This window comes from Pogona vitticeps, chromosome 4, assembly GCF_051106095.1.
Source record: "Pogona vitticeps strain Pit_001003342236 chromosome 4, PviZW2.1, whole genome shotgun sequence".
Lineage (NCBI taxonomy): Eukaryota > Metazoa > Chordata > Lepidosauria > Squamata > Agamidae > Pogona > Pogona vitticeps.
The window spans coordinates 14,957,957-15,210,000 of NC_135786.1; the positions used below are offsets into that span (position 1 = coordinate 14,957,957).

The 252,044-nt window shown below is 41.0% G+C and overlaps 6 protein-coding genes and 1 long non-coding RNA gene across 13 annotated transcripts in view; 4 read left to right on the forward strand and 3 right to left on the reverse strand.

Annotated features, from left to right (window-relative positions):
* Positions 1-628: 628 nt before the first annotated feature.
* On the forward strand, positions 629-41,565 carry APCDD1L (APC down-regulated 1 like). The gene is made up of 4 exons (XM_020815117.3): positions 629-881; positions 28,825-28,999; positions 30,297-30,855; positions 38,577-41,565. Exons 1-4 carry the CDS (start codon positions 845-847, stop codon positions 39,357-39,359), a joined length of 1,554 nt encoding a protein of 517 aa, XP_020670776.3. The 5' UTR covers positions 629-844; the 3' UTR covers positions 39,360-41,565.
* A 4,356-nt stretch (positions 41,566-45,921) lies between these two features.
* Positions 45,922-122,508, reverse strand: VAPB (VAMP associated protein B and C). 2 transcript variants are annotated; one of them, XM_072996812.2, is made up of 6 exons: positions 122,062-122,508; positions 71,548-71,700; positions 57,256-57,359; positions 51,564-51,644; positions 49,644-49,820; positions 45,922-48,470 (listed from the first exon to the last, which is right to left on the reverse strand). In XM_072996812.2, exons 1-6 carry the CDS (start codon positions 122,117-122,119, stop codon positions 48,312-48,314), a joined length of 732 nt encoding a protein of 243 aa, XP_072852913.2. In that variant the 5' UTR covers positions 122,120-122,508; the 3' UTR covers positions 45,922-48,311. The 2 variants fall into 2 exon arrangements, with proteins under 2 accessions (XP_072852913.2, XP_078248276.1); XM_078392150.1 differs by lacking the exon at positions 122,062-122,508 and adding an exon at positions 121,776-121,814.
* LOC144588763 (uncharacterized) lies at positions 52,828-55,723 on the forward strand. Its single transcript, XR_013544452.1, has 2 exons — positions 52,828-52,957; positions 55,546-55,723. It is a non-coding gene; the product is annotated as an uncharacterized LOC144588763 (long non-coding RNA).
* Positions 122,509-141,851: 19,343 nt separating the features above from the next.
* Positions 141,852-168,589, reverse strand: RAB22A (RAB22A, member RAS oncogene family). Its single transcript, XM_078392151.1, has 8 exons — positions 168,421-168,589; positions 168,197-168,301; positions 164,368-164,447; positions 152,451-152,532; positions 145,871-145,942; positions 145,678-145,784; positions 144,205-144,314; positions 141,852-142,271 (listed from the first exon to the last, which is right to left on the reverse strand). Exons 2-8 carry the CDS (start codon positions 168,230-168,232, stop codon positions 142,174-142,176), a joined length of 585 nt encoding a protein of 194 aa, XP_078248277.1. The 5' UTR covers positions 168,233-168,301; positions 168,421-168,589; the 3' UTR covers positions 141,852-142,173.
* Positions 168,590-168,614: 25 nt separating this feature from the next.
* LOC110081093 (serine/threonine-protein phosphatase 4 regulatory subunit 1) lies at positions 168,615-220,604 on the forward strand. Of its 5 annotated transcripts, XM_078392148.1 has the most exons (21): positions 168,979-169,024; positions 169,375-169,419; positions 178,778-178,947; positions 181,365-181,497; positions 187,614-187,720; positions 189,210-189,352; positions 190,257-190,403; positions 192,297-192,404; positions 193,714-193,779; positions 196,085-196,243; positions 196,920-197,074; positions 199,715-200,163; positions 201,620-201,837; positions 203,963-204,058; positions 205,310-205,495; positions 206,321-206,482; positions 209,982-210,082; positions 214,589-214,709; positions 215,157-215,291; positions 216,354-216,495; positions 216,936-220,604. In XM_078392148.1, exons 4-21 carry the CDS (start codon positions 181,400-181,402, stop codon positions 217,088-217,090), a joined length of 2,748 nt encoding a protein of 915 aa, XP_078248274.1. In that variant the 5' UTR covers positions 168,979-169,024; positions 169,375-169,419; positions 178,778-178,947; positions 181,365-181,399; the 3' UTR covers positions 217,091-220,604. The 5 variants fall into 5 exon arrangements, with proteins under 5 accessions (XP_020653163.3, XP_020653165.3, XP_020653168.3 ...); XM_020797504.3 differs by lacking the exon at positions 178,778-178,947 and having other exon boundaries at positions 168,615-169,024; XM_020797506.3 differs by lacking the exons at positions 169,375-169,419; positions 178,778-178,947 and having other exon boundaries at positions 168,888-169,024.
* A 1,960-nt stretch (positions 220,605-222,564) lies between these two features.
* ANKRD60 (ankyrin repeat domain 60) lies at positions 222,565-233,932 on the forward strand. Its single transcript, XM_020797513.3, has 4 exons — positions 222,565-222,844; positions 230,928-231,058; positions 231,858-232,023; positions 233,358-233,932. Exons 1-4 carry the CDS (start codon positions 222,565-222,567, stop codon positions 233,615-233,617), a joined length of 837 nt encoding a protein of 278 aa, XP_020653172.3. The 3' UTR covers positions 233,618-233,932.
* A 16,773-nt stretch (positions 233,933-250,705) lies between these two features.
* Positions 250,706-252,044, reverse strand: part of CIMIP1 (ciliary microtubule inner protein 1) — a 30,332-nt gene continuing 28,993 nt past the window's right edge. For both annotated transcript variants that reach the window (XM_078392152.1, XM_072996815.2), the window contains exon 5: positions 250,706-250,765. In XM_078392152.1, coding sequence (XP_078248278.1) covers positions 250,755-250,765 — 11 coding nt within the window. In that variant the 3' untranslated portion in view covers positions 250,706-250,754. The remainder of the gene's footprint in view (positions 250,766-252,044) is intronic.

Below are 252,044 nucleotides of genomic sequence, written 5' to 3' on the forward strand. Positions count from 1 at the left end.
AGCTTGATTGCATCTTCACGCAAGGACCACGTCCTTTTATATGTTTTAATCTGCTTTCATCGTGGCGTGAGCCGCCTAGTGTGTGTGTGTGTGTGTGTGTGTGTGTGTGTGAGTGTGTGTGTGTGTGTGTGTGTGTGTGTGTGTGAGAGAGAGAGAGAGAGAGAGAGAGGAAAGCAACGGAACGAATAACTAAGGCGAGGCGTCGTCCTATCCGTCCCGGCCTCGGGTAGCCGAAAAGCTGGGGTCGGCGCGAGCCGCTCGGAAAGGGACACAGGCCAGGAAAGCAATCCGTGAACTCGGGGGTTGAGTGGGAAACGTGCTTTTAGCGCGGGGTGGGGTGGGTAGGGGGGAGAGAGCGTCCCGTCGCGAGCCCCGGAGTCTCCACCTCTTTTGGCCGCGGAACCTGCCCGCGGCCAAGCAGCTCCATTAAAACGATCAGCCGCGAGTCGCTCGCGCGTCGGGAACACGCCGTGCCGGACCATTATCGCCGCGGAGAGGCTTGCGCTGCTCGCGCCCTCTCCGCCCAGCCCGCCCGGCCTTCGGTCCCCCTGGACTCGGTCCTTTCGTCCCGTCCGCGGATCTCTCTAGCCCCCCCCCCCAATTTGGAGCGGCGACGACGGCGGCACATGGATCCCGGGCCGTTTCCTTGCCGACGCAACGCGCGCCAAAGCTGAACCTCCTTTTGATATTTCCCCCGCCTCCGCATCTTCTTTCGCTCTTCTTCTTCTTCTCCTTCCTCTCGCCAGCAGCACGTTTGCAACGCGTTGGCTGGTTTTTTTTTTTCCCCCCGGCGGGTGACCCGTTTGCAAAGATCTCCTCCGCACGCGGGGGCCGGACGTTGGCGATGCTCCGATCTTGTTGGCTCGTTGGGCTCCTGATAGGTAAGAGTCACGCAAGGGTTGTTTTTTTTTTACTTTTTCTTTTGGCGGGAGAGTGGAAGGATAGACCCGAGGTTGCTTGGCAATGGTAAGCGGGCAAGAGTTGCGGTTCAGATGACTGTCAGGGCTGCATCTGTTCTGGAAGGCTGAGGAGTTATTAATTCATTCGTATCAGTGGCTTCTTTCTGTAAGGCCACCTGATCGTGGAAAGGTTTCTTAAAACTACTCCGAGTACTACCTGCTGGATGCCTTCGCCCACTAGAAGTGTCGGGAGTTGTAGCGGAACAGAACACGCCATGGGCAGGTACACACGTGCAGAAGGAAAGCTTGGTTCCAGATCACGTCTGAAGAGGTCCTGGGAGGGAAACGCTGGTTACTCCCAGGAAGACATCCTCCAGACCATACTTAACATGGAGTGCTTAGTCGTCGGAATGATTAATAGCACAGCTGTAGGTATGGCTACTGAAAAGGGTGGAAAGGATGGTAGCCGAAGGCCTTGGCGATCAAGGACACTTAGTTCTGAGTAGGCGTATAAAGGGTTGCGCAGTAGCAATATTCCCCCCCCCCCCCCTTTCCCTTCAATGTGTTTTTGAGGCTAAAGAGGGATCCATGTTAATGAGGATGCGGTTTACTTGGAAAGTGGAAGTAATTCCAGATTCCTTTGAATTATACAATTGTGTGCCCGTGTGTGTCTTGTTTGTCTGTGCACGCACCCTTTTTTAGAGGTGCACTGAGAATGAAGAATAATCTTATGTTCCGAGATTACAAAACAGTGAGAAAACTGTGTTCGCATTATATATAAAGGCTGGCAAGATTGAACTCTGTTGATTCATCTCAAATAAACGCTATACAGTATGTATTTTTGGTAATTTTCACCATCTGTATTCCCAAACCTGTACCCTCATAAAAGAGAAAAGGGGAATGGTTCAGTCTTTTAATACACTTCAACATTGAGGTTTTGAAGAGGGCAATGAAATCCGTGAAAAGTTTATATCAAAATAAAACTTTTTAAAGTTTTTTTTTTCTATCTTAGTATTGCAATCAGCCAGCAGGAAATTACCAAGTTAGAACTACAATCAGTTGATTTGGTGTGTGCTTTTTTTTTTAAAAAAGCAGCCCTTCTCTAAAATACAGTACTTTCTCTTCTGTGTGCTTTGTCCTTCACTCTCCTTGAGCTTTGTCAAGATTTTTTCTTTCTTACTTACTTACTTTTTTCTTTCTTTCTTTATTCTTCTTTATTTTGAAAGGATGCATTGTTGCAATATTGCACCCTTGGGAATGTGGGAAGTCATCTACTAAGTAGCAGATTGTGCAGGATGAAATTCATCTACAGTATCTCCAGATTAGATCAAGCCGCCTGAACAGGCGAGAGAAGCAGGAGGGTTTGTATGTCTCTGACCCTTCTCTGGCTGCTTTCTCAAAGTTCCATGTAGACATGCTGCCTAAAAGCATGTCTACATGAGCTTTGAGAAAAATCTCTAAAATTTTGCCTTGAACACCAGATGTTATGGGAATGGAGATGAAATGCTTAAGGAGAAGACACTAAGCTACACAGAAAGCCACTGCTACTTTTTTCCCACATTTTAGGAATAAAGGTGAATTCTGCATCAAAGCCTGGATGAACTCTGGCAAAGTTTTAAGCCTTGACTTCACCCAGGATGCATTAACCTGTTGTAGCTTACACAACAAAGGGTCCTTAAAAATTTGCTGCTTTATTGTGGCATGAGTTGTTTTAGGGAAGAGTCTGCTTCGTCTTGACCCAGTTAATTTTTCCAAAGGTGGAGGAGATAAATACACACACATGCCTTATCTTTCTGGAGAAAATATATTTGGGCATTGCTTTTTTTGCCTTTGGAAGTCCCAAGTCGCTGATCACTCTGATGACAGATATTTTTCTGGAACAAAAGGATTACGGTGCACTCATGCACATGTGTTAGGGATCTGCTTCTATTTGCCATGGCGGGGAGTTTACGTGGAGGAGCCAGCACCAGTCTCTTAACAGCTAATAAAAGATCACAGTTAATAACTGAGGAAGAGCTGGCTGCTGGCTTTAGCCAGGCTCCTGAAGTCAGTGCCGATCTCAGCGGAAGGAGACTGGAAGGAGGGCTTTTTCTTGGCTTTACCAACCTCTCTGCTCCCCGACTCACTGGCCAATATTGGTCAAATTTAACCAGCAGGGCAGTCATCTTCATGAACTGGAACCTTCCCATTGCTTTGATTTGGGGATTAGTCCTCTCTCCCCCCCCTTCAACTCCTGCTCACTTGCCATGTTTGCAAGGGCTGTTTGTAGCTTTTGAACCTGTGCATGCAGATTCATTTATGGCATTTTTCAAATGGCCTAATAACCAAGGGTTCTCTTGGCAGGGTACAGGTTAAAAAAACATCAAGTACAAACTATCAATAAAGGAAATCAGATGAAAAAACAAGATGAAGCTAGCAGCAGCAAGGATTTTAAAAAAGCAGTACAGGTGAAAGAAAGGTAAACACCAGCGGCAAGAATTTAAAAGGTTGCAGAGAGCGAAAAGCGCTAAAAGAGGTGTACACAGAGTCTGGCCCGTTTTAAATGAATATATTAAAGAGTGTAGTGTATAGGTAAAGGGAGGGCAGTCCGCAAATTGGATGTTAACACTGAAAAGGCCACTGATGGATCTGCCCGACATGCCTTGTTTGATTGTACTGTAGCAGTTTTGACACTGGAACAAAGAGTGAGCCTTGTTTGAAGCCCTTAAGATTTTTTAAAAGGTATTTGCCTTGTTAGGTCAATATAGAAGGATATGTTACTTGGGAAACCTGGCCCCAAGCTATTGAGGGCTTTAAAGGTGAAGTTACGGCTCTGCCATTAACATTCTCAAAAGTTTTATGTCCCCATGAAAACAGCTTCCATTTTTCTGCCACATTCTAAAGGTCCTCCAGAAATTCATTTGTTTGTACTTCTGAACTTAAGAGTAATATTACAAGGCAGCTGAGTGTGATGCCTTTGTTTCTTTCTTCTTTCTGTTACACTTCTTCCCATCTCTCTGCAGCTTCCCTAGCTGCCCACCCTTACGAATCCAAAAAAAGTCCTATGCCAGAGACTATTTTCTAGTGTAATGGAAGTGTGGAAAAATGGGGAGGTGTATGTGACAAAATGTGCATCGTACTCTTTCCTTTTTCCTTGGCACCCTCACTTTCTGTGTGCGAGAATAACTTTTCAATGACTTAGTAATTCAGAACGCGAAGATTGCAGATATAGCTTTACCCTCTGTTTGAAAACTAGGCCTTGTTTTTGAGTGTCATTTAGTGATGCGCTTAGGGGCATCGCTTATCTCTACAAATATGTCTCAGACACTTCAGCTGCCATATTGGATCCTTTGTGTTGTGTGCACCGCCATCCTGATTCAGTCTAAACTCCAGACTAGCAGTTTAAAGTTATATTTTAGAAAGGCTGATGTTTGTAGCTTTGTTTTCATTTCGTCTTTGGTGCACAGTGAGAACAAGTGTCTTGGGGGCTGTAAATGCCTGACTGTAGATGAGGCATTTGTTACAGGACATTTTAAGTGCAGTCTGTGCTGTTCAGTTCTCATGGGGTTGGGAAGCAACACCTGGCTGTTGCCCAGACACAGCAGATATCCAGCTGTTGTTGCTGAATTTGTACAGTTGTGATTTCAGCTCTATCATATCAAGATAAGAGTGGTCTTTGTTTGCTTTAATGTTCTGAAAAAGGAGGGCAAGATCAAGAGTCCAGATGGAAGACTTCGTTGCCTCCAGATGTGGTTAACTTTTAATCCCACCTTAGCCCCTGGTGGCATAGCAGTGATGAAGGAGGATGGGAGTTGTAGTGCTTTGGAAACCTAAACATACATGCTGCTAGGACACTGATTACTGTAATAGAGACTACATCCATATAAGTTATTTTTTTAAAAAAAAATCTGATCAAGCATGAAATGTGATCAAGTAATTTATGCAAAGGAGGAAAATGCACTGAAATTATAAACCTGACTCATTATGTTTTCAGCAGCTGGTCTGTTTCATCAAGGATGAAAAACCTTAAACTGGTGGTGGTAAACCAATCTAACAACAGCAGTAACAACAATAACAGTGTGCTTCAAGGTGCTTCCAACTTATAGCAACCCTTAGAATACTCAGAAGTGGTTTACCATTCTCTTTATCTAGAGGGCACTCTGAGACTGTGCCATTAGCCCATGGTTACACAGGTTGGTTTTTCTCCTGGGAAGTACAGTGAGGAATCAGAATCCCAGCCTCTGGCAGATACCGTAGTGAGCTATGTAGCCAACCTTACGCCACGATGGATAGATTTCAAGCAGTTAGGAGGGTGATTTAGAATATGGAGGCTAAGAGCAAGGCTCAGTTCATTCCTTTGCATCTTGCCTGTACAACATAATTGCTCATTCATATGTAGCAATGCATTTGGGAATGCTCAGGGAAAATCCTGAGTGGGCTGTCTGAATGTGCTATGAATGTGGTGTATGCAAACATGCCCTGAGTCACATAAAATACTCTGTGTACAGCTGGTCATCTGTGAGTCTGAGACTCTCCCCCCACCCCAATCCATCATCATTACAATTATTTTTATGTGTTTCACAAAGTAGTATATTTTAAAAGTGCTCATTTCATAGAGTTTACTATCCAAAATTTTCCAGGAGGGATGATAGATAGAATAGGGTAAGAGGGTAGTGTGGCTAACTGCAGGGAGAGGGTACGTTCATTTCAGTGGCATCTACATAGGGTTAATTTTAGTAGATTCGTGTTTCCTAGCCTGGCACTCTCCAGAGGTTGGATTCTAACTCCTGTCTTTGGGGGTGATGGGAACGGCATATGACATTGAGAGTACCTGATGCTAGAGTAGTTGTACTGAAGGTGCCCTAGAAGAGGTGGATTGTAAGGAAAGCTTTGAAGGAAGAGAGAACCAGCAGCATCTAAGGGGCTGATTACATGGGCTTGGAATGCTGCAGGGACAGGCAGGTGCGCTGTTAAAGACAGCTATCAGACAATATCTTCTCAGAGATTTGCTACCTGCACCTTTCTGGCCCCTCTCAAGGGCCTTCTGTTTTTCTGGTGTACATAGGATGACTCTGGTTTGGATCCGTTCCAGTGTGGGTAATCACTAGAACCAATCAATCTAAAGCAAGCCTTCCGGTTTCAGTTTGTCAGTATCATGAAATGGCTTAATAAGCAAGCCACTTCAGGATATCAGCAAATTAATCACCTACCTTGTCAGGAAAAGTGACATATATATTGTGTGTGTGTACACACACACACACACACACACACAGAGAGAGAGAGAGAGAGAGAGAGAGAGAGAGAGAGAGAGAGAGAACCCTCTTTTTTTGGCCTCACCTTAAAGGGCCAGTTGAGAAGCCAACTGGCAGTGGCTTCAGCTGCAGGCAATTTCTCAACCAGTCCTTTAAGAAGAAGGCAAAGAAAAGGTGGGTTTTTTGTTGTTATTGTTGCTTTGCCAATATCGTGAAGTGGCTCTCTTATTAAGCCACTTCTCAGTATTGACAGGAGCCATTTCCACGTGAACACTCAGATTTGATTAGATCGTTCTAAGCAAGCCTTACTGCTCCCACAGTAGCTCACTCCCTGTTACTAATGTACTCTAAGCCAGGGATAACCAACATCTGGGAATCAGCGGGAGGTACATTGCTATCCCCACATCCATGGTGACCGGACGCAAGGCCTGCCTTGAGAGCACCAGTGAAGCTGGAGTCACAAAGACCATAGGTGAGGCTTTATCAAGATATGAAATAAGAGAAAGAACCATAAATCCTTCTCAGGCTGGGCTGTAAATGGAGATGGAATTGCAGACTTTGTAGTGCTGGTACTGAATATTATTAAAGAGATGTTGTGATGGCTTAGATCGACATGTTTAGATTTATGATCCTCTTGCCCTTAAAGTTCAAGCACTTAAAGAATTTTTATTCATTGGGGTGTTTTGTTGATGTTTTCTTTGTTTTTGATAGCATGTAGACATGACCACTGGAGTGTGGTGGCAGATGACTTAAAAATAATAAGGCTTAGAAGAGCAGGCAGAAGAAGTTCCCAAGCTTCGCAAGGTGACATTTAAAGGCTGTTGACCACATTCAGAGAGAAATGAGTGTGGATGCAAGATCAAAGATAGTACTATGTGAAGCCAAATGCAGCCATCCAAGAAGATAGTTGGTGGCTGGACTTCGTTGCCTCACACTTCGTTTTGAGCGTTAGATCTCTATTGGAGAATTTAAACAAAAACATAATCAGAGAGTGGCAACTTATGGACAAGATAAGATGTTATGCTTGAAGTGGGCATCCTTGGAAGGCTTGTTCTGAGGTTACCTTTCTTGGCCTGTATGAAACGTAACCTTTTTCATCTTAGGGGAATGATTTTTATCTTCCTTGCAGAGTAGGGATTATTGTTCTCCCTTCCAGCTTTCTGTAATGCTGTGGAGTCTGTGTTGATTCCCTCTCTCCCTCATCTTGCACAGAAATTACAGGCCAGTATTGTTGATGGAGCAGAAAGAGGATAGGTCTCAACTATATTGGGAGGAAGGCAAAGAGTAGTTTGTAGTCTACCACAACCTGAGTCCCTCCTGAAGTTTTTGTACTACACTCCCATTTGCCTTACCTACCGTAGCCAATTGTAAGATATGATGAGGGCTGTAAAACACAACAAAAGGGGTGGGAAGAAAACCCTCTGTATGTAAGTAGATGGGCACAAACTGGATTCGGTGGCTCGTCCTGGTTCCTCTTTGGCGCTTCCAAGCCCCACCTCTTCGGAGTCAGCAGCCGGAGGAGGCGTGCCCATCTCTAGTACACCGTTCTAATGTAACCTTTCTGTTGAAAAGCTAGTGTTCTGCAAGGAGAGAACAGTGTGACAGAATTGCAAGATGCTTCTTGTGTTCCAAAGTGGCATAGTCCCTAGATTTATCTTGTGTATGTGTGAGTGAGTGAGTGAGCGAGTGAGCGAGTGAGTGATTGAAAGAGAGAGAATGTGTATAATTTTTGTTTACGTCTCCCTAGGTTCATTAGAACTTACCTCTCCTTAGGACTGGAACTTGGGATGTGCTGTTCAGGTTTAAAAACAAAACAAAGTAAAACAAACTTTAAATCCCAGAATTCTCCATTCTAGAGGTTATACTTGCCAGACCCATACCTACATTGTATTCTGCTGGAGAAAGGTGGGGCTGGAAGGTTTCATGGCCCAGGAGAGGCTGAACTCTGGTCTAGCTGCCTGTTAGAAAAGAACGTTGTCCTGGTTATTGTTGAGAGTTGCTTGATTGCAACAATAATCTTTACTTAAACAAATGAGAAATAAGACCTGCAACAAAATGTTACAGCATGGAGTAGCAGTGGTGGTGCCATACCCCTCTCTAGTAGGATGGCCAGAGGCAGAAGAGGACACAGCTTCTGCACTTCTTAATGGTTGTGAAAAGGAGAGCGTTCCAGCAGAACACATTCCATGATGAGTAACACCTCATTTCCCTCCATTCTTGTCTGTTAATAGTGCAGAAACATTGCCGTCTTTTGCATTTGGCCACCCCACACTCTTTCCCGTCTTGTTCAGTTCTTTCTACTGTGGGCAGGTAGTATTCTCTCCTTGGTGAGCTTGCTGAGGTCTTATTGAGCATTTTCAGGGTCTTATGCACTTGAAAGTCTTCCCCCCCCCCCTATTAATGCATTTAAAATCATCATCACTAACCTGACTGCTGGTACCGCATGGATGGGTCATTTGGACTGCATGGCAGCAGTCTAGACACTTGAAGAATGAGCTCAGTAGGTATGATATCAACTCTGCTTCGGAGGAAATTGGAAAAAATCCTTGTAAGCAAAGCTGGCTTCCAAACTTTGTTCTGCCAGATGCAGCCTCCCAAAGAGCAGTGTTCCAGCACTGGATTTCTTCCTAACAATTTCTGGCTTTTGGAAATCTCCTTACTCATCAGTCTGCGCTTGTGGAGAAAATATAGAAACCACAATATATTTGTATCGACCCCAGTCTATTTTATCTGAATCCTGTTTTTATCTGTATCCCTATATTTTGTACAATCCATGAGCTATCATTAAAGAGCTGTTTCACGTCATAGGATCCATAAGGAGTACATTAATCTTTGGCATTTTTTTTCCTACTTCAGATATGTTTTCAAAAAGTACAGAATAGATGATTTTAAAAAAGGTACGGTCCAAATTAAACATCAATACCAGCTGGAGAGTATACCATTTGCTTATTAAATGTGAACTGTTCAGGATTGTTTTGTTACACCCTTTGCCACATAAAATAATTATGCACAATGGTTAATATTAACCCAGGTTGGCTAAGCTGCTTTCAGACATAAACCCCAAAGCATCAGGCAGCCCTATCAGTTCCTTCATGTTGAGGCAGTCTGGATTGCATCAAAGAATATTGATGCAGTACACTGGAATTTCAATGCTTTAATGAAAGGTTAGGTTGAATTTTGACCACATTTCTGGTGACATTTCCAAGAAATTGTGGTTGCTCAATAACCAAGAGACCAAGAATCGACAAGCGGTAACTTAGTATTCAGAGAAATGAGATTTGTTATTATTATTATGTAGTGTGTGTGTGTGTGTAGGTTTTCCATCCATCATCACAGAAATATGGTACAACTCCGTCATTCTTTACTGGACTCCCTTGTGAGACTTGAAATTTGTCAATGATAGATGAGTATTTGGATTTCAAGGAGATGTAGAACAGATATATATATTCAGCTCCCACAGAAGTTAATGGCTTGAGATTAGCAGTGCCTAATTTCAAAATTCCAGGTTGTTTTCTGTGGGTCTGGTGTCTCCCTGCAGGATTGCAGCGTTCAAAATGGGTTAGAAGCTGCCAGCTTGTTTTGGCGAGAGGGGGGATTTTGAATCAGAATATAATTTTTCTCCCAGGAGATTTCATGGACAGAGCATGACCTCATTTGTTTTGTTTTGTTTAAATCATTTGTTTATCGCTTTTCGACTCGGCAGGACACGCAGAAGGATTGACCAATAGATTAAAATTATTAGCAGCAGATTTAGAAAACAAACAGTTGAGCAGATATAAAACATTCATTAAAACCAGATCTATGCATTCTGTAAAAACCACTTTTAAAAAAGTAAGTCATTTGTACAACCAAAGGCCCTTTTGGAACAACAGTTAGCTGAGTAGCAATCAAACTAAAGAGGAATCTTGGCTGTTTATTGGGTTTATATTAGTAATGTAAGCTTTCGTGGATCACAGATTCTTTCTGTAGATTCAGTGAGAAAAAATGTTCCTCTTTTTTGTGTGCTCCCTAAATTTGGCCACCGTAACTACGCTAATTGGGGAAGCTGGAGTGAGGATGGTGTTGAATGAGTGTGTTTAATCTATTTACTAGGATGCTGCGCCAGCTACGGCCTAGTCTGGGAAGTCGGGCCTTGCCTCACTTATCCCACCTCCAGTGACACCTGGGGTGGATTACAGGCTGTAAACTCAGTTTTACATCCACCTGGATGTGGGTGGGGCAAGGTGGTCTAATCATGTGACACCTGTCCTGCATCAGCTGCGCTGGTTACTCATCCATTTCCAGTCTCAGTTCAAATAGCTTCTTTTTTCTTTTAAGCTTTACGTCACTTGGGTCTAAGTTGTTTGAAGGACCAGTTCTGCCTTTACCAGCTTGTGCACATATTAAGATCAGGAACAGAGAGATTTTATCCTTGCTCTCCTTTAAAGTGGGTAAGCAGAGGAAGGTATATGAGAGAGGGCCTTTTCTGCAATGGCCCCACATTGCTGAAACGGACTGCTTTCTGCCAGATTCCATCATGCTAAGCTCTTCAGGAAAAGCGTAATTGTTTTCACTGGCATTTCCTTATGTTTTCCTAGAGGACTCTTGAAGTTTTAGCCTTGATTGTGTTTTAGATTCGGGTGTTTTAATTGCAGGTGTTTGCTGATTTTATTAATTGTTGCTGTTTTATTATTGGATAAGATTTTGTTGTCTTGTTGTTTAAATCACGTGGGCTGCTTTGGGGGAGGTTTTGCCCACCAAGCCTAGAAAGAACAACCACATTGTCAGCCTGCAGAAGTTACAGTTGGTCTCTCTCCACACACAGAATATTGTAGCAGTAACCATATAGGGTGGTGCTGTCAATTTTTTAGTGGTAGCATTGCAAAGTAGCATTGCAAGGTTGACTCAGCCTTCCATCCTTCCGAGGTCGGTAAAATGAGTACCCAGCTTGCTGGGGGGGCAATGTGTAGCCTGTATAATTAAAAAAAATTGTAAACCGCCCGGAGAGTGCTTGTAGCGCTATGGGGCGGTATATAAGTCCAATAAATAAATAATAAATAATAAAGTAATTTTTAAAAAATCTTAGAGGTTTCTTCAAAACAAAAACTATTCAAAGCAGTATGGGCAGGGCTGGATTAAAACAACTGGAAGCCCTAATTTACGAAATTCAAGTGGCTTCATAACATTATGCAAAACAATGGTCGTGATGAAAAAAATGTGCAGCAGCAAGATTGCCTGTAACATCAGCTTTAAAAAGAAGAAAAAGATGCTCCTTGAGCATATAGCGCCTTTTAATTGTGTGTGATGACGTACTTTTTTATTTCAGTGGCTTTTAGATGATTATTTTCAGTGCTTTTTAAAATGTGATCATTTATTTAACATTGGTTTAATAGAGTAATTTGTTATTGTTGTTCTTTGTAGCTGTATTTGCTTTTAAAATTCATGTTGTATGCTGTCATGAGTCCCTTATTTATTTTATTGTATGAATGAAAGAAAAGCGGCCTTGGATTCCCTCGCCACCGCACCGGCGAGGCACCTGGGAAGGATAACATCCCTGCTGAAGTGCTGTAAAGAGATCATCACCACCGAGCTATATGAAATCTTTTGTCTTTGCTGGGGGGAAGGTGGAGTACCACAGGACATGAAGGATGCAAACATTGTCACATTGTATAAGAACAAAGTAGACAGGGGTGACTGCAATAACTACTGTGGCATCTCTCTTCTCAGTGTTGTAGGGAAGCTGCTTGCCCGTGTTGTGCTGAAGAGGCTCCAGGTGCTTGCAGACAGAGTCTATCACAGTGTGGATTTCAAGTTAATAGATCCACAAATGACATAGTATTTTCCCTCAGACTGTTGCAGGAGAAATGCAGGGAACAACAACAGCTACTCTTTGTGGCTTTTATAGATCTCAATAAGGCCTTTGATTTGGTTAGCAGGGACGGCCTTTTTAAAATACTTCCCAAGATTGGATGTCCACCTCAACTCCTTAACATCATCAGGTCCTTTTATAAGGAAATGAAGGGCACTGTAGTTTTTGATGGCTCAACATCAAATCTGAAGTGGAGTGAAACAGGACTCTGTCCTCACACCGACCCTGTTTGGGATCTTTTTTTGCTGTCATGCTGAAGCATGCCTTTTGGAACAGCAACAGAAGGTGTCTATCTCTGGAATAGATCAGATGGAAAGTTCTTTAATCTCTCTGAGAGCGAAGACCAAAGTCCAGCTGAAATGCATGCGGGACTTCCTCTTCGCCGATGATGCAGCTGTTGTTGCCCATTCTGCTGAATACCTCCAACAACTCATGAATCATTTTAGCAAGGACTGCCAAGACTAACAATCAGCCTGAAGAAAACATAAGTCATGGGCCAGGGCATGGACTCACCTCCCTCTATTACCATCTCCATGCAAGAACTGGAGGTTGTTTATGACTTTGTGTCAATGATCTCTGACACTTTCTCCCTAGATGTCGAGGTGCACCAACCAACACCTTGGCAAACCAGCTACCGTGTTCTCTAGACTCAAAAAGAGAGTATGGCTTAATAAGAAGCTGATGGCATATATAGCAAGATCCAAGTCTATAGAGCCTGTGTCCTGTGTCCCTCCTGTACTGCAGTGAGTCCTGAATACTTGGTGCCCGGCAGGAGAGGAAGCTGAACACCTTCCATATGCGTTGTCTCCAACACATTTTTGGTATCACCTGGCAGGACAAAGTTCCAAATCGAGTAGTCCTAGAACGAGCTGGAATTGTTATCATGTATACATTACTGAAACAGCGACGTCTACGTTGGCTCGGGCATGTCATGAGAACAGCTGATGGTTGGATTCAAAAAGATCTCCTGTATGAAGAATTAGTGCAGGGAAATCACCCCAGAGGGAGACCCCAGCTGCAATACAACGATACCTGCAAGCGGGATCTGAGGACCTTAGGAATGGACCTCAACAGATGGGAAACCTTGACATCTGAGCATTCAGCCTGGAGGCAGGCGGTGCAGCATGGTCTCTCCCATTTTGAAGAGACACTTGTCCGGCAGGCTGAGGCAAAGACGCAGTCCTAAAACCAACAAAACCAGGGAGCTGGACAGGGGACAGATTGTATTTGTCTTCAGTGTGGAAGGGATTGTCACTCTCGAATTGGCCTTCTGAGCCACACTAGACACTATTCCAACTATTCAGAGCATGTTACCATAGTCTCTTGAGACTGAAGGATGTCTAATCCTAATGAATGAAATCAAACAGTAAACAAACAGTAGGTTTGTTTCCACTAAACAAATTAAAACAAAAACGAACAAAGACCATAAAACTATGAAAACTGAAGAGCCAGGCTAGCTGGAGGAGATGGTTGATATAGTCAACACAGCTTGAGGGCACCAAGCTGAAGAAGGCTTAGGGCTACTGAGATGGATCAAGCAGTGGCTCACTATAGGGCATTTTTATGCCCTGCGCTTTTAAGCCTCATGGCTGTGCTTAGCTGCTTGACTGCTTAGAGTAGGACTGATGGTGGAAGTTCTTTGCATCTGATTTTTCCCATCAGGGAAATAGCTGTATGGGATAAGATTTATGTGGCCAGCCCAACCATGTGATTTAGGAAATGTACACTAGTGATCTAGTGTACAGAGATCTACACACAGTACAATACATTGTTATGGGATCACTCATGGGAAAATGTCTCTAGCACCAGGAGGTTAAGCCTACCTCTTGTTGGAAGAATATTTAGCACTTTCTTTTAATGGGGAAGGGTCTTAGTGCATAGTCAGTGTGTTTGGTGTGCATAAACTTCCAGTCTTAATTCCTTGCATCTCCCAGGCAGATTTTTCACTGAACCCCTCAAGAATCATTGGCATTCAGGGTAAACTTTGTGGTGAATGTCCTGCAGCTCTCCAATCAATTTTTGCACCATTCCCTAGCATCTCCCAGAAAATTTAATATTAAAAAATTGCAGCCAAAAGCAAGCTGCAGATTGGCAACATGGCTTCCTTTCTGTGACTCTATGTTGTATTTTTCTTCTGATGTTAAACATTATTTTAAGTGAATGCTAACGTAGGAAGTGCAAGGAGCTAGCATCTGTTACTAGGCTGCTTTATATGTTCTACTAAGTAGAACCTGGAACCATGAATGCATAAAAAAATGCTCCAGTCCTTCTACGGTAGGATTAATGTTTTACGTAAATAATGGCTGAAATCCAGTACTAAGTCACAACTAAAGTAGGCCCATTGAGTCAGTGGAACTTATGGACTAGTTGACTCACCAAATCTCCACTGATTCCGTGAGTCTGCTCTAGTTGCAGCCTCCTACTGGATTTCAGCCTTGTGTGTTTTTGTAACATCAAATACTAGGGTGAGTGGCAGGTAGCTGTTTCTTTTAACAGGAGAATGCCTTGAAATTCATAAGCTCTGCAACAAAACAGACAGAAATTTGAAGCTATACACTCCAATGGGCTATGATTTTTTTTCTTCTTCTGTGTGCATGAAGTGGAATGCTTGATGTGGAATGCTGGCAAGCTTGTTATGATTGTTTATTCTTCATTCTGCTATTTTGCTCAATATGAAATGGACTTTTTATTTTTCTGTTCCCGAATGAAGCTTGGCTTCTTTCTTCTTGCTGCTCTGCGGGGGGTGGTGGTGGTGGTGGTGGTGGAATCAGGCCACCTGGATAAGACAAATTAAAAATCTAAATGACAGCTTGTATTTGTGGTGAGGAAGTCCTAAACATTGTTATAATTTGAAGGACCAGAAGCTCTGTTATTAGATTATGCGGAGGGCAGGTTGAACGTCAGCTTTAATTTGGGCGTCTGTCGGTGGCATTCGGGGGAACTGGAATGCATCAAACGCTGATCTGGGCTGGCAGGCAAAACAGTAGGTTGAAATTTCAAGCTATCTAAAAAAGAAACCACACCCTAACAAACATTCCCAAAAGAAATTTGCAAAAGAAAAAGCCCCAGCCTATTGAGTCAAAGCCAGATCTGTGCTTTGACTGAACAAGCATCCCCCAATTCCGTCACAGCTAGTTGAGAATCAACATTACACATGCCACCCTTTCTCCTTTATTTTGGTTCATGTCTCTCGGGCTGTGGCATGTGTCAGTTAAATAGCTTTCCAAGCACATTTTTCCTTCTAAGATGTCTTCTGTCATGGACTGCGCAAAATGCCCTTTCTGTGTTGATTAAGTCTCTCTTAGCTTGGCATCCTCCATGAAAGGGACCTGATGACAACAAAATATCTTTTATCTCAGATCCCAACTGCTATCAATCGGAGTAAACAAACCAGGCTAGATGGACTGGTGGTTTGACCTGGTTTCGTTGGTTCCATCTACCATAGCTTCACCACTGTGGGAAGCTATGAGTCTGATGTACATGTGGGCATGCTTCAGCCACAAGCTTAAAACATTCAAGTCCCTTTTGGGAAACATCTTACTGGGAAGCAAATGTTCAGTGGGAATTACTTACAACAATGGATGTAAATAAGAAAATGCTGCCTTGGCATAACCAATCCATCAATATGGCCTATAGCACTGAACATCTTGTTCTAACCTATTGAGACAGGTATATGCCCTCTGAAATGTTTTGTGCAGCTGTACATTTTGGTCCAAACTGTACCAAAGGAACAGAGTCCACTCAAGACCTTGCTTGGCAGTCTAGCAGAATGGATGTGCCGGACATTCAGCCCACTACTCAGTCCTACCTTTTGTTATTCCATCTCTCTGGAACCAACACTTTCCCATATAACATTTCCCACTCTTGGGATGATCATAGCCTTTGCATATTTATTGGTCTCTATCATTTCCATACCACACACTTGTCAGGCAGCCAAACTTTGCGTACTGGGCTGCTTTTATCTTGCTTCCTAGCAAAAACCTCTCCTAACCCTCTAATAATTCCTCTTGCTGTGCCTTTAACTTCGGCCAGCATCCCTGTTTTGTGTCAGCTGGGCAAAGGGCCTTATTTATTTTACTATTATATGGTAGGTGGTCCTTTTGCTTCTGAGATCAGAACTAATTATTTAGACATTACAAATACTTTTGACAATCTGATTTAGTAGATGCATTTTTCACAAAGCTTCAGAAGAGGAAGAAAAAAGGGCTTATGTACTGCAGTTTTAAGAGACCACAATAGCCACTAATGTATAGCCTTCCACTTGGGATATGCCAGTATGACATATATCTTCCATAGGCTTGAAAGGAAAGTAGACATAATTTAACTTTAGACTGGACGGTCTTGCTTACTTTAAAAGCTCCATTTGGAGCAACGGTTATAATTATAGGGGCATAAGCTGGTGAAGGCAGGGCCGTCATGTCTCTGCTTCAGCCTTTGCAATTTGTAGCTTATTCCTTCAATGGTATTTGCAATTTTGTTGGATTTTTACCTTGAGTGGCTATTGTTCCAAGCCTCAGCCCTCAATAAGTGTGCCAAAACTGTAGCGTTTTGCTTGAAAACTTTACAGAGGAGAATATGTGACTGCAGATGGTAATGATGGCAATTTTTCTGCAAAAGGGAAGGACAGTTGCATTTCTTGCCTGAGTACTATCTTACCCTCATCTTCTCAGCAGTAAACGTAACTGAGGTGAATGGAACTTACTACAGTGGTGCCTTGCTAAACAGTTACCTCGCATGACAGTTTTTTCACTAGACATTGGCTTTTTGCGATCGCTATAGCGATTCGCAAAACAGTGATTCCTATGGGGGAATTTTGCTGGACAATGTTTGGTCCCTGCTTCGCAAACCGATTTCCACTAGATGACGATTTTTGACAGCTCCCTCTGTGCTCGCAAACAGGTGTTTTCGGGACCTAAGCTTCGCAAGACAGCGATTTAAACAGCTGATCGGCGATTCGCAAAGCGGCTTTCCTATGGCCGATCTTCGCTAGACAACGATGATTCTTCCCCATTGGATCACATTAAACAGGTTTTCAATGCATTCCAATGGGGAAATGCTTTTCGCTAGACAATGATTTCACTAAACAGCGATTTCAGTGGAACGGATTGTCATTGTCTAGTGAGGCACCACTGTAAATGTATTTAGTGAATACACAAGAGTAGGGAACATGTGGCCCTTCAGTGGTTTAGTGCTGTTTCCATCATCCAGGTTGGTGTGGTTGGTAGGAAAGATACAGTAGTCAATAGGGGTAGCCACTGATTCCCAACCCTGTTCTAAACATTAACCTGCATGTAATTTTCATTTAACTCAGAGGGATTGGCTCCCAAGTAGATATGCATAAAATTGCACTGCAAGCAAGATAAGTTTTTGTGAAACCCAAGACATGGCTTCTGTGTGAACACACCCTGTTCCTACTATACTGCCATTTGTCTGTTGCTACCTTGCTGCCAGACATTTTAAGACATGCTTACCCACATCAGGTCTGAATATCTTATATATTGTGGTTTCCTCGTATGGCTTATTTTTAATTTGGAGAGATTGTGGCTAGTATTTTCCCATCCAGTTTTAAGTTGCACAGTTAATGCGCAGGTCTGTACAAATAACACTGAATTCCTGCTTCCTGACACCCCGAAAATGAGCCATTTCAGAAGGCTTTCTATATACAGTGGTGCCTCGCAAGACGAATGCCTTGCGGAACGAAAAACCCGCAAGACGAATGATTTTTGCAGTCGCTGTGGTGCCTCGCAAGATGGTTTCTTCTATGGCTGTGCTTCACAAGATGATTTTTTCCCAAGACTGATGCCTCGCAAGACAAAAAAATTCTATGCAATGCATTTCTATGGAAAACCGCTTTTCCCAAGATGAATTTTTCACAAGACAGTGCTACTCGTAGAATGAATTACATTCGTCTTGCAAGGCACCACTGTATTTTCATCACACTAACTTTGCCATACTTGTCTGCTGTGGGGCGCCCATCCTGGCCATCCTGTGGAGTCCAGACTGGTGAAAGCACAATATCATTAGCTAAGTAAATAAACAACACTAATGCCAATAGCCAGAGATGTTGCACTTAACTATAGACCATTTTTCCTGGTGTGCAAAGATTTGTGGGCTATTCCAGGGCCCAAGTGTGTTTTAACTGAGAGCCTGATTGAAGCTTTTTTATATTTCAGGAAGAGGCTGCTTTGGTAGGGGGCATTTTGGTAGGGGGCATTTTGGAGCAGAGGGGCAACAAGTTTAACCAATTTGCTGTGTTTTGCCTTGTCGCCTAAGACAGTACTTTGCTTAGCTTTTTCTTTCCAAGGGATCCCATGCACAGCTTGGGAAGGTTACATTTTTTGACAACTACTTGTAGCATCTCCAAGCCAATGTATCTAGTGGCCATGGTGTCTCAGGAAAATTCTGGGATATGTAGTCTTTAAAATACAGTGATGCCTTGCTTTACGACGTTAATTCATTCCGTTGTAATGCAAAAATAAAAAGCCCATTGAAACCCATTCAATGCATTCCAGTGGGCTGGAAACTCACCGTCCAGTGAAGATCCTCCATAGGGCGGCCATTTTCAATGGCTGTCTTGTGAGGAATCCGTCCCAGAAAACAGCGGGGAGCCATTTTATTTACCCGGTGGTCATTTTGAAACCACCGATCAGCTGTCTCAAAATCATCGTTTTGTGAAGAATTGGTTCCTAAAGCAGGGAACCAACCACAAAGTGTAAAACCCCTATTCAGACCATCGTTTTGCGATTGCAGTTGCGATCGCAAAAAGATCATTGTAATGTGGTTTCGTCGTAATGCGGGGCAATCGTAACGTGAGGCGCCACTGTACACCATTCCCTATCTCTGGTTCCATGCTTGTGTTTCTGTTTCTGGAGTATTTATTTATGTATTTATTTATTTCTGCTGTTTTAAGTATTTTATTCATTTAAATATTTATTCATAGAAACAATTATGTATCTCATTCATTCATTCATTCATTCATTCATTCATTCAAAGCAGCTATTCTCAACCTCTTTTTTTTTCTTGGCCACAGCTTTAAACATGATATGAAATAAATAGAGGATGATTCAGAATTGTGCAAGTTGTATAACAAATCAGTACAAGATGGTGTATGAAGAATTGTTTCCAGTCCGTGGCCCCCTTCAAATGCACCAGGGACCTCCAGGGGACCGTAGAGAACGGGTGCTTTAAAGGATTATCTATATGCTGCTCTTCAGCCTCTTTAAGGGCCCCAAAAGTGGATCATGATGACAAAATGATCCAAACACAGTAGAAATAAGAACAGTAAGACCAGTGTGAAGACTAAAGACCATAAAGTTAACAGACAGTTAAAATCCATTGCAAACCTGTCAAAATGAAAAACGTCTTGCCTGTCTGCCAGAAAGCATGAACAAAGGAGCAGTGAGATCTCTTCTGGCACACATTCCCACAACCAGGCTTCTGACCTAGGTTCTGTTTACAGCCGGCCATACCTGTTAGTGGTGGAATACACAAAACAAGGATTGACCAGACAGAGGCAGTCCTTCAGATATCTTGGTCCCAACCTGTTTAGGACTTAAGTAACAGTCAAGATGTTTCTTATGTATGGCAAGCCTGTTGGGTTTTCTAGGTATACAGTATGCAGAAGTGGTCCATCAAGCTTCTGGTGATGTTCTGAGCCATGTATTAGTGAAATGCGGTCCACCACTTGTGCAGATGTGGGTGCTCTCATGCGCATGCACAAACAGCGGCACTGCTGTTCAGACATGTGCATGAGTGCATGCACCTGCACAAGTGCTGCATCACCATTCGCGCATGCACACAAGTGTGTGTGCATGCAAGCATGTGCATTCACGCATGCGCACAAGCGCGGGAGGTGCCCCGCCTTCCCCAGCCAATCTGTGGACCGAAAAGCGTTGGGGCCCCGCTGAATTAGTGGATACTGATCCTGTGGATAAGAGGATCCTACTGTACTTAAACCACTGAGTTATCCATTACACCCCAATTTCTCCCCTTTAACCCCTTTTACTGTGTATCAAAAGTGCCAAACCAGGGTTGTGAGTGGTTAGAGTATGGAACGTGGAACGTCTGGGTTCAAACTGCCATTTGGCCACCAAGTTCACTGGGTTACCTGGTGTCACTCATAGTCCTGACCTACCTCAAGGAGGAAATGTGGCACATGAATGTTGCAACTAAGTATATGATATTAGAGAGAAATAGAGAGATATTAAAGAGAAACACCAGGGCACGGCCTTCATATTATTGATCACTCAGATATTGGGCAGATATTCCATATTTATTTTTGCAACAGTCATCTCCTTCTAAAAAAACAAAAGTGCAGAAGCCGTGGGATAAGGTGGCATGTTTTCAAATGGAAGATGATGGCCGCCTGGACCCACTGCAAAATTCCGTGAATGAGACAGGACAATTTTGTTGTAAAAACCGTCATCTGGACTCCCACACCCACAGTCTTAAAACGTTTGTGTTTTTGAGAATGAATGCTTCTTGTTGTAAAATACCATTTTGTAAGCCTGCTTTTTGTTTCACACATTAACAAAACAAAACAAAAAAGATTTTTAGGAAAAGCTGAATATTTTAAATGCAGTCGAGAAGGAAATCTGCTGTGTACTGTTTTTAGGGGCTTGTTCTTTTAATGTTTTGCAGGCTGGCAAAACTTTAGAGCTTTGGGGTTGCATATGCAGAATCCTAGCAAAGACTCAAGTTGGCTCCAGAAAGAACAGAAAGGAAGAATTCTTCAAAAACTCAACAGTGAAAGGACTTCAAATTATGGGCTCTCTATTGTGCTGTTTTTAGACTCTGTTTTTTAAAAGTTAACATCGCTGTAGCCTTTGCAGATCGTTCTTGACTGGATTTTCATCTAAATCTGCCCCCATGTGGTGAAGTCTAGAAGTATCATTTTAATAATTTTTAAAAGTATTTCATATTGAACGAGTGGATTTTTCTTCACAATGAGGACTTATTAAGAGAATTTTTAGGAAAAACTTTGGCTTTTTCCCAAGTATTTGACAAAATCTACACAGACCTAGCCTAGGAAAAAAAGTCTAGGATGTCTCTACCATTACCATTCTCGTCTACTAATTTCCTTCAACAAAGCTTTTACATTGTGAATATTAAGATCTAGGAGCCTCCAACTGGCTAGAATTCTTCCTAAATTGACAGTGGTAATTTTTGGCCAGCTTGGACAAGGGGTAAAAAGGGTACCAGCTAATTGCTTCATACTTGGCAATTTAGACTATGAAGGAATTTTCAAGCTCTGAAAGAGAGAGAAAAGGAGTGCTATTTTTTAATCTCCTCAGACTCTCCGTAATTTACACAAACTGTAAAGTGTGAAGACAGATAACAAGCAGAGAATGGCTGGCTAGTTGTTGAAGATATATAAGCTCTTTTAATGCTTTTGTTCCTGAAAGCTATGTGCAACTTGGTGAGAAATCAGCCGCTGTTATTTCCCACCAACTTTAGTATTTTGCCTTAAAGCATTATTTATGTTACTTGCAGAATATTGCTCAGTTTGTGTAAGAACTTATTCTTGTTCTCTTTTTAAGTGTGCCATGTTATATGAAGAAAATGCTTTAGTCCTGCCACTTCTTTATCTTGCACATCTAGTTCCACTCATTAGATCAAATCCAGCACCTTGGCTTCTCAGCCCATTTTAAAAGTCACAACACACTTCCTTCGGTTCAACCTCTCCTGATTTTTTTAATGGTTCAGTATGAAGCCACTTTCTCATTTAAAGCTTCAGACTAGTATATTTCTCAAAAATGTTTCTATAAAAAAATAACACGGAAAGGTACTTTACAGTCTAAGAAGAAAAAGCAGCAGAAGTTTAAACTGTAATTTTGCAAAATACATCATAATTCACACATCAGAATTCCTTTAAAGGGTTCCCATCTGTTATTTTCCCCCTTATTTTGTAGTAACACATGCAGGAATTACCTCATTTCTGGTCACATACGATTTTGAATTACTGGCTTGATGAACTTGTAAAATCCACTTTCAGATCTGTCAGTTAAGTAATTAACACCACTAAGGTTTTGTTTCACAGCTTTCCGACATGATTTGAAGCTTACTGTGACAGGATTCAGGACTAACAACCAATCCCCCATATTAAAATCGCAGTGGTTTGCTTTTGAATGTCCACCCCACCCCTGGGCCTGTATATCATGCCCCAACTGCTTACATCATTGAAACACCACCTACAGATACACCCTCCTGTCTTTATAGGAATGCATCACAACTAGCCACATGGGGAAAAGCCCATTCGAATCATTCCATTTTGAAAGATTAGAAGAACTGCAAAAGCAGAGACCAAAAAAAGCCACTCTGGGCTCTGGGATAAAAAGCGCTGGACCAATTCAAATCAACCATGATTTGACCATTTAATTGCACTCTTAGAGAGAGAGAAAAAAGCTTCCTGCTATCCACTATGTCTCTTAGGCGTCTTTCAGTCTAGAGAGACTATGGTAATGTGTGCTGTATGAGTGTCTTTTCCAGAGCATGAAGCCTGGGTAAAATAATATGGATAGGCTGTTACCCAAGCAGAAGTCTCACCTCTCCACGTCGCTGAAATAGTCCAATGGAAAGGCAAGAGCCAATACAACTGGTTCCAGCGACATCGCAGGAGTTGCCAGAACGACACGAACTGCCTCCAGGACTCTGGCTCCGGATTTTGCCTTGAAGCCTTTTCCATCAGTGGATATGGCCACAAGGCAGCGGAGGTTTGAAATTGGAGTTTTCTAGTTTCACTTCCCACAGTGCATCTGGCACAACCTCCTGCCTGAGTGTGGTGGGAAATGCCTTGAGGAGGCCCTGAGAGTACAATGTTTAAATGGATGTACCCAAAGCCATGTTTGCATGGCTGGCATTTGTCACCATGAGGGAAGGAAGCCTTTGCTTCTCTTGTCTTGTCTTCACCCAGGTGAGTGGAGAATGTTCACCTCTTCTTCACGAGAAAATGTGGGTGGGACTATCGTGGCATATGAAAGGTTTTGCACAACATTTGCTGACTTTCCACAAAATTTGCTTGGTTTTATACAAAGCTTGCCTTACATTACAATGACGGCAGCTTTGTTTTAATAATTTGAAACATCACTTGGGTGGTCCTTTTAACACACATTGCATTGCCTTTGAAGGACAAATAAAAACTCCTTGTCTTGCTCTTGTCCGAAGTGTGTGACGAATCTTGTTGTTGGTTCAAGCTGAGGAACCTCACTGGACTTTTTAATTCTAGGCTGAGGTATCTCATTGTGTCATAAAGGGGCAAGAACGTAGAGTTTAGTAAGTCCACCCCATCCCTTGTCACTGCATTGAGCTGGAAAGAGGAAATACTGGTCAAAACGATGTGCTGATTTGTAATGCCTTCCAGGTAGGGCCCCCAACATGATAGCCTTTTGATACTCTTGACTCTTGTCAGTCTTGTGGGGAGAGGAGGTTTTCCACAGTGGCTGGGGGTGATGGAGACTATAGCCCTGGCCATCAGGAGGGCTCCAGACTAGTAAAGATGCAGAATTCCAAGGTCACAGGTGTTGTGTGGTAGAGGGAGATTAGAAGTGGGGATTTCCAGAATAATAACTATTATTCTCATTTTGGGGTTATTGAAGCTTATAGAAAATGACTTGTGTCCTATGGCTGGACCACCCTTGAAGTTTTATAAGCTTGAAGGGACATAGATGTCACTTTCTCCAACCCAAACCCACTGTTGTCCATTACACCACAGTGATTCTCATGTGGAGAGTTTGTGTTTTTTATTTTTAAAAAAATCAGGAGCAGGAAGTGAGCTGCAATGGCTGAAAAACATGAGTAGAAACCTACCAGATTTCTTAAAAAGAGGTGTTGAAATTAAGGTGTTTGAAACCAAGGTTATTGCTTTTCCATTGGTAAAACACTCCATTGACTTGGGGTCAAAATTGGAAACTTGAGTTCTCCTAAGAAACTCTGTTTAAAAAAACCCTTGAGTTGGCTGCCTCTTCTCCCATTGCCTAAGCCTATAACATCTGTGGGAAATGAGGTAAGTGACAAGATTACTGTCCTTGTAAAAGGGCAACAGCAGACCTTTAGTGTTCCCATGTGTGGCAATTTTTCTGTTTTGCCTGTTGTTGCCCCTCCGCAGTAAATTGAGGAGAGCTAGTCTGAGGTAGATTTGGGAGAGCTGCGGTAGAGCTGGGAAATGGGGCAATCTGGTATTCTTGTAAAATGAAACAGATTGTTTATTGGACAATTCGAAGTTAAATGTTTGTACATCCACTGAGACGGTTATTCTGCTTGACGAAGGGGTTTTGTGTCTAATAAACCAAATCTTTTTTTTTATTCCTTTATGGAACTTTTATGCCTCTTTATATAGTGAAATTTCTAAGCCATTGTATTGACATGTAAAGGTACAAAAAGTAGAAAACGTTTCGAAACAGTTTTGGAACATAATGCTTTAAAAGAATAATGCACAAAAAGAACGGTTGTACAGTGGGGTCTTGACTTGAGAACTTAATCCGTATTGGAAGGCGGTTCTCAAGTCAAAAAGTCTGTAGGTCAAGTCTCCATTGACCTACAGTGCATTGAAAACCGATTAATCCCGTAACAGGCCGTTTTTGTTCCATTTTGGTTTTTTTCTGGTCTGTAAGTCAATTCTCAGGCTGCAAGTCAAACCTAAATTTTGCGGCCAGAGAAGTCTGTAACTCAAAAAGTCTGTAAGTCAAGCCATCTGTAAGTCAAGGGTCCACTGTAATCAGCTGGTGGAGGCCTACAGAAAGAAGGATGTTTTCAGCAAGAATTTAAATTGGAACACTTAAAAGTATGATGAACAAATAATGGAGTTACCTGAAGCTAGTTACTTTTTGGAACAGCAAAGGCACAGTGAAGTAATAATCCAGACTCACTACAATTAGGAGACAAGTAACTTCACCAACACAAGTAGCATTTTTAGCTGTTTTCAAAGTTACTTTGACAGACACCCCTCCCTAGTTTTAAGTCTTAACTATTTTAAGTGTCTTCCATATTTGTATTTTCAAGTGCAAACTCATAATTGTCCACTAGAACTTGTTTGCTTGTATTTTTCTGGTGTGTCTGTACTAACAGCACAGTGTGTTAAAAATGAAGAGCTAGTAATGTGACATTTTAAAATGAACTTGTCACATTTGCTAATTCTTACCCACAGATTGTTGTGACTGTTAACATTGCTCCAATTGCAGAAGTAGTTTGTTGCCTTTGTTTGCTGCAGCTGGTGCTAATGATCACAATCATCTGACTGGCTCAGATATACCTGATGAGATTGGAGTAAGAAGTAATGCCGTGAATTTCTTTCTTAAAGGGATGTCCCAATGCTCTGTTCTTGGACCACTTGGGAGAGCATGTTCCAAGGCATGGGGCTACCATGACGAGTGCCTGCCTCTGCGATGTTCCATTCGCCATAGAGCCTGAGGTCTCCACTGAGGATCTCAGGGTTGGTTTCCCACTTGCAGGGAAGGTGGTCATCAGCTAGATGTCATGTTTCAGGGCTGTGTCTTTTGACGAACATGGAACAAGACATGGACCAAATAGACAGCCCGTAGTTGGTCTGTATCAGTAAGCCTGAGAGTTCTGCTTCCCTTCCTAACAATGGAACAAGGGCTTGATGAAAACGGAGTGGCATTTGGAGAGAAGGAAAAGCAAGCAGGCAAGAACGCCAGATAGACTTCTCACCTTACACAGAGACAGGCAGACACATACAGAGCATTCTGAATATTTTGCATTACAACTCCCAGCCCTTCCTAACCATTGTCATACTTGCTGGAACTTGATGGGAGCTATTCAAAAAATCTGGAGAGTGCCACGTGGGCAGCAGTTGGCTTTTTAAAACCCCAGAGGGGGAGGGCATGGCTGTTGGTCAGGCTGGAAACCTGAACAGAAGCGCTTCTGTTAGAGGGGAAGATGCACACTGTAACATTTTGTTGCACTCTCATTCATATACATAGCAAGGCCTGTTCTATGGGGTTGCCGACAGTGGAGAGAAAGAAATTATTTCAGGGCCACTTGTTAGCTCCTTAGACTTTCTTTGCCAGCCTTTCGGGTGAGTTTGACATTTAACCAGTCGAATTGTTGGGACCAATATTTTTAACTGTCTAGCAAACTGCTATATTTATCCAAGCCATAATAAAGAAAGGCCAGATTTGTAATCTGGGTGCTTCTGTTGGGACATATTTTGCTATTGTTGTTAAAAGATTACCTTGAAGTTCCTTGCTCAACACTTGAATATCATCAGCTGTAATTTTTTTTAATGTTTTTACCCTGTTGTCCTCCTTAAAAAAGGACCGAAGGTGGCTTACATCATTAAAAGACAATATTTAAAGCAAAGAACAATGAATATATAAAGGTTGCTTTCATAATTAAAAGATGATACTTTCAGCTAAAAACAATGAGTATTCAAAGACGACTTGCATCATTAAAAGACAATATTTAAAGCTAAAGACAGTATGTATGCAAATACAGTGGTGCCTCGCATAGCGATGTTAATTGGTTCCAAAAAAAACATCGCTATGTGAAACCATCGCTATGCGAAACACCATTTCCCATAGGAATGCATTGGAAACCTGTTAATCCGTTCCAATTGGAACGGATTGCCGTCGTTAAGCGAAAAAACCCATAGGAAACATCGCTAAGCGAAACAATGTATCCTCCATTGGAATGTATTGAAGCTGACTCAATACATTTTAATGGCTTTGCGAAGTCAATTTTTGCAATTTTAAATGTGTCATACAAGGGTCAAAAATGGTTTTAAATGCTTGGATTAGCTTCTGCACCCTCTAAAACGGATGCAAAAGTTAATTTGGCTTTGATCTGACTTTTCATTAATTTATGGTGAATTTTTCCCCCCCAACTTTTGAAAGCTGTCAAAATCTGACAGCTCCATTATTTCCTATGGGGGAAGAAAAAATTCACAAAAAATTAATGAAGACTCAGCAACTGTTCTAAATTCTTGGGTTCGTTAGAGGACCCCCTAAGTTGTGTGCAAACCTGATTTGGCTTTGATCTGAACTTTCGTTAATTTTTTGTAAATTGTTTTCTCCCCCATAGGAAAGCATGGAGCTGTCAGATTTTGACAGGTCCATTGGTTCCTATGGGCCAAAAAAAAAAAATTCACAAAAAATTAACGAAAAGTCAGATCAAAGCCAAATCAGGTTTGCACATGACTTAAGGGGTCCTCTAACGAATCCAAGCATTTAGAACCGTTTTTGACCCTTCTAAGACACTTTTTTAATTGGAAAAAAAAACATCGTTAAGTGAAGGCGGGGACCTAAAATCGCATTCGTTATGCAAAGCATGGTCCCAAACTTCGCTAAATGAAAATCGCCCATAGGAAACATCGTTATGCGATGCATATTATTTTCTAAAAAAACACATCGTTATGCGAATTCATCGCTAAACGAGGCAATCGTTAAGCGAGGCACCACTGTATTTAAAAGGTTCAAACAAATGCCAGGATAAAAACCAATGATTTTTTTTAAAAAAAAATATTGATTTAAATCACGATTTAAATCACAATTTAAATTTTTAAAAAAGATTTTTTAAAAATTTAAATTCTAAAAAAATCAGATTTTTAATCTTTACATTGTGATTTAAATCATGACTTTAATCAATGTTATTTAAATCAAATCTACCCTGAACAGAACTACCTTGTTTGAAAGGACTAGCAGATTGAATTGAAAATCACTTGGCTTCAACATCCAAAGAGAAGGAAACTAACCAACCAACCCAGAAGCTGTTGATTGTAGCTTGGTGGTTAGAATGTGCTGGTTTGGATAAATCTTTTCATTAAGATGATTGCCATTCACTTTTCGGTTTGGATAAATCTTTTCATTAAGATGATTGCCATTCACTTTTCAGTTTGGTGAGGTTTCAAAGCAGCTTGTGTATAAACTAGTTTATAGGCATCAAACACACACACAAAAATCTCCCCTAGAAATTGAGCTTGCCACCATGTGACTGGCTAAGATAAAGGAGTCTTGGCCAATTAATTAATTAATTTAATTGAAATCTGTGTATGAATAGAAAGAGTGGTTTTGAAGTAAACAGAAGCATAATTCCTTTTGTTCTTACATTAGCCTTCATCAGCCTGCTGCCTTAGAAGTGTTTTGGAGTCTGTATCCTATCCACTCCAAACACCATTGCCATTGTTTAGAGAAAATGGGTTTTGAAATCCCAAGGACACCAGCTTTGGGAGGTTAATCCTGCAATCTATCATCGCAGGTTAGCATCTTAGCACCAATCATCTCTGTGACAGAGGACCTAGCACTTAACATCACAGTTTTGCAAATTCTTAAAGGTCTTGAATTGGGGCACCTTTTTTTAAATAATTAACTAAGCATTAGATACCTAATATATTTTGTAGGCAGGCTTCTGGTTCTTAATCTCTTTTTGTCCATCTGTAAAATGGGCATAATGCTGTAGCAAGAACGATTTCTATGATACATCAATTTTTTTCTTCTTCAGCCTATGTTTGAATTTATAAGTGGTTTTGGACACGTTTATGAGTAATCTGGTGAGAAAGGCCAGATTAAACATGTTTAAACGTGCTTCTGGGTTCAGATATAGATTTCACAGAAAGTGTGAAATGTTGTAGAAATCTTGCCCCTACTGATACGTATTACAATTTTTCCTTCACTGCAAGATAAAAGCACATCTGAGAATTTGAAAACTTATAAAGTAGTCATCACAAGGCATGGATCTGTAAGTTTGTAAAGTATTTGGCACATTAAAAAATTGTATAAAAACTGACTGTTAGTAAATGCTAGAGAAACAGGGTGCTTGCTTTCTTTTAGCCAACCTGCTGGATTTGAGAGCCTCTTGACATCTATGCCTAAAACATCTGATTTTTCTTTTAAAGCTTACACATCTGGAAAAAAGCTATGGGATGTCCCCATATCTCACACAGACCAGCTCAGCCCTGGAAAACTGCGGTGGGAGCCACAGTGCCAATATCAACTGCGCCACCTTCAGGATGGTGCTAGAATTTCTGCTCTTCAGCCTCCTCAGTTGGAAGGCCATTGGATTTCAACAGGGTAAGAAGAGTGAAGCGGTGCAGAGGCAATCTTGTAAAGGTGCCAAATGCAGCAGAGACACATTGCCAGTCTTGCTGCAGACTGTGTTTATGTGCAGGTGTGGGTTTTGAGTATTAGTTGGGATAGTGTATTTCTCTTCTGTTGTTTATTCCAGTTTCAAAGTCAGCTGCTGAAATTCTGTTCCTGTAACTATGGCTGCAGAGGACTGGTAACATCATCAGCATGGGATGATTTTTGGAAAGGAAACATTTCCACAATCCTTTTCATTGGGAGCCCTGGGATGGGAGGAGATAGTTTTTCATTACTGAAAATCACAACCTGCAGTAATATCAACCCAACAGTGATTTTTGGTTATTAAAGACTTCTTCCTCTTGTCCCACAGCTCCCTGACAATGAATGGGAGAAACATTCTGCTTTTATTTAAAGAAAAGTTGATTAAACATAGTGGAGATCCAATCATCACAATGTCTCTATCCCTTTTTAAAATTCTGCTTTCAGAACAATTTTTTTTAGTAATGTGACCATTCATTTCACTACTCATCCTGAAGAAGCTACTTGGATGAGTAGTGAAACATTTCAACCTAACAAGAAAGAAGTCCAGTTGCCATGACTCAACTTCCAGATAACCTCACCTGGATGCCTGAGAATCTTCACAGATATCTTCCTTCTCCTAATTCAATCATTCATTGTTGTTGCTCATTACATGATTCATACCAGATCACTTTCATTGTATCAAAATCAGTGTAGTGTCTTGAGTTTAATTTTGCACAAATATTTGGAGAAAACTTTGACTTTGCTGCAGGATGCTAATGTGGTTACCCATGGCATTTTTCACAGTGAGTCAAAATGATACAAATGTTGACATTCTGCCAAACGTTTTTCAGGTCTCACATTTCCCCCCAATAACCAACAGGAACACAACAAAATTCCTGTTTGAATTAATTTGCACCTCTCGCACAACCAAAGATAAAATTCCTGTTTGAATTAATTTGCACCTCTCGCACAAGCAAAGATACAATAGTGTTCCCATATCCATGAAGGATTGGTTCCAAGCCCACTCACAGATGCTGAAAACTATGGATAATAGTGAACATTAAATATCGCATGGTAAAAGAAAAAACTGGATTTTTTTTTTTCATGTTGTGTTACCAGAACTGGCCACTAGAAGGAACTAGAATCCTTACTATGTATTCACCAACAAGTAGGGGTCCTACTGTATACACAGTGTAGGTGCAACGAAAACTGATATTATTAATAAGAGCCCTGGTTGTAACTAAAACATCCTACTTGCTTTCAGGTGTGAAGTGAGGCCAGGACCTGAATATCTCACCCGTTCATATATGTTCTTCCCCAACCGCCTCTTCAAAGCCTATCAATTCTATTACCGAGACCCTGGCTGCCGGGACCCCACCTACTCCCTGGTCATCAAAGGCAAAATCAGGCTTCGCCAGGCCTCCTGGATCACCCGAGGGGCAACTGAAGCAGATTACCACCTTCATAAAGTTGGCATCGTCTTCCACAGTCAGAAGGCTATGCGGGAAACTGTGGCTCGCATCAATCAGACTTCGGGAGAACACTGTCGTGGGTTCTTACCAGCTGGACGAGCATGGGCTCCCGGTGCCATTTATGAGCTTCTGAGCACCAAAGGAGAGCAAGACTGCACTGCAGGCCTCGGCTTTGCCATGCACGAACTGAGCCTTGTGCGGGTGGAAAAATACCAGCAGCCATTGTTTTTGCATCAGAACCAGGGAGACCAGGAAGTGGAGGAACTGTACCTGGGGGACATCCACACTGATTGGTCAGAAAGGCTGCATTATCGACCAACAGGATACCAGCGTCCCCTCCAGAATGCAATGGTAAGTCTACAACTTATCACGAGATGTCGTCAGTCTAGCCTAAGAGTGAGCCCCTTTTTATTGTTTCCACCAAAAAAAGATTTGCCCATTTGCACATAATAGGTCAGGGAAACCCTCCATTTTCTCAATGCTCCAAATCAAAACAAGATTTGGATGGCTCATCACCCAACATTCTGGGCATTTGGCAGCCTTGTGTGACCTCTGTAGGTGTTGTTGACCTATATTTGCCCTTGTTTCACCCCAGCCCTCTGAAGTAGCTCAGTCAGACCTACTAGCTTGCTCTGGTTTATAGCCAACAAAAATAGCATTGGACCTGGAAGTTTTATTCTTTCTCATTTCACAAGTCCCAAGGAGTGATCAACAGTGGGAGAATAGTCATTCCCTGCAGGTTATGTGGCTCTCCTTCTTAGAATGCAGTGAACCCTTGCATTTTTTGAGACATGTAGAATATCCCTTTCTGTAGAAAACTAGCACAAGAAATATTTGCTGTTTTTTCCTTCTTCTCCTGCTTTATTTTTTTGTATTTTTTTTCTTAAACTACAACATAAACGTTAAAATACATAAACCAAAAATACAAATCAACTGTGTTCCCAACCACCCAAGTCAGGACCACTTGCGGTAACCCTCCTCTTCCTCTGTCTTTATTATTATTCTTTCTTTATTATCCTCTTCTCCAGAACTGCATTGATTCTTGATTTGGAGCTTTCCCTTTTCCTCTTGTTAGCACATATTCAAGAAATCTGCCACATATATCATACAAGTTATTCTTTTTCATCTTTCCTTTCTTAACCTTTAAGTTACAAGTTAACTTATCATTTATAGCAATGTTCCATATTTCATTATACCATTCTTCCATTCGAAATTCAAACTTCTATTTCCAGTTCTTAGCTATTATTAATCTGGCTGCTGTTAATAAATTGGTAATCAATTCTCTAGTCATCTTATCATATTCTGCATTCTCAAGTATTGATGACAGAGCTATCTCAGGATTAAATTCTATATCTTTTTCGCATATGTCATTTAGTTCTTTAAAGATGAGTTTCCAAAATCTTTCTACTTTTTCGCATTCCCACCACATATGAAAGTATGTACCAGAGTGCTGTCCTCTGAAGATGCCGGCCACAGAGACTGGCGAAACATTAGGAAGAACAACCTTCAGAACATGGCCAAAGAGCCCAAAAAACCCACAACAACCATTATGTACCAATTTCCTTCTCACATTTCCAACAGACATTCAGATAACTAGTGTTAATTTTATTCGATTTTGTCGGTGTCAAAGATTTCCTGTTTTCCAGCTAAGAGTAAGTGAAACTCTGCTCTCTGTAGGCTGGAATGCTATAGACCCAGCCAAGTGCAATCATAGATTGTTCTGAATGAATCAATAAGGAAAAAGGAAAGGAAGCGATTGCTAAGAGAGTATTACATTTTGAAGCCAACAGTGTATTTGGATGGAAAAGTGCGAAAGATGGATCAAACTTTTTGGTAGGTACATCCTGTAGAGCAGTGGTCCCCAACCTTTTCCCAACCGCAGGCTGGTTGGGTGTGGGGGGGGCAGGGCACACTCGCGGGGGTGTGGTGCGCCCACAGGGGGGTGGAGTGCATGCATGTGGAGGCACTTGCGGGGGGCACTTGTGTGCATGCATGCTCGCAAGTAGTGGAGCACTCTAGTGTGCATGCACGTGACGGCGCTTGTGGGGGGCAGGAGATCTGTATCCACGGACCTGCCTAGGCTGCAGACCGACTGCTGCCTGGTTGTGGACTGGGGGTTGGGGACCCCTGCTGTAGAGCAAGGTTGGGAAGCATGCTGCCTGTAGGCCAGTATGGCTATTTTCATGTGCCTCCCAGCAGCTCTTTGCCATAGTTATGCCAGATCCATGGCTCAGAGGGAGTAGAAAAAGACAAGGGAGTTCACTGTTGTATTTTGGGACCAAAGGATGTCTCTATTTTGAATGCATCAAGAATTAAGCTATGACTGTACCATGCGTTTATTCTAAATAAATATACAGTATGGGTTCTTCCTCCAGACCAGACTTCTCCGGAGGTTCTTAAAGACTCTCTCTCTCTCTCTCTCTCTCTCTCTCTCTCTCTCTCTCTCTCTCTCTCTCTCTCTCTCTCTCTCTCTCTCTCTCTCTCTCTCTCTCTCACACACACACACACACACACACACACACACACACACACACACACACACACACACACACACACACACACACACACACACACACACACACACACACACACACACACACACACACACACACACACACACACACAGGAAATAGCATTGAATCTAATTATCGGCAGCAGGTCTGGGATATACAGAAACTGAACTTTCAGTGCAGCTTAAATGTGACTACACAGCCAGCCCTCATTTCTGTTTAACTTCTCCCGCCTCCCAGCCCTTGGTCAGGAGCTCAGTTTCTTTCCCAGAGTGTATTTTTTTAAATCAAAATCATAACTAATCAGTTTACAAATGTGATTGCACTGAGAGATTGGGACAACAGAGAACAGGAGAAAAATGCTCAGGACTGTTACCAGACAGGAACAGAATGAAATGGAGACGTTGAGAGGAGAGAAAACAGGTTTTTTCCACCCAGGGTATATTGCAATCATTGGGATTCTAGAAAGGGAAAGAATGAACAGAAAAATAGCCACCTCCAGGAAATAGGCTCAGATTGGCATTCAAGCTCTCTTGTGCCAAAACCATGCATGTTTGAGCTAAACCAGATGGTAAATATGAATGCTGGCTAAAATTAATTTAAAAGCAAGCTGAGGTGTTCGGAAATACGGTGACTTCACTGCAATGTTGCAATTCATCAGCTAACAGTTCCATGGGGCTTGTTACTGGGGGTGATGTAACTGCTTGGGGAGAATTAGACACTGTCATCTGGAGCCTTCAAAAGAGCTTCACGCAGGTGAAAAAGAGAGAGATTTTTTGACTATGAGGTCTATAAAGTTTGGCTGGGTTTCATAACCGGCCATCCTTTTGGGTTGCCAGCAGCCTTTGGGGGTGGGCAATGGCGGAGTGGCACAGCTCATCCTTTTCATGGCAGGTTTGATTTGCAGCACCTGGGAAATACTACAGTGGTGCCTCGCTTAACGATGTTAATTGGTTCCAGCGAAATCGCTGTAGAGCGGAAACGTTGTAAAGCGAAATAAAAAGCCCATTGAAATGCATTGAAACCAGTTCAGTGCGTTCCAGTGGGCTGAAAACTCACCATCCAGCGAAGATCCTCCATAGGGGCTGCCATTTTCGGTGCCTGTAGAGCGAGGAATCCATCCAAAAACACAGCGGGGAGCCATTTTGCGCACCCGGCGGCCATTTTGAAAACCCGACGATCAGCTGTTTTGATCGTCATAATGCGAAGAATCGGTTCCTGAAGCAGGGAACCAACTGATCTTCACAAAGCAAAAAAAAAACAACAAAAAACATTTAAAACATTGTTTTGCGATCGCAATTGCGATCGCAGAAACATCGTCGTGAAGCATATTCGTCGTTATACGGGGTAATCGTTAAGTGGGACACGACTGTAGTTTATTGTTACAAGAGCTTGAAAGATAGTCTGTTCGCCATAGCACTGGCTTGCTTACAATCCCCGTCGTGTGAATGAATGATTCTTTGGAGCACTTTCTTTCTCTTTAAAGTAACTGGTTTTTCCCTGATGATCTTGTTCATTTTCCTGCCATCCATATGACATTCGACACGTCTCAATAATTTAAAGGACAAAATCTGCTGTAGCACATTTACAAGCAGCATGCTTTATGTGTGCCCTCCTAAAAGCATGATTTATTTAGGGGCTTTTTTTTTTTTCCAGGGGTGGAGGTGTTGAATTTAGTGCTCTGGCACTTCTTACTTATTTCTCTGGTTTCCAGGGTCCTCCTCAGAAGTGTTCAGTGTGCAAGTATTTATTTTGGGGCCTACAACTCACATTGGCTGTATCTGGCATAACTAACAGTACTAGGTTAACAGGAAAGGTTGCATGCTTTTCTCTGCAAACAACGGCAATTTCAGCCTCTGGTTTCTAGTTTTAAAAAAACCTATTTTGGATAATATAGTCTGCAAAAGGTATGCTTCTGTGGTACATAGTATGAAGGCATGAAAGAGGCTGAAAAAGAACCTTTAAAACACGAATGATTCACGCTTATGAAAGATACAAAAGGTGTTTTTTGAAAATTAAAAACACCTTTTGTGTCTTTCATAAACCCAAATCATTTAAAAAATTTTTAAAAATGATTTTTGCTGCCTAGGCCTGGCCTGCTTCTGCTTCTAGATGGTGGGGGGGGGATGGGGGGGAAGGGAAGGCATTAAGTCGTCTCCTGGGGAGAACCTTCCTATATTCTAGTGTTTTCGATTTGGGGAAGCTTTCCTTTCTTTTTGCCTTTGCTTGCTTTCCTTGTGTTTTGGAAGAACGAGCTGTATGTGTTTTGTTTATTTTGCTATTTTTCTGTGTGTGTGTGTGTGCGTGCATGTGCGTGTGTGTTTTGTGTGCGTGCGTGTGTATGTGTGTGCTTTCCCTGTTTGATTGATTTTTAATTTTTTTGATTAATTACTATGTATTTACTCTGTTAAAGATGTATATTTTGGTAGATTTTGTATGGACCGTTTTGGTTGCCTTTTGGGGGATGTTGTGGGCTGCGTGATGGATTTTATGATTATGTCAGTGTGTTGCTAGAGTGTGTAGGTGATGGTGGTTTGTTGGGCACAGTTTAAGGTGTTTTTTCTTGTTATTCTTATTTTTGTGTTGCTTTTGTTTGTTTTTTTTTCGTATGTGTGTAGGTGTCTTTGTGTGCTGCCGTGCCACCCCAAGCCCCAGATAAACCCCTTCTGTTGAAAAGAATGTCTTCGATTTCCCCTCAAATCTGTATCTCTTTTAAAAGAAAAAAAACCCTTGGAAAATTATCTCCCATTATTAAAATGTTTCCTGCTTTAGAAGAATGAACATCTATAAGCAACTTCTGGGAATATTCAGCTAGAATGCACTGTGCACCATCAACACTCCTTAGAGTGACAGTTGTGGTAAGGTCAGCTGAAAATTGTTGAATTACCGCAGACTTCAGTCAACATGCATGTAAATTGCCCTCAGTATTTCAATCTGGTCCCCGTGTAAACACCACTGGCATCTCTCAAAACTCAACCCGCTGTCAAAGCCTAACTTATGAAAACAGATCCAGTTCACTGTAAATTATATATTGCTCATTTATATAATTAGTAAAGCAATAGCCTAATGCTGACAAGAAACATTTTAGTTGACTTACTCAAATAAAGAATCAAGGTGTATGTCTCCTGTTTTGCATGTCATTTGATAATATGCACATTTCTTTTCCATGAAGTGGACCTAGCTCCTCATAGTGGAGTAGAAAGGAAATTGCTACTACAGGGTGGTTTCCAGATACCACTAGACAAAGAAATGATGGATAAATGTGCATTTCTTTGCATTGTAAAACAACAATGCATCGTTTAGGGACCATAAATCTATGAGCTGAAAATTACTTGTCCATCTTTCTGTCTTTTCCTGCTGCATTCAACCCAGTCTCGCTCCCATCCAGGGTGGATAAAAATCAATTTTTTAAAAAATGATTTAAATCACAATTTAAATTTTAAAAAGTAATGATCAAAAATCCAATTTTTAAAACTTAAATTGTGATTTAAATCAAATCTATCCTGCTTCTAACTATTCAAGCTTTCATACTTCGTAAATTCAACATATACCAGTAAAAGCAGCTGGAATGTATCTTTGGGCAGAGAATTGAATACTTCTTTTGTACTACAGTATTTCCATTTTGTTTTTTCAGTCTGAGAATATACTGCAGTCATGGGTTTTTGAAATCCTGAGTATCTCATTCCCCTGTCCTCAGTTTCCCATGCATTATTTGAGGGCTAGGTGGGTGGGTGGGTGGAGCAAAGGGCGAGAATCCAATCTTAGAACCGTAGAAAGCAGATTTTATGCCACTCTGAACTCATGCCTGGACTCGATAATGGACTGGATGAAGGTCAATAAACGGAGGATCAATCCAGACTAGTCGGAAGTGCTGCTGGTAGGTGCTCCGCGTGATTGGTTAAAGGGCCATTTCCCTGCCTTAGACAGGGTTACACTCCCCCTAAAGGACAGAGTCCGTAGCTTGGGGCTGCTCCTTGACCTGGGTCTGACCTTGAAAGCCCAGGTGGACTCAGTGTCCAGGGGTGCCTTCTTATAGCTGCGGAGAATATATCAACTTTACCCTTACCTGGATGAGCGGAGCCTGGTACATTGGTAACAACCAGACTGGACTGCTGTAATGCACTATACGTAGGGCAGCCTTTGAAGACGGTCCGGCGACTGCAGCTGGCACAGAAACGGGCTGCGCGGCTGGTAAGTGGTCCCGCCGCGTGGACTCATATCACACCGGTTCTGAAAAATTTACACTGGCTGCCGGTTGCTGCTCGGGCCCAATTCAAAGTGCTTACTTTGACATATAAAGCCCTAAACTGCTTATGACCTGGTTACCTGGTTTTTAAGAGTCATTTAAAAACTTGTCTCTTCAGGCAGGCTTTCCCTCCTGTCAGTTTTTGAATTCTATCTTTTTGTTCTTTTATTCCCCATCTTAATCACACTATATTATTGTTCAAATGTTTTTATGATTATGAATGTTGTTTATTTTTTATTGTGATGTTTTTATTGTTATTTAATGATATTTTATGATTTTGTAAGCCGCGCCGAGTAGACGCTGTCTAGGGGGGCAGGGTATAAATCGAATGAATGAATGAATAAATAAAAATACCTAAAGGACCGCCTTCTTCCATACGAGCCTGCCCATCCTCTAAGATCAGGCCAGGAGGTCCTTCTGAAGGTGCCATCCTTGAAAGAGGTGAGGGGGGTGGCATGCCAAAATAAGGCCTTCTCTGCTGTTGCCGCCCCACTTTGGAATGCGTTCCCTATAGAGATCTGCCTGGCTCCGACACTTTTGGCTTTTCGGTGCCAGGCAAAGACCTTTCTGTTTAGGCAGCATTTTAATTAAATATTATCCTTTAGCTGGCCATATGAGCAGCAGAATTTATTAATATTAATGTTTTAATGATTGTTTTAAATATAGGGTATTATTATAATATTACATATTTTTAATGGTGTTAATGTTTTTAAAGTTTTAATATTGTTGTACGCCGCTCAGAGACCATTGGTAATGGTGCAGCTAACTTGTAGATAAATAAATAAATAAATTTGTAGAACTGGGGGAGAAACCCCCGTCTTGATCTTTACAGGTCTTTTAGTCTCTACTCTCCAGTCTTTATCATTCTAGCTTAGCATTTTAGATTTTTCATCTCTAGCAAGGTAAGTTCTTTGCACTACAGAAACTTACTCCTCACAAAAAAATACGGTGTGTAGACAATACATAAAATGTTACCAAACAACTATTATTATCTTTACATTAACTTGATTTATATCCCACCATTCCTCTTGAGCACCCAGGGTGGCTAACTATTCACATCAAAGTTAAAATCGTAATGTCTAAAATCACAAATTGTACACATTCAGAATCACTCCATGTAAGACCCCGGATGAGAAATAGTAAAATTGCAATGAAAGCAATATAAGCGAGAAGCACCAGCTTGCATATTCCTGGAAGGCTTCCCCAAATAAATAAGATTTGTAACTGGAGCTCGAAAGACAGAAGTGTTGGGGAAAACTGGATTTCTAGGAGAAGGGAGTTTCATAACGATTTTACCTTTTTTTTGCTTCCAACAGCACTACATTCATCCTTGTCCTGCCTGTGGAGTTATCTACAGAGCTGATGAGCATCATCCACCAATCTTACCAGTCAGACCTGAACTCCCAATGGTGCTACACGGCCGCTGGGCCAGCTCTCGGTGTGAGGTACGGCCGGCAGTGCTTTTCCTCACAAGGTACTTCATTTTCCACGAGACCAGTCGCAGTTGGGAAGGGTACTACCACCACTACTCTGACCCTCTCTGTAAGCAGCCTACGTTCACCGTGTACGCCTCTGGCCACTACACACAGGGTGCACCATCCCTCATTGTGAAAGGAGGCACTGACCTGGTTTTCACCGTGACCCATGCTCGGGTGACACCAATGGACCAGATTACCTTGATGATGCTGAACTCTTCTGTCTCCGGGAGCTGCGGAGAGGCTAGCTCGTGGAGCATAGGGCGGGAACTAGATGTGACCCACACAAATGGGTGTGCAGCTCTGGGGATTAGGCTCCCCCACACAGAGTATGAACTCTTCCGAATTGAACAGGATGCCAGAGACCGCAGTTTGCTCTTCATAGGCGAGAGACCGACCGATGGATCAAGCCCTAGCATCCCAAGCAAACGGCCAACCTCCTACCAGGCCCCTCTCCTCCAGTGTGGGGGACCATCAGCAGCCTTGGCAAGACACAGAAAGTCAAATTCCCTGGGAAGAGTAGCTGATGATAGTAGGAGTGGAGCCTCGCAGACTGTCCTTCACATGTTACCCTGGGTATCAGCGCTGGCAGTTCTTGCCATGCAGCTGGTCAGGTGGAACTGAAAGTTGAGACTCCTTGGACTCTGCAGAATCCCAGCAGCCTTACTGTTAATGCGTTCCTGTATCCACACTACAAATGAGCACATCTGGACATTTTGTTTTGTTTGATACCTTAAGTACGCTATGTTTTCTTAAGGGCTGTCACCTGATGGATGAACATTCATGCATATCTAAGTGGCTTTGTGCCCATTCAAATCTGACATTCGAGACTGCCGACACAGCCCTTGACAGCTTTTTATGGGGTGACTTTAGGTGGCACTCATCTTGCACTCTGCCCCAATTCTAGAGGGCTGGGATGTTTCTGAAACCTTTTTCTTCTACCACTCCCCCATCCCAGCCAAAAATTTTGGGTGTATAATAGAGAAGCAAAAACCTGCTTTCACAGGATAAAATTTACTCTCTCAGAGTCATTCTGGGTTGATCTTACAGATGCACATTGTTTATTAATTGTTTATGCAATATATAGCTATCCCTTAAAAAAGGAAATTTGGGGATTAAGAGAACCTGGCATCTAGCTTTCATGTAATATGTCATTTGTTGGAAAATGTGCCTGTAGCTGGAGAGCGGGAGGGGTGGGGCCAGTGCAGTGACAGTGGACTCACTGGTCTGCTCCACTTAAGGGGAAAACAGTTTTGTTCTGTTCATAGCAACTACAAGGGGCTTATTTTTAGAATTCTAAGGATCCCAGGTTTGGCCGTAAGACTCTAGTCCTCAGGGATAAGGTTGAAAGGCAATAGGAGAACAGTGCTGAAGACAACCGGTTAATGTGTTGCCAATTAAGCGGAGGCTAACAAGGAGTGCAACTAATTAGTTGTGCAACCACAAAGATTCAAGGCATCTGGGGTTTATTTGTGGGGGGTGTTAGGTGTTTTGCTGGGGGAGGGTTGCCTTGTTTTTGAATTTCTGCATTAAACAGATGGCATTTTGAAAGTGGGCAGGGGTTGCATGTTTGATGAAGCCTAAGGTCTACCTGTAAATGTGCAGAAACACCTAGAGTTTTGGTAATGGTGGAAGAAGGAAGCACCGTTTGGGGTGAAGGGAGAGTTGCTCCTTTCTTTTCTCATCACCACACTCCCAACAGTACTGCAAGTGGTACAAGGGTGGAAAAAAAGACGAAGCTTCTGCTTGCGTGAGCAGGAACTTGTGTTCTGCTGCTGGGATATGAAGTCCTTAACCCTCTCTATCATGGACCAAACAGTTCTGATACAAATTGCAGATGCCTTGCTGAGTGTTAATTGTTGCAATGATTCGTTTAATGCAGTTGTTGCCTACCTTGTTGCTGGACCACATCTCTTGTAATCTGTCACCATTGGTTATGCTGGCTAGAGATGATGAGAGTGATAGGCAAAAAACTGCAACCTATGGAGGGCCACAATTGCCCAGCTGGCACTCAATAACTAGTAGTTTGGCGCTGCTACCTCCCCTCTCCCCCAGTGATCTATAAAGGAGGCTCTTATTATTAAACAGGGAAAATACTCAAGAGGGGCATTTGATTGCACCATCTTTCAGCTGTCTCCCAAGACACTGTGAAAAAGACCCACTGCTAGTTTGTTTGCACCATTTGTCTTTTTTTAACAAGTCAACAAAACAACTTTGAATTAACCTGAGATACACAGCTTCTGGCAGGAGCCAAGAAAACTTCTGCAGTTGTCTGATCAAAATTTCCATTGGACAGCTAGTTCTTAGGGTTGCAGAGTTACAGTGCAACTGGAAGCAACTGCACTCTGCAATATGCCCCCCCCCCTTTTGCAATAAAGTGCATATCAGAAATGTTAAGGGAGAAAGAATGGTCCGGATAATCAACAGTATCTTGGGGTAATTTACAGTACCGCAACTTCCTTTGTAACTGTGTAGGAACACTTTCCTCTATTCTGACATCAGTAGTCTCCACGGAAAGTGTCTGCTTGAAACTGTTCAGACTAATATTTTTTTTAAAAGGCTATGCAAACTGCCACAATGATATGGTGTATTTTTGCGGCTAAAACATGGATGTATTGATGGGATTCTGTAGTTCTGGTGGGCGATCTCAGATGCAGTGCTTAATGTATAGTTCCTAAAATGCAGCAAATGTATTGCAGCAAGCTACATTTTTTAAAACAGGATTTATTTGGGAAAAAATAATATACATGATACAGGAGTTCATCTTCTGGAAATGTCTATCTTCTGTTACAGATACTTGTGTGATGATGAAAAGAGTGGTATTTTAAAATATTCTGCAGCATCTCATTATTTGGCATGGAACTTGGTTCCCATTTTTATCACAGCTTGGAAAAATATGGTTGGAGTAAATGAAGTGTGTGATAAGGGGGAAACAGAAGTCTCAGCTCAGTGGTTGAGTGGATGTACATTATGTATGGAAGTTTACAGTTTAGTTTTTTGTCTTTTGTTAAATGAAGTGAAACAGCACAGCTGGAAAGGTACAGCAGGCAGATCTGGGCCATGCCGCGATTCACTGCAATGTTAACTTTTACCTTGTCAGAATTGTATTTTGCAAGCACTTTTCTGTATGCTCTCTTGTTTTAGATAGCACACATTTTTCGGTAAGTGGTGGTTCTCCACAACCCAAGAGATTGCAGAGACAGCATGGAGAAATGTAGGAAGTAAAGGTGGTGGTGCCCAGCCTGTAAGAAGAACTCTCCTGGATTAAACCAAGACTCTTGTCAACTCCAGCATTCTGTTTACAAGATGATCCAACTGGCTGCCTATGAGGAACCTACCAGCAAGAACTGGTTGATCGCTCAGTGGTTTAGGCATCTAGCTGCAGAGCCAAAGGCTGATGGGAGAGTTCAATTTCCCACTGTGCCTTGTTGACAGGGCCTGACTCGATGATCCATAGGGTTCCATCCAGTTCTGTGGTTCTAAGACAAGAAAACAACAGCACCTTGTTGCTCGTGCCATTAGAGGTTCCCAATTTTGGGTCCTCCAGGTGTTCTTGGGACTATAACTCCCAGAAATCCTGGCCTGCACAGCTAGTGATGAAGGCTTCTGGGAGTTTTAGTCCAAGAACATCTGGGGACCCAAGGTTGGGAACCATTGGAATAGGAGAAGCAGCTCTTCTTGAGTTGGAGTTAACTGGCTACCATCTCAAGGACAGCCCCCCCCGGCTGTTTTCAGACCCCAGACCCAGCCATTAACTATGGGTTGTAACAGGTCACACACACCACTTTTACTTGACTAATGTGCTGGGCTCCTGTATTTCAAAAAGCTGTTCAGAAGATGACACATTCTCCTCCATGACAGGGTACAGCCTATCAGAGAGGAGTGAGAAAAGCTTACCTAGCTGAACTTTTGAAGAACTCTCTTGCGTGTCTGGTCAAGTGATTTAACAAAAAGAATAATAATAATAAGCCCTTGTGCATCTCTAGTCTGGTTGAGTCATTTGTACGCTTTGCTGATTAGCAGCCTTGCCGTTTCTATCACATGCTTTGCTGACCATCTAAGATGCTGCAGTTTTCCTCTTGCCTTTACTTCTCTTCCTAGATTGGGCCCTGGGTCAATATAGGAAGAGGCCCAGTACATGTTACTATCAAGATTACATTAGGAAGTTCCTTTTGCACAATAAGCGCTAATATTTTAAATTAGGGGTAGGAAAACAGGCTTGCATAAATTACCTCAGTTTCTCCTTTCAGCCTCAAGACCCACCGCAATAGAGGGAACCCAAAATGTGTTTTTAGAATGGCAAAACTGGATTTATATTTCTGCCCTCCCCCCTCGCCCTTTATCAAATGAGGGTTCACAGTTCTCACACAAAACTCCCCTGCCCGTTTTTCATTGTAATAACCTCACTGCAGGGAAGCAGGGAACCGTTTTGCTGCTATTAAAGTGAGAATTAGAAATGTTTGCTGATTTGTCACAAATCATCTAGAGATCTGACTAAACCATCCTTAAATCATGTAGGCTTCAGGAGTCATGAGACTAAAGCCAGCCCGTGTGGCCTTGGGTAGGCTGCACAGTTCCAGAAGACGGGAGTGGAAAACCACTATTGAGTACTCTTGTCTCTTTAAAAACAAAAAGCCCTGGAAAGGGTTGCCATAGGTCAGAATTGACTTAACAAGACCTATTTTTAAATTATTAATAGAAATCAAGGAGCCAAATATCATGAGGCAGAAAAAATCCCCACAGACTGCATGTCCTTTTTCCCCCCTTTCCATTTTGATTAAAGTTTAATAAGGCAAAGCAGTTTCATGAAATAACATGCTGATTAGATTTTAGTTTCTACCTTTTTTTGTAGAGAATATGTAGTTTTAAACAAAAATTACTTCCTAAACAAAAATTAGCTTTTCTCTCTCCACCTATTTCAGCTGTATTGTAGTTTTTAATCATTTACAAGCCTGGGGTTTTTAGCAGGTTTCTCTTGGGGTAAGCTACTCTGTTTCATCACTAAGAAGTAAGAAACGTGTACAGCATTTTCTTTGGAACACATATTCTACAGATCTAGTTTTTTAAGAAGAAAAATCTCAAACTTTATGCTTTAAACTGCTGTACACGTATATGACCTACTACTATTTCTGAAAGGAAAATGAAAGAAGCTAAAAGGAATGTGCAGATTTATTTTAGACGGAATAAATAGCATGAGCTAATTACATGCATCTGGTGTCTGTTTACAGATGCAACACACTGGTGTTCTTCTTGTGGTGTACAAATTCTTCTTGCCCTTGCAGACATCCTCATGAGGCCTAACTACTGTGAACAGAGAGGTCAGGATTTGCGAGTTCATGGCTGTATCATACTCCTGGATTTGAACCCAAGAATGTTTCTGTAGGAATTAAAGCCAAAATTAAACTCTTTCTCTTAAAATGCCTGCACCAGCAGTAGAAACTTAGCCAAGGTGGCTCTGCAGTCAGGTTTGCAGACCATATGAGGATGGTCAGGGAATCATTCGTGTACAGAGGAACGGATTGGTTTTGCTACATTGCGTCTTTGGTCTCAGTGGCTATAATGCAGGTACCTGCCCTAAACTTTGCAACATGGGAGTCACAACAGGATGGGGGAAATGCTTCTCACCAGCACCACCACTTCGCCAGGTTTGGAATTGCACTGTAATGTCAGAAATAAAACATACAAGGCTGGTGCTTTATCGAACATTAGCCAGCCTTCCTTTAAAGCTTCAAATGTATGTTGCCAACGCTGAGTTTTATCCCTATCCTGATGTCACTGTACTTGGAACAGATCCACTTATGCTGCACGATGGAAGATTCAGAAGATATGGAAGTATTTCCTTCTTGTATTTCCAGTACCCTAGTGGGACTAGAATTGGCTACCCGGTAGTAATGACAGTTGATTTTGTATGGCTGTAAAAAGGGACTGAACATATGCATGACACATAGACGAATACCTGTATCAACGGCCATTAGTCATGATGGATATATTTGCTCCATTAGCAAAATCAAGAAGCAAAAGTAACTACCTTTTATAAGTTCCATGTTGTCAAGTCGAAACTGACTTATAGCTATCCTAATTGGACTTTCAAGGTAACTGAGATATCTAAGGAGTGGTTTTACCAGTTCAATTCTCCTAGTTTCCATGGCCAGGTGGGTTTTGAGTCCTGTTCTCCAGAATCCTCTATCCACTACACCATGCTGGGTAGGCAGTAGAGTCTTAAGCCATTAAAACATCCAAAACCATTTCATCTGGCTAGATGTTGTAGAGTTAGAGAGAACAGCAGAGTCAGAAAACTTGAAAAATACTCCTTACTGGATGTTTCAGGCTTCAGGATCTGCATTCTTTTACTCTGATCATCTCCAGTTAGGGCAAAATGCTTCCCAAATGTGCCCAACCTGCCTCATCCCAGATGTAGTGAGGAGCCTTTTCAAGTGTGTATGCATGTGTTTTAATTGTGTTTTTTTTTCTAAGCAATCCTTCCAAGATTGACCCCCCCAGAACTTCTGCAAGTGTTGTAGAAGGCCCATGCTTTATGCACTGAAATGGTGTAACTGCTTTCCATGTTATCAGAAGCAGTGTGGCTGCCACCTGTCTTGCTTACTGCTTCCAAATAATGGGATAACAGCTGCTCTTATTAATTAATTAGAGGTGCTCTGTGCATTAATTAATTAATCAGAGGTGCTCTGTGCATAGTGATTTCCTCGAGGTTCATCTCCCAGCTTCATACACCCCCACTGTCTTGTTCCTAGCCTGGTGAGAAGAACTCATGAAAAACTGCCTCCTAAAAAGGTTACTACCATGTCTAAATGGCATTATAGGTAGATCAGATTACCTGGCTAAATGCAAACACAAAGACAATGGGTAAGGCGGCAGCAGACTCTGTATGAACCAACAAGCTGAAACATGCACAGGTGGATAAACTCCCAAGTCACAATTCCATTACCCAGACACATGTAATGACAATTTCTTAATGGTCATTTAAAGGAAAATTTCAGTACACAGCACACACCTATGACAACATGAATATTTAAGCAGCTGCATCACGTTATGGAATGGAAAACATCACAACTTCAAGAAAATTGCTATGAAAGCAATACAACTAAATGTCTTGCTCTTTTTTATTTTTTATTTATTTATTTTTTGCAAGGCTGCAGCACAGAAGAAAATTAAACAAAAACAAGGCTTGTTAATTTGGGGGTAGATTTATTTCATTTTTTTAAAGATGCTACATAGTCAAACAGGATTGGTCTTTTTTTTTTAAACAGCATAGAACTAATTCCTACTATTTTTCCCCTACATAGACTTATTTTATATACAAAACCGTTTCCTGACCACAGTTTCCCCCAATGTTTAGATGACTGAAACCGAGAATTATGTAGTGCCCAAAGTATTAGGAGGCAGAATAATCCATCATTACTACAGCAATAAAAAGAAAAAGTGTAGTTTTCCTCCCCAGTTTTTAACAGGTGCCCTTTTCCCTTTTCTTTTTAACCATTAATAGCAGTAGTCAGATTTCCAGGACCACAAGGAAAACATGAGATGAAGTTCATTAAATAAGTTAAATACGCTTTAAATGCCTGGACAGAAGAGTTTAACTTAGCAACATGAACTGACAGCAATGTAGCTTGGTCCCATTTTAGAAGAACAAGACACTGACTCTCATTCCATACAACCTGACGCAAAGACCACTGGGTAGTGGTACTTTCATGTACTGTAATGGAGGGGCTACATTCCTTTCAAACTTTTTCATTTTTCGCACATCCTGGAATCACTTACTCTGAAGACAAGGTGAGACCTCCTGAAGCTGTGTGTGAAAACCCTACCCTTCCATAAAACAGGACAAGGTGGCCTAGAATGAGAGAGGTCACCACACAAATTCCTACAAACGCCCCTCCAACAACGTCTCTCAAGACAGGTATCACCTGAAAGTCAGCACTAAACCGTTGATGGCTAAAGAGGATGCATAAGACTCCCCCTCCACTCCATGAAAAGAAGAGCTGGCCTGTTGTGAGAAGAGATGGGAAACGAAGCAGAGGCGGTACTAAGCATCTACAAGGAGGACACACACACACACACACACACACACACAAGACAAGCCCTTGTTCCCTCTCAGGCTGAAAAGACACACTCCCTGATTGCCTTTTATCTGGTTCAGGACAGAACCCGGATCGGCAAAAGCTGCAAGACATTAACAACTTAAAAATGGGAAAACAAGGTTTTGTAAAATACACACACACAAAAGAGGAACACACAGAGAGAGAGACCATGTGCGACTAGGCCTGTGATAGTTTGTTGTGGATACAAGTATACAAGTGTTGGGGGCAAAATGATATCTGGAAGACATGACAAGTAGGGGCTACAAAAAAAAAAAAAAACCTGCAAGAGGATAACATGGCTAGAGGCAGCACATGGTCCCGTTAACGCAATGGCAGCTTGACTGGAACACAAGACAGGACAAAAGCAAGCCATCTGACCAGACATGTGGCAGGGGAGGACCAAGGTACTCAGGGCAGTGGCCCACTGGGATGCTCTTCTTAAATCTAGCCTACATTGTGATTGGACCTCTGCTTCACCCTGGGAGCACTACAGGACAGCAAGCTGACTAACCAAGGCTAGGAAATTTGGCTTTGTGTGTTTCCAACCCATCATGGGCTGCCAGGGTTTCCCTCACTGCTAACCTGTGACAAGAGGAATAAAGCATGGAACTGACCTTCCTCCTATTTCTCTTGCTTCCTACCCTGCCACAAAGCAGTTCCCAAGTTCTGAAAGCATTTGTTTACACACCAGTCTTGTAAACAACCTGGCTGGGACCAACTGCGGAAATACCATGTGTTCAGAGAAGGCCTGGTGTTGCTGGCTCATGCTGAGAGCATGAACCTGCTCGGATTCCTTCTTTCCTTCCACTTTCCTCCCAAAGTTCCACCTTCAAAGGTCCACAGTTAGGGGCTCTCCACTCCGGTGGCTGTTGCAGAACCTAAAGAGGCTGGCCTGCGCTTGCTTAAGAATGAAATCGACAGCTTGGGGGGGGGGGGGGGTAACTCAACCACAGGGATTGTGATTTCTGAGTCACAGCCCCTTTACAAGACTCTATAGGTTTATGAAGAGGAATGATGAGTCAGTATATTTTACAGAAAGCCCTTCAACTCGCCTGCCTAAACCAAGCTCTAAATGAACAGAAGGATCTGTTTCTTCGGCGAAGCAACTTTTTTTCCCTCCATAGAAGTCCCAATAATGAGTACCAAGGCCCAAAAAACGTTGAAAGTTACTTTTTGAAGAGAAAAAAACAAAACAAACCACAATGCACCATTATAGTATTAAATACATGATTCCTCCCTCATTGCTCATATTCAAGATAATTCCCCTCTTCTCTCCTGCTTGCTCCTTGTACCTTGTACGTTTTTAAAACTTCCTAGAAGATTACGTTATGTTAATGTTATATTTGTGCAGGGGTAAAAATTTAAAAGGCAAGACCTGTGAGATGTCATACATTTTTTAACATTTGTTATGAATAAATTTAATCCAATGATATGGCAGATCCATCAATCCAATTTACAATCCTCAGCATGCTGCCCTCTACAAGGCGATTTTCCCTATAATTACGCCAACAATAAAGAGCAAAACCACCAGCGCAAGTAGTCTAGTGCTGAGCCCCTCCTCCTTCACAGCAGCTGCTGAAGCAAAGGTTGGGTGGTTTGTCTGGGGTGCCTTCCTCATCCGCAGCCCATCTTCTTCCTGCAGGAAGGATTATTGGAAGTTTTAAAGTCAAGTGCAGAGAGTCAAGGCATTTGTTAGAGTCTTAGCCTGGTCTGAGCTGGTGCAGGGACTTATTAGTGACTTCAAGAGTTCTTTTTCATCACAGAAGACTCCACTACACAGTACTTGGATGCAACCAGGCTCCCTGCTAACCCTTAGGTCCAAAACGAGGTTGGTTTCAGATGCCCGGATTAAGCAGGATGCTGGTTATTCCACGGGGGGGGGGGGGGGCTCATTCTCTTTTTTCAGAAAAGCAAATTGTGATGGTGGTGAGGTTTTTAGAGGATCCATGGACCACTGTCATTACATGGGGGAGCACAAGCACAAGCAACCAGTGGGCTGCCTGTTTTACAGACTGGATGCTAAGACGGTGACTCCTGTATTCTTCAACAATTTTATCCTGTTTTTTAGCCAAAAGGCTCTTGGAAAGACTAACAATGATGTAAATGTGAACCGGAGAAGAATATTGTGGAATAGCCAAAATCAACTGGTTGGGCAGGCCAGAATTTGATCGGGTAACCTCCCTGATAGACAGTGGGAATGCTGCAGACATTGTATATCTTGATTTCAGCAAAACTTTTGACACAGTGCCCCATGATATACTGATTAGCAAGCTAAGTAGGTGCAGGCTGGATAGAACAGCTGTCAGGTGGATACACAGTTAGCTACAGAATCGTATTCAGAGGGTGATGATTAATGGCTCCATTTCAAATTGGGTGGAAGTAACAAGTGGGGTACCCCAGGGCTCAGCCCTGGGTCCAGTGTTCTTCAACATCATGATTCTATGAAAAACACATCACAACAACAGCAAGATCTAAACAGATCAGGGAATTAAAAAGATTTTCAGATAGCCCCTGTCTCAAAAACAGGGAATGAATGACCAGATGAGTCTCTTGATGAGGTGAACCTTCTGAAGCCAACAATCTCTTCACTTAAAAAGGCCTCTGAACAATTGTTTCTATATCATGCTAATGTTAAAAATAATCTGCCTCTAATTAAGTGCTGAACTAAAACACAACTGTATTTATGTATTTATGCTTGATGTAATAACATGTGTTAAGCAGGTAAAATGCATACATAATAAAAACCTGAAATATAACTATTTATCATTTAAAAAATTAAGACCCATCTTTCCCCCTCCCCAAATGTTACCTTAAATTGTTTATTCTCCTCTCGTAACCTCTGAACTTCTAACTGAAGCCTCTTACATTCCTCCATTACTTTCTTAACTTCACTGTCATCCAAAGAAGAACTTAACGATTTTGACATTACAGAAGATTCTGTCTTTGTTGCAGCTGTCGATATAATTTTATTTATTTCTACATCATGCTGTGGGGAAAGAAGAGAAAGAAAATGTTTATTTATGGATGTTTAAAACCTGCTCTTTCAGCATCTTTACAGCACGTGGAGTAGTCTACAACAATTTGAAGTCATAAAAATTTAATCCCACATAGAGAAAAGCAAAAAGGATACACATATAGCAAGTAAACACATTAAGGAAGAGACTTTTCTAAGCAACAAAAAGGGAGACGAGAGGGCAGAAAGCACCTCCCAAGGAAGAGAATTCCTTAATTTAGACAGAACTAATAAGAAATATTTTTTTGCATCCCAGGGACTCGTACCCACAGCTTAGAAAAGTTAACTTTTGGGGATTCTACAGCTTGTGCAATTCTGGGACCCAAGAAAACAGGTGTTAGTTGTACCTTGGCCCCAGGGGGACAATGAAATGTGATGCCCTAAAAGACAATAAAGATGGGGAATGCTTTTATGGGAAAAAGGTTCCTTATATATATTCTTGAGCCGATCTAGTTAGAAGTTTGGGAAGTGATTACCAATGCTTTTAATTGTACCCAGCAACATACTAGAAGACATGCTGTTGTTGCAAAAAAGAATACACTATTTAGTCAGGTACCACTTTGTTAATCTAAACCAATTAACAAAAGGTTATCTTCGTACTGGAACTCTCAGGGGAACTCTGAAGGTTTAAAATATAAATTCCTACTTTTTCAGCAACTAGACAAGATCTAAAATAAAATGTGAATGCTACCAGAGCTCTAAGATGGCTGGGGATGATGGGAGCTGATGTCCTATTCATGTGGAGAGCACCGGGTTAAGGAAAGATGGACAAAAGAATACTGCTGCCTTTCGACTGTAATATTGGCACAAGCCAACTGTAATTACCACTTCCGAGTCTCAAGAGCGCAGCAAAGAACAAGGGACATGTGCTCCACATCAATTTAAGTACATCCAGCTAGTCCTCTCTAATTGCAATAATTCCACCTCCGTTAAATTTCTGGAGATGTTCTAACACCCTTTTGCTATTTACACACACAATTGCAGAATTGTGTCCTGCATAATCTTAACTATAGTTTCGGATGTGGGCTTACAACATGAAGCAGTGTGACTTCCAAACAAAACGTAATACCAAAAAGAAAAAAGAAAAAACACCGAGCAAAGTTGTACTAGGAGTGCCTCAGAGATTCATAATAATCAGCAATCCTGTGCCTCCTGATGTTCTGGACTGCAAAACCCATAATCTCTTACTACTGGCCAAGGTGTCTTGAGGTAATGGTAACTGTAGTCCATGACCTCTGGAGGATATCTGTTTGTCTACCCTTATTTTCTAGGTAAGGGAACCAAGTTTAACCAATTAGATCAGTTAAAACATATCAATTGACTAGTGTGGAACACTTACTCTCTCTTTTTTTTAAAAAAAAAATTGGTTCAAATTCCTGCTCAGTCATGAAAACTCACTGGGCTGGAAAAACCCATTTTAAAAATATCTCACTTGCCCTGAAAGCTCTATCAGGGTTGCTATAAATCAGTTTCAACTTGATGCGCATAACAGACAGACAGACAGACAGACAGACAGACAGACAGACAGACAGAAAGAAAGAAAGAAAGAAAGAAAGAAAGAAAGAAAAACTCTCCATCTTTCATTGATATTGTGTTGATCTAAACTACAGACTTATACCTTGGCTATGGAATATCCAGTGAATTTAAAGGGACCTGAGATTTCAGGTACAGACTCTCCCTTCATCCCAACAAGGCAATAAAGAAAACTGCACTCACAGGTTTATCATTTTCTGCTGGAAGCTCGAACACACATCTTAGTTTTGAATCCATGAGTTCTTCTGGTTTTGCTTCTTTCCACTAAAAACAGAAATGTAGGATAAGCAACTGTAAAGCTGAAGCACAGGTCTCTCTTCTTATGAACTACAAAATTTGCTTCCCCATTTAAAAATGAAGTTGTCACCAACATCCTAAGTATCTTCAGGAGACAATGTAAAAACCTCTCAAATTGACATACTGCATCTCAGTCTTGGAATACTTCATCTGTTGTTTACTTGCTTTGTTTGTCTGAAAAGGCAAAGGAGTGAGCTCCCATTGCTTGTCCCACCTCCTGACAAACTAGCGGTTTGAAAGCATTCAAAATGCAAAATGTGAGTAGATAAATAGGTACCACTTTGGTGGGAAGGTAACGGCGTTCCGTGTCTAGTCACGCTGGCCATGTGACCACAGAAGATTGTCTTTGGACAAAACACTAGCTCTATGGGTTGGAAACAGAGATAAGCACCACCACCTAGAGTCAGACACGACTGGACAAATTGTCAAGGGGAACGTTTACCTTTACATGTTTCCTAGCATTCTGAAAACACTTTTGATGTTTAAGGAGAAGCCAAGAAGAGAATTCTGAAAATCTTGATCACCCTGGTGAGTCTGGTGTGATGCTACTCACTGAATTTCCAGGTTTTTTCCCAGTGTTGAAGCTGTAGATGTGGGAAGTTGTCATATGAGCAGTTGCCCAGCAACCTCTGCAGTCTGTACATATCTCTCCAGCTCCAAAGTTGGGATGAAAGGCTGGGGACTATTTGGGCACTGTGCCTTAGCTGTACAATCACTAAATAGCTAATTCCTAATGTCTCAACAGAAACTGTTCCAAAACAGGAAAGTGAGTGGGTAAGTTGCTACCTGAAACTACTACCTGAAACTGCTCAGAACACCTTCAAGCAGTAGCGCTCACTAATGCATACTCTCTGCTGATTCTTCCATTTGGAAATGCCAGCAGAGGAGACTGGCTTGGGTTTGGCGCTGCATGGAGAGGAAAAAATGGTGGACTTGCAACAACTATTTTTGGCATGGACACTAAAATATCACAGGTATGTGATCCCCAAATGGTACCTATTTGGAAGCAGTTAAGATTCCAGTGGCACATTTACACAGCTGCACGCCATGTAGGACAAGTTGCTCTGGTTACACAATATTTTTGTGTGCCATATAGCAAAAATGCAGTGGGACTGCTCTTAGACAAACCAGCTTGTTCTGCCAATCATGCTCAGTCGTGGGTTGTGTGCAATGCGCCCCAGCAGCAGTTTAGACACTATAAACAGTAGAGCTGGTTGAGCCAGCAAAGACTGAAACATTTCACACATGCAAGCTAGTGGCATCAACAGTATTCCACAGGAGCAGCGTATGTGTGTGTGTGTGTTTAGTCGTTTAGTCGTGTCCGACTCTTCGTGACCCCATGGACCAGAGCACGCCAGGCCCTCCTGTCTTCTACTGCCTCCCGGAGTTGTGTCAGGTTCATGTTGGTTGCTTCGCAGACACTGTCCAGCCATCTCATCCTCGGTCGTCCCCTTCTCTTGCCGTCACACTTTCCTAACATCAAGGTCTTTTCCAAGGAGTCTTCTCTTCTCATGAGATGGCCAAAGTATTGGAGCCTCAGCTTCAGGATCTGTCCTTCCAGTGAGCACTCAGGGTTGATTTCCTTTAGAACTGATAGGTTTGTTCTCCTTGCAGTCCAGGGGATTCTCAAGAGCCTCCTCCAGCACCACAATTCAAAGGCATCAATTCTTCAGCGGTCTGCTTTCTTTATGGTCCAGCTCTCACTTCCATACATCACAACAGGAAAAACCATAGCTTTGACTATTCGGACTTTTGTTGGCAAGGTGATGTCTCTGCTTTTCAAGATGCTGTCAAGATTTGTCATCGCTTTCCTCCCAAGAAGAAGGCGCCTTTTAATTTCAGGGCTGCTGTCTCCATCTGCAGTGATCATGGAGCCCAGGAAGATAAAATTTGACACTGCCTCCATATCTTCCCCTTCTATTTCCCAGGAGGTGATGGGACCAGTGGCCATGATCTTAGTTTTTTTGATGTTGAGTTTCAGAGCGTTTTTTGCACTCTCCTCTTTCACTCTCATTACAAGGTTCTTTAATTCCTCCTCACTTTCTGCCATCAGAGTGGTATCATCTGCATATCGGAGGTTGTTGATATTTCTTCCGGCAATCTTAATTCCGGCTTGGGTTTCTTCCAGTCCAGCCTTCCGCATGATGTATTCTGCATATAAGTTAAATAAGCTGGGGGACAATATACAGCCTTGCCGTACTCCTTTCCCAATTTTGAACCACTCAGTTGTTCCATGACCAGTTCTAACTGTTGCTTCCTGTCCCACATATAGGTTTCTCAGGAGACAGATAAAGTGGTCAGGCACTCCCATTTCTTTAAGAACTTGCCATAGTTTGCTGTGGTCCACACAGTCAAAGGCTTTCGCATAGTCAATGAAGCAGAAGTAGATATTTTTCTGGAACTCTCTGGCTTTCTCCATAATCCAGCGCAAGTTAGCAATTTGGTCTCGAGTTCCTCTGCCTCTTCGGAATCCAGCTTGTACTTCTGGGAGTTCTCGGTCCACATACTGCTGAAGCCTACCTTGTAGGATTTTGAGCATAACCTTGCTAGCGTGTGAAATGAGTGCAATTGTACGGTAGTTGGAGCATTCTTTGGCACTGCCTTTCTTTGGGATTGGGATGTAGACTGATCTTTTCCAATCCTCTGGCCACTGTTGAGTTTTCCAAACTTGCTGGCATATTGAATGTAGCACCTTAACAGCATCATCTTTCAAGATTTTAAATAGTTCAACTGGAATGCCATCACCTCCACTGGCCTTGTTGTTAGCCAGGCTTTCTAAGGCCCACTTGACTTCGCTCTCCAGGATGTCTGGCTCAAGGTCAGCAACTACATTGTCTGGGTTGTCCGGGATATCCACATCTTTCTGATATAATTCCTCTGTGTATTCTTGCCACCTCTTCTTGACGTCTTCTGCTTCTGTTAGGTCCCTCCCATTTTTGTCTTTTATCATGTTCATCTTTGCGCAAAATGTTCCTCTAATATGTCCAATTTTCCTGAACAGATCTCTGGTCTTTCCTTTTCTGTTATCTTCCTCTATTTCTTTGCATTGTTCATTTAAGAAGGCCCTCTTGTCTCTCCTTGCTATTCTTTGGAAGTCTGAATTCAATTTTCTGTAACTTTCCCTATCTCCCTTGCATTTTGCTTCCCTTCTCCTCTCTGCTATTTCTAAGGCCTCGTTGGACAGCCACTTTGCTTTCTTGCATTTCCTTTTCTTTGGGATGGTTTTCGTTGCTGCCTCCTGGACAATGTTACGAGCCTCTATCCAAAGTTCTTCAGGCACTCTGTCCACCAAATCTAGTTCCTTAAATCTGTTCTTTACTTCCACTGTGTATTCATAAGGGATTTGGTTTAGATTATACCTGAGTGGCCCAGTGGTTTTTCCTAATCTCTTCAGTCTAAGCTTGAATTTTGCTATGAGAAGCTGATGATCAGAACCGCAGTCAGCTCCAGGTCTTGTTTTTGCTGACTGTATAGAGCTTCTCCATCTTTGGCTGCAGAGAATATAATCAATCTGATTTCGATATTGCCCATCTGGTGATTTCCATGTATAGAGTCGCCTCTTGTGTTGTTGGAAAAGAGTGTTTGTGATGACCAGCTTATTCTCTTGACAAAACTCTATTAGCCTTTGTCCTGCTTCGTTCTGAACTCCAAGGCCAAACTTCCTTGTTGTTCCTTTTATCTCTTGGCTGCCTTGTCGTGGCGAAGGGGCTTGAGTAACTCAGAGAAACTATGGGCTATGCCGTGCAGGGACACCCAAGACGGACAGGACATAGTGGAGAGTTCCGACTAAACGCAATCCACCTGGAGTAGGAAATGGCAAGCCACTCCAGTATCTTTGCCAAGAACGCCCCATGATCAGAAACAAAAGGCAGCGTATGTACCTCCCCTAGATGACAAGTGTGCTCTTAGGAACAAGTATCAATGACATTTTTGGCTCTTAAAAATGAGTGTGGAGTATTAACAAGCAGAAGCAAGAGTCTCACAGACTGACAGCAAATTTATAGAAAATTCCACTTAATTATAAAAAATATCCAATCACTCTGCAGATTAGGGCATTATGAAAGCAACTGTATATTATTATTATTATTATTATTATTATTATTATTATTATTATTATTATTATTATTATTATTATTATTATTATCATCATCATCATCATCATCATCATCATCATCATCATCATCATCATCATCATCATCATCATCATCAACTTCTTACATCTTTAAGAGTACAGCATTTTTCACTCCTACACAATCAGGCCAAACAGGAATGTTATTATACAATTATGATTTTGGTAGCTTTCACACTTTGGACTTTATTGCTAGATGACTTTAAATTTGAGCTTCCCCAGCAGGAACACCTGACATTGTTGTAACTTCTCATGCTCCAGAAAAGGAATGAAACTCCAGTCATCCGGTGCAAAATTCACAGATGTTGTTTATGTGCAAATATAAGACAAGCACACCCTTGTATTTCCAAAGTGGCACAGCGAACATTTGCCTTCCTCGGCTGGGGAGGATATGTAGCCACATCATTGCAAAATTATGGTGCAAGAGTATTCTAGGGTGGGACAATGTTTAATATTTATGGAGGTGGGCAAATGTATCCCACCTCAAACTAAGCAGGAAAAGCGAAACAGTAAACCAATGTGATATAATGTTAGTCCTGGACCCAAGAGATTGATTTCAAACCTTTGTTCAGCCCTGGAATTTCACTGGGGGAAGGAAAAAATAAACCACTTTTTGGACATCTCACACACCTCTAAAACCCCACCAGAGTCACTATAAGCATGACACAATAAATGACAATATGATCAAAACATCTCATTTGCCTAACACTTTTCATAAGGGAGTAAAGCAAACTCCCATCTTTTTAGAGAACAGATGGCTACAGCTCCTGTAAAGTCTGCACTCTCATCAGGGGTGCTAGTCCAGAGACACTGGGGGTGTTTGTCTCAATGCTCAGGTTTCTGGGAATTATGTGTCACTTCTATTCTAATGCCTGACCTTTCATAATAACGTGTTCCCCATTTCACCATACTGACAGAACACATACAGTGGTGCCTCGCTTAACGATTGCCTCATTAAACGACGAAACCGCTTTACAATGAAGTTTTTGCGACTGCTTTTGCAATCGCAAAACAATGTTCCTATGGGGAAAATTCGCTTAACAATCGGTTCCCTGCTTCGGGAACCGATTTTTCGCTAAACAATGATTCAGAAACAGCTGATTAGCGGTTCTAAAATGGCCACCTGCTGTGCAAAATGGCTCCCCGTATGTTTTCAGGACGGAGTCCCCACTTTATAGGCAGCGAAAATGGCTGCCCCTATGGAGGACCTTCGCTGGACGGCGAGTTTCCAGCCCACTGGAACGCACTGAACCGGTTTCAATGCATTTCAATTGGCTTTTTCGTTTCACAATACGATGTTTTCGTAAGACAGTGATTTCAACGGAATGAATTAACATTGTCTTGCGAGGCACCACTGTACATTCAAACAATTTGCTGCTCTTTTTAAAAAGAGGACTGTTCATACAGAAGAAAAGCACATTAACATGGTAAGCCATTTTCAATACTCACTACTGCTTCCATATCTGAAGTATCAGGGGGTGCGAACATCGACTGAACCATGAACTTGTGTTTACTTTTCTCATTAGGGTCATAATCAAAAGGCTGTAGCATCACTGAAAAGAGAAATTATTGCTCTATTAGAACACTAGCATTTGACGGCATATAGGCTCATAGAGTCGTTGTAGGGTTGGAAGGGACCTTAGAGGTCTTCTAGTCCAACCCCCTGCCTAAGACAGGAGACCTCATATCATCCCGGACAGGTGGCTGTCCAATCTTTTCTTGAAAACCTCCCACAACATTGGGAGGCAAACTGTTCCAGTCCGCTGGCTCTTCAGTCTGCTTGCCCCATTGTAACTCCCCAAAGCACTAACAGCTATAAAAGAAGCTGGAAACACCACGGCAAGTTCTTTGTGCAGCATGATCTGAACTTGGCAAACTGAAAATGTGCTTGAACTTCCTACATCCACAAAAGTAAACAGCTAAGAAGACTTCTGCAACACAGGAGGAGTTTTGATATGATGACCAACTGTGATAAGAAAATGTATTTCAAAATACAATGATTTATATATGAATGAATTTCATGGGTATTCTGAGCAAACAGCACCAAATGTAACACAAGTATGTTCCAACACTTGATATTTACTGAAATCAAAAATACACATTCTCTAACCTGTGGGATTCTGTGCTAAAGAAATCCTCTACAGATCCTGATGATAATGCTCTGGAACCATTCCAAAATTGGTAACTGGGCCAATGTCAGGAGAAGCTGAATATACTATATCAAATGTGTATATGGCATAGCTAGATCATGTGAACAATAAATACTTCACAGAAAAAAACAGTGGATCTAATGGTGCTGGATTTAGGCATGGCAGATTGATCTCACAACCTAAACAGATTCTGCCTATTAGGACAATCATCTGTGTAGGGGAAAAAATCTCCCTACATATATGATAATTAGTTTAAACTGATATAAGGAAACTGCTATTAACATACAAGCAAAGTATGATGGACTCATTCCAAACATTTTGTACAAGATACTACTGTAGCCACAATATCCAAACAAATGAGAACCCATTTTTGGGGGAACCAGATGATTTCAGGAGTGTCTACTGTGCATTTTTCTAGAATATTTTCCAGTTTTGTCGAAGACTGTTCTGAGAAGCTTGTAAAAAGCACAGATTATTGAAGCCAAATCATTCCCCTGGACAAGTAACCCTGGAGTGCAGAGGTCTATCCGCAGCTTTTTAAAAAGATAATCAATGAGTTGGGAGTGCTTTCCTGAATCATACTGCTGTCCGTCTCAACTTGCAATGCACTTGGGTGAGATCAACAATGTATTCTCAGTTCTAGCAGGGCAAGATGACTGTACAAAATATACACACATCCTAGAACATGCCCCAAACACTTTGCAATTTGTAGAGGAAGCCATGCAGGGGTTTCACAGTGAATTGTCTTCTGGCTCGTTAATTAAAATACTGTTCAACCTGTTTTCCAAACTAGGACAAAATGGAAAACTAGCGAGGGCTGGACGAAGAGTTATGCAAACTGCTAACGAAAGTTTCAGATCCCCCCACACCCTTGTGAACAGGAAGTGTGGAACCCTGAGGGTTGTTGCTGCAATGCTAGCTCATCAGTTTGTTACAGTGAGATACAAACAAAACTGACACGTTCAATGCATGTGCAAACTCTGACGAGGGAATGGCACAGACATGCATCCTGATTTCATCAGTTGACATGTTCTACAAAAAACAATCCTGTTTACACTTGAATTTAAATGGTTAGAACAGTAACCAAAACCAAACTCTAACTTCCAATAGCAATAGCTGAATTATCCCCTACCGAAACCCTCTTTAGATAGCTCGCTATGTGGATGAACTGCTTTTACAGCAAGGATGCTGACCTCAGATTTATTCTACATTTATTCCCAAACTTGGGTTGCCAGATGTTCTTGAACTAAAACTCTCAGAAGCCTTCACCACTAGTTCTGCTGGCCAGGATTTCTGGGAGTTGCAGTCCCATCTGGAGGGAAACCCAAGGTTGGGAGCCACTGCTATAGACAAAGGGTGGGATATTATATAGCCTTTTAGTTGTTACTGGACTACAATCTCCCCAATTCCTTACCAGAGCTGATGGGAAACAAAGTCTAAAGAGGACCACCACTGCCTTCCTTTCCTATAGTTTAATAGTAAAGTCATTTTAAAAAGCCACCACTGTACATATTTATGTACAGTATCTGAAACAGCATTCATTCATCTACTAGAGGCTTGAGAAACCCCAAGGTCTTCATAAACGAAGAAAACTGGGGTTATTGGGTAGTGATGCAATGGAATATCCAGGAAATGGCGTGGCTGGCTGATACCCGGGAGAGGCGTACTCCACACTATAGCATTTTCCTGTTGGTCCTCAAGTGCATTCATCTTTTTCTACTTTCCGTTGCAGGAGGCAGACGATCCCACCTGCCCCCTTCCCTTATTGCCACCTTGTGCCTGATAAAACACTATTCTTCCAACATGACAGTTTTGCCCGATACGTCTAAGTTGTTTAAAGACCTCATTCTTCCCCACCACTGCATTAGAGGAACATGCAAGGAGATAATTATAGCAAGAACAGCACCATGAAACATTGAAAAGGGCTGAGTCAAGCAAATCTGTGACAAATCACAAGAACCAGCAGGGATGTGCTGAGAGTGCTGTAACACATACACCCACTATTTCTTAAGAACCTAATGTGCAGGCTGGTGATAAACTCTAGCAGCTCCAACGTCCAACGATTTGTGCGTGAATTAATAACAGCTTCAGCAGAGGTGATAAAAGAAAGCTATGAGCAAAATGCATTTTAGCCTATCATCCAAATTTATTGCATCATTCTGTTGTTGTTAATTATGGCAGCATACTAGGGAACACAAGTATGCAACAGCTTGACTTGAACTCAAAAGATCAGCTTCCTCCAACTGCGCTTCAAATAAAGTGAATTACAAGTCTAATTTGCCACAGCTAGAATGACCAAAGTTCTGGAATGGCTGCACTTCCAAAACAGTTGGAAGGTACCAAGATGGGGAGGAACTACACAGACCATGTAAACTAGATCTCACAGGAGACAAACTATGAAGCAAGTGCAGTGGATTGAGACGTCACTGAGACACATGTAAAGAAAAGGAAAGTCTTTGACATAATGCTGGAGTCATCGGGTATGGCATTAGGTTTGCTAGCTGCGTAAGAGATGCACATCCTGTCACCTTTGCACCAAGACAAATTCCTGTTTCAATAAGTAAACACATTTGTATTTCCCAACGTATTAAAACACTTTAAAAACGGAAACAAATCCTAGGACAGTGATGGCGAACCTATGGCATACGTATCACAGCTGGCATGTAGAAACCTCTCTGTGGGCACACGAGCCATAAATTGCCATCGAAAAATGCTTACCTGTCCTCTGATCCAGATTTTGGGAAGAACTCTTAGGAATGGAGGCAGAGCCAAGATGGCAATGGCCACCACCACCACAAACACACGTACACACCCAGTGTTAGCCACCACTAAACTACCAGTTGCAAAAGAGCTGCATTAAATAGGAATCTCAAACTGTAAGTGCATCTCTTGGTAAATCAATTCTGTTGTTGTTTAGTCATTAAGTCGTGTCCGACGCTTCATGACCCCATGGACCAGAGCACGCCAGGCTCTCCTGTCTTCCACTGTCTCCCGGACTTGGGTCAAATTCACGTTGGTAGCTTCGGTGACACTGTCCAACCATCTCGCCCTCTGTCATCCCCTTCTCCTCTTGCCTTCACATTTTCCCGACATCAGGGTCTTTTCCAGGGAGTCTTCTCATGGGATGGTCAAAGTATTGGAGACTCAAATTCAGGATCTGTCCTCCCAGTGAGCACTCAGGGTAGATTTCCTTCAAAATGGACAGGTTTGTTCTCTTTGCAGTCCAGGGGACTCTCAAGAGCCTCCTCCAGCACCACAATTCAAAAGCATCAATTCTTCGGTGATCAGCCTTCTTTATGGTCCAGCTCTCACTTCCATAAATCACTACTGGAAAAACCATAGCTTTGACTATGCGGACCTTTGTTGGCAAGGTGATGTCTCTGCTTTTCAAGATGCTGTCTAGTTTTGTCATTGCTTTCCTCCCAAGAAACAGGTGTCTTTTGATTTTGCGGCTGCTGTCACCATCTGCAGTGATCATGGAGCCCAAAAAAGTAAAATCTGTCACTGCCTCCATATCTTCCCCTTCTATTTGCCAGGTGATGGGATCAGTGGCCATGATCTTAGCTTTTCTGATGCTGAGGTTCAGACTATTTTTTGCGCTCTCCTCTTTCACCCTCATTAAGAGGTTCTTTAAGTCCTCCTCACTTTCTGCCATCAGAGTGATATCCTCTGCATATCGGAGGTTGCTGATATTTCTTCTGGCAATCCTAATTCCGGTTTGGGATTCATCTAGTCTTGCCTTTCGCATGATGTATTCTGCATATCAGTTAAATAAGCAGAGAGACAATATACAGCCTTCTCGTACTCCTTTCCCAATTTTGAACCAATCAGTTGTTCCATATCCAGTTCTAACTGTTGCTTCCTGTCCCACAAATAGATTTCTCAGGAGATAGATAAGGTGGTCAGGCACTCCCATTTCTTTAAGAACTTGCCATAGTTTGTTGTGGTCCACACAGTCAAAGGCTGTTGCGTAGTCAATGAAGCAGACGTATATATTTTTCTGAAACTCTTTGGCTTTCTCCATAATCCAGTGCATGTTAGCAATTTGGTCTCTAGTTCCTTTGCCCCTTCGAAATCCAGCTTGAGCTTCTGGGAGTTCTTGGTCCACATACTGCTGAAGTCTGCCTTGTAGGATTTTGAGCATAGCCTTGCTAGTGTGTGAAATGAGTGCAATTGTATGGTAGTTGGAGCATTCTTTGGCACTGCCTTTCTTTGGGATTGGGATATAGACTGATCTTTTCCAATCCTCTGGGCACTGCTGAGTTTTCCAAACTTGCTGGCATATTGAATGTAGCACCTTAACAGCATCATCTTTTAAGATTTTAAATAGTTCAATTGGAATGCCATCACCTTCACTGGCCTTGTTGTTAGCCAGGCTTTCTAAGGCTCACTTGACTTTGTTCTCAAGAAATTTTAGAAAACTTTTCTGGCTCAAGGTCAGCAACCACACTATGTGGGTTGTCCGAGATATCCAGATCTTTCTGGTAGAATTCCTCTGTGTATTCTTGCCACCTTCTTAATGTATTCTGCTTCTGTTGAGTCCCTACCATTTTTGTCCTTTATCATGTCCATCTTTGCACAAAATGTTCTTTTAATATCTCAGTTTTTCTTGAACAAGTCTCTGTTTTTTCCCTTTCTATTATTTTCCTCTATATCTTTGCACTGTTCATTTAAGAAGGCCCTCTTGTCTCTCCTTGCTATTCTTTGGAAGTCAGCATTCAATTTTCTGTAACTTTCCCTATCTCCCTTGCATTTTGTTTCCCTTCTCTTCTCTGCTATTTGTAAGCCTCGTTGGACAGCCACTTTGCTTTCTTGCATTTCTTTTTCTTTGGGAAGGTTTTTGTTGCTGCCTCCTGTACAATGTTACAAGCCTCCATCCATAGTTCCAGGCACTCTGTCCACCAAATCTAGTTCCTTAAATCTTGTTCCTTCACTTCCACTGTGTATTCATAAGGGATTTGGTTTAGATTATACCTGACTAGCCCAGTGGTTTTTCCTACTTTCTTCATTTTAAGCTTGAGGTTTGCTATAAGAATCTGATGATCAGAACCATAATTAGCTCCAGGTCTTGTTTTGCTGACTGTATAGAGCTTCCCCATCTTTGGCTGCAGAGAACATAATCAATCTGATTTCAGTATTGCCCATCTGGTGATGTCCATTTGTAGAGTTGCCTCTTGTGTTGTTAGAAAAGAGCGTTTGTGATGATCATCTTTCTTTGGTGTGAGTTCTAGAAGGTGTTGTAAATCTTCATAGAATTGTTCAATTTCAGTCTCCTCAGCAATGCTGGTTGGTGCATCAACTTGGATTACTGTGATGTTGAAAGGTCTGCCTTGGATTTGTATTGACATAATTCTGTCATTTTTGAGATTATATCCCATTACAGCTTTCCCCACTCTTTTGTTAACTATGAGGGCTACTCCATTTCTTCTATGGGATTCTTGCCAGCAATTGTAGATATGATAATTGTCTGAATTGAATTTGCCCATTCCTGTCCATTTTAGTTTACTGACGCCGAGGATGACAATGTTTATTCTTGCCATCTCCTGTTTGACCACATCCAGCTTCCCAAAGTTCATAGATCTAACATTCTGAGTCCCTATGCAGTATTTTTCTTTGCATCATCGGACTTTCCTTTCACTTCCAGGCATGTCCACAACTGAGCGTCCTTTTGGCTTTGGCCCAACAACTTCATTAGCTCTGTAGCTACTTGTACTTGTCCTCCGCTCTTCTTCAGTAACATGTTGGACGTCATATCTTTTAGCCTTTTTTTTTTGTCCATGGAGTTTTCTTGGCAAAAATACTGGAGTGGCTTCACTATGACCTGTCCATCCTGCACAGCATAGCCCATAGTTTCTGTGAATTACTCAAGCCCCTTCGCCACGACAAGGCATCAATCCATGAAGGGGGGTAGATCACTAGAACTTGATAAAAGAAGAGAACTTTTAAAACAAATAGTCTTTACCAATATTTATGGACATGTATGTACATATATGTTTGTGTACGTGGACAAAACCTTTTGTATGTTGTAACATAATCACCGTACTACTGACAGCATCATTTCTGTCCTAATCTATGTGATGAGGGAAAGCACCATGGCATGGTCAGTAGCTGCTCCAGTTATGGAATTCCCTTCTCTTGAAATCTTGCCAAAGCCACTTCCTATGGTGCTGGGGGAAAAAAAATCTCCTTCTGGCTGGCTCCTAGTGGCTGCACTCCAGATGAGAGACAGGGAGCGGACATTAGCTAGAACTGGCATCCAGAGAAGTTTTATTTAGAAGCTTTGTCATTTCAAATTTCTTTGATAGTTTTAGCCATGAGCCCTTATGGGCTATGTGCTGCATGAAATGAACACCACATGCTTATAAGGAGGTTAGAAATAAGCTGATTGAAGACAGAACACAGGAAGGATACATGGAAGCTATGAATTGGTACTAAAATCACTGAATACCAGCGGATGCAAATGGTCAGGCTACACTGAAGCTGTGCAGCTATCCTTCGCGTGCTTTAAAATGCACTGAGTGACATTACATTCAGCGGGGTGGTCCTCCATGTGGCTCCTTGGGCGCCATCCAAGGATTCAGGAGACTCTTCACAGCGCAGATTATCCCACAGCATCGATGATGGATCCATCCTCCCGCATCTGGACCTTCAGGCAGAGATGCTGTGGCGCTCTCCCTAGCTCTTATTAACTCAACCTCCCTTGGGGCCACAATCACATCCCACTCCCGGACAGTTATTCGGTGGGGTATCCCTTGAGGATCAGGAGGATTAGGCAGTAAACTGCCTACTTTTAGATTCGGAAAGTCTCTCACCAACCCTTGAAATCTAACTTTCTTGAATGCTCTCCTTCTTTCCTCTTTTTTCCTTTCCTCATATGCTTTTACCACTGAACTGAACCACACAACTCCTTCATCCTTGTACTCCTCTCCAACTGTCACTTCTGATTCCTCCCACTCTCCTTCTGCCAAGCATACCTCTACCTTCCCTTCCCCCTCTCCTTCTATTAACTCTTTCTTGTCTTCTTCGCCACTTTTACTGTTAACCTGTTGTTTCCTTCCGTTGTCCTTGTCTTTTATTTTTATTTCTGCAGACGGCTCACTTCTACCTTCTAACCCTTCACATAGAGTCATGCTGCTGGGCCTCTCACCTCTCAAACGCACTGATGCCTAAAAAGCCGGTTAATTATAACAGCTTTCTTAAAGAGACATTTTACAAAAAAAGAGGCTGCAGAGACAGCACACAATATTCTATAGAACGTTCCCACACAGCCATCACCAGCTTGCTTTTTTAAAAAACACTTTCTGGTCGAATATGGAAAGACTGTGCACAGTTTGATGGTTGTCATCAGTACTATTAGCCAAGTTCTCCTCCTCTAGGTATCTTTCCCAGGAAAGAAAGAATAAACTTACCGTATTTTTCGCTCCATAAGATGCACCTTTCTACAAGACGCACCACATTTTTAGGAGAAGAAAACAGGAAAAAAATAATTTGTTTTCTTCTCCTAAAAATTGGTGAGCCTTATGGAGAGGTCCATCTTATGGAACACATCCCAGGACCCTTTGGAGGCTCGCCCTGCCCCCCCGGGGGTCAGAGGGGACAAAATCGCCAGCTTCTGGGACTTGAGGCTTGGGACACTTCAGAAGAGTCCCAGAAGCTGGCGATTTCCCCCCCTCTGGCCCAGCAGAGGGGGGGGGCAGGGTGAGCCTCCAAAGGGTCCTAGGGTGTGTTCCAGGACGCTTTAGAGACTCACCCTGCCCCCCTCAGGGGTCAGAGGGGGCAAAATCGCCACCTTCTGGGACTCTTCAGAGGCTTCCCAAGCCTTGAAAGATTCCCAGAAACTGGCGATTTTGCCGGTGATGGCCCTGTGCAGGGGGGGCGGTGGCGGCGTGGCAAGGGTCCTGGGAGGCTCCCCCAGACCCTTGCCACGCTCCCCCCACGGGGTCAGGGGGGTAAAATCACCAGCTTCTGAGACTGTTTTGAGGCTTGGAAGCCTCAAAACACTCCCAGAAACTGGCGATTTTGCCAGTGCTGGCCCGTGCGGGGGGGGGGGGGAGCGTGGCAAGTGTCCTGGGAGGCTCCCTTGCACCTTTGCCACACTCCCCCACCCCCCCACGGGGCCAGGGGGGGTGAAATCGCCAGCTTCTGGGAGTGTTTTGAGGCTTGGCGATTTTGCCGGTGCTGGCCCGTGCGGTGGTGAGAAGAGCGTCGCAAGGGTATGAGTGAGCTTCCAGGACCCTTGCGACATTTCCCTCACCTGGAAGCTGCCGATTTCGCTGGAGCTGGCCCTGTGGGGGTGGGGGGGTGGGGGAGCCTCGCAAGGGTCCTGGAAGGCTCACCCGGACCCTTGCGACACTCCCCCCCATGGGGCCAGCGGCGACGAAATTGCTGCCTTCGGTCCATAAGACGCACGGACATTCCTCCCCACATTTTGGAGGGGAAAAAGTGTGTCTTATGGAGAAAAAAATACGGTAGCTCTATATTGGGCTGGAGAACCTTTGACTTTCCAGAGACTGCTGAACTATTAAGCTGGGACTGATGGAATGGCTGCCACTAAGGAGGTAAAAATTATATTTCACTAACGGCACTGATGGGAACTGAACACAGACAACATCTGAAGAGCCACAGTAGATTTTACAGTCCTGTTTTATGGGACCAAGGTATAGACAAGGGGCATTTATAGGCATGGGGATTTCAAAGCATAAATTTTTTTGTGCCATTCCAGAGTACTACTCATAACTGTTCAGAGACTTCTGTACTTTAAACCTAGACATGAAAAAGCAAAATGTACAACAAAACATGTATCTCAGCCAAATTTCTGGAACCTGAAAGGAGAAGCCAACTGTAATAAAGGCAAAAAAATGTGTATATGGGAATATGAATTATTGCAGCCTACTTAAATTATGAGAGAAGAAATACAGAAGAACAACAAAGGCTTCTAAGCCTAGAAGAAAGGTTCAAAAGTTAAGAGGGAACAAGAGGCCTATAAATATATGATCCATTTCCATGTCGCCCCTTACAGAGGTCAGTGAAGATGCAGTGGGACAAGAACCATGGGTTCGTGTTTTGCATGGTATGAACGGAAAGCAAATCCACTTCAGCAGGATGAAAGCCGAATGTCAGCTGGGAACGACAACTAATTAGTCACAGTTTGGTCCTCTGGGGCCATGTATATTCAATATGTACAACTTGTTTACTTAGATTAATATTAATATTAAAAATTTCCCTTGTGTGGTGTCAATTTGTGCATAGGTGAATAGAAGAGAGTATCCAGTGTAGACCATCTTGACTGCTGCCACTGGTGCTGTCAACATTCAGGTTGCCCTTTGCTATGGCATCCTCTTTCTTGATGGCAACATGGACGCGATACAGTTTCATTCAACACATCTGACAGACATTTAATATATTTCTTACCAGGGGACAGTTCCCTCTGTACTTCTGAAAAGGAGGCTTATTTTGTTTTTGCATCACTTGTAGGGAGGAAAGTTTTTGCTGATGACAAACTGACTCTTCAAGTTGAGTAAAACTTTTGGCATGGTAATTCTGGCTGTCTTTATTTGATGTATTTGGCTATTTTTATTATCTCTCTGTGTGTTTCTTTTTGTAATGGCTACACAAATAAACTTCTTGTATGTGTACTGGGGGAAGGAACTTGCTGTGTTGTGTATGTACTTTGGATATTCGTAAATATTGAGATTTGCAATTTCAAAGGCAGATTTCACAGCAGCATTCTACAGTAGTAACACAACTGCTGAGATACTCTGAAACTGTACTTTTAAACCCATACTCGAACAAGTAAGATATACAGCTATGTGCATTTCAGATAGCTTTGTTGGACCCTAAAAGGATAATAAATTGTAATGAAGTCTTTCAACAACTCTGAACAACTAAAGAATGTGTGGCTGAACACTATCTCTCACAAAGATGGTTGTATCATTAAAGCAGCCTTTAACAAAAATGATTAAATATTATTTCCATTATCCAATTAAATATTAAGATGGCTGTCCAGTAACACTGACAGAAGTGCTACAAGGTCACCATTGCTACCATTTTACAAATATGAGGCTGCCCTCAAAATCAAAAATTATTCAAAGATGAAACAAGGCCATATTAAATCCAGCCAAAATTATTCACTTTTAAAATATAATCAAAACCAGTGGGGATGGATTTCAGCCCATGCTTAATTCTCTCCTTCGTATAAATGTTGTGCTGCAAATCCCACGGCTTTTGCAAAATACCTAGAAGGATGCCTGTGGACAGAAGTAAAATCCCCCTGCCCACCACATCCCCGAGAAAGGGATGTGGTTTTTTACCCCTCCATGTCACAGTTGTGTTTTCCTTGTAACAGGAACAGATTCCCCATCCCAGAAATCTGAAAATATATATATAATGTAACCAATTCCAAGGAAAAATAAGGACAGTGTCATCCAAGGGGTAGAGGACAGCTTTCTCTTGATCTGTGTGCCTTTATTCAGGCACAGTCTAGGTCTGGTAGCCTGTGCACAACCCTAACATCAACTTTTATAATGCGTTAATAATTTGTAAAAAGCTATAGCATGCTTTTACTCAAAGCAACTAAAAGTGAAAGTCAAAACCTCTTGATGTAATATTTATTTTTATTGTTTCATTCATGTTTTAAAGAACTAACCATATTGCTCTGGCCTCAGCAACAGACTTGTTCGAAGCTTTTAAAACCATCTGTTTTTCTCCCTCTCTCAGAAATTATTTTTTGCTAAAAATGCTATAATGTAAATATCATACAACTACCAGTAAGAAGTAAAACTGAAAAATGCTGAAAATAACAATGATGACAGAAGAAACATATGCCACAACTGTTGGTTAAGTGAATGCCTTTCAGGTCAGACTGATGGTACTTCTTTAGGGTTTCAGGCAGAGATCAACTTTCAACTTGATCCTTTTAACTTGAGGTGCAAGGGACTAAACTTGGCATCAGGTTGAAAGATAAGTGCCCTACCACTTCTTTACAAAGTTCTCCACAGGAGCTTAGTATTGATCCAAGTACTTTAAGAAATGATGCTGAACAGCACAAGACACCCTGGATTTTGCCACTGCCTGAGCATTTTCACTTCAAATATTTTAACACTTCAATGATAAGGCCTAGAGAGTGATAGTTGTGATGATGAACAGGGGTGAGGTCATGTGTGATCCTCCACCAGGTATTCCCTATTTCTGATACAGAACATGAAGGAAGTCAGACCAACTGTGAGTTGAAAGTGCCTACCCACTTTTAATACCACTTCCTTCACCAAAACGTGAATTGATTATTTTGGAACCACACATGAAGGTCAGTTGTTCTGCTGCTTTCACGCTGCAGACAACATCCTGGCCACTTGCCTTTCTTATCTTCTTAAGAAACACACAGGAAATGCCACACTTCAGATCAAAATAGAGTGTGATCCAAGACTGCTGACTGGTGGTTTGAGGACTGCTCTTATGTGCAATATTTGCAGATTTTGAGGTCTGAGGAAAGTTATCACTAGGGCTTGAAAAATGCACTCGTCCACTCGTCTGTGACGAGTGAAAAATGCTGCTCAACGAGCCTCTTTCTCTCTCTCTCTCTCTCTCTAATGCTGCAGTCCTCCCCCCCCTTCCCATTACAAAAGGAAAACTACCCTCTTCTCACGAGAAGAGAGTTCAAGCGGCACACAGAGATATGGTTCTGCAGGAGAATGTAGAGTAGTCCGATGCTGGAGAATATAGAGATTCCTTTCTCCCAATTTCAACTGAATGAGGACACAACCTGGGTGGGGGGGAACCGTGGCTCCTTAAGACGCTGGGCGCTTTCAGTTTTATTTTTGCCGGAGACATTCAAAAGAAAGGCATTCAAAATACAAGCTTCATGACCCCACAGGCATGCAGGTAATAAAGCTAACCAGGTCTGAGGGTACAAATCAGTGATTTCCGTGTACAGTGGTGCCTCGCTTAGCGATGTTAATTGGTTTAAAAAAACATTGCTACGGGAAAACATTGCTAAGTGAAACACCATTTCCCATAGGAATGCGTTGAAAACTGGATAATCAGTTCCAATAGGAACGGATTACCGTCCTTAAGCGAAAATCCCCATAGGAAACATTGCTAAGCGAAACGCGGTTCCCCCATTGGAATGCATTGAATAGGTTTCAATGCATTTCAATGGTTTTGACAGGTCCTTTTTCTCTATTTTTAAAGTGTCTTAAAATGTTCAAAAACTGTTTAAAATGCTTAGAATCGTTAGTGCACCCTGTAAAACCTTTGCAAACTTAATTTGGCTTTTTTCTGAGTCTTCGTTAATTTTTGGTGAATTTTCCCCCCATTGGAATGCATTGACAGCTGCCAAACCTACAGTTCAATGCATTCCAATGGGGGTGAAAATTCACCAAAAATTAACGAAGACTCAAAACAAAGCCAAATTAAGTTTGCAAAGGTTTTACAGGGTGCACTAATGATTCCAAGCATTTTAAAGTTTTTGAACATTTTAAGACACTTTAAAAATAGTGAAAACAGACATCGCTAAGCGAAACAGGGGGACCTAAACTGTCATCGCAAAGTGAGGCAAGGTCCTGAACATTGCTATGCGAAATTTCCCCATTGGAAACATCGCTAAACAGAGCGCAAGATCACTCCAAAAACCTCATCGCTAAGCAAATACATCGTTAAACGAGGCAATCGCTAAGCGAGGCACCTCTGTACATAATACAATTTATTTTGGGTTTGTATGCATTGTTATGTAGAAATAAAAGTGGACAAGTGCCTAGTTTAAATTTGGTAACATAAATTGCAAGACTATAATCTGGTCATGCTGACTGGTGAGATTTTTGACTGACTGGAGAGACATTCTAAAATTTTTCAAGCCTTGGTTATCACAGCAGTTTTTTATCAATGGCTTTTGATGTGTTAGTGTTCATTTTGACTAAAAAATGGAATAAAACCAGGGGAGTTACTTTAACTTTGAACATTATGGCCTGTCTAACTTGTTAGTGATTGGGACAGAGATGGCATCAAATCAAAATACATTAGAAAATAAAGGAAAACTTAATATTTCATAGTCTTGGCACCACAGCCCCAGCGGACAGACAACATGACATCATCTGTTCAGTCTGGCATACTTTGTCCCTTGCGTTCAAAGAACAGCATCTTGGAAACCAATTTTTAGCCCTATATACATTAACAGAGACACACAAAACACACGTTTTGTTGATTTGCACACACACACTCCCTGCTGCCAAAATTTGGTTGTTCAATAGCAAAAATGGTTCATAACATGTATTTCTTTCAAGCAAGGCTAATGTTCCCAATGCATCTTGTTTTACAATTAAACAGAGTTTTGGATAATGGTGATGCCTCTTAACCCCAAAGATGAGTACCCCAGTTTGATTTAACATCCCTTTTTTCTCTATTTAACTTCATACTAATTTTCAAACTAAAGGTACTGTAAGAAAGAGGTGGAGTTCTTAACACAGAATCACAGAATAGTGAAGTTGGAAGGTGCCTATAAGACCATTAAATCCAATCTCTTGCTTGATGCAGGAATACAGATAGAGGGCTCTACATCTCTCTGCAGCACTGCCTTGTTGAAAATCTTAAAATAACTCACCAGAGACATTAATTGACGTTCCTGCATCTATAATCCCACTGTTGGGTCTTACGCAGTATCTACGTGGTGCTGTAGTCTTCACTTTGAAACAGACATTTCTGTCCGTAGGGTTGCCAAGTTTCAGGTTTGTGGTAACAACATCTGTGAAGGGGCCTGCAAAACAGAATGAAGGCAACTTCAGAATAGTTTCCATGCCATCGAGACAATATCTTAAGATTCCTTGTCACAAAAAGGGATGCAACAACAAGACAGCAAAATATTTCTGCTACCTGGAAAGACATTTTAGGCTTCTTAATCCTCCTCCTCCTCCATCTTTTATGTCAATGCCTCATGACAGTGTATGTGGCTTCCATCCAGCCCCCATTTCAGTTTACTCTCAGATTCAGTGACCAATTAAAGCAAGTTTCATGGCTTTGAAATCTGAACTCTTTATCTCCACGGTCTACATAATGCATCAACTTTTCTGAGACACTGAGTTTTCAACATCCTGCAGCATGATGCAGTACATGGCTTAAGAAATCTGTGCTATATATTTTTGCGGAATGTATATATCAACTCTTGAAAGCATGCACACCAACCATGTTGGTTCTGCAGGGATTGGAATTTTTTTAAAGGGTCATCACAAAAAGACTCCTTGATTTATTACTGCCACTATCCTCATGCTATTTCCAATGGCTACCAACATCCCATTTCTGCTACATTCTATTGCAATACTGACATAAAGGAACACAAAGCCAAGAAACCAGCTGTTAGAAGAATCGCCACATGTATATAAAATATTTATGAACATGTTTCCAAGAAATATGATGGTGCTAACAAAAAGCCACCAGAATATATTTGGAAATATTGGAGCCGAGGGAGCTAGGGATGCAACAGTCCTCCTGTCACCCAGAGATCACCTATTACAGTCTTCCTCCAGCTGTGTTCTCTACATCCCACATTTTATGACCCTGAAGAGTTTTCAAATAGATGACATTTGTCAACTATGTCATAGGCTGCACTGACAACACATGCTTCTGTTGTGAATATGCTGGGCTGGTCAATTCACTTTGCAATTCAAGATGGCCCTAGCATTGTTTCTGCATCTTAAATGCTCATCAGTGAAGTAACAAGATTAGACTGAAAACCAGTCTACCAAAAGAAGACAGGCAAGTGTCCAGCTTCTTTCAGCACCCCATGTAAGCGCTATTTCAGATATTCAGTAACAACTACAAACTGTTTATGGAGTATGCACTGAAAATGAACCTGCTGAAAGTTACTACTTTTCAACAAAATTTTCTGTAGAAAGCACATGGATGCAGACACCTCCTTATTGCATTCATACAGTTAACTTTCAGTACACAGAACAGAATATCCATCCACTTTTGCGTGACTGAATTCTAAGTTATTCACTTTTGAAGAAAAGTGGAGATGAGAGTGGTAGGGTAACCACGCCTGGCATCTCTTTCTTCAAACTGAACAAAAGAAATGTTAAAAAGGAATAATGTGTGTCAACTCAACACGCTTAAGCTACTTCACGTACACTACAGTATCTGATCTGCATGGAACAGAACAAGGTGGCAGATAAACACATTTAGAGCGCCACTTATGTTCAACAACTCCTTACAAGTAGAAAAATAGGATGGCAAAAAGCAGACTTGGCTTAACTTAGCAGATATGTCATTAGCTAGGATTGCTAAGAAGCTTATTATGGGTCATGAACAACGTTTCCTCTAAACTGTGTGGGTGTGCGGCCACCCAGTGCTGCATTGGTGCCAGATCATGGCCGGAACCCTGCATATATAGGGGGGATCCCCTGGCCAGCACTAGCGGAAAACTAGAGGGAACAATGGTCATGTTGATGAGAAGATCAGAGTACCAAGGAACTTCTGCTAAAAGATAGCTAACATTGTTCCTAGTCTTATCACCCACAGTAAGCAATTGCAAGGAGAACAGCGCTAGTTATAAGTTGGAACGTCTCTTTTATCAGAACAGTGGAACCAAACAGGTCTAACCATGTGATCGTGCCAGTTTCTGATACAGAATATGCCCCAGATTCCTCTGCAATGCACTGGGATACCATTGCAGTTTCTGGCTGGATGGCTCACTGAACTGGAGCTCCCAACTGTAGGACAAGATATCAAGACTGCACCTACCCCCAATGTGCCTTGCAGGAGAAGAGTCAGCCTACGCATTGCTGGGTAATCTACAGGGTCCCAACATGCCATGAGAAAAGCACTTCCAAGTACTTTATACTTTGGAGACCCTGAGAAGCATCACTGTAACTCAGAATGGACTTGACTGCATACTACTCTTACCATGGCAGACACATGGATACTTCTCAAGAGACAATCTGAGCTGAATTCACTGGACTTCTGATGTTCACTGGTAAATGCTATTGCTTAGTCAAATCAGCACAAGAAGTAGGCCTTTGGGACAAAATCCAATGACCAAAACTCAAAAAGGAAGAAGGATCTAAAAGTTTATTAACGATTGACTGTGCTAAGTAAGCACAGGAAGCTGGTACTCCTGGGTACTGATGCATGGAAAATCAGCCAGGGATAAATTGAATGCAATGGTAGGAACATGAACAGAACATTGCTCTGCAACCTTTTGTTGCAGGTCCATTCTGTGATCCTCATATTACAGATCAGGGGACTCAATACTGTGCCAATGAATTCACAGCAAAGGTGACTTTTGAACCCACTAACTTCGTAGCCCACAGCTAATGCCTTCTACTGTAGAAGACCAGTGGTTTATTGCACTTGTGTAGCATGCCAGCAAATGTTTTTCAGTACAGTGTTAGGCATATTAAGTTTCCAACTTTAAATAGTAGGGTACGCAAGGGCTTATTAGCATCAGTTATAAATAACTCCTTAGCAAACTATATTATAACCCAGCTAGCAAATTCTGGACCTTCTAAATGGGATGTTGCTATTATGGGAAGAAATGAAAGGTCAAGAGTTAACTACTACTTCAGTAAACAGATACAGGTGCTAAAATTTAAGATGTGGATTGTGAGTTCAGTTTGTTCCCTTCTCTTCAACAACTATTTTAATATGCACTTAATGTTTTTAAATATGCTTTTTCAGGAATTAAAACCACAGAACCAATATAACCACAGGATCTTGAAGCTCTGAGCCAAGCCAGATCTCACCCAATTCATACACATCTGTGCACAGGCAGCAAACAAATCCATCTATCTACCCATATCCTTGGTTCAATTTCAATCCAAATGGAGACTGAAACCAAAAAATCAGAAAAATACCAAATGGTTGTTCTGGGTTTTTCGGGCTCTTTGGCCGTGTTCTGAAGGTTGTTCTTCCTGACATTTCGCCGGTCTCTGTGGCCGGCATCTTCAGAGGACAGCAAATCTTGGAAGGACAGCAATGAAGGAATTAGAATAGATCATCAAGTGTAAGAATGTGTCCCTGGAGACCAAGATTAAGATCTTTCACACTCTTGCATTCCTGATCACCATATTACAGGTGTGGAAGCTGGGGAGGGGAGTGTACATGAAAGAATATTATGTGTATTAAAAAGCCTCTTAGTCAGAGTTTAAGTGTAGTTGAAGGGCAAGGCAAGCAGCTTGAAAAGAACAAAATGAACCAATAGTAATGAGGAATGTTGAGTACATACAATATATCATTGTTTCAGAGAAAACCTAATAATCAGCCAGCCTGTTGTCAAGATGAAAAAAAGATAAGAGTTAGAAAAATATAATTCACATCCAGACACAAATAGAAATACACGCAACTACAATCTTCTGAAGGATTTATCATACTACTGCAACAGACGCTTTGCAGTCCAGAAATCAAGGAAGAACTTTAAAAAAGGACAGACTGCTCAGTTGTTTCCAACAATTAGAACAATTCATTTTGAATTTAATATACCAATACATCAGTCCAGGCAAGGCATGCCACTTTCTACAGAGCTGTGGAAGAAGCTTGGGTAGACCTTGGCCTAGCAAAACCTTGGTCATTTGTATGGTCAGCAGAGCTCCCAGAATGGAGAATTAGTATTTGTAGGCCAGAAAATCCAAAAACGCCATCCTAAGGGCAACAATTGTGTCTGCCACCTGAGATTCTGTTCAGCTGACAGACCTTATGGATGTGGAAACACACAGGGTACCACCACTTTACCTGCTTCTTGCAGCTGGTCAAACCTGCCAGGGTAGGACTGGTTTAGGGCAATGATAAATACTTCTTTACAGGAAGCTGCTTTTCCTTCCCATCTAAATGAAGCTATTACAAAACTTTTGTTTTAAAACAACAACAACCCTGTCCTTGATTAGACATTATCTATTCCTGGCAAGGGAGGTTGAAAGGTCCTATAGCTTCTAACAATCCTGATGGATACTCTCTGGACCCATTTCAACTTGACTTTTGGCCATTCTAAGGGACTGAAACTGCTTTGGTCACCTTGGCAGATGGCCAACACTGGGGACTAGATAATGGGAGTGCAATTTTGTTAATCATCCTATACCTCTTGGCAATTCTCGATATCACTGATCTCAGTATCTTGTTGGACCATCTGGCCTAGTTAGGTACTGGGGACAGTGAACTGTTTCATATCCGTGTTTTTTAAAAAAAGCACAGTGTAACCATTTATAATTCTTATAATGGGGTGAAGTCCAAAGTGTCTAAAGTATTGCAAACAAGCCAGAATTTGTGTAAGCCAAAAACAAACCATGGTTTCTACCTGTGGTTTGCAGCTGGTTAACAAACCATAGCTTATTATGAGCAAGATGTTCCACAAACTGCATCATGGTTTATTCTGATATGACAATATGATAAATATTTCATATTCAATAGGATCTTCAACAAATGAAGGGCCCAAACTTTGTCTGGACTTTACTACTGGTGTTATGGTACACCTGCTCTGTAACAGGGAACTTAAGACTGAACTACTGTATATTATACAGAAGGAAATGGTAAAATTCTGGACTATATCAACCACTCCAGAATATAAATGCAGGAGTAGAATTTCTGCATGCAACCCTCCACCTCCATAAAACATATTCAATTATTTTAAGTTTACTACATGGAGAACCAAATTTACATCTAGATTTATACTGCAGGCTGAAACAAAAGAGGCCAGGGTTTTTCCACCTCTATCTACCGCACTATTTTTGTAGAATGGTTCCCATACAGCCATGACTATACAGGTGCCATGTGCCAAGTATGACCTATTCTTTTTTTAAAAAAAAATTCCTAGAATAAAACAAGTTTAGGTACAAACTAAGATCATGCATCCCCACTGGAGTCCCACAGATCATTGTCCAATGGAGCAGAAACAAGTTGCCCAAGCTCCATACTGGAGCTAGAGAAACCCCAAAAGACCACAGAAAAATAGCTTTCATAGACAATGTGTAAGTGCGAACTTGTCATCAAAACTACCAGGCTGGGATGTGGCAGAGAAGAGAGATATAATTTCACACCACACATCAGGAACATGGTGTTACATAACAGCACTGATGTTACCTGTCTGTCATGGGTTTGGAGGGAAAGTTCCATCCTATGGAGAGTGGAAGGCGGGACATCAGGAGGAGGGGCTGTACTGTATAAATATGTGATGCCTGTGTGGTGAGAGAGATGCTGAGAGACACTGGGTTGTGACGAAGCAGCAGCTGGGAAGAAGAAGCTGTTGTGGGAGTCTGTGTGTCAGACAGGGTACTACTGTGTGTCAGAGTACCAACCTGATAGGTTCAGGTGTCTGTGGGTTAGCCAGAACTGATAGGTTCAGGGTCTGTGCTTTAAGTTAAGGTTCTGGGTGAACCAAACTGTGTGTATGTATGAGTGAAATAAGCCACGTTACTTTATCTATTCACCTGATTGTTTTATTTACCCTGTTTGTATTTAAAATAAACCTTATTCTTTTTATTGTTTAAAAATCCATCCCTGGTCTGTGTGACTTCTTAAAGGGAATGGTTGGTGGCAGCTTAGTGTAAACTGTGTGGCAGATCCCAGTAGGTCTGGGTTTGTCACATTGATTGGTGTCCAGCGTGTGGGATACGACTGGTCCAGTTGTCCAGCGGTCCAGCAAAGCCTTGGCAAGTGTGCCCAGAGCAAGGGGGGTCTAGTCAGGGACAGTCTGAGGCGCGTAGGTAATCTTCTAGGTGTACCTCACGGGGAGGTGCGCTAGTAGAAGAACGTGCCAACTGGGGAGACTTAGATTAAGGTGCTCTGAGGCAGCCTGGTTTTGGCGGGAAAAAGCTGAGGCAAAACTGCGTAGTAACAGTGAGCTAGCTGGCCAGCTGAGAGGCCCAGCAGAGGGGGGTAGGCTCTGATTCGCAACTGTTGCAAGTTAGTGCTGAAAGGACAGCAGCAATCTCTAGGGAAAGCTGGTTCTGAGGCAAGAAGGAAAAAAGTGGTCGTTTTATTTTGAGGCTTGACTTTTTAAAGCAGCCTGTTCTGAGGGGGGATTATGCCCTTGACTCGAAGCCAGATGGCAGAAATGAGTGGAGTGAAAGACCCCCAGATTGACCAAGGTTCTGAGGATGAATTTGGCTCAGTGCAAGGTGACAGCACAGGAGAGCAGGACCCAGAACTCAGAAAAATACTCCTAGCCCAACAGCATGAACTGAGGGTGAGGGAAATGGAGGAAAGATTAGAGAGAGAAAGAAGGCAATTTGAAATAGAGAGATTGGAAAGAGAAGAAAGATTAGAGAGAGAGAAAATGGCGTTTGAATTAAGAAAACTGGAACTGATGAACCAGAACAATAATAACAATAGGGATTCTGAGGGAGGCCAATTGTCTAAGGCTGACCTGAAGAAATTCCCTGTGTACCACAAGGGAGATTGTCCCGAGGTGTTCTTTTCCTTAGTGGAAAGAGCGTTTGTGGACTTCTCAGTGAGGGAAACTGAGAAGATGACCATCATGCGATCTTTAATCAGTGGTAGCCTGGCTGAGGTTTATGCCGAGATGCCTGAGGAACTGCTGAAAGATTTTGCAGAGTTTAAAAAACTGGTGTTTGCCAGACATGGGATAAATGCGGAGCAGCTGAGACAAAGATTCAGGTCCCTCACCAAAAAACCAGAACAGACTTTTACCCAAGTGGGGGCCCAATTGGTGAGGCTGCTTGAGAAATGGCTATCGCAGGAGGGAACAGAGACCTATGAGCAGCTTAAAGACTTGATAGCCCTGGAACAGTTCTATTCAGTCCTGCATGGGGAATTGAAATTCCAGGTGAGGGAAAGGAAACCGAAATCTGTGGCAGCAGCCGCAGAGATCGCAGATTTTATTTCCCAAATAAGAAAGCCCTTGGGTGAGGGGAAATCTGTAGGTAAACCCAAAGAAACTTACAGCAAGTACTCTCAGGGACCAGGGAAAAGCCAGCAAGGGGGAGGGGCCCATGGGGAAGGGAAGCCCTCAGACATGAAACTAAGACCTCAGATTTTGGAGGGAAAACCAAAACAAGATGAGAGAGAATCAAAATACACCAGAAAATGTTATTTCTGTCAGGGAAAGGGTCATCTAATCTCAGAGTGTGAGAAATTAAAGCAGCTAAAAGGAATGGTGCCTCAGAATTCTAGTGGGACCAAGCCAAAAGCTGTGTTCTGTGTCCAGAAAGAGCAAGGCTCAGTGTCACAGAGGGAGCCTGTTGCCATGGCTACTCAGTCTGGAACAGCTACCGCTGCTGATCAGGCTGAGGGAAATGGTCCTCTTGTGGAGGTAAAGCGCTGCTTGCTGATAAAAACAGATTCTCAGTTGTTTGAGACAGCCGGGGTGGACGTAGGAATACTTGACCGTCAGTATAGGGGGCTGCGGGACACTTGTTCCCAGGTAACCCTGTGCCATCCAGATATTATTCCTAGGGAGTTTATAATCCCAAATGAGAGCATGAAGGTGGCAGGGATTGAGGGGCAGGTAATCTCTCTGCCAGTAGCAGAGGTACCTGTCAACTTTCAAGGCTGGAGGGGAGATTGGCGGCTAGCGATTTCATCGACTCTGCCAGCAGCCGTGCTCGTGGGAAATGACCTGGCTGAACATGTGAAACGGGTGCTAGTGATTACACGCTCACAAGCCACCACGGGGACAGTTCAGGGGGGTAATGATGAGCCAGAGACGGAAGCAGAGGGGAGTTCAGAAGCTGTGGTGGAAACCTTAACCACAGACAGCAGATTTGGACAGGAGCAAAAGGCAGACGCCACTCTCCAGAAGTGTTTTGAACAGGTGACTGACGCCCAGCTAACACCTGAAACCCCAGTGAGATTTCTGGAGAAAAAGGGGATTTTATATAGAGAGACCCTGAGGAATATCTCAAAAGGGGGAGATGGGATCAGAAGTCAGCTGGTGGTACCTGAAAAGTATCGCCCCATGATCTTACAAAGGGGGCACTCTGACATGTTTGCTGCGCACTTAGGGGTGAACAAAACACAGCAGAGAATCACACAGAATTTCTACTGGCCTGACATAGGGAAGCAGATCAGGGAGTTCTGTAAGCAATGTGATGTGTGTCAAAGGCAGGGGAATAACCGCGACAGGACCAAAGCAAAGTTGTGCCCTTTGCCTGTGATTGACACTCCGTTCAAATGCATAGGGGTGGATATTGTGGGACCTTTGCCCAAGGCCACAAAGAGGGGGAACAGGTTCATTCTAACAATTGTGGACCATGCCACAAGATATCCTGAAGCCATACCCTTGACTAACATTGAAACTAACACAGTGGCCGATGCTTTGGTGGGGTATATGTCCAGGATGGGATTTGCCTCAGAGATAATCACAGATTTGGGCGCATCGTTCACATCAAAGCTCATGAAACGCTTATGGCAAATCTGTGGAATTAAGCACAAGGAAACCACCGCCTATCATCCTGAAAGTAATGGATTAACTGAGAAGTTCAATGGGACTCTAATGCGCATGATTAGGGCTTACTTGGCAGAGAATCCAAACAATTGGGACCAGAAGCTGCAATCCCTTTTGTTTGCTTATCGATCAGTGCCACAAGCCAGTACCGGGTTCAGTCCATTTGAACTTTTATTTGGGAGAAGGGTGAAAGGGCCCCTTGATTTGATCAAACAAAATTGGGAGCAGATCACCCAGGATGACCCACAAGACGTAGTGACATACATAGACACCTTGATGAATGACCTAAGGAGAAATCTAGAGCTGGCAGCAGAAAACCTGCAAGCTCAGAAGGTCAGACAGAAAACATGGTATGACCACAAAGCTAGAGAGAGGCACTTTGACCCAGGGGAGGAAGTGCTTTGGCTTAGGCCCTGCAGAGAGAATAAACTGCAGCTCAAATGGGCAGGACCATATAGGGTCATTTCCAAGATGTCAGACCTGAACTACCTAATAGAGCAGGAGGAGAACCAAGCAAGGAGGGTGGTTCATGTGAATGCCCTAAAACCCTACTACAGAGGGGAACAGAGGGTTTTATTCGCGATAAAAGCAGCTGAGAGTGAGGAAGCTGAATTACCCTTCTGGGAGGGTAGAGGGGAAGTAAAATACAACCCAGAGGAGGTAAAGATCAGTCCTGCACTCACCCAAGACCAGCAGCAAGAACTAAAAAAGCTGCTTAGTAAATATCAACAGGTGTTTTCCAACAAGCCGGGGATAGTGAAGGGAGTGATGCATCGGATCCACACAGGGGATGCACCCCCGCAGGCAGTATCCCCATACCGAGTAACGGGACCCTATAGGGACAAGGTGCGGAAGGAGCTGGACGAAATGCTTAGGGAGAACATAATCGTCCCCTCTTCTAGTCCTTGGTCCTCTCCGATAGTCCTTGTGGACAAGCCTGATGGGAGCATTAGGTTTTGTGTCGATTACAGGAAATTAAACCGTGTAACCACTCCTGATGCCTACCCAATGCCCAGGCTAGACAACCTGATTGAAACCATAGGGGGTTGTCGGTTCATCTCATCATTGGACCTGGTAAAGGGATATTGGCAATTAAGAATTGATCCCAGGGATCAAGAAAAGACTGCCTTTTGCAGCCCTTTTGGTCTCTATGAGTTTCGAGTCCTGAGCTTTGGTCTCAGAAATGCACCAGCCACATTCCAAAGGCTGATGGACCAGACCTTGGCAGGGCTCAGTGACTTTACAGTGGCCTACATTGACGACATAGGGATCTTCAGTAATACCTGGGAAGATCACCTGATACACCTGGAGGTAGTGCTGCAGAGGTTAAGTGCAGCAGGGCTAACAGTAAAGGCCAGCAAGTGTCAGCTGGGTAGCCCAGAAATAAAATACTTGGGTCACATGGTAGGGGGAGGAATGATAAAACCCCTGGAGGCCAAAATAGAAGCTGTTCGTGATTGGCCCAGACCCAACACCAAGAAAAAAGTCAAATCATTTCTTGGGTTGGTGGGCTACTACAGAAAGTTCATCCCGAGGTTTAGCGAGATTGCGGCTCCGCTGACCGATCTGACGAGGAAGACGGCTGATGACCGCATCCCGTGGACCAGCGACTGTGAGGCGGCGTTCCAGAGGTTGAAGGAGGCGTTAATCAACTATCCTGTCCTGCGTGCTCCAGACTTCGACCGGGAGTTCATCATCTACACCGATGCGTCTAACAGCGGGGTAGGAGCAGTTCTGTGCCAGGAGGATGAGAATGGTGACCAACATCCAGTGTCCTACCTGAGTAGGAAACTTCAAAAAGGTGAGAGACATTTGGCAACCGTGGAGAAGGAGTGTTTGGCCATAGTCTACGCGATCCAGAAGGCCAAGCCTTACATCTGGGGAAGACATTTTATTCTGTGTACTGACCATTCACCATTGCAATGGTTAAAGACAATGAAAACCCACAATAGCAAACTTATGAGGTGGGCTTTAAACCTACAGGACTATGACTTTGAAGTGAAGGTGGTCAGAGGGTCAGTGAACTGTGTTGCTGACGCCTTATCAAGAAGACCTGAAGAATGAAGACGGCGAAAGAACATGGACTATGTGTATATAATGATGACAAAAAGTTAAATGTACCTATTTTCTGAATTTGGTTTGTATGAATAAAGGTAAATTGATGTAATGTATATGATAAATGGTTAAATGCCTAATTGCTATGGTTAACTTAGAATGTAAGTATAAGTAAGTATAATATGGTATGTATAACTGTTGTTGTATGTTTTATTCAGGTTGTTTTTTTGGTGAAAAGCACGTTAGCTTTCCCCCTACAAAACAACTTATAAAGAGGGGAGGTGTTACATAACAGCACTGATGTTACCTGTCTGTCATGGGTTTGGAGGGAAAGTTCCATCCTATGGAGAGTGGAAGGCGGGACATCAGGAGGAGGGGCTGTACTGTATAAATATGTGATGCCTGTGTGGTGAGAGAGATGCTGAGAGACACTGGGTTGTGACGAAGCAGCAGCTGGGAAGAAGAAGCTGTTGTGGGAGTCTGTGTGTCAGACAGGGTACTACTGTGTGTCAGAGTACCAACCTGATAGGTTCAGGTGTCTGTGGGTTAGCCAGAACTGATAGGTTCAGGGTCTGTGCTTTAAGTTAAGGTTCTGGGTGAACCAAACTGTGTGTATGTATGAGTGAAATAAGCCACGTTACTTTATCTATTCACCTGATTGTTTTATTTACCCTGTTTGTATTTAAAATAAACCTTATTCTTTTTATTGTTTAAAAATCCATCCCTGGTCTGTGTGACTTCTTAAAGGGAATGGTTGGTGGCAGCTTAGTGTAAACTGTGTGGCAGATCCCAGTAGGTCTGGGTTTGTCACATATGGCAGTTTCTGAAGGAATCCAGTCATATCCAAATTCTGACAACTGCACATTAAATAATTCCTATTCCAATTTGTTTTAGATTGTCTATCCAACAGTGAGATACATTGGGTGTAGCTATTTATAAACATCTGGAGGAATAGCATTTCCTCTGCTATAATAAGATATCCCCAAAACGTTTACCTCATTTAGGAGAGCTGTTGATTGTTAATAATTACATGGCTGTCAAGTCACATCCAATTTATAATAACCCTTTCTAGGGCTTTCTATGCGGTACTTAGAAGTAGTTTACCATTCCCTTCTGAGGGCACTACAGCTGTTCAAAGCCACACAGTCTGGCTCTTCTCCCAGGAGGCACAGTAGGTGATCAAACAATCAACCTCTGGCCAAAGGCTTAATTCACGGAGCTATACTAGTAACAACAATTCTGCAGATTTGTGACATTAGTGTGCCAGTGGCTATACTGCCTGGGAAACTCTAGTTGTCATCTAAACCCAGACATTGGTACATCTGTACCAATAATAATGTTCAACAATGTACTGTAGAAAAAAACATAGTTATCTATGTTGGCAGTCTCACTGTATGGACATTTTTCAAACTCTGCAGCTCTTTGTACTGCATGCTGTTCTTGCTCCTACAGTTTAAAGAGATTTTAGTGGTATTTACGTGGTGATTGACCTACCCCTCATGGGGTTTTGCATCTGTAGCTTTTAAAAACAGAATTAAATAGCTATAAGGAGGGCAACAGTCAACTGCAACCATAATGAGCAATATTGCTATGATCACTGTTTCTAAAGCTCTCCGTGACAAGTTTGAGCATGAGCTTGCATCTCTCTGGAGATGCTTTTAATTAAGCAGGAATCAGCATCTTTTCATCCTAAAAATGTTTAGAAGTGATAAGTCAGAAGAAAAATGCAAAATAAGTTTATTTCTGAAACGCTTTGCTGAAAATGGTTCTTTGAAATAAAAAAGTTAAGATTTCACAGAGAAATCCTTGGTACAATTATATGACTCTTGCTTAAGCTTTGCATTGTTAGCACAGTAGTTCACTGCACCCCTCAAAACTTTTATTCATTCAAAAACTATTCAACAGTTCTGTTGTTACTTTTTCACCTTTATTATATCATACAGCTGTGCCATAACATGTAAATCTTCTACTCTCATGGTCTATGTGAGTCACATAGGACAACACGACAAGTACATGAAAGAGATCTTTTCAAACACAGTCTGGAATTCATGTCATGTAGTCGTATTACAAAACCAAATGAATATCATCCAACATGCACTTAGAATGTATATGAACTGTGTGGCGAAGGCTACTTTTTAGACAAAGAGTGGGGGAGAAGGGAGGGAGAGAATTGCTTCTGATCAACAAGCAAATGGCACAGAACAGAATCTTAATTAAAAACTCAAGTTATAATTTCTATATTATAGCAGGAAAGGGAAACAAAAGATGTTCAACATGATCAAAAGCATGGAAAAGGTGTGCCCAACTTGAAATGTTCTCTATTGTTCTATGGCTTATTTACTTTGGAGGGATTAATTCTGTTCCACTCCAATTTACTAGCTACCCACCACTGTCTTACTTCCTCTTTAGGCTCTTCCCTGGAAGTGTGTAATATAATGTTGTGCAGTAGAGCAAATCAACATTGTAGAAGGCAAATCTAAAAATGAGGGCAGCCCAAAAAACCCCTGTAACTTTGAAACTGCAAAAGCAAATTCAATGCAGCTCTAGCAAATAATCTTTTGTATTCTCGAGGGCTTTCACTGCCACGATCCAATGAATGTTGCAGGTTTTTCTGGCTGTTTGGCCATGTTCTGGAGGTTTTTCTTCCTAACATTTTGCCAGTCTGTGTGGCTGGCATCTTCAGAGGACAGGAGTTAGAACTCTGTGTTCTGGTGTGGTGTGTGGGATAGTTGAGCATTTGTAGCTGTGGGATCAGCTTTTTGTCCTTTTCAGGAGATTAGGTGATTATGGTGATCAGGGTGTTTTTTTGTTATGGGTGTATTGTTGTGATAAGGGGGGAGATGATCTGTCACTGTGATTGATAGGTGTCATTAGCTAGCCTTTTGTGTGCAGTGATCACCGGTCCATGTGGCTGGGTCGAGTTCATTGTCCTTTTTGCAGGCTGTATTTTTCAGTGTTGAGAGCCAGGCTTTGTTGAGTTTTAGACTTCTTTTTTGTTGAAGCTGTGCTGATGTTTTGTGGATTTCAATGGCTTCCCTGTGTAGTCTAACATAATGATTGCTGGTGTTGTCCAGTACTTCTGTATTTTGAAATAGGATTTAATGTCCAGCTTGTTTCCTTTATTTTATTTATTTATTTATTAGATTTCTATCCCGTCCTTTTAGACAGAGTCTACTCAGGATGGGTTCCATTAAACATTATAAACTAAAAGCAGTAGCTGAACATGCTCTGAAACATGGCATAAACTAAACATACCATGTTTCAGGGCATGTTCAGCTACTGCCGATTTTTCCCGGCTGTTTTAGTCTGCAGTGTCTTTCATGTTCACACTTGCAGTTGTAGCCAGGTATATATTGGGACCACAAAATGCAGCATCCACACCAGAATCAAAGAACATGAAAGACACTGAAGACTAAAACAACTGGAAAAATTGCTAAGTTTTAAAGTGGAAATCAGCTCCATGTCTGAGGTAATATGAACTTCTGACCCCATCACAAGGTAAAACGAAATCAATGATCATTAAAAATCAATTTGATTTAAGTCATAATTTAAATTACAAAATTGATTTTTTATTTACATAATCAAAAAACTTATTTTTTTAAAAATAAATACATCATGATTTAACTCAAATACACTCTGCCCTGTCAATTGGGACCCAATTAGCTGACTCAGGGCTCATCTACACCGGTCATGTTGGAGCAGGGTGGTGTGGGCTAAATAAGGTTGCTTGGGGTCAGGTGCGATATATCATTTCTGCCATCCTCACATCCAAAAGGCATACTGAAGCTCAAGTGACCTTAATTGATTTGGCTCTGATCAAATTCTGAATTTCCATTATTGTGAAGTGGCTTAATAAGTGAGCCACTTCAGAATACTGGCAAATTAAACATTTCCACTGCTCCTCAGCAGACATGCAAGGGAAATGATTTTTTTAAAAAACTCAGGTAGACCAACACTGATGTGCTGCATTACTTATATGTATATTTTAAAAAGTTACATTTTCTTTGCCTTTTCTGCAGAGTCAGTTGAGAAGCTGCCATAGTTTCTCAACTGGTCCTTTAAGAAAGACCAAAGATTTTTTAAAAAAATTACTTAAGTGATGTAGCATATCGGTGATGGACTACAAGAGTCTAATTTCTTCTCCACTTCCCCTGCACCTTTGCCAAGGAGCAGCGGGAGTGTTCAATTTGTCAAAATCCTGAAGTGACTAGTTTATTAAGGCACTTCACAGTATTGAAAATTCAAAGCAGAAGTAGCTTTTGCAGCCAGAAGGCTTGCTTTTGGTTCATTCCCAGAGATTAAGTATGCTGGAAGTGGACCAGATCAGAATACCCCTACCACACTAAAAAAGTAGAAGCTCCTCACAGAGGTTCAGAAGGCTAGAGATGCTTGGGAATGATTTGGTTCTCTCCAGCGATTGCATTGTGTGATAACTGAAAAAAGGAGTGAACCAACCCATCCCCACAGTGAACTGAACAGTAGACTAAGATATATATATTATTTCACTGTTCAGTTCACTGTGGGGATGGGTTGGTTCACTCCTTTGAACCATTCCAAGATGAATGGGATGGTTGAAACTAGGCACCAGAGCTCTGCTAATGCCAAGTAATACCACACCCAGCCACAAAGCAAAAAACATAATTATTCAGGAGAACAAATATTGAACAAATATTGTTCTATCTATCTATCTATCTATCTATCTATCTATCTATCTATCTATCTATCTATCTATCTATCTATCTATCTATCTATCTATCTATCTACCTACCTACCTACCTACCTACCTACCTACCTACCTACCTACCTACCTACCTACCTACCTACCTACCTACCTACCTACCTACCTACCTACATTCAGGAGCTCATTTGTTTAAGCTGTGGAATTATGCTTTTTGCATTGTGGCTGGGTGTGGTATTACTGGTACTTGGCATTAGCACAGCTCTGGTGCCTAGTTTCAACCATTCCATTTATCTTGTCACTATACAACTGCTTGGTAATTTTAAAACAACAACAACAACAACAACAAATGATGTGCCATCAAGTTCATCTTCTGGGATCTGCAGTTGGAATTTGTGTGTAGTGTATTTAAACTTGCATTTTAAAAAGCCAAGGAAGTCAATTCTTCAAAAAAACAAAAACAAAACACAACACAATATGGTTTTTGAATGTCATATAGAGTCATAGAGGTAGAAGAAACCACTGAGGCCATCCAGTCCAACCCCCTACCATGCAAGAACAACAATGTGGGGTGTTGTCCACAATTCAAAATGCCAGGAAATGGCCTGATATTGCTGCACAAATTTGTGCCTGCACTGCCAGCAAGAAAAAAACAATGCTATGTTATGTATCTTTACATAACAAAGAACAGCCTGAGTGTTGACAACAACAATGTCTGCAGTTAAGATACTTTAGGGATGCCCTCTTATGTGTTTACTACCAGTTAAAAAGAGATACCAAGAGGGGGAAATGGCAGAAACTGACTCCTGTTTTGATCAGTTAGCCACTTCTCATCAAAACACAAAGCAACTGTCAGGGCTGTTTTTACTTATTATCTGGTTGAGGGACCAACACAGAGACTTAATAAAGGCCTCCAACAACATCAAACCTTATAGAAAAATAACTCATAAGTATGAGTCAGGATGCTGCACTTTTATTTGAGACTCAGATTCAACAGTGCCTGCATTGTTTTCCAAATTAGATTTAACATTTTAAAAAATGGGTTTCCCAAGTGGATTTTCCCAAATGTGCAACAGACACACGGTGCCTTCCACATTGGAACTGTGCATATGCATAAAAAATTAATCAGAATTAGGTATAATAATGCATTCATGAAGAAGCAGAAATTCCAAAGCAGCCATTCATTGACTATTGTTCTACTTGGAGAAGAATGCAGGAAGAGAAAGCAATAGTATATTTCAGGGGGAAAAAACAGCTCTAGAGCATTTACATGAAGGGATCTGGTAGACAAAGAGCAAACTTTGTTATGAAACATTACAACTTGGAAGATATTACCATATTTTTCCGTGTATAAAATGACACTTTTTTTCTTAAATAATTTGAGGGGAAAAAATGAGGGTCGTTTTATACATGGAAGGCAGCTCTTTACCACTGCCTTTTGTGAAGGCACAGGGCTTTAGCAAAAAGGAAGGAGAGCCGTTTTGCTAAACTCTGTGCCTTCTCAAAAGGTGAGGAAAAGGCATGGGACTTAGCAAAAAGGGAGCCCTTTGATCCCTGCTTTTTCTAATTTGGGGTTAGAAAAGGGGGGGGTCGTCTTATATTTGAGTCGTCTTGTACAGTAAACGGAAAAATACAGTATGTTGTAACTCCAAAGATCATTCAGCCAAATTTTGGGACTGCCAATACATCAGTTAAGGCATTACTATGTTTTAACTGGAAAGGTTGGAAGCTCAATATTGCTTCTGAATAACAAAAGGCTTCTGAATAACAAAAAAAGTAAGCGTGAGCTCAAATAAAGACCTGAAATCACCTAAGGTATAACACCATATGCTGCAGCAGGTTCCACATGTTTTAAAATACAGGATTAGATTCCATTTCATTCATCCCGTCTCCTCGCTTTTAAAGTAAAAGAGATGTCTGGCCCCAGAAAAGATATGCAAGGTGCTCCTATTCATAGCCATACAACCTTGCAAATACTGTACATACAACCTTGCAAATACTGTACGTCAACACTGGTGTTGGGCAATGTGCAATCTCAATAGCCCTCCCTCATGTCATCAAATTTTGGACACAAACAACCCCCCCCCCACTCAAAACCCAGCACTCCCTGCTCAATTTAAAGAAGTATCCCCTGGTATGTTGATGAACTTTGGTGGTACAGTTACTGAGTACAAGTGACAGCTTCTGGGATAAGAACATTGGCCCCTGGAGCTGCCGAAGGTACGTACTGCTGATTTCAAATCAGTAAACATGGCCAAGTTTTAGACTTATGAGGAAAAGCATAGCCATCCTTCAGACTCACTTGCTTCCTTCTTCTGGGCAACTGTGAGAAAGGGGATCACAAAATTCTCCTCTGGTGCTTCACCAAAACCTCAAACTGTGGTTAATTGTAACAACAGCCAGTAAAACAAAGTCATCATAAATCATGGTCTAAGAATTTGTCCAAAGGGGCAGCACTGAAAGCCACAGTCGGGGGGGGGGGGGAGAGGAAGCAACAGCATCATGACTGTGCTGAAAAGCTGGCGGATGGATACAAACTCCCCATCCAGAGCTTCCAAATGCACTGGAATGACAACTCCTAGAATCATGCAACAACTGTGTCATGCAGGCTGGAGAACTCTGGGAACAGTCTAAAAAAATTAACTCTCAAAATCTTCACCCTTCCTCCCACACTCTTTCTCCCAGTCCATCATTGATGCACTTCAGTATTTTATATATACATACACACAGAGAGAAGTGACTACCAAGGTCAAGTAAAAAAAATTGTCCACCCACAGCCAGAAGACCAATGCTTAAAATATTTGCTGTTTCCTCTTTACTAGGAACTAAAGACAACACTTCCTCAATTCTAAAAATGTTGCACTTATATACCTGTTAAAATCCCACCCAACCGAAGGTACAGAAAACAGCTTACAAAGCAGAAGGGAAGAGAATGAGCAGAAAACACAAGGACAGTTGCAGGCATGTACTGTACTATTTTCCTCACATAAGAAGGGCATTGTTCAGGACAATAATTTTAACCGTTCTGGTTTGCTCACAACTTTTATCTGACACAAGCACTCAAAGGCAGCCCTGTGCAGAGGCAGGAAAAAAGCAAAGAGAAGGAGCATTCTGTTGTACTAACTGCTAGCAACTCTCTGTGCTTATTAGCTGTTCCCAGCACAAAGGCGAAATGGTAACCAGCCATCCAAATGCAAGGGTGTCATCCATGAAGGAAATCAAGAAGGTATCTTTTGATCCTGACGAAAATCTTCAGAAATGCAAACTGCTGAAGGGAACAAAGTACTGTATGAAGTATTTGACTGACCTGAAATCTGCCCTTTTTCATTTAAAAAAACAGAGGAAGGAAAATTATATGTGATGTATGGAAGCAGCTTCTTAGCTATGGGACTGAACACATTCATAAACAGTAACTGCAAAGATTTCTTGTTTTCATGATTTTCCTTTTATCCACTTTTATTGTTTGCTTTCAACACTTTACTATTTAACATTTTGACACAGAATTTAACATTTCGGTCATGACTTCACAAATTGTACATTTTTAGAGCATATAATTTATTTTTTTGCTTATATAAAAATACAGTACATATATGTTTGGAACTGTTCTAGAGCACTGCCATTTGGGTAGGCTATAAACTAAATGAAACAAAACAAGGAATCAAGATTGGGTTTCAGATTGGCATATCTTATCCCCCTCTCAAAAGGCTCCTTTAAGGGTGAGAGGCCCTTAAACAAATGGGTGTTTATCTGGATCCACACGGCATTAGGTGCTGTAGAACTCAGATGCAACAAAAATGAAACAAAAACAAAAGCTTTGCAGATGAACATAATTCCAAATAAATGAGCTATGATTAGATCGTTCTCCTTCCTCTCCTACCAGAGGTCAGAAATTGTCACGGTGAATCTTATTTTGTATGTAGCAGCTTGAAACAAAAGATCTTGCATGACATCCAAACAGGGATATCATATATCAGTGTGAGCTTCTTCAGACATATCTATATGCATTCTATACACACATTCATAGAGTAGAACACCCGGTGAATGAAATGGCAGATTCTGTAATTTTACGAAACTCTGCAATTTTAAATGTCTGAAGTAGTACATGTATTCATGAAAGCTCACAATGAAATACAAGTTAGTCTTTATGGTGACACAACATTTTTGATTTATTGTTTTTATTCCTGTCTCGATGTCATGGCCTATCTATGCTGTTAAGAGGTTTCTGCCAAGAAACAGTTGTTTTTGTGGTGGATGCTTTAAAGCAGAGGTCCCCAAACCCCCGGTCCATGGCCTGAGCTGGACTAGGCCATGGAGACAGACCTCCCCCTTGCCTGCACAGCCTGTTTGCGCACAAGCACTGTGCTGCCCTCTGCGCATGCGCATGAGCCCGTATGAGCACCTCCGTTCCTTTGTGCATGCGCAAGCGTGCTCCTTCATGCATGCACGCACACACAGGGGGTGCCCCACCTTTCTCAGCCGGTTAAAAAGGTTGGGGACCGTTGCCTTAAAGCCTACTTGGAGTTGAGATTCTTGAAAAAGTGCACTTTATCATAAACAAGTGTCCATTCTCAGAATGAATGTACTTTTATTAAAAATGTATATACTGACAGAGGTGCTGCGTTACCAGACTACGCCAGGGGCGTAATGGTGAAGTGAACTGCCCAGAGATTAAACCAAACAGACACTGTTGTGGTGTTGAATATATTATTTACATTAAAGTCCATATATACAGGGGTAAATACAGCTTCTCTTGGTCTTTATACAGTCCTGGTCATTCACAGTAGTTCTTCAGTTAGTAATGGTAAATTACAGTTTTCAGTAACCAAAGATTGTTACCAATGTAAATAGTCCAGCATCCACGAAGTCTTCTCCTCTTACCACGGAGATAGTCTTCTCCCAGGATCTTCTCCTTGCAATATGGCAAGTCTTCATCCAGTGATGCAGTAAATACAGTTCTCAGCAACACGATCACCAGCAACAGTACAGTACAACCACCCAAACTATCCAACAGCCCAACTACCCAAACTACCCAACAATTTGTCTCTGTAAGCTTGGCTAGCTTTATTCTTAGTTTCTCCAATCAAATTGGTTGTCCCACAGCTGCCTCAATTAACTCAGCTGTGCTCCTTTGTTACATGTTGCTTACTAAATCTGATCCTGTAACAACTTATCCACTGAATTGCAATGAACAATTCCCTAGGTTGACTTTGAGACCTGTCAATCTCCTCCAATTGTTTATAGCAATTCTGTTACATACATTGTACATTGCCTTGAACATATACAGAGTTCTTTTTTACATTCACATACATACTTTATATCATTCCCAACATTTCACATGCTTTGTTATGTTTAGTTGGCCCCAATACTTTTGTTAAACAATCAGCTTTGTTATTTTCTATTCCACAGTATACCAGTTCAATTAAACCATTTTCTATACTTTGCTTTACATTTTGGTACCTGATATCTGTGTGTTTAGATCTGTTTTTTACATTTGGTGAGTTTGCCATTTGTATGGCAGCTTGATTATCTTCAAAAACCTTTATTTGTGATTTTATATTCACACCCAGATCTTGTGCCAATTGTTTATAGAATACTAGATCTGTACACAATTCAGATAATGCTGCATACTCAGATTCGGCAGAAGACAACGATATAAATTTCTGTCTAGCTGTCTTCCAGCTTATCAAACTTTCTCCCAAATGCACAGTCATGCCTGATGTTGATCGTCTGGTTGTTAAATCACTACCATAATTTGCATCGGCATAAGCAGTAACAGACAGTTCTCCCACTGGTTCTAAATTTAGCCTTTTATTTTGTGCCTCTTTTAAATACCTAAGTACTCTTTTTGCTGATTGCATGTGCCTTTCATTCGGCTTGCTCACGTTCCTAGATAGCAGGTTTACAGCTATAGAGATGTCTGGCCTTGACCATCTGCTCAAATATAGTAAGCTGCCTACCAGTGATCTATATACATCAATATCACAATCTGGGCCACTAATATCTTCTTTCTCGAACTCTATGTTCATTGGAGTTGCTGCACCTTTACAATCCTCCATCTTATACTGTTTTAGGAGTTTTAATATTTTGCTCTTTTGGGCTATTTTAAATCCTTTCTTACTTCTTTCTATTTCTACTCCTAAGTAGTTACTTATTTCTCCTAAATCTCTCAATTTGTAATGTTTCTTTAACATTTGGATTATTTCTTCAGCCTCTTTCTTATCTTTGGTAAATATGGCTAGATCATCCACAAATACTAATATTATAGCTTGTGTTCTCTCATTTATGAATAAACAAGGGTCAGCCTTTCCTTGCACAAAACCATTATCTTTTAAAGTTTTAGTTAAATGTTGGTTCCATTCATGGCCACTTTGTCTGAGACCATATAGACTTTTTTTCAATATCCAGCATTTACCTTCACTTTCTATTCCTGGTGGAACTTCCATATAAATTATGTGTTTCAGGTCAGCATATAAATAGGCTGTTTCTATATCAACATGCCTGGTCATGAGATTATGCTTGGCTGCACAGGTTAAAGCAAATCTCAATGTCTCTGGTCTTAGAGCCGGTGCAAAAACTTGATCATAGTCGTTTGAAGTTTGTGCATATCCTTTTGCCACTAACCTTGCTCTATACCTCACATTACCATCGGCATCCACCTTCCTTTTAAATACCCATCTGGAACCAATTACTTTCGATTTTTCAGGCAGTTTCACCTCCTCATAAACTTTCAGTTGTTTTAATGAATTTAACTCCTTCTCCATTGCCTCTTTCCATTTTATTTGTTCTTTCTCAGGCATATTACATATGTCATCATATGTCTCTGGTTCAGCCACATTGAGACAGTAATAGGTCTCAGGCTTGTACCTGTCTGGAGTTTTTCTCTCTCTGCTAGACCTCCTAGGTAATTCTCTGTCCTCCTCTAGAGTTTCCCTCCTTTCTGAGTTGGATGGAATTTCTTTATCTGATTGCATTTCCTCAGGTTCTACCTCTCCTTTAATTTCTTGCTCTGTTTGTGAGTCACTTTCATCTGCACTATCTTCACTACTTTCATTCCTTTCATGCAATTTAATTATTGTTTCTGGGGGTTTACATATTTTGTCCCAGTTACTGTGCTCATTAAAAGAAGCACTGCTACTTATGACAAGTTTGTTGGTATTTGGCAACCCAAACCTAAATGCTCTCCTATTTTGCTGATATCCAAGGAAATACATCAACCTGGCTTTCTTCTCTCCCTTTCTCCTTATTTCTTTTGGGATGTGAACCCATGCAGGAGATCCAAATACGTGTAAAAATTTTAAATTTGGTTTTCTCCCAGTCCAAACTGTGTAGGGTATGTTGTTTATTCCACTGTGCCAAAGAATATTAATATAAAAATTCGCACAAAGTGTAGCTTCACCCCAATATTTCTCTGATAGATTACTCCCCCTAATCATTGCCTCAGCCATGTTCTGCAGAGTTTGGCCCCTTCTTTCAATAAAGGCATTCTGAGTAGGTGTATAGGGAGCGGCTCTCCTGTGAGTAATGCCATTTTTCTTTAATATTGCTTGAAATTTGGCATTTGTAAACTCTGTTCCATTATCAGTTTGTACCACCTTAACCTTTTTCCCTGTTTTACGCTCTACAAATTTGAGCCATTTTTCAAACTCTACATGTACTGCACTTTTATCTTTCATAAGATAACAGTATCCAAACCTGGACTTTTGGTCTTGGATAGAGAGAATGTATCTAGCTCCTCCTAATGATGCACTTTTGGGTCCAATTACATCAATTGACACCAAATCTAATATATTTTTCACTTGTACATCACTATGTTTCATTATAGGAGCTTTCTTACTCTTGGCTAATTGGCATGCTTGACAATTCACATATTCATTACATTGTTTTAGATTAACTCCTACTGAGTTTTCAATTGTTTTTCTAAGTGTTTTGTAGTTTGCATGTCCAAGTCTTTGATGCCATAAATGAATACAATCTTTGTGTATACATTTGTTCTCATAGACATTGTTAGCCTTAGTACAGTTTAGTCTATATAAATTATTTCTAGCATAGCAATTCAATTTTTCATTGTTCTTGCTAGTTATTATACATTTACTCTCATAGAAAGTGCTAACAAACCCATTCTTTGCTAATGAACTCACAGAAAGTAAATTATGCTTCAAATTTGGAACATGTAAAACATCTATTGGTCTAGCAATATAAGGTAATTTCACTTTACCTTTTCCCAGTACCTTAGCACTAACACCATTTGCTAAGCATACTTGTTGGTTGGATACAGGTTGGTAGTTAAATATTAGCTGTTTACTCTTACACATGCTGGCAGTTGCTCCTGAGTCGACAATCCACTCTTCACCCTGTTCAGAGTTATAAATTTCCTCAGTCAGGCTTAGTGTTTCTCTCTTGCGTCTGGTTTGTTTTTCTTTTCCTTTCTTAAATTTACAGTCTTTCATCAGATGTTTTCTTGAGCCACAGGAAAAACAGCGTTTTCCAGAATGAATGCTTGCAGCTGTGTCCCCCTCCTCCTCACTTTCTTTCAGCTTATCACGTTGATTAGTGAGTTTGGAGTCTCGGAGCTGTTTGTTATCTTTTCTCTTTTGTTCCTCTTCCAACAGTTTGCTCGTTATATTAATTACTGTTAGCTCTGCTTGAGGAAGAATTTCTAAATTGGTCACCAGCTGATCATATGACTCATCTAATGAAGACAGGATAATAAATGCTTCTTGTATTTCTGTAAATGTGATGTTCTTTTCCCGTAAGTCCATCAACATTGACTTCATTGCCTCTAAATGTTGAAGCATACACCCTCCAGCTTTCAGTCTAGTTCGAAAAAGTTTCCTGGCAATTTGAATCTGGCTTCCAACGTTATCTCTTACGAAGAGTCTCCTTAAATCCTCCCATGCCTTCTTTGCTGAGTTTTGGCCTCTCAGGTGGATAAGAAGACGGTCTTCTAGAGTTAACCCAATAATAGCCAGAGCTTTAAAATTTAGTGCTCTTTTTTCTTCATCTAGGACTGCTGGGGGATTTTCTACAATGTCCCATAATGCTTCCTTTTGCAATAGCAACTGAACCTTCTGCTGCCAAGTTGCATAATTTTCCCCATTCAACTTTTTTATGCAGAGTCCAGCCATAGACATTTCGTTGGCCATTTTCACCACAGACTGTAGCCCACACTACTTGGCTCTCTCTGTTCAGCAGTTTCTTCAATAACTTCTTAAATTTATACCTGGATGCAGTCTGGTGCGCTGTCTGGGCCCATAACCAATTGACAGAGGTGCTGCGTTACCAGACTACGCCAGGGGCGTAATGGTGAAGTGAACTGCCCAGAGATTAAACCAAACAGACACTGTTGTGGTGTTGAATATATTATTTACATTAAAGTCCATATATACAGGGGTAAATACAGCTTCTCTTGGTCTTTATACAGTCCTGGTCATTCACAGTAGTTCTTCAGTTAGTAATGGTAAATTACAGTTTTCAGTAACCAAAGATTGTTACCAATGTAAATAGTCCAGCATCCACGAAGTCTTCTCCTCTTACCACGGAGATAGTCTTCTCCCAGGATCTTCTCCTTGCAATATGGCAAGTCTTCATCCAGTGATGCAGTAAATACAGTTCTCAGCAACACGATCACCAGCAACAGTACAGTACAACCACCCAAACTATCCAACAGCCCAACTACCCAAACTACCCAACAATTTGTCTCTGTAAGCTTGGCTAGCTTTATTCTTAGTTTCTCCAATCAAATTGGTTGTCCCACAGCTGCCTCAATTAACTCAGCTGTGCTCCTTTGTTACATGTTGCTTACTAAATCTGATCCTGTAACAACTTATCCACTGAATTGCAATGAACAATTCCCTAGGTTGACTTTGAGACCTGTCATATACCTTCAGGCTAACATCCAAGGTTATTTAGTTAATTATGCCTTAATTGCTAAATATGCGTTCTTATTTTGCATTACTGCACACAAGCTGGGGAACTGCCCCCCCCCCGGTATTATATACAGAACATTTTGACTTTTACATTGCAGGGAAGCATACCTAAGTATTTAAACAAACAAACAAACAAACAAATATAATAACTGAAACTGCACATGTTCTCCATGTACATTCATAGACTAAAATTTGCTACCAATGAAACAAAATCTCCATTAGTAAAATGGGGGACTCTGCAGATATATAAAACTATGCAATTTCAAAATATATTTAACAAAGAACACAGTTATTTGCAGGATTAGGGAAATGTAGTTTGGGTTCTCATGCTCTATAAACATAATAAGAAACCCTATTTCAGTCTGTTTAGGTCAGAAATATGTCACCAGGCATTGTCCAGAAACCTGCATAATAGTAACCATACTGACAGAGTTAGCGGAATTTTACCAGGTTTTTCCCAGGTGGTGATAACCAGCAGAGTTCCCAGTGAAGTGCAGACACAGTCAGCAAACACTCTTGTAGCAGAAATACTTGGTATATATGTAGAATATTTACAGATATTTACAGCTTCGGTCCTTGTTCTATACACGGCAGTTTCACAGTCACAGAGCCTTAAATCAGTGTCACAGTCCAGTAAAATAGTCATATACCATACAGTGGTGCATCGCATAGCGAGGTTAATACGTTCCGGATTAACCTTCGCTATGCTGAAGCATTGTTGAACGGATCAAAAAAACCCAAATGGGCCAAATACTCACCGTTCAGCGAAGCTTCGTAATGGCCGGCAGCCATTTTCGCGCTCTCGCCTCGCTTAACGAGGGCGCGAAAACGCTGCGTGCGGCCATTTTGGGCCATTTCCAGGCTTCCGGCGGCCATTTTGGCCGCCGAACAGCTGATCGTCGGGCTTCGTTTTGCGAAGATCGGTAAGCGAAACGCTTACCGGTCTTCGCAAAGCGAATTTAGCCCTATTCAAAAAACGTTAAGCGATCGCATTAGCAATCCAAAAAACCGGATCGCTATGCGATTTCATCGTTATGCGGTGCGCTCGTTAAGCGAGGCACCACTGTATAGTCAGTCCATTCAGCCAGAGTTCCACTCTCCAAGCACGTAGGTACGACTTCCTCTGAATTCTCAGGCTTGGCTGCACGGCTACAGCACTTCACGATAACACAGCAACAACAACCCAACAGCAACCCACCATATTGTGTTCTAGTTCTCTAGCTATATACTAGAGTCAGCCAACCATATTCACCCTTCTGGCACATTCTAACACAGCTGTTTTTACTCATGCTTGGGTTTCCTTTGCAGTGCTGGTCCTTGTAAATACTTACTGCTGGTACAAACTGCATTTTACATTTTCAGGTTTATCCAAACCCTGTCAATCTCCTCCAAATTGTTAAATGCTTATATATGTACTTTAAATTGTTTTACATTGTTACACTGTTACATATTAGTTACAGTACACTTTACACATTTTACATCACTTCATACATTTCATTGCATATTCATTTCATTCTCAGAATTGTACATGCCTTTTCATACACTTTGAGCTTTTTCTGAGAATTTTTCTCCTTCTCCAATGCTTTGTTACATTTATCCTGCCCAGACTTAGGCAACTTACATTTATTTTTATTTTTCACAGGCTCTTCTATATTCACACAGTTAAATGTTTGTGATTGATACCTTTCAGGTTGTCTGTGTTCCCTTGCAGATCTCCTCGGTAGTACTCTCTCCTCCTCAGGAGTTTCCTTTTTCTCAGGTGTAGATGGGGCTTCACTATCTGACTGCAGCTCAATAGGTTCAACTTTTTCTTTTATTCCCTGTTCTGGGTGTGAGCTCTCCTCCTCACTATCTTCACTCTCATGCATGTTACGTGTGTGGCTGATTGTTTCAGGTGGCAAACTTATTTTACCCCAGTAGGCATGCTCATTAAATGTTGCACTTCTGCTGATTACAATTTTATTAGTGTTGGGTACAGCAAACCTAAATGCTTTTCTGTTCTGCTGGTACCCTAGAAAATACATTAATTTTGCCTTCCTCTCACCCTTTCTCCTGGTCTCCTTGGGTATGTGCACCCATGCGGGTGACCCAAACACATGCAAGAATTTTAAATTTGGCTTCCTTCCCGTCCAGATAGTGTAAGGTATGTTGTTAATGCCACTATGCCAAAGTATATTTAAATAAAATTTTGTGCATAGAATCGCTTCACCCCAGTAGTGGTCTGGTAACTTACTCCCTCTCAGCATGGCCTCTGCCATATTTTGGAGTGCTTGGCCTCTCCTCTCTATGAAGGCATTCTGTGTAGGAGTATAAGGTGCAGTTTTCCTGTGACTTATTCCATGCTGTTTCAATATTCCCTGAAACTTAGCATTGGTGAATTCTGTACCATTATCAGTTTGAATCTGCTTCACCTTCTTGCCTGTTTTTCTCTCCACAAATTTCAACCATCTCTCAAATTCTATGTGTGTTTGCCCTTTGTCCTTCATTAAATAACAGAATTCAAACCTTGACTTTTGGTACTGAATTGAGAGAATGTATTTTGCTCCTCCCAAAGATGCTCTTTTGGGGCCTATAACATCTATTGACACTAAATCTAGAATGTTGCCAACTTCTATGTTACTATGCTTCTTTACAGGAGCACATTTACTTTTTGCTTCTTGACAGGCTTGGCAATTAATATATTTCTCACATTGCCTTAAATTCACTCCATTTGCATTCTCAATTGTTTTTCTTACTGCCTTATAATTTGCATGTCCCAATCTCAAATGCCACAAATGTATGCATTCATTATGAGGTTTTACATTCTCATACACATTGTTTGCCTTAGCACTACTTAGCCTGTATAAATTGTTTCTTACATAACGTGTTAGCTTCTCATTCTTTTCACCAGTTATAACACACTTATTTCTATAGACTGTGCTAACATAACCCTCTTTTGCTAACTGGCTAACTGACAATAATTTGTGTTTTAACTTTGGCACATATAACACCTCTATTGGCATCTTTAAACATGGTAATTTTACTTTACCTTTACCCATGACTTTTGCACTCACTCCATCAGCCAACATTACTTGCTGATCAAACACAGCCTTAAAATTGGATATCAGCTTTTTATCTCTGCACATGTTAGCTGTTGCCCCTGAGTCTACTACCCATTCAGCTTCTTCGTGGTGGTTGTTGTAAATAGTCTCTGTTAGGTTTGTTGCTACTTTCTCACGTTGTGGCTGTTTTCTTTCCTTCTTTTTAAATTTGCATTCTTTGATAAGATGCTGCCTGGACCCACAGGAAAAACATCTCCTCCCAGGTTGGATATTTGCAGCTGTGACTTCCTCCTCCCCAACCATACTTGGCTTGTTTCTCACAGAGGTTTTAGAGTCACGCAGTTCCTGGTTGTCTTTCCTTTTCTGTTCCTCCTCCAGAAGTTTACTGGTCACATTTAGCACTGTTAGTTCAGCTTGTGGTAGAACCTCCATGTTCGCTACAAGCTGGTCATATGACTCATCAAGTGAAGAGAGAATTATAAATGCTTCCTGAATTTCAGTAAATGTGATATTTTTCTCTCTCAAGTCCATAAGCATTGCCTTCATGTGCTCTAAATGTTGCATGCTCGCACCAGGTTGCAATCTGGTACGGAATAGCCTTCTTGCAATTTGTATCTGGCTACCCACGCTGACTCATACAAAGAGTCCCCTCAGGTCCTCCCATGCCTTTCTTGCTGAAGTCTGGCCTCTTATGTGGACTAGGAGACGATCTTCTAGAGTCAGACCGATGATTGCAAGTGCTTTGTCATTTTGTACCTTCTCTTCATCATCTAGCACAGCTGGTGCATTCACTACAATGTCCCATAGTGCTTCCTTCTGGAGTAATAACTGGACTCTCTGCTGCCAGGTGGAGTAGTTATCTCCATTCAACTTACTGACAGACAGTCCTGACATTAGCAGCTCACTTGCCATTTTTTCACACAGTGCAGGACAAAGCTGTTCTACTCACTTTCTGCTACTTGGACACCTCTGGGCACTTCCTTCTGGATATTTCTGGTCAGTTCAGCTTACTGATACCTTCCTGGGCGTGTCCTTTGGCGTACCGCTGGGCCCATAACCATTGACAGAGTTAGCGGAATTTTACCAGATTTTTCCCAGGTGGTGATAACCGGCAGAGTTCCCAGTGAAGTGCAGACACAGTCAGCAAACACTCTTGTAGCAGAAATACTTGGTTTATATGTAGAATATTTACAGATATTTACAGCTTCAGTCCTTGTTCTATACACAGCAGTTTCACAGTCACAGAGCCTTAAATCAGTGTCACAGTCCAGTAAAATAGGCACATACCATATAGTCAGTCCGTTCAGCCAGAGTTCCACTCTCCAAGCACGTAGGTACGGCTTCCTCTGAACTCTCAGGCTTGGCTCCACGGCTACAGCACTTCACAACAACACAGCAACAACCCACCATGTTGTGTTCTAGTTCTCAAGCTATATACTAGAGTTAGCCATTCATATTCACCCTTCTGGCACATTCTAACACAGCTGTTTTTACTCATGCTTGGGTTTCTTTTGCAGTGCTGGTCCTTGTAAATACTTACTGCTGGTACAAACTGCATTTTACAATTTCAGGTTTATCCAAACCCTGTCACATACCAACTAAGCACTTCTTTCTGTCTTTGCACTCGCAAGATTCTCCCTAAGTCGTGATCGCATGACACCTCCCTCTGCGCAACTCTTTTCCACACAGCGATTGCGTTCATCCCCTTCGGTTCCAGTCACAACAGAACTCTGCACATGGTGTGTGTGTGTGTGGCGTTGCATGCATACGCAGGGGTGAAGTCGCGTGCGAGACAGGCGGAGCTTTGTCAAGCGGGGCTGAAAACTAGAGGGCACATTGTGCACTTGTATAATACAACCACAGAAATACAGAATTCACACAGAAGATGGCACAACACTCTACACATACATCTGGGGAAGTTAGAACCTTAAAAACTTACCCACTAATTGAGAGTGAAGTCACAGGTGTATCAACGGGCAGGGGGGACAAGAACTATTTAGCATCACTGTCATTCCCCTGGCCAAGGAATCTGAACAAATTCAAAAGCAGATGGCACATAACTCTTCTCTCAATTACTGCATTTTCTGTCCCAAATTAAAAGCAAAAAACAAATAAACTTCTATCTACCAAACACAAGTCCAGGCCTTGGAGAGTGGAGTCTGACCATCACAGGCCTGCCATGAAGAGTTTCTTCTCTTCGATATGAGTCAGAAAAAACAGGAAGATGCTAAAGTGAAAACCTGCATAGGCCACCCAGCTTTCTCCTGCACCTCTAGTCTACTTCTAACCACGTAAAAATTACAGTTCTTTCCACCATAAACCCTTCTTTGAAAGGCATTTAAAATGTTACCATAAAAGTCTCCTGAGCTCAGAACCCTGGAATGTTCAAAATTTAACCTCCAGAGAAAGTGGAAATTATGAAGAATGTTTTTATGGCACCAACTATTCAGCCTTTCCACTCACACCCCCTCCTTCATAATAAAACTAATCTGTTATCAGGAACTCAGTGTTAATGGACTAAGGGTCAACAACTTCGGGGTAATTATTTCCAGGAAGTTTAAAGTGAGTCTCACTGATGGCATTTTGACAAATTATTACACAACACATATGTGTTCCATCCAGATACTCCACATCTTGCACAGAGGTTCCAAAAAGGCTTGTCTCATCCTTTTCGCTTGACATGGTGTTAATGTCCTATGACCATGCCTGCCACAAACGTGGTGCACCATCCAATGCTAAATGAAGAGTGCCTGCCTTGCCTTGCTGTCTGCATTATCCAGCTCCTGAAGCAAGAAAATGGACGTAGCGGACAAAAAAATCCAGTCCATATTCTTGCAGAGACCTAAAAAAATTGGGATGTCCTTGGGAAATATGCATGCTTCCCAGGTACCTTTAGTCAAATGTGTACAATATTCCTGCTTTATCTGCCTCTCTTGCTCTGAAATATGAAAGTGAAGCAGGTGTGTGAGAGAGCATGTGCTACATTGGCCCTTTTAGCTTTGGTTGAGCAAATGCCAAACAAGCCACAGCCGCCCCTTTGGAGCTGGGATGCTAACAGGGGTCATTCCTTAACTAGTTGAACAACTTTTGCATACTGCTCTAACTTCTAGCTGCTGGCTAGGCCTGCCAGACTGGGTCCTTTGTCTTCTCATTACATTCCCAAGAATGCTATGATCTGCTAATATGTTTGAGCTTTCTAGTTTGCATTACAAAGGTTTGTAACAAAGTGTTCAAAAATGACAGGAGTGTGAGAAGGGACAGCAATGTTTTCCAATCTGACAAAGAGAATCCACAGGAAGTATTTGCTAGCCCTAGCCTTTGTACAAGAGTCTATGCAATAGACAGGCCAAAGGCTCACCAAGATAAATAAGGAATAGGTGGCGATGCCATCTGTCAACCTTGTATCTTGTAACAGCACTATGGGAAGTCTGCCAGATGGTTTTAGAGAAAGCAGTCAGCACTCATAGGCAATTGCACCATTTTACCCAAAGATATACAGTAGAGAGTTGGTAGATGGTTTGCAAAATACAGGCAAGTGCTTCCAAAGCCCAATTCTGTAACAAGTAGTAACAAAAACATCCCCAATCAAAATTAGGTTGCTAAAATTTATGATGCATAGCAACTCGGATGTAGACATTCATTTGCAAATACAGATCATCCCAACGGAATGCCCTAAGTATTCACCTCTGGTCCCCGAGCTAACACTTTGTCTCTGGCTCCATTCCCAGTGCCATTAGCTTGCACCCAGCTAAAGCTAGTGGACTTTGTGGCACTATTAAAAACCAAACAAGCAAATAAAAAAGAAAACAAAGGCAAAAATGATGTTTCTGCAGACCTCATGGAGCCAAACACAGAATTAATGCAACAGTACTAGTTACCAAAGATGTCGGGTAGCAAGTACAGTACCGATTCTCCCTTCTGATACAGTATCATACACAGGAATATTACATTGTGATGGACTGAAATTAGGCTTATGGAATTTACTTTTGCATTTTACAAGATGCTACATTGGGTTTGATTTCAGAAGCAAAGCAAGGTTCGGTCTGATCAGTACTCAGTGGGGGAGGCCACCAGGGAGCCACAGATGCAGCTAGTAAAGAATCTTGTCTGAAGAGGATGAACAGAGTTACTCAGCATCAGGCAGCTTCCTATGCTGGCTTCTTTTATGTTGTTATAGTTTAGCATTATTCTTCAGGAGAGGAACAGAGTATGTGCAGTCCTTAAATCCTGCCAGACTACAACTCTCATCATCCTTCATTATCAACTTTGCTGGCCACAGCAGATGGGAAATGAAGTCCAATAATATCCATATATCCTCCAGCTATGATTTAGGGCGCATAGGAGCTGAAACTGTTAAATGACTAGAGGTAGGAATCTTTGTAAATATACTATAAACTATAAACCATCCAAATATTGATCAGCTGTTCTAGGCCTACCTCTCACCAATGTGCCTTTATATAAACATGTTATGCCTGCAAGTGTCTAGCTTATGAAGCTACAGCCCTCTGAAGAATCAAAAGGATCCCCAATGACATTTAAAAATGCCAAGTATTAAAGCCAAACTAGCATTAAGTAAGCTGATCAAAACGTAAAGAGAATCACAGACCAAACCAAATGATAACCAGGCTGTCATCTGGTGCAGCACTGTATCCAAACCATTTAGAAACTTGCTTCCTCTCTACACATAAGATGCTGCTTTGTCAATTATTTTCAGTCTGAAAATATGAACAGGAACTCTCTCTGGGTGTGACTGATTCTTTGGTTCTTCAAGCCCTAATCATGTTGGCCAAACTTAAAGCAGAGTCAAATGGAAAAGTGGAAGTGAGCCCCAAAATTAGTTATACAATATCATATGCGTATTTTTCATTTTTACAAAGACTCCAGTTATACTCCAGCTTGGGAAGAATCTAATTTCTTACACAGTGGTGCCTCGACTTACAAACGTCCCGACATACAACCATTTCGATTTACAACCAGCTCCGGCCGCAAAATTGTGCTTCAACTTGCAGCCGGAGCTTCAAGTTGCAAACAGAAAAGAGGCAGGGGAAAAAGGCGGGGAATTCAAATTAGAGGGCTAACCGTTAGTCGACGAAGAGCTTCTTTGTAGCTCTTTCGCCCCAACGATTAGTGTACCCACGGTTTCAGAGATGCTTCAGACTGCCTGGTGTTGCTTTCGCTTCTGGGTGAGTACATTTACAGTACAGGGTTTTGCAAGGTGGTTTTGGGGGGGGGTTATGTTTCTATGCTGTAATTTTTTTTGTTTTTTGGTTTGTGTTTTTCCCCAGCCCCATCGTGTTCTGATGGAGCTGGCTGTGGGCTGTGTGTGGTTTTTTTATTTTTTTCCCCAGTCCCATGGCGTTCCGATGGAGCTGGCTGTGGGGGTGTTTGATTTTTTTCCCCAGCCCCATGGTGTTTAGATGGGACTTGGAGTGTTTTTCTTTCTTTTTTTTGTGATTTTTTAAAATCTGGAATGGATTAATCGCGTTCCAATGCATTTCTATGGGAAATGGTGCTTTGACTTACGACCATTTCAGGTTATGTCCATCTTCTAAAACAGATTATGGTCGTAAGTCGAGGCACCATTGTAGTTCTTAGGACCAAAAAAGAGCTACCTGACTTCCTATTTGGCAAAACAGCTATATGAGTAAAATATGATTACTGATAAAGCTTAACAGTTGGGATGTGAAGGCTCAAATCAAGGAGTACAGAACGTATCCTGAACACTCTCACTTACAATTACGGAGTGAAATCTTGTTGTTCAGCACAGCAAATCACAACTGGAGGAGGCCCACTGAACCAAAGGAGGAATGGACTCATCAAAATCCCCAATGTTTCAACAGGCCAACTTTAGACTGAGATTTACTACACTAAGCAACAAGATTCCAGCCAGTGCGGTGCAGAGATGGTTTGAAGCTAGCATTGGAATATCAGCTATGCTGAAATTCCACAGATCATGATACCTGCCAGGTGACGTTCACCAAGTCACTCTTTCCTGTCCTGACCTTCCTCCCTGTTTATGCCACCTTGACCCTGAAAAGGGTGGATTTGACTTAAATCAAATCAATTTAAATCATAGTTTACTTTAAAAATGATTTTTGTGACCATTAAATTTTTTAAATCATGATTTCAATCAGTCTTTTTCCAAAAAGTCGTTGACTTTTACCCGCCCTGATTATGACTAACATAATCTCCCTAAGTTTTCATGAGGAGAGACATCAGGAATGAGTCTTAGTTCTGCTTGACAAGAAATGAAGAAAGACCACAAACCTCCCTGAAAGTAAGAGGTATGATGCAGACTCTCCCCAAAGAGAATCCAGTAGGTGTTCATCGCTGGAGAAGCCTCATACTGTACTTAAGTTATACTATAAGTCAGAACCAAAGACGGCCAAAGTCACTTTGTTGGAATATAATGTCCAGCATATTCTAGGAGTTCTAGTCCAAAAAATAAATAAATACAATTTCCCCCAGAACATATGTTACACATTCACTACAGGCACAGAGAGTAGGATGTGCTACTGTAACTCAAAACCCTCAACACAGATCCAATGGTCCAGATGTGCTTTCCCTCAAACAATGGCAAGCTGCACAGCTTCATTCTGAAGAACAGATGTTAGCTCAGCTCTAACCACTATATGGGCTCTGTGATATAGTAATGTGGCCACATACAGTCCAGACCACCCAAACTTCATTTGATTTATATCTTATGATTTTCTCAAAAGTGGGACTCAAGATTGCTCACAAGGAAATGAAAAAGAGTACTAAGTAAAAAAACACAAGGTACTCCAATATTAAAATACAATTAAACAGAGTAAAAAGGCATATATTTATTGGTGGACAGCTGGGAGATGAACAACCTTCTCTCTCCTGGAAGGGAATTTCACAGTTTAGGGGGAAATACCAAGAAGTCCTCTTACAAAGAATTGCCTTTCTGTTTTTCCAAGGGTTTTTATATAAAGAATTTCTTTACCCAGAGTGTTATTAGTCTGTGCAACTCCTTGCCACAGGATGTGGTGATGGCATCTGGCTTAGATGCCTTTAAAAGGGGACTGGACAAATTTCTGGAGGAAAAGTTCATTGCAAATTACAAGCCATGATGGGGATGTATAATCTCCAGGCTTAAAAGGAAGGTACTTTGAAATGTCAGATGCAAGGGAGAGGTATCAGGAGACAGGTATCTAGCTGTGTCATGTGCTCCCAGAGGCATCTGGTGGGGCCACTGTGAGATACAGGAAGCTGGACTAGATGGGCCCTTGGCCTGATCCAGCAGGACTCTTCTTATCTTTTATTCATAAGCAGAAATCCTGTTAGTTCAAATATGCCGACAAAAGTCTCATGACATCAGCAGCAGGAGGTAATCTTTGGAAATTAAACATTTTCTACTTTTGTCCCTTGACTCCTATTGCAAACCCTTACAGTATGTTCAAGCTTCAGGATGAGAGGAGTCTTTAATAACCAAAAATAACCATTACTGAGACAACATTCACAATCCATATGATTTCTGGCACAGACTTCCTCCTTTCAACCCACAGCTCTGACAGGTTTCACATAGTGAAAAGGATTAGACAGGAACTATGGTGGAGATTTTATTGTTACATGCCATCATTTTACCTCCAAATTATGAAGACCCTATGAATGAGTGACCTCCAAAATGTCCAGTCATCAATATCCCTGCTAAACTCTTGTAAACTCAAGGCTGTGGCTTCATTTCAATCCATCTTGTATTTGGTCTTCTTGTAGGAATTGTCTGATTTATGCCAATGGGATCAACTTCAGAAAGAACTGAAAATTAAAAAGTGTCTATTATTGTTGTGTGCCATCAATTCATGTACAACTTATGAAGACTCCAATACGGTTTTCAAGGCCTTTTAAGGTGCTCAAAGAGAGGTTTACAATTGCCAGACCTCTGTGAATTCTCATGGCCAAACAGGCAGTTATATGCCGGTCTCCCAAGACCTAGCCAGATATACACTACCCCTCACTGGCTCTCCTAAAAAGTGATCAGTCATGTTCAGTCTGCAAGTTTCATAACCCTAGCATGTGCACTAATAATAATAAGTAATACTCAGCATTTTATGAATACATTTTTGCTTCCATTAGTGCCTTTCTTGTGCTCTTTGATTTGCCTCTATCGTAGACACAAACAAAATGTATGTGAACTGGCATCTAAAAACTAGCAGACACAGCAGGTTGCACTGTACTACTTTCTGGAGTTTGTGGTTAGAACAGAAGGGAAGGGAAATACAGTACATATGGAAGTATGTTATTGTCTGCCTAGTCTATAGAGTATTAGTACTATATTTCATCCCCACATCTCAAAGTAAGCAAATTCTGTTTACTACATGTATAAAGATAGAGCCAGGCTCAACTTACCAATTATTTGGTTTTAGCAATAACTTTAATCTCCAATGTTTAGATCATTATAAAGCTAAGACGGAAGTGCTGTTAGTGGGTGCTTCACTGGACAGGTTGGAGGGCCATTTCCCTGCCCTGAATGGGGTTACACTCCCCCTAAGGGACAGGGTCTGCAGCCTGGGGGTGTTCCTGGACCCCAGTCTAACTCTGGAAGCCCAGGTGGACTCGGTGGCCAGGGGCACCTTCCTTGATCTACTGAAATTATACCAGCTACGGCCCTACCTGGATGAGCGAAGTCTCATGACAGTTACACACACACTGGTAACATCTCGCATAGATTATTGCAATGCGCTCTACGTGGGGCTGCCTTTGAAGACGGTCCGGCAACTGCAACTGGTCCAGAATCAAGATGCGCGGCTGGTGAGTGGTGGGGCCACTAGAAAACACATCAAGCCAATTCTGTTTAAGTTACATTGGTTACCAGTTGCTGCGCGGGCCCAATTCAAAGTGCTTGCTTTGACATATAAAGCCCTAAACGGCTTGCGCCCTGGATACCTGAAGGACCGCCTCCTTCCATATGAGCCTACTCGGCAGTTAAGATCTAGCCAGGGGGCCCTTTTGAAAAAGCCGTCCCTTAAGGAGGTAAGAGGGATGGCTTGTAGACAAAGGGCCTTTTCAGCAGCTGCCCCCAGACTATGGAATGCCCTCCCGACTGAGATTCGTCTGGCACCGACACTGATGACATTTCGGCGCCAGGTCAAAACCTTCCTGTTCCAGAAGGCTTTTAATTGAAATAACATCAACTGTGGGTCCTGATGGCAATTTTTAGATTGTATTTTAATTGTGTTTTAATTTTTTTATCTTTTATTGTATTTTAATTGTTTTCATTTGTGAGCCGCCCAGAGACCTTTGGGTAGAGTGGGTGGCATATAAGCTGAATGAATGAATGAATGAATAAATAAGAAAGATATAGACAATTTCTCTAGACGTGAACATTTCACTCAACAATGATCATGGTTCTACAGATAGGCTTAAAACTGCATGCTGCATATGGTTTAAGGCAAGATGAGTGAAGTACTTTTCTCCAAATGCTGCTGGACTACAACTTCCATCCTAGCTGGTATAAGCAATCACAAAGAATGCTAGGAGTTGCAGTTCAGCAACATTTGGAGGGTTGCACTTTGTCCAACATTAACCTACAGTAAGATATAGTATGACAGTAAAAGTATCTATACACTTGGGAGTGACACCAATCATTAGCTTTACTGTGGCTTTGCATGACAGCCAGGTCAAGAAGCCAACTGCAGTCACTGTTCTGTCTCTACTGATCAGTATGCTTACAGATGGGAAGGCTTATTACAGGAAGAGAAGAAACAAGCAAACAACAAAAATAGTATACACCAGCAATTCTGCGCCTTGGGTCCCTAGATTTTCTGAGGACCCAAGAAAACTGAAGTTTTGGGACTTCAATTTTCAGAAGCCTTCATCACTAACTGTGCTGGCTAGGATTTCTGAGGGTTGTAGTTCCAAGAACATCTGGGGACCCAAGGTTCCGAACCGCTGGTCTATACCTTTGGAAAATCAATCCAAGCTTTAGTATAACATCTTCATTTTACTAGCACTGTTACAATGTTTTAGAACATATAAAATGCAAACGGCATCTGTACACTTCAGAAAATTAACATCCTCTCTCTCATCAGCAATCAGCTTCCTAATTAAAATGAAATGTTTACTGATGAGACATCTAACAAATACAGTGCTATTCTGAACTATTCAAATGGAAATGGGGTGGGTTGGGGGGACAACAGCTACCAAGTTGTGCAAAAAGAAAACTTTTGGCCCAGACACCAAGCTACTATCTTCAATGTCATCCCATTCATATACTTTATCTGTGTGTAACCCTCCAGCAATGACCTAAAATCCAGACACATGTAGCCTTGAAAGACTTGAACACAAACAATTTCAACTAGAAATGAGAAATAAACTGCAAAAACTGTATGGTAATTGGTAAATATCTGAATTGGCACAATGTGATACACCTCTAGTGCAACCCTTTCCAAATTTAACCAGAAGTGAACATTCAGTGAGATTTAATCCCTAGTAAGTACGCCTGGTAAGCATCCCCTTCACGGATTGCTGCCCTGACATGGCGAAGGGGCCTGAGTAATTCAGAAAAGCTATGGATTATGCCATGCAGGGACACCCAAGACTAAACGCGATCCACCTGGAGCAGAAACTGGCAAGCCACTCTAGTATCTTTGCCAAGAAAACTTTATGGACAGAATAAAAAGTCTAAAAGATATGGCGCTGGAGGAGCAGCCCCTCAGATCAGAAGGTGTCCAACATGCTACTGAGGCAAAGCGAAGTACAAGTAGCTCCAGAGCTAATGAAGTGGTTGGACCAAAGCCGAAACAACACTCAGCTGTGGACGTGCCTGGAAGTGGAAGGAAAGTATGATATTGCAATGAAAAATACTGCATAGGAACCCGGAATGTAAGATCTATGAACTTTGGGAAGCTGGAGGTGGTCGAACAGGAGATGGCAAGAATAAACATTGACATCCTGAGCATCAGTGAACTAAAATGGACAGGAATGGGCAAATTCAATTCAGACAATTATCATATCTACTATTGCTGGCAAGAATCCCATAGAAGAAATGGAGTAGCCCTCATGGTCAACAAAAGAGATGGAAAAGCTGTACTGGGACACAATCTCAAAAATGACAGAATGATTTCAATACGAATCCAAGGGAGACCTTTCAAGTTTATGCACCAACCACCAATGCTGAAGACCGCCTAGAGTGGTCTTAACCGACCAGATAGGCGGGATATAAATGTTCTTCTCATTATAGAGGATTAGAATTCTAAAATAGGGAGTCAAGAGATAAAAGGAACAACAGGTAACTTTGGCCTTGGAGTTCAAAAGGAAGCAGGGCAAAGGCTAATAGAGTTTTGTCAAGAGAACAAGCTGGGCATCACAAACACTCTTTTCTAACAACACAAGAGGCAACTCTACAGATTCATTATGTTCTCTGCAGCCAAAGATGGAGAAGCTCTATACAGTCAGCAAAACAAGACCTGGAGCTGATTATGGTTCATCAGCTTCTTATAGCAAAACTCAAGCTTGAACTGAAGAAAGTAGGAAAAAACCACTGGCCTAATCAGGTATAATCTAAACCAAATCCCTTATTAATAAACAGTGGGAGTGAATAACAGATTTAAGGAATTAGATTTGGTGGACAGAGTGACTGAAGAACTATGGATGGAGGCTCATAGCACTGTACAGAAGGCAGCAACAAAAACCATCCCAAAGAAAAGGAAATGCAAGAAAGCAAAGTGGCTGTCCAACAATGCCTTACAAATGGCATATAAGAGAAGGGAAACAAAATGCAAGGGAGATAGGGGAAGTTACAGAAAACTGAAGGCTGACTTCCAAAGAATACCAAGGAGAGACAAGAGGGCCTTCTTAAATAAACAGTGCAAATAAAATAGAGGAAAATAATAGAAAGGGAAAAACCAGAGATCTGTTCAAGAAAATTGGAGATATTAAAGGAATATTTTGTGCAAAGATGGACATGATAAAGTACAAAAGTGGTAGGGTCCTAACAGAAGCAGAAGACATGAAGAAGAGCTGGCAAGAACACACAGAGGAATCATACCAGAAAGATTTGGATATCCTGGACAACCCAGATAATGTTGCCTCATGGCGCAGTGGTTAAAACGCTGTACTGCAGCTAAAACTGTGCTCACGACCTGGGGTTCAAATCCCAGGTAGCCGGCTCAAGGTTGACTCAGCCTTCTATCCTTCCGAGGTCGGTAAAATGAGTACCCAGCTTGCTGGGGGGGCAATGTGTAACCTGTATAATTAAATTGTAAACCGCCCGGAGAGTGCTTGTAGCGCTATGGGGCGGTATATAAGTCCAAAAAAAAAAAAAAAAAAAAAAAGTGGCTGCTCATCTGAGCCAGACATCTGGGGAGTGAAGTGGTCCTTAGAAAGCATGGCCAACAAGACCAGTGGAGGTGATTTAAAATCTTAAAAGATGATGCTGTTAAGGTGCTACATTCAGTATGCCAGTAAATTTGGAAAACTCAGCAGTGGCCAGAGAACCGGAAAAGATCCGTCTCCATCCCAATCCCAAAGAGGGGCAGTGCCAAAGAATGCTCCAACTACCGTACAATTGCACTGATTTCCCATGCCAGCAAGATTATGCTCAAAATCCTACAACATAGGTTTCAGCAGTATGTGGACCGAGAACTCCCAGAAGTGCAAGCTGGATTTCGAAGGGGCAGAGGAACTAGAGACCAAATTGCTAACATACACTGGATTATGGAGAAAGCCAGAGAGTTCCAGAAAAAAATCTACTTCTGCTTCACTGATTATGCAAAAACCTTCGAATGTGTGGACCACAGCAAATTATAGCAGGTTCTTAAAGAAATGGGAGAGCCTGACCACCTTATCTATCTCCTGAGAAATCTATACGTGGGACAGGAAGCAACAGTTAGAACTGGATATGGAACAATTGATTGGTTCAAAATTGGGAATGGAGTACGAGAAGGCTGTATATTGTCTCTCTGCTTATTTAACTTATATGCAGAATACATCATGTGAAAGTCTGGACTGGATAAATCCCAAACCAGAATTAAGATTACCGGAAGAAATATCAACAACCTCAGATAGAAAGTGAGGAGGAATTAAAGAACCTCTTAATGAGGGTGAAAGAGGAGAGTGCAAAAAACGGTCTGAAGCTGAACATCAAAAAAACTAAGATCATGGCCACTGGCCCCATCACCTCCTGGCAAATAGAAAGGGACAATATGGAGGCAGTGAGAGATTTTACCTTCTTGGGCTCCCTGATCACTGCAGATGGTGACAGCAGCCACTAAATTAAAAGACGCTTGCTTCTTGGGAGGAAAACAATGACAAACCTAGATAGCATCTTAAAAAGCAGAGACATCACCTTTCCAACAAAGGTCTGCATAGTCAAAGTGATGGTTTTTCCAGGAGCGATGTATGGAAGTGAGAGCTGGACCATAAAGAAGGCTGACCACCAAAGAATCGATGCTTTTGAATTGTGGTGCTGGAAGAGACTCTTGAGAGTCCCCTGGACTGCAAAGAGAACAAACCTGTCCATTTTGAAGGAAATCTACCCTGAATGCTCACTTTAAGGAGAGATTTTGAAGCTGAGGGTCCATTACTTTGGCCATCTCATGAGAAGAGAACACTCCCTGGAAAAGACCCTGATGTTGGGAAAGTGTGAAGGCAAGAGGAGAAGGGGATGACAGAGGATGAGATGGCTGGACAGTGTCATCGAAGCGACTGACATGAATCTGACCAAACTCTGGGAGGCAGTGGAAGACAGGAGGGCCTGGCATGCTGTGGTCCATGGGGTCACGAAGAGTTGGACATGACTTAACAACTAAACAACAACAAACATTATAATTCACTTATGAACATTATGAACGTATGGGTGATGTCATCCAAAATAATGGCTCTCCAAACAATGTACAGTTTTCCTGCATTGTTCATATTACAACTCGTAGGCTAAGTGTTAAGAGATTCCACCTTCCACATTTTAAGATGGGCCACATACAGAGCTCTATTTTCTCTGCACAATAGCAGATGATGAAATTAATTTTTTCAATGCAAGGATGGAAGCTGTTACAGCATCTTCACTGGCTGATGACTTCCAGGCACAATTTAAAGTGCTGGTTCTAACCGTAGGTCCAAGCTATCTAAAGGATTGGCTTCCCTTTATGAGTTTACTTGGGTATTAGGATCAACAGGAAAACCTTCTCTCTCAGTCCCACCACCTTCACAGGTGTGTTTGGTGGGGTCACAGGACAGGACCTTCTCTGTTGCTGCTCCCACACTTTGGAACTCCTTCCCACAGGAGGCTGGCCCCATCTCTGCTGTCCTTCCACAAGCAGATGAAGACCCTTCTCTTCAGACAACCTGTCCCTTAACAACTGGCTGCCCGAGTGTGTTTTTAATTGTTGTGCTTTACTACTTGTTGTGCTTTACTACTTTGAATGTAATTTTGAAGTTGTTTTTGTTTAGTCTTTTATTGTGTTTTTAGTTTTAAATATTGTCCTTTAATTGTGTAAGCCACCTTGTGTCCTTTTCAGGGAGAAAAGCAAGGTAAAAACATTTTTTAAAAAACAAACGAACAAATAAACACAGCCCATCTACCCCTCTTTAGGCAAACAATCTATATAAATATGTTTCTCTGACTAAAATCCCCATCATCCTGCATGACTGGCTTTCCCGATAGGGGGCAATGGGAGCTGCACTCCCAACATTATCTAGGCAGAGGTGATGGGGAAAACACAGAACCTACTGACACTGTTACGTTACAACCAGAGCTGATATATACATATTCGTCTATGAATATCCAAGACCCAGGTGGCTGGGAAGCCCAGTCCCACCTCCCTGAACCAACCTGTCCACTTATGGTTCACCACACGCTGTGAGTCATTGGTGTCCTGCTTGTTGCACCAATCTCAGAAGAAGCCTGGCTGGTCCTGCTCTGTCTTCTTGCTCTTCTGGCCACTAAGAAGCTAAGCGGGGAGACTTATCATCCCGCCTCCTGGCTGGAGTGGCCAGAGACCTTCTAGCCAGACTAAGTTTTCAGACTGGCGTGATGAGCAGGATGCTGACCACATGCATTCCATGATTTGGGGAGGTGGGACGAGGCTTCCTGGCCACAAATATCCCCTCTCTAGTCACAACCCCCATCAAGCCCAGTCGGCATAATCACTGATGAGGGATGCTGGGAGTTACACACCATCAACATTCTGAGGCTGCATTTGTCTAACACTGATCAAGCAAGTTATATGATAACTATATTTGCTTTAGAGGCTCACACAATTAAATAAAGGGGAAAGAAATCTCACTCAGAGCTGTATGAAAATATTTATACAGGTTTCATTTTGCTGGGAAGAAATAATAGCTCCATATACATGTATTTCAACTAGGCTTTGGACCTACTTAGGTTCAGGGAAAAGGAGGTTAAAATATCTTTAAATGCGTGCTTACTGCCTGTCCAGTTCCATTTAGAGTGTCCCATCAATAAGCGTAAGAGGAGGATCACAAGTCCTCCTGTAATACTGTAGGTGAATATCAAAGTTAGCTGCCAAGCACGGTTCCAGTTCTCCTCAGTTCTCAATGAATCCTTCCTCTATCATATGCACCATGAAGCTACCAGTCCCAAGGTTAAACAGTTACCTTGGTGGAGCAGAAGGCATTTGACTCCAAATTCAACAGAAAGAAGAGAAGGATGCACTCTGCTTCCCGGCCATCACTCCTTCTGCCTTTTCTTCTTAGCAAAAATTATGTTAAAGAGGAACAGCTCCACAATGCCTTTCAATTTGATAGCAAGAACAGCTGTTTGTACGGAACACCAGAGGAGGCTGTGCCCCACAATAAGGGTTAGTGAGAACTCCTCCTCCTTTCTCATCTTCCCTGCCATAGCCAGTTTCCAATCAGTTCAAAGCAATTCACTTATTAGCTGCATTCACAATAAGCTGACAGAATGTAGCTACCTGGTTGTGGAGTTTTGGTTTTGGTAAACTGGTACAGTATGTCTAGCTAATTAAAGATGTGGTCATTTCCAACATGGAGGTCGATTCGCCTTAATTAAGATGCATCTTTGAACAGACTGTGGATGTGGCCAATGTCTGCTCATTTTCAGGACAGCTGGAAAGCCAGAAAATCTGGAACTGGTACACCATGCTTTTGTCTTTAATATTTTACTTAATGCACACTGCATGTAAGACAAAGGTAGCACAGAATTTTAAGATGTACTTTTATTTCACTGACTGGAAAAACAACAACACAATAACACTTGGAAAACCGCAAGAAAAGAGGAAGACCAAATATGAGATGGATGGACTCCATAAAGAAAGTCACAGTCTTGAATTTGCAAGCATTGAGGAGGGCTGTAATATGGCAGGACCTTCTGAAGGTCACATATTCATAGGGTTGCTGTTAAGTCAAAGGTGACCTGATGGTACATAACAACAACAGTAATAACAAGAACATTTATATTCCTCATATATAGCAAAAATAAAAACAAAAGAGTTATGGCAACTTTTATTTCCCAGTGAACCCGAAGGCAAGTAAGACTCTACATACCACCACTAGTGGTGATAGCTATGCCTTCAATTAAGAGTCCCAAAATGCAAGCTGCAAAATATGCTATCTACTCCACTTAAGAGTCCAAAAATGTCTTAATGCATATTAATAAAGGAATTCTAGCAGTCTGCATCTCTACCACAAACATGTATTTTGTAAAACAAATGATTTATGGCTGTCCTTTCAAGGCCAAGGTACCCCCAAATATTTTATAATATGATGAGGAAATTTCAAAACAGCTAACAGATACTGGGGATACCAGCTCAAATCTTGATTAAACAACAAATACAGTTAATACACTCTGCCCAAGTTAGGAGAATTTCAAGCTAGCTATGTGAACCCACCTGCATTGACAATCCTGGGTCTTACCATCTTTGCAACTACAACTAAAGAGAGCCAAGAGGCGGCTTAACAGCCTGCTGTCATACACCAATGGCTGCATACCAGTTTGTGGGAAATTAACAGCCTCTTAGGAAGCCCATTTTCCAGTTTACAAAAACAAAACAGAACTTTTAAAAAAGCAGCTACTGATTGCTAAGCATTAAAATGCAAACAGCTGTTTGCAATCTTGTGACATACACAAGTAGGGCGTCAACAAAGAAATCCATCCTGCTGTTTTTCATTTAACTGTGTAACTCAAGGACAAAGCAAGAGACCCTAACCTTCCCAGAAGATGCTCTCCTTCAGTAACTTCAACTTTTAGTGTAAATAAGCTAGAATTTCACGAGAGCTTAGCTTCTGGAATGCTTTTGTTCCAGTTTAACTCTCAGCATGAAAAAAGGCACCCACATTATTACTTAAACATAATGCAATACCTCTTATTGGGATTGCAAAAGTATTTAAAGCTGGAAGGAAAAGAATTATTAAAAAGGCAACAGATCCTACATCTGACTCTGACCAACTGGTTTGGGGTGTCAAATGATGCAGGAGGCACAACGGCCTATTTAAGAGTTGCACTACCACTCCCAAATGCTTCAAGGAGCAAGAGTTCATCAGCCCTTTTGGAAGAGGAAAACGGGGATTCCATGGAGGACTGAGATGCCGCAAAAACAGCTGTGGAAACTGTTCCTTGCTCACTCCTCATCTAGGAAGCTGGTCTCCTAGTTACTTATACATGCAAGAAAGATGGAAGCATTTCTCCTGATTTTATTGGTTTGAATTCTAAATGTGTCCTTCCTCTTTATTCCCTTCATGCAACTATTTTGTATTTAGGACAAAAATAGCAAAATAAAGCATGCTGCTTATGTACCACCCCATAGCACTTAAAGCACTCTCTGGGTGGTTTAGAAATTAATTATGCAAGCTACACATTGCCTACTCCCCCAGCGAGCTGGGTATTCATTTTACTGACCTTGGAAGGCTGAGAGAACCTTGGGTCGGCTACCTGGGACTGAACCCCATGTCGTGAGCACAGTTTTGGCTGCAGTACAGCAGCTGAACCACTGCGCCATGAGGCTCCTTACAGAGTATTGTCAAAATATATTGTATCCAAAATTTTGTTTAGAGCAGCATCAATAACATTAAGGACAGATATGCCTGTTTCAGCCTGGAATAAACTATGTACAGCATTCCACCCTTATTTCGATTACTGCTAAACAGAACACCTCTGTGCAAATTTAACTAAGAATGTCTGGCATTCATGGGTGAATTTAACAATTTTTCCTTATCCTGGTCAGAAACAGAATTCAGCACATTTGCTTGTTTTTACTTTAACAAATAGTTCATTGTTTCCAACCGCAAACACATTCTACACATTGCTGAACTATATTAGGAGTTGCCAGTTTACTCTTTATACTTCCCAGAACTTAAAAAAAGTTCTTAAATTAAATGTTTTTTAAAGGCTCTCAATACATTAAAAAACACAGGCACTTGTTCGCTTCTCAGCTTCAGTCATGTGTGAATTGCTCTATATAGCATGAACCTGGATGTATAAAAGCTAAAACCCATAGTTTACCTAACTTCAAAATTATTGGAATTACTCTGGAGACTAAATACTACAACAAACATGTGTTGTTGTTGTTTTAAAAAATATATTTATCTCAGTAGAAAGTACTTTTATAACACCATAGGTCTTTGTTGTTATCAGTGTACTACTTCAGAACCTCTCCTTACTTTTACCTTTAGTACTTTTCATTGTATATGTCATTGATCACCAAAATAACACAGGACAAACACAGCAAGTCTCTACGAAAGAACACATATCAGTACTAGAAATGACAAAACAGGGGGAAAAACACTGTAGGTTAATGCTTCAATATCCCAAGAAATTCACATTTCTGACATGATATAGTAAAAACAACAAATGCTTAAGAGGGCTGCTGGTTCTACTCAGCTTAATCAAGGCTTAATGGCAATTTGGGGTGATTCTCTTAGTAAAAGTAATACAATAGTAATCTCACATGTGCTGTCATTCCAGCCAAATCCCAAATCCCATCCAGACTACTTGGGTGTGTCTAGATCCCTTGGGATTGAATCTTATTTACTTCCTATTGACTGACTGAGGAGTCATGTATACATCACATCTCCAATTTCAGTATGTGTTCATTTATTTTTAATCTCACCTTATTCCAAGCTTCTCCAGTGACTAGAGTTGTTTGTGCACATGCACAAACATAAACACACACATACACAAGTACATGTATACACTACATCTGCTGAAGCAGTTTTCTAGTTTAGATCTTTCCTGTCCCATATCATCCCATTTTCAACCCTTGCCCACTCTAGCCTTGTCCACTAAAACCACGGTCACTCTTGAAATATATATTTTAATGCATGCAGCCTCCCATGGACAAGGTTGTTTCGTTCACATGTTTATAACAGAAAATGGCTCAATGAAGGAAAACCAAAAATTATTCTCCTGTAAAAAAAAAAAACAAGTTTGTTGTATGAAGCATAGGCCTAAGCAGTGACAGAAAACAATCTATTCTATTTCTAGGCACCATTTACAACACAGTTTTATCCACATTTTATTCTCCCGGAAGGAGAAGACACAAAACCGGGCCTTCTCGGCGGTGGCTCCTCGCCTCTAGAACAATCTCCATCCGGCGATTCGCACAGCCCCCACGCTGGGCACCTTTAAAACCCAATTAAAAACATGGATGTTTATTCAGGCCTTCCCTCCAGCTAACTCTTGATTTTTTCTTACTTTTCCTTTTTATTTTTACTGCTGTTCTTGTTTGATTATTATTTATTTGTCTATGTTTTATTATTTGATTTGATATTTGGAAGCCGCCTAGAGTGGTCCGGCGGGCCAGATAGGCGGGGTATAAATTAAATAAATAAATAAATAAAAACACATGCCATTATATTCAGTTAGACTTACTTTCAAATAAACATGCAGACTACTTGAAACCAATGATCAACTTTGCTAGCACAGTACACCTGTAACATCACAGAGAGCAAAACTGTTGCTAACACATAAATACCAGTAAGCCTGTGGACTGCTGCTGTCTAGTCACACAATATTACTACAGTATACCCGAAGTCCTGCACATCTGATTTCTACAATACAGGCCTAATATGAAAGTTTAATATTGAATCCATTCAATGGATTAGGAAGTCTTTTCTTTAGTTACAATTCTAATAGTAGCTGTTTCTACCTTATCCTGCAAAAAAAAGAAAGGGCCCAAAAAAAAAAAAAAAAACAGGCAGAGAAGAAGGAGCAAAATAATCAAGGTTTCTACAGCAAGGTCTTTGGGGAAAAAAAACAAGTGAGAGACCATGAAGAAGGTGGATAAAATTACACATTGTGTACAGAAAGGGGACTGAGAGATATTTTCTCTGACCTTTTCATAACAGCACAACTCGGGACCATCCAATGAAGCTGAATGGTAAGAAATTCAAGATTATAGGTGAGCTATTAGTCATAATGGTGATATAATACTTCCAGTATCGAAGGCAGTGTACCTTTAAAAACAACTGCTGGGGAACACAAGTGGGTTTGCTCTCATGACAGTGGGCTGTCCAGATATGTGGGTGGTCACTGTAGGAAATTAGATAGTTTTGCTTGGACTAGATAGCTGGTCTGAACTAGCACATGCATTCTTTAGAAAAGACACCACAGCCAGTGGTGTACTGTTACATACTGGGCCAAAGGTCCCAAAATCCACTGCAACACAAATCTACAAATTCTGCATATTTCAGTACAGTATGTGTAGGCATATTCTGATAATCTATATATGTAAATCCTGACTGTTTTCAGACAGCTATGGGGTTTCTGCACAACACAGCAAGGCAAAATACCAAGAAATATCCTTTCAACTGAACTAGTTCTGTCCTCCTGCTTGGACAATCAACTGTTAAGGGGGGGGGGCACAATACCATGCCGATTTTGATGGACATTGTAGGACCTATGAGTAAATACACAGAGGACTGTTGGGTCAACACAGTTTCTGTACAATTAATTTCTGAGGCACTGAGACATCCTGCCAGGATATAAAAACCAGTAATGGCTTACTTGGCTCATCTTGCCTCTCTTCTTTGACAAACACTCAAAATGCTGCAATCCTATGCAGACTTTTTAATAAGAGAGCCTTATGGAAGTCAGTAAAGGCTTACAAACCGGCATGTGACAGATCAAATCACCCACAGCTACATACAACCACCACAACAACGTAGAATATTGGGTGTGTGGGATGTGCATCCTATTTTCCCCCCCCCAAAAGATCTTTAATATGATGGACGGAATGGCAAATCAAATGCTTACGTGGGTGTAAACCTCAATGGCTTACTCCACCAACACATGGTTGTGCAACGGCATAATGAGATTTACTAGGGTCGCGCTTTTTTTGTTCTTTAAAACATAAAGACACCCTAAATTTTAGGAGATGTTTTTATATTCCATACTGAAGCCACGGAACCCATCCTAGTCTCCAACCTCCACACCTTTCCTCAACCTCCATGTTAAGGAATCTGAGCCGCCCCGATCCCTCACACGGAGCTCCCACCAGCTAACTACTCCCACACGTGGACTGAATCCGAGGGTCATCCGCCCCCGCCTCAGAAAATTTGTCCTCCTCGCTCCCTCAGGGAAAAAAAAGCGCCGGGGCCCGAAAAGGCCAGGGGAGAAAACAGGGCGCAAATACAAATATATAATAAAATACACCCAATAATTTAAACACATCGTTCGCCTCCTTGACGCCGGAGGAATAAAGCCATCAGAAGGGAGGCTCCTTCCCCCCCCCCATCATCCTTATCTCGTCCACCACCACCACCACCTTAACCTGGGGAAGATTACGCAGCAGCAACCAGAAGGACCTTTAAGCAAGCCTCCTTCCCTCCTTCCCTCCCCGCGGCGGCCCAACCCCGGCGGGGCCCGGAAAATGGCTGCCGCTGGAGCCGAGCCCTTTTTGGCAAAAGCGGCTGCGGAGACGGAAGAGCGCGCCGGCTCGTCCTCCTCGTTCCCTATTCGAGAAAAATATATATATGTATATCTGGATTTAACGAAGGGCGGAGAAGGGGAACGGGCCGGCGCCCCTGAACCACCCGCGAACGCACGGGGTGTGTGTGTGGGGGGTCGCGCCTCGCCCCCTCCTCAGGTTACCTTTGAATTTGAGCTCGTGTTGCGGTTCCAGAGACAGGACCTGCTCGGCTTTCGCCATGTTTCTGTTTCACCTCTTCCTCCTCCTCCTCCTCCTCGTCGGCGGCGGCAGCGGCACCAGGCAGGGTCGGGAGAGCGGGAGAAAAGGCGCTCCAAACGGACAAATCCTACCCCAGCGCGCGCGTGCGCGCACACACACACCGGCACACAAACACACACACTCCGCCGCCGACGGTTTAAATTCCACCTCCTTTCTTTACACCAAGCAAAAGCCTAAACCAAGAGAGGAGGGGGGGGAACAAAATTGGTGAGAAGGTTGGAAGACGAGGCGGCGGCTCCGGTTTCAAGGCGCAAAAACGTCCGGCCCGTCGGCGGTTGCGCGACCAGGGACTAAGCCGGCGCGCACCCAAGACGCACCGCCGCCCTCCCTCGCAAGGAGGCGGGGAGGACGATGCAGCAACGGAGTCGGAAGGGGGTGGACGGACGGAGGCAGGCAGGGAGAAGGCAAAGCGGCCGGTGGGCGGGCAAGCGAGGAGGCGAACAGCGAGGCTGCAACCTGACGTCTCCAGCCGGCACGGGAGGGGCCGCCGCCGCCGCCCCGCCTCCCGTTAAGGCGGCAGAAACTGCGCGCGTAAATGCTGGGCAGGGTTTATGGAACCGAAGCAGATGCGGAGCCAGGGAGAGGGAAAAGCGGAGAGGCGCCGCTTTGCGCCCCGGTGGGAGAAGGCGAGGGGGCGCGGGAAGCGGGAGGGGAGGAAGGTGGAGGAAGCGTCCAGCCAAGCGCTGCAATCCAGTTGCCAAGGGCGTAGTATTTCCAAGAAGGGCGCATGGCCCAAAAGGGCTCTGAGACGAAGGATGATGAATAGGCGAGGCTGGCCGGGAAGGACACTCGTCCCTGAGCAAAGTTGAAGGCAGTGGGAAAAGAGGAAGACGTGGCACGAGGTGGATTGATTCAGTGAAGGAAACCAAGGCCCGGAGTTTGCAGGGTTTGAGCAGGGCTTTTGAAAGAAGGACCTTTTGGAGGTCATCGATTCGTAAGGTCACCACAAGTCATAAAAAGGCCTGATGGCGCATAAGAACAGCAGCGACACCGAGAACGATTTGACATGGAGGGTGACCTTTCCCAGTCAGGATGCATCCGACGACTCTGAAAGAATTTAATAATCTCAGAGCCTCCAAGGCTGGAGAATTCTTGGAAGACAGGCGGAACAGCTGAACACTGGAAGCTCCTTCTTCAGCATCTAACCAGATCACCTGGTTGGTCCTTAATTTGTCATATTACTCACATGCCAGTCACAGGTTTCTCCTCAGCCTCTCCCTGTGGGAAGAAGACTAAGGGATGCTCAAAGAAGGAAAGTGGGGATTATGGGTCTTAAAATGACAGCAAATGTTAGACTGACGTGTCTCAGACCCAAATGTCTTGAATTAAAATAAAAATAGTGTAAGGACATAGTATTCATGGAAGAATATTCCCATTACCTGGCTGGCTATGATCTTTGCTCCTTCAACTCACACAGTCACATTTTATTGTGTGTTGCCTACATACACCTTGCTTTCCCAAGGAGAAGGGCCTTTCAGAATTAATAGTGCAAATAATTACAGAAATAATTTTGTCCTCAAACCCTGGCAGAAGACACAAGTTGATTTGAACTGAATACCCCTCAGGAAGATATTTGAAACTCAGTGAGCTTAACATATATGAATGTGTTTGTTCCCTTGTGTGCTTGGGACTCTTCCGGAAGAGCTATCCTGGTGCCACCTCTCCCTTCAGACTTTTCTTTAAAACTACTGTATTCTAAGGCTGCAGTATGTACACCTATACTTAAGCAGTATGTCCAGTTCAGTTGCTTCTTAGATTATAAGACTATGTATTTAAACACATGATAGGGAAAGCATCGCTAAGCACAGGAGACCTGAGCAATTACTGTATTTATTTATTGCATTTATGTTTATTTATTTATTCATTACTTATTTATTTATTTAACTTCTATGCCGCCCACTCTACCCAAAGGTCTCTTATATCCCACTTTTCCTTCAGTGAGCTCAGTCTGGCATACATGGCGCTCCCTCCCCTGCGGCTGTGTGACTGGCATGTACATTCAGGGCCAAGTGAGGGATTTGAACACAGGTCTTCAGACTTCCAGCTACCACAATCCATTCCTTTTGCTCACTTATCCCTTCTCACACTTTTCTCTTGCTTTTATTCTCTTCTTTCCCTTTTCTTGTTTTTCTGTCTCTCAGAGGTTCATTTGTAAGTACCTTGGGGCAGGGAGCAGTCATTCATTGGTTATACAGTATTACTCTATAAAATGCTAGGATAACAATAAAAGCATGCCTGCCTTAAAAGTTGTGGAGCTGTCTCTCTCTGGGAAAATGTAATGACTCTTGGCTGGTACATCCCTTTATGAAGTGGAGCTTTAAATCATGTTATACTAAATGAAATAGGAAAAGCCGTTTACAAGAAGGCATCATGCTTCTAAGTCTATTCAGCAAGAAAACAATATATTTTCTCTGTTCCATTTCATGGCAGCTTTATCACACCCATTTATTTTCCTGCCTGGTTGTGTAAAGAAATGGTAGCAAAACCAGATTTTTAGAATGACTTGGTTTACCTTGCTTTAGTATGATAAACGATCACTATTGTAGTTAATTGCAGTGTCTCTTCTACATTTCCTCTTAATTACAAATGCAGGAATTCAGGTGCTTATCACTTTGGAAGTAAAATTGGTTACAAAAAATACCCTCCCCATTAAATGAGGAAAAAACAAGGCAGTCATTTCTACCCTTGGCAAGGGATTCCTTAATTGGCAGAAATAGATATGTTTATAATGAAAATTGAAAACAAAGTTTAAAAACCTGTGACAGAGCATTTTGGGAAGCTGTGAGTTTCTAAACTTAATTTCTGGGGGGCCGATGTAGAGTGCTGTGGGGAAAGTGTAGGCAGACTGTCCCAAATTTGGATCCTCAGAAGTTGGAATACAACTCCCATCATCCCCATCTCGTCTGAGTTTTTGAAAAGTATAGCATTTATACTTTATGATCATTGTATTAAAAAAAATCAATCAATCAGTCATGGAATCCATAGCTGAGAAAGGATGGAACCAGAGGTTTCTAAGAGAGAATATTTGAGGCATAGAATTTAGGGGTGACAATTTAAAATAGAAAAAGGAGTATTATAAACCCAGTTGACCCTTTTTGGGGGTAAGTACAGTATTGCCAAAACCATTTCTGATTTACATAGCAATTTCAAAAAAAGAGTAGCTGTGCTAGCCTGTCTCAGCTTATTAGCAAAAGAAGGGTTGTGGTGGAAATACTGTAGCAGGTAAATGACTTACAGTTTTATTTCAGTGTGAGCTTTTGTGGATCAAAATCCGGGTTGTGGCTGTTCTACAAAAGCTCACACTGAAATAAAATATTAAATAACATTTTGCCGTTTTTTTTCCTTTGCTTTTGCCAGCATTCTGACTCATGGTATCCTAACAGGTTTTTCCAAGTCATTTGAGGATGTTCGTGGAGTGGTTTATGAGTGCCACCCCCACACAGTTACTATATCTGAGAAGGGATTTAACCCAAAGTCTCTGGCGTCTAAGTTCGATGCTCCATTCAGTACACATTGGCTACATTGGCTCTTCCATGTAATGATGTGTGCTGCAAGGTCACTTCTGACTTATGGCAAGCTCTTTTCAGGTTTTCTAGCTTGTCTTAACAGATTTGTCCCAGTAACATGCATTCACAACAGTTCTTTTCTTTCAGGGAGGTTTTATTAGACAAAAAAAAAAAAAAGAATGATAAATACATACACAATTATTACCGGTTTTTAGGGAATAGCTTGTTTACAGCCTGTTCTTTAAACAGCCTGTCAACAACGATGTGCATCACTATGTATACAGCACTTGCCTTCCAATAATGATGATAAGAAGAAAAATACATTGGTATCACCATTTTAAAAAACACCCCTCTCACATTACATTCTTAAGTTTTCCTAGAAGTCTTGCATTACAAATCTCACTCCCCTCCTTTACAGTAATTTCCTCACACCCTGTTTATATTGGTTTCTGGACTTTGAAACACATTTCTGTTACATTATCAGTTGGCAACTGGGATGGGCACAAATTAAGTTGTCCCTGTCCCAGGTGAATCGTTGCGCCCACAAAGGTGGTGTGCCCCCACCTCCTCTTCACACCTGTCCATTCCTCGGGCAATGCGCGCTTCCCTTCCTGCCTCCCCAGTGCGACTGGTCGCTCATCTTTGGCAGCGTGCTCTTCCATCTTACGCCTTTTCCATCCGTCGGCCACACAAAGGCAACGGCCCATCTTTAGGTGGCAAACATTCTCTAGGGACACTAGGTTAAGATGACATAAAAACTATAGAAGACAAGTCTGATGGCATTCTTTATAAAAATGAGAGAGTTTATTTAGTTGTTGTCACAAAGACTGAAAGTGTGTCATCAGGTAGATTCTGGAAATTTCACACTTGAGATGAATGCTTTTTAGAATCAGAGTATGAGCTTGGCTACATGACCTGGCTGGAGCAGACTGGTACAGGCTAAATAGGATTGCTTAAGGTTGGGTACAGATCTTGTATGCAATATGGTGAGAACTGTGTATTCATGCTACGTAGTGACCCTATTTGTCTGCTGTATTTTTTAGAGGAAATAAAGTTGAAGGCTTCCTCTTGGAAGTGGGAAGAGGCAGGAGGAGGCAAGGTGGGTGATATATTCATTTTATTTGGATTTGGGGAAGCCAGTTTGCTTTGTCAGGGACAGAAAAGTTGCAAAGAATTTTTTTTTAAAAAATCCCCTCCTTGCTCCCTGCCATTTCTGGGAGAAGGACCTCAAATTTGCTATTTTCTCTAAAAGGTAAGCGCTGCCCTAATTAGCTAATTAGCTGCTGCTGCTGCTGCTGCTGCTGCTGCTGCTGCTGCTGCTGCTGCTGCTGCTTCTTCTTCTTCTTCTTCTTCTTCTTCTTCTTCTTCTTCTTCTTCTTCTTCTTCTTCTTCCATGAAGAGAGAGAGGGAGTTTTTAATTTCCCAATTACCTCATGTCATTAAGTGGTTAAACCATCTGTTTAAACCATTAATAATATGGAGAAATTGAAACCAGCTTCTTGGCCCACTTTTGTTCATTTCCAATGATCACGCATGTTGGAAATGAACCAAAATGCAGTGATCCTACCCACACACAAAAAACCCTATAAATCTAATAGGCACCAGAAAGGTGCAGGCAAGAACACTCTGGAAATGTGCAGGTTTGCCCCAGTGATTGCAACATGTGATTGACAGAAAAACCTCACCCTTGCAGTGGACTAAGCAGCAAGCTAAATGTCTATGTAATCGCCCCTAAATAAACAAAACATTCCTAGGTGTGAGATTTTAAGTGGTAAAGAAGTTGCTGCAGGTGGGTGTGGGCAGCAGCTAGTTCTTTCTTCAACTTGTTAATAAAAGCATCTGGAGAAATCACACTTATATAGACTCTCTTCATAGATGGTATATGGTGAATAGTTATGTGACAGTGGACAAATAGGAGGGGGGGTAGAAAAGAGGATTTGTTGATGGTTCCCAAGGAGACATGCAAGGGAAGTAGGAGTTAGGTCAGCTAGGGTGGGCAAATGAGAAGTGGGGAGGAAGGAAGGGTATCAGAAAAATAGCTGCAACTTTAAAGTTGCTTAAAGCCTTAAAGTACATTTGCCCAGTTGTTATACTGGCTTATCCCTATAGCTTTTATTCACTATAAATAATTTGCTTCTATTGTTAGTAAAATAAAATCTCTTCCTGCTTTTGAAATAAATCTACAAGTGCACTGATTTTTATATAGAACCACATTTTCCAAGAGATATTTTAATTTTACAGCTTAAAAGAAACAGTCCTAGGGAAGAATGAAGCTCCTTGTAAGGGTCTACGTGTTCAGCCTTTTCTAGGAAAGAGAACATTGAGGAGGTGCTCGGTGTGATGAGACCGTTAACCTGTCTATAGAAAATGAAGTAGTACCTGATTAGACAGATACTAGAATTCATTATCTGGAAAACCTGTATTAGATAAAGCAAATTTGTGGGCAAGTTTTTGAAATCTGCAGATCAGTTAATCAGGTAAGATGTGACCAAAAATAGAGGGTGGGGTGGGAGGAAGAGAATGAGAAATATAGACAACTCGATGTCAAACTCTTTAAGTCCACAGTGCCGTTATTTGCAGATGGCAAGGAGGAGATGCAGACTGAAATGGATTCAGTCCTTCATAATGTTGGTCTGCTACTAGCAGAATCCTATACCATTGGCTATGCTAATTAGAGCTAATATAGGAGACACATCAACAGACTTCTGGAGGGCTGGGCCACAAGTACTGTAATAATTACCAATTCCTGGATGAAGACTTACTAGCAATCATCTAGGTACTGAGTTACACTTAGGGTTGTTGGAACAGACAGACATATAATGGCTGAAATCTAGTAGTAAGTCACAACTACTGTAGGCCATTGAATCTCTGGGGATTTAGTGAGTCAACACCTCTGTGAGTTCTATTGATTCAATGGGTCTGCTCTAGTTGTGATTTTCTATTGGATTTTAGCCAATAGCCGATATCTCTATCTGTGGAAATATTACATTGAGCTGTTTACTCAGATTTATCTCTTCACTTAGGCTGAACACTTAAGTTTCGCTAGAGAACAAAACTTAAGTTGAGGTATGATGGGTTAAAAAAAAGGTCAGTAAGAGCAACATGATAGGATGCTATGGGTGTTGTTTTTAAAGAATCACATTGTCTCTTCAAGTGGTGCATTCTACTTTCAGATGTAGAATACCACTCAAATTAAGTGTTTTCCCTACAATACACAAGGCAAAGTAATTGTGGGGGATTCACCAACACAGAATTATTGTGTTTAGTGCAAGGCTTGCTGCTTTGTTCTGTGTGGTGTATTTCCTCAAACGACAATAATAGACTTCGGTACCATAAAAAGATATCTTGCAACAAATCAAGGTTTTATGCCGTTCTTTATCATTTCAGAACTATTTCCACCCTTGGCCTTTGCTTCTTACTGGTCCATCTCTACATTTATTAGTATTATTGTGTACTCTCCATTTTGCTGAGCAGAAAGAAATTCTAGCAAAGGTCTACCTAATCCTGCATTTCTTCTAGAGAGCAGTGGCGTTTTAACAATATTCATTTATAAAAATATAGGTAGAGTACTGTAGTAGCAGAAGCAAGTGGTATGAGATTGTTTACTTTCTATGACTCCAGGTTCACCACAGAGTAGACACCGAAACAACTAGTTGCAAATAATAATCAGTTCCTTTCCCCCAATATCTAAGGCATAATTAAATCACAATACAATTTTAATTAGAAGAAAAGGTATTGCTTTTACTTTCTTATTTCTTGTACTGCAACTGCCATATTTTGCCAGGAATTCCCACAGGCAGGATTCTGGGAGCTACAGCTAAGACATTGAAATCTAGAGGAGTTTTTCAACATTCACAGGCAAACCTTGGTAATCTTCAAGATAAAAGCATTTGCCTCTGAAGAACAAAATGGCTAGGAGTGGGGGAGCTCCAGAGGCAATGCAAGGGATTATGGGACTGGTAGTCTTTCTGCTTATGAGTCTCTCAATAAAGGTGCCACTTAAAAAAACCACCCGTCCTGTTATTCCTTGCTGCACACTCCACCCTCATGGAGTTTAGCCAATCCCAGGCATTTTCTTCTTCTTCAAAGGCAAGTGGTTGCTCTGGAAGCTTATTGAAAGGACATATAAATGCTAAAAGATTCTTCTGTGCATTTCTATATGATATTGGTGATTATATCGTGCTAGTTCATGTAGCCTTCATTTTACACATAAGGGAAAAGAAGCATTTGTGAAAGCATCAGTTTTGAAAATAGAAACTTTCTTCACACATTCAGTATGACGGAAAACACTGAACTCAACTAGCTTACGTTACAAATAGCGTTTGTTTTATTAAATCATTTACACCTTTATTTTGCACAGTACATCCAACTTGTGATTTTAACATATTGTTATGCTGTAAGAATACATGGTTAAAGCTAACATGAGGCTGTTCAATATCTTAAATCAAGGATTCTGTAACAAAATGAGAACTACAGAAAGGGAGAGCAAAAAACAAACATTAAAAATGTACAAATGGCATGAGGTCAACAGTTTAGAAATCCCCCATTCCCTACAACACCAGCTTTTACAAACTAACAATACAAACACAGTCTTAACATGTCTTAGGACCAGCCCAAGAACATTTGGAAAAATAAAATCAAGCCTTGAGACTTGCATACACTTGGAAAAAATAATAAGTCATGTTTTACCACTGCTATATAAGGTACTGTTAATGCAAAGTAAGGACAGGTACAATGCTTTGCAACATTACCTGTGCAAGCTTCACCGAAATTAATCTGGAGTTTAACACACCAATTTTCAATTTCTAACACCCTTTGCACTAAGCGCTTTTCATATTTACAGCCTAACATTGCTAATTAGTATTCCCAGACAAGGTTCTCTTTAACTTTCTTTGTACCCTTATTGATTTCAGTAGAACTTGGAGAGGCAAACAGTTCAGGAGTGTTAACGTTACCTTTGTTGCATCCATATTTTCCCTTTTTATTGTACAGCAAGAACTTTGCAATCTTCTGGATTCTGACCTGCTCAAATCAAAAGGTTAACGTAGGACAGGGAATGGAGTGGACTTAGACAGCAACCTAACTTAAAGTTATAGAAGACTATACCTGCCATAACTTTGCCAATGCCACTGTTCAAAGAAATACCTGCCAATATTATATTTCTGCAGGGTCCCACTCTAGTCAGTGTGATTGCTGGACTTCCTTTATAGCACAGAAATGTATTTCAAACAGGACTGCTTTTCTATCCATTTCACAATCTTCATCTCTGATTACTGGAGAGAAGTATGTAAAGGATAACAAGCTACTGCACAGAGTCAGTATCTGCTTCACAACCTAGGAAACTATTGTAGTAGGACTTATTATTGAGTAGACATACGTAGCTGCGCTTTGCAAGGTTTATGAGAAAAAGACCAGTTTGGTTAAGAACTAGTTGGAAATGGTCAAATTAGTTAAGAATGCTTTTTGGCTCTCCCACCTTTGTTTTTCTCTGCCTGTGTCTTTGTCATATCTGTTGCAGCAATGCAGCCCTTAAATCTAAATTGGAACTGAGGTTCCAAATCTAAATTCCCCTTCCCCCCCTTCTGTGTCTAATATTGTGTGTGGCCATCAACAGATTTTCAGAAGGGATACAGAAAATGCTGAACGCTATCCTATGGTTTAGCATCACAGCAGCCTCCTTATCTGCTTCTCCTGATTTGTATTGTGATTTGTTTCACACCTCAGCAAACATGAACTAAAAGGCAGCTGAAGGCAGGGGACTGCATACATGCTATAGCATGTATCCGAAAGGCACTGTCTCATACTTTGCTTTTCTGGAAAGTTTAAACATCATTGCTTCTTGCATTTTCTCTCCTGATGTCTTTTAAAGTCCACATTGCCAATTTATCCTTTCCAAAATATTCACTCCTTTAGGTACACATAGCATCTTACGTTTTAAAAGCCTTAGTCTTTTTAATTCTCTTCAGAAATACTTCCCTAACATGCTAACGTTCAGTACTCAAACCACAACATTGAACTTCAAATAAGATCAGATATAATGTCAAATAAATCCAATCAAGTACTTTCTGATCATCCCTTGAAGAATTCTTTTTAACACACCTTAAAATGCAACTTTTGCTTCATGCTATATTGCATCACACTGAGAACTTATATTTTATGTTCCATACAAACCTGTAACCTAATTTTGAAATGTTCCCTACAAAATTATCCCCCAATTTATATCTGTAGTATAATGCAGGTATTACTGCAGGTATTACTGAATGCAGGTATTACTGAGAATTTAGGGTTGTTTATTGGATTTGTACAGATCCCAAATCCTGAACCAAACTGGCCTGATTTGGATAAGATGGAAATGCCAGATTTGGTTCTGAGGCAAAGCAAAGTGAAGTTATGCATTGATTTGTGTCCAGAGCATAAATCCAACCGGATGGAGCACAAATCATGTTGGGTTCCTCCCTTACCCATTTCTTTTTTAAAAAGTGTAATTTAAAGGTATAGCAGACTCCAAATGTTTATAATCTGGCAACTTTGTCTCTTTAGATTCTGCCTTACGTCCAGCTTTCCTACATACTGTTACTGTTTATTGGTTTTTCAGTGCATGTCAATGGGTGGCCTACAGATTGATTCGGCTCCAGAATGCAAACTAAGTTGGATTGATTAGAGACACAGCCTGATTTCATACTGACCAAGATTCCAGTTGGGAGCACATTTTGAAGTTCTGGTACCTCCTGTATGTAATGGGCCATACCTCCATTTTTGTATCAATGTGCTATTTCTTCACCCACATGAAGATTTTGAAATCCTCATATTTATTTCTAGTTAAGTGCTGATCTCTTTGCTAATTGGAATTTCCTTCTGGATGTCAATTAACATTTCATGATGGCATGTACTGAGCAAGAGCGCATTACTGCCCGTAGACATAGATCAGCCCTGGTACAAAACACCAGCTTCAGAGGAGGGATTTTCTGTAGCCAGAGTAAAGGGTTAAATCCCTCTTTCCATTGATCCCTACTCTGTCTTCCACCTTCTCTCACACACTGCAGGTAGGCTTTTTTTAATGCAAAGAACTCATGAAAGGTCAGATTTTGTTAGGCGAGTCTTGCAAGTTGGGATCTTGTATCTGCCATCCTGTTAATGGAGATTTGAATTTATTTTGAGTTGATGTGATGTAGAAAGGCAAGGCTTTGTGTTCAATCTTTACTGCTAAAATGTATTACTATACTTACTTTATTTACAATTATGCTTCTGCCACATCGTGTGCTTCAACTGCAGAGGAGACCTACACATTGTGCCACTACTGCTTTCAGTGAAGTGAAAGAGAAAGATCCAATCTTTAAGGCTGTACCCAAATAGCAGATTTCCCCATATTGTTCAGCATGGTGCTAAACTGGTATTGCAGCAAACGGGGCCAGAAAAGTGAGACACAGTTGGACAAGTTTTTTTACTCTTCCATCCAGTCGCCCTTACAATGTGATTCATATCGCTTCCCACTAATCTCCTGAGTTGTCATTTGGACCAGTGATTCAGCATTCCTGTCACTTGTAAACCCTTCTGTTTTGGAAATGCCCTTGCTTCACTAGTCAAGCCACTGTCTTATAGAAAACAATACATTAAACACTGTCACTTCTGTCTCCTAGAATGAAAAACAAGCCAACACATTTACTTTACAGTAGGGCTGGGTTAATTTCATGCAGCTTTCAGTGTAATTTTGAAAGCTCTCCACAAGTGATCTGTCTAGATCTCTTGCAAGAGGAATCTGTTCCTGTGCGTGCAACTTTATGGATAGAAATAAAAAGGGAGAGACAGAGAGAGAATGGGTAGCTCCACCCATTGCTGGTTTCAGTGACATCCACAGCCAGCATGCAGACAACTTATTACCTTGGAGGAATTCCACTCGTGTGTGTGTGTGTGTGTGTGTGTGTGTTAAGGGGTGGCGGAATGTTAATTACAGGTCTTATACACCATTATGACTAAGTTTCATTTGTTGAAGCTGGTTTTCATCTTGGCCAAAAGGCATCTGTGCATTCAAAGCAGTGCAACAAAAATAAAGTACAGTGGTGCCCCACTTAACGATTACCCCACTTGATGACGAATCTGCTTCACAACGAACGATGTTTTTGCGATCGCAATTGCAATCGAAAAAGATGTTTTAATGGGCTTTTTTCACTTCCCGACGATTGGTTCCCTGCTTTGGGAACCGATTCTTCGCATTACGACGATCAAAACAGCTGATCGTTGGGTTTTCAAAATGGCCGCCGGCTGCTCAAAATGGCTCCCCGCTGTTTTTAGGAGGCATTTTTCGCTGCACAGGCACCCGAAAATGGCCGCCTTATGGAGGATCTTCGCTGGACGAGCAGGTATTTCGCCCATTGGAACGCACTGAACGGTTCCACTGTATCAGATCAACAGTTTGGCATGAGCGAGAGAAGACATGGCAGTCATATAATAATAGGAAACTGACTTGTACTAGGATATATTATTTGTCCTTCTAGTTCTAGTCAATGTGGTATCTGTTCAAGATCTCCAGCAGAAATCTGGTCATCTGCTGTTACCAAACACTTTGTCAAACGGAGATGCCAGGAAATGAACCTCAGGGTCTTCTGTGTGCCATGTGCTGTCCCTTAACCATATTCTAGTCCCTGAATGCCCCCCATAGACTTAGAAGCAATATGTTTCAAGTAATGTTACCTCCCAAGTCTTACATTTCAGGCAACGATGTTTAAAATGCCATTCTTTTTAAAAAGGAAAGTTATATACATTTTTGAGGGTAACAAGCATTATTTACCTCTTATTCCTAAAACATTGTCTTTTGGGGTCATTCTGAGGCATTCAGGGCAGTTTACTTTAAAAAGTAAATTAAAAAGCAACGAGCAAGACAACCACTTCCTCAGCAATGAGCAATGTCTGTAAGTTACTCCCCCACAGGCACACAAAAGATACAGGGAAGGGAAGAAAGAAAAACAAGAGAGGTATCAGGCAATAAACTGATATTTAAATATAACAGAGCAGCCCATCTGTAAGTCTTTGTAAAAGCCACGCCTCTGTAAAATTATTATTTTTGGCAGTCTGTGGCCCATTCCGGTGTTCAAATATGTGCTAATGAAGAGGGTGACATGACAACCTCACCCTTTTCCATTATCACTTCTGTTGCCTTTCTATGCATGGAGGGTGGCAAGTTTGAACAGGAGACTCTCTCCAGTCTGTGGGAACCCTCCTTTTGAATTGGAACGCTGATTTTCTAGGGGTCCACTTGAGTGCAAAGCCATAGTGGATCATGGAGAATCTTCTAGTTTTTGGGCCCCCACATGCAGGAAGATGTCTACAAAGGGGCCATGTAATCCTTCTCCTTGTGTGGCTGAACACACACAGCTGAACAGGATCATGTGAGGGCTTTATGGCTTTTCATACATGGAACTTCTGCAGAGGAGTTCAGTTTCCTCCCTACCAAACTATCCCTCAGGTTAAAAAGTACTGCTGTTACATAGCCAGAACACAGGCAGTTAGCTATGAGATGTGAACATCAATAGCATTATCTTTTGTTCAGAGTTTTTTATGCTGAGCTATTAAGTACTGTGGTTCCGGATGTATAAGTCTCATAGCATAAGAAATTGAATGTAGTTATATATGGATCCAGGAAGAGACTGAAGGATATTTTATTGATGATTTCAAATGAAGAGAAAAATCAATTGGAGGCATTTATTTAGTGCTCATCTCTGTGACTCCCAAGCAAGAAAATGAATTATGGCCAATTTTTAGAAGAACAAGCAAGGGGACATTGACTTTACACAGCAACGTCTGCTTGGGGAAGGCACCTTTTTTATTTTTAAACAACTGAATAAAATCTGGCTCCTTTTTATATTTGCTAGGTCAATTCTTAATTTTGTTTAGTTCTTCTTGCTGCTATTTATAAAGTGAAACTGCAGACAAGGAGTGGCAGGTTACACAGTTTAAATGGCAACATGCCACTGCAAATCAGCAGTTCCCCAGAGATAATCTAGAGGAAGACCTGCTGACACAAGATGTTAAAAATGTCTCCTTGTCAATAAATGCTACACAGAGAGATAGCATGCTCCCAGAAAACAATATCCATTAAAATGCCATTTTCAACATTATAAACAATATGACACACTTGATTCAGTGTAGGGAAAGGCATACTATGCCCCGGACCTAAAAACCCCAGGTGGTTCTGGCTAATTACTTGCAAGGGCTAACTTGCTCTTAGCTTATTATCTCTCAATCACTCCAGAAAATAGGGGGAAGCCACACAGCTCAGAGGCAAAAACCCTCATTCTTTAGCATTTCTAGGGAAGTCACAGGATGGTCCCTTCCGAAACTCCAGAAACTCTTCTAATCAGTGTAGACCAGTGTAGTTCTGATCATGATAGAACCCAGTGTGGAAGGGAATTGCTCATGTGTGTGTGAGAGAGACAAAGCCCTACCCAGCGGGGCTGAAAATTAGAAGGCACAGTGCCCACAACAAAACAAAGCAACACAACGCCAAAACAAAACAAGATGAATCTTTGGGGTCCCTTCCCCATTTCAATTTGCTATCATTTTGATCAAAAAAAGAGGGCCTTCTGCTTCTGAAAGCTTTCAAAATCACCAGTTTTGCAGCCAGATTCTGCCAAGCCCTGCACTCTCCGAATTGTCTTGCCAATCATTTTGTTTTCATTCCTCCTCCAATTTTAGGGCATTTTCCATGATGGCTCATGGTGCCTCCTGGGGGGTAGACATTGGTCCATGGCCTCCCTGATCCTGACCATTCCTGTGTACTCAATCCAAGGTAGTGACTGAGTGTAGCCCAGTTTCTTCTATTTTCACCTATGTTTTTAGTATTGCTGGTAGGAATAAACATACAGTAGTATGGTATCTTCAAAATGCTACTTCACAATTTCTTAGAAGGTAAGAATTAAGAAAATGAGAGTACAGGGAAGTTACACTTAAGCCTATTTTTAATTTATACTTTTATGCCTTTTTAGAAATTTTGTTATGGTGAAATAGCTAACATGCCTACTTCTGCAAAAACTATAAATCCTTAGGTGCTGTCCCTGAGGACAGGCAGCAGGCTTATCAAAAATTCTGTGTTTCGCCTGAGCAGCTACTGTATTAGAACAGTCTCTCCATCATCTCTCCATAACTAATAGCACTAATCATTCTAAAAACACTAACTCAGAAATATACAATGCTCATTTCCAGTAAATGAGTATAGAATTGCTGTCTAAAATGTTTAGATTTTAAATTGAAAGCAGAAAAATCATGAAAAGATATTTGACAGAGCAGCCTTCCACAGTCCTGCAACAATAATCCATGGAAAATCGGGAATTTCTAAATGTTCTAAACAACCCACGGGTTCTGCACTTGGATTTTAGATATATTTATATTTAATCTATACGACTTATAGGAAAACATCTTGTATGTCCCAAATTAGGCTCTTCCAAAGACCATCAAAGAATAGTGATTTCTACAAGCCTGGTCAACCTTAGTTTTTGTGCCATTATTTTTACAAATAAGTCTCATCTCCTCTCCCTTCACTTTTGTTTTACTACCCTATATCACAACATGTGACCTTTAAAATTAACAAATAGAAATGGCTAGCCAAAGTAACATTTTTAATGAAAAAAATGCAAATACTCTTTTGTACTTACACTAGAGGCTGTGCTTTGTTCATTCACAGAAAATCTAAAGGCTTGCTGTCCAACTGCCTTCATATCAAGGCTGCAATCCTACACACCCATTACAGAGAAACACATTTCATTTGAAGTCAATGGGAATGTTTCTCTGGTGACATGCAAAGTGCTTCACTGTTCAAAGTGATCACAATGCATATTTTTAAAACACTCGTAGCATCACTCTCCCACTTTTATTTACACATTATTTTTTCCCTTTGACTGTGGATCTTAAATTATGTTGAGGTAAATGGACTGTCCTATAGGATGGATAGTAGAGCAAAAATGTCACTCTGCTAGATGCTATTTTATGTTTAAACTCTTATGTACCATTACGCAAGGATACACTGTAACATGCAATAAACAAGACTATAAATCACACAAGTCCAGGTAGGACAATGGATATGGCACAGACAAGGAAGTAATGAAATTTTTTTTTGCTACAGATTTCATTATACAACCAACTGGACTGGTATAATTTGAATGGCTTTCACTCAGATACTGTTTTAAGCACAATAATTGGGTGGCTAAAAAGATTTCTTAGTGTTTACAAAGCTGATGTTGAAGCTTAACAGTCTAGTAATTTGATATATGCAGACAGCAATGACGCACTGCAGACAAGGCCTTTTGTCCAGAAATTTGCTAGGAATTAGAATTATCACAAATATTTAATGAAATAGGTCCAGTGAACTCTAAGACAGGTTAATACAAAGACAATGTACCTGATAGTTTAAATAGGGTGAGAAGCTTTTGAAATGGTGCCAAGACCGACAGCTTGTAGATAGAAGTGTTACGTTGCAAAACAATGTGATAACAGAAGACAAGGATATAGTAACAGTTTTAACAGATACTACTGGGTGTGTGCAAAGATACTCTTTTTGCAGAGGAGGAGGTGAAATAAAAAAAATCCTAATTATACATAATTGAAAGAAAGGAGCTAATTGGCATCATAATGACACCACTGAACTGTGAAAGCCACACTGCAGGCTGAAGGCACGACACTGCTACTGTGCAAAGATAAAGCTGGTTGCTATGCATGTACACAATATTACAAAAGACAGCTCACTTCTTGATGTTCCCTTCTGTACATAATCCCAAATATTTCTGAAACTGTCTTTGACTAATCACAGACAGGTGCTTAAGTACAAACAAGGTTTTTTAATTAATCTATTTGCCAATTAGGGCACTGGGGAGAAAAAGGCCATTGGGATAAGAATAGATAAAGCTTTAATAACAATCCATATTCATAGACATATCTACAGCTAGGCACTAGCTGTCTGTTGTTGTTTAGTTGTTGTTCCAACTCTTCATGACTGCATGGACCAGAGCATGCCATGCCCTCCTGTCTTCTACTGCCTCTCAGAGTTTGGTCAGATTCATTCTGGTAGTTTCAATGACACTATCCCACCATCTCGTCCTCTGTCGTCCCCTTCTCCTCTTGCCTTCACACTTTCCCAACATCAGGGTCTTTTCCAGGGTGCCTTCTCTTCTCATGAGATGGCCAAAGTATTGGAGCCTCAGCTTCAGGCTGTGAACATTCATGACTGATTGCCTTCAGAATGGATAGGTTTGTTCTTGCAGTCCCGGGGACTCTCAAGAGTCTCCTCTAGCACCACAATTCAAAAGCATCTGGCAGTCAGCCTTTTTTATGGTCCAGCTCTCACTTCCATACATCGCTAGTGGAAAAACCATAGCTTTGACTATGTGGACCTTTGTCGGCAGGGTGATATAGTTGTCTAGTAGCTAGTCTAATATAGCTGTCTAGCAGCTACTCTATATTAGACTAGCGGTCTACAGCTAATCTAATATAGAATAGACTAGCTGTCTATATTTATACATAGCTGTATCAGGATAGAATGGGTTTATAATGTATCTACAGATGGAACCTGCTAATCACTTGCAATGTCATCACATAATTTTCTAAAATTAGATTAACTGAGATCCAGAGATGCAATAAGCACTCAAGGAAGGGCCTGGAGGAATAAATCAGAAATTTTTGGTCTCCAATCTCCAGCACCATCCTATTGCAATAAATTCAAGGAAATCTGTCCAAGATTTCAAAGGTAGTTTGGCAAGCAGTACAAGATAGGTTGCTGTCATTAGCAAGTTGTTGGTAAGTGGCATAATAGTTTTGGAGGTATGTGAATTATTTAAGGAATACTTTTACTACTGACGTCCCTCCATGGTTTCTACTGCTGAGTGAGATTTGAACCCAGGTTTATTGAGTCCTAGTCTGTCATTTTGTTGATTACACTCCACTGGCGTTCATATTCCTAAACCATCATCTGAAAAAGGGAGTGCTGAAGTTTGTGCTGTGGTCCTTAGTGTTGTTTTTTAAAGGCCATGATTGTTTTAAAAATTTGACTAAGTATTCCACTGTTTAAACTCCCTTGAAAACAGATAGCAGACTGGTTTGTCAACCATGCATCCTGCCACACTTCATCTCAGACCAATTCATGGTACACAATGTGGCTTGCACATACAATGCTATACTGGCAACAGTGTTCTTGCTGAATCACAGATTAATCCAGACTACTGTGCTAGCAAGACATCCTGGATCAGTTTGTGACGGCATTCTGCCTAAAACACAAAGCTAAAACAAGGGCCACTGTTGTCATGTTCAGTTCTAAACAGCTCTTTCACATAACTCTGCACTGGGTTACAGTCAGTTCTTGAAATGGAAACAGAGCAGATTGATGCTATAAAAATAAGAGGTATGGAATGCATTATGAATGTCAATAGCAAGATATGTATTATCATTGTCCATTAAGAGTGAATATCATGCTCAATTTACTGTGAACAAGCACTTTGCATGAGAGCTTGGCACTGGCTGAAATTCTGTTGTGCAGTTACGTAAATGGTGTTATTTTCAGAAGTGAACTGCTGTAAGTTAAGAAATCGCTATAGATATCTGTTGCATGTGGAGTCACATGACTGCCAGTAACAGACAATATCTACAGAAATTTCTTAACTTACAGCAATTGACTTTCAAGCATGTAGCTTATGCAACAGGATTCCAGCAATTATTGTGCAAATTACTGTTTGGTAACACTGTGCATAAAGCTGTTCATATAGTACAGTACAAGCTTAGATCTTTGAACTGTTCACAAATTCCACATGAAATTTTTCAAAACAGAAGAAGCCTGTATATTCTGACAGAATAATACTAATCACATTGGTTACCTATAGTAGCTCAGTTGTGTTAAGGATTGCTCAGAATAATACATCTAGTATTTTGAAGCACAAGCTGTTTAATTTCTGAATTTTCCTCCTCAGCTGAAAACACTTACTTAACATGGTCAAATGCCAAGCAACAATTTGGGAGTGAGCCACTGCACACGTTTCTGTGAACATGAAATATCAAAGCGTTAGCATTTATTTTCTATACTGTGAGTTTTTAAGTGGTTATATCTTATGGACACAGACACACATATAGACCTACCATACATATGCACTACCAGGTTGCAACAAAAATAAATAATGAGAAATAGTATAATAGGGGGAGATTAATTTATAGTTTAATATAAAATGAAAACACAATACAAAGCCAAGAACTAGTCTGCTTAAAAACAAGATTTAAAAAGTACTAATCTTCAGGATAGGCCCAAGGGCAAGGAGGCAACGATCCACGCTGCCCACGCAACTTGGCTTTGGATCCTGGTTTCTATTTTCTCATGCAGAGGTGATTTCTTCCAAAAGCCAGCGCCAAGCTACACTAACAGCGACCTCAACTGGGCAGAGAAGGGAGTGTCTTCCAACAGTACACTAACTAGAACATGCCAGAAATGCAAGGCTCATGCTAACAGGCTGTGTCCACAGTAATCCTGACTTCGGGATTCCCTTCCATCCCTGCCACCCAGAGGTAAGAGACAGAGAGATGAATGGAAACAGACTTTTCTATATATAGCACTTATATATTTTATAATACTTTAGGCATTGGTCTCATAAATAAAGAGTATAAAAATTGCTCATGCGAAGCAATTCAAAATGTTCCCCATCCAACATGCTTATTCCAAAATTACTGACAACAACTGAAGCCTGCCAGTGGTCAGGTTCATTTTGGTCAGGTTCATCTAGAATTGTTACTATTGTTTTAATGAAAAGGATACTAAGGGATTTCTTTAAAATGTGCCTGTTTTTCTCTAAAATAATTATGTTTAAAATGTAAGATTGTCTAAGGCTTAGTTTGCTCCTCTTTTTTCAAAAAAGAACATCTTATTTGTTTTTCTAAATATATCAACAGTAAATAATAAAAGTGCAATTAAAATTGGGAACTAGATAGGTTGATTTGGTCTCCCCCCCCATTTCATTATTTTTGCAACCATCTACAAATCAGCTCTTCATTCCATAATTTGAAGAAGCAACAATGAATGCAGTAAGGCTTATAGCAACAATGATGAGGAGTGTAGAAATGAATTAAGAGTTTACATTTCTATCCACAGGACTTGCCCGCTCCTACAAGAATTCTTGAAAGTGCTAGTTTTCCTCCCTCCCACCCTCCCTTTACAAAAAATGGCAAAATTTTGTTTACAAAAACTATGAAATATCAAGTCTTACAATTTGTATACTGAAGTCTCTTTTGCACATGGCTAATGCAGAAATTAAAGATGATTCCCTCTGAGTACAAGAGTAAATCTGTATGTTGTACACAAGGAAACAGGTTTGACAGCAAGACCACGGTTGTCTCCTTAGCATCTGTAAATATGTCAGAGCTGGTCCATTTTGGGGTCTATGAACATCAGGCAGACAGGAATCCAATATCATTAAGATATACTTAAAACAAACCCTTAACTTCCAAGGCCAAATACTTTGTAAAAGGTAGTCTGATATATTATAATATCAGTCAACAGCAGCTGCGTTTTGTCACTGAAGGCTGTCTTCTAAGTTTGAAGCCCTTACCGCTAGAAGGAGGGCTGGTATCTGTTGATGGAATCCTACGACCTACGAGAGCAAAAAAAGCAAGTTTTAAGAAAATAATCCAGAAAGTCTTTTGCCTAGTATTGCCTTTTTTGCCAGAAAGGTTAGTATTATGAGGAAGTACTATGCACTTGATACTTTCTTAAATACTACTGGCATAAAAGCAATCAGTTTCAAAACCTTATGCAATATTTAGTTTCTTCTAAATGCTGGAATAAAAACAGTCTATTCAGAGGCATTCCATAAGGTAGAAGGATAGCTACACAAAAGTAGGCAACCCTCATAGTGCTGTAGGTGCCCTCCCAAAGGCAACACTCTTGTAAATACTCAGGTTATATATTTTCTGGGTAACAATTATTTAAATTGTGTGAAATGCATCTTATAAGCAACATTATTTAAGGGATAATGACTCAAATTTGAAAACAAATCCAACTATCTTTTCACAGATGATTTAACTATGATTTGTTTTACAGCAGTATGATGAAGAATAGGGGTGGAAAGCCCTGGAAAAAACTGGAAACATTTGAGCTTCAATAACCCCCCCCCCCCCCCCCCCAAATTTCATCCTGGAAAAAATTCAATTTTTCTACTGGAAAAAAAAATGAAACTTTGGGGAAATAAAGGGGGGGAGCAAAGTGTGCTGCTTATATACCGCTCCACAGCACTTAAAGCACTCTTTGGGTGGTTTACAAATTAATTATGCAGGCTACAATTCCCCCCCCCCCCCAGAGCTGGGTACTCATTTTATGGACCTTGAAAGGATAGTAGGCTAAGTCAACTTTGAGCTGGCTGCCTGGGATTGAACCCCAGGTCGTGAAACAGTTTTGGCTGCAGTACAGCAGTATTTTACAGAGCCTTTCTCCAGAAGGCTCTGTAAAATACAGTGAAATAAAGTTCACTGAAATAAAGTTCAATGTACTGTCCTCTCTTCCAGAATATGCAAAATACTTCTAAAGATTTTACTTATTCAAAATGCCAGACACTACATACTATGCCAATTGGTATTTAAGATTGCCTAGAGAATTACAGAATGAAAATTCCTGTGCATATTGTAGCCATGTACACACTACACTCAAATCCAATCAATATACATTCCTGATCTATATACATTCCTGATCTAGTGTGTTGCCACCTTCAAGAGTGGAATATAAAGATCAAGGTGGGGCTTCACTGCATATTGATGCTGCTTCTAGTGACCTCTGTTCTATTTCAGTAGATGTAGTCAGAGTACAAAGAATCATTATTTGAATTTAAAAGTTAAGGTTTGTTTTCATTTTCCTCCTGCTTTTCAGCGTTGCAAAAACTAAACTAACAGTCACCTTACTTATATAGCCCAGAATGCAGCAGTATGCAGCTCTCTTTAGTACAGAATATATGCATAATTCTGCTTGCACAGAACCAGAATTTTTATATTTCAGCTTCATATATTCACCAAACAGTGCAATTTTTACACAGTGGACTCTTGACTTACAAAGGCCCCTGCTTATGGAAATTTCGAGGTATGAAAAGCTCCGACCCCAAAATTGTAGTTCAACTTGCAGCCGGAGCTTCAACCTGCGAAAGGCAGGGGGAAAGGGCAGGAGATTCAAAGCAGCCCCTGCTGCCCTCTTGTCTCCTGACTTACAAGCCGAAAGCCGCTCCACACCCGCTGCCAGCTTTTGGCTTTCAGGGCTTAGAAAGCTGCACCCACTGCCCTCTTGTCTCCTGTCCCCGGTGCCCTCTGCTGGTGATAGGTGACATGAGATCGCCTGTCCCCGGCAGATGGCACCAGGGATCTTTATCAAATGATTACAAATAAGAAAAATGAAGTATAAATAAATATGAAATATGAATGAAATATGTACAACTAGTAGAAACAAAAATTCAAGCTAAAATAAGTCTTAAGTTTTTTTCTGCTATCTTTAAATGGGTATGAGTGAAGACAAATCACATTGATTTATTGATACTTAATACTTACTAATTTCTATAAAGAGCTCATTTATGTTTATTGCATTTTTTGCACTTGTCTCTACAAATACTGCATGGATGGAGTCTGCATAGTCCTTAGCATCCTTTTCCATGACTTCTCTACAGGAATTGCCAGGGGTGAGTTGAGGGAGAGACAGAAAGGGAGGAGGAGGAGGGAGAGAGAAAGTAAGTAAGCATTCATTAAATAAAGCACACTGGTTTATTCCAATTTTAGAAACAAAAAAAGCAGTTACCATTCAAGGCAGCACTAGAATCTATTTCAGCATCTAATCAAAAACTTGCCAAAAGTGATATGTAAATACAACAAAAGGCATAAGGGAAGGTAACAGCGTTCCGTGTCTAAGCCGCACTGGCCATGTGACCACGGAAAGATTGTCTTCGGACAAACGCCGGCTCTATGGCTTGGAAACGGGGATGAGCACCAGCCCCTAGAGTCGAACACGACTGGACAAAAATTGTCAAGGAGAACCTTTACCTTTTACCTTAATAGTATAAATATTTGTACTAAATTCTTGTGCAGCAAAACGCTGCTCACATGTAAGTGGTCAAGTGGCAAAGATGGCGGGCCCAATAACAGGTAATTGTCACAATGGACACCAAAAGTTCCTCATGGGTGAGCCAACAGGAACTATATGAAGGTGGAATTCTCCTCCCATACCGCACCCTTCAGTCACTTTAGACTCAGAAGCACAAAGCAATGATCACTACAGATGAGACAGAAGAGAGTTCTAGTAGTACAACCGAACAGATGTAATATCTCTTCTCACAAACCAAACAACCAGCCACTTGGGTAAACATCCTACAATTAATAAAAGCCAGGCCTCTAAATCTGGAAACTAAATACAGTGGTGCCTCACTTAACGATTTTAATTGGTTCCCAAAAAAAAAAATTGCTATGTGAAAACATTGTTAAGCGAAACATCATTTCCCATAGAGATGCATTGAAAACCGGATAATCCGTTCCAATTGGAACGGATTACCATCCTTAAGTGAAAATCCCCATAGGAAAAAACGTTAAGCGAAACCCATTGAAATGCATTGAAGCCTATTTCAATGTGGGGAAAAAAATTCACAAAAATTCAAAAAGACTCAGAACAAAGCCAAATTAAGTTAACGAAGGTTTTATTAGGTGCACTAACGATTCCAAGCATTTTAAACATTTTTTAAACATTTTAGAATATTTTAAAAATAGCAAAAACGGGGCTGTAAAAAAAAACGTTAAGCGAAACAAGGGGACCTAAAACTGTCATCGTTAAGTGAAGCATGGTCCCGAAATCGTTAAGCGAAAATTGACCATAGGGAAAATCGTTAAGTGAAGCACAAGATCTCTCCGAAAAAGCCATCGTTAAGTGAATTTTTCGTTGTAAGAAGCAATCGTTAAGCGAGGCACCACTGTATAGACAGTGATAGTCAGGATAGAGTTTTACCCCACACTGATTCTCAGAGGGCTAAAGCAGTTTACCTCACATCATTAAGATCACACTTATTTCCAGCAATAGCTACAACAATATTGGGAGGTCCGTGCTGGCGAAGTTCTTTCACCCAGTTCTTTAATGTTGAAAATGTTTCCTAAAATGGAAGAGACAAGAGTCCATTTTGTGTAAGGCCAAAAATATGGCAAATGCACACTTTTTTTTCAAATATCTCTCACATACCTCTTTTGTGATGTCATACACAATAATAGCTGCTGCAGACCCTCGGTAGTACATTGGTGCAAGAGCACGAAACTGTAAAGAAAAAGACCATGTAAAAATGGCTTCTGAGCCATTTTGAAATCATACATGGAGGAGGAGGAAGAGATAGAAAGTATAAGCTATAATATTGTCATGGGATAAAAAATATGTGTGCCTTTTAGTGAATCTGAAGGTGCAATCAGGTCATGGGAAGGGAAGACATGTGATCACACCAGAAAGGGTTGCTTTGGAGGGAGTGATTTCCCTCCAAGTGACCCTTTCATCTCTCAGGGAATCTCTCTAGTCTCTCTCCCTGCCCCCAATAGCAGCTCTAGAGCTGGACCAAAAAGGTCCAATTTGATCAGGGTCAGGCTGGAAATAGATTTTTTCCAGACTACTCCACAAGTAGTCCAAAAAAATGTGATCACACTTTTAGTTAACAATCAGTACATTTTTACTTTCCAAGATCTTTAAGGGGATGCACATGGCCATTCATTCATTCATTTGATTTATATATTGCCCCTTTAGTATGAGCATTACTCTTGGCAGTTTACAGATTAAAACTTAAAACCCCACAAGACCCCACATGACAATGCATTCAACAATATGGCAATTCATAGATATAGATCTAAAATTCATTCAAAAAGAAAAAATAATGTTTTGAAAATTAATATTAATAGGATCTTGGGGATCAGTTATTGAAGTCAGTGTTGTATAATTCTGTTTTCACCAGTTTCCTGAACATCAGGAGGAAAGGAATATGGCGTATCTCGGTTGGTAGTTTATTCCAAAGGCTCAGGGCCACCACTGAAAAGGCTCAATTGCTTGTTGTTGGCTTTTTTGGCCTCCTTCAGTGTGGCCACTTTTAGAAACATGCATTCTCTATATACAGTACTTGATTGTAGCATATGAATCTGCCCAGCATTTGTAAGTCTGCAGACAACTTCTGTCCCATTCTAACTATACAACAACCTTGTCAATTAATTTAGATACAGAAAAGGTGATAAGCTCAAAGTTGCCCAGGTTTCACTGATAAACAAGTTTCTGAACCAAAGTCTCCCTTGGTAAATACAAAGGGAGAAAAGAATTGATCATTCTCTCTTGATATTCTCTCAAAGGACAAATTTAAGCCACATCTGTAGATGTGCAATGACAATAAGTAACATCACTGGCTTGGCTAATTAATTAGCTTTAAAAGCTGCTGATCTGTGGTGCTATTTTGAGGAAACATCCTCCCCCCCATTTCCAATCACATGATTATTTTACAGGATTTCTGATTGTTTTTGAAGTACAAAAAGGAATTGAAACAAATGCTATCTATAGTCTTTTTTTTCTTTTCTTGGAATTTGCACTTGAAGTATCTAAGAGTGCATCAATAAACCTCACCTATGGTTCTCCTTCTGTGAAACACCCTTGGGTACTTTTTTCAGATGATCAAAATATGATTTAAGTCACACAGATTTGCCAGGTACCTGAAGTGTATAAACTGCTTTGCAATGAACAAGTTATGGATCAGTTGAAACACTCTCAGCTGAGACAGAATAATTATGAGCAAACTGGTGCATTCACCAGAACTGTATAAATATCTGCTTTTTTCCTTACAAATTCTGTGTAAACATTCTAACACTGAATATCCTACATTAAAACACAGACACTATTTGGGTATATTAAAAATTAATTTATCATGGCAGACACATTAGTCAGTGAGAACATTCCATATAGCGCATGAGACACAGCTAAGCTTACTGCGATCTCAGCAAATTGCTGGATGCAAGAGCCGCCTTGGATCCTCTCGAGGAGAAAGGCGAGGTAAATATATTTTAAATGAATAAAATAAAGACTAAATAAAGGGGTTACAGCTCAGTGGAAAAGCTCGTGTTTTGTGTGCAGCAGGCCCCCCAGTTCAATTCCTGGCATGTCTGAAACCTTAGTGATACACTGTCGGGGTGTGTTTGTAACATTGTGCTGTATGCACAAATAGTCTGTCTGGTTTAATATAAGACAGCTTTCTGTGACTCTAAAATAACACAGAAGGACTTAGTGAAAACAAAGCTAAGGAGACATTTTCTTGCAGCCAGCCCTAGGCCAATGCCTGCCCCTGGCGTTCAGTATAAAATTCATCACCTCAAATACTGAATTCCCACTCAGCCATGGAAATTCACTGGGGATGTGCAACTCGTAAAATCACTCCTTAAATATTTCACTTACCTTGAAAGCCCTATTAAGGTCACTATAAATTAGCTCCAACTTGATGGCACATAACAATAAATCATCAGTTTTCATAAGCAATCCAATCCAATAGTAAAGACATAATGGCTGAAATCCTCTTCCATAGCTACATATGCATGACTCAACATTATGCACGGAGTTGCTTCAATTATGCCAAAGTAGAAGTGCTATTCACAAAGTACTTCTGCAGGTGCATTGTAATAGATCACAATGGAAAATTTATTCAGGGGTAATGTTATATTACACCTAAACAAACAGGAGTCCATCCAATGCTGCATGTTTAGATACAGCCATGGATAAAACATGTTTATTCAATTAATTATTGAATTTATACTCCACACCATCTGGCAACCAGGCCACTCTGGGCGGCTAGCAACAATATTAAATCACAATAAAAAAATAAATGTTCTTCTCAGCTTAATCCATTTCCAACCTAAGCACATATAGAGGTACCGTAACTGTGGCTGTTCTAGACATAAAACCCAGAAAATATTGTCTAAATGAAGTCAAATGCACACAAATCATTAGAATTAGAGGAATGGCATATCACATTAATTGGGGTATGAAGAAATTAGTTTGCATTTCCCTTTGTGTTCTGGTAAATTTAAACTCAAGAAAAATGAGCTCTAAAATGCATTATTTAAATGGATGCTGCACTGAGGGGAAGGAGAAAGATTTTGTAAGTAAGTGCGAATTCAAAACTATGCAAGTTTAGGGAGTAACGGAAGCAGCTAACTGATGTTACTGGTTGCTTACAACAACAAGTGGGGAGGTTGTTCCTTAAATCACTAGCTTATTGGCAACACTTCGTTGTAGGTGAAAAACAATATAAACAATTTGTCAAATGACTTTAGCCAAAACACAACTGTTTTATAACAGTCTTACAGAAAGCAGTAGGGATGGGATTTTTGTGTTAACACATAAATGGGAAAAAACATGGAAGGCTCTCATTTTCATGTCTTTTTTGTTCACTTGTGATAACAGCCTCTGTAAGCAGAAAGGATTCGTGTTAATGAAAGATAGGAATACAAACATTTCTTGTTCTTTTCTGTTTGTCTTTTTTGTTTTGCCTTTCATTAATGTCTCACTGTCTGTCAAATTGTTTCCTGCTCTTTCAAGCAGGTGGTGAAGGTGGAGAGAAGAATAATTAAGGTTTTGAAATTCAAGCCATCTCCACCTTGCTACTTTTCTGTCCTTCATTGATAGATGCTTTGTTTGTTTGCACCTTAACTATCCCGGAGTATTCAAACACAATCCCTCCCCAATATGGGCAGTCTTGAGGGTGAAGAAACTAATGAGTTGCCTTCTTCTTCATCATCATCTTAGAACTGCAGAGCTGGAAGGGATCCTATGGCTCATTGAGCCCAGCCCCTATCAAGGAGGCACAGTGGGAAATCTAACTCCCAACCTTTGGCTCGGGAGGCAGAGACCTAAACCACTGAGCGATCCAGCAGTTCAATTGGCCTGGTTCTCCCTTGTAGTCCCTTGGACGTCACTGCTTTTTGTGCCTTTCGGGGAGGGGCTGGGGGTGGCAATCTAGTAATTCAAACTTTTGTCATAGTCAAATTATCTCTGGTGTGTGTGTGTGTCTTTCCAAACATTTAAATAATTCACCTACAAAATGGGAAAATGCTGATTGATTTTGAAGTGCTACCCCAGAGAAAAACATGTAACCCTGACAGGGACAGAGCCTCCATAGCTTGGTTTTAAGTGCTGGGGAAGAAAATTATATTCAACCCACGGGGGGGGGGGGGAGGCTGCTGAGAACTCTAGAAACTTCTGAGATATCCTGTGCAGGTGCAGAACCACCCATTTGTGTGCATTCACAGAGGCCACGAAGAAGAACCAAAAGACACACCCCAGAAATAAATCAGTCTAAAAAAATATTTTTCCCATGTACATTTCTGAACCCAGTATATCTGAACTACGTGTGATATTCATCTTATTTAATGCATGTTCATTTCTTTTTCCTATGCAGTACTGCATTATTTTATGCTTCACATCTTTTTCACTACACTGCTTGGAGAAGACTGCAATGTTTATTGAGCTAGCAGTATTTCATAGCAGGACAAATCACACGCATATAAAACGGGAATGCAGTGAGTACAAAATATGTCAGTTATAGTTATTTTGAAAATAACCTTACTATAGTCAGTAAGGGTAAGGGAATACAAACTAATTGGAAAAAGAAAAAGATGGAGGAATAAATGAAAAAACTACAACAAAATTAAGCAAGATTTCTTTTATAAAAGCACCTGAAACATTTGTATTTAAATGGAAAATTGGGACTATGATGGACTTTAGAAAAACAGAGAAATACAGAAATAATGTTTTAGTTTTGTGCATTTAATTGTTTCATTTATAGGACACCTTTCACCAGTAAGGGGACGCAAGGTGGCTTCACAGTAAAAGCACAATAAATTACAAAATTTAAAAAAAAGTTAAACATAAAATAATTAAAATCAATTCATTGTTGTTTTATTAATTCAAACCCATTTAGAAAGTTTAAAAACAGATACAAAAGAACAAAAACACAGCATCCAAAGACTGAACCATCATTATTTAAAAGTCTGCCTGAAGAGGCAGGTCTTTAACTCTCAGCAAAAAAGATGAAAGGGAGAGGAGCAACCTAATCTATTTTCAGTGACTTCCCCCTTTGCCTCCATGGCTGGAATCATACTTGGCCATGGCTTTTATCCCCAGCTTCTAGCCTCATATACGTTTCCTTATATTTTTGGTTATGCTATGCTTGTCATAAAAATGATCCCTGAATACTGTACTTGCTAGACAGAGGAGGAAAGCAGCAATGCTGAGTCAGAGTGCTGACAAGTACAGTGCTATTTCCATTGTAAAAGCTTAGAAGAACAAAAATTTTTACTTCAAGAGTAAAAATAGAAAAGAGGATCCAATATTTTTCCTTCCTGAAAATACTGCAGAATCAGTTGCACAGAGATGGGCTTTACATATAAGGATTCCAAAGCTTATGTTCCTTCAACTGGCTAAAGAGATTAAAGATGAAACTAAAGACTGTTTCAGCATTAAATGAAAATCCTGTACCAACTAGCTACGTGCTTTATACAGTATATATTTTGGGGGAAGGGGGAGGAAGAATACATGATTAAAATTTCCCAACACTAACAACAAAGAAGAAAGCACACTCTTGATCTCTGGATAAGGCATCTATTTAGTGCTTAAGAGGAACAAAATTCTGAACAGTACCCACTCCAACAAGCATCCACCCAGTGAGTAAGAAATGTACTTTGTGAATAAGCTGCAGACTTATTCACTCTCATGCTATATTTCTTGAAGAAGATATGGATTGCCATGTGAGAGTAGGGCATCTGTGTGACAACAGAAACTGGACACTTTCTCTGTGTGAATTGGGTCAAGAAGAGATTGAGACTTTAGCTTTTTACTGCAATACTGATCACAAAGTGAACCTTCAAAAAAGCCAAGAACATACTAGATATGTAGAACAACTAGAAAAATAAGAAAATGTAATTACCTCTGCATACTTAAAAAAAAGCAACAGAAGAATATGCATCATAACAGCACATCATGTACAGGGAAGGACAGATGTGTAATTGGAAACAGAATGGACAGAGAAAGGAATGACTGTTCTCTTGTTTTCTTGAACAGCAAGTTCACAAATGGCAATGCTTCAAATGCAGATAACACAAATTCTTCTTGTGTACACAAAGTATACCTACCGTATCATTGTCAAGATTTCAAAGCCACATGACATTCATACATCCATAGCTATTTAAACCTGAAGGCTAAGAGATGCTACTTACTAAACCTATACAATGTGCAGCCACACCATCATAGATACACAAATCATATCTTTGTCATTACTGTATATTGAAGGGCTCTATTTCTTATCTGTATATCGCAGCATACATTTGAGATTGCTCTCAGGTTCATAATTTTGGTTTTTCATATCTGGGGAACTAGCATTATAAACTGTGCATTATGAAAACAATAGTTTAATTCATATATACACTTGAATGAATTATCTTAAAATTACAGTTAAAAAGGGGTGAATTTAACCAATATATCCATACAGATCTTTTACCCCAATACATTCCTACATAGTCTTAGTAATCAAAGAAACAAAAATAAAGATGCTCTACTTCTGAATTCCTTATTGATAATTTAAATAGTGGCCATGTGTTGGTGGCTACAGCACAATAAGGAAAGTTTTAGCAAAGTATAAACTCGCAATATTTGTAACTAGCAGAAAAAAACATGGTTCTCTATTTTTATCATACACTTACACAAAGGTTTGGTCACTCTCCCTTGTAAAAAAGAAGCCAGTGGCTTATGTACTTACTCGCTCTTGTCCAGCTGTATCCCATATTAGGAACTTATGTAACTCATTCTGATACTGTACAGTCTTGGTCATAAAAGATGCTCTGAAACATATTTAATGCATCAATGTATCAAAAAACAAACAGATAATCACGGTAAACAAGAGTTCTCCCCAAAAATACTGAGAATAAGGAAGATTTTATTTTATAGACACTACAACATGCAGACACGCACAAACAACTCTTATACATCAGGCTACATATCTATAAATGACACTAGTTTAACAATGCAAGTTGAAGGGGTTTTTTTACATCATGTTTTCTGTCTCTGCTAGTAGAGAAAGAGCACAGCAAGGCAGGAAAAGTATTTCAGCAATGGTCCTCCTTACCTCTGGCATTGTCTCCTGCAGCTACTTTTAGAAGTCTACGTGTAGCATGATTTGGCTACAATTAGAGATGTCAAGAATTGTGATTTGACTTTTTTCTCAATTCAAGCACTGTACTTTGTGTACAAGATTATAAAAGCATTTCAGTATCTTTGGTCTAGCAACAGGAAAACAGTTCTCTTACCCAATTACAAATAAGGTTAAAATAAGCCATAACTATGTGGCAAGTTGACATTTATGAGACCAGTGTAGTACATTTAATTGTTTCTGCTGCCATTTTGCTATTTATGCTATATTGTAAATGAATCAATAAATAATTTAAAAAGAGATACATAAGCAATACTTGTGGCAGCAAATTTTAAGTATAAAATTTATCACCTGTCTGGGTTAATTTTATTATATCTAAAATATCTCATTTGTATGAAAAAAGGTAGACAGTTATCATAAAGAGGTCAATAACAATCACATAACCTGTGACATAATAACTGGTTTCAGGCTTATAGAGAAACTTGTGATATGTACTACTACACAAAAATGTCTTGTGATGTACTAACTGTCATGAATGTCTCAGGAGTGAAGTTAAATGAGCCCAAAATGTGAATACCTCTAATCTAGGTTGTCAAGTCACAGGTATTGCCAAACTATGATGACTAACCACTCCCTAGAAGCAGAACATAATTTTTGAAGAATAAAAAATTCAATACTGTTTTGAAGGGATTTTTGAAAAAAAAAACTGACTTGATAAACTTGCTAATTTTAAAAAAATAGAAAAATCTAATTCAACTAGACTAAGATTATGTACATGAGAAATGAACTTGTGAGAGATTAATGTATTCACGAAGGCTTTCACGGCCGGGATCTAATGGTTGCTGTGGATTTTTCGGGCTCTTTGGCCATGTTCTAAAGGTTTTTCTTTTGGGGGATCATACATACAAAAGACCAGCTAATGACACCCATCAATCACAGTGACAGATAATCTCTGCTCCTTATCACAAGAATACACTCACAACAAGACACACTAATCGCCCATCTCCAGAAAAGGACAAAAGCCTATCTGACAGCCATAAATACTCCACTCCCAAGCTAACTACACCAGAGCACAGAGTGCTGTCCTCTGAAGATGCCGGCCACAGAGACTGGCGAAACGTTAGGAAGAAAAACCTTCAGAACACAGCCAAAGAGCCCGAAAAACTCACAACCATTGTGAGAGATTAACTTGTATCTCATCACACTGAAGGTTACCAACATGATCCTGAAGATATTTTGCTTATGAAATCACTAGATGGTCCCAGGATCCCAAGTGCAAACTCACAAAATTTTTGCAAGACAAAACAAAGAAACAAACAAAACAAACTGGTAACTAATGAAAAATACTCAGCTACAGATAACTCAAAATTATAAAACTGTGTATCAGTATACAGTATGTTAAGAGACCTTGAGAAATGTTCTACTGTTCCCCTAACAATGAAATCAGGACCAATTTGTATTTTCAGCAGCGCAGCTGAATTACTGTACAGAATTTCTTTGGTCTCGTGAATATCTATAATCATATTAAAAACATATTTAATCCATTTGATTGGAATAATATTGATACTTGGTTCATATGATCCCAAAAATTCAAGTAACTGAATTTGGTGGCTGGTGACAGGCAAAAAAATATGCTGCCAAGGGAAGCTTGGATGGCTTGTCCTCTGTTGTTCTTCCTTTGGCAGGCAAAGCTCTTTATACTCAGGTAGACCAACCTGTTGTTGAAAGAAATCTAACTCTTTGAGAACTGGCTTTGTCTTTTATTCTCACTTTTAAAATTTACTTGTTTTTAACATAATGTTTTTAATTTTTATCTTTTTAGTAGTCTTTATTATTAATAATTCCGAACAGCTGTATCTTAGTAGTAGTAGTAGTTCTGAGCACCTTTTTTATATAGAAAGGTGAAACATAAGTAAAACAAACAGCAGCAGCTCTCTTTAGATCCACTGTAATCAGATCTTACATCAATGATGTGTATGCATTTACTTCAACTTCTTACTGTAAGAATGACTGGGACTGACAACAGGCACAGCTAGAAGGAAATCTGGCATTTCCCCTGAATTAAAAAGAGGTCTTGAAGTTAAGGTGATCTCCTGCTGTACTAGAATCCGCTGTCAAGAGCTCATTCACAACTGCAAAGATTTGTCAAACTTCAATAGACAGAAACACTTCTCATACATATAACACTATGCTAAAAGAACACCAAAGGAAAATGTATGCTATTTGTGCCACTACATTTATCTTACATTAGTGTCACTCAACCTCAGTATGTTGCCATGGAAACAGAAATTTTCTACGGTATCACTAAAAATACATATTAAAATTGGCATTATAGTTTATGCAATTTGAAATGAAAAAGCAAGCTATTCTTTGACTTTGGATTTAAGTTAGGGATTTAAACATTTTCTAGCAATTATGGTCAAAATGTAGATTTATATTTTATATATAACAAGATAAGTAAGCCATAAACTTTCTGATTTACATAACACATGTCATTCCTTCACATGCAATTTTCACAATGTCCTCAAATTGCTGTTAACAAACTATTTGAGCCTTCTATGGGCTTACAGACAGATATTTAAAATATCAACATGTGTGCATAGAGACACACATGCACGCTTTGCACTTGAAGCCTGCATTTTAAGATTAGGGATGATCATGGATCTCAATCAATTACTGTGAAAACCAGCTACATAACTCCTACGTCCACTCTAATTGGTTTTCTATATGGCTCAGACAGTGCTGTAAAATTTCTTCAAATTTTGAAGCTGTTAGAGGAAGACTAGCTTTCACCAATTTTTCATCCAGAAAAAAAAACTTAAGAAAAATTAAGAAACACTTATTTTCATATTAAACCTAAATTTATTTTATAGCTTGAGCAATATAAAACATTTCACTCATTTAAAAGTTGGGATATAAAGTTACACTATCCAACATATTTATGACACTTTTAAAATGCCTTAGTTTTGAACAAATCAAATTGCTATTCTAAACTGTTGTGCCCTGTTACCTGTGCACCTAATATATTTGTACCATCTGAGAAGGATGAAATAAATTACATTAGGAATGATTAGGTTTGTAGACAAAATTTGGACAGTGCTAGTCTACTGTGGCAGTTTGCACCTAACAAAGACAACATGTATACAAACAGTAGGAATATAAAAGCAACAGTGTCCGCCCTCTCCACTGCCCCTGTACACTGCTAACAAAGACCGTAGTATCTGCTATGTGTCTCAAATTTGAGTATTAGTTATGCCTACAGTGAGCTGGTATACTCCAGTGGGAAGGAGTTGGTAGCGAAGCAGCCAGAGGCTAGGAGTACAAATCCCTACTGATTCTCCTGGAGTCAGCTGAGATCAACTGGAGCATGTGTGGTTGATGGGCTTAGGTAGCTTTCCTTGTAATCTGCGTGGCTTTGGGCAAGCTGCACAATCCCAAAATGCCCCCCCCCCCAGAAGGAGGGAAAGGTAAGCTACTGCTGAATATTTCATAACTAGAAAACCCTGGGAAGGATGTCATCAGTTAGAATTGGCTTAATCACATAATCACACTGATGCCATTTCGGCGCCAAGTCAAAACCTTCCTGTTCCAGAAGGCTTTTAATTGAAATAATATCAGCTGTGGGTCTGATGGCAATTTTTAGAATATATATTTTAATTGCATTTTAATTATTTTGTCTTTTTATTGTATTTTAAATGTTGTAAGCTGCCCAGAGACCTTTGGGTAGTGTGGATGGCATATAAGCTAAATAAATAAATAAATAAATAAATAAATAAATAAATAAATAAATAAATAAATAAATAAATGTTATTATACAGTCATGTGAAAAAGAAAGTGCACCCTCTTTGAATTCTATGTTTTACATATCAGGACATAATAAAAATCATCAATAAAAAAGAGAGGCTTGAAATATATTAATATAATGTGCCCAGCCTAGCAGTACAAATACAATCTAGATTGTTGTGAAGGGAAAGACCAGAAGCTCCGGGTCTTTCTGGTAGAGCCGACTCTCTTAAAGACATCCAAGTTGACCCAGACTAGCCCCCCCGCCTCCCCTGGTAGTAAGACAGAACAGGGGGCCGTCGCGCAGGAGTCAGGAGGAGCACCTCCGGATGGAAAGGTGTCATGTGCGGTGGATACCAGCAACTTGGAGGAAGCACTTAAGGGGTTAATGACACCTGAGCCATATAAGGAAGAATTGGAGGGAAGAGAGGAGGAGGGGTTAAACAGGGAAGAAGGGGGGCTGGGATATATAACGGTAAAACGGGATGATATCCCAGGCGGTTGGGAGATGGTCTGGATAGAGGATCCGTGGACCAAGCGTTGGGAACAAGTGCGTGTGCCTCGGGAGGAGGCCGAGAGGAGACGTAAGAAGGGCCTGATGCAAAAGCCTTCTTACTGGGGGGAGACGGAGGCCAAGCTTTGGCGTAAGAAGCTGGCTGAGGCTAAGGAGGCGAGTGAAAGAGAGAAGGTGGCCAGGCAAGCATGGCATATAGAAGAGCTGAGGAAGATGGGCTGCTACCTGGTCCCTGGAGTACCTCGCCAGGAGAAGGAGACCCCACATGGGGGTGGATGGGAGATGAAGAAACCCTCCCACTGTTAAGTCCGTTTGATCGGGAGGAGAAGGACAAGTTGTTGGGGGAGGTCCCCGTTGGACCTTGGGACTCTGAACCAGTTAAATCTGTTTTTGATACTTCTTGGATACCCTTGCCTGAGCCGGTTGTAAGGCAAGAGAACAAAGCAGACATACCAGTTAAGAGTGAAGTTCCTTTTATTCCTGTTAATAAAGAAAAGTTGACAGCAGAAAAAGCGGTGTCGACTCCTTCTTGGGAAGAGCGGAAAGCCCCGAACCTTGAACCCTCACAATTGTATATAGATTGATACAAATTTATAAACTACTGTATATTTAACTAGAATCAATAACGTACTAAAAATTGAAAAATAAATTCTGTACAAACACAGTGTTTTTACATGAAGCTGAGCAGACAGAAATCTATACTGTAAGACTAAACCAGAGTATTATAATTAAATATTAATTCACAGCCAAAGGTATTCATACGCACAAGAGGAATCCAGATACCACATCTTGTGTCTTCCTCCAGTGAATGACTTAACAACATCATCTGCTCCAAGACATCTTGTTCATTCCTAGACCACATAAGTGCATTATCTTTTATTATGGGATTTTTAAAAAATATGAGTCTGCTAGGACCCTTTAGAAGCACCTGCCTTTCTATCTTCTCATACAGCTGAGGACAGCTACGTACCATTGTTGTGGTGTGACTGATTATGAAGTGCAGGACATACGCTCTTAGGTTACCATAGAGCAAGCACCCCAGCCAGCACAGTTGGTGGTGAAGGCTTCTGGGAGTTGTAGTCCAAAACTCCTGAGTAACCCAAGGTTAAGAACCAGTGGCCCTAGCACATACATTGATTATTTATTTAAAATATTTCTATCCCTTTTCTCCCCAAATGGGACCCATGACGGATTACATCATTAAAAAGACAATATCCAAAAGCTAAAAACAATAATTGTATCAACCAAGTGCACCTGTGAAGATGGTGGGACTAGGAGAATGATCCCTGATTATCTTAATGCCTTGGCAGGCTCCCACAGGCAGATGCAATCTTTTAGATAGCTTGGAACCAAGCCATTTAGGGCTTTATAGGTTAAACCTACCTTGAATTGTGCCCAGAAACAGATTGGCAGTGATGCTACTGTGACAGGGGAGTTATATGTTCCCTGTAACCAGCCCCAGTTAGCAATCTGGCTGTCGTATTTTGGACCCTCTGGAGTTTCCAAACACTTTCCAAAGGCAGCCCCATGTAGAGTGCATTACAGTAATCCAACCAAGATGTAACTAGAGCGTGCGTCATCATGGCCAGATCAGACCTCAAGAAATGGGTGCAGCTGGCATACTAGTTTTAACTGTGCGAAGGCATTCCTGGCCACTGCTTGAAACCTGAGCATCTAGGCTTAGAGATGAATCCAGGAACACCCCAAGCTGTGCATCTGTGCTTTAAGAAGTAGTGCAACCCCATCCAGCACAGACTGCGACCCTATTCCTTGATCAGCATTTTGACTGACCAGGAGCACCCCTATCTTGTCTGGATTAAGTTTCAGTTTATTGACCTTATCCAGTCCATTACTGACACCAGACACTGATTTAGATCTGAAACAGCTTCCTTGGATTTAGACTGAAAAGGAGACAGAGTTGGGTGTCATATGCGTACTGGTGACACCAAACCCCCAAACTCCCCTAAACCCTTCAGTGTTTTTATGAGCTTGCAAAAGCAGGCTGGCCACATTACCTCCAAAATACAAACTGCAAGTGAAAAGGTCCGTGATCTATGTGATACTTATTAGCTTACACAACAGTAAATGCAGGTACATCAGAGGTGCTTTTCCAAAATACAGTACTAATTCTATAGGTAATATATCACTTACTTGTTATCTAACTTCTGAATTTACATCATGTGTTGCCTCTAGAAACAATGTTTAAGGTATGATGTCGTTTGTCCTTTGTTTTTAAAGAAAGCCATTTCAAAGAGATTCCAAATTAAGAAAGAAGTGAGCAGTTAACAATTAAAGTTATCACCTTAATGGACATGAAGTCTGGAAGATATGAGAGCAGTGGGAGCACGTTAGCTGATGTTGAACTCACTGGATTGTTCAGATGTTACATCCTTGCTTTCTGTTTTATCTCTTCCTTTCTGCATCCTTGATTCTTTTTATTGTAAATTTTTCAGCCCTTTTTTTAATGGAATTTTGCTAGATGTTTTGGTCTTGAGTGAGTTTTCATGTTCAGTATTATATTACTTCAATCTTGTCTTCAGTGTATACTTAAATTCTTTATTTTGTTTACCACACAACTGAGCACCTTAAAAAAGCTCTCCATAAGAATATGCTTTGCAAGATAGTCATCCAACATCCTGCTGAAATTGTCATTGTTCTTAAAACTTTTGATAAATTGTCATCTGTGTTTACTCCATATTGTTGTGTCAGGATTTTATCCTGCAATTTGATATTGAGAATTTTCTAAATAAAGATAAAATGAAAGTGATCCAGCTTTCTTGCATGTTGTTTGACAGATAGCGGAAGTTTCAACTCTACAAAGCAAGGAGGTTAGAACAGCATTCTACATCTTCAGCTTTATGTTAACACTGGTTCCATGTCAATTCCAAACTGATGATCAGTATCTTTTGAATGAAGTGTTAACCTTAGAGACTTATGAGGTCACTTTACCATCAATGAGAACACAGTAGCAAACAGTGCTGCCAAAATATATAAAATTTTCTACAACAAAAAGGGAATGTTTGTATACCCTCCAGAACTGGATTCTCATAGTTTGGTATATCACCACTGTTTATTCAGCATTAAGCCTCAGGCCAAAATTGTTACAAGCTGTGAAGAACAGATTAAGACCTTATTGCATACCTAGAGGTGTGCTTGCATTAGGAGTACAATCATCTGAAAACAGATGCTCACAAAGTGGGCAAATTGAACTTGCTATTCTTTACATATTATGCAGATTGCACATTTTCCTGTTGTTGCAATATCAAAGGCCAATGCTAACATTTTCTTCCCTTTCTTTATACATCCCAGAGCATCATGGAAAACACAAGACTCAAAAAAGTTGGAGCAAGTCTTGTTTAACACCATGTGTAACAGGAAAAGGATCAGAGAGAATACAGTTGCTGACAACACAAGCCTGCATACTGTCACAGCATTCTTGAATCATATGTCTGTTATTTCAGAACATCCAAGTTTCCTCATGATTTTCTAGTCCTTCACTGCATATCATATAAAAAGCTTTAGTCAAATCTACAAATGTCATGTAAAGGTTGATCTGCTGCTCCTGATACTTTTCTTGTAGCTGTGAGGTAGCAAATATCATGTAACAGTCCCTCATTCATTTTGGAAGCCATATTGAGTTTCTTGTGAGAGACTCTCTCTAGGTGCCCTATGTGGCTATTTTGAAGGATTATTGTTAGACTTCTTCTAGCAGTATTTAGGAGAGAGTTGCTTTGGTGGTTGTCACAAAAAAGCAAAGTGTGCTGTTTATATACCCCTTCATGGGATTTAAAGTGCTCTCTGGGCAGTTTACAATTTAATTACATAGGCTACACACTGCCTCACCCCCTACCAAGCTGGGTACTCAATTTACCAAACCTGGAAGGATGGAAGGCTAAATGAAACTTGAGCCAGCTACCTGGGATAGAACACGGGTCATGAGCAGAGTTTTGGCTGCAGTACAGCAGTTTAACTATATCACATCCTGAGTTGACATTTGCCTTTCCTTTTGTAATGATGAACAACTGTTGCATCTTTACTATCCTGAGGGATTTTGTCACGTGTCCATATTTCTTGACATAGGTGCATCAGTCACTGGACAAGTTGATCACCCCCTTTTTTCAGTCCTTAGAATTTTCTGCTGGAGTTGCATCTGCCCTGATATTTTCCACTGGAGAGCTGGCTAATGATCTTTTGTATTTGTTTTGAAGATGAAGCAAAATCTGATGAATTGTTGATTGGTACTTGTGACAGCCTGCTAATAGCTTCCTCACTCATTTCAGATGGTCCATTCAACACATTTTGAAAATGCTCGGTCATTTCTGCAAAAACTATGATTTGCCTGCAATGAGTGTTGAACCGTTGGAGCTGAAGGTAACATGCCCACAGACTGGGGGCCAGCAGCTTTGTCGATAAGTGATTTGTTGACATACCTTATGCAGTTGGTGTTTTCTTCAAGACGTTTTGATATTTCGTCATCTTTCTCATCAAGCAAATCCTCATGAATATGTTCTTAAGTCTAAGAACTTTGGGACAATGGCATATGTGGTAGAGATTTCCATTAGTTATCTATGTTTCTGTTTCCAGCTAGACTCTGATCTATATTTACATTTAATTTTGGCTCAAGAATCAAATTTGATCACTCATAAGTAGCCTTGAGGATTTAACTTCTTTGATGCTTGCTTTCCTTGTGGTTTATGTGGTGATTTTATCTGTGTGTTCAATTTTAAACAAGTAGCAAATGTTCCTTCCAACATTCTGCTCCAAATGTTGTTTTAGTAATGTGTACATCTAGTCTATCTCTACATCTAATAATGCCACCGAACAGATGCCAATGTTAGGACTGTGGATGCATCTAAGTTGATTTGGTTCAGTTTTAAAGTCAAAACAATGCAGAAGCAATGGTTGTTGTGGGTTTTTCGGGCTCTTTGGCCATGTTCTGAAGGTTGTTCTTCCTACCGTTTTGGCAGTCTCTGTGGCCGGCATCTTCAAAGGACAGAGTGCTGTCCTCTGAAGATGCCGGCCACAGAGACTGGCGAAACGTTAGGAAGAACAACCTTCAGAACACGGCCAAAGAGCCCGAAAAACCCACAACAACCATTAGATCCCGGCCGTGAAAGCCTTTGCGAATACAATGCAGAAGCAGTTCTACAAAACACTAATCCTATGGTTCATGTATCACTTACTATGACTTATTGTCTGAACTTACATTATATGATTCCTATAGAAACAGTGTTTAAAATAGTTAATGATATAATACAGAAAAAAACATTGGTTGGAATCCTATTACCTTTTTACAACATGAATGTAAGTGGCAAATGTAGCAAGAAATCTGCATAGCTATATGCTGTTGTGTGCCAAGTTACTGACTCTGTGCATACCATCAAATCCCCATACTGACTTTTTCAGTTGTGTCAATTTGCTTCTAAGATTTATGCCAAGTGAGTAGCTTTTCTGGGTGTAACTAATGGGCCAATAAAATTCAAGTTAAAATATATCAAGAAATATCAGCACTTACCATTTGAAAATTACTTCATCAGAAAACCAGATTAGATACTAAAAGGTTGTCTGAATAAAAATATCTTTGCATAATGATAAAAGGATAACAAATTTGGAGGTGTCTGGCCTTCCTCAGCAAGATGCTCCAAATTCTAGAGGCAGACTCCAAGCACACCCTCTTTCTGTATTCCTGCTAAATATACCTCCAATACATTTGAGGGTAAGTGAGAAGGGAATCTCCAGGGAATCTTAATCCCATAAAATGCAAAGGGGAGACTGCGGTTTCAATGTGGAACACTACAAGGACTGCTATTCTGGGTTAGAACCATGATCTATGTAAAATTTAATAACACTGTAAATAATCTCTGAAGGAATGTGAAAGGAGCCAATTAGACACTTAAATAGAGCAGAATGACAATTGTCACCCCATTGTCTGACCGCAGCACTGAGTAGCAGAAGTAAACTACTACCACCATGCAGGTGAAATTTATGGTTACCTGTGGTTACTAGATACTGATAAATCTAGCCCTCATTCATAAATACAGTGAATGGCTTTAAAGAGTGGTGTATGCTAGAATCCTGTAGCAATGCAAAAGCAGCACAGAGTTTTGCTTGTTTTCACTCTGCTGTGACTGAAAACAGTATTTCTCATATTCTGGAAGAATGAACATGGGTTTAAACCTTCTGTACAGCTTTCAATATCCAAACCTCAGCTAATGAAGACCAAAAATTCAATGTACAATATGTTAAAGTAAGCCTGGATTATAATGCTGTTTCTTTAGCATATCTTCCCTTTAATTTCCAGAGCTCTACTGATAATTCTATATTATCTGGTAACTCTCCCATATAGTTATGACTGACAAGATTCTCCATTTTCTTGTTTCTATGTTTCACTACTATGAAGGAGTCATGTTTTATTTTCAGCAACCTTTCATTACAGATATTCAATTATGCTGCAGTTCTACTTCTCACTCCTCTTAATCCAGCCACCTTCCGAAAACTTGGGGAATTTATATCTGTGCTTTTACCCTTGTAGACACTTTAGAGTACCAGTGTATGAGCTGAAAATTATGTTCTTCTAGCGCCCCTTCCTGGCTAGCATTAGCTTTCAGTGAAATACATCTCATCCTGGAATCTGTTTCCTTTAAGTGCTGACATAGGAAGACAGACTATACCTTGTAGTATATAGTAGTACCTCGGTTTACAAAACGGATCCATTCTACACGTTACATAGTATGGAAATTTCGCAAACTGAAACACCAATTGTGCTACGAAAGGGGCGGCGCTATAGATGCAATGCATCCTGAGAAAACCCTTTCGTAGTACGAAAAAAGAAAAGAAAACAACGTTAATGAAGATGCCAGTCTTAACTGAGTCAGCACTTGTAAGAATTCCTTTTAATAAAGGTTACACCCTATATTCCAATCAGAAGGAAACCATGGGTACATTAACGATGGTCAAATCAACTGCTGGCTTTTTGTTCAACTGCAGCTATGGTAGAAAAGGAAAAAAACTATGAAGTGTATGCTTCCAGACTAGCTCCCATCTCTGTGGCTAAGAATGAGCATGTATTCTATCTCCAAGTCCTGAGAATTCTTGAATTTTAGTTCCCTGCCTATTTATCATATGATTTACATACATTTTAGTATCTGGGTTGAAACGTTTCTATGCAAAAAATTTTTAGATTTTTCACAACATAACAATACACAGCGTTATACTCTTTCAGTTTCTCACCCAATAGTTGGATTGATGTTGGGATCAAAGCTATCTTCTACAAAGCGCCATACAATGCTTGATTTGCCCACACCAGTGTCCTGTAAGAGAATCCAAGAGATCACGCTAAGATCATTTAGGCATCAAGAATAAAAATTAAGGCATTTTGTGGTGCTTGTAATAAAATCCTAAATTTTTATTAAATTCTGCTTCTCTTATTTTTATATATACCGTTTCAAAGAAAAACTGGCATGCTGTTTTTGACAGGGCTGCGGCTAGCACACAATACTGACGTAGTACATGGCACTCTTCATTGCTGCCTTTGCCTCTGCCTCCACAGACAGTGAAGTTTAACAGCTCCACCAGCATACATACTCAGTTCTTCAACAAGACACCTCATTCAGAATCTGTTTGACACCATTAACCAGATCAGTTAATTCCCCAGTCTCAAAAATGTCTACCTTGTGTTGATTATTCTTCATCCAGTTCTCTCTTATACATACTAAAAGTGTATCCAGTAACCAACCAGGCATGTGCCCAGAAGCACAAGCAATAGTTGATTAATTAGCAGCTATTTGCCACTGCAACATATGCCAATTGACTTATACAAGTCTAAATCAGCAATTAGATTCTGGCCACAATTTCCTGAAAAAGGAAAAAATTCCAGTACTTTACATTGGTAGAACAAACGAGTATCCCAATGAGTAAAAAGCAATATACTTGTTGAGATTTTGTAGCTGTTGCTATTTTCGCTGGGTATGTTCTTATGGGCGTACTTTCAAATTGTTTTAAACTTGTAAAAGGTTCCCCTTGACAATTTTTGTCCAGTCGTGTTTGACTCTAGGGGGCGGTGCTCATCCCCGTTTCCAAGCCATAGAGCCAGCGTTTGTCCAAAGACAATCTTCAGTGGTCACATGGCCAGTGCGACTTAGACACGGAACACTGTTACCTTCCCACCTAAGTGGTCCCTATTTATCTACTTGCATTTGCATGCTTTCGAACTACTAGGTTGGCGGGAGCTGGGACAAGCGACAGGAGCTCACTCCGTCGCGTGGATTCGATCTTACGACTGCTTGGTCTTCTGACCCTGCAGCACAGGCTTCTGCGGTTTAGCCCACAGTGCCACCATGTCCCTTTTAAACTTGTACTGACCTTATAAATTAGTGCTCTCAAATAGGTTATATCATTAATAACCATCTCAGGTCTTGCAATTTGAAAGCCATAACTTCCTATATTGTATCAATCTACTGTATCTCATTTTTTCACTTCCTGGTTTTCTACTACTTTCCACTTTTCATACTATTATTATCTTTTCCAGTGAATATTTTCTTACGATGGTCTCAAGGTACAATAGCCTCAATTTAGTCATTTCTGCTTCATGAAGTTCAGATTAGATTTAACCTAGCACCCACTTATTTGTATACATTGTGATTAGTAAAATCTGTAGAGCTCTCTTTCTACATCAGATTTCGAATGAACTGAATTTTTTCCTGTCAGCTTCCTTCACTGTTTTCATATCCATATGTATTATTTGGAAATAACATAGTATGGATAAGCTTGGTCTTGTTCTCCATTGACACACCCTTAATCTTAAGTAACTTTTCTAGTTCCTTCATACCTGCCCTTCCAAGTCTCAGTCCTGAACAGACAGGGAGATAAAAGAAACTACAGCCTGACACCTTTGCCCATTGATTACCATTTGTTTGTTTTTTATTTTCTGTCTTAACAAGAATCTCTTGTTCACAGTGCAAGGATACGTCAGGACAAACAAATAAGTTGACACAGCCATTTCTTTTACAATAACCCATAACTTTTTATTATCCAGACAGTTTAAGGTCATGCTGTAATCTAGAAAGCATAGACTGAATGTCGGAAATTCTTTGGTACAGTCCAGTAGCCAACAAAATTTGTGTGCAAGTTAAGTGGCGAAAACCTGGGGATATTATTTTAAAACATTCATTGTAATTCTCTGAGTTCTGCAACAAAACATGACTTTGGGGAAATCATGTAGCATCATGGGGCATGAAGGTTAACCCTAATATCTATTTGCACACTATGTAGTAACAGAAGTTTAGGGCTGTAATTCTCTGCAGTTACTTCAGAGTATACACCACTGATATTGGATTGTAAATATACAACTAGATGATGATTGATATTTCTGCTACAATATACTTTCCCAACGATGCAACCACATAAAAATGCAGTGATGCTTTCATGCTTTTTAGAACACAAACTATGCTGGTGACACTGTTCGGGTATAGCTTAACAGAAACTCATATGCAGGAACTCTGCCTAAGATGCTCATAGTAAACAGTTTGGACTGGAATCAAAAAGGTGTTAAACTTGTTAGGGAATGCCTGGAATGCTCACTAGTCATTCTGCCACACCCTGTTTAATAAAAGACAATAAGTGCTCAGGTATGACAGTGAATATTAAACTGCATGAAAATGAGTAGATTAAAAAACCAAATCAGCTTTACACTTTTAGGCATATAGCTGCATTTAGGTTAATTCATTTCTGGAGAAAGTGGCCTGAGCCTTGCAGCTAGGCTGTGGGTTGTTAAAAACAATTGAGACCACAATAACTAAACCTTTGGGAGTTCAGAAACAATCCAAAGTTTCAGATAGCTGGAGATCCTGAGGCTTAGTAATGCTAGCATTAGCAATGCAAAGCAGTATTTGAACATTCATGCACGTGCACTTTCCACTTTTAAATAAAAGATAATTCCATCTTTATATTATTTTAGCACCAATTTGACAAACAGTAGTTTTGGCAAAATCTACCATAGACTAGACTTAAAAGAAAAGGTGAACAGACATTAAAGTTGCTGCATTTATCCTCTTTCGTTCTTCATATATAAAAAAAATCCTATTTCAAGAAATCAAAGGTATTAACCCAAATTTCCTCACAGTGTTAGACAATTTGCAGGATTCCTGACATACACAATTGAAGCTAACTTTTCCCCATACTGGAGGTTAATGGCTTTACAACATTATCTACTCAAGAAAAGATCCTGCTGAGTTCAAAGGGCCTTTGACCAGGTACAGTACCTAGATATAGTACAGGACTGCTGTCTTAACAGCAGCCTCCTCTCTTTGCAGGTGAAGAATCTTGTTAAAGCCTCTTCAAAGAAGTTATAAGACTTTGCCCATGTTTCAGGTGCTATACAAAATAATTTAATTCTATTTATAAGTTTCTTCCAAAAACTGACCAAGAACAATAAAGTTCTGCTTATAGTATATATTGAGACCCTCAACACTTAATTCTGGAGAAACTGTTTGGATCACATTGACCTATTTTGCTCTATAAGGGAACAAAATGCCTCTTGCAAGTCCTAACCTGTGCCTAATAACTCGGAAGTAAGTTCCACTGAAGGAAGCAAGGACTTGCTTCTTAATACCCTGGATCGGACCATAAAAACTGCAAAAGTAGTACCACCAAAATCTTATACTGCTATGCTCCAAGTCGCACCACTTCGAAGGTGAAGAAACAGACCTGCGAATAAAGTTTATTTCAGAGTAAAATGCAGAAGGATGGGAAGGGAAATATTAGAAGAGCGCCTAAATTGCACTTTATCTGGACGGTCCTACTTCTGGACTATTCCTGGGCTCCATCTCCCCTCTCATCTCAGAACAGCACTTAATGGTGGAAAACTAGACCTACGATTTTGCAAACGCTTTACGGGACTGGAGCATTTGGAGGGGTTGGTTTCGGAAAGGAAGGGGAGAAAAAGTAATTTGTGGAGGACCCCAAACTAACTTTCTGAATCGCCCCACAGCCACTGGGCAGAGACCTAAAGAGCCCACACTTCCCTCTTCCTCCCTCTCTCTCTCTCGGCCCCCTTACTTACCCCGAGCAAGCAAACTTTGAGCTCCCTCAGAGCCATGGCTTGGAGAAAAAGAGGCGGCTTCTTTTAAGAACCCCAGGCACCGTCCAGCCACACCATAACCCCTCCCTGGAAAAAAAAAAGGCACACGCTGAAGAGTCGCCGCCGCCGGCTTGTTCACTCCCACGGCCAAGCCACCATCTCCCGAGAAGGCTGTGGGAAGGAAACTCTAGAGCGGCCACACACACCCTCCTTTAACGATATATATGAAATAAGTCTTCGGCCTCGTGGGCTCCTCCTTCTTTGGCCCCCCTACCCACGAGTTCTTCTTAACTACAGGTAAAGCCTCCTCGGCCGCCTCTCCTCAGGCGCCACCAACCGGCCGCCATCTTGGTCCGGCCCATTGACGATCACCTGACGGAGCCTCTCCGCCCTCTTTTCCAGTGACACGGGATTAGAAAGAAGGAGGAAAAGAAAGCGTCATTATCACTCCGTGTCAGCCCTAGATGTCTTTTTTCCCCTCCCTCCTCTTCCTCCTCCTCCTTCCCTCCCCGCTTTCCTTTTGTTCCTTCACCGTTGAAAACGAACCAAAAAAAAATAAAAAAAAGAATTAACGGCGGCCCGCGCCTGGAGAAGGAACGGCACAGGCTCGGGCAGTCATTCAAAAGTAACGGAAGACGTTTAAAAAGGAATTGGATGTCTGTGTGGGGGCCGCCGAGCGCCGGCTGGGTGTGTGGTTCAGCCGAGGGTCAGGGAGCGCAGGCGGCTCCTCCTTCGGGTCCTCCTCTCGGGCCCCAAATCTCCTCCTCCTCCTCCTCTTCCTCCCCACCAATGTCCATTTCAAAATGGCTGGTAAGTGGTATTTGGCTTCTTCTGCTTCTTCGTGTAGGTTGGAGGCGGGTCTTTCCGCCTCCCACCCCCCCCCTCTCATGAGCTTCTGATTCTTTTTCGATGCGGGTTTTAAAATAATGTCTTTTTATATTTAAGAGGGTGCTTAAACGTGGTGCAAACGTGGCGTGCTGGCTCTCTTTTAGTTGCTGTGGATGATGTTTGGCTTGGCTTTGCATTTTTTTTTAAATTTTTAATTTACCTCCTGTCCAAATAGTCTTGTGGAAAAACAACACCAACCCCCTGTGTCTTCTCTTTTTCTCCCTCCCTCTCTCTCTCTCTCTCTCTTTCTGTCTCTTGTTTTTTGTTTGTAGGGATCCCTTTGTATTTTGTGGATTTGCAGGATGACTTAGATGATTGTGAGTAAATGTTTTCAATTTATCCCCCCCCCAAAAAATATATATTTATATATGTACCGTAGCTGTGAACTCAATGATTTCCCGTTTCTTTTTTCTGAAAACCTTCCTGCTCACATCCTGCCCAAGATATTGGAAAGGATTGCATGGGTGATGGTTCCTGCTCCCTTCCTTCCAGAATTAATAGAAACTGTCATGTTTAGGGGGAAAATCTGCATTTTATAAGTGGAGGCTTTGAATTTGAGAGGGCCTTGTTGACCTGTTGTGGTTTGAATTCCATGGTCCTAAATCCAATACAGTACAGTACTGGGAAATAAGTCTTTTTGTGTCAATGACATTTCTTTGCAATTAGGAGACAGTGTAACAGTTCTGACAGGTTTTTTTTTTTTCATTTTCAATCCTGGCAAAAGTGTGTTTCTTGTTTTTTTAACCTTTTGTGCCAGATCCCGTTTTTTTTGTTGTTTAATTTTATAGATTAAAAATAATGGTAATCTCAAACCACATATTTAAAGTGCAATGAAATCCCATTTGTGATGGAATATTTTTTAAGGCTTGCAAACCATTTAACGAAAGAGGCTTTGTGTTTTGTTCTTTCATTGAACTGAATACACCAGAAAGTCTCTAAACATGCTCTGCAGGAGTCTGGCCTAAATACAATAGCTAGACTCCAAACCCCTCTAGAGTAGACCCACTGAATCAACTGCAAGTGCTAGGTTAACATAGTTGGGTCTAGTACTGTAGTTGGATCTGGGCCATTAAAGTGCTTGGTTTTTTGTGATGGAGGATGGATAAATAAGGGTTTGTTTGTTTTTTTTAGTTAGGCCAGGAATACATAAGGAGAAAAAATCCAGTTCCTCAAATGGATTATTTCAAAAAACCAAACTATATTCACACGTGTATGAGTTTCTTTGTGGAATCCATAGTGAAAATAATTTATGCAGTAGGAAATGTTAAAAAGTAAGCATGTTGCAGCAGCTGTCATTTGAAGGAGCTGTCCTTTAATAGAACAAAGGTACACTATGTTTGTATTCATTTTGTTACAGATATATTACTTTTATTCATACCTGTAATAATTTGGGCAGGGTGTACTCTTGAGTTTTGTGAGGAAAATAAAAGGTAGGTTAGTAGGTCTAATGTAAGTATAAATGTATGTACAGTATAGATTTAGATTTTATGGAAGCGTATGTACTGTACCTTTGTTTCCATTTGCACATTATTTCACTCAGAAATTGGTAGTATGTCATAGTGATTTTTATTTTTAAAAACATTTATTAATGAATGGGGCCATATGATAGACAACTCACTCAGTTTTTCTGGTGCTGAAATTTTTGCAGAAATAACAAATCAGGATATGTGTGAAATCTTGAGGACTAGGAATATTTCCAGCACTAAATAAAGCATACGTACAAAATAGGCTAGAACTGAAGGCTGTGTGTGACATTTTAAAAGCTAAGATGTGGTCATAGGTAGATTACCTTAATTCATAGGGATAGTGTCTAACACAGTTCTTGTAAAAAAAAATTGCAGTTTAGGTGAAGAAAAATTTCACATTAGAAGAAAGACGTGTTGTGAGCCTCCACATGGAAAGCCATGACATTGGCTTAGGTTTCAGCCTAGTAATGAAACCCAATGGACAAGTCATTCTGTACAATCCCATCTTATAGGAGTACAGGAGGAAACATATTGTAAATCCTCGGTACTGAACAGTGAGCTTTTTTGACCATGTATGGGGAACAAATGCAATAAAAATATGTACATAAGTTATGTTTTCTATTCCAGGGAAATTAGAGATGAATCCATATTTGATTGGTAGCCCAGGAGTTAAAAGTAAATTGTTGCCACTGAGTCACTGCTGGTAGTATTGATCCCAGTGGTAGTGATTTTTTAAAACTATTGCAGTGCAAAGTTATACCAACTGGATTTTGCTCCTATCCTTGCTATATGACAGATGTGGGCAAAGTGCAGTTCCAGGACTACTGTATATGTAAAACAGGCTCTTTAGGTTCCTCTTCCCTTCAGACAAATAATGTTGCTGCTGCTGGAAGTGTCCAGAAAATAGCAGTTCAGCTCTTAAATAGGTTGCAGGGCTGCCCTGCAGTGTTTTAATAATAAATAAGTAAATAAAAATCAAGATTAAAAAATAAAAATGGGAAGTGGACTGTGAGTTATTTCCAGTTCTCTGTGTGTGGGTTGTGTTTTTTTGTTTATTTGTTTTTTTAAGTGTTTTATAAGGTCCATAGCTAATCCTAAAGAATTGTGGAAACTAAAAAATTGGTTCACATAACTGCACATTGCCCATCCCTCCCCTATGACAAATGCAGTATAATGTGTTTGTATGTTCAAACCCTTTAAATTTTCTACAGTTTCCCATGTTTTTCTGTACTCTGCAGTTTACACTGGAAAATTTGTGATTATATCTTGCAATGAATAAGGGTCTATACAGGATGCTTTATGTGATAGGGACACATATTGCCTCCTTGTAAGTTGGTTTAACTATTGGAACTGTATGTGCTATCCTGGGTTGTCACTCCAGTAACAAACCCATATACAGTATAATAGGGGTATAATTTAATAAATGCCTACTTTGACTCGGGTCCAACTGATTCCAATGGGATTTGCTCCTGGGTGAGTGATTATACAATTGCAGTCCTAATTGATCATTTGAATTCCAGTTGTATAATTGGTGCATCAGTCAAGGAAATTTGCTGTAAAAACACAGCGTTTAAGTAAGATGCATGCTTTAGTTGATTTATATATGCATCCTCCCATGCAGCATAAGAGAAACATAATAAAAGTATAGACTTCTGTGGGAAAGGATGCTGTGTGTCATCTGCATTCTTTATCAGGATCGCATTAGTAAAAGGCACTAACAAAGTCTCACACCAATTATATGTGCATTTTTTATTAAAATGTTTTTAATGATGAAATTATTAAATATTTTAGCCACAGTATTGGTTTATGCTCACTAGACCTTTCTGTGGTAAAATTTTGTTTAGCATAAACAGTTGCCCAAAATATGCACACTCTTCAGGATAATCTGGATTATAGATGTTTAAATATCACCAAAGAAGAGTCACTGCCTTGTTCAATCTGAAGACATGAAGTGGTGATACCACTGGAATGTCACAAACAGAGGCTAGCTTTCAACCCAACATGGTCTCCTCTTTGAGCTTAATGAAGCTTGCATGTCATGCTGCAGTAAATGAAGCTGCTGGCCATATTTGAGAAACAATGGCTTAGCTATTGATCTTGCATTATGCTTGGGAGAAGAGATAGGCCATGGATTTTGGAATTTGATATTTTTTTCTGAACATGACTAATCTCTTCCCCTAGCCCGGTGGTTCCTTTTCAGCTGGAGAACAGATACACACAGAAATGTGACAAACCCCCATACTGTATCAGGGAAATTTGGATAATTTTTTTTCAGTGGAAATGTGGAAGATAAACCTGAATAGCTGACCAGGGCATTATCTACAGCCAAGGAAAGACATTTAATGTTGCCTAAACAGGACTGTAGACTGATGAAAATATCATCCTCCAGTCACAAGGTAATACTTTTAATTTGGCTGCGATTGGTTTAACTAGTGTGTAAATTGAATTTTTACTCCATCTTGGGGTTAGCTAGGTTTCTTTCTGCCTGCCCGCCTCTGTTCCCCGGGCAAAAAGGAACCATGTTCTATTTCCATAGAACTGTGAGGGGTGTGTGCATAGGAGGTGGTAACTCGTTGGAGCATTCTGATCCACATCATTACAGCTGATATCTGAGACCTAGCATCCCTGAGCAGATTCTGCAGAGATAATTTCTGAGCTTGCTTTAAATGACGTACCTAGCCTGCACATCTGGCCATGGATTTTGGAGCTTTTATGCTTTTTTCTGCACCACTCCCGGTTCTGTAATGTCCATCCTTTTCTTCTGATAGTGTACAAGGACCACATGGCTTCTCCCCCACCCCCCTTTTGTTGAACTATGGATGATCCCTTTTCAAAGCACTAAGCTTCATTCAGTTGTTTCAACTGTCTTTAATTGTGATCTCTGTTCAGAATGTTTTTTAATATTAATTGCATTATTAAGATGTTGACTGCAAATGTAGTTGTTTCTTTGGTGCCACATTTTCTAGTACAGTTCTACACGTCTACTTAAAACGTAAACCCCATTGAATTCCCTGAGACATACATTTTATTGTAAGGACTGCAAAGTTAAGCTGCCTGTGAACAGGTTTGTCTTCAGCCGGAGGCGCACCTTGGGTATGGGCGGGAAGAAGGAGTGGAGGCGGTTCAGATCTTTTACCGTCCATTCTAGAGGATCTAACTCCCTTCCCTTCAAGCCGCTCAGACTCGGTTCTGGTAACAGACGTCCTCCTAACTGTAGATTCAGAAAGTCCTTCAGAAGGCCGGTCGAGTCCTCCAGGTCATGCATGGGCTCAGTTTGTACCCCACGACTCTCCCCAACAGCTCCCCGTCAGTTGTCAAATTGAAAATCCGCGCACTTTCTCTTTTCTCTCCTCCCATAATATTAAATCCAGCTCCACCCCTTTGTCGTCTACTAGACACACCTCTGAGGCAGCTGGGGGTTTAACCTTTTCCTGCTCTATCTCTGAGTATTCCCTCCGCACATCCACTCTCTTCCACTTGGGTGTTGAGAGGCAGAGGATAAACACTTACATGGAAGTAAGTCCATTAAACTTAGTGAGGCTTTGTTCTCAATAGGCATGCATAACTTTATGTGGTAAACCATAAATTTCCTTAATCTCTCTGTCTTTTAATATATGCTTATTCTGCTCTTCAAAATGGCTAAACTTATTTTTTTAGAAGGAGAATTTGATTGTGAAACAATTTTATGATTCTTCTTGTTTCCACTTGTAATGTTACATTTACCACAAAAAAGTTGCTAGCTCTGCCTTTTTAATGAGAGTCTTGTGACTTGAAAAGCAAGGCCAGTAGAAATCTTGGTTCCGGTTTGTTTCGGTAGTACTTGTGTTCCTTAGTTACATTCAAAAGCATAATTGTAATGTTCTACACCCATCAAAGCCATAAAACAAAAAGTAAATATCACTGTACCCAAGATTCATTATTTTTTCAGGTTTGTAGGTCAACCCTAGCCTGCCCAGTATCTTAATGGCCCCACAGAATTTGCTTGGTGACTGGAGTTTTGTTTGCTTGCTGTTTAGATTTAAATTTTGTCTTTTTCTGAAAAAGACTTTGGGAACCAAAATCCTTGCATTTTTTCCTCATTATAAGTGAAGAAAACAGCAACTGTTTCCTTCGCCTGCAGAAAAGGAAATGAATGATCATGGGTGCCCTGCTTCAAATACAGGGATCAACTGAAGCCAGATAGGTGAGAAATTTCTCTCCATTGGTTTTTATGGTTGCAGACTCCTTTTCCACCTTTTTACAAGTTAAATGAGACATACTCATTTATTCCTATGGAGAAAGAGAAAGGGTCTGTAATCTGTACAACTCTTGACTTTTTGGGACAGTTCACATTTATTTCCTCTCTGGTACTCCCAGGGCCCCTTCACGGATTGCTGCCTTGTCCTGGAGAAGGGACTTGAGTAGCTCAGAGAAGCTATGGGCTGTGCCGTGCAGGGACACCCAAGATGGACAGCTCATAGTGGAGAGTTCCGACTAAACGCAATCCACCTGGAGTAGGAATTGGCAATGCCAAGAATGCCCCATGATCAGAAACAAAAGGCTAAAAGATATGACGCTGGAAGATGGGACCCTCAGGTCAAAAGGCGTCCAACATGCTACTGAGGAAGAGCGGAGGACAAGTACAAGTAGCTCCAGAGCTGATGAAGTGGCCAAAGCCAGAAGGACGCTCAGCTATGGACGTGCCTGGAAGTGAAAGGCAAGTCCGATGCTGCAAAGAAAAATACTGCATAGGAACCTGGAATGTAAGATCTATGAACCTTGGGAAGCTGGATGTGGTCAAACAGGAGATGGTAAGAGTCAACATTGACATCCTGGGCATCAGTGAACTAAAATGGACAGGAATGGGTGAATTCAAGTCAGATGATTATCGTATCTATTATTGTGGGCAAGAATCCCGTAGAAAGAATGGAGTGGCCCTCATAGTCAACAAAAGAGTGGGAAAAGCTGTAATGGGATATAATCTCAAAAATGACAGAATGATGTCAATACAAATCCAAGGCAGACCTTTCAACATCACAGTAATCCAAGTTTATGCACCAACCACCAATGCTAAGGAGACTGAAATTGACCAATTTTATGAAGATTTACAACTCCTTCTAGAATTGACACCAAATAAAGATCTTCTCATTCTAGGGGATTGGAATGCTAAAGTAGGGAGTCAAGAGATAAAAGGAACAACAGGGAAGTTTGGCCTTGGAGTTCAAAACGAAGTAGGGCAAAGGCTAATAGAGTTTTGTCAGGAGAACAAGCTGGTCATCACAAACACTCTTTTCCAACAACACAAGAGGCAACTCTACACATGGAAATCACCAGATGGGCAATACCGAAATCAGATTGATTCTGTTATCTGAAGCCAAAGGTGGAGAAGCTCAGTACAGTCAGCAAAAACAAGGCCTGGAGCTGATTGTGGCTCTGATCACCAGCTTCTTATAGCAAAACTCAATCTTAAACTGAAGAAAGTAGGAAAACCACTGGGCTACGGAGGTATAATCTAAACCAAATCCTTTATGAATACACAGTGGAAGTGAAGAACAGATTTAAGGAACTCGATTTGGTGGACAGAGTGCCTGAAGAACTTTGGATAGAGGCTCATAACAGTGTACAGGAGGCAGCAACAAAAACCATCCCAAAGAAAAGGAAATGCAAGGAAGCCAAGTGGCTGTCCAACGAGGCCTTAGAAATAGCAGAGAGGAGAAGGGAAACAAAATGCAAGGGAGATAGGGAAAGTTACAGAAAATTGAATGCAGACTTCCAAAGAATAGCAAGGAGAGACAAGACGGCCTTCTTAAATGAATGATGTAAAGAAATAGAGGAAAATAATAGAAAAGGAAAAACCGGAGATCTGTTCAAGAAAATTGGAGATATTAGAGGAACATTTTGTGCAAAGATGGACATAATAAAGGACAAAAATGGGAGGGACCTAACAGAAGCAGAAGACATCAAGAAGAGGAGACCATCTCATGAGAAGAGAAGACTCCTTGGAAAAGACCTTGATGTTAGGAAAGTGTGAAGGCAAGAGGAGAAGGGGACGACAGAGGATGAGATGGTTGGACAGTGTCATCGAAGCAGCCAACATGAATTTGACACAACTCAGGAGGCAGTGGAAGATAGGAGGGCCTGGCGTGCTCTGGTTCATGGGGTCACGAAGAGTCGGACATGACGAAAACTACTCCCAGGGCAACAGGATCTTGAGCTAGGCATTAGTACGGGCCACCTATAGTGGTTTTCCTCTGACTTAGGCCTGCTTGTACAGCTATCCCATGGTGATTCCTTTAACATTGATCAAACACACTTGTGCTCCTATGCTTTGACTGCTGCAGTAAATGAAGCTGTTGGGCACATTTGAGAAACAATGGATTAACTATTGATCTTGCATTATACTTGGGAGAAGAGTTGTTTCTGTGGGAATGGGGCCTTAAGCAGAAATAAATACTTTGACCTGTAACTAGTAATCCCACATGTGTACATTCAGTTTAATCAAATAATCCTGCAGTCAAATAGTTCAGGATTAGTATTTGTGTAACATGTGAGGAGTTAGGTGACTATTGTAGCATAGAATAATTGTGAAAGTGCCAGGACAATAAGCTTCATAAAAATGTGTTGTTTCAAATTATGTCAACAGAAGTGGCTAAGACTTCAGACAGAACATTCCTCTAAACTAGAGGATCCTAATGTATGTTCATTTTGGGATACAGGAGAAATTATGGAAGTAGAAATTGTTCAGGAATCGCTGAGTTAAAGATAAAATGAGTTCATAGAAGGAAAGGATGAAAATGTCAGGAGGACAAATATTCATGATTGGTATTTAGTTGAGAACAGCTTGAGCACAATTGGTTTTAAACACATTAGGATGGGCTATTAGGATTTTCAATTTTATTGGCCTTATGCCCCCTTTCTAATTTTTGAGAAACCTTCATGCTTCCCCAACTTTGTTGTTATTGTTCAGTCATTAAGTCTGTCCAACTCTTCGTGACCCCCATGGACCAGAGCACACCAGTCCCTCCTGTATTCCACTGACTCCCGGAGCTGGGTCAAAGTCATGTTGGTTGCTTCGATGACACTGTCAAACTATCTTGTCCTCTGCCACCCCCTTCTCCTCTTGCCTTCACACCTTTCCCAACATCAGGGTCTTTTCCAGGGAGTCTTCCCTGGGCTATTTGAATCTTTCTTAATAATCAGCAATCCGTCTCTGTACATGTACTTCTCAAATGGAAAATATTTTGCAGAAAAACACTGTTTTGCAAATGAAGAATCTCAAGAGTTTTAAAATGTGGTGTGGACATGTCTTATGCTGTCAGGAGAGCCTACATTTATAACCTTGAGGAATGTAGCATTGTTTCCATTCATACTATGAACTGTGTTCAATGTTATATTCTTCCATATAATTCTGAGAGGACAGCAGCCTGAGACACTTTCCATCCTAAGGTGGCTCATAATTCAATGTCATAGTTATGTAGCTTTACTCTGTTTTTATTCCAGAGGAATGTCACACATATTTCCCACATCTGAACAGAATTTAAATAAGTTACATCTATTTCTTCTAAAAGGTAGTGATTGTGATCGTACTGGGATTTAGTATTTTCCAACTACTGGTAATGCTGTCATTTTGGTAAATGTTAGACTAGTGTTGACAGTTATTTTATTGATGTTAGAAGTCAGAAAACATCTTCATTCTCCATAAGAAGTTACTTCTTGTCTGTACATACTGTATGCTCATTTGTCACTTCATTAATTGCTTCTTAATATGTTTTACTTGTTAATTGGAGCGGTGTTATACTTCCACCCAGTTATTAGCAGCAATAGGTTAACTTTTCTCTCTCTCTCAAAATGACATGTAGCCATTTCTCCTGGAGTGAACTGAACTTCAGAATAGTTATATATATATATATATATATATATATATATATATATATATATATATATATATATATATATATATATATATATATATATATATATATATATATATATATATATATATATATATATATATATATATATATATATACACACACACACACACACAAACAAACAAACAAACAAGGTGCCAGTTGTTCATGATTCCTCCTCAGGGATGGGCTGAAACTCCCTAGTCTGGCAGCTGCTGCCTGTGTCTCATTTTCTGAGAGGGCAGAGAAACTGACTAAAGATCATGCTGTTGTTTTTGTGGCTATTATTTTACCTCTCCTGGGTGTTTCTTCTCTGCCAGGTGAGAAAAAGAGAGCAAGAGAAGGGCAACTTAAGACCACAGGCAAAATGACATTGCAGTAATGTATTTCTGCTGAACACTGTTGCTGAATATATTTGCCCTTTCTGCAAAGGAACTGTCCCTATGCATATGGAAGCAATTATGCCAAGTCTGGTGCACTGAGGAAAGAGGTGGGAAGGCAAAGAAGTCAAGTCAAGTGTGCAGAATGTATGCATAGTCAATCAGATGCTAAAACATATTAGCATGTGGACTTCTCCCTTGGAATTCCCTACTTTTTTTAAGACAAAGGAACCCCTAAGAAAGCTTTCAGCTTTAGTCAGTAATTTTACCCAGTACTGTAAAAGTTTGCGCACACACTCAGCTACCCTTGATTTGACCTGAGACATTTTGAGCCATAGTATGCTTTTCCTCCACAATCTTGCCAATAACCAGCTATTACACTTTATGCCTGCTGCTGCATGATCTTATTTCTTACAGTGTTGTATAGACCGGTGGTCCTCCAGATGTCCTCCAACTCTCAGAAGCCTTCACCACTACCTCTGCTGGCCAGGAGTTTTGGGAGTTGAAGTCTAAGAACATCTGGAGGCCCAGGGTTGGGGACCACTGGTATAGCTCACATTTTGCTTCTGTCCTGTGATTGTATTTTGACTTTTTCTACCTGCAGCAAACAGTTTGGGGTTTTCCTTTTCTTAATATCTGACATGACCAACCTTTATTAAAACAAAGAAACAGGATTGCTAAAATTAGTTACCAGCTTCTTATGTTAATGTCAATGCCTTAATTGTTACTCTAGTTAAATTTGACATACGTGTGTAAAATATGTTTTGAAGGCTATGTTTCTTGAGCTAATGTTAGAATGTATGTAAGTAGGTCCTTCTGTTCCAGCATTTTGCAAGTAAGTGCTGGCTTTCCATATCACACGACACACATACAGTACTGCATTCTAGATCCACAACCTGGCCATTGCGTCTTAGTGCTCTTTCTGTTGCGAAAGAGAGCAAGAGTGAAACTGCACAATACAATACAGATGGTAGCACATTGTTTTCTTCTGATTAAGATATTTCAGCAGAGTGGTAGTTTTGCATTTAGAGCTCTTTTTCACTCTCCAGGTGTGACTAGACAATTGTTGCATTGCATAATATATTTTTCTACTGTTATTCTACTGTTGAGGAATATTTTCAGATAATAAATATGAAAATTATATATATTGTACTGCCTCGGGGCTTAAAATTTATATGTACTGTATATAGATTTAGCTGTTCATCTGTGAATTTTTCAGTGTTACACTAGCAAATCTTAGTGTGCAGGAGTCCAATCATTTCCAATGTTGTAATTGTAGTCTGTTTTGTATCTTTATTCCACTTATCTTTGAAAACATGTCTTGGGTCAAGCTGTGATTCTAATCTGTAATGCAAATAGTGTTTTGTTTTTAATTTTCTTTTTATTATTATCATATCACCTGGGTTCAGCTTATAATCATTTGTTAATACAACCACAATACATATTAAGCTCTTAATCTATACAACATGCTTCTGACCATTGATAAAACAAGTTCCATGTTTGATAATATTGTGCATCTTCCTTTCCTTTGATTTTCAATCCTTTTGAGTGTCTTGATTATGCACCCAGGCATTAATCAGTGGTTTCTTTCCCCCCACCCCCAGCCTACTGATTGTGGAGGGAAAGGAATAATTTCTCCATCCATCATATGTCTAAAATACTGCTAATTCCTGCTGAAGTGTATATATAATATGATACTGCCTGATATACAAACCAAAATCTTATTGTATTCACGAAGGCTTTCACGGCCGGGATCTAATGGTTGTTGTGGGTTTTTTGGGCTCTTTGGCCATGTTCTGAAGGTTGTTCTTCCTAACATTTCGCCAGTCTCTGTGGAGCCAACTCCCAAGTCAACTACACCAGAGCACAGAGTGCTGTCCTCTGAAGATACCGGCCACAGAGACTGGCGAAACGTTAGGAAGAACAACCTTCAGAACCTGGCCAAAGAGCCCGAAAAACCCACAACAACCACAAAATCCTATTGCTTAGTATAGTTAATGGCACTACAGTAGGCCCATGGAATCAGTGAGGACTTAGTAAGTCAACTCCTCCATAAGTTCCATCAACACATATGGGCCCACACTAACTGTGACGTATTGTCCTAAAGTAAGTTATAGAGTAGTCCCACTTGAATCAGTGGAACTCATAGAGGGGTTTACTTACAAAACCCCCGTTGATTCAGCAGGCCTATGGTTGACTACACTAAAGAATAGGATTTTTGCCCCAGTGTTTTGTAATGGTTTGACTTTACTGAAACCCTTTCAGTGCAGATTGGTTTTTAAAATGGTAGATCCCAGGCTTGGTTATTTATCTCTTCCATGTTCACTTTAGTCATATTAGCTATTCTCTGCACTAGTAAAGTTTAGGTGTGTGAATTCTCTAAGTTTTTTTCACATCTCCTTAATTAAAAAATTCAAACCCTGGAAAAGTTGCCATTGTTGGACTTCTGTATGAATTAATTTTAAAAGGATCATATTCCCCCCCCCCATCAGGCATATCCTGACATATTGCTTTTCTTTCCTTCAAGTTGGGTTTGAAGATTATGGACCAGATTGTGATAGCATGAGGATAACTGCATTCTTGGACATTCCAGGGCAGGATAATTTGGCTCCACTTGCACGTCTGGAAAAATACGCCTTTAGTGATAATATATTTAACAGGTAACATTGAAGAAAATTGTGCTCGTGTCATTTATGTGAACTTTCCTTGTGTTTTTCACAGACGTTTGGTCTACGTGATTTTTGAAATACCCATTTTAACCACAGATACTTTGAAAATGTAATAATATTTTATAGCTATGAATCTAAATATTGATATTTCTGTTGGTTTCCTCTACCAACGCACTGCAAATAAAACATGGCCCCTTTTACTTCTTATGTGGGAATATTTAGAAAGGCCAGAATGGTGATAGGAAGTTGCTGCTTTATCATCTGAAGTGAAGTTGGAGTGGACTTGATTGGGGCAGTGCTTGCATTGCATTGCATTTCCTTGCATTGCTGGAATATATGGGTAGGAATAATGAAGCTGTAACGAAACAGCAAACATACACTGAGTTTTGTTGTTTTGCCACATTATGCTTCCTAAAAACAATTGCAAAGATTTCCAGCATAAAACGTAGGCTGCCATATTCCTTTTTGTCTGTTCTGAAATTTGAACTGTGTCCATAGCAGTTTCACAGAGAAGCTCATGATGCCCAAATGAGGTCACTAGATCTCATACTTCTGCATTATTGTTTGATTCTTCTGGATTATCGTGTGAGTTCTTACAGAGCAAATCAGATAAAAATGGTGAGGGTAGATAATGGTAGCTGCAAGAGTGGATCAGTCTTTAATTCTTTCCCTTAGTGATCTTAGCCGTTATCAAACTCAGTTCAGATTTTATCCAGACTATAGTTTATAATAACTGGGAAAGTTCCAGAAGTTCCCATGCACCTTCCTTCCCTGACATTCATAATTTCTTTCTCCATTTCTGAGTGGAACTAAAATCAGACAAACTGAGAATCAGGTCATGACATGAAAAAACCATGGCTTCAGGTAGTTCTTATGGTTATTGGAATCTAGAAATTGAGGAGGAGATTGGTCCATGAGAGCAGATATACGTTACAGCCTGTTCCTTGTCCTCCAAACCATAAGAACAGAGAGGGAGAAATCATTTAGCACTTTCAGCAGCAGTGCAATAATATGATTTCTAAGATACAATTACAGATTTTGGTTGGAGTGAGTTATTAAAATACCTTCATACTTTTCTGATGCAGAAACAGTTGCTAAAGTTTGTATAATAGAGTTTTTAGTACACGGATCTCTATTTGTATTTTGTGTTGCATACACAAATGGCAACCAGATTGTTTAATGTCAATTAAATTACTGTAGTTTCTTCTTCATGGTCTCTGTGAATCAAATACATGGGTACTTCTGCCCCTGCACAAAACACTCTTGGAAACATTCTAGAGCTTTGCCCCTCCCTTCTCCAGTATACTTCTCCACCCGATGGTCTTCCCTCAGTTCTCTTCTAATAGCTTCTTGGGAATGTCTGGAGCTTACTGGTTCAATAGAAGACTGAATATAGCTTTGCGATTTATTCATGTTTACCTAGCTTCTGGTCATAGTTGATCAGCTTATCTTTTAAACTTAAAGTTATTAGTTGTTAATAATCTTCATGTTTATGGCCCCAAAGGGCCTGTTCAAACATTGCATATCTTGTGGCAGCAAGATACCACATTCTGACGGTCATATTAAGTGCGTCTGTTGCCTGGGTGAAGGCCATCAGATGCAAAACTGCAAGATTTGGCATAATTTAACAAAAGTGGCATTAGAAGAATAAATAGTCTTGTTTAAAAATTTTCCTATTGGAACAATCGTTGAAGGATATTGATTCAATTTTGAAAAAACAGGACAACAAATAGTTGTCTTTAATGCTCCGTCGAAAAGTCTAATCTGTCCATACAGAACCTGCTGAGTCAGTTCCGAGTAAAGACGTAAATTGCAGCTGGTGATATCAAAAGCAGTCCACATCTAAAAAGATAAAGAAGAAAGACAAAATTAACATTTGTGGTAGTTCATCCCTGTATACCAGTGACTACATCTAAGTCCATAAACCCTGAGGAGATAGTCTGAGGAGGAAGCTAGCCCTTCAGGCTGAAAAATAGAGTTATTGCCAAGGAGCATTGTTGGATCTCCATTTCAGAGTCAATAAGGGAGAGGGAGGGAATCACATTTTGAACCAACAAATATAATTCAATGGGTCAATGAGATTTTGAACTCAATGAGAGGGCATTTCTGCCAAAGGAGAGGATGAACAGAACAATTTCCGGTGGCTTAAAACTTCAAGTCAGGCAGAAAAATTACTGCTCACACTGGAAGTTATTGAGTCTAATGATGTTGACTACAGCATTTGTAGCTCACGTGAAACATAGGATGTGACCTCTTCAGGCAGAGATGTTGTCATCTTTCAACAATATAAAGAAAAAAAATTAACTGACAGGAAAGTTGGCACTTCAGTTTTGATGGTGGCAGGAAAGAACCAAATTACAGATGAGCATGCTGTTCAGAAAACTAAGACATCTGTAATAATAATACCAGGATGGGGTGCTCATTAATGTCTAAAAGAAAAGACTCAGTACATAAATCATCTAGAAGTGTTTGTTGTTTAGTCATTAAGTTGTGTCCAACTCTTTGTGATCCCATGGACCAGAGCACGCCAGGCCCTCCTGTCTTTCACTGCCTCCTGAAGTTGGATCAAATTCATGTTGGTAGTTTTGATGACACTGTCCAACCATCTCGTCCTCTGTCGTCCCCTTCTTCTCTTGCCTTCACACTTTTTTCAACATCAGGGTCTTTTTCAGGGAGTCTTCTCATGAGATGGCCAAAGTATTGGAGCCTCAGCTTCAGGATCTGTCCTTCCAGTGAACACTCAGGGTTGATTTCTTTCAAAATGGACAGTTTTTTTCTCTTTGTTGTCCAGGGGACTCTCAAGAGTGGCCTCCAGCACCGCAATTCAAAAGCATCAATTCTTCGGCGGTCAGCCTTCTTTATGGTCCACCTCTTACTTCCATACATTGCTACTGGAAAAACCATAGCTTTGACTATGCGGACCTTTGTTGGCAAGGTGATGTCTCTGCTTTTAAAGATGCTGTCTAGTTTGTCATCGCTTTCCTCCCAAGAAGCAGGGATCTTTTAATTTCATGGCTGCTATCTCCATCTGCAATGATCATGGAGCCCAAGAAAGTAAAATCTGTCACTGCCTCCATATCTCCCCCTTCTATTTGCCAGGAGGTGATGGGACCAGTGGCCATGATCTTAGTTTTTTTTCCATGTTGACCTTCAGACCATTTTTTGCACTCTCTTCTTTCACCCTCATTAAGAGGTTCATTAATTCCTCCTCACTTTCTGCTATCAGAGTGGTATCATCTGCATATCGGAGGTTGTTGATATTTCTTCCGGCAGTCTTAATTCCAGTTTGGGATTCATCCAGTCCTACCTTTCGCATTATTTATTCTGCATGTGTTAAATAAGCAGGGAGACAATATGCAGCTTTGTCATACTCTTTTTTCAATTTTAAACCAATCAGTTGTTCCATGTGCAGTTCTAACTGTTGCTTCCTGTCCCACATATAGATTTCTCAGGAGATAGATAAGGTGGTCAGGCACTCCCATTTCTTTAAACTTGCCATAATTTGTTGTGGTCCACACAGTCAAAGGCTTTTGCGTAATCAATGAAGCAGAAGTAGATGTTTTTCTGGAACTCTCTGGCTTTCTCCATAATCCAGCACTTGTTAGCAGTTTGGTCTCTAGTTCCTCTGCCCCTTCAGAATCCAGCTTGTACTTCTGGGAGTTCTCGGTTCACCTACTGCTGAAGCTTGCCTTGTAGGATTTTGAGCATAACCTTGCTAGCGTGTCAAATGAGTGCAGTAGTTGGAGCATTCTTTGGCACTTCGCTTCTTTGGGATTGGGATGAAGACTAAGACTGATCTTTTCCAATCTTCTGGCCACTGCTGAGTTTTCCAAACTTGCTGGACTATTGAGTGTTGCACCTTAACAATGTCATCTTTTAAGATTTTAAATAGTTCGATTGGAATACTATCACCTCCACTGGCCTTGTTGTTAGCCACGATTTCTAAGGCCCACTTGACTTTACTCTCCAGGATGTATGGCTAAAGGTCAGCAGCCACCCTATCTGGGTTGTCCGGGACATCCAAATCTTTCTGATATAATTCCTCTGTGTATTCTTGCCACCTCTTATTGATGCCTTCTGCTTCTATTAGGTCCCTATCATTTTTGTCCTTTTATAATATCCATCTTTGTTCAAAATGTTCCTTTAATACCTCCAATTTTCCTGAGCAGATCTCTGGTTTTTCCCTTTCTATTATTTTCCACTATTTCTTTGCACTGTTCATTTATTTTGCACTGTTAATTTAAGACGGCCCTCTTGTCCCTCCGTGCTATTCTTTGGGAGTCTGCATTCAATTTTCTGTAACGTTCCCTATCTCCCTTTCATTTTGTTTCCTCTCTCTTTTCTGCTATTTGTAAGGCCTCGTTGGACCGCCACTTTGCTTTCTTACATTTCCTTTTCTTTGGGATGGTTTTTGTTGCTGCTGCCCATAGTTCTTCAGGCACTCAGTCCACCAAATCTAGTTCCTTAAATCTGTTCTTCACTTCCACTGTGTTTTCATAAGGTTTAGATTATATCTGTCTAGCCCAGTGGTTTTCCTACTTTCTTCAGTTTAAGATCGAGTTTTGCTATAAGAAGCTGATGATCAGAGCCACAATCAGCTGACTGTACTGAGCTTCTCCATCTTTGGCTGCAGATAACAGAATCAATCTGATTTCGGTATTGCCCATCTGGTGATGTCCATGTGTGTTGTTGGAAAAGAGTTGCCCTGCTTCGTTTTGAACTCCAAGGCCAAACTTTCCTGTTGTTCCTTTTATCTCTTGACTCCCTATTTTAGCATTCCTATAATGAGAAGAACATCTTTGGTGTGAGTTCTAGAAGGTGTTGTAAGTCTTCCTGGAACTGGTCAATTTCAGCCCCTTCAGGTCTGCCTTGGATTTGTATTGACATCATTCTGTCATTTTTGAGATTATATCCCATTACAGCTTTTCCCACTCTTTTGTTGACTATGAGGGCCACTCCATTCTTTCTACGGGATTCTTGCCCACAATAGTAAATATGATAATCGTCTGAATTGAATTCCCATCCATTTTAGTTCACTGACATCCAGGATATCAATGTTTATTCTTGCCATCTCCAGTTTGACCACATCCAGCTTCTGGAAGTCCGAGAACGGCCTGGGTAAGCAGTGCGGAGAGGCTTCAAGCTCCCCGGTCCACCCCCCAGCCTGTCCCCGCCGCTTGAAGCCTCTCCGCGCCGCCTACCCTGGCCGTTCCCGGACTTCTGGAAGTCCGGGAACAGCCTGGGTAGGCGGCGCGGAGCAAATCGCGGCGCAAAGCGATTTTTCCCCATAGGCAAGATCATTGTGCGATCGCAAAAGCGATGGCAACAAAGCCATCGCTATGCGATTTTTTCGTTAAACGGGGCACTCGTTAAGCGAGGCACCACTGTATTTATCAGCTATTGTGGCCCATCAACCTAAAGGTTCACATTCATCAAAACTCTTTTCTAATTCAAACAGACTCTTACCAAGGAGGTATACTCTCTAAGTGGGTAATGAAGGCAATCTCACTATCCTACAAACTGGCTAAATGTTTTTTACCAACTTCTTTGAAGGGACACTGTACAGGAGCTGTAGCAGCATCAACAGCTTTTTTGAAAGAAGTTCATCTGCAGGACATTTGCAGGGCAGTCAGCCATTACAGATTAGATGTTGATCAAAGTTGGAGGCATTGTTCGGTTGTGCAGTGTTATCTTCTATACGTGTGTCACTTCCCACCATTCAGTAAGTGAGCTTGAAAATCACCCATGTGTATGATTCACAGAGACCATGAAAAACGAGGACAAGTTGCCTACCTGTAACCACGGCTTTTTGAGTGGTCACCTGTGAATTCACACAATCGACCCAACTTCACCTCTGTCTGTCACGGTAATTACAATTGTGTTCTGGTGACAGATAGAGGGAACTGTGAATAAATGACTGTTTTGTAGAGCAGTATTTTGGATATGGAAAGGACAAAGCTCTGGAGTATTACTGAGAGTGCTTTGTTCAGCAACAACAATTTCTGTGAATTCTCAGATGACAACTCAAAAAATCACAGCTACAGATATATAACCTGTCCTTTTTCATCTGCTCTAGATGATTCCTTTTTCATCTTTTGTCTTTATAGGCAAATCATTGCTAGGGGTCTACTTGATGTCTTTCGAGATTTCAGTCAGAATGAAGAAGATTACTTGACAGTAATGGCAATAGTGGTCCGGCTCTCTGAAGATACAGGTGAATTTTTTATTGGTTTGTTAAAAACAGGTCTGTTTTTTTAATGTATTGCTACATAAAGAGTTTTATAGAGATGCCGCCCAGAGTGGTAGAATATACCAGATGGGCGGGATATAAATCTAATAAATAAATAAATAGAAATTACCATGTATGATCTCTCTATTTCATTATTGTATGACTTGACTGTGGCAGGGATTGAATCTAGGATGTTTTTGCATGAAAAACAGGTGCTGTAGCTGACTTCACAAAATGATTTTGCCTGTCTTGCATTAATATGAAATGCTGTAGTTCCAAAACTAATGCAGTGTGCCCTGGGATTACACATCAGGATTTCAGTATTTTCAGCATGTGTAGTTTTGAAATTTATATTCAGTAGTATCATGTGGGTTGCTGTAATGAGCTCTAGCAGGTTGGTCCCCCTCTTTGCTGTCCTTCCAAAGATAGGCAAAGGCTTTTCTTTTCAGGCAAGTCTTCTCAATATGGCTCCTTAAGAGGGGTTTCTAAATGTTGGCACTGATTAGAGTTTTCCTGCCTTTCGTATGTTTATGTTGTTTTTAATATTGTAAACCACTGTGGGTCTTCCCTGAAAGGTGAGCTGTTTTAAATAAATAAACAATAGAATGTTATAATGTTTACAGTGGTGGCTCACAAGATGAACGCCTTGCAGGACGAAACACCCACAAGACAAATGGTTTTTTTGATCGCTATAGTGCCTCGCAAGACAGCTTCTTCTATGGCTGTGCTTCGCAAGACGATTTTTTTCAAGACTGATGCCTCACAAGATGAAAAAATTTCATTCGTCTTGCGAGGTTCCCATAGGGATGCAATTGCAATGCATTCCTATGGGAAGCCGCTTTTCGCAAGACCATTTTTTCACAAGACAGCGCTACTCGCGGAACGAGTTACATTCGTTTGCGAGGCACCACTGTATTTGCATATATATGAAACAGGACTACTGAACCAAACTGATCAAACAATTTTTTTCTTCTGGCATTTATAAATTGTTTTATTCATTTTGAATCTTAATATTTCAGTTATCAAATAAAATAATTGAGGGAGGTTGTTAGAAGGGAAGCATAAGATTTTCATGTTTATCAGTAGAAGGTACTGTTTAAAAAGTTGAGAAATACTGTCTGAAACTCTTTTAGACTTGTTACTGTGTGAAGTTACGCTAGCATAAATTCACAGAGAGGCAGCCTGTGTATCTGTTCATTTAGTTGAGCAGTTGACAAGTGTAATGAGCCATTTAGTGAATTGCACACTGATCATGCAACCTTCTATGTAACTAATTGCACTGGCATAGTGCTTCCTGGATATGATTTGTGCTTTGGTGCAAATTTCACATTGGCTTGCACAGCTTCAAATTATGTAGGCACAACAAGCTACACAGCAATATTTCTGTAAAATGTGATGTTTTACAATATCAGATTTTATTTATTGAATGTATATGTTTACTGTTTTCAACTAAAGCGGTTGTTTTATTCTTTAGAGCCTACTGTGCGAACAGAACTAATGGAGCAAATACCGCCAATTGCCATTTTTCTCCAGGAGAGTAGGCCAAACTTTCCAACAGCTTTTTCTGAATATCTTATGCCCATTGTAGTGAGATACCTTACAGATCCAAATAACCAGGTAAAGATTTCTGGACAGAACGTTCAGTCTAGTGCCTTGAACTTTTAGTGGGAACCGTAGTCTTCTGGGTTGGTGAAGAAGACACTGCAAATCTTGAGCTTTCTCATTTACCCCATCCTTCTGGAGCACAGCCACAAGGAGAAATTTGCAATATTTTTCTGCCATTTTAGATTACTATTTTAGTTTATAGTGAATGACTGACTTTGAAGCAAGACAACATCAGACCATGGATTGTAAAGCTACCTTGTTTCAAATCATAGTTAAGATTAATGTGGTATAGGGCTAGGATGATTTTTATCTTATGGTCTGGATGGCACAATCAGTCTTTCAGCCCACACACTAACCATTGGAAACTTTAGAGATCAAAACTAGCAGTTTAAATTGAGCCTAGAAATAAATAGGCAGCCAGTGTGCTGGGCACAGTATTAAACATATTAGCAAGTTGTAATTCTTTCTCAGATAGCAGCTGCTTCTACTGATCTGATTAAGAGGCTTGTTTATGTCAGTACTGTAAGTAGATTAGTTTCAGGGTAGGTTGATTCAAGGTCATTATCATGAATTAATTATTCATATAGGTGCGCAGAGAAATCTCAGTATTAACTCTTTACCTTTGCTAATTGGTTAGATCACATTCAGATGCTTTCATTAGAATTTGACCTCTATTTTTAGAAGATAATAGTTATGTCACTTCTGCCTATAATTTGTTACTTAAATATACAGTATATATTAATCTGGGGAAGACGTGAATTAGAAAGTTATCAAATAAAGATTTTTGAAATTACAGAAATGCATATTAATAAAACCTAGAAGGATTTGGATTAGTTAATCTGGGGTTTCAATGACATTTGTGCTAGGAAAAAAATCTTTCTTAGTGGCATTGATTTCCTTCTTTAAACACGGATAGGTTAGAAAAGCAAGCCAAGATTCATTATTGATACTCCTGGAACAACATCTTGTTGCTCAACATGATATTGAAAATAAAGTGTGCCCTATCCTATTGGACCTCTCTGCTCCAGATAGTGATGATGAATACAAGGTAGAGGCTGTAAATGTAAGTAGCAGATTTCTTTTTACTTGGTTAATAAGGAGCTATGGTGTTAGCTTAGCATCTCTTAAATAAGTGACATTTTTACAGATTTAATTCTACCTGCTATTCAACAGTTCTCCAGATAAAAGATATTTTCTATAATGAGATTTTCTCTTCCATGTGTTCTAATTTTATTACTACAGCTACACAAGAGTGCATCTATGTTGTTGTAGAGCACATCAAATCAACATTTTATAAAGGAATTCTAAAAATGATGACAGCCCAAACTAAAAACTGTAACATTGAAACTAGTTTTCAGATTAGCACCAAGTTTGACACAGGTCTAGCAGATAGTCTGCTCTTGCTCTGTGATAAATTTGGAGCTGTTTAGGCAAAAGATTTTTGAGTTATGTATTCGCGAAGGCTTTTGAGTTATGATTTTTTAAATATAAAACTGTTCCTCCCTGTGCAGAAACAAGCAACTCTAAATTTCTCCAAGTTTAAAATAGCTCATGTAAATAGAAGATACCAGTCCTGCTCAGCTTGAAAGAGATGGTTGGCCCTATCTGCTTTTTTTTTTTCAGTTTGGAAAGAATCCAGGCTACAGGGCCTGAAATACTGTACTGATCTTTGAAAGAGGTATCTCAAAAGTGAAAACAGCCACTTTGTTATAACACTGAGCATATGTGGTAAATTACCAGCAAGAACATTGCATAGTAGTTACATTCTTGCATGTTCATTGGCCCAGAAAGGAGGTTAGGAGGGCTCTGAAAGGTCACAGAAGCAGTCAGAATTCCAAGGTTTCCAGTAACACTCTTTTCTAATTCCCTGCTCTCCCTTTTTAAATTTCAAATGTTGAGGGGTCATCTTTGGGAAAATGTGCAAACAACATGATTGTAGAGCTTTTGGTCCAATATAGCTTTTCTTCCCCAGGTTGCCTACTCCAAGCAAAGGGTTTGGAAATGACTTTCTAGTGTACATTCTGCGGAGCAGGCATGGCAATATTAGTTCAAAAACATCTCTTATAATATTTTGGTACAGACTACAGCCACATCCCAGCTGTTCTTACTTTTGCTCTCTCACCCACCAACCATAGATCATGTGCTCATCTTCCGGAATCCTCTAGCACTGGGTAATTCTACATAAGGGAAGTTGCTATTGAAATTTGTATGTAGTATGTGTATACTTAAACTTTCATTTTATATGAGCCTCGTGGCGCAGTGGTTAAAACGCTGTATTGCAGCTAAAACTGTGCTCACGACCTGGGGTTCAAATCCCAGGTAGCCAGCTCAAGGTTGACTCAGCCTTCCATCCTTCCGAGGTCAGTAAAATGAGTACCCAGCTTGCTGGGGGGGCAATGTGTAGCCTGTATAATTAAAATTGTAAAAACCACCCGGAGAGTGCTTGTAGCACTATGGAGCGGTATATAAGTCAAAAAAAAAAAAAGCCAAGAAATTGATTTATCTGAAAAGCCTCCAATTTATGAATGTGGGTTATTGTGCTACTTTATCACCAAGTCAAAATGGCAGGAAATGGCCTGATATTTCTACACAATATTGTGCCCACATTGCCAGCAGGAAAAAGGATGCCGAGCTTTACTTAGCAAAGGACAGCCTGAATGTTGACAACATCAACGGCAGCTGTCAATATGGTCTACAGGACACTTTCTAGTGCTCACTACTATTTGTACTTATCAAAAAAGAGCCTTGACAATTGCTTTGTGTTTGGATGAAATCTGGATAACTGATGAAAAATGGAGTCGGCTTCTGGGATTTATCCTTGCTTGTTGTCACTTTGCGAATGACAAAGTGAGCCATAATAAGTTCATAGTGATAAACTATGTTGTTTAGCATAATTTTAATAGCAATGCTGAGTTCCAAGTGATCAAAAAAACTGAGATCTCTTTTTTTCTCATAGATAATATGCAAAATGGCTTCTATGGTGAACAAATCTACTGTTGAACGTTTGCTTCTTCCCCGATTCTGTGAGCTTTGTGGTGATGGAAAACTGTTTCAAGTCCGGAAGGTAAGCATGTTTTGTTCTTCTGGTTATGTTATTCATGTTATTTTAAATACCTATTAAAATCTGGGGGCAAAATTATCATAATAGATTATTAGCTATTGTTAGTGCACAACTCTTTTTGATTTTGTTATGTTCTAGAGTCTGGAATCTTTAATTATATTTTTATAGTTAATGACTGAAAAAGTAAATAATTCCATACAAAATAAAGTAAAAAAATTTGAGGATAAAGTTACTTAAATTTGCAAATTAAACAAAACAAAACAAAAACACTCTCTTTTTAATATATGGCCTTATGTCTTGTGTTGCCACTATTTTTAAGGTGACTGTTCTGCAGTATAATGTAAGGCAGCACAAATTTGAGTCAACTGTAGCTAATTCTACATGAATTTATACAAAAGTTGTATAATTATACAAAGGTTACTTTGCTTTGACATACCCAAGCAGCAAATGTTGTAGACTTGATATAATCTCATTATGACTGTGAGGTAGGAAGGATACTTTACATAGTATTTTTTGGCTGGGCATCTAAGGAAGAAGCATTGTCTCAGAAAACTTTAAAATCAAATGTTCATTTTGTGTGCAGTTGCAATTAAATTAGTATGATATAATAATGACAGACATACTCACCAGAATCCAATGTATTTAGGTGGTTGTTTAAGGGACCCTCCAGCAGGCTCTCCATTGTACACCTGATCTTGTACTTTTTGCAGAATTAGGGGCATGCCTGCTTTCATTTATTTGTTATTTCATTTTTATACTGCTCATCTAGCAAAATTGATACTCTGGGCAGTGTACAACAAAAAAAATAAAGAAACATAAATTATGAATCAATTATTGAAACACTAAAAGTATCCTTACTAATAACAAGACAAGACAGATGGCAAAAAATTTTTTTTTTATCATACAGTATTCCTCACCTCTGTCTGAGTTACCGTAACTGGGGAGAACCTTCCAGAAATCATCCCTAAAAAGCTTTGTCTTTAGAAGCTTTTTTAAAGGCATGAAGGCAGGGTGCCTGATGTATCACCTGTGGGAGAGCATTCCCTAAGATGGGCACTGTTGCTGAGAAGGCCCAATTTCTAGTTGATGTTTTCTGGGCTTGTCGAGGTGTCGGCAACCACAGGTGTGAGGTTTATGAAAACTGGTTCAGATGGGCAGCTGAACTTGGCAGAAGACATTCAGACAAGTAATGAGGTCCTAAATATTTTAGAACTTTATATGTTAGAAATATGTTTTTCCCCAGCTAGATTTTAATCACAAAGGACAGTTCTGATGTACAAAAGCAAACCATATATTGTTTTTCTTGTTTTAGGTTTGTGCAGCCAACTTTGGCGATATTTGCAATGCAGTTGGGCAAGAAGCCACAGAAAAGAGTTTGGTATGTTAAGGGCTGAGACCCACAAATCCAGTGTCTTAAAGTTACATTTGTCATCAAGAACAATGGTAGTTCATTGGTGGAGTGCAAATAATCACACACACATAACTTTTTTTGTTATAATATTTAGCCACATCTTTATTGGTTATTGCTGCCAATAGCTCTGGCAGTAGTACAGAGCCATCCTGCCTGATGTCTGATGCTGCTCAGAGGGTCATTTTCCTGCCCCACTTCTTCCTCTTAGACAAGGTCTTCACCCTTTCTGTAGAATTCTCCCTGCCAGTAGACAAATCTCTGCTGGACTATGGGACAGGCTGAGCAACATGATGTTGTCCAATGGCTGGTGAATTGCAAGCCTTATGTCCTGCCATATTGATGGACCATCTGGCTGGCTATCCCGTTTTTCTGGGCCAATTGGTAAAATGCTCCCTCCCACTAGCCACTTTCACTGGCCAGTTTAAATCTGAGAGCAAGAAGCCTTTGTGTCACCTCAAGGGGCTCTGGGAAAGAAATAAAATAGCCCTTCGTCCTTCAACCCAAGAGCAACTGCTACTGAGAAAACATGGCCCCAGATAAGTCTGGGACTGCTGCTTTTCCAGAGAATTATAGACAGCTGGCATTTTATATTAAGCAAGAAAAAAGCAGGGCAAATCTTTGGGTCTAAGTCCCAAGTCCAAGTCTTTTGTACCAAATTTCAAGTCCAAAGCCAAGTCCTGAGTTTCAAGCCCCAAATCCAAGTCCCAATTTAAAAGTCAGCTTCCCCCCCCCCAGAAAAAAAATGAGGGATAGGTGGGCTTCTCTCTCCAGTGGATTGAAATGGAACACATTTTGGGAAAGGGAAAGCTACATGATGGAGCCTAATATTTGCCAGACCAGAAATTGAATCACCTGCATTTAATTAATTGACTGATGAGGCCTGAAAAGATTCTTTACTTCAGAATGGACCCACTGACAGAGAAAGTCAAGAAAAATCAGAGTTCAGTACAGCAGAAAGCTATCATGGGTTATAAACTGAGCTGTCATACTAGAGAAAATTATGGAAAATGATAGCTCTATCTATCTCTCTAAGTAACTAATTAAATTTTTTATACTGCCCCACTTACTGAGAACCCATGACTCTGGGCATTCATATACAAATTTAAATATGCATAAAGCAGTGGGTAGAAATTAGGACTTCTTCAATTTCGCCATGCCCTCATTAAAGGTTTGCCAAGTAATTTGCGAAAGTATGTGCAGCTTCCAATACTTGCAATGCAGGCAGAAATAAAATTCTAGCCATAAGTTGGTTGCACCATGGGTCGTTTTTTTGGCTTTGGAATTCTGCATGACTACAGCAATTTTCAAGGGGTTATACTTCTGGTGTTCACTCTTCCTGCCAGTTATTGCTGGAGCAACACATGCATTGTTTGACCAAGTGAATACAGGGACACAGAATGTGGTTAAGCCAGATGTCAAAGAAAAGGAAAAGAATTCAGTAATATATACTTTCTTTCCAAAGTGTGTCACTTGCAGCACCTATCTTTGTTGGCCCATTGCTGGCCATCCTGAAAAAGGATCTTTGGAGTAATTCCCTCAAATGCACCATAGCACATGCAGTATATTGTTTGCGACACAAGGTGGACGTGAGTTGTCTGAACACTAAGCGGCATATAAAAAGAAATTTACATTTTAATAGATGCATTTTAACAAGAGGGTGGTTCGCTCGGCCCTTGCCAAGCTAAGAGTTTTTTTCCTCATCTCTTTCTACCCAAAAACTTATGAGACTAAAATCCTAGACAGTCACTCAAGTCACAGATTTCTCTCTCTTGTTAGAATTGTGGTCATCAATCTTTAACTAGCTGTGGTGGTAACCCCTATTGATAACTTCATTTTATAAGGGTAATCCTTCAGTGTTAACATTCTTTCTTTAAGCCTTGCTGAAAGCACATGAATATTTCTAATATTTCTAAAGTTATCTGACCTTGCTGTCAGCTCCTCATCACAACTTGAAATAAATCACATTGACAGTTTTGGGCAGCTTGACTTTTTGCTATCACATGAGTATTTATTTAAAAGGATGAAATGCATGTACATAGTGTGTGTAGTCAAAATGTCCTTGACATTTATATATTGTTAAATGTAACTTGCTGCTCTGCTGCAAGCCGCTAGCCAATGGAAATTTCAAAATATAGGTGGCGTATATTTCAATCCTGAAATAATGATTTGAAGTCAATGTTTTCCAAGTAAGTTACATATCTGAAGTGTAAATCAATAAAAAGCATATTTTGGAATTGTCTGATCTGTCACTACTGTCACTTTATTTTGGCAGATTCCAAAGTTCTTTGAGCTGTGTTCTGATAGTGTTTGGGGTATGCGGAAAGCTTGTGCTGAATGCTTTATGGCTGTCTCCTATACCATTTCACCGGAGATTCGAAGAAGCAAATTATCTCCCCTCTTCATCAGTCTCATTAGTGACCCATGCAGATGGGTAGGTAGAGAGAATTAAGCAGTAGTTTATACTGTGAAAGAAGTGTTATGTCTTTTGGTAAATGAAAGTATACAGATATGACTAAGACCAATTTAGATGGCAGCCACTGAATGATTTAAATGTTTTACATGAATTTTCTCCTTGTCCCATGTCCTTTTAAATTATTTTACTTATTATAATTGATATCATGGAGGGTACCTTTGTTGTCATCAGTGGCAATTCTGATCAGCTATCAAAATACATCTCACCCTGGGAAAAGAAAGAGAGAGAGAGAGAGAGAGAGAGAGAGAGAGAGAGAGAGAGAGAGAGAGAGAGAGAGGAGGACCAACAGGGCTTGGATTTTTTAAAAAAATTTCCCATCCACTCTGCTATGTCCTTACTTTATTTTTGCAGATTCCAAAATTCTTTGAGCTCTACCCTGAGAATGTGGAGTATGTGAACAACTTTGCAACTGCCATGTGTAATAAATTAATGCCATTCTCCCACTGCAACGTAATATGATTTCCCATGTGTAAATTACATGCAGGATTCAGGCTAAAATGTATTAAATGCTGCCAGAACTGATAGTCTTAATCATATTTTAAATCATGTTAGAATAGCAGTGGCTTGTGAATACTTAATTCTGCGAAAAATATTGATCAAACCCATTGTGTCTTACTTATTTTGGATATTCTAGGTTCGTCAAGCTGCTTTCCAGTCCCTTGGGCCATTCATATCTACTTTTGCAAACCCTTCTAGTGCTGGTCTGTATATTCGGGAGGATGGAACACTGAGTATACAACCATCCAACCCATGTCTAACAGGCAGTACTGAAAACATCATGCCATCTAGGTATAGTGATTTGATATTAAAGATAACTGGTTCATTTGAATCTTGACTTTGTTATATATATGATCTTGAACTCTGCCCAGGATTAAAACAAGCAAAGATATGATAATGAATTATGTTCTACACATTTTAATGCAAGGTTTTTCATGCTTTCATAATTTTAAGCTCTTCTAATGAAGTCAAGCAGGATTTTCATCTGCCAATATCTACGAAAGATATAGTGATATATTGTAATTAGTGGTACAGGTAGCAGCTAGAGAGGTCAGATTTACACATCAAGTAAGGTTGTGATGAAAAACCTGAGCTTATGCTTATTCAGTAACAAAGTGGGAATACTTGACATGGTTAATCAGTTGCCTCGGAAAAATGAAGCAAGATCTTTACTCTTGAACTAAGTGGAGAAGAAACCCACTATAACTTTGGTGCCATATTTTTGCTCAAAACCCCCCAATGTACACCTTATTAGGCCCAGAAATGGTTGTTTTCAGGTTGTTTTTTTAAAAAGGAAACAGTTTCAGGTTTTTGTTTTTGTGGTGTGAACTTAATTATAGAGTCCTTGTAATCGGTAAAGTGACATTGCATTATAAAGAAATGTGATCCATATAAAGGTTTTATTTTTCTCCTGTTTGGTATAAAAGTAGGGCAGTCATTATTTATGTCTGCCTAGTTGTGTCCTGTTCTTTGTGTTAGATACAGATAGGGAGAAATAGTTAAAAAGAAGCTACTACACTGTTTATTTTGTTTTGCCTTTTATTTTTACCATCTCTTTAAATTCAGCTTTGTACAAAGTCAGATTTAGACACACATTGGTCAAAATCCTGTTGACCCTGCTACACCATCGTAAACAGGATGGGGAGCTGGAAATAATTAAACTAACTAAAGCTTCCTGTTCTCCCCCTTTGAAACTCTGAGGTTTGCTAGGGCTCTTCTTTGTCCAGGAGAAGGCTTTGGGAGCCTTGGGACAGGGCGTGGGGAGCTTTTAAGAGCCAAAAATCACCTCCTGATCCCAGCAGCAGTGATCCAGCAGTGATTTTTTGTGATTAAATACTCTTCCCTGTCCGAGACTTCTAAAGGCTTTCCCAGGGCAGAAGCGAGCTCTGGCAAGCCTCAGGACCTGAAACGAAGTGTGTGGTGTGTGGACGGGAAGCTTCTAGTTTAAATTATTTCCGATGCCTAGATCCAGTTTACAACAGTGTAACTATCCAAACAGAATTTTGCCCATTGAGAATCAGAGGCTTATCAAGGGTTGCTTGTACCAGCAGGACCATTTCAAAACAATAGGTTCAGACTGGGCATGGGTAGAGGCTGTTCATGTGTTGCTCATCCATCAAACATAGAGTGTGATTGGGTCATTGTGCTTGTGCTGCCTCTCTAAATATGAAAAGAGAGGACAACAATGAGTAATAACAAAGAAACCAGGCTTTTTGAATATAGAACCTCCTTGATCAAACAAGCTGCAATCCATGGCCAGCTCCCAAACTCAGGTGAGTTAAAATCTCACAGCAGAGTAATGACTGATTAGCCCCAGGACAGTTGGTGGTGTGAAGCTAATTTTGACTGCTTTTTTAAATTTATTGGCTGAAACTGTTGTAGTGCTATAAAAAACATGCAACTTTTAATGTAACTTTTAAAGGTGAATTGCCTCAAGTTAAGAGATCTCCGTAGACATCTGTTGCATACCAAGTCATGTGACTAATACCAAAGAAGATTTCTTAATTTGCCACAATTCACCTCTAAAAGTTATGCCTTTGGTGTTGTAGTGCAAGGGGATTTCAACCATGGTGTCTGTTTATTATTTTTCTGCTCACCATTACTTTGAAATTGATGTATAATAAAACATTTTAAAGTCCTTTTAATAGTTATCAAAATCATTTTAAAAATTAGTTTTAAAAACCAACAGTCCTCTGGAATAGTCGTTTTGGCTGCCCACTGGAAACCAAAACGAAACCAGCTTTATTTCCCTTGGATAGATGTTCATTTAGCAAGGTGTTGCTACAAAGAAAACCCTATCTCATGTACTCGTTCACCAGCTTAACCTATCATGGTGGTGGGATATATAAGAGACTCTCCACTGAAAAATCTCAAACTCAGAACTCATTCATACCAGAAAAGTTAGTTTTTCAAATATCAGAGCCTGAAGCACTTTGATGCGAGCTCAGAAACAAAATGGAAGCCAATGCAATTGTTTTAAGGCTAGTAATACATGACGTCTAAAGTGTATACTGGGAAACAATTTGGCTGTTCAGTGCAGTTCAGTGTAGCTTTCGGAAACTTCTCAAGTGTAGTCTGATCTTTACTGTAGTCTAATTGAGAGGTAATTAAAACATGGATCACTGTGGCCAAAGTCACTTCCTGAATACAGTAATGGTAGCAGCTGACGTACCAGCAAAAATTGAGCAAAGGCACTCTTGGTCATAGCAGCTACTTGGTCTCCCAGGAAGAAGGCTGAATCAGAAAGCACTCTTAAGTTGCCATTGATTCTGTGAAGAACAAGTCTCTCCAAAAGCAGAATTGACTTTGGAGAAAAGACAAAACTATTGCAAGTGAAACCTTGCCTGTGATGCTATATTTAACAATCAATACAGGATTTTTTTTGTTTGGGGTTTTTTGTTTTTTTTTAATTAACTGTGTTTCTATTATCAGTTCAGAGGAGCCAATGGAAAATAAATTGGAATCATTGGCAGAGGGACCTTCTGCTAACAGCACACCTAATTCTGAAAAATCAAATTCAGATGCTCAAGAAGAAAGTTCAGCTATATGTGTTGATTTTGCAGCAGATCAGACTGCATTGAGTCAAAGTGATAATGCTGATCTTTTCATGACTGAAGAAATTAAAGACTGCCAAATCAGTAATTATCAGGGAATGAACTCAAGGATCCAGTCTGCAGAGGATGTCTTCAATACTTTCTTATACTGGCGTCCTCCGCTTCCTGACATCAGTGAGGATTTGGAACTGCTTCAGTGCAAAACTGAGGTACATGAGGAGAACTGCTCAGTTTCAGAGGTTCTTTGTAATAACTGTGTTGCCAGCAGTGAAATTAAAAAAGTTCTGCAAAGTTTGCAGGAGCACATGGATGATCCGGATGTTCAAGGTAAGCTTCTCCACTGGTCACGCTTACCTAGTCTCGTGCTCAAAGATTTCTGTTCAAAAGCTTCTGCTCTGGTTACTGTGCGCCTTGCAACTGCCTTATTGTAATGGAGAATAATACATTGGATACATTTCTAATGGACAGAAAAACACTTCCAGGTTGCTTCTCAATGACTAAAAAGTAGCTTCTGTCTGCAGCGGCAACTCATGATAATCTTTTGCTGTTCTAAAAAGTATATTCTTTCTTGAGCTGTTATGGGTGAGAGTTGGGCAGACATATTAGCACTACTGAGGGGCGTCTACAGTTGCCCCCCACTTCCCCATAAATTGCATGTGCAGGTGGGTTGTATTACTTTTTTAAAAAGAAGTTGGATTGATGTGTTCTTTGCAAATTGGACTTAAGACCGATAACATTTCTGGACTTGACTAGTATACTGTGTTTGTGACATAGTTTGTAATTTAATCAGAAGGATAATTGTAGATGCTCCAAATAAAAAGTTGGCCTTAAATGCTGTCAAATCTGAATGTGTTTACTTGTAAGTAAATCTCGGTGCCTAGAGTCCTGATTGCTTATGTAATCATGTAAGCTTTTCTGCCCTTACAGTAAGCTCTGAAAGGAAGCATACCAGGAGGGGAAAAACTCTTTGTGATTCCCTTTATGCTCGCCTAAAACATGAGTAGGATTTTGGCTGCTATGGTCAATATTTCCTCCTAGTAAGTGTGCTTAGGACTGCAACCTTAGTCACCCATCCCATAGTAAATTACTCAGCTCGGGCTCACATTGTTTTAAACTAACCTTTTGTAAAATTCAAATGTGAGGTTGTATATAACATAGGGGGAATATGAGAAATATGATGCAAAACCATAGCAGAAAAAGAAAGTACTGTACTTAGGCTTGGAACTGGACATTGCTATTTTCTGAATTTGCAAACTTTCTGTTTCATTTTAAGTTCTGCTTAATATTTTAATGCTTCTTCTAATCCACAAATAGTCATTAAGAAAGTTATATGAAGCTGCAGCTTTCATCTAGCCCTCATAGGTCCTTGATATGGTACAAAAATATTTTCCAGCAGACACAAATAAGCCCACTACAGAACTTGTGGCCAAGTTTCTTTCTTCTGCACAGAGAACATGAAAGGAAATTCTCACCAGTGCTTTATAATATTTAATGTTTTGCAGCTGAATCTACTTACCGTAATTTTAAATTGTTTTAAAACATTCTTGAAATTCTAGTAGTCATTGATAGGTTTATCCATCCATGAATTTTCCCCCTTTCAAATAAAGAACTTGAAAGCAATTTGCAAATGCTTAAAATCTGGCCATAGACAATGTACTTCATTGTTCATTGCTTGTTCTGCTTTTTTCAAAGAAAGTATTTTTGATACAGATTTTTAATGATTATAATATGAGGTGCATTAAAACAGACTTGATAGACCTAATAGGTCTGTTCCATCAATCAGCTCAGGTTCAAGTATTATCTGCTGCACTCAGAGCTGCTCATCTTGATTCTGTCAATGAGTATGAGATGAAGAAGAATGAAGAAGTTAATGGTAACCACAAGGCAGATGTGCCCCATTTTGACCAGGATCTCAATACGATGAAGGAGAGTGCTTTGTCTTCATTATCAAGCCAGAGGGAGGTGATTAATCCATCTCCCCCAACTGTAATACAAAATGTTGTAAGTACCAATTGTTGTAGAAAACATATTTCAGGATATACTGACACCACTAGAGACTTCTATTTATTTTGATTTCTAACCTGCTACTTTAAAAATGTAGAGCACTGAGCCTAAAATTAAAATAGAACCCAAATGTAGGCAGTATGGTTCCCTAAATTATAGCTGTAGTTATCTAAATACCATCCTATTACTTAGCCCAAGCCTCTGAAAGGTAGCAAAAAATTGAGGCTTTGCAGCACTTCCAATAAGTGCTTTGGGCTGGCAGTTCCCCAGGAGAAGGGAGGTCAGAAAATTAGATTGTCCACTTACATATATTTTCCCAACACTCTACCAAATATATACCAAATGTGCTATTCCTTATTTACTATATATCTATAGTAAAATAAGGAATAGTAAATAAGTAAATATATATATATATTTACTATATATATAGTAAATAAGGAATAGCACATTTGAAGGTAAGCTAATTGTGACTTAAAATGAATTAAGAAATATAATGTCTGTTTAAGAACTCAGTATTGGATGAAACCCTATTGCTTAGTATAGTACGTTACACTAGAATTAGCACAATGAATCAGTGGAGGTTTGGTGAGTCATAAGGTTAATTGATTGAAACAGGCCTACTCTAGTTGCATCTTAGTTTGACACAGTAAATGAGAACTAATGTAGGTGTATTTCAATCAGTGGAACTTATGGAGGAGTTGACTCATCAAATCTGCTTTGATTCAGTGGGCCTACTCTAGTGCAATGAACTTTGCTAGGCAACTGGATTTCAGCCATTGAGTGAAAAGAGTTATTTAAAATTAGTTATGTAGTTTAAGTCAATTGATAGCTTGAACTGGAAGAGGAGTGAAAGAAGTTAATGTCATCAAGCTTAGAATCAGATTTTTAAAAATTCACCCAGATTTGCTTAGAGGTTTATATTAATTAAATACTGAATACGACTAGTAGGAAGTCAAGTGGTTGTGGTTTGGTAGAACTCAGGCTTATTAACACACATTGTCATTAACCTAAATTTAAACTTCCATAATGGATTAGTAATTTGGAAACAGATGTAGTTATCTTTTCCTGTGGGTTATATCTTTAGCTTAGAATAACTTGTATTACATTCTTTTATTACAAGTTCAGATCTCTAGGGCTAGATGAACTTAATGACTTGGATGTGGGAGTTCAGGGAATACTTATCAAATTTTCAGATGACACAAAATTGGGTGGAACACCTGATACCTTGGAAGATAGGAACAAAATTCAAAAAGATCTTGATAGGCTTGAACACTGGGTTAAAAACAACAGAAATAAATTTTAATAGGAATAAGTGTGAAGTTCTATATTTAGGGGGAGAAAAGAAATGCATAGTGACAAGATGAAGAATACTTGGCACGATAATATTACAAGTGAGAAAGATCTTGGAATCGTTGTAGATCACAAGCTGAATGTGAGTCAACAGTGCAATGCAACTTCAAAAAAGGAAAATGCGTTAGTCTCCAAATCCCATGAAGTACTGGTTCCCTTCAATTTGTCACTGGTTAGTCCTCATCTTGAGTACTGTGACCGGTTTTGGACCCTGCGCGTTAAAGAAGGATGCCAACAAACTAGAGCAAGTTCAGAGGAGGGCAACAAGGATGATTAGGATGACTGGAAAATAAGCCTGATGAGGAAAGACTGAAAGAACTAGGCATGTTTAGCTTTCAGAAAAGAAGACTGAGGATAAATATGATAGCACTTTTCAAATACTTGAAATCAAAGGAGGCACGGGATTTGTTCTTGAGCATCCCAGAGTTCAGGACATGTAATAATGGGCACAAGTTACAGGAATCCAGATTTTGACTGAATATCAGGAAAAACTTTCTAACTGTTAGAGCAGTATGAAAATGGAACCAGTTACCTTGGCAGGTGGTGAGCACTCCAGTGCTGGAGGCATGCAAGACAAAATTAGGCAACCGTGCATGAGATACACTTTGATTTGGATTCCTTCATTGAGCTGGAGGTTGGACTCAGTACAGTAGTCTCATAAGCCCCTTCCAACTCCCATTATTCTGTTATTCTATGATTATAGTACATTGAATCCAGTTCTTGCTGTTATGTACTGTATAATGTTTAAGTTGTATTGAATTACCTCTTCCAGGACTCAGAAGAGAAGCAGAATGGGACTAACAAAGTATTAGAGGCAGAAGGACATGAAGGACATGAAGATGATAAAGAAGATAAATCAAAATTACAGGTTGTTTCAAATGTTTCTTAATTATGGTACAGTGATGTTCAGATTTCATAACTGAACACTTTGCTTAAACCACTTTCCAGAAGCCAGCCTGCTATCTTGCTTCTAATAGAATCTGAAATTATGTGTATTTCATCAACTATAATGTATAGTGATGATGAGTTTTATTCACATATTATTTTCTGAACCTGTTTGTGCGTCTGCATGGTATGGTTCTTGGACATGCCCTCATGTTTTCTTCCTGTCTCCTATCACTGCACATTACACAGTATATATCTAGCTGAGTGTTGCATTCCTCTTATCTGAGCTCTTCCTTATTTTGTGAGTTTACCCTGGGTTATATATTGTAGGTAGACATGAACAAAGACATTGGCTTGTTATCTGAAAAGAGTAAAGTGCAGTTCACTCAGAGACCAGCTTTGAAAGGAAACATTTTCCAAGGCCCTGGATCTGGTTGTATTCCAGGTATAATTTGTAGTGGAAAAGATTGTACACAATCCAAAGACGAGGGCAGGCAATTATCACAGATCTGTGGATGACGCAGAAAGCATTCCAGTTCACACCACCAGAGGTGCAGTCTGAAACCTTGACCTGACACTTCAGTCCCCATTTTGAAACTTGCTTTAAGCAGAGAAACTTGGCCTGCACATGTAGCCACATTTTTTTCTGCATCATGCACATCTCTGCAGTGCTCAGCCTGATGAAGATCTATACAGATTATAAGTGAGCTTCTATTTATGAATTTTAGTGATTTAATTAAAGATACCAACCCCCTTTGTCTTTCCATTAAGCATGATTTGTATAGTTACAAATAATATAGATGGCCAGACTTTGAGATGCCCAGTGATTTAAGCATACGTATGTAATCAAACGTGCGCATAACTTGTTATCTATAGCACTACACTTGATATTAGCCAAAAGGCCTAGAAGCAATGTCATTTGCAGCTTCTCTTTATAACTCACAAGGCCAATCTTTCTTTGGTTGATTTGTGGACTTCATAAAATCGTGTGACAATTGGCCTATGAAGCTGAGACCTTGAAGAAACTATTATTTATGACAAAGCCGATGTAGTTTGGCCCATTTCTTATTTTAAAACTGCTGGTGTTCTGTACTGTTTCCTTTGTCTATTTCCCATCTGGAGGGGGAGATAGAATGTTGTACTAGAAACAGCTGTTTTTCAGCGCTGATATATTCTTCCTCTTGTTTAATTTATTGTTATCAATAATTTATTGTTTATCTCTTCTTTTCTTCAGGATATCATACCTCAGCCATTGTTAGACCAGTACTTATCCATGACAGACCCTGCTCGAGCACAAACGGTTGACACTGAAATTGCAAAACATTGTGCGTACAGTCTTCCCGGCGTAGCCTTAACACTGGGCAGGCAGAACTGGCATTGTTTGAAGGACACATACGAGACCTTGGCATCTGATGTGCAGGTGAAGTATGTAGTAGTCAAGATCTACTTCATAGTATGTATTTGGCACGTTAACTGTCAGATACCTGATGCACATATGGTCTCCACGTACATTCCTCTCTACTTGTCTGTCTTAACAAAAACCAAGAAGCTCCTATTAGATGGACTTTCTAATATGCAAGAATTAAGGAAATGTTTTTGGCATAGCCTCAAGAAATAATGTGCAGAATCATATTCATTTCTTAGACTTATTCAACAATAAACTGTGCAAGTGTTTGGACATATTTAAGCTTATATAAGAAAATACCCAGTAACACCTTCTTGAACTGACTGGGAAACTGTCCAGCTACTCATACAATGGACCAGTACATAGGTGGAAAGAACAAACAAAATTCTGACCACACATTCAGCCAGATGCAATGCAAGTGGAAGCCCATGTTCATGTTGGGAACACTTTTAAAAACTACTTTTCACAAGCAGAACCTGTCTGTGGGTTTAAGACTGAAAAGCTAGCTTCTTCACCCTGCAACAGAACTGGGGTTGCTGTTGTTCAAAACTCCTATGTCAAATACAATGTTTTTTTTTTCTCATTTGAGAGGCAACAGGACATCACAGCCTATTGTTTGTAAAAACCCAATTCATTCTTCCTTCTATAATAAAGTGAAAGACAAAGAACATAGTGAGAATGAGCAGCAGTAAATACAGCAATTGGTTTGAAGGATGGGATAGGAAAGGGGTTCTATTCAATTTTTGAGCAGTTCAAATGCTGTCCTATCATATGCTCATATAAAAACACTGTGGTTTTCTTGTTGTGCAACATTCAGTGTTTTTCATTAATTATTTGCAGTGGAAGGTGCGTCGGACACTTGCTTTCTCCATTCATGAGCTGGCTGTTATCTTGGGAGACCAGCTAACAGCAGCAGACTTAGTGCCAATTTTCAATGGCTTCTTAAAAGATCTGGATGAAGTGCGCATTGGGATCCTAAAACATCTGTATGACTTCCTTAAGGTAGAAGAAACTACAGTTACTCACTTTTGTTTTCTGTTAGCTGCTTTTTTCCTCAAAAGGTATCCTGTACTTCAGAGAAGTGCATAGAAATACTCATTCGTGTAGTAGGATTTTTATTATTTTATGTTTCTTTTTTTTTAAGTAGCTTTCTTCATCTGAATCAGCTCCTGACAGCTCTCTTTCTCTACCTGGATAATCAGAGGCAGCTTCCAGTGCAGACAAAACAGTACCGCATGTTCCTGTGTATAAGATGATACTTTTGTCTAAAATCTTTACATTAAAAATTGAGGGTTGTCTTATACACGGAAGTAAGGAGGGGGAAGGGATCAAAGCGCTTTGATTCCTGCTTCTCCCCTCCACTTTCTTGCGAAGAAAGTGCTTTCTGATGGAGAAATCGGGGATGAAACAGGGTTCGCATATCTTTTTTGACAGTTCCTCAGTTTGTATAGGAAATGACGAGTGGAGTTTCATTAAAAATTCTTTATTAACATAACTCAAACTTTTTTCAACCGTAACTCCAACAGAATTATTAAAAGTCACATTCAAAGGTAAACTGTCCCATAACATAGATAACATCTTTTCCGACGGTTCTCCTCCTAACAGTAACTCTGCTTGAAACGTTCTTGATCTGTCGGTATCCTCTGACACCCACTCCTTATCACACAAATAGTCCCACAGCAATGGTGTTGTGCCCATTCGCCCTCCATTGGTTTCTCTCCTTGTAAAATAGGTTTTGGTCAGGTTACCCTCTTCACTGGACCTCGACTCTGCGGGTAGACAAGTACCGTCCATTCTTCAGGATATAAACCTCTATAATCAGTTTTATCCCTTCACTATTGCCAGCACTCAAATCCCAACCTCTTTCTTCTTTCTCTGTCACTTTTCTAGATACTTTAAATATCTTAGGTTCATTTTCTCCTTCTATCCACTCATCTTCTATAATCACTACTTTTTGTGTCTCTCCTGATTTCCCATCCTCTTCTGAAGTGAGGAAAACATCCATCTCCTTTCGAATCCCCTTTCCTGGCTCCTCCCTCTTTTCTCTCATCTTTAACCCTTTCATCTTATCCTCTGTCTCGTGCATCTCCTCTTTCATATTCCCTTCCTCCTGAATCTTCTCAGATGATTGAGGGGATGGCACACTGTCTGTTGTCTCCTTTTTCTCCTCCAGCTCACAAGGGATCAAAGCGCTTTGATTTCTGCTTTTCCCTTCCACTTGCTAAGTGGGCTTAGCAAGAAAGGGGAAAGCAGGGATCAAAGTGATACTGCAGCGCTATGATCCCTGCTTTCACCCTCCACTTGCTAAGCCCCACTTAGATTTCTTAATTTTGGGTTAGAAAAGTGGGGGCAGGTTGTTATACATGGGGGCGTCTTATATATTGAAAAATATGGTATGTCTTTTGTATATGTCCCCAGATTGCATCAGGAGTTATATACATTTACAACACTATTCAAGTGATGCTTCTGTAATTTCTGTATTGTTTCACATTTAATAAAAAGTGATACAAAATGGATATTTATTTGTTTATTTACAATATTTTTTTAGCCACGCCATTACCAGTGGTCTCTGAGCGGTGTACAACAATATTAAAACTTTAAAAACATTAAAACCATTAAAAATAGGCAATGTTATAATAATATTCTATATTAAAAACAATCATTAAAACATTAATATTAATAAATCCTGCTGCTCATATCGCCAGCTAAAGGATACTATTTAATTAAAATGCTGGCAGAAAGGTCTTTGCCTGGCGCCGAAAAGCCAAAAGTGTCGGAGCCAGGCAGATCTCTATAGGGTGGGTGTTCCAAAGTTGGGGGCAACAGCCGAGAAGGCCGTATTTCTGCATGCCATCCCCCTCGCCACTTTCATGGATGGCACCTTCAGAAGGGCCTCCTGGCCTGATCTTAGAGGACGGGCAGGCTCGTATGGAAGAAGGTGCTCCCCTTTTAGGTAACCAGGTCCTAAGCCGTTTAGGGCTTTATATGTCAAAGTAAGCACTTTGAATTGGGCCCGAGCAGCAACTGGCAGCCAGTGTAAATTTTTCAGAACCAGATATGACAGCTGAATGGGATTTTCATTGACTTAAAAATTTATGTTGACTTTATTTAAGATGGAAACCAGTGAGGGCTACTATGTAAATTTTATCCCTCCCTCTGGAAAAAAAAACCCTTTGTCTGATCAACCCACTAATTTTTTGGTAGGGTTAATGTGGAAGCATCTTAATCTGTGGGCTTTCCAAAATGTATGTAACATTGGCCTACAATGCTGTATATTGCTGGTGTGTTGACAATATGCTGTATGCATCTTACATTTAAATATTATACCGTGCTGATGTGGGAAAGAAGTTTTGGCAGCCTCCAAATGAGGGCCATTATATTTAAATTGCCTCTGAGTCATTAGCAGGTTGTATGAGGAAATTGATTTTATATGAAAGAATAATTAGTGGACAAAAGGTTCAGCACGTATTTCGTGATTGAGATGGCTGTAAACATTTGACTTTTAGAAGCTGAAAATGACAGAAATTGAATATTGATCTATGCTTCTGTTGGCAAAGATAATATAGTAAGGACACATAGCCGCCCAGAGTGGTCGACCAGACCAGATGGGCGGGATATAAATCAAATAAATAAATAAATAACTGCATTCCAGTGTAGTAGGTTTGGCTGAACTGTCATTCAGGTATCATGGGAAAGTGTGATATCTTGTGGCAGTACCAACTGTGGTGACTCTCGGGTTCATGCGTTTCTTCCACTCATATGTCTCACACACCAGATGTAGAGTATTTAATATTTTGCTTCCTATTATAAAGAGGTCACATGCAAATGTGAGGGTCATTCATAAAATGGCCCTGGAATGTCTCTCTCAGAGTTGAAAGATACAGAGTACAGTGGTGCCCCGCTTGACAATTATCCCGATAGACGACGAAATCGCTTAACAATGAGGTTTTTGCGATCGCTATTGTGATCACAAAATGATGTTTCATTGGAGAAAATCTGCTTCACAATGATCGGTTCCCTGCTTTGGGAACCGATTTTTTGCTTCCCGATGATCAAAAACAGCTGATCATCGGATTTTCAAAATGGCCACCCGATGTTTTCCGGACCTATTTCCAGAAGACAGCGATTGAAAATGGCTTCCCCTATGGAGGATCTTCGCTGGACGATGAGGTATTTTGCCCATTGGAATGCATTGAACTGGTTTTCAATGCATTTCAATGGGTTTTTTCTTTCGCTTGACAACGATAACGCTTAACGGCACGGATTAACATCGTCAAGCGGGGCACCACTGTATAATTATCTTTATGGAGGGCTTGAACTGTGGCATCTTCAGTCCCACTTTAAGCGATCTATCATACAAAGTTTGCTTTCTGGAAAGTGGTCTTTAGTGCTTCACAAGTATGAAGTAGATAAAAATTGATTTTTAAACTGAGTTGATGAACAATTTTACTGTAGTAAATTGCTGATCATTTCATTGAGCTTTTTTTGTTTCATTTTGTAGTTGCTTCATGTTGACAAAAGGCGTGAATATCTTTACCAGCTTCAAGAATTTGTGGTTACAGATAACAGTAGGAATTGGAGATTTCGTTACGAACTTGCAGAGTAAGTATAGATGAACTGTAGCAAGCACTGGCTGTGCTCCCCCATCTTCTACGAATCTTTATTTATGCTGCAAGCACAAAAATGAGCCCTAATGAAGGCAGGAATCTTCATTGATACGGAAGCAAAGCAAAATATATTAATAGCCATGTTAATGTAGGCAGGTTTGGCAATCTGTCTTCAGTTGTAACAAATAAACAGGAGCATTTTATACAACTCAAAAATAAATTCTAAATGCAGGAAAATGTGTAAATAATTGCTAAATGGTAGGTATGTAAAGTACCAAAATTTCATTATATAAACTGTAACATAGATAATTAATACAAAACAGATAACATTTAGTGATAGTGAATAATCAGATGCTTGAAAGCAGACAAAAAGACGACTGATATTGTGGTGGTAACCTGTTTCCTACAGCATCTTCATCAAGCACAAAACTTATAAAAGTGTAATCCTCTTGAGGTTCGTTTTATACACGGAAGGCAGATCTTTACCACTGCCTTTTGCGAAGGCACGGAGCTTAGCAAAAAGGAAGGGAAGGAATTGCTCTCTTCCTTTTTGCTAAGCTCTGTGCCTTCTCAAAAGTCACTTTGACAGCCCCTTTCCTTGCCTTTTGCCAAGGCACGGGGCTTAGCAAAAAGGGAGCCCTTTGATCCCTGCTTTTTCTAATTTGGGGTTAGAAAAGTCTTATACTTTGGGTTGTCTTATAAACGGAAAAATATGGTAACAAACACACACACACATGAGCATTGAACTGAACATAGCCAAGGCTTCATCCTATGCCACACACATTGTATTTTTTAAAATATTACTGTATTTTGGATTGATTTCTAACTTGAGTCTTCACCTAAAGATTTAGTTTTCATATGTTTTTAAATATTTGTGCCTACAGGGTTTTTTCTTAGCTGTAAGACTTGTATTTTTACAACAACTTTTAAGTATTTTGCTTTTATGGAACATAGAAACAATGTAGATAGTAAAGCTTGAAGAAATAGACAAACTGATGTTGCCTGTAATTACTGCAACAATGAAGACTTTTTTAATATATATTAACAGCCATGACAAATACAGGCTTCTTATTTCCCCCCTGGAGGTCTATAAAGTTCTTTAGGATTCTTAGGGAAGGTCAGGGATCACAATTTCTAATCTTTGCGGTCTCTGGCATTCTAGTATGCTAACTCTGACATCTAGTGGGGGAGCTGTGTAATTTCAGTACGCCTTTTGCTTGACTAGTACCATCCCATCTGCCGATTTCTTTCTCCCCCCCCCCCAGCTATAATATCTTGCAGATTATAGGTCTAATGTGACTAGCAAGGCTTTTATTGAAATACTTTGCACATTATTGGAGTAATTTATAGTTCTAAAAGCTATGTTTCTCAGAGTATCTTGGTTTTTTTAATCTGTTACAAAAAACAATAAAAAAACTTCAAAATTTTATTCATTAGTACAAAACAAAGGTCAGGAAATGAAACAAATTCAAACTAACATTAGTACGATTAAGCAAATATCAATAAACTATACAGATTTATAAAGCAGTCTATATATTTGAAGCCGCCCCGAGTGGACATGGTCTAGAGGGGCGGGGTAAAAATCAAATAAATAAAATAAAATAAATAAAATAAATAACCATCTGGAAATAACTACTGCAGAATACATGTTTAGCTGCAAATAGGACTAAGTTGTTCAGAGGCTAGAAGTAACTTTTGGGAGCAACCAAGGGCATGATTGATAATTTTAACTTAACAACCACCTGTTATTCTTTACACCAAAAAATAAATTACATAAACTTACAACATTAATGCTAAAAAATTTTTTGGTCATATTGCAGGGTTTGGGGGCCATTTTTGTATTCTTAAGGTTCCAAGAAAACATTTAGATTGTTCTATCCTTACATGTCTTTTTCAAAATGATAATAAACTACCTTAAAAGTAACATGTTAGAAACTTGTTCATCCTTCAAATGATGAATAGCAATGTTAGTATTTATCTGGCTATATAAAATCAGTAAGTAATATTTTTTTTTATTTTTTAAGTTTTATATTTTCCCACTCATTAAGGAATGGAAAACGTTTCCCTTTCCAACCTTGAAGTATAGGTCTCTTGGCAACTATAAGGGCATGAAGAAGCCATTTATGCTGTCCATCTCTTAAATCCCCAGTTAGATGAATATAGTTTAATACTGTCTAGGAACATTGGGAAATGTAAAAGATTGTTCTGTAAGAAAATCAGTATGAATATTCATTTCCAACCAGAAAGAAAAGAAATAAGTCATGACCACTTTATGTACCTCAGGTGTTCTGCATGTTACGTGAACAATTTCTGGCTGAACTAGCTGGCTTTTTCCTTTAAAAGTATCATGGTATCCAGAAGCCTTAGAGGGCTTTAGAAAGCATGGCTAATAACAAGGCCAGTGGAAGTGGTGACATTCCAGTGGAACTATTTAAAATCTTAAAAGATAACACTGTTAAGGTGCTAGACTCAATATGCCAGCAAGTTTGGAAAAGTCAGCTGTGGCCAGATGATTGGAAAAGGTCAGTCTACATTCCAATCCCGAAGAATGGCAGTGCCAAAGAATGCGCCAACTACCGTACAATTGCACTCATTTCACACGCTAGCAAGGTTATGCTCAAAATCCTACAAGGTAGGCTTCAGCAGTATGTGGACTGAGAAATCCCAGAAGTACAAGCTGGATTTTGAAGAGGCAGAGGAACTAGAGACCAAATTGCTAACATGCTCTGGATTACAGAAAAAGCCAGAGAGTTCCAGAAAAACATCTACTTCTGCTTCATTGACTGTGCAAAAGCCTTTGACTGTGGGGACCACAATAAACTATGGCAAGTTCTGAAAGAAATGGGAGTGTCTGACCACCTTATCTACCTCCTGAGAAATCTATATGTGGGACAGGAAGCAACAGTTAGAACTGGATATGGAAAAACTGATTGGTTCAAAATTGGGAAAGGAGTACGACAAGTCTGTATATTGTCTCCCTGCTTATTTAACTTATATGCAGAATACATCATGTGAAAGGCTGGACTGGATGAATCCCAAGCCGGAATTAAGATTGCCAGAAGAAATATCAACAATCTCAGATATGCAGATAATACCACTCTGATGGCAGAAAGTGAGGAGGACTTAAAGAACCTCTTAATGTGGGTGAAAGAGGAGAGTGCAAAAAATGGTCTGAAGCTCAACATGAAAAAAAAAAACTAAGATCATGGCCACTGTCCCATCAGCTCCTGGCAAATAGAAGGGAAAGATATGGAGGCAGTGACAGATTTTACTTTCTTGGGATCCTGCAGATGGAGACAGCAGCCACAAAATTAAAAGACGCCTGCTTCTCAGGAGGAAAGTGATGACAAACCTAGATAGCATCTTAAAAAGCAGAGACATCACCTCGCCGACAAAGGTACGCATAGTCAAAGCTATGGTCTCCCCAATAGCGATGTATGGAAGTAAGAGTTGGACCATAAAGAAGGCTGACCACTGAAGAATTGATGCTTTTGAATTGTGGTGCTGGAGGAGACTCATGAGAGTCCCCTGGACTGAAGGAGAACAAACCTATCAATTCTGATAGAAATCAACCCTGAGTGTTCACTGGAAGGACAGATCCTGAAGCTGAGGCTCCAGTGCTTTGGCCGTCTCATGAGAAGAGAAGACTCCCTGGAAAAGACCCTGATGCTGGGAAAGTGTGAAGGGAAGAGGAGAAGGGGACGACAGAGGACGAGATGGTTGGACAGTGTCACCGATGCTACCAACATGAATTTGACACAACTCTGGGATGCAATGGAAGACAGAAGGGCATGGCGTGCTCTGGTTCATGGGGTCACAAAGAGTTGGACACGACTAAACAACAAATCCAGAAGCATCTGTTTTTGCAGAATCCATCTATTAGAATCATAGAAGTGTAGTACTGGAGGAGATTCCAACTGGCTGCCAATACAGGAATACATTGCAAGAATGCAATGTACCTGTCTCAGTGTCAGATCTAAGGAAAGGGTAATTATAGTGGTTAGTTTGACACAGAAGATCATTAGTATTTTTCTTTCCTTTTAAACATTGTATCTTCATTGGCGGAAGGGGTGTAAACCTGTCAGTTGAGAAAACCCGGTTCAAAATCTCTCCCCAACCATGAGCTTTATATTTGGCTATAGACAATCCACTTTTCTACTGCTTGTTACTCCCTATCTACAATATGGGTGTGTTAGAATCTACTGATTGGTGCACTTGGGGTAAGGTGTAAATGTGTCCAAATTGTACACATTGCCTGATTTTTATATTCTCATGGAAGAATTTATGCTGATGCTGGTTCATTGGCTTTAGAATGATTTCATTTTTCTTTCTTGTGGTGTATACTTACATTTAAAATAGTTTCTGACATTGTCAAAGTAACTTTCAGAGAGTTGCATTCATAATAGTGTATCTCCTGGAAGTGTTATTCATCAGACCAAAGTGAATTTCAGAGAAAAAGCTAGAACAACTGCTGTAGATAATTATTTCTCTTCTGTTTTAGGCAACTCATTTTGATACTTGAACTCTATAATCCCAATGATGTGTATGATTACTTAAGGCACATTGCACTAACTCTCTGTTCAGATAAAGTCTCTGAGGTCAGGTGGATATCCTTCAAGCTGGTAAGTAGTAATGCTTTACCTTAGGCATGATATATTTGGTTTAAGAATCATGGTTTAATATATTTGGAGCATATTTTTTTACCTTCTCTTATTACCTTTTTCATTTCTAATCTTGATCCTTGTTTTTCTGTTACTATATACTGGTTGTATTTAACAAGTGTGTTAAATATCAGAGCCAGTGTGATGTAGTAGTTAGAGTAGACCTTTGGTCTAGATGGGTGGGATAGAAATCCAATATATAAATAAATATATAACAGACCAGAATCCATAAAACGTGGGTTCAAAATCTTGCTTGGCCAGGAAAATTCATTTGGGTGCGTGTGTGGCACTGGCAAAACCACTCTGAACATTATTTCAGGGGCATTATAATTTGGGTGCCGCTTGATGGCACATAATACATTTATTGAATGTATATGTATTACTGAAATTCCTTAAATATGTTTGCAGATTGTGGCAATATTACAGAAATTTTATGTGAACCGTGCAAACTCTCTGGGATTAAATTTCATTAATGAGCTGATTATGAGGTTCCGCCATTGTTCCAAGTGGGTTGGAAGACAAGCATTTGCCTTCATCTGCCAGGTAGGTCGGCCTTACTTACTTCTCGTAGTCTTTCTTGCTTGGCTGGATGGTGAATAAAGAATCAAACTCTGAAGTCAAACAGCTGGGAACGATGCATAAGCTGCTCTGAATTATGTGGAAGAATCAGATATAAGTGAACACTGGTGAAAGGCAAATAAATAAATAATGAATTAACATAATGGGACAAAGTTTCTTATTTCTAAATCTGTGTCTCTATAGATAAATGCTTAAATTTGCTTCTTTTAATTATAAGGAACTCCTATAGCGATTTGTGTGGGGTTTTTGTTTGTTTGTTTTGTATCCATAGCACACAAAATCAGAGGGAGTATTACTTATCCCCATGGATCTTTTACACCAGTGGTCCCCAACCTTGGGCCTCCAGATGTTCTTGGACTACACCTCCCAAAAGCCTTCACCATCACCTCTGCTGGCCAAGATTTCTGGGAGCTGAAGTTCAAGAACATCTGGCGGCCCAAGGTTGGGGACCAGCTCTCTAGTCCTTTGTTGTAGTACCATTACTGGCTGTGGCCAAGTACCCAGTGGGCTGCGTACTTGGCCACAGAGCCCAAGGCTGGGAGTTCAATTCCCAACGGTGGGTCCCACAAGAAGAGCCAGTCTGTGTAGCCTCAAGCCAGCTGCGCAGTCCCAGAGCACCCCCCAGAAGAAGGGAATCGTAAGCCGTTTCTGAGTACTGTATACTATGAAATCCTGGAGAGGCTTGCCATAAATTGAAACTGACTGGACTATATATCATTATTAAATTAATATCTGTAGTACCGTTACAAAAAGGTCCTCTGCCTCATACTCCCAGATTTTACTACTTTACATAAATTGCCGAGAGCAAAATTCCATCTGCTGATCTTTTTTCTGTCTACTGTGATGAATATCTACATTTGCCAATTAGGGAACTAATGCCAACAGTGACTTGCCTGTAGTCAGTTTGGTGTCTTCTCTCATAGACAGGGCAAACGAGTGCTCTCTAGAACTTGATGAAATAAATAAATATAATATTTCTACTGAAAATGAAAGGGTGTTTTGCCAGCTAAATATTTCTTATTGCAGGCAGTGGTGGAAGAGGAATGCATGCCTGTTGACCATTTTGTTGAGCACCTGTTGCCCAGCCTGCTCAGTCTGGCTTCTGATCCGGTGCCAAATGTAAGGGTTCTGCTTGCTAAAGCTCTGAGGCAAACACTGTTGGAGAAAGGTATGCTAATTCCTTTCATTCATAGACTATTTTCTCTTTTAGTAAGATCCATAGTTTCATAGTAACATTGCCTTGCAAGGTTGCTGCTTCTATAAATCAGTGCAAACCTGAGGTTTACAATTGGGCATTACTGTGAACAAAACCTTTTGGAAAGTTTGTTAGTAATTTCACATATATCTGCACACATCTGTCTTTTGTGTAATGGCTTGCCCACTTGTGTAGCAGTGTAATCCAGCACAATTGTGGAAAGCAGGGTTTACCACTCTGCAACCCTTTTGCTGGATTTATGGCATTGTTTTTAATAGCTACAGATCTTCAAAGGGACCAGGTAGTGAGACAGAAATGTTGGATAAATAAAATTTAATAATAATATATAAAATAGGTTTGTTCAGAGTGATGTGGTTCCGACTAAAACTTTCTCCTCCTCTCCCATATTCTAGCATATTTTAGAAGTGTGGGCAACCCTCATCTGGAAGCTGTTGAAGAGACTGTTCTTGTTCTGCAAACAGATAGGGATCAAGATGTTTCATTTTTTGCCACGATCAAACCAAAACCCAACAGTATACACATTACTTCACTTGAAAAACAAAATTAATTTTGCTTGTTTCTGCGGACCAGAAAATGATTACTCAGCTTACAGATTTCTGCTTTGGCTACTAACCTGGTGGAAGACTGTGTCACGTATCCAATGCAACCCAAGGAGAAAGGGCTTGTTCTTTATTCATGTACTTAAACGAGGAACACATTGACCTTTTATCAAAAAACTGGCAATAGTGATATGAAATACTCACGAACCATACAGTTTCTAGATGTTTTTTTCCCTCTCAAGAAGGTTGGTATAATGTTTGTCTCTACAAAGGTTCAGTATTGTACGTAAACAGTCATTTGAATTAATACACATTCACAACGTCTGCATCGTTCCAGAGATCAGGAATATGTCTTTCTAATAAGCTCACTCAAAGACTCAAATTAGTTGCTTGGCTACATTTCAGTGTGCCATCCAAGCTTAGAGCTATTCTAGCTGGTGAACATGAAAAATGTGGACAGTTTTACTCATTTTGTTGTAAATTGTTCCATTGGTTGGTGACATCCCCAAATCACTCCAAGTATGTATCATACGGTCCAGAAATATGGCTAAGGATTCAGAAAATATGAATTTTTACCTGTTACAAGTAATTTTAAAAAAGTACAGCACAGTTGTCTTGTTAGAGAAAAAGTAATTTTCAGAGGGCTGTCCCCCTTCTGAGAGTAGATGGCTATGTTTTTAAAATGACAGGGCTTCACTTTATGAATTTGTAGCACTGTGTGTGCACATGTGAGTGTTAACTTTAAAAAAAATGTCATAGTGGTAACTTATTTTCATTCCTGCAATTAACCCACAGCACCTTTCTGCTGGAGCTGTGATATATATGCTTCTAAGTTACATTACATTTCTCAAACAACTTAATTCTGAAGTAATTCTTGTATAGTTATTGGAGTTACTCCATATTAAGTGGTTTTGAGGTTTCTGGGCATAGATTTGTTCTGAAGTTTTGGTTTTCTTTGGAAAATACAGAGTGAGATCGGAAATATAAATTCCCTAAAAATGCATACCTATTACTGGTTTATGAATGAAGCTCAAAGCTCAGGGCATCTGGGTTTCTGTCCTCCTGCTAATGAAAGCTGTTCATTTTTGGAAGGTGTTTGGAAGTTTTGTTACAGTGTGTGGTATCCAGCCGCTTTACCTGTGTTCACATAGGATTTTTTAAATCTTTCTCTTGACCAACTGCATTCTCTATCAAAAAAACTGCTTGCAAAGTCTAGAGCCTTTCCAGAGCAGTGTTCCATTTGGTATGAGGCCAAAAAAAAAAAAGTCTTCTATAGCCATCCAGAAGAGAAAAAGATGAATCTCTCTGTATGTATATTTTCCATGCATTCACGGACTTCTCAGGATTATGACCATTCTGGTTTTTTGGTAGAAATGGGGACTGAAGTAATATAATGTCACTTTTCTGTGATCTCAGACAGAATACAAAAAACCAAACATACCACCCAGAAGTATAAGTGGGAAAGGAAGGAACTGGTTGAGACAAGTGTAATTGGAATACAGCTAACATTATATTATGTGTTTGGAAGCCTTGGGGTTAAAATGAAACACAAGGTTGATTCATATTGTGTTCTTTATTCAGGAATCATACTAATACCCTGTCTTTAGTTATGTATGAAAATGTGACCTGCAAAAACGCAATACTTGCAACGTTTCTTGAAACTCCAGGAATCAGAACCCCAGATTATATGGTTTGTACAGAAGATGATGATGTATAGGACTTAGATGCTCATCAGGAATCATTCAGAGTTCAGTTTTTAATTGTTGAGGTTACATAGTGTGAATTTTCCATAGAACCATTACAAAAAGATCTTAAGATTTGTGAAGCAATATCCTCTTCAGGTTTTTTACATGAGTGTGCAGCCATTAAGCATTTAAATGGGGGGGGAAAAAAACCTTCAGAGGGAACACTAATCTTTTGGATCTTTCCATTAAGTAGTTGTATTGTCTGGATTGTTGGCCTAATTCTTGATATGTTTTCTTGATTTTAAAAAATTGGTTTAATTTGCCACAATTGCCTACCAAAATCTGGACATAATCACATGAGATTCTGTTCCAGACTGCAATACAGTGTTTAGCATTTGTAATAACATTCATTGCTCTGCGAGATCCTACAGCGCTTTTAGAAACAATCTAGAAACGTGTCCTTGCTTTTTCAGTATGCCACGCCTAAACTCTGTTAATTCTGCAAGGTGGTTCTACACTTAAATTTTTTAATGTGTTTAAAACAAAATGCCTCCTCAATGCAAATGATTTTTTATGACTGCAGTTGCTCAACAAAAGTACCAAATTTTTTGGTAGTTTTATTATCTTTTTCTAATGCTAACATTATACAAGTATTTTTTAACAGTTCAGATTTTTCTAAAATTGTTCTAACCAGGTTTTGTTTGTGTTGACCATTACAGGTCATTAATTTTTTTCAGCACTGATCATAATTTTTTTAAAGTGTACATAGAAATGTTTGAGAAGAACTGTATATAGTCTGCTGTTTGGACTTTAAAAATAAAGTTTTGGCTGCCGTGTTAAGTTTTATATTGATAGGTACCCTTTGCTACACTAGCCTACTACATACCATAAGCTTCCAGGGGCTTTTGTTTCATGAAGTTATTGTTTAGCTAGTATGATTTATGCATGAGTAAACTGTTTAACTAAATTTTGCTGAAATTACAAATCAACTTTGTTTTTGTTTGTTTGTTTGTTTTCATTAAAAATCAGCACCTTTTCCTAAATCCAGGGGTTTTTGATTGTTTTTAAAATTACATTTTTGTTAAGTTTTTAAAAGGTGTTTAAAAACCCATAGTTGCATGCACTAGAGAAGAGAATTCTGGGCACTTCTGTCCAACGTTCACTTTTCACATTTCTTCACCTTCTAATCCTTCTTCATCCTGCATTGATGTTTTTGAATATGAATTATTATAGGCAGCGGATGTAAGTTGCAAAAAACTGCACAGGCACAACCTCCATTTATTTAATGTGGCTTGTCTGTAGTTTCTACATAAATGCCACTGAAATGTATGCAGCAGCCATTGTTGAATTGTTCCCCAATACAATGTATGCATGCCTAGATGACAGCACCTTATTACATCCCTACTGGAAAAAAAACCCAAATGTATGTAATTGAGAGTGAAGCACCATAATCCTAGAAATGATAATGAAAAACACACAGTGAGCAAAAGTTGGTATGTAGTTGCCTCAGGAAAAAAAATGGCCAGGTTTTCCCTTTTAAAACATGTTTCACTAAGGATAATGAAAAGAAACATTAGTAGTGCAATTTTGAGATACTGAGCACTTGTAATCCAAAGCACGCCATTTATTTTTGCCTAGAACTCAACTCAAATATGTTCTTATTTGCTGCACATGGTTCTAAATTGGGCACCTCCAAGAATGCTGCTCAAGTGGCAGTTTGCATGTAAAGGATGGTGTTTAAGGACACTCCGAAAGTGCCACTGACTGCCAGAACATAGGACTGATGTAACTTTCTGTTCATATTTATCTCAATAAAACCCGTGTCTGTTTTATCAAACATCTTGTCCCTTTGTTTATTGACTTGAATGAAAATGTGGTAAACTATTTTGAACTAACAACATGTAAATAGCACACAGTTAAAAAAACATTCCACATATCCCAGTATCTCATGCTGGAGGATGAATGAAAGGAAATCTGATTGAGCTGCTCCTTTTCAACACAGTCTTTATTCACTTAGTTTATCCGAGTTTTGAACTGGCAGACAGAGTCTCCATTCACTTAACCTTTTGAATGTGACAGGAAGTTATGATTCCTGAGCTAGCATTCATTGGCTAAGTCACAGCGGTTCCTAATAGAGATGGGGACAAATATAAAAATGGATCTTTTTTTCGATGAAAATAGCCGATCTGTTAAATATTTGTTGATCCGTATTTGTCAAATTTTAAGTCTCGACGAATATGGCTTGACGAATATTTCCCCATTTTATTCGTCCTTCATATTTAAAACAAAAAAACAATCTGTCTACCAGCTGCCGATCAGCTGATTGGCGGGCCAATAGTCAGACAGCTACTCCCACAGCCAGCCACCCCGACAGCTTACTCCCCAGCTCCTCCCTCAGCCCCCTGCCCCACCCCCGCCAACACCCCCTTACTGTAAATGCTGCTGCTGAGGTCATCTGCCCTCTGCAGCCGTGGCATGTACAAAGGGAGACTGTCCTTTGCAAAAATGCTGCTGCGGTTTCATTTAAGGTAGGGAAGCTGCAGCTGCCATCTTTGCAAAGGAGGTGGGGGCAGGGGTAGTTTTTTAAATAACCCCCCTGTGAATAGGTTCATTTTCAAATTTTGACAGCTCACTTTGCGTGGGAAATACCACAGGAGACATCTTACCTTTAACAACTTCGTCTTTATTAATAATGGGTAGATCAACATTATTCATGATAGGGTCAAAAAAGCTCAATTCCAGCAACAGGCCATAACTGTCCATCACACAGTCTGGTCTTCCATCTGCTGAACTTAGAGGGGTGCTGGGCCAAACGTCTCGGCATCTGTCGGCTTCCGAAGGGATGCACTCCGTACTGCACAAATGGTGCCGCAGCATGGATGTCTTGCCAAGTCTCCTTGAGGAGGAGGGGTATTGTAACGCAAATCTCGTCTTGTCACTTGCTGCCCGCGCCCCTTATTCTTGGGGAAGACTACCACCGACCACTCTAAGGTTTTGTACTTCACCTTTCCACTCTCCTTCGGTACTGGATCAGGTACAGCCCTCCCAGCTTCAGATTGGGGAAATCCCTTAGCAATTCCTGAGTCTTCACTCTTTTGTACTCCCTCAATCTCTCCAGCTCCCTCTTCCTCTTCCACAACTCCAGTTCTACCTTAAACCGACGTTCCCCCTGGCTACTTAGGCTCTCTTGCCAAACGGACAACTCTTGCTCCATCCCTTTCTTGCCCTCCTGCTCCTCTACTAAACTCACTTCAAATTTCCTGCTTCTTTCCCCTTTTTCCTCTGTCACCGTGTTCTCTCGTCCTCCTGTTCGTGCTCACTCTGCTTTCCCCCTCCCTCCTTTCCCTTATCTTTTGGGGACGGCACACTCTCCTCTGTGACTCCTTCACACCCACCCATGAACCGACGAATAACTTCATGGGGACAACTTTGTGGGTCATCAACTTTTGATGACTCATGAAGTGGGTCTACTCATCAAAATCGTGAGTCGTCCCCATCTCTAGTTCCCAACCTTGGGACTGCTGGTATTCTTGAGCTACAACTCCCAGAAATTCTGACCAGCACAGCTAAAAATGAAGGGTTCTGGGAGTTTTAACCCAAGAACACCTGCAGTCCCAAGGTTGGGAACCACTGTGCTAAGGGAATGAAAATGGCACTGCTAGTTTTCAGATGTGTGTCCTAGCTACAACATGACATCACACAGGCTCTGCCTTGGTGATTTACCAGTCATGCATTGTTCCTGTGTCATGACATCATTGTTACATCTTAAAGATTCAGATTGCAGTCTTGTCCTGAGGATGCCGAGGAAGAAGAGGCATCCTGACATCCTTTCCCAAACCAGGACAGGGCTAAGTTCTCATCTCACTGCCCTCTCTCGGGAGCGGTCACTGCGTTCAGGGGAGTTTGGATCAGCACAGAACCGTTGTTTCAACCTCAAACTGTACATTGTGGAGACTGATGAACTTTTTGTAGTGCCTGATTGTCAACGTGAATTAACAATAAAGAATTTGAAGAGCCGACTAGAGCTGTTGGTTGGAATACCCATACATTTCCAGCGACTTCAGTACCTGGATGAAGGTGAGGTCCCTTTAGAAGGTGAAAGATAGCATATAAATAACATAAACGGATAAATAATTTCTTTGGCCAAGATAAAAAAACATATTTCAGAATCACACCAGCTAATCTGGAAGCCCACTTTTAGAAATGATCAGTTTCTAGTGCTCTCCATTTTTTAAAAAAAGCGATCCTGCATTCATCATTAGCTACAGTATTTGTGGTAAACCTGTGGTATTATGGTATGTGGCTTCTATTCTCTAGACCACAAAACATGTAGAGAGCTGTACTCCAGTGGTTAGGAGAGCATGACCAGAAATGACATGACACTTACAAATGTGAATTGTTGGAATCTTTATATAAGTTAAGTGCAAAGAACAGGAAGAAATTGTGAATACCTTTTATTAGTTTTATTATTTTTAAAAGGGTGGAACATTTTGTAATCAAAGCAGCAGCTTTCCACAAAGAAAACAGTAACATTCACCAAAATCGAACTAGTTATTACGTGCAGAAATCTCTCTTTGTGTGAAAGAAATCCTGTTGTGTAAATGATGTAACTTGCAGATGAGAACTATAAGTTAAAAAAAATTGCAAGCATTATCTTTTGCACAGGTTGCACAACTGTTTGCATAATTGCACAACATGATTTTAGTGAGTACATCCTATCCCTCTGCTGTTTACACATCACTCAGAGCAACTCACTAAGTTTAAAACCATGATGCATTATAAAACAGTGCATTTAATAAAACAGTAAAAGTACAAAGGCAGTACAGTGGTGCCTTGACTTACGAACTTAATTGGTTCCAGAACTCTGGTCATAACTCAAAATGGTTGTTAAGTCAAAGCACCATTTCCCATTGAAATGCATTGAAATGCAATTAATCCATTCTGTCCGAAGAAAAATATAACAAAAAAAAAAAATCACTGCAAGACCCATTGGAAACGCGAATCCCTTCTGGCTGAAGGGGGGGGAGAAAAGCAATCAAGCATGCAAAAAGACGGGTTACTTACCTGTAACCATGGTTCTTCAAGTGGTCATTCTGTGAATTCACACAAAAGGGTTAAGTCAGCGCCAGCGATGATCCTCTCGGAATATTCTAGAGCTTATATAGAAAAAGATACAACGTTGTAGGTTGCCTATACTGCGCATGCTCCGCCCACCCTAGCCTCAGTTCCATTTGTCCGCCACAAACAGCTGAACATGAGCTGAACATGAATCTAAGTCAAGTATAAACAGTGACGGATAGTGGGGAGGCCGGGCGGGATTGTGTGAATTCACAGAATGACCACTTGAAGAACCATGGTTACAGGTAAGTAACCCGTCTTTCTTCATCGTGGTCTTCTGTGAATGCACACAAAAGGGTGACTAGCAAGCTAATTCATCGGAAGGAGGGCCGTCACTGAAGGACGGATGTCAGCATAGCTCTCCCGAAGCTTGCCTCTCTCTCTTAGCCCTGAGGTCTAGCCTGAAATGGGTGATGAGGGCGGAGGCATTAGACCATCTGGCTGTTCTGCAGACATGAGGCACATCAATACCACGCAATAAGGCTGTAGAAGAAGCCATGGCTTTGATAGAGTGAGCCCTAAGTTCTTGAGGTGGATCTTTTGCAGAAGGTAGTAAAACAATGAAATTGTAGAGACAAACCATCTGGAGGGCGTTGACGCCGATGCTGGTAAACCCTTCTTGTTTAAAAAAAAACACAGAAAAAGTCCATGGATGACCTAAACTGTTTCGTTTTTGAAACATAAAAGGCAAGTGCTCTTCTGACATCTAAGGTGTGGAGCATGCGCTCAGTGTTGTTGGAAGGATTGAAGAACAAGGTAAGAAATAAAAGAAGCTGGTCAATATGGAAGTCTGTGACTGCCCTGGGAAGGAAAGACACATCAGTGTGCAATATCATCTTGTCTTCGAAGAACTGAAGAAAAGGCTGATCAGTCCTAAGGGTAGCCAACACACTAGCTCTGTGAACAGAGCTAGAAATAGAATCTTGAGTGATAACAAATTGATATCACAAGTAGCCATGGGTTCAAAATGGTGGGTGTATAAAAGAACATAGCACTAGCTGTGGAAAACACTGGGGTGGTGGCGGCTTGACAGGGGACCTCAGATTGGTGAGACCATTCAAGAAGGCTTGGACAGTGGTATGAGAAAATAGACGGGACGCCAGGGGATTTCAAGGCAGCAATGTAGCCTTTTAACGCAGAAATTGTGAAGTTGAAGCCAAACAGATAACGTAAAAAAAAAAAGTCACAACTTGGAAAGGGAAATCGAGGATGCAACAAGTGCTTTAGATTCCGGAAATTTCAGGAAGCTGTTCCATCTGTAACAGTACAGGAAAGATGTGGAGGGATTCTTAGATTTGCCTAAGACCTACTTGGTCCTGGGGATATCCTCCACGTCATAGGTGTAAATTATCTATCTTTGGAAGAAATATTTGCCGTTGTCCTGAGTCAGCAGCCTATCTGACCAAGCCCATGGTCACCTATATGAACGTTGGAAACCACGGCTAACGAGGCCAAAGAGGCGCAACAATGACGGCTTCTGCCAAGTGCTGACAAAGTGTTACCAAGGCTCTCTGTACTAGCGAAAATGGGGAAAAGAGATACAGGAGGCCCGCAGTCCAGGGTACCCTGAATGCCTCTCCCACTGAGTCCTGTTCCATCCCGGCTCTGAAGGCATACTGAGCACATTTCGTGTTTAGATGTGTGGGAAGTCATCCATGACAGGAGTCCTCCAGCGAAGACAAAGGTTGTCTATCATGGGCATATGTACGGCAACTGGAAAGACAGGGTGTTAGTAGTACCATTCCCAGAGAGTGACAGCCAGAAATAACAGAGAGTGTGAGTGCGTACCTCCCTACCTGTTGATATAGCACATGGTCATGGTGTTGTCCATTACCACCTAAACACCACGACCCTGCACAAGAGGGAGAAAGGTGTTGAACGCCGTTGTGATGGCAATTATCTCCAGGTGGTTGATGTGGAGACCTCATTCTTGGGCTGATAATAAGGCATGTATGCGATGGCAGCCACAGTGTGGTCCTCAGCCTGTCGGACTCGCATGTGTGATAACTTGAGCAGTCAATTGAAGGGGCCGGAAAGGACGCCCTATCCGCAAGTGAGGGGCAAAACTCCACAACTGCAGTTGCTGTGACAGTTCCGAAGTTTCCCGAAGCCATTTGCTCTGATGATCTGTTAAAGGTTGGAACAAAGATAGGAACGAAGCCTGAAGTGATCTGAGTTTCAAACAGCAGGAGCGAGACCCAGAGTCATAAACGGTTCTAACAGGCGTCGAGCGTGATACTGCCACCCGAGCCCCCAGACAAAACTCATGACAGCCGTCTGTATCTTGAGGATACGCTCTTGCGGAAGAAAGATGCAACACTCGATTGCATGTAATGCGGCACAAATGTAATCTACAACGTGCGAAGGAACAAGATGTGACTTCTTGGGATCTACAGGGAGACTGAGATTGGAGTATAGACTCCAGCGTTACCATCGAGAAACGACGTGGTCGCAAACATTTATAGTTCTTAGGTATAGAATGGGCCTCATCCCTCCGTCTTTTTAGGGGATGGCGAAATACCTTGAGTAGAAGCCGTTCATAATGTCTCTTCTGGGTACTCCTTGAAAGGCCTGTTTAGTAAGGATAGAACCTTGTCTTCCAGAGCAGGATCGAATGATGTAAAATTTACCTGCCTTAGGGGAGGATATTCTATAAATTACAGCCGATATCCAAACAAAATGATATTCAAAACCCACGAGTGCTTTGTAATGATGGTCCAATTTTGTATGTATGGCTGAGGTAGTGTCACAGGGTTGGCTATGGGGAACATAGTGACCGTGAGAGGATGTAGGCTGAGACTGACCTTGGAAATGCTTATATTGCTGGGATGGTAGGTAAAGTTGGCCCTGGTTTTTTTTTTTTTTTGTCTGTTTCTCTCTCTCTCTCTCTCTCTCTCTCTCTCTTTTTTTTAAACTGGTACCTATAATATGTAGACTGAGGCTGACTATAATAAGACTTAGCTGTCTTCTTATCCTTTTGAAGTTCTTCAAGGTGGCTGTCAGTGCTTTCATTAAAAAGCCATAGGCATCAAAGGGTAAAATTTCCATTTTGTGTTCACATCATCGAGGGTGTCAGAGGCCCTAAGCCACCCATGCTGGCTGAGAGTCACCGCAGAGATAAGAACCCTAAAGGCAGCGTCAACTGAACGTCCAGTCAAAGTTACCAAGTAGCCCTGTCGAACATCATCAGGCAACATCTTCAAGCCGGGCAAAAACTGCAGCCCGAACTGCTCACAATAAGCCCTCGAGGCTGTTAGTAATTGGTTACTCGAAGCAAGAAGGATATTAGAGAATAAATTTTCCTTCATAACATTTCCAACTGTTTGCCCTTATTAGTTGGAACAACTTGGGAACATCCTGTAAGTCCAGCACACCTGGTCTCCACTATAAAAGAATTAGGGATAGGAAGCTTAAGGAGAAATTTAGAGCCATTACCATAAATACGATAAAGAATTTCCGTGCGCGCAGAAAGCCGAGGTGACGCAGAAGGTTGGTCCCCAAAAGCCTTAGTGAGCTCAAATAGAGTAGGCAAAAAGGTAATACTAGGAGGAGGAGACCGCTCTTTGTTAATCTCACTAAAATTAAGATCTCCCTCGGGGGGGGGGCTGGCTCACGTACCTGGGACTTGAGGGTCTTGGCCAGACTAGACAACATTTGAGAATAAGGCAAGAAAACTACTGAAAGAGAAGGAGCATGCGGATGCCTAATGTCACAGCCTCATCCTCAGGTAAATCGCCAGCAGTAGGTTGAGGCGGTAACTCCTCCTGTGAAGCAGACAGAAGAGAGGAAAAGGCATCCTCCTCAACAGAGGATATGGTATGAGTCAGTTATGAAGGGTCGGCGTCGATAGCAGCTAATCCAGTGTGCTGCAAAGACAGTAAAGTAGGAGGTGCTACAGCAGAGCTCCCAAGAATTTTCCTTGGCTTGCCTATAGGGGGAGCTGAGAATGCAAGCCTCTCGGCGTCGATATGCCTTCGACGACGATGTTTTTGTGGGGGGGGGTCGGTGTGGAGGAGGAGGAAACGTAAAGATATTTGATCCCCCCCCCACGACGTCGACCTGACGACGTAGAGGAGTCCGATGAAGAATCTCGTTGGTACTGATGTCTGCGCTGTATGCGCCTCGACCCCGAGCTGTCAGAACCATCAGAGTAGAATCTCTGACGACGCCAAGAACGACGGTGCGCTCCGTTGCCATCCCTCTGAGGCGAACGGGGTCGACCCGCTGCAGCATGTTCCTCCTGACGTGGATGTTTTTGCGGAGGCGAGCTCGGCCTCGGCGCAGCGGAGGACACGACATGAGCCAGAAATGCCCGCCCGGTAGACACAGGGCTGAAGGGCAAAGACCAAGCTTGCAGTTAGATAGGCAAGCTGTCTCAGCGTCCGAGAAGGAACGCTCATAGATTGAACTGGCTCCTCCTGACATGGATCTTTTTGCGGAGGCGAGCTCGGCCTCGGCGCAGCGGAGGACACGAAATGAGCCAGAAATGCCCGCCCGGTAGACACAGGGCTGAAGGGCAAAGACCAAGCTTGCAGTTAGATAGGCAAGCTGTCTCAGCGTCCGAGAAGGAACGCTCATAGGTCGAACTGACTCCAGCTGTGTGGGAGAGAGCGAAGTAGCCGCCTCTGATGACTCTCTATCCCGACGAATCCTCCAAAGCGTGGAAGGAATGGAGGCAGAGACAGAAGGCAATAGCCTAAGAGAGTCCTTGCTTCTAACTGAGGTTCTCGCTTTCGTTTGTCCTCCCGATTTAAAGGCTGTAGCAGCCTTGGACGGAGACAATTTCTTAGCCGCAGGAGGCTCCTTTGTAGGCTTTTCAGTTGGTAATGGCAAGCAATCGCCCTCCGCGGGGGGGGGCTGAGAGCGGGAGACGGGAGCTCCATTGTAGACAGTAGATGAGGAAAAAATAGAGTGCCACCGATGGAAAAATCAGCCTTTGCTGTTGTGTCTTTAAGGCTGCTCTGGTAAAAGCTTACAATGCCTGCAATTTTATGTAAATAGGTTTCCCCAAGGCAAAAAGGATAGCGATCCCGGTGGTGGTAAGGTGGTTTTCAGGAACACAGCACGCAGGGGAAAAGCCAGTAAAAATGGCGGGAAACGAAGACTAAGGCAACCTAGCCAAAGGGAAAAGAAATAACGCTAATCTAAATACCAGTCCGCATCAGGAGCGGAGAGAAAGAATTGCGATACTCACAAAAATCGAAAGAAAGAAAGAAAAAAGGGGGAAAAAAATCACAAAATAGTAAAAGTGTACAGAAGCTCAGACCGAGAGGTTCCAAACCGCACAGCGGAGAAATGGAACTGAGGCTAGGGTGGGCGGAGCATGCGCAGTATAGGCAACCTACAACGTTGTATCTTTTTCTATATAAGCTCTAGAATATTCCGAGAGGATCATCGCTGGTGCTGACTTAACCCTTTTGTGTGCATTCACAGAAGACCACGATGAAGAACCCATTAGTAATGCAAAGAAAAAGCAAAAAGCAAGTGAAACAAGCAGAACACATCGGAAATGCAAAGAAAGCAAAGGAAAAAGCAAACAGAGCACATCAGAAATGCAAAGAAAACAAAGCAAAAAGCAAGGGAAGCATGCAGGACCCATCGGAAATGAGGGGCAACCCAAAAAGTAACCAACCCCCCAAGACCCATTGGAAATGGGGGGATAAACCAACCAACCAACAAACCCCCCAAACCCCATCACAGCACAGAAACATAAGCCCCTCAGCCCAAAACCACGCTGCAAAATCCACCCAGAACAGTTATTAAAAACGGGAAAGCAGCACCTTACCTTACCAGGCAGTCCGAAGCCTCCTCTGATCATGCGCACTCTAACAGCTGGGGTGAAAGAGCTACAAAGAAGCAGCCTTTTCACCACCAACAGTTAGCAATTTAAATTTCCCACCTTTTCCCCCTGCCTTTTTGTGTTCGTAACTGGAAGCTCTGGCTGCAAGTCGAAGCAAAATTTTGTGACCGGAGCTGGTCGTAACTCGAAATAGTCGTATGTCGGGACATTCGTAAGTCGAGGCACCACTGTAGATTCAAACAGGCAGGATATAAAAAACCCTTTGAACACAGTAAGCACTCAACAGGTTAAAAGCCTACCGAACCAGGAACGTATTTTGTAACTGCCCAAAGACATACAATATGTCACAGAACTGAGTATACTCCCCTACACTTCATAAATATTTTAGTATTTCTTTTCATGTGACAACACTGAAGAAATGACACTTGGCTACAACCTAAAAGCAATGAGTATACAGCTTGTATAACAGTGTAAATGTGCTGTCCCCTCAAAATAATGCAACACATGGCCATTAATGTAGCAACACAGCTGGCAACAAAAATGAGTACACCCCTAAGTGACAATGTCCAAATTGCATGTCTCCAGACCTAAAATATGTGGGGCATCCTGAAACAGAAGGTGGAGGTGCACAAGGTCACTAACATCCACCAGCTCCGTGATGTCATCATGGAGGAGTGGAAGAGGACTTCAGTGGCAACCTGCGAAGCTCTGGTGAACTCTATGCCCAAGAGGGTTAAGGCAGTGCTGGAAAATAATGGTGGCCACACAAAATATTGACACTTTGTGTGCAATTTGAACATTGTCACTTAGGGGTCTACTCACTTTTGTTGCCAGCGGTTTAGACATTAATGGCTGTGTTGCGTTATTTTGAGGGGACAGTGCATTTACATTGTTATACAAGCAGTATACTCATTGCTTTTATATTGTTGCCAAGTGTCATTTCTTCAGTGTTGTCACATGAAAAGATAGACTAAAATATTTATGAAATGTGAGAGGGTGTACCCACTTCTGTGATATACTGCAGATGAGGGGGGGGACACCTGCATCCAGTATGGCCAATGGCGTTACAGTCCAAAGCTGCACTTTGCCACATCCGCAGTAGTCAGGTTTTGATGTAACAAAAGAATGTGTTGCCATTCAGCTAAGTGAGGAAAAAAAAGGTTGTGCAATCAATGCTTTACATATTATACCGCTGTCCATTCTCTCTCAACCAACTGCCTCATTTTGGTTTTTCTGCAACAGTGGATCTTGATGATGCGTCAACTATAAAGCAGAACGATATTATCCCAGGGGGAACTCTCACTCTGCGGATCTGGTCAGAGGACGCTTGGGGGCGCTTGGTCATTGCAGCTGCAAAAGGAAAGATTGGAAAGGTTGGTCTGATTGTTCCTCTTCTTGCATGGAGGCTCTGTTTATCTACCTTGCAGAATCTTAGCAATTTGGTGCCAGTAACTGCTTTAGGATTCAGACACTGGTTTGTGTAAGGTCACAAAATGAGAAGGATAGCAAATAGCCTTAGAGAAGTTAAAGAAGCCAGTCACACACAGAGAAGGATGTTTGCCAGCAGTGCTCCTGATGGGCGACTAGAAAAAGAAGACTTTGAATAAGACTGCTCTGCCCCCAGGAGGACTGTGTTTTATTAACCTTACAAGCTCACAGATAGTTGACAGTACAGTGGTGCCTCGCTTGACGATTGCCCCGCATTACAACAAATCCGCTTTGCGACGATCTTTTTGCAATCACAATTGCAATCGCAAAATGATAGTCTAAATGGGGGAATTTCGCTTAGCAATGATCGGTTCCCTGCTTCGGGAACTGATTTTCACTTTACAGCGATCAAAAACAGCTGATCGTCAGGTTTTCAAAATGGCCGCCGGGTGCTTAAAATGGCTCCCTGCTGTGCTTAGGGATGGATTCCGTGCTATACAGGCAGCGAAAATGGTCGTCGTATGGAGGATCTTCGCTGGGCGGTGAGTTTTTACCCCATTGGAATGCATTGAACGGGTTTCAATGCGTTTCAATTGGGTTTTTAATTTCCCTTCCAGCTCTGTTATTAAACATGAAAAATTCCAACTGTTCTTCCACCTTGCCAATGATCTTGGAACTCCTTTTGGAGTCTTTTAAAATAATGAATAAATACTTGATGTGATTTTTCACATCTGCCTTTGCCAGCTGCGGGCCATAGGAGCTACGAACACCTCCACGTTTAGCACAGCCAATGCGGATCTCATGGGACCGGAAGCGAAGAGCGAATGGCTAGCACACCGAGCATTTGTCGCCTTGTTTATCACTGTGCGCCGGGGCCACTCGGAAGCAGTGGAATTCCTGCTTCAAAATGGTACTGTAGTATTCTAAGTTCAGAAAGGGGCCCTTGTTGCTTCAGAGTCTGCTAGAAACTACAAGCTGTATATGGACAATCTCCCTGCGCCCAACTAATGGAAGAATCCATTATGGGGCTGAATCCCATTTGCTTGCCTCTCTCTAATTTCAGAGAGAAGATGAAGCTTGGCTTTTAGGCCTGCAGTGCCCAAAATCTCTCAGCCAATATGGATAGTGTTTGGTTAGGGTGATACTGTGGGTTGTAGGCCAGAGAACAGGCGTTGCAAACTCTCAACTGATTTTCACAAGCTGCTGCTTCTCTCTGAAATTTTCATAACTATTCTTCTTTCAAGAGCTGGACATTTTTTTTGAAAAGGGGAAGGAAGGGGAGAGGCACTGTGTCGTAGAGGATTGTGTGCCCTTCTTTCTTTGAACAAGGTTCTCAATCCTGCATGGAAAACCATCTCTGAGGACTGAAGTTCTGAAGAATCTCAGAAGGGACTCTCCTAAGTTCACCTACCCATGAATTGGAATGAGATGTTTTAGAAATGGTAGCATAATAGCTTCCACTGTTTTGGATTGCTGATGATATCACATTTCACCCATACCTTGTTGCTCCATTTCAAGCCAAAAGCAACACATCCCTTGATTCAAGCAAACCTGTTTTATCACATAGAAAGGGTCACGTTCAGCTCGCTTCCAGTGGTGCTGATTTTCTACTTGCAGGGGATTGTTTTAAAAAAACAGGGAATTGTTTCTCTCCGAGTTATAAAATGGACAATGCATTTAGTTAGGCTGTGGCTGGAAAAGTTATGTTTTTTTGGATTACAAAAGCAAAGTGTGCTGCTTAGATACCGTCCCATAGTATTTAAAGCATTCTCTGTGTGGTTTATAAGTACACATTGCGGCCCCCCACACCCAGTAAGCTGGGTATTCATTTTACCAACCTCGAAAGGATGGAAGGCTGAGTGAACTTTGACTAGCTACCTAGGATTGAACCCTGGGTGGGGGTCAGAGTTTGCCTGCAGTACAACTCCCAGGAACCTTTAGCCAGCATGACCAGGATCTCAAAGCATGCATAGTTTCACCGAATCATCTTAATCTCTGCCTGCTGCATTTGTAGTCATCAAAAAGTAGATACAGATTCCTCTCCAGACATCTCCAGATTTCCAGAGGTTTGGTAGTTGTGTTAGTCTCTTGCAGGTACTGCCAGTGTTTAATCTGTAGATATAGGCTGGCTGAAAATGGAGACCAGCAGAGCTTATGGTTTCAGATGAGTTCTTTTTTTAAAAAGAAGATGTACCTGAACTCAGGGCTGTTAAATTTCTCAGCTGTTTTTATTTTTCTCTCAAGGTGCTGATGTGAAACGTAAAACACCCCTGGGCCGAACAGCCCTTCATGTGGCCGTCACCTCGGGCCATGTTGACTGCATAGACATTCTTCTTAACTATGGAGCCAGGGTGAACGAAGAAGACCATGAAGGGTATACTCCCATAACCTTGGCTCGCCTGTGGGGACAGAAGGATTGTGAGCGAAGGCTTTTCCGGTACCAGTGGAAGATGCGGTCAGGTGGAACCAGCAAGCCCCGACTGGATGAGAAAGTTGAATCTTGATTCTATGCCTAAGATGCAAAAGGTGGCACTCGGTGTGGGTTCTAACTACATGTTCGTCTCCAAAATGTGGGCTTCAAATGGTTTAAATGCAAGATTTGATATTATTTTTTTAAAAAGAAGGAGCAAAGTGGCTATGTAAGAGTTGGTTACATGAATCGCAGTGTTCTTCTCAAGCAATTAGAAACTGCACATTCTTCTCAATTAGTACATAGGAGCTTGGTACAAAGTATGTGCTTCTGACAGCCATTGGAAAGCAGTGGATATAGGGTCAGACTAGGAAACTTCTGTTCAAATCCCGACTCAGCCATGGAAACTCACTGGGTGGTGTCAATGGTAAAAAAAACCACTGGTAAAAAAAAACACTGGTATATCCCACATACCTTGGAAACCCTACTAGGGTTGCTATTAGAGTTGGAGCTATTTGTATACAAATGTGAATATCCCCGCACAGCTGGAGTTAACGAGGGTCCAGCCCCTTGGGCCGGACTGTCCATTCATATGTCTGCACCCCTCCCCCGCTCATCCTTCCAATCGCTCCCGAGCGCCATTCTCTTCCTGGTCGTCTAGCCACTCCTGGCAGAGGGAGGGAGGACGAGTCTTCCTGCAATGTTGCTGAGCGGCTAGCCAAGCAGTGCTCTCCAGAGCAATTGGAAGGAAGAGAGGGGCTGCCACTGGATGTGTGAGTGGACAGTCTGGCCCCAGGGGCCAGACCCTCATTAACTCCAGCTACTTGGGGATATTCGTATATAAATATAGATACCCTCACCTGTACTTGCCATACATGAGAATCCACTTAAAGCAAGGGTCAGGGAACTTTTTTACCTTTTACCCCCCGCCCCAAATTTATATAAGCCAACATTACACCCTTGACTTGAAAGGAAATGATACAGTATTTGGTGAAGCCACCCTTTTTCTTGCCTTAATTCAAGCCTTGCCTGTTCTTTTCATAGTTTTGAGTCAGTCTCTCACTCACTCACTCACACACACACACACACACACACACACATCCACCCACCCACCCTCCATCCATCCATTTAAATAAGCTTGATGAAGCCCTCCGTCTCTCACACCTTCCTTCTCTCGTTAACTTGATCCTTTCCCTCCTCCTGCTTGCAGTCATTTCCAGCGCTATTCCACAGCTGTAACCAATCAAGCAGGCTTATCTCTGATCTCTGAAAGAACAGATTTACAAGTGCCCTGCTGCAACCAAGGAAGTAACAGGGAGAGGTGGTTTACAATTTGAGGTTTGGCTGCAGGGGGTGGGGGTGGGAGTGAGGGGGGTAGAGCTCTGCTCATTACCCCCAGGATTTTCACTTTTACCCCATTTGGGGTAATTTACCCCTGTTCCCTGACCACTGACTTAAAGGCACATAATTTGTCTTTGCAGCCATTGGATATTCAACCTGTGGCCTGTCTGGGCCAGGGCTAGATGCCTCTTGATTTCTCAAAAGAAAGGAAAACAAAGATATCACTACTAGAGACGGGCATGAACCTTCCCTTACCCCTAGCCTGTCCAACTCCTCCATTCACCAGCTGGCATGCACCGTTTTTCTTCTGCTCTTCATGCAACCATCCAGTTGCAGCAGAAGCATGGACTTCCCTTCTCTACTTCCTCCAGTAGCCGTCTCCTCAGATGAGGAGGCGGGGCGCGGATTCCTGCAGTGCTGCCTTTGAGTGGACAACTGCTGGAGGAGGTGGAGAAGGGAAGTCTGTGCTCCTGCTGGACAGTCATGCAAAGAACAGGAGAAACACAATGCACACCTGCAGGTCAGTGGGGGAGCCAGCTGGGGAGGGGGAAGGGAATTTGCAGCACTTCTGGTGCTGTGGCTATGAGCCGGCACAAACCTCCAAACCAAGGTTCATGTCCATATCTAATCAGTACTATAGAATGATTATTATTGCATTTTCTCACTTTCTTCCCTGTCTCACCTTCTTCTGTAAAGCTCAGTTAGTTACATTGCTAGAACTGAGTGTGCGTGCATGTGCAGATGAAAGCCTGCACTCCTGTATGGATTTTGAGTGGTTTACGTCATGATGATTCTTCTTCATTCATCTCAAAAGCAATCCAATGGTGCTTCTGGGGTGGAAGGATGAGCTGGTAGAGTTCTGTTAAAAAAAAAAAACACTGGTAAAAATACGGTTAACACATTCTGCCAAAGGTGTTAACTGCCTGAATGTGTTAATAGTCCTCAAACACTTGGGGGAGGCTCCTTCTATGCCCCCTGCTTTAGGATGCTGGGGGCTACCTTTCTCCTCAATCTTATAAATTCTGATTCCTCTTTTCTGCTTGGTGTAGTGATGTCACTGCCAAAGTTCATAATAGCTTTCTCCTTTTCTTCTCTTCTTTGGGCTGGGAGTGGGCAAATAGTTCTGCTAGAAACAATTCTGATGGTGCTTTATATTACTCCCCCAACAGTCCTGGCACACCCATACTGGCATGAACCCGACCGAGAGTCAGGTTAGAGTAATGCCAAAAGTGCATGGTGTGCGCGTGCGCGTGTGCGTGCATGTGTCTGTGTCTGTCTGTCTGTGTGTGTGTGTGTGTGTGTCTGTCTGTCTCTCTCTCTCTCTCTCTCTGTGTGTGTGTGTGTGTGTGTGTGTGTGTGTGTGGGTGGGTGTGGGTGTGTGTGTGTGTGAGAGAGAGAGAGAGAGAGAGTTTCCAGGCATAAATCTCTGTCCCTTTATATGGTCATGGACTTCATGGGGCAATGCACCAATTACAATTACTAGGGATGTATCATTTCTTTCTTGTTTCATTTTTAAGACTCAAACTCCTAGAATTCTCTAAAATACACACAAACAACAAATCCCAGTTTTCTGTGGAGCGGAGCCATAGCTGTTGAAATGAAGTCAGACTGCTATAACTTTAGTGTCGATAATGCCTTTGAGCTCCTTCGAGAGCATCTTTTTGTGGCTTGAGCCGCCGGAACGCTTTTCCAGCTTGACCCAGCAGAGGGCACTCCAGGATTAGAGACCAGCCAGTGAAATAGCAGATGGTTTGGGCATCATTTATTTAGATTCCTCTGGAGAGTCTGCAATACCCCACAGACCAGTCTTTGGCTGCAGCAAGGACGACCTCACATATCCAGATGAGCGCAGGGTCGCTTCTCTGCTTGTGCCCCAGGGGAAAGACACAAGGAAGGGACGTTGCCCCAGCTGTTGCTGTGTGCTTGCCAGTGTCCTTATTTGGAGACAGGGATCAGATCTTTTCCTTCACTAAAATCTCCAGATTTCCCTCCTAGTGTCTGTCCCACTGAAAGTTCCCCATCTTGTCTGCAGGAAAGGCACCCATGCCTCCTTCCATTGGTCCACCCGGTTGTTTTCTCTCCCTTTCCAGGATAAAATGAAACCTAAAAGGCTGCTGTCTAACGGTGGCTGTTTGCAACATGTTTCTGGCACATGCCGGGGTTGTTATTGAAAGATCCTGCAGCTTGTTGAGTACTTTTGCATATTGAGGAGAAATACAGGCAAGAGGCCGTTCCGGAAGCGAATGTCTTCTGCCAGTTGTCTAGACCGTCGCTTAATCTGTGCAGTAGGGAGCCTGGAAGCAGGTAACAGATTTGCCGCTCTTTTGAGACACAGTGTGCCATCTGTCTCCTCGCAGACACATCTACCTGTCACGTTGATGGAGGATAAACCAGGCCACTGAGAACGAGAAGACAACATTGTCCCAAGCAGAGGGGGGGTGTTCTGTAAGAAACGGTACACAGGGAATGACAGAGGAACATCATGGCGTTGATGGCGGGGATAATACCAGCTCCTTGCCCCTAGGAGCTTACAGTCAGAGCTGTGATAATAGCAGAGCATAGCAAGGGAGGGAAAGGGAGAGACCAGGAATAAATGCAAGCAAACACCGTTAAGCCATAATTGACATGGTTTATGCCTGAGAGTCTTCTGCTGCTTTTCTACCCAAAGATGCTAAAGACGCCGTGTGCCAGATTTTAATCTGTAAAAAGGGTTTTCAAATATAAAAATGGCACTTTTAACTTTACAAGACATGACGCCAGCCGGAACATGGAAACGCTCAGGATGTTTTAACAAACCACATGATGTCTAACAGGGTTGTTGCTAGGGATTTAGAAGATTTGGGGGCTTAGGCTGATTGGACAGGAACCAGCATAGCATTTGCATAGGCGTGTGTGTGTGTGTGTGTGTGTGTGTGTGTGTGTGTGTGTGTGTGTGTGTGTGTGTGTGTGTGTGTGTGTGTGTGTGTGTGTGTGTGTGTGTGTGTGAGAATTTAGAAATAGCAACTGGGATTTGTTTAAATTTCACAGAAGGCAAAAACCAGGCAATGCATTTCTCATTCAAATCACGGCAAATAAAACAAATGCTTCAGTTGGTGTCCTAGATCACACCAAAACAGCATTCTCCCCCCACTTCTTGTTACTGAATTTGCAATGGGATGGAGAATGTAGAAAACAAGGGGCGGCAGCTTGGATTTCCCCCCATAGTCCCCCCCCAAACCTACATTACTTTATTCTCCCATGCACAAACACACACCTATCTACCCACACATCTAAAGATGGTATTTTTGCACCACCATCAAGTGTCAAATATGTATCAGAGTGCTAACCCAAGGCCAAAAATTGGACTCAGAAAAGACCGGATCAACTGCAATGACTCCTGGTGTCAAGCCCTATTGCGGTTCGAAAAACGCCCCAATCCAATTCTCCTCTGCTATGGTTTTTGCAGATATGCAACAGTATCCAGCAGCACAGGATTCCCTGTTTCCCCACCACCACCAGTTGTCAGCTGGACCCTCCCCCCTCCCCTTGTTCATCCCCCCTCCTCAGATATCACAATTTCTTTGATTTTTCTCCTCTTTTATGCCTCTGTTTGTACATGCAGATATGTGGTTCCTTTTTTTTTTACTGTGATTAAAACTACACAACCAAGGATGTGCTTAAAAGCCTTTAAAAAGACCTTTTACATCCATTAGTGGGTTACCTGGAGCTATGCTTAACTCCTTGCCTTACATGCTCGTTCATCTTTGGACGTGCTTTGTGCAACTTGTATTATTCTGTGGGCTCAAAGGACATCAGTAGAGATGAGCCATTCAAATCTTTGTTTGGACTGCAGCTTCCAGAATTCTTCAAGAGTTTCCTAGGCAGAATTCTGGAGTTCCAGCCCACAGACCCAGACCGATAGAAACCTAGAGATTCGTTTATTTTGCTTAACTGGACCAGGCTCTGAGGCTCCATGGCTCTCTCAGGCCCTGCTCTCTGTAAGTCACTTCCCAAAGATTTGCAACATTCAGGAAGCACTGCGGCAGCTTCCTTTTTTATATATTACCAACAGGAGGCTAGGCCAGAGACAGCCTCAGAGATGATGCCCAGGTCCAGGTCAGCGAAATGTACATTCATTGCTTCATTTCTCCAAGAATTCCCTGGCAGAATTCTGTCAGTTCCAGTATTCCGCCTGGGAATTCTTGGAGAGTTCTGGGAACCGAAATCCAAAACACACACAAACAAAAATGAACAGCATATTCCGAGTTACCAGATAAGACAGTCAATCCATGTAACCTGCATTAAAGATGAGTAATGGCTGCTTTGGCATTCATTAATTGCTTCATTTCTCGTCACAGAGATGTTCCACACCACTGATCTTTGAACATCTGATTAGCATTCACCAAGAATTTGGAAACGTTGTGTTTTTGGCTATGTTGGTTGGGGGATTCTTGGCATTACAGGCCAAAAAGGGCTGCTATCCCAACTTCATAATTGACCCAGAAATTGACTCAGAACACAGCTAAGCTGACGCCATAGAGTAGAGATATCAGGATGGTTGAAAACGTCTCTCGTTTACACGGCTGCAGCGAAAATCCTGTTGCTTACAAGGGCAATAGTGCAAGCAGCATGAACTCTTTTCCAGGTTGTCCCCTCTGTGCCCAGCTGTTGCACGATGACCGCATGCTCAGAAGCCCTGGAAAGGTGACACCCACTGGCACAAAAGCCTGATACATGCAAGAAATATTCATAGGAACCAGGGCTATAGAATTAACTCCTGACCCTCTGACTAGAAGGAATGAGGAGTGATTTCTGGCTAGCATTCCTTGCTTTGTTCAAGGGGGAGACAGAGGGAGAGAGTTATACATTCGAATTCCACTTTCTATTGACTTAATTTGTAAGTAATAATAAGCAGGGCACATAAATCAGAAGTGAGTTAAGACAGGTGTGGGGGAGGGTGTGCTGAACTGGAGAGCATTTAAATGCAGTACAATGACCTGGGCTGAGATTTAATTTCAAAAGTGACTTAAAAGTGCTGAGGCCACAGAATCGAACTACAAGAGTTTGGTTGGAGAGGGGCTATTGAACAGAATGAATGTACTGAATATGATTGGGCTGTACTGTGGTTTATGTATCTGGCTGCAGACCCAGTGCCTCCTGTGAGGAGAGCCAGCCTGTGTGGCCTTGGGCAAGCTGTACAGTCCCAGGACACTCCCAAAATTAGGGTGTACATTCTTTTTCACATGACTGTAGCTTTATTAGGTGTGACCTGGTTCATTTTGTAGAGCCAAGACAACAGTTTTGTGGCATCTGAAAGAATAATAAACAAATAAGCAAATGTTCACAAACCTCGATGAACTGAAGCAAAATTGTAAAGAGTGGGCCAAAATTCCTCCACAACAATGTAAGAGACTGATAGTCATACAGAAAATGATGACTTCAAGTTATTGATGCTAAAGATGGTTCTACAAGCTATTGAACTATAAGGTGTACTTTTTCACACATGGCTTCTCCATTTTTTAAAAAAATGTACAATATGTCATGTGTCGTTCACCTGAGGTAAACGTTAAGGTAAAAGTTCTCCTTGACATTTAGTCCAGTTGTGTCCGACTCTAGGGCGTGGTGCTCATCCCCGTCTCCAAGTCGTAGAGCCAGTGTTTGTCCGAAGATAGTCTCCGAGGTCACGTGGCCAGTGCGACTAGACACGGAACACCATGACCTTCCCACCGAGTTGGTACCTATTTATCTACTCACACTTACATGCTTTCAAACTGATAGGTTGGCAGGAGCGGGGACAAGCGATGGGAGCTCACTCCATCGCGTGGATTCGATCTTACGACTGCTGGTCTTCTGACCTTACAGCACAGAGGCTTCTGCAGTTTAACTCGCAGCACCACCTCGTCTCTGAGGTTAGGTTTGCCTAATTTTTGGATCTGCTAAGGACCAGATGATTTTTATTATGTCCTGATATGTAAAACCATAGAGTTCAGTGAGGGTGTATTTTCATTTTCACTTGACTGTAAGTTCCCCCAGACCCAGCTGTACTAGCAGCTGAGAATGTCATGCAGCAGCTTCTGGACCGTTCTTTAACTCCAGGCAAAACATCAAATTTTCAGTGCACCCCACTGTGTGCGTTCATGGAGGCGTGCTTTTTCACATGGAAAACTAGCACTTCAAGGAGAGGCTAAGGTGCTTGTTTTCAAGCAGTGTAACTGAGACTCAAACATATGTCGGCTATAGTGAATTTGGAAGGGGCAGAAGTCTCTTAAAAGGACACAACTGGCTTTGTACCACCATAAGCTTTTCAATACCACTCCTGGATGCCTGAGATCAGCTAGAAGAGCCAAAAAAGGTGTGGAGAGAGAAAGGTAGAATCCCAAACCCTCTCAGCCTAGATTCAGAGGCACTATGCCAGCACAACATTAAGCCAGGACTAGGGTTGTTGTTATGTTCCATCACGTCCCCTCCAACTTCCAAGGACCAAGCTGCACAAGACACTTAAGGAGTGTCATCCGTTTTACCATAACCGTCCCCCCAGTGAATTTCCATGGCCAAGTGGAGATTCACACCTAGGTTTTTTGAGTCTTTTTCCATCAGTTTAGCCTCAGTGAGTTTCCATGGCCAAGGGGGGGGGGGGATTTGAACCCAGGTATTTTGACTCCTTGTTCATCATCACATGCACTGGGTCTCATGGATCATGTACTCCTAAATAATTTCCAACCTCCCTGGTCCGGGAAGGATTTTGATTCAGCACAGATTCATCTGGCTTGGTATTATATCAGCCAGCCCCACACCATCTTCTCTCATGAGGAATGTGTCCTAAATCTAGAGAATATGTTATATAAGAGCAAATGGTCACTATCGTCCATTCCCATCATACATATCTGAAGTCAACACTGTCATAGGTGTAGTCATTACCTTTGTACTATATTCAAGGCAGCTCTCCTCCATGTGGTTTGGCAGTTTCCCCAGGAACATTGGTAGGCATCCTTCAGTCTCAAGAGACTATGGTAACGTGCTCTGTATGGAGGACTTGGAACAGTGTCTAGTGTGGCTGAGAAGGAAAATTCGAGAGTGACCATCCCTTCCACACTGAAGACAAATACAATCTGTCCCCTGTCCAGCTCCCTGATTTTGCTGGTTTCGGGTCTGCCTCTTTGCCTCGGACTGCTGAACAAGTGTCTCTTCAAATTGGGACATATGTTCTCCTATTAAGATGTAGCACAATGTGAGAAGGATACAAATTAATTTCCTTAATATTTCCAGTTTTCCTCTACAAGAGCCAGTTAGCTGTTTAAGGCAGGCAAGATACGATAGTCCCAAGTCAGCCCCCACTAATCTTGTACAAGTTTGCTGCATTATTTGCACTTCTACTAGGGAGTCACTTATTTTCATAGCTGTCTTGAACCATTCAAGCAAGTCTCTATTGCTGTCTTGCCTGTGCATATAAGGAATATTAGACATGCTGGTTTATGGTTATCCAAGAAGAATATGTACATCTGGTAGCTCATATTTAAAGGTAAAGGTTCCCCTTGACAATTTGTCCAGTTGTGTCCGACTCTAGGGGGCGGTGCTCATCTCTGTTTCCAACCCACTGAGCTAGCGTTTGTCCGAAGACAATCTTCCATGGTCACGTGGCCAGTGTAACTCATATTTAGGTAAAACTAAAAAACTCTCTTTTTAAAAAGAAATCTGTTCGGGGATAGTGCAGGAGAAAGAGCCCTGAACTTTGATACAGTACTAGAAAGCCCTGATGCTGTTTTTTATGTGTAAGGTATGCTGATAGCCATCATGGAGAAGATTTAATGTTCTCCCTTTGTCAAACAAGGGAGAACAAGACGTGCTGACTTTCAAGCAGACGTGAAGTCTGAGTGTAGCAGTTTGCAAAGCAAGCAATTGGTTACTTAGGAAAGACAAGAAGGTATAAGATACCTGAGCCATCCTTGTTAACAATTTCTCTATCATCTCCCACTGGTCCAGGCTATTCCTTTTTTTTCCTATGTAGGTAATCCAAGTTTTCACTTGCTTTGACTTTCCACAGTGCATCCATCTTTCTTTCCTGGAATTAACAGCCCTGCTTCTGTTGCCATCTCTGTTGTCGCAACACTTAAGCAAGTAGCCTCCAGTAATTTTATTCCTTATTCACATGCACACTTAATGTCCTTAGTCATTAAGCTGAAAAATGTTAACCTTGTCATAGTTAGTGACTAGAAGCAGGAAAGTCCATTTAATTCCCAAGGGAATGAATTCTAATTTTCTGCCTGTCAGACGCTGACATTTTACATATTTTCCTCCGTTCTCCCTCCACCCCGCCACAATCCTCCACTTTGCTTAGTGCTAAATTTAAATATGTGTCATAAGGAAGGACCTTTAGATTTGCTCCAGAAACCCCAGAGGTTTGGCAGGGAGCCAGCGGGAGATCTTTTTGACCAATCTCTGGGGTTGGAGTGCTTTGTGTTTTTTTTTATTTGCGGAAGAGCAAACAGAGAGGTGAGAATGCAGAGATGCGGACGGAAGGTCACAGCGAATGACAGCATCCGTGTTCCATGTCATAAGAGATTTGGACACCCCCTTCCCAGTCCCACACAAAAAAAGGAAGGGCAGAAAAAAAAAAACCTGATCTGAAAGTTTTTTTTTTTTAAAAAAGCACACACCATGAACCATAGAAATAAATTATGATAATCCAACAGATTGGGGTCTAATATTTGTCATTAAGATGTAGCACTTTCTCTTTGACTCGCCTGTGGAAAATATTCATGTCGTCTGAAATGGAAGCACGTCTGCCGAGATCTGTAGATACCACAAGTTTTGCATCGGTTGGGGAGGGGAGATGGCCCGCGAGTTGACGAGTGCAGACGGCATTTATTGCGCAGGGCCAATTTGTCTGCTTCTTTGGAATATGTCTATCACCAAGTCTAAGATTCAGCTTTTAGTGAACCAAAAGACAATGACGGGATGAATGATTAACAGAATAAGTTCGCCTACTTTCCCTCCCGTCACTAGGACCGGCCCTAGACGTTTTGCTGCTAGAGGCAGAAATGTAAGGTTTTTGCACCATTTGCAAAAAATGAAGGTGCATCATATCCATGAGCAGAAGATTGGGGGTCCCAAATCCTCTTGCACAGTTGCACCAGTGTAATGCACATACTGTAATTTTTGATGGTAAATTGCCTGGAATGAAGAAATTAGTGTAAATGCCAGACCAAAGGAACCCCTGTTTTGAAAGAAGATGCAACCGAGGATTGTAAGACAGGGTCTGTGAAGGCAATCATTTCATCCAGAGGCTACTGGAGAGCAGTGACTACCCCAAAGGGCCTCTCCGGGCCCTTGGCCATTTCCCCTTCTTGGTGGACACACTGTTGTGTATGCCACACAGCATATTCTTGATCCTTAAACTAGCCTCCTGCTTTCAGGTATGACAGGGAACGTTGTCTCACTCTGATGGCTTAGGAAATTTCAACTGCTTGTCCAGTCACTTTCTGTTCAAGAACTGGGATTGAGAAGTACTTTGTCCTTTGCCTCAGGCAGCAAAATATCTCAGGCCAGGGCTGCCTCTGTTATCCAGCTTTAGTTCATTACTAGAGATGGGGATGTATATAAAAACTATCACTTTTTCCGATGAATACAGCTGATTCATTAAATATTCATCGATCCGTATTCATGAGACCCCCACAAATATGAAGGGATAAATATTTACCTGTTTTTATTTGTCCTTCGTATTAAAAAAACAACCCCACACCATTCTGCCAACTGATTGGCAGCAGAAAGGCAGCCACCACCCCACACAGCCACCCAATACCACAGCCTACCCCATCCCTTCCTTTCCGTACCTTAGACTCCACCCACCCCATGCCACCCCATCCCTACCGACACCCTCTTACCTTAATCACTGCTGCCGAGGTCTTCTGGCCTTAGAGACATGCATGTAAAAATGGAGACTGGGTGCCCTTTGCAAAGATGGCAGCTGCAGCTTCCCTACCCTAAATGAAGCCGCAGCCACCATCTTTGCAAAGGGCAGCCAGTCTCCCTTTTTACACGCGGGGGCTGCAAAGGCCTGATGGAGACCTCGGCAGCAGCTATTAAGGTAAGGGGGTGTCGGTGGGAGTGGGGTGGCGGCTAAGCTAGGGAAAGGAAGGAGGTGTGAGGGTAGGCTGTTGGGGTGGCTGGCTGTATGTGTGGGGGTGGCTGCTTATCAGCATCTGATCTCTCTGCCATGTGGTAAACTCTCCTGGGGGGACTCAATTTGTGGGTGAATAACTGGGATGTCCAATACCCAATCTTCACCAAAGTTGGCAGGCATGTTGGGGAACGACATAGGAAGCTCCGTTGTGATTCCAGAATCTCTAAGTACCTGGGGGGATCCTTTTTGTGACTATATAACTCAGGGGTCCATGATTCAATGTTCACCACACTTTCAGGAGTTGTCGAAAAGCATCTGAGGAAGTTTCCCTGCAAATCCAGTGTCTCTAGGTCATTGGGGGCCAGTGTTATAGCCATTTAAAGTGCAGATGAATCAATGGATCAATCCATCGATTCGTCTAAGAATATTCATATATTCGTATTTGTTGATTCATTGACCTTGACAAATAACGGATCAAAACAAATCTCCGTTTTTTTTATTTGTCCCCATCTTTATTCATTACCCATAATCAATTCACAGAATTTCCCTGCCACAAACAAATGCAGTTGCCATGCCCCACCAGACAGAATCTCTTTTGGCTAACGTGAGGGGAGTCCTCGTTGGAAGCCCCACCCCCAAGAGACATGGGAGGCAAAGTCTTGCCTCTCTAGAGATAACCTGTTCCTTGCCATTGAAGGGGAAACGTCCAAAGAGGAAAGATCTACAGTTCTAGAAAGTGAGGTGACAGCTGCTCTGAAAGCAATAGGAAGAAAAAAATCACAACAGGTAGATAAGATACCACTAGAACTATTTGGAATGGGTGTCAGTGTGAACTTCTCCAACTGGGATTTGGGTGGGTGGGGGAAACAGAATTGAACTTAACAGCGTAGAAGGCAGCGAAAGCAGAACTGGACAAGTGTCATAAGTTACACCGTTGCACCAGATCTATAAGTGAGCTGTGTCAAAAGCTCCCGAAGCATCTAATAGGCCTCTCCATGCATGCAGCACCATTGTGAGAGTCAAAGATAAGAAAGCATGGATGACAGCTGCTAGATCCAAATCAAACAGACATTGTCAAGCTTCCTCATTTGATGTAATTGGTAAAATGTACTCCTGGCTGCCAAGGCATTGTGGAGCTCCAGGTGCATAAAGAGGCTCCAGCTGCGTTCCTAAGCTACCAAATTGGGAGGCTTACCGAAACCAATAAGGGATAGGAATCACTCCAGCATCAGAACTGCCAACTATCATTAGTTCATTTTTTTGTCAGGCCTGAGTCTGGTGATTGCCTCAATCATGAGGATCCAAATCACAATCAGCACCAGTGACTGGTCGGGGACAGTGTGGCAACTCACAGGCCATCACAGGGACATTGTGTGTGTCTGTCTGTTTAAAAGAGCCAAGGCAGGTCTGACTTCTCTGAAGACTTTATTACAGCTAATTCAAAGCAAAGCAACCCTTTTGTGAAGACATTATTCTAGCTGGCCAGAATTCAGGGGCAACCGGTTTGTTTAGGCCGGTGGGATTGTCTTGCGTCTTATGCTCAATGTGCACTAGATTGAATCAGGGAGACACTGAAAAAGTAGATTATAGTGAATACTATTTTAATTGCAGATGCTATGCACAGGATACATTCCTTGAGAGGAAAGTGATGACAAACCTAGACAGCATCTTAAAAAGCAGAGACATCACCTTGCCAACAAAGGTCCGCATAGTCAAAGCTATGGTTTTTCCAGTAGCGATGTATGGAGGTGAGAGCTGAATCATAAAGAAGGCTGACCACCAAAGAATTGATGCTTTTGAATTGTGGTGCTGAAGGAGACTCCTGAGGGTCCCCTGGACTGCAAGGAGAACAAACACATCCGTTCTGAAGGAAATCAACCCCGAGTGCTCACTGGAAGGACAGATCCTGAAGCTGGGGCTCCAATACTTTGGCCATCTCATGAGAAGAGAAGACTCCCTGGAAAAGACCCTGATGTTGGGAAAGTGTGAAGGCAAGAGGAGAAGGGGACGACAGAGGGCAAGATGGTTGGACAGTGTCATCGGAGCTACCAACATGAATTTGACCAAACTGGAAGTGGAAGACAGGTGGGCTCTGGTCCATGGGGTCACAAAGAGTCAGATTAACTTAAAGACTAAACAACAACATGCACAGCGTGGTCTCTGGCTCCTCCTAGTGGCCAGTTCTGTTAATGATCTGATAGAAATATATTTCTCTAGCAAATGCTATATGTAGCATGAACTCTTTCACCCTCTAGTGGCCAGTTCTGGTAACTTCAACTGTAAACATATACTGTATATTTATAGGATTTTTCTTTTAATATTTTCATACCGTGGATAAGTGAATCAGCAGATACTAATCCTGAGATTATGGGGGTGTGTGTCCTACTGTAATTAAACTTACAGAGGAGAAAACCCATCAAATCCCCACTGATTCAGTGGGCCCACTCTAGAGCAGCTTACTGTGCTAAACAACATGAATTTTGGCCAATGTCATAGAAAGCCCACCATGTAGGTTTTGCTCTATATATGATTTCCGCAATGGAACACAATCCTGTAAGGCTGGAATGCCACATCCTATTCGGTGTGCACTAGGGCAAAATTTTTAAAGATATGAAGCCTGCAGTTAATATTGCACACATGGAAACATAATAGAAATCTGCAGAATTCCTCCAGAGAACAGAAAAATGTACTACATGTGGTTGGGCAGTAACAGTGCTTCTGCTATTCTTGAAAAGCTACATCTGTCTTCCCCATAAATGTCTCTTCTCTCTTTCTTTCGTTGCTTGACAGTCCTTGCTTTTTGTCTTCCTCGGTTCTTTTCTTTATTAAACTCTGCTTTAGTGCAAATTTGAAACTCCATTGTGCTCAGAAGCAGCTCTATAGGTGAATGAATAACAATATATGCTTCAGACTCTTTTCTTGAGTTCATTTCACTGAGGAACTACACTGTAAGTGGGAGAGAAATTGCAATCAGACGAACATATTATTATAAATAAGACTAGAAAGCTTCCCACTGCAAAAAGAGAGTGAAGAAGCTGGAAGTGTTCAGTTCTGTTTCCAACTATAAAACAGAACTCCCACAAAGGAAGAAGAAATTATTTGGGTCATACGAAGCAGAGCGAGTTTTGACATTCAAGCTTCAGGCTGGTCACACAGGACTAGATGTTTCCTCTGCAGCAGACAGAATAGATTATAGAGCTTTTCACTTGCATGATCGGGGTGTAACTGGTTGACGAATGTGATACAAGAAGAAATTTCCCCTGGGTCAGATTGTCTGGGGAACCCAGTCAAGAATGGGGTTTTCCTGCTCCTGCAAACAGGGTTATGTTTTCTGGCTGGAGCAATTTGAGGAGTGGAGCCAGAATACCGCAGTGAAAAGAGGCGAAATCTCAAAGCAGCCCATACTTCTAGGAGACTGGATATAGAGAAATCGTATTGCAGGCATCCTGGGGTCCAAATACAGCTCCCAAGTTCAAGGCAGCTGTTGTTGATATTGGCAAAGATGCAGAAGAGCAAAGATAAAGAAAGAGAGAATAAGTAGGTGGTTATCATGCCAGATCCTCTGGGACATTCCCCCCCCCCTCTAAAATAAAGCTCAAAATCTGGAGGTGGCAGAGCAGAGATTGACTTCCTTTGAGTCATCGGGTCTTGTTTTGTAACTAAATTTCCACTTGTCCTTTTTGTTCCGATCAACGCAAATTAAAAAAAAAAAAGAGCGCCAGCATACCCCTGGAATTTGAATGATCCGCTCTGAATCTGAGCACCGTTTTTTTTGTTTATAGATTCACAACGTGTGATTTGATATTCTGCCTTCTGATGGCGCTCTTTCAGTATTTAAAGAGTGGGGCTTGTAGAATACTGTTTGCTCGGTTTAAAAAAAAGAATCATGAATTATTTTGAGAATTAGTGAAGGATCACTGGGATTTAAGAAAAGAAAGAAAACAATTAGTAAGACTTCATCTTGAAGGGGTGTCTTCTCTCACAAAGCTCAAGGAATGCCCTAACTGAAATGGATATTATTTTCTAAAAAAATACTATTACCTCTGAGCATGAGAAGAGAGCTTTTCCTTCCTTGTCTTCTTAAATACTTCTTTAAAAGTTTTACTTTGGAGAATTTTGCAGATTGCCCTCACCACTCTGATAATATATGCTGTTCTTATTGACACTGTAGCTCAACTATAGTTGAACCATATCAAAAACAATGTACAGTCCCACCAACCCAGCCAATTTCCATTCAATTTCACATTCTCTTGTCCTGAAAATGAATTAGTAACTCTCACCAGGCTGTCAATCCAAATAATTAAAGATGGTGCTTTTCCTACACAAAGGCTAAATATATACAATATCTGTAAATACAACAAGGGGGACTTGCTAGATGCCACCAAAACTGGGAGCAAAGCTTATTTTAGATACTGGTATGTCCCTCTCTCTCTCTGTGAGGCAATGTTTGAAAAGGAGCATTGCAGCACAATGAACTTTGCAAAGATCTATCTTGAATCGGGTGAGGGCAAACCCAACCTAAATTGGATGCTACAAAAATATATTCTCCTCAGTTTTCCACACAACCAAAGCCCCAGAGAAGCAGCTCCTTGCAGAAAACAAGGTTAAACAAAAACCTTGTGATCTAAAACGTGTCTGGAATTAAATCTCAGAACATTATTATCCTGCACTGTCCTCTCTTGCATTCCCCCCCCCCCACGAAGTCCTAGAGGTAAAATCTTTATGTATAAGGGTTCCCCTTCTATAGTCCTTCTCCCACACATATATGCAAGGTGTTAAAAGCCCTTCCGGTGGCAGATTCAGCGGCAGGCAATTTCTCAGCCGGCCCACCTGCTAAGACAAGGGGAAAATTTGTGAAAGCGATGTAGCAAATATTTCAAATTTTTGTTGTCCTAAAAGAGTCTGAAAATGAAATTTTACTTCCTCTGCTCTCTGCCAAGGAGCACAGGAAGTTTTTAATTTGCCAATAGCCTGATAATGGCTTACTTATTAAGCCACTTTTTTGGATAATGAACGTTCTCACCAGAAAGAGTCTTGACATCCAGAAGACCTGCCTTTGGTTCATTTTCAGCGCTGGAAACAAATTGAACCAGAGCAATCCTACTTACACCAAAAAAGTAGAAGTCCCAAACAGGGGCCAGAAAAGTGTGAGTGGGACCATTCAAGGGTGGCCTGGTTCATTTATTTAAAATAATTTTATCTTAACTTTCTTATAAAGAACCCAGGTGGCTATAGCAATGGTTTGCTCTAGCAGTGATGTCATCTGATGGCCATTAAAGATGGGCAAGGAGCTAAAAACAAACCAGAAAATTAATAAAAAATCACTAATTCGTTGATTTGGCTTGGTTCTGGTTCATCTAAACTGGAGAACCTGAATTTTCCTGAACCAATCAATTTTTGGGCAATTTCCAAACCTCCTGGTTTGTTGTCCCCCCACAGCCTGCCCCCTTCCCTCTTTCCCCTGCCCTGTCACCTCCCTTCCTTTTCCTGCCACTGCTTCCTCTTATTCTGCTGCTGCCGCCGCCACCTTGATAGCCTCATGGCAGGCCGGTGGCCTTTGCGTATGCCCCTGCCTCCCAGCTGAGTTGGTGACATGCACAAAGGTTTCCCCACCAGCTGACAGGCCGCTAAATTAAAAAAAAAATGTTTATTTTTAGGACTAAATAAAAAAATTGTTTATTTTTAGGACTGAAGTCATCAGTCGTATAACGGAATTCATGCATTTATTACATTATTGCTTACCTGCAGTGAGTTCCAAGCAGTGTATATGGCTCTTCTATTTACTTTATGTTCATGACAACCCTGTGAGGTAGATCAGAGAGATGGAAGAGAAAATGAGACTGGCCCAAGATCACCCAGGGAGTGTCATGACTCAGCAGGAACCAACGTGGTAGTAAATCCAGGACTCACAAGGTCAAAGCCCGGGGACTTTCTGAGTATCAAGGACTACCACATCATCCCCCCCGGCCTCTGTTACTTCTCTGTTCCCTTTGATTAGGTGCAGTCTGTACAGTTAGCTGAGAAGTGGATTTTCCTTGGAACATTATGTTATTGCAATCTATCTCTGTTTTAATGCAAGATATTTGGCAATAGGGGGGGTTAAGAGCCACTAGCATTACAAAAGACCAGCTCCTCATTTGTAGACATGGGCCAATCCTGCTGCCTACATGTTGGATTCTCTCTATGGGACAGAGAGGCTGGCTGTGGGGAACTCTCATGCTGAGCGCCTGTACTTCCAAATGTACCATAACTTTACCAGTGGGGCTAAAACCGGTTCTCCCAGACTCCAGTCCAACATTGTAACCACCAAACTACCCTGACGATCAAAGAATGGTCTTTTAAAAGCTCAGAGCAACTTAATGCTGCGGTGTGTCCAGTTAATGGCGAGAGTCAGGGTTCTGGTTACCAGATGCCGGGGATCAGCAAAAAGAGAGAGATGCCGCCAACTGGCCAGGTAAAGGTAAAGGTAAAGGTTCCCCTTGACAATTTTTGTCCAGTCGTGTTCGACTCTAGGGGGCGGTGCTCATCACCGTTTCCAAGCCATAGAGCCAGCATTTGTCTGAAGACAATCTTCCGTGGTCACGTGGCCAGTGCGACTTAGACACGGAACGCTGTTACCTTCCCACAGAAGTGGTCCCTATTTACCTACTTGCATTTGCATGCTTTCGAACCGCTAGTTTGGCGGGAGCTGGGACAAGCGACGGGAGCTCACTCCGTCGCGTGGATTCGATCTTACGACTGCTTGCTCTTCTGACCCTGCAGCACAGGCTTCCGCGATTTAGTCCCCTCAACTGGCCAGAGTCTTGGACAAAAAGGAACATGGTCTAATTCAGCAAAGCTCATGCTGAACAAGTACTCTTTATGCGTGGCAGAGTGCATGGATTGCATGCAGAAGGTCAATCTCTGACATCTCCCATTTAAGAAAAAGGATCAGGACACAGGTGGTATCTGAAATCCTGGACAGCTACTACCAGTGAAAGGGACTAGATCAGGGTTTGCAAAGCTTAGGAAAAATAAGTGTTTTGGACTATATTTCCATGACTCAGGGATTTATCATCCAAAAAAACATAGTAACGTTTCC

What these genes read in the sequence shown, in the direction of transcription:
- RAB22A (XM_078392151.1), bottom strand. Translation starts at nt 168,232, where the DNA reads ATGGCTCTGAGGGAGCTCAAAGTTTGCTTGCTCGGG. An exon ending in AACATCAATCCAACTATTGG is followed by an intron (nt 152,533 to 164,367) that starts GTGAGAAACTGA and finishes AATATGTTTCAG; the next exon opens with AGCATCTTTTATGACCAAGA. An exon ending in TGTGATCTTAATGATGTGAG is followed by an intron (nt 144,315 to 145,677) that starts GTAAACTGCTTT and finishes CAATTCCTGTAG; the next exon opens with AGAAGTCATGGAAAAGGATG.
- ANKRD60 (XM_020797513.3), top strand. Translation starts at nt 222,565, where the DNA reads ATGCCGAGGAAGAAGAGGCATCCTGACATCCTTTCCCAAACCAGGACA. An exon ending in CAAAAGGAAAGATTGGAAAG is followed by an intron (nt 231,059 to 231,857) that starts GTTGGTCTGATT and finishes TGCCTTTGCCAG; the next exon opens with CTGCGGGCCATAGGAGCTAC. An exon ending in GGAATTCCTGCTTCAAAATG is followed by an intron (nt 232,024 to 233,357) that starts GTACTGTAGTAT and finishes TTTTCTCTCAAG; the next exon opens with GTGCTGATGTGAAACGTAAA.
- APCDD1L (XM_020815117.3), top strand. Translation starts at nt 845, where the DNA reads ATGCTCCGATCTTGTTGGCTCGTTGGGCTCCTGATAG. An exon ending in GGCCATTGGATTTCAACAGG is followed by an intron (nt 29,000 to 30,296) that starts GTAAGAAGAGTG and finishes ACTTGCTTTCAG; the next exon opens with GTGTGAAGTGAGGCCAGGAC. An exon ending in GTCCCCTCCAGAATGCAATG is followed by an intron (nt 30,856 to 38,576) that starts GTAAGTCTACAA and finishes TGCTTCCAACAG; the next exon opens with CACTACATTCATCCTTGTCC.
- LOC110081093 (XM_020797504.3), top strand. An exon ending in ACAAGGTAGAGGCTGTAAAT is followed by an intron (nt 190,404 to 192,296) that starts GTAAGTAGCAGA and finishes TTTTTCTCATAG; the next exon opens with ATAATATGCAAAATGGCTTC. An exon ending in AACTGTTTCAAGTCCGGAAG is followed by an intron (nt 192,405 to 193,713) that starts GTAAGCATGTTT and finishes TTCTTGTTTTAG; the next exon opens with GTTTGTGCAGCCAACTTTGG.
- VAPB (XM_072996812.2), bottom strand. Translation starts at nt 122,119, where the DNA reads ATGGCGAAAGCCGAGCAGGTCCTGTCTCTGGAACCGCAACACGAGCTC. An exon ending in CTTCAGATATGGAAGCAGTA is followed by an intron (nt 51,645 to 57,255) that starts GTGAGTATTGAA and finishes TTCTGTTTTTAG; the next exon opens with TGGAAAGAAGCAAAACCAGA. An exon ending in AGGAGAATAAACAATTTAAG is followed by an intron (nt 48,471 to 49,643) that starts GTAACATTTGGG and finishes TCCTTCCTGCAG; the next exon opens with GAAGAAGATGGGCTGCGGAT.